Raw genomic sequence first — 264,653 nt, 5'->3', positions numbered from 1 at the left:
AACAGCTGGGCAACCTTCCTGTGGCTCCCTAGAGAGTTAAGTTACAAATCCTAGTGCTGAAAATACTCATTGCTTATATTCACACCCACCACCAGTGTCACTGAAAGACAAAATGTGACTGATCCACCTAAAATTAAGCGTTTGTATGGCAGTTAGAAAAGGCCTTGAGGCCAAAACGGAGGTGGTGCTGGGCATCAGCCCTGCCGGGCAGCTTTGCAGGTAACAGAAGGCAAACACTGTGGTGTTTTTGTGTAAAATAAAGCAGTGTTTTGGTCGGGGACAAGAAAAAATGAGCGCAGCCATCCCATGTCTTGTCTTTAGCCTATCGCACACAGGTGTGTGTAACTTATTTAGGATCTGGTGGTTTTGTGTGGGGTTTTTTTAAACCCTGAGGTTTTAAATGTTGTGGCAGGTTTGGACAGAGAAATTTTATTTCCGGGGGTCTGGACGCTGGAAAATAAAATAATAATGAGGTGAAGGTAGAGTTTTCCTCAGCTGCTGGGTAAGTCACTTTCAGAAACCCGGCTCTTGGGCGGCAAAAACCTTGCGAGCGGCTTCGGCGGCCGAGGCCGCTCGCTGAGGCGGAGTCGCGTAATGGCGGCCGCCGCGGCCGCCCCGCCCCTTTTACCTCACAGCGACGCGCCCGCCTCCGTTCCCCCCCCCCGCCCGCCGTTCCCTCCGCCTTCCTTACGGTGGCCGCGGGCTCGCCGGTGGCGGCCGGTTGTTGTCCCCGCTCGGTGGTCCGGCCGGGTCGGCTTAAAGCGGTGAGGTGAGAGGCCCAGCCGGGTTATCGTCTTCGTCGTTTTTGGCGATGTCCGAGGGTGAGCAGGCCCGGCGAGGCCCTAGCCCGCCTTTTCACCGACAAACCGGGAGCTGGGCCGGGCCCTGAGCCGCCCAGGGCAGCGGGGTAACCCCGCAGTAGGCGCTGAGGAGCCGGCGAGGCCCGGAGCTGCCCCGGCTGAGGATGGGGATCCTCTTCACCAGGATATGGAGGCTGTTCAACCATCAGGGTGAGGAGCAAGGCGGCGGGGGAGGCCCTGTGGCCGCGCAGGTGCCGGGCCGGGCCTGAGGGCGATCGCCGGCTGGGTGAGGGGACGGGTGCTCGCCGCTTGGGAAACTGCTTTTTGGGGGGAAGGCGGGAGGGCTCGGTACGGCCGGGTTGGGTAGGGAAGGGGTGCCAGCCCTTGTAAACCGCCATAGCTTTGGCCACCGGGGCTAAAGGGCGAGGTGGCGGCGCTCCCCTCAGCCCTGGCCGGAGGGGAGGGGGTTGGCCCGGGAGGACAATCTGCGGCCCGAAAAGTTGGGGGGTAACCTTTTCTTTTTTTTCTTTTTTTTTTTTTTTTGCCTCCCCTAAGTCACGGGGAAGCTCGTTTCCTGGAAGGTGGATGTTAAATTATTAACGGGTACCGAAAGAATACAGCAGTGTTGCGTGGTAGCGTGTAGTTTCATCTTGTTGTCTGCAGAGTAGGCTTTATGAACGGGTTTGAGCGATAAACCTCCCTGTCTGGCAAAATTGCTCATTTGTGTAGTAAATATTATTTGTAACGCCTGTCTCCTTACAGTAAGGTTTTAATCAGAGTTGTAACTTTAAGTATAAATCACATGCTGACGCTCTTACCCATGTTTATAAGGTCTTCTAAATTTGATTTTGAGTGAACTTCAGTATGCTTACACATGCACGTTGAATGTCCCAATGATATGCCCGTTAACACTTAGTGCAAATGCAACAAAATATTTTTGTCTTGTAGCATCCAGCCCCACTTCAGATCTTCTGTTCCAGCTGATTTCCTAACATCCACTATGCTGGCAACATCACACCAGAAACAAAAGTTCCTAGTTATGTGGGGTCAGGTAAGCAGATATTTTTACAATATTGTGCAGTTATGCAAAGTTATTAAAACTGGAATTTATATTTGATGGTATATAAGACAACTCTGCAAAACCACACAATATTGATAAAACCAAGAAAACCCCACTTACCTGACCCCTATCCCCTCCCTCTCTCCTCTGTGATAAATCAATGCAAGTGTACTTTGCTAACAGAAGGAATTGATCTCTGGTCGTCTGATGCTTGGGCAGATTTATAATGGCTTTTTGTTGCCCTTGTGGACCACTGGGGAGGGGGGGGACGGAAAGAAAGCCCCTTCTCACAAAGCTTTTACTTGCATGAATAGTCCCGTTGAAGCCAAGGTTATTTGTGCAAGTAAAAGTTGTGTAATATAGCTGGGAGCAGGCAGTGCTCGCTCGTCCTGGAAATCATAAATTTGAATGTGCTTGACAACACCAGCTGTAGAATTCAAATTCAATTTTGTGATGTATAGGAAAGAAGGTGCTAAATAGAAACAATAATTGATTCTGGCATTGAGCTCCAGAATGTGTTCGCGTATGTGTCAGAGCAGTTTTGTGTAATCCTCATTGGTTCATCTAAAACTAAATTGGGTGAATGCGTACTGTAAAATATTCGTAGGCAAATCTGTTCTCCAGGTTCCAAGCCTGCTGAAGAGAAAAGAGGACACTGAGGGAGACAGGTGGGTCACCCTGCTTACAGTGCAAGTTGCTGTGGTTTTTAACAATTCTTTGCAAAGAGATTAAGAAGTTGCAGGCCATAATAAAAGTATGGCCTTGGAAATGAACATTAAACATGCAAGCATGTGTTCTGGAGAGTTGCTGTAGTTGGGGGAGAATAGAGAGTACAGTCCGTTACAATCCACAAAAATTTGTAGAAGCTTGGGAAAGGATTCCAGCGTGAAATTGCTCTAGCAGTTTAGAGAAGGAAGAAATCCGCATGTAGTCTCTCAGAAATTGTTCCTGTAGATGTGCAGATGGGGAAAAATTGACAGTCACTTACCTGCTCAAAACAGTACATGGGTTTGTACACCTCCACAGACAAATGAACTTTTAGGTATGGTCCATGAAATGTGTCGCCTGAAGTTTGGCAGTGTTTGTTTAGGAAATTGGACTAAAATGCAACACTAATCTTGTTTCATAACACAGTTGTTATCGTGATAGCAAAGTTAGCTATGTGACTTACTAATGATATTTTTATTTCAGAGCACAAAGTAATCATTGTTGGCCTGGATAATGCAGGAAAAACCACCATTCTTTATCAATTGTAAGTATGAACTGCAGGTGATGTTTCATGTATTTCAAGGTGGGCATTGTATATATTACTCTGACTTGCTGTTGCTGCTTTCCCTGTTAGTTTTTACTTTGAGAGCATTACAGTGAAGATTACTGAACAGTATAGGTGTCAGTGGGTCAAAGTGTGTGTTTAGAATTTGGAAAGGTCTGTATTTTGTCTGGTATATGAATAACATTTTGTTCAGAGCTTTTGTTTATTGGATTACATTGCGATTACCACTTAATCACAACTGCCTTTGGTGTCACCATGTAGGCTGTTTGCCAACTCCATAAAATATGGTTCTGTTGAGGGTTGGCCACAGGACAATGCTGCTAAACCGATCCATGCCACAGTGTGTAAATAGTAAACAAATTCTTCTGTGAGTAGCAAAGCAGTGAAGCTTGACCTCTCCCTGCCAAGACTTGTGTCCTGTGTACCGAGATGTACTTTCATATCATTTGTGGTACAGGATGACGGAGGAAGGCTGAGCGCTGGCTGAACCCAGGACAGCATAGCTCTGCAGCTGGTGGCAGCCCATGCTGTCGTGCAGTTTTTGCCTTTAATAGTGGCATTGACTTTTGTTTGTCTTGCATTAACCTTGCTGCTGGTTTGCATGAAACTTGAATGAGCTTCATATCTCTGGTCCTCAGCTGCATTTTGATAAAAGGGTACAAATTTGCCCACAGACTCAGAAGTTTCTAGGTGGGACAGGCGACTCAAGGTCTGTTTCTAACAGAAACAGTTGTGTGATTTCTCATGTGAAGTAGTCTGGTACTAGGAAGTGTTCCTGAGTCAGTATGAGAAATAATTTCTGTTAAGTGATGTGGCCATACTGGTCCAATCCTACACTTAAAATATGCTTTCTTAAAACGTTTGGGTTTTGTTAAATTATGGTCTGCTTTTGCCTTTCTGAAACGTGAAACTCGTGCAGCATTTCCAGCCACTTATGCCCTAGCACACTCTGCAGAGAAAGTGAAAAGATGAAGGTGGTTGTCATTATTTAAATTGGGAGTGAGAGATTTTTAAAAAGCATAAATAGAATAAAGAATATTTTTTAAGACTAGTAACTGCTGCAGCTGAGGGCCGTCCTCAGTGCATTTTAATGCTGCATGTGTCTTTCCACTTCCTCCACAAATGTCTCATGATTCTTCTCATCTTCTTATTTCTGCAGTCTCAGTGTTTTCTTTTCTCTTTTGTACAGTGGATCTCTGTATGCCTCCTTTTCCTTTATACCCGTTTTAGCTCCACAGGACTTCCCCTTTTCTCTTCTTGTATTCCCCTTCCCCTGTTTGCCGCTTTGACAGACCTCTAAGCCCTGTACTCTGTTCCTCCTGCTTGACTCTTCCTTAAACCCTACCTCCATCTGTGCATATCCCATTTTTTCTCTTACCATTTCCTTGTGGCAGATGAGTGTCCTGAGCATGACTGAATATGTTTAACTCTTTTAATAAGAGATGGGCAGAGATAACTAGCAGGACAACTAGTGTTGGTTAGTGCACCAGCTGTTACTTTGATGTCGTGAAGGGTCACAGCAGACGTTGGAGTGGTGATTCTTCTAACAGATCACAGCAGCTCCATAGACACTTCATTTCTTCCCATTCTGGTATGCACATCTTCTCCCTTCCTCCCTGTCCTCAGGTAGCAGTAGGATTTTGTGATCAGGTGTCTAGAAATGCCATTAAGCTTCATGCTCACCTTGTTTCAGTGGGGAGGAGGGAAAAACCCACCTATCGTATCGCAAACTGCAAGATGCCAGCAGTTTGAATGCGAAAGGCTGCAGGTTCAGTCAAGGAAAGGGGATTCATGATATGTCTCTTCCAAGCATTAAAAGAACTCTGTTAAAACCAGTTTTTTTAAAAATGAAATTGGCCACAGGCATCTTCTTATATCATTGTTATCTTTAATCTGATTTTATGGTTCTTTCTTCTGATCCTTCTCTTTCCCTTATATAGTTGCCTTCAAATGTGTTTGGTGAAAAGGTTTCTTGTTATATGCTGCTAAGACACTGGGTTTCCTTTTCAGAGCACTGGACCATCCCTTTATCTCCTTGGTTTTCCATATCTTCTTCAAGAAATATTCTAGCACTGTTAAAAGTCTTAAATTTCTGTCACTGTTAACTGAAAGCTCTGCTAAAGGTTCAAGAAATGTTCACTTAACATGAGAAAATATATCATCAGAAGAAAAAATAATTAAGTTCTTTGAAAATGGTTGACATTTTCCTTGAAGCTACTTTTAATTTTTTTGCATATCCCAGACAGCAGAGTTTAAATAATTTGAACTTCAGGAGTATCCAGGGTACTTGTTTGGTTATCACTATCGATGTGCAAGTGGTGGTCTTAATGACAAAGTTGCACTCAGTATCTCTAAAACAAGAGATTTGAAATATTTAATGTCTGCATTTGTCTCCAAAAAGTAGTGTTATTGGACTGTGCTGAAAGGAGAAGAGGAGGAAGTTTGGCCGTAAAGCAACTGAATCGTGAAGAAAGTGGCTCTTAGTGGCCTATACTGGAAGGAGAGCGAGGTGTAATATGTTTGGTGGAGCTGGATGATGAGCTGTTTTTCTGCAACCTTGGAAATCTTGTGGCTTAACCACATTCTTGAAGCAAAACAACTGCTCTCTCCCATGCGTGCCAAAATCAGCCTGGAAAAAGGAAAGCTGACTGCTTAAAACAGCTTCTGAAGCAAATATTCTCTCAGCTTTATGATTTAATTATAATACAGTTTTGTTCATGAATGCTCTCTCAGCTCTATAATTCAATTATTACATAGTTCACTGAGTCCTTTTTTTAACACTATTTTAATTTATTTTTATTCGCCTTCCACTGTCAAACCTTGTCTCTATTTGCTGCATAAGGAGTGTTCACTATAATTGTCCCACTAAGCTTTCTACCTCGGAATAACCATCAACTTTAGTTTTGATAGAAGTAGGTCAATTTGAAGTCCTAAAACGCTCAATAATGCAGGTAACTTGCCAGTTTTTGCCATTTCTCACTGAGTTGCTCTCTTCCCCCTGCAGCTCCATGAATGAAGTGGTGCATACCTCACCCACCATAGGGAGTAACGTGGAAGAGATAGTGGTTAACAACACGCGCTTTCTGATGTGGGATATTGGAGGGCAGGAGTCTCTTCGTTCTTCGTGGAACACCTACTATACAAACACTGAGGTGAGAATGAACGCCTTGCTGGAAGACTTAGTGTGACCATTGCTGGTGAAGGGAGTGCAGCGTACCCGAGATCTGTACCGGACACCCTTCCAGAGGGCTGTGTTTGTGCTTTGAATGTAACCATAGCTACTTCAGGGTACTCCTGTTTTTATTTTTGAAGTCTCCTCCTTAGCAAGCTGTTATACTGCTCGCTTTTACTTTTCTTGTGTAAGATGCATAGTATGGAGTTGCAATTAAAAACAATTTGTAAGGATTCTGTGGCTGGGGATCTGTGGCCTTTAGGATGGGTACTCAGTTTGTCTCGGTATTGCAGATCCCCATGTTCACAGGTCCTCCCTTGTGGACCATGATGGTTCTATCTCTGTAGCAGGTACTCTAAAAACTGTCTAACCCCTCAGGAGTAAGACTGAAAGCCTAAAAGTTTTCCTTCAAGACTCTGGGAACTCTGTCTTGCAAGCTCCCGTGACCAATTTACTTAAGCACCCCCAAGAATTTTAAGAGCTCTTTAGCAATGAAGTTGCAACACATATATTGAACTTGATTAAAATAATGATTTAAATCAAGGTTTCCTATGCGTTACCAAATGCGGTTTTAAAAATAAGTTATTTTTTATAATAATTAACTTTGTTCTCCTGTGCTTCCCTATAAGATGCTATGATGTGTATCTGCATGTATGGTCTTGAACTATGAAGCTTGTGGGTTTTTTTTAAATCCCTTGCAAATATCTATTTGCATGTTAGTATTCAAAGTAGAGGGAGAAAGCTGATACCTTTTTAAGGCTGCAACAAATTGTTTGAGGGATCTGCGTGCTACCTCAGTTATGCTAAGCAAAGAACAAAAACAGATCCAGGATTATAGAGAAACGCTTGCTTTCAATATAAATTTTTCACTTGAAAATGGAAAATGGCAAGTCAAAATATGTGTCAGAGCTACCTTTGTATACAAGCCATGGCATAAGCTGTAAATTGTACCAGTGCTACGGGTAATCACGCTCTGGCTGGGAGAAGTGTGTCTGGAATAGGGTGGTATCTGATAATCCAGCTGACTGTCTAGATAATGTGATGGGAACAGTAATCAGTTCGGCTGACAAGTGTGTGGCCAGAAAGATAGAGTTTGTTCTCTGACTAACTTTTAACTTTTTAAAGTTTGTGATAGTTGTTGTGGACAGCACAGACAGAGAGAGAATTTCTGTGACTAAAGAAGAACTGTATAAAATGTTAGCACATGAGGTGAGTAGACCCTGTGTTTTCTTTGTTTTATTATTTATTGTGGGTAAGATCTGGATGATACATGTTAAGGGAAGCAGATTTGCAAGCTGTTTGTGAAAGTTCTCACTTATGCCTGCTAGCTGGAGGCAGACCAGAATGGAGAGAGGCCTCTCCAAGTGAAGCCCAAGGCAAACATTAACAGTCACATTCTCCCAGCTGTGGGTAGTACTGTATCAGAGCTGTCTTGTTCCTGCTAGAGGCTCTGTCTTTTGTGAAGCTCGCAATAAAGCTGTAAATTAATACCAGATTACTGAAGAGGACTTCCACAAAAATAGCTTTTCAACTTCTGAGTACTTCAGTGAAACAGAAGTCAGGACCTTTAAATGACTTTTGTGGTTTTTATACTTCAATCCATGTTAATAGCTGAATGAGATTATTTTAAAAAACATTGTTTCCTCCAACAACTTAATTACTATTTTTGATAGCTTCATGGTTGCTTGATGTTTTCTGTTTTCATAGTGAAACAGATACAGCCTTAATAATATGTCTTAGAGCAACCAGCTATAAAACTGAAGAAACGGACTGCATATAGCTATAGCAGCCGTCATTCTACGTGTACATGGAATTACAGAATGAGAGTATAATTCGCTAACTTGTAAAGACCCCCTTTAAAACTGAGCTCTGTGTCAGGTCTAAAACTGAGCTGTCTGGGTGTGATTCAGAAGTACTGTACTGCCGTGTAAGCCAAGGAGCACCTATTGCATAACCTGAATGTCCCAAAGACTTTAATCTAGCCACGCAGTGCAGCAGGACCAAAGCCCTGATTTTTACTAAAGATGTGTTTGTGTAAGGTTGGCTACTGCTGAGACTCGTAAGACAAGTTAAATGGAAACTGGATCAGTTTGTATGAGATGACACTGAGCTTCCAAATATAAGTGTCAGAATACAAAGATGTGCATAAAATGGATGGCATTGTATGCCAAAATACTATGCCTATATTTAAACTGTAGCCACTGTTTAGTAGATGACTGCAGGAAGGGCAAAGACTGCCTCTGTATTTCCTTTGAGTGACCATGGTAATCTGAAGCATTTGAGAAAAAACAAGTGCTTTGCCTAGTGTCTTGAATTTCTAATTTGCGGTATTTAAATGAAAATTATGTTTAATAAGATCTAATAAAGTAGGTCTGACTTTCTTGGTTTGGTGGAGTGTTAAATGTAGCATGGAGGGACTGTTGCCATTGGGCCTGCTGCTGTCAATTTCATAAATGTGCTCTTCAGTCTGTTGCAGTTGCTAAACAAAAGTGCATCTTCTGTTTTGTAATCTTTAAAGGAAGATGCAGAAGTTGTTAACAAACTGAATTTGAAATGAGGGAAGTCTGGAACTCCAAGCAGCATGAATGCCCTTGCTTCGTGTTGGGAGACTATTTCTGTGCTCCAAAAGCACCCATCTAACAGTAAAGATGCCCATTGTTTTACAACAGGATGTTTTCAGTATATTCTGCTAACTCTCCAGATGCTATGCTGTTTGAAGAGAACAACAATACATAAAAGCTGAAATGAAAGTCAGGTGTTTATTTAGAATAGGTTTTCCTTGCAGTCCTTGAAAATCTTCTATTTCTGCTAACCAATTCAATTGCATTTTTGTTAAGGCAAAAATGAGTTGCTCGGGTCAGTTCCAACTATTTTCTGGCCAGTAGGTCGTTTGGGAATTAATATTAGTGCTTGTAAAAATTAGCACGTCTGATAGGCATTTAGGTGAATGAGTTGTCTCGGCTTCCTGGGAAGACCTTTTTACTTGTGGAGGGACAGATTTTCAGTAATATGTGCCTGCACTAGTGTTATTCCAAGCAGTCTGAGATACAATAAGCTTGCCCCTAGAGTTGCTGTTCTCTAAATTGTTAGGACTGATATTTTAAATATTGCACAGGCCGTATAAAGAAGTCTATTGCAATCTGCTTTTTCACATAGATATCCATCCTTTGATTCTAAAGCGGTGTAAGTGATGATTTTCTACAAATTCTGTGTATCCTCTAAATAAAATATTGCTGCAGCTTGCTTTACACTGTCAGTGGCAGTCTGAATGCTTCTTAATCGGTAGGATTTCCCTCGCAGAGGGCTGCTGCGCAGCAGAGCGTGCTTCTGGCTCTGGTGAGCCACGCTGCCAGGCTGGGTGCCAGCATGCACGCTGCTGGAGCTTACTGCAGATAGGCTTGGCAAGGTTTTACCAGTGCTTAAAAAGTTCTGGTGGGGTAGCCCACTCTTGCCCCACCTAAGAACTGCTGCACAGTCTGCTAATTTGGGACTAAAATGAATCTTAACAGTGCGGTAATACATAAAAGTGTGGCGTGTGGATAAAAGCCAGGCTCAGGAGAATGCAGTGGTTGGTTTGGATACACAGGCAGGAATGACCTGCAAGGTCGGGGTTAAACGGGAGGCCTTGACTGTTCGAGGTGTGTGGTGTTACTGCAGCTGTGCACACAAGAGATACAGGGTGCCTCTGATCCTCACGGAGCACAACAAAATATTCTACCTGGTTTTACAGATCATCATAGGCAAAAATTGGACGTTTGGTCTGCTGGATCAAAGGATTTTCTGAAGTTACATGTCAGTCGGCCTGTAGTGTTTTTATAGTTTAGGTTTTTTTGCTAGGGCTTAAGGTTCTCTGCTTTGGTATCACTTCTTTTGCCTCTGAGGGCTGATTTATAATCATCTTTTTTCTTCTTTCTCCCTAGGACTTAAAAAAAGCAGGTTTGCTGATCTTTGCTAACAAGCAAGATGTTAAAGAGTGTATGACAGTAGCTGAAATATCACAGTTTCTGAAACTAACTTCAATTAAGGATCACCAGTGGCACATTCAGGCATGCTGTGCTCTAACTGGAGAGGGGTAAGAGTTATCCTTGTCTGTAGGAGGGGAATCTTGAATTATTTTGGTATTTTTATTGTGGCGTTTGGTTTTAACACACATTCCTCTCCTGTCAATAATAACCTTGCGCTTAAAGATCTTTGGGCTCAGAACATACCGATTTAGGATCAGTGTGATCTGAAAACCAACTTTCACATCAAATCCACAGTCTCACCTCATAGTGATAAAACTTAATACGATTTGGGCCTAATGAGGGCAGGGGTGAGAATAACGTAAAACCTGTTCTGGTTTATTAAGAGTAATCATAATTAGAGATAACTTCAGTATATGTCTTGAAGTGCTGGGATCTGAAGTCTCTCACCAGTAGCTTGCATAATAAGATCTAGGAAATACTGCACTCTGAGTGAATTGTTTCTGGAAACAATGCCTTCAGTCAGAATTACAGAGTTCTTGGGAAGAATTTAAATTGGTGCCATGGAATTTTCTTTGAAGTTATCCTGTGAAGTCCATGTATTCCTTAAATTATCTCTTTTGTTTACAGACTGTGCCAAGGACTCGAATGGATGATGTCAAGACTTAAAATCAGATGATTTTTAATGACCTCTTTGCACAGACATTGCTTAAAAAGATCTGTACCCAGGATTACCTTCACAGTGGCAGAATTAATGGGTTAGATGTATTTATACTGAACTTATTTCAACTTTATTTTCTACATAGATGCACACACACATATGTGTATATAAATTAAGACCGTTCAGCAAAAAGGAAGATGCAATTGATAGCTCCAGTTTGGTTTCCTTTTTGTTTTCCTCTGAGGATGTGTTTAAAAGCTGTGATCAACCTTCTTTTCAAGATACAGCCACTCAGAACAGTCCAATGTCGAGCATGGTGAAGATGAAGTGAGAGGAAGGAGCTTTTAATTTTGAGTTATATTATTCCATTGTAGTCTTCTCTAGTTGAAGATGTTGGCTTCATTATTCCAGTAAATTAGCAAGCAAATCAATGGCATAGATATCAACTTTCCAGTATTTTTAAGGTTACTGATGTTACAAATGCAAAAATATTTTCCTGTACGTGTACTGTACATATTTGTGTATATTTATACCTCAATTTTAGGTTGATTGCAATCTGTTCAGACCAGTGTGTAAAGCTGAATCAGTATGTTGACAGTAGTACTAATATTTGACATCGCCAATGTGTCGCAACTTCTTTTCCGTTGTTACCTGTATGGCTGTAACATCCATCAGACAGTTGGCTCACCACAACTTTATAAAGCAAACTCTCTCTTAAGACCATTGCTTGTTTTTCACATGATTTTTCAGTTAGGGAGGATGCCGTAATGGATTGGGGCCTATGGATTGAGCTTCAAATTACAGTGTCGGCAAACAGTAAAAATTTGCCAAAGAGTTTAAAATGAAACTGATTTTCTTTTTTTATTGTAGTCATCATTGGATTAGGTGATCCCAAAAAGTGCGTGTCGTGCTCTCCTATGGTACTGCTTTTCTTTTTTTGCAGTACTGTTCATTTATGATTCAAGTCTGGTAGAAGTACCTTTAGCTGTCATAAAGGGAAAAATGTCTTTTTTTTTTTCTTTTTTTTCCTTAACCAAAGAAGAGGCACAAAAGTATGTTTAAAAGTCCCACTGGAATCTTGCGAAACAAGTCATACTCTGTATTAAGTGTTTTTCAGAGGAAGGCACACTTCTCTAATAGCATAAAATGTATATATATCTATATGCAATGGATGGAACTGGGATGGGGAACAAAACAGATTACACTACTTGAAAAGCTGAAAGTGACCCCTTGATGATGTTCCCACAGAAGGTCCAGGGCAGTACTTCTTGAAAATATAACTCCCTTGCATGGTCCCCAGGTGAGTTATAAAGAAGTGTCAGAACACTATGTGATTATCTTTTCTTACTGTAGTACCTAATGGGATGGATGTCCCATACAGAAGTTGTTCAGAGTTACCATTTTAAAGGATACAGGCTTTTCAGTGGGATGACAGTTGGATGGTTTGAAATGTCATCAGTATTGTGAAAGTGTACGTAGCCTTAATCATAGGCTTTTATGCTGGAGATGTATGTTTGGGCAGTATAGCAAAATTAAATAAAGTTTTGTTTAAGATGTCCTTCCCTTTCTTAGCTCGTACATCTGGTAAGGATGGAAAAGACATTTTAAAGAAAAAGCTTAGTTTGAACTTTTTAAGGTGGTTATCTTTGGTTATGGGATAATCTAGTCAGAGCAGCTGCCTTCCCATTTACCTGCTTCACTGGGGATCATGCTGTGAATTTGGGGAAAAGAAGGGAGGCAATTACAAAAGTCTGTATTTAACAAAGGCAGGTAGAGAATTTAACTTTTTAATATATTTTTGGTATCTCTTTATGATGCTCACTGGCTAGGGAATCTGCTGTCTTTGTTAAACATTTTAATGTGTACATGCATATATTTATAGTGCATGCACATAGATATTGGTATTTAACTGGTGTATTGCAAAATGTATAAATGTTCAAAGAAGTAACGATTTAATGCAAAGACTCTCAGTTTATCTGATAGTATCTTCAAGAAACGAGCTCTGTTCACACTTGCATATGAAGTGGAATTGTACGTTTTCTAGTCTTAAAAAAGAAAAGCAGATTTGCTTATAAACTGAAGTGTTTGGTTTTTGAGTCTTATGTCTTCCCTTTCATCCCTTTAAAATATTTTGCTTTAGTATTGTTAAATACTGCGTATTTTTGCCTGAATCTGCACAGGTTGTATGTGTTGGGGTTTTGTTTGTTTTTAAGAAAATGAGTTGTTCCTGTTGATGAGAGAAAACTCATGGAGCGGTATTCTGGTATCCGCTTCTTGCTGAAATTTGCTGCTTACTGCCTCCCTTAAGTTTGTAGGACTTAGTACGTCCATATAATGAAAGTGCTGTGGTTTCTTCCAGGTACGGCTTCGGTTGCAACCAGACATCTTAGGTTTACACAGAAGTAAACTTAAGTTTACTCTTTTTCCCTCTCGGTATCATGGCCACTTCTAGTTTCTGTGGCCTCCAAGGTACTGCGTTGTTCACTTCATCTTTGTTTCACAAGTGGCAACAGACCCTAGTAGGGAGTTGGAAATAACTGTACATGTGAAGACTGGCTGTTAAAACAATGCCTTTTGTGCCCTAAAGGGTTTTTAATCCGAAAATTAAGTCGTCTGTGTGTTGGACGGTGAACAATCCAGCCTTAACCTACTACAAAAAAAGTGTGTGTCGTGTCACGTATGATGATGAGTTTTCTATCTATTTTGTGATACCATAGTATTTTAGAGGGTAGATATGCTCTTCAGTAGCTAGAATTCAGCGGTGGCCAATGCTTACTGACGCATCATGTGCCTGTTGCATTCTTGACTGGGGCTTAGAAATCAAAGGAAGACACCCCTTCGTTTTAAATGCTGGATTTGCAGTCTCTGTAAGGATTATGGATTTTGTCTATAATAGCTGGGCAACTCTGTCACCCTGTTGTAAACAGAGATGATGATTCCAGATTCTTACCTTGCATGGTTGGTGTGATCGTGCTTTTAAGTGCGGCAAAGCATAGCGAAAGCGGAATAGCGTTATCCGGATGTTGCAGTGGAAGCTTTTGTAGGAACTGTTGTCTGCCTGGAGGTTCTTTGTGAGAACAAGTGTGTTTACTCAGATACTAACAAGATGAACGTTAGAAGAATATACAAGTATATACCCTCATGGTAGTGTTGTGGCTGTGATGGTTCTTTCCTATACACCTTGCCGTTTGTGTTGAGTTAGAAATGTTTTTAAATTTAGTCGCCTAATAGAGCTGGAGAAGAGCAGACAAATTCTTCAACGCACAAACCCTTTTTGTATGTGCTTCTTGTTCACAGCTTTTTTTCTTTTCCCTGTAGGACAATTCACATTTTTCTCACAACTCTGTCCATAGAAAAGCAAGTTAACTTTGTATCAATGCTGCGTTCAACTTCACTGGGTTGTTGTTTGGAAGTGATTGTCTTAACATGAGTCATGACCTTTATTTGTATTACTGTTGTGTTTTCACGCCGTGTGTGTTGTGTTGCCTTGGCTTTCAGCTAAAGTTTAAGATTACTTTGCCTTTGTTCTTCATGAAATTCCTTCTTAGGATACTACACAGAAAAAGGGAGGGGTCTTTAAAAATGGTTATTTAAGTTTATGCTGCAGAATGCCATTTTACTAGCAAAAAAACTATAGCAGTAAGTCATATTTCAATAATCTAATGTTTGAAATGTTTCTTTTGGTTTAGCAGATAATAAACTTGGTAAATCATCTCTATAATATGCTGCCTTGGTGATCTGAAAATTATGCAGGTTTTTAATTGTGAGGAATGGTGGACTATAGAGCTTGGAAAATGTGAACAGGGACCTACCTAGCTTCATTTTTTCATTTTTTTTTATTATTTTTGTTTCCAGGGAGGCTTAATAGCTGTTTTCCTATGCATTATACAGTATGTTCCTAGGCGTAGGTGTGCATGTGTGAATGTTGAACATATCTGATGGGCACCTTCTACAGTCTATGCAGTTCAAGTGCCTAAAACTAAGTCAGTGATCATTTTTTTTCTTCCTATGCTACAATTTCCATTTTTTCTTAAAATAGATATATTTCTATAAAAGCATCTAAATGTGTGTAAATGAGTGTTTTTTCCCCTCCCTACACACCGGTTTTAATATGCTTTATGATAAATCTATTTGTTACAGTTCTTTCTGTCCTCTACATTCCAGGCACTTTTCCATTTAGCACACATCACATAGCTAGCTTGCTTTGTGAAAGGAAATACTAAATTTGTCCTTGTATCAGATTGGTTAGCTGGAATTCTTTTCAAGGAACGCTTTTTAAATAACTTAATCCAAGAATACTTGGCCTTGTAAGCATCCTCATGTGAGTAGTTCCTTCTTAATTGGCTAGTAAGACATTAACTTTGCGACTGTCAGGCCAATTATGTCTGAAAAATAGTTTTCAGCTAATTCAAATGAATGTAATGTGAAGCCTTTAGATGGTGCATCATTGAGCATTACAGGACAAGAATGATTTGATGTCACAAAGAATGGCACTAAGAAAGAAAAACGTCTTTGCATATAGTTGTGATATGTATTATAAATGCAAATGTGACTTGAATATAATTGTTGCAGTGACTGTATTAAATGTACAAAAATGAGAAATTATAAGTGGTTGCCACTAACTTTTTTACAGTGTGCTTTAGAATCATGAGCAGAAATTATATTCTTGCCTTACTAGGATTTTACTGGTTAATTTTTATATTGTACAGAAACTTTTTTTGAAAATGTTCTTCACATCAGATAGTAGTCTTTATTCATAACAGGATCATACTCGTGTACCACCCTTAGCCTTTTAAGCCAGATTTGTTGTGAGTAAGGACACAAGTTGCGTGGGTTTTTTTTTAAGCTTTTCCTATTTGTAAATTAGCTGATAGTGAATTAAGTTAGAAAATGCTGCTTTACCTAGAAGGCTATAAATCATTCTTTATAAATCATCAGCTCAGTGTTAATCTTGTCTAAATATTTCCTGCATCAAACACTGTGGAGGGTAGAAGAGGTGGCCGAGAAAAGACACATTCTCCTGCGGAGAGATTCAAAGATAAAAAAACCTACACCAAACCGAAACATAAAACCTCACGTTGGAAGGCCTGAGCACTTTTATGGCTGATAAATTGAATAATTGGTAGTATATGATAGAGGAATGGTAACCGATCCCGTTTAAACTCTGTCTCTGTTATGTTTTCATGAATGTTTTCAATGTGTCCTCAACTTTCTTACTACATTCTTTTCCAAACCCTTTAATCCTGTAGCCACAGTCCTGTACTCAGCCTGTACGTGCTGCTTGAGATCCAAGTCTGCCCTTCTGGCTCCACGGGAAGGGGGAGCAGCTGTCGGAGGGAACCGAGCTCTTTGTCCTTGGACTCTACCAAGTACTGTATTATAATACTAACCTCCAACACTAAACCTACAGTTCTTTGAGTATAAAGTAAACTTACCAGAGTAGTATACTAACGATACAGTTACATTCTAGTATAATCTGTCTGTTTTTTACAAATGCAAAGTAATATCCGTATGTATAGCCATTAATCATATGACCAGGGTCATACTTCTTTTGATCACTTGTATTTTGTACTTCTCTTTCTAAAAAGTTTGTTGTCTTTCTGAAAGAAATGCATAAAGTATGTGGCTAACACTGATACTGCAATAAAGTTTCATTCCAGAACATAAAAAATTATGGCTTCAGATTAATACCAAGACTTGGAAGGGCTGGCGTTTCCCAGCTTGAGAACTTCTGTGTCTGAAACTTATGCATGTTTATTAAAGTAATTTAGTAAATTTTTTTATAAAGCTATTTATTGTAATAAAGTTCAATTATGATTCTATTAAGTAACTTTTCCTGAAATTTTATCAGAACATTCCTTGAATGTTTCCACCTTACCTCTTTCTGTCTTTCCTGGCTTTTCAACTAAATGAAAATCAGATTTTAAAGGAACTCATTCAGTTCTTTTAATTCTTCTTGAAGAAGTGAAACAAACACAAACTTGGTCTAGAATTGTTGGGGGGAGGAGCTCTGTACAAGCATATATATACGCTTTTATAGAAAATGTCAGAATTGCTAATTCTTGAAAACCTACCAGTATTTATTATTTTAAGATGAAAGCCCCTGTCAAAATTTTACTGCTTGCGTTAAGCCTTTTGTGTGTGTGTGTGTCTTCTGGTGAAACTTTTCAAGCAAAGATATGATTTCTTACCTAGTACATGGGGTTGTCTAGGTGTTACTGGAGTGCAGTGTGCTGTTCTGCCAAACCTGTGATGACAGGGTTTGTATTGGGAGATTGTTTGGCATTTGGGACAAGTTTGGCAAGAAGTATTTGTTGGGTGGTTTCAGATAGAATGGAAACTAAAATTAATGGTGAAATGCTCTTTTCCTGTAGAAAATGCTGAATTCCAGTGGTGTACCACTCCAGCATATTCACACGTCGCGTGCTGGTATTTGCAGCCTTGTGAGTGGTGGGGGATTACAGGTAACTTCTTAGAAAGCAAAAGAGGTGAAACCAAAGCTGGGTTAAAAAATAACTTTATCATGTTGCTGGTCAGCTCTGCAACCCGAACAGTCCTGTTCTGTGTGTGTTAATTTTGGACTTTTTGCTTTATTTCTAACTGCACAATATTTGTATCAGTGTGGTAATCTTGTTGAATAGCTTTTCTATTAACTAACGCATAGGCAGATGATGTTGTTAAGTGAGTTTTGAGGAATAAGCAAGTGCATCAACCCCTCTATTACGATGGTGTAATAGATGGTGGAATGCTTTTCCATACTCTTTATGCTTCTGCCTCTGACTTTAGCTGTGTGTAGCTGAAGTCTTTTTCCTTTGTGACATACTTTCCCTGTCTGGGTGGGCTTTGTCTCCAGCTCCTCTGTGTCGCTGGCTGGTGTGTGCACATTGCACGCTGCCATGCTCTTCCTGCGTACATTTTTTGCCAGTGGGTAAAGGAACGGTGAGCTATCTTCAAAGCCGTGCCTGCTCTTGGGCTGCCTCCTGCTTGTTTCTTTTCCTCTTAACTCAGTTATTCCTTAACTTTGCTATGACTTTCCTGAAAACTCCTCTTGTTTTTCTTTTGAATCCAATTAAATATAAGGTGATTAAAAAAAAGAAGACACCATTATCACATATTTACTTTTGTCTGTTTTAGTACAGGGGTCCTCTGTTCATTCCTCGGGCCACGTGCCTGTGGCCTGCCTTGCATCCCCTTGGTGCTGTCTAATCTTAGACTATAGATCACCATGTTGGTCTATAAAAAAATACATACAAAATGAGTATTTCCAAAGGTTTTTATTCTGGTATGATAACATTAAATACCTTTATTCTCTTTAACTGCACACCAAAAAAATGTTTGCCGCTGCTGAACTCTGACTATTTTACTTCTGTATCCAAGAACTGAATATCTTGTGTAGAACAGGCCTGCTGAAATAAGCCTTGGCTTAGTCACTTACATCTGGTGTATGAAACTGTAAATAGGCTTTTTAACAGAAAATGCTGCTACTTTTTGGCTTTTTTTCTTGACTATATGAAAGTTAAAGACTGCTGTGTTCTCGTTAATTGTTTTTCTTTAAATTAAAATTACAGGTCATGTTACTACTCTTTTGTTGCACAGTCTACATTGATTTATTCTCTCTGAATACAGCTCTTTAATATGAGGTTGAATTAGATGCAAAGCTACAGAATGGTTAACATCTTCAGAGTTTACTTTTGTTATTAACTTTTTTGTTCTGTCTTGCTTTTTGCCCCTGATTGTTCTGAATTGGAAGGCTTCCCCCACCCAAATATGTATGTGTGTATATATATGTAGGCATATTATTGGGGTTATGCGAAGGGATGCAGATCATGGAACAGTAACCATGACAATTGTCTAATTTTTTTGTACGTAAATGAAGATTTAGTATAAATGCTGGTACTGTTGAAGACTTGCTTCTGAGGTCCTTGTACTGTTGAATCCTAACAGACACCCCGTTATTAGCTGTATGTATAGCTTTGAAACATGAATTAATGGATGCATATTAGAGCTGTGTAAACAACTAATAAACATAATTGTTTGTATTAAGTTGGCCAGATAACTTCTTCACTTTAGACTTACCATACCATTTTCAGAGTAAGCTTGACAACTTGTTTTTCAAGGTGATGATATATATTATAATAATTTTGAATTTGTTTAGCATAATACGTTTTGCCAGTGTAGCTGATCCTGTTTGCAGCAGTTCATAAGCATTGTTTTTTAAGCCCATGGGTAATGATGACATGGACGTGTGTCTGGTTTCATCCTGCTGCGATGGTGGTCGGTCAGCTGGGGGATGCTGGCCTCAGGAGTGTTAAGCTTGCATCACATGAGGTTGTGCTAGTCACAAAGTCTTCCCTTACTGTTGCAACACAGATTTGTGTTGTGGTTTTAGAAAATCCTCGGTTGTATACAGTGTCCTAAGCAACAAACAATGCAACTACTTTGTTGGTTGAGAAGTGTTTATTATTTTTTTTAAAGGCTTTAAATATATTTGACAAGATACTTGAGTACAGGTAGCCGTTGTTGGTAGCACATTCCTAGAAGCAGTGTGCTTGTATCAGTATGTGTCGAATCTCTTTTGCTCCAAGATGCCAAAGGTGCCGGCTGTACTATTTACACTGCAGTGAACAGGCTAGTTGGTAAATGAAGGAAAGTCTTGAATTTTACTTGATACACGAATCTTCATAAGAACTTCCAATACCTTCTTTTTCATCCAGACATTTGTAAAACATGTCTCAAGAAACAAAGTGAGGAGAATTATTAGTTTCTTAAGAATGCGTTAACATAATAAGGGAAAGCTGCTTTCCAAAGCATGTTTTTAAACTGTAAATTTTCTCTCTCCACAGAGTAGCTCTTGCATGTGTCTGCCAGGTGCATAAGAGAAATCAAAACTGCTGTGAGTTAATAAAGTAATAAATTGTCGCCGATCCTTGTGTCGTGCCTATACTTGTTCACGACTAGCACTGTGCAAGATGCCACGAAGGAGCCGGTAGCGCAGTTCCTCAGCCCATTGATCAGTCGTGGAGGGTCTTTCTGCTGCACTGGGTGAGGTTTCTCGTTGGTAACCGTTTGCCTGCTGTGTGGTGTGAGTTGATAAGACCACTAAGATCCACTTTTACAGGACCTCAGATATCCAACGTACCTTTCTCTGCCACACGGCTACACTCTACTGATCACATCTGGACCTCGGCATAAAATACGAACCTGTGCTTATTTATGCAAGAGACAAAGTGGTTAAAACAACTGGTTTTGCACAAAATGCATTAGCCGCTAGCTCTTAAGCTTTTCATCTGCTGTAGACAGAAACTCAGAAGTGCACAGTTTTTGAATAACTGATTTTGAAGTTACCCCTTTTGTATTCCTTTTTTTAATGTATGTAAGACATGGAGATAAAGCAACATTCAAATGGTATGATATGGGCATTTTTGATACAAGATCTGTTTGGTTTTTTTTCTGGTTCTGGCAGCAGCAACCCAAGTCCAGTTGCAGACAGCAAATCCCAATGTCGCTTGCCCTCTGGATGTCTTATATGAAGAACCCTTTAGCGATCTGTGCGCTGATAAACTGCTGCAGCCAAACCCTGTTTTTATCAGTGGTGGACTATTCCATAAAAGTAAACTCCTACAGAGAGGAACAAGCCTGTCTTCGCCATCCTGTGGACAAGAACGGCCTGAATCCAGGCAGAAGTTTTTCTACCGTGTGTTTAGACTATTAATTCTTACCTTTCCTGGTGCCTTTAAGGAGAATCCTGGCATAATGCAAAAAATGCGCCTATTTGGTAAGTTAGGTAGCTCTTAACTGGGATAAGGTGGGAAAATCCTATTCTTACACAGGATTTTTGCTGCCAGCCAGCAGCGACAGCTGCTATTTCATGCTGAGCCTAGCAAAGGAGTGAGAGGTCCAGGACAGAGGGTGGCTGGGGCAGGGAGAGGGGGAAGGCACTTGGAGGTTACCTGGGCTTCAGCTAAGTTGAGATTTAAAATTAAACCTTATTTCTGATTTTCCGAAAGCAAGAGGTCCCTCTGGATTTTGACCAATGGGTTTCTCCTCCCCTTTCCTCCTTGAAGCCCTTGGGGAGAGACAGCTCAGCTTTGCAGGCCCAGTAATGTTTTCAAAAGCTGTTTCTGCCTGGAAGTGTAATACAGAATATATGGTGTGGTACAGATTTATAGAGGCAGAATGAACAAAACTATTGTTTTTCTGTTTGTCAGCGGTGGGCACAGATTTACTGAGGGGACTATGGTTCCCTTCCCACATCGGCAGCAGATGGCAAGGCCTATATGTTCCCATTTGCATGGCACAGTTGGACCCATCTGCACCCCACAAACAAATGATAGCGTGACGAGCTGCTCCAGAAAGATTACAATTATGTTCAATTTTCTGCCAGCCAAACCTTGATCCAAAACCTGCATTATTACCTGTTTCTGAGCACAGAGAGCAGCTTGGGAGCCAGCATTCACATCCTGCCCAGCGCTCCTCTTTCAAAGCCGCTGCAAAGGATTTCTTGCTCTGGCTTCACCTTTGGGCTGCTTCCTTCCAGGGAGGCCAGATGGGGGCAGGATCCTCCCTTTTACCAGCAAATACTTCAAACTGAAAGCTTTTTTTTTAAAGGGAATTTTGCTATATCCAAGGTGATCACTTTAAGCCTGCACTGCCACCAAAAGAAATCCCCTTCCCCTCTCCCTCCCTTGCAGCACCATGAATGCTTGCGTGGGGCTTGGGGACCTATTTGTCTTAAAACTCCTTTTATTTGTAACCTTCTGAATAGTTTATAGCTAAATCAGTGCAGTTCAGACTGGTCAAACAGCTTTGTTTTTGGCACTGGCAAGGGGTAGAAATAGGTAGTGAGGAGCAGAAAGAGGGTAGGATGGAGATGGGACTGAAAAAGCTGGGAGCTGTTGGGAGGGTCAGTGTTTGTGGCACTAGTGGTGATTTAGCACCCAAGCCTCCTTTCATATACAGTATAATTTTGATTAATTTAGATGATGTCTATGCCTAGACCGTGGCTTGCTGCTAAACTGAGATACAGGCTGAGTGGCCCCACTCTGGTGTAGCATTGCACTCAGCATCTCGCTTTGGGCAAATGAGAAAAAACATCTGTGGATCTAGCAATGTGTTAGCCTAATGTTTTTGTGTTTAATCACAATTCAACAGTTGATAGCCCAGTTACAGTGATGAGACCAGCCAAGCTCTGAGACTGAGACCCTGCGTTGTTGGATGGAGAGAAAGCCTGTGGCCTTTTTTAAGGCAATGTTCTATTTGTTAGTCTACAACAGGTAATGTTAACAGCTGAAACCAGCAGTGGCAAACTGGGGACCTGGCAGAGGCTGTCATTGGTGTAAGGAGGTTTCTGGGTAAAGGGCACAGGCTGAAATCATTGGCATGATACAGATCATCATAGACTTCAACAGGACCAAGATCTGAATGCTCGCACTAATTCACCCACCAGTAGCGAGGAACCCAAAGCATGAAGCTGATCAGCATATTGGGAGGGGAAGGAAATCCTGTGTAAGTGTAAAATTTCAAAACCCTGTTTTTATTTAAAAAATCTGAGGTAGACTTACCTTTGCCCAGCAAAATACCTCCATCTGCCTCAGGTCTCTCTTTTTCAGGCTTCATAGGCATAAGAAACCATTAATGTCAATTTGGTAGAATTAAGGAAAAAGTCTTGGGACAAAACCTGTTGGTTTAGGTCAGGTTTGCAGTGACTAATTGGGGTCCAGGGGCGAGAGATGGAGAGAAGCTGTGGATATGGAGTAGCGTCACTCGTGGCTGCCGCTTGTCCCGCTGTGCGTGGAGCCGCATTGCAGTGGGGATTTGACCTGGAGAGTTGGGGAGCCACACTGCGTGCCCTGCCCGGGGGGGGACCCTATGGTGAGAGCGGACCCCGTCCCCAGCGCTGCCAGGGGGCTGTGCATGTTCCCGAGCTGCCAGGTCGTCACTCTGCATCCTTGTGTGCGAGCCTCTCTGAACAGATCCCCTCTTATGCAGAAGAGAATGGGGGGGAAAAAAATAGGACCATATTACAGGGGATGCGGTTTTGAGTCATGCCATCTGTGTGGGTAGGATGTGTCACATAAACTGCCTTATTTCCCAAACTGTGGCACGTATAAACTTACTTTCCTATGCACTTAACTGTTACTAAGCCTCGCCTGGGCAAATGCTGTTGGTTTCCTTAGTAACTGGGTCCTTCAGAGGGAAAAGCAAAAAGCGTCTGGGACGACAGCGGTGTTTTGAGAGTGGTACAACAAAGCGTGTTGTGTCCGGTCCCACCGTCAGTAAGTCCAGAGCAGCTGGTCTCCAAGGTGGAGGCTGGGTGATGCTGGGAGGAAAACTCACTCATGCCCAGCTTGGGATGGCTGTGCCTGTCTGTGTCCCTGGGAAAGCCCTGGTCCTGTGTTTTAGGCTGGAGATGGTGTTTAAGGAGGTGATGTAGCTGCAAGTGATGGACATCCGTGTCTTAAATGGTTGGATCAGTTCTCACTGCGCAAACACACACTCATAAAATGTCACTAAACTGTGATTTAGTTCTTGTGACCAACCCGGGGGCAAAGTCTGAGAATTGTCTTAAAAATGGAGATCCAAATACAGCGTTTTGACTGAATCCACCCTAAAAGCCTTGGTGTTTGATTCAGTATTTAAACCAAATCCCGACTTGTCCCAGAGCCCTCCCTGATCGCTTCCTGACAAACCACTCCCTGCACGGCGCACGGGGCTTCTCCCAGCAGCAGCCTGTGCGTCTCTGTGCCTCAGCACGTGCTCCTCGGCCCTGCCCTCGAGGGCCTCATCCTGTCCCGGCCCTGTGGATCAGGACTAGGTCTAATGTGGATTTAATGCGTTTTTTTAATGGTTGTGACCCTGTGTCATTAAGCATGAGGGTGGCCTTGAAGAGCAACAACCGGAAGCATCAATTATTAAACATGGGAAAATGCTAAAAATAATAGATGTTTTAATTTAACATTTGACATTTTTAGATCACCGATGGCTTCTGAAAGAGACCACCGCGGAGCCGCTTTTGCAAGCAGTGGGACAGAGGGGCTCAGCAGTCCTGCGGCGGCGAACAAAGAGGCTCCTGGCAGCTCCCTGCTGCATTCGTTCCCTCCATTGAGCGGTAGGTACGGACCACTTTCATGCTCACTGTGCGCCTGAATTTATTAACTTACATAACGAGGGAAGCGCTGCAGCAGTTCGGGAAAGGAGGTGACCGCTTCTCTTGAGCAAGTACTTGATTTGCTGTGCAATTTATTGCTCCCTGAGGGCATTCCAAAGGAATCAAACTCAATGCCAGTACCGGAGGGTTGTGCCTGGTACTGCAGCTCTTCCTGCTGCTGTGGGACAGCGGCACGGTTTTTCCTGCTTTTGAGCCTGAAAACTTGAAATTTCAGCTGCTCAGGCTGTGGCCCCTGCCCTCTGTCAGATGGAGGGAGGTGCAGATCTCTCACTATTGCTCACCCTGGGGCATTGCCCTGTGCCCCAGCCCAGCTCCGAGTCTGTTCCCATGGGCAGGACATCGCATTTGCCTCTGTTAAACGTGGTGAGGTTCTGGCCAGCCGTGGATTTGGGCTGTGTGGTGCTCAACTTCGCCTGCACCTAAAAGAAGAGTTGCTTTGAACCTCTGCCTGTAGTTTGGATTTGAGCCTGAGGTTTCACAGAAATAGAGTGTTTCTTTAACTGGAAGACTTTTACGACCATAAAGCCACTGCTACTGGTGTTCCCTTAGAAAATGATGCTTTTAGAGCCGCTGTCTTAAGGAAGCAGCTGTAGCAGTCGATATTTTTATCATCTGGAGTAAAGATTATAAAATGTACTGAATTTCAAATTTACTCAGCCTGATATTAAACAAAAGTAGTATTTTAGCCTTTTAGGTATTCATGTATAAAAACAGTTTATTCTGATTTTACATGAATGAAAGTTAAAGCACAATTAACTTCCCCAAACTCCATGGGCTTGCTCTTAAGTTCAGCTGCATTTTCAGCTTTTTATCTTTTTGTTAAGCATTTAGGGTGGAAATCCTGCTCATGCTGGAGTTTTTGTGACTGATGTTAAAAGCTCCTGGGTTTTGCTCTAGAGCTGGAGCCTAATGGATTTCAGCTGGCTCTGTATTACAAAAACGGAGTTACCCCTGTCTGGTCTCTCCTGTGCCAATCATGTTTTTGTTGACTATCATCTTTCCTCTAAGTCATCAGTTGAATGTACTGCTAAAAACTCTGTCACCTCTTAGCCCAAGTAAATGCTGACAATGTCACGGAGTAATTTAATGACCTGTTTCAAAGACCAGTAACCCCTTACTCAAGTTATTTTTTATATCTTAGGATGAGCTTTTATCAAAGACAGTCACACAGCAATTTCACGGGGACTTCGCTGGCCTCCTGCCATGCCTGTGATGTTTTCTCTGCGCCTGGCTGCTCCCGGATTGTGCCCCTGCCCTCAGTTATCACCCGGGAACCTCTTCTGTCTCGCTCAGCTCACTGCAGCATCCATCACCTGCATCACTTCAGCAGCCAGGTCTAGCACACCAACCCGCAGGCAGCTGCGCTGGCACGCGGTGGGGATGGGAGAATCGCCTTCGGCATCTGCAATAAGCAGCCCAGGAGAGAAACGCCTTAAATCATCGTCACCACCAAGGGGTAAAGATTATAGCGCTGAAGTAAGTTGCCAATGTGGGAGTTAGGCATTTGGGGCCCAGGTCTCTAACGATAAGTAGCTGCTTAATTCCAATGGATTTCACTGGCAATTAGATAAACACCTTTTAAAACTAGGGCTAATAACAGAGGCTTCCCTGGAAGATGTACATCACTGTTGACAGCCCGATGGAGATCCTGAAGGCACGTTGCTTGCCAAAGTCTGGCTTTAGTCTTGCTTTAGTCTCTTGTTTCTGCTTTTTTAAAAAAGTCTTTCTTTAGTAAATTTGAAATGGACATGTTTTCTGGTATTTTTAAACAGTGAAGGAGATAGGTTGTTTTGAAACTAGACTGTTGCTAGCTTGCAACAGTCAGTTTCACTGTAGGAAAGATTCCATTCAAACCTGAAAATGATGTACTTACTTTTCGGTGTCAAAGTAAAAAAAGTTCAACAAACTGAACAAACAAAAGTATTTGTTCCATGTTTGTTGCTCAGAAATCTGAGGATTAAAAACACTTCTGCAAGAGTGAGATTGCTTTTGAATCTTCACTGTACATTTCAGGAACATATTCTTGACAGTGTTTTTCCAACACTCTTCACCTGCTGTGTGCCGAATCCAGCCCAAGACTGGCTGCAAGCCTCAGGACAGGCAGGAGGGGACTGCAGAGCTGCCTGCGCCCCGCTGATTGAAGGGCAATTATTGTCCTGGCATCGTTTGATTTCCAGTGACTTGGTATTTAGGCTTTTATTCATGTCCTTTGCGATCTGATGAAAGAGGAGCATGCACCAGCTAAATCCAAGGGTGATGTACTGTAATGAAAGCATTTGAACTTGATGTAACCCCATGCCTGTGTTAGATCGTTATGCTTAATTTTCAGATTGTGAAGTGAATGACTGCAGGAAACCACCCCATCCTTCAATAATCCGAATGAGCACACGCTGAGAATGCGCTCAAGGATAGCAAGATCTGTCACAAGACGTTCCCAAACGCAAGCTAAGTTGTCTCCTTCCCTGAAAACCAGCGTGTCCCACGCAGCACTGATGCTGACGGGCCCTGCCCTGCGGCGACAAGCACATGTTTAGCATCTCGCCGCTGCTGGTTACAGGGCAGCAGCCCAGCAGCGGCGGGGACTGTTGACTTGCTGAAGTCCGCCGTGCTCAGGGCATCTTCGCCGCAGCTGTGTCTGTCCATCCACCGTCGTTATGTTGCTTTATAAAAAGACCCATGAAGTCACTGGTAGTTTAGCCTCCCATGGAATCATTTTCAAGGAAATGAGCTGAAAGTCTGCCAGACTCATTGAAATGAAAACTATTTAACGAATGAAGTTTTCTCCTCTCTTGCTCCCTTATTGTAGAGAAAAAACGCATCAAGAAGCCTGAGTCATTTTTGACAGATGAATGAGGCAACATGAAAAGATCCATACATGAGGTTAAGTAAGACCATACTCCACACGTGTGCCTGTGAGTGGGGAGGAACTGGGGGGCTCAGAGGCCAGCTACAGCCCTTTTGGCAAGGGGGTGAGTGACAGGACCATGGCTTACCTCAACATAACATGAGTTGTTGTTTTTTATCCTGATGGCATGATACTCAGTGCTGAAAATGCTGTGCAATGTAAGGGTGAAGAAAATAAATAATTTCCCAGGGGCTGAATTTCAGTTTTATAATTTGTACTTTCCTGGTTGTTTCTTTTTGTTCTATCCTTGGTGTGAGTTATTCAGGTAAGACCCCTATTTATGGCACTGAGGGAGCATCAATGGGAGGATTTCAGTTTGCAGAAGTTTGTTAGTTCATGAGCTCCTGCAAATTATACCACTGACACTGCTCTTAGGACACGTTGGCATAATGCCAAATGAGTTAGAGAATATTATTTGTGACGGTATCGTTCCTTATTGCAATTAAATGTCACTTTATTGACTTCAGTAATGAAGTTGTTATCTTATTGTCTAGTGCCGCTGCAGACCCAAGCAATAAGAGCAACAGCAGATTCTTTGTGGCTGGTTAGCACTGTTAATAATAGTCCACAGAGGAATTTCTCATGGTGGCTGTTGTGTTAATGACCTTTGTGTTGTGTTAATGACCTTTCACGGAGCATTCTGCCACTGGAACTTCTTCTGCAAAGTATTGCTGGCTGCAACTAGCGAGTAGTCTTAATATTTTATGGACTACTGCAGATTGTATTTCAGGATATGAGATACTATTTCAGCTATGTAAGTTAGGAATGCTAAGCATGTTGCAGTCTTTCCCCCTTGTTGTACAGTTGGAGGTGTTAGTAACTTTTCATATAAGTATGTTCCATTTAAAGGAGTAGAGTAAAAGAGAGAAATTCCAAAAAATGGTTCTTAGACATAGGTTACAGTTTGCTAAAGTCCGTACCATTGATATTTAGACATGTGCACTTTAGACCATTACTCAGCATCCTTCAGGTCAAGAAGACTACAGACACGTGAATTGTATATTGATGGAGACATTTAGTTATTATGGTATTCCTTGAGCATACTTGTTGAGCTTTGATCTAAATCTTGACCTTCTTTTGTAGCAGCTTTTGTGATCTTGCCCTTGGACGATTCTTTTAGAAGCTCATGTCTCTTCTGAATTGCATGCTTGCTTTTCCATGTACTGTGGGAACTAGTTTGCAACATAGGGGAGTCAGAGGGGTTCAGAGGGAGAGGGACCAAGTGGCAGTGCATGATGGCGTTTTATTAGAAGCTTTACAAATGAACCCTGCATGAATTTGAAAAACCCTTGGAATGGAGAGAGGCCATAAGGAAGACTGATAGTAGTGCTTTTCTTCTTTTTCCCAGTAAGGAAAAAATTAAAAGGACTGTTACCTCAATCACACCTTTCTATTCATAGTTTGTTCCCTTTTTGGAAGAAAGCACGTCCTTGGTGAAAAAAAGGTATTGGGGGCTAAGTATTAAATATTTGATTTATTCCTTCTGTTCTCACATGGGACATGAACATCTTTCAGTAATATCAGTGCAATTGTTGTTGAACTGAAAAAGGCAGTAGAGGTGATTTCGGAATTAAGGGACACATCATGGTTTTTGCAGAAGGCAAGGAGTGTGTTCAGCTCTGTCCCTTCATCCCAAGTGATTTATGACAGGGAATGCCTTTATGTTATAGCTGTGTTTATCTACCTATTTATCTGTTGCTGTTGGGGTGCTGTGGAAAGTTGGCAATGCTGTTCAAAGCCACATGAAACTTTCCTGCTGCCAAGCTTTGTGAGTACGAAGACTTAAGAAATGATCTGAACGTGGACTGGGACATAAGTGAACCTGGAATTGCTTATGATTTCTCAAGAAATAGTTTCAGCTTAGTTCCATAAGAGACCACAAAAATTGTGCATCTAAATTCACTGTAGGGCTCTGCTGCGTTCAGTGAGAAGCTGGGGGAAGAATACATGTATATTGAAACTAATAGATAGGTTTGAAAAGTCAAAAGGCAAAATTAAATTGGCGGGTTGTGAGGAAACTGGACCATGTTGTAACAGCCAGCAGCATTTTGACTTCTGAGGTGGGACAATTCTTGTGCGTGCACCTGAGGTGGACCACCAAGAAGAAATTATATTTCTTCCTTCAGCCTAAGTGCAACCATGACCCACCTGAGGGAGTGAAAGAAAAAAGGACCATCGATGCCATGAAGCAGTAGGCACCAAAAAGGTGCGATGTAGTGTAATCCTCATCCCACCATTTTCATACCAAGTGCTGGTGATGCACCTGCGTGACTCCAGACGATCTCTGCCCCTGCAGAGTAGACCTGTCTGCCACTGCACCGCTTCCCCTCTGCAACTGTTTACAGGGTGTCTGTGGCTCTAAATTACAGGTCACGCTGCTTATGACATCTGCAACTCTCACCATAGTTGCTGTAAGCTAATGAGTTGCAACAATGGTAATAATAATGAAGTTTGTCAAAAGATAAGAGATATATGTTATCTTTACTGCGTAGTAGTAAGGCAGAGGCTTGCCCAAAGGGACAAGTGTTGGAGACAGGATATAAGAACTGACATTCTGGCTGCTAGTCATGGCTTTTCACTAGCATTTACAGCTGATATTTGTACCTCTGTTCTAAAAATATAAAAGTTTATTTAGCTTATAAATAGAAGAACAAAAGATTTGAAAAGAACCTCCCCTTCCTTTCTTAGTTGATACTAACTTAAATTAATATTCTGAAGACTAGAAATTTTGAGTTACAGATGAAAGAGTTGGGTGCTGTATCTAAGCTTACCCCATAAGCTCTTGTTAGGAAATCTGATCAATACAATCAGAGCTGGTTTTGTGTTCTTGGAGAAATCTTCCTTTGGTGTATCTTCTTTCTGCTCAGTGCCTATGTGAAAAACCCTGTTGCTGTCTTGGGAACATTAGTAGGAGAGATAAATTAGGCTGATTGACATCATCTTGTTGATAAATGTTTTCTTTTAAGACTCTCAAAGGACATAAGTAAAGAACAGCAGAGGCTGTGACAGATGCTGTCATGTGAGGAGAACTACCCTTCATGCCAATGACCAGATTCAGTTGGGAGAAAAAAAAACAACAAAAAAACCCAACGCTGCTGACTGTTAACTACGTGTAAATATCTTGTGGCAATATACAGTACCTTTTACACTGTGATTTTTGGATTTTCAGTGTTTTAGTGGTTTGGGTTTTTTTTTAAATCTTATACTAATTTTTAAGTTTCTCCAACTCGTTGGAGAGTTAGGTTGAGGTGCATTTGTTCATCTGATTTCTCTTTGCTTCATGGTATCTCATCATGAAAAACATTAACAAGTATTTGGCATCTTGTTCATTTTCTTTTCAGTTTGGGTTTGTTTGGGTTTTTTTCCCTCCCCCTTTGAATCCTCTCTTGATTCAATATTTGAAATATCCCGGTTGGACACTAATAGAGGTGACCATGTGAGATTTGCAGGAATGGACAAAGAAAGCAAATATTCTGTGTGAGAATAGTAGTTGATATATGGTTTTGAGGAGATAGATATGCCTGCAGCAAGCAAACGACATGTCAGTGTACATGTGTTTCCCTGTGAGTTAATATTCTATCTGAAGAAGTATGGGGTAGTGGTTTTGAATGTTGCTTGAATGTGCATTACCTAGATGTAAGATGGAGAGGGAAGTGCAACACCTTGGTGGGTTTTTTCCTAATGCTGCTCTATTCTAAAAACTTCAGTCCTATATCCAAAGACCATCAAGCACTGGGTTAACATTTATTTGGATTTTATTTTGCAGCTTGGACCTGTCAGAAAAAAAGCAGTGATTGCAATCTCACTAAGAGGATAAGAGGGGATAGTAAACAGAAGCTTGTCGCATAGACAAATTTCCTAACCAAAAATTTGATCAGTGAAATGACAGTTCCTTCTCTGTCCAGAAACATCAGGAAATGTGAAATGAATTTGGTTTTCATACCAATATTACTTTCTTTCCTTCTCTTCCAGCAAAGTCTTTTTGACTCATAGCAGTATACTAAGCAGTTGGTTTACATACCATACAGCTACTAGCTTGTGCTGCTACTCACTGTATCAACCTGTCAGTATCAAAAAATAAACACGAAAACAAGACACTGTAGATGATTTACTCGTAGCATTTTGATTGCATTGCCTCTAAGTATATTATTTGTTATGATCTAATATTTTCTATTAATACTTTAAGAAAGAGGATAAGCAGCGCCAAACTAAAAAGTGAAGTTCATCTTGTTAGAACACGTATCCTTTCCTAAAAAAACCCTCATTTGTATGGTAGTTCAATTTAAAAAAAATAATGTTTGCAAATATTTGTTTCCGTTGGCTGGATAACCTAACAAGAATAAGAAAATTTATCTATCTGTGGTATAAAAAAAATGCACCTTATTACTTTTACCAATACGTAGGTATTGATTCTAGCATTTCTGATTCCAGAGAACAGGATCAAGGGAAGCTGCTTTTTTCAGTTTGTATTTTTTTTATATATTTCCAGTAAGTTAATTAGCTGTTAATGGACTAGGAAACCATTCATCATTAGATACTGACTTGCCTCCTGTGTTCAGGAATCATCACAAAACAGGGGGTCTATGACATTGTCATATTCAGGTTCTCAAATGCCTCAAAGCTTTGGGATATTGGGACACGGACACGGTGGTTCAGACTCGGCCGATCATGGCAGCTGTAGATGGTTTTATAGCCTGTGTGCAGTGACTCAGTGCTAATGGTTTACAGTCTTGGGGCTAGAGGTCTATCATGCACAGACTGAGTGTTATTCCACAGTGCTATGTAACTTGTCACTTTCAAGGATTATCCATAGTTTAAACAGTTAAATTCCCTGTCGGATGGAAGTTTTCATTCCTAAGCCAAGACACAATCACTGGCAACGTATGTGGTCCTACCCTGTTTTCATGCAGAAGAAAAAAGGCTGGCTTAATGTACTGCCAGCTGTCATATTGTGAAGGCAGGTCTCAGAGAAAGATACATACATATAGATATATAGATACAATTTTAAGGCAACCACTTGCATTTATCTAACCAAGCCCTTCTTCATGTTTTTCAGTGAAAAAAATTTCCCCACTTGCCATGTATTTCTATACGTCACACCAAAATTTGCCTACCCCCACTGCAGAGGTCCTGGGCAGCGGATCCTCGCAGTTAAACCATCCTGTAGGTAAGCTGTTCTGGCTGACTGCTGCTGTGGGTGCTAACTCGGCACCAGAGAAGGTACTTTTAGAACAACCTCTTACAGCCACCTCTGTCAACAACACACCAAAATCCTATTCACTTGGGAGGCTTTTTTAGATTTTGAACAGTCAGGCTTCCTCACAGTTTCATATGCTAATAAATCATCTTAGTAGTTTCAAAACGATTACAAGAGAGGGAGGTTTGCACATGTGTCTGCAGTATAGACTGCACCTGAATTTTTTAAAAGGAGAAACAGATTGTTGTTTCACATCCTCATCTGTCAATTTTCCACCTGCAGCTTATGAAGAGAAAGCTTTGCTGGACCATTTAAAATGCACAAGTTCAACTTGTGTAAGCTTTTATTTTCCTTGAAGTTCTTGTGATGTGACTTTTGCATACTTCTAAAATGATATGCCACTTTTACTGCATGATAATTAGTAGGGAAAAGTAAGGCAAATACTGAGAAATAAAGATGTTTAGTCCTAGGAGAGCCTGTCTTTTCCTTTGCTTGTATACTTAAAACCACGTCTTAGTTACTAGGCTGCATGACAGTTACAGAAATTGCAGAGATGTATGGCATGCATTCAAAGTGCAGATATTTCTTTGCTCAATCAATGCTATACTGCCAACTTAAGTGACATATAGATTCAGCACTGAGTTCCTGAAAATGCTTTCCTCAGATGCTTCTAACCCTGTAGCAAGTCAAATCCACTGAGATTCCCTATGTTGGGAGAATGCCTCCTCAGCTATTTCAGTCCTGGTATCGATGACTACCTTTGCACCTGACTTCATCAAGTCTACTTGAGATCTAGAAACCATGTAGAGTCAAGCCTGTACAGGGTCTTCATCTGGTAAGTGTTCTTTGGGGAAAAATACAAGATCATGGTCTACTACAATGTTCATGCAGGCCTGAGGGTCTTTAAATTGTGCTGGCACTGTCCTGATGTGATTACTGGAACTGTCCATAGGTTGTGGTTTATTCCCGACCTACTTAGAGGACTTTCTCCCACTTCTTAGGAAGGTACAATAAATACTGGATAACAGTAAGCCCTTGTAAGAACAGTATGGTGAGGGAAAACCCTTACCTAACTCCCTTTTTTCCACTCCCTTTTTCATTATTAGTGGAGTTGCTATGACTTGCTTTTTCTACACCTGTTTCCTCTATCATTTGGATCCCTGGAGTGCAAACACCAATATAGCTTGTGGACCTCCCGACAGAGGCTGGTAAGAGCTTATCTAACAAGAATTACTTTATTTTTAGGGCTCTGAAGTTTATGCTGTGCTCTTCAGTTAATGCTTTCCTCCCAGACTAAATGGCTTTCACATTTAAGTCTTCTTGATTGTTACAGCATTTTTCTGTCTTGCAGATTGTGTATCATAAGCAAGATACATTTCACATCTTATAATCTCCAGTGCATTTTTAGATTTTTGATGGAGACTGCACTCTAAAGGAAAATTTTGGACATGTGATTAGCTTAGGTCAGAGCCTTGTAAATGCTAAAGTACAAGATTTTATTTTTTTTTCCCAGCTTTCCTGTGCAAAATCTGGTAGACAGAAAGGAATGGCAGAAAAGAATGAATAAGTAAATAATGGTAGTTAAAAAATAGACACAACGACACAAATATGTATTAAAACATGTCCTTCTTCAATGATACAATGCTTGTTAAGTTTGGGTGGTCTACTGATTACCTCAGCATGTTAAATATAGTACCCGTGATGTCAGTAAGTTTATCCACACAAAGGGCAAGGCACAGAGAAGCCAGTGTAATCTCTGGCACAACAGATTTCCTGTGTAATTTTCAGTCAGGCAGAGGCAAGGATGGATAAAAGGTCTCTTGAGTCTTGAAGTCATCTTCTTCAAGAGGTAATTGCAGGCTTGCATTTCAATGATATGTACTGCCTGGGTTTCATGATGTGGGGTCTGGCCTTGGCTTATTAAAATTCTTCCAAAGTCTACCTTGGAATCTAGAGAGTGATGCAGTATAAAAGGAATACAAGGGAAAGAATGATCAAGATGATATAGAAATGTCACTAACTGGCAGGGTTAGTTGTAGAAAACTAGAATTTCTGCAACAGTTCTGTCTTTTGGGGGTGAGGGGGTTATGGTGTGGCTGCCCTGATCCTCTATATTGATCAGGCTCCAGGATTAGCTTACATGTTTTTCATAGGTGCAAGATTGCATCGCAAAACAAACTAAATGCAGTTCTAGAAAAAACCAGTGAGTTTTTGTATGTGAATACTGTGTGGGCTAGGAAAGTGAGTGTAAGTAGGCTGCTACTTCATAGTTCTTGTATTATATACCTTCTAAATAAATCTAGAGAAGGTCACATGTTTTTTCCTTCCTTTCTGCCTGCCCCGAGTAGGTTACTGTTTGATAAGTAGGACTGATTGAACTTAATATTTAAAAAAGTTAAGTACAGGAAAATATTTTCTGCTTTAAAATTTTGGGCCATTTAAATGCAAAACAACATCTTCCTCTACCTTTGTCACCTTGCACCATTCTGGCTTTTTAGTTCAAAACTGCGGAGTATATGCATATTTATGTACTGTGGATAAAACAGTCTGGTCTGGTGTGTTAACCTGTATCACAACTGCCAGGCTGTCATCTACAGCAGAATTTTCCTAATGCCTTGGAAACATTTGTTCCCCAGAAAATCAAGTTGGTGTTCATGGAATATTCCAGCAAACAGTGACTTGAAATCCAAGTCACAGACACAATTTTTCACAGGAAAGCAATTTAAAAAAATTTAAAGGAATATTAACCATTAGTATTCCATTTACTCATGCACGCTCTACTTCAGCATGCAATACTTGCTGATATTTCAATATGAATATGTATCATTGACATTTTAACAGTCCTGAGAAGTGAATGACATGAAGTGTAACAATGAGCACGGTAGTTTCTCTCCACAGTGAAGACTAATGTATAGACATCTGGGAAGACATGTGTGCATGTATTTAGGTATTGTATATAAATATACAAATAACAACTTATCTATATATAGGCAGGTGTGTAAAGATCCATTTATTGGTATGTGTTGTATGTAGATAAAAGCACTTAGCAAGCGAACTCTAAATTTTCACCAATAAAGCCCAATCGTGGACTCAAGTAGAAATCACAGAAAAAGTAGTGTTTGGGGTTTTTTTCAGTTCTACACAGAAACAAAGCTAGTAGTGATAGTTTTGTCAGAGTTGTTCCCTGAGATTTAGAGCTGAAGGAGCCAAAGCAGCAAATGTAAGAATTGAAAGATTTGCTGGCAGCTGTAGGTGACCTAAGAGCACTGTCCTCCCCTCTTCATGTTCTGCTGTCTGAACATAAATCTTATGTTCTGTCCAACTTTTCACTTCAGCAATAATACTTTTGGTTCTTATACCCCTTCTGTAATTTTGATGGGCTATTCCATGCTTCATTTCCAGCCCTGAACTGTCTGCTGCTAAAGGTCTGCCATGTTTCACAACAAAGCTGCATTTCAGTAGCAGAAAAAGTGGTACTTGCATCCTGCATGTAATTTTGGCCTTGCTTAGTGTCTTTCTAAATAAGATATATTGAACAGAACTGTAGAAGGATCTGAGGGTGATGAGTAATCTAGGAGTTGCGGAGTATATAACTAAGGAAGAGATTGTTTGCAGGAACTTGCAAGAGAACTGCACAGAAAATTGCATCCCATATGAAAATGCTTGCTAATTTTGTCAGAATAACCACCAGGACAGTGGAATACAAGCTTCTATTGATCTAGTAAACCCGATTTAAATTAGGTGATTGGAATGAGGCATAGTGTCGTGGTTTAACCCCAGCCAGCAACTAAGCACCACGCAGCTGCTCACTCACTCCCCCCCCATCCAGTGGGATGGGGGAGAAAATCAGGAAAAAGTAGTAAAACTTGTGGGTTGAGATAAGAACGGTTTAATAGAACAGAAAAGAAGAAACTAATAATGATAATGATAACACTAATAAAATGACAACAGTAGTAATAAAAGGATTGGAATGTACAAATGATGCGCAGGGCAATTGCTCACCACCCGCCGACTGACACCCCGCCAGTCCCCGAGCGGCGATTCCCTCCCCCACTTCCCAGTTCCTATACTAGATGGGACGTCCCATGGTATGGAATACACCGTTGGCCAGTTTGTGTCAGGTGCCCTGGTTGTGTCCTGTGCCAACTTCTTGTGCCCTGGCTGGGCATGAGAAGCTGAGAAATCCTTGACTTTAGTCTAAACACTACTGAGCAACAACTGAAAACATCAGTGTTATCAACATTCTTCTCATACTGAACTCAAAACATAGCACTGTACCAGCTACTAGGAAGACAGTTAACTCTATCCCAGCTGAAACCAGGACACATAGTAATATCCAATAGTGTAGCAGTGACGATGGGGGAATGCCATTTACAGGAAGAGCAGTGTGAAGTACAACTGTTAAGTCTGAAAAAGCGGCCAAGAACCCAGACTTGCTCAAAAGACCCAAGAAGGGGGATGGTGAGTCACCAGCCAGGGTGATGCTAATTTTGGCATCAACGGAGATTTGAGCTGGAAATGACAACAATGAATTACATGTTTAATAAAAAAAGTTGGTCCTTCACTACCTAAAGGTTTGTCATCATGTACATAGATGTCACATTATGCATCCAATCCACTGAAAAGTAGTACTTTGGAGAAAAATGCCTCTGAGTTGTTTCTGGAATGCACACACACAGGATCTGGATTGGAGAGCAGAAGGTTAAGCTGACATTGCTCTCATGAGACTCTATCAACATGCTATATTCATTTCTGGACATCTTCAAAAAATGTTAAGGAGCTGAAGGAATTTTAAAGAACAGAAATAAGATTTAAAGGGGAAGGATTGCCTAGTAAAGCAAAATGCTAAGTAATTGAAAGCATATAACTTGCCTAAAGGGGAAAGAGAAGGATCTACAGCTCTGTGCAGACTATAAAATACTTGGCAGTAGTGAATGAGATATGATATTTCATCTGGATATAAATATTAACTTCTAGAAAGAGTTAAGGAACAAGAAGATGTCTCTCAAGGGCTCCTGACAGTCATTTATTGAATTATGTGATATAGTATATGAAGAGAGATCATTGTTGGTATTGGCTTTTAAATGCATCTCCTTGAAGAACTAAAGTAATCCTATCATGTGAGTCAACTAGATGACCTAAGAGGTCAGTTCTGTTATCGTCACCATGATTCTGCTCCATACATTATACAATTATCATAGAATCATTTAGGTTGGAAAAGGCCTTCAAGATCATTGAGTCCAACCATCAACCATGCCCACTAAACCATGTCCTGAAGTACCCCATCTACTCGCTTTTTTAATATCTCCAGGGATGGTGACTCAACCACTTCCCTGGGCAGCCTACTCCAATGTCTGACAACCCTCTCGGTAAAGAAATTTTTCCTAATATCTAACCTAAATCTCCCTTGCCACAACTTAAGGACATATAAATTCTTGACCTTCCAAAGTACTTCACTCATTAGAATTGCTCCCCTGTTGCTTAATCTGTTTATCGTGTATTCTTAGTCTTCCTTCACTGGGCATATTGGCTGTTAATTGGGTTCCTTGCAAGTTTTTTCCTTGCAAGTAGTCAGTTTTCACATGTTCCTGGGTCCACATGTTCAGCTATGTAACATTTCATAAGAAGTGATAAAACCATTGACACGTGATTTGCATCAAGTTAAGCTGATAAAGCACCACTTCAGGTATACTTAAAGGATTAAATTAAAGACAGACTTATGCTAAAAATTTAGTTCGAAGTCCAGACTCCTCTCTCCTTTCTCTGAAGTTCAGAAATGCTTGAATTGGGATGGATTTAATTTGGGTACAATATAGGAATGAAATTGTCTCTGTCAATTCAAATTCATTATTATTATCAACTCTGAAAGAGGAAAATGTGCATGTGTTTTCCACTTGAGTGCTCCCTTGGATTTGCCTAGGAATCCATTTCAGCAGAGACCTGGTGTAGTTCAGTCAAGCTCTGGTGTGTTTTGGGTTTCCTCGGGAGCACAGAAGCGCCCAGCTCCCTTTTCCTTCACGTTGCTGAGAACAGGTGGCCTCCTCCGGGGTCACCAAGTATTTTTAGGGCTGAAACTCGAGCGCGTTGGAGCCAGATTGGCTGTGCTATCCACATGCGTAATTAGGAACCGAGGCACCAGGGTTGCTCTCGCCCAGTGCTGCTCAGGAGGGAAGAGTGGAGAGGCTTTGCTCCTAAGGATATTTACTGGATGTGGCTGGTAAGAACGTTTTAATCATGTTTGACAACTTTTCCTTAGAATAGGATCTTGAGCTGTTTCCTGATTCTGAAGTTTTTTGGGAGTAGTTGTCATTCTTTGCTCATGGAAGTCAGATTTTCTGCCTGGCTGACTAGTTGCAAACTGCAGTAAGTGGAAAGGAACTGTGTTTTGGTGTAACTGAAGGTTATAATGGTGATAGTTTGTGTAGATTGTATCCTTATACGCAATCCCTACTTCTTGGGTTTATTCATAAACTTTGGCCTACTTTTTCACACGACATGCTACTTACTAATTGAGTTATTCTTTCTTTCTTTATTTTAATAGTTAACATTCTGGTTTAACAAATTGATTTTGGGGGGGTAATTTTTCTTAACACATTGGAACTAAAAAGGGACAGTATTCTATGTTGCTATATTTAACCTGCATTACTAGACTTCACTTGCCTCAGAAGGAATTGCAGTTTAGCCAGCTAAACAAAACCACCCTGTCATTGGGTAGTATTAGCTTACACGGCAAATATCTTTGGACTCAGGAACAGCTGTTCCAAAGCCTCATCCCCTCCCAACATTAGAAACAGGGCTGTAGTCTCTGGTGGAAAATTGTAGCTTTGCCTCATAGCAAAATCATTGTGTTAATTAATTCTTTTAAAGGTTTTGACAGTAATCTGTACTTTGTAATTCAGCCAACTGTATGGATTTTCATATTTTCCAGGTCTGAAGAAATAGAGAGAAAAAAGCCACAAGTGCTAAAAAAAACCCCAAAACCCCCAAACCCAGAGCATCTATATAGGCTAATGCTGGGAAGACAGAAATTGCCTCATTAACCTAAGGTCACTTAAAAAAAAAATATTTACAATCTTTTTCTACATTATGCTTTTACTTATGAATGAATATAGTAGAATATACAGATAAAGCTCCCATTCAAACAGGAGCTTGAATAATATAATGGAATAGTACAGAATAGCCACAGAGAAAAGAAAATTGTTCAAATAATTTTGTTGTAATGAAAAAAAAATCAAAGCATACTTCAAGAAATCTCTTCCTCTGTTTTTTTTTTTTTTCTTTTTTTTTTTAATTTTCATTGAATTCCAGTATTGGTGTTAAAACTATTAGAACAAAGTATTTGTCCAAAACTGTAATTTATATCAGTATGTTTGAAACTTAATCCAATGCTTTCCCATAACAGTCAAAGTAATGCCAGATCCCAGCTTTAGTTCTTTCTGTTGTTCTTTCACTGATTAGCCTACAACATTGTAATAATCTTACTAATTACTAACCATGACCCTAGGTGCTTTATGAACTTGACTAGTAGCTTTTCACAGTACTTTCAGTATTGGGCTAATACTGTATATTCTCACTTTCATTTGCTGTGTGACCAGTGAGTGGGGAAGAGACAGAAGAATACCTTCAAAATGGAGGAAGAAGAATATGAGGAAGTAGTGGAGGTAAGAAGACAATCTGAGAGTAGAAATATTTGTTTCCTCCCTTGTGAATGAATATATTAATCACTTGAATGAGACATTGCTCATGAGCATTGATGGTTGCTTGCTGATTGCTCTCTGGAGATTAGGGTATGACTAGATATCTATTAAATGATTTGATCAGTAAACAACAACAACAACAACAAAGTTGCTCTCTGAAGCAAAGTCTCCCTGGTTCCTGTCATAGTTTCTCTGTTTAAATAAGGATTGTAACCATCCCACACCCGCATTGCAAGGTTTTGTGATGACTCTTCTGTGTAATTATAGATGCAGTGGGCCATCTCTTTTCCCTCCTGGCTTGCCCTCTGTCATTCAATCCATGCTAGAGAGGATGACTTTGGAAGCCTCTTCCTAGCCTCACCTCTGTGCCCACTGCAATGCAGAAATGCAGGAGCTTTTGGTACCACCAAGGTACCATTAACCAATTTAGCCTTAGAAGTTGCAGAGATGGAGGCAGATTTAAACCTGATGTACATGGAGTGGCATCAGGGATTAATTTGCCAATAAGTTATTTAAACTCAGTTATATGCCTAATTATTTAGTCTCAGCAATTTGATTAAAAGAATCCCCAGGAAATGGGGAACCTACAGCTTACTATTATAAGCGAGTGCCATTGGAATAATGACTGCTATTGAAAGAGTATACGAGGTTAACAACCAGTATGGTCTCACCTGTTGCATTATTACTATTCTGAAATTAAATTACGTGTAAGTGATTATAACAAATTGCTCAGTGTTTGAGGAAAAGAGGAAGACAGTACAAATGTAGACATCCCACAACTCATTATCTCCACACTATATTCAATGGACTGTTGATTTCAGGCAGTGTAACAGCATTGAGCCCTGACTGCTGACTTTACACATTTCAAATAGTGAATGAAGTCAAGTCAAATGGTTTGCCAGTTGAATTAGTTAAACATGTTTTGGAAAATAAGTGTTACCGTTCATAAAGTCCATTTTAAAGACATTGTACCACCTAGTTGCAAAGACACCAGTCGTTCATTAATTTTCCTATTACCATGTTACTTGTAATTGTCTTTATGCTTCCTGAGCATTATGTGCTCTCTGAAACAAAATGTATATTTATTTGCTGTCAATGTTTATTTGTTGCTGCTGGAATTATGGTGTGTTGGGCTTTTTGTCTACACAGGTCTGTTTCACTCTTTGTTTTTAATTTTCAACAACCGCCTTCCTGTAACCACATCCCTCGGAAAGACCGAGATGGTCCTGCTTTAGTAGCTTCCCTTGAGATATTCATAGTGAGAAGTTAAATAAAACAGGAACAATAGCATCTGGTACATTTCTAAGGCAGCTTAAGCCTTTCTAGAGTTTTCTTAACTAGAATTCCACTTCTGTATGAATCGCCTATTTTAGACCTGTAAGAGTTCTATCAGGAATTCATCCTCCGAAAGAGTAGAAAATTATTGCTGAATAATGAGTAGCTGAGAAAACTTTGAGGATTTTAAGATACAATTTTGTCTTTCTCTGGAGTTATTAGTCTGCACTGGACACTGTAGCCATTTGTGATGTGCAAAAACCCACAGTGAACAACGCAAACCTTTGCTGCCGAGTTACTCGAGGTTTTGTGAAGGTGGGTCAAACACGGTATAGAGCCAGTGAGCAGAAATTGCCTCAAAACAGCCCAATATGATGCAGCTTGAAAAGTATGGGCTAATTACGTGAACCTAACTTCAAGGAAGAAGGCTGCGAAAAGGGCTTAATTGTTAATGAGAATTTAATGAGACTCAAGGGGCTTTCTGTTCCCACCATTTTGGCGCATGACCTTGAGTAAATCGTTGCTGTGGAGATTTTCCAAAGATGAAACCCGCGTTTTTCATTTTCCCCTTTCTGGAAGTCAGTGGCAAATGAAGCACCTTTTGAGCAAGACAGGTGCCGTTTGCTACAGCGGATGGAGCAAGGTCTCTAACCGCCTTTTTCTTCATGAAGCAGCGAGGGGAGATGGAGGGCGAAGCCTCTGGGCGGTGAAGCCTGGGCCGCGAGCCGGCTCCCCTCAGCGCGGCCGCCATTTGCCGCGGGGCGGCGCGGCGCGGTGGCGGGCTGGCGGGACGGCGCCATCGTGCGGCCGCCATTTGCTGCGCCAAAGAGGCGGCCTCGGCAAGTGGCGAACAGGGCGGCGGTGGGCTCTGCGTGGGCGCAGAGGCTCTGGTCGGAGCCGAGCTTGACGCCTCCGGCTGCCGGCCGCTGTGGGGAAAGGCAAGCCGGCAGCGGGGGAAGCGAAGCCCACAAAGCACTGCAAACAGGGATGTAACCCTTGTCGCCCCTCCGGTGGGAGGTGCGTTCTGGTCAGGTCAGTTGCGCTCGCAGGTTGCTGAAGGAGAAGGTGAGCAGGCTTTGCGGTGTCACCGGTGAAGAAGACGTTGAGAGCACCTTCGTGAAAAGCAAGAGGCAGAGCTGCACATGGCAAGGAAGGAGGCCCTGGTTAAATGGGTGGTGGAGGGTGGCCGCCAGGATGGAGAAGGCGGGAAGCTCATGGTTTCCCGCAACAGGAGGAAGGTTCGTGCTCCACCTTTAGGTCTGCCACTTCAGAGTCGATGTGGTGCCTCGGGAACTTCTTTAGGCAGCTGGAAAAAGCCTTACGGGCACAGTCCTTGTGCTTATGGGTGGCTTTAACCATCCTGGTATCTGCTGGAAGGGCCTATGGCTGGGCACAAGCAACCTCGGAGATTTCTGGAAAGTACTGAAGATAAATGTCTTGGTGCAATTGATTGGTGAACTGACTTGGAGAGATGCTCTGCTGGACATGCTACTCACAAGCAAGAAAGAACTGGTGGAAGATGCAAAAGTCAAGGGCAAGCCATGGCTTCAGTGGTCATGAGACTGTGGAGTTGAAGATTCAGAGAGCAGTGAGCAAGATAAACAGAATTACAATCCCAGATTTCAGAAGAGCAGACTTGGGCCTGTTCGGGGACCTGCTTGGGAAGATCCCATGGGAAACAGCCTTGGAGGGCGAAGGGGCCCAGGGGAGCTGGGTGATCCTCAAGAACATTTTTCTCAGAGCACAAGAATGGTTCAGTCCAGTATGCAGAAGTCAAACACAGCAGAAGGCTGGTGTGGATGAACAGGGAGCTGTTGACCAAGCTCAAACACAAAAAAAGAAGTATACTGAAGGTGGAAGCAGGGGCAGGCAACTTGGGAGGAACATGAAGACATAAGACATTATAAACTCCATTTCTACATGCATGGGCAAAGTTCAGCTGGAGTTGAAGCCAGCAAGGGAAGTGAAGAACACTGAGACAGGTTTCTGCAGGTGCCATCAGCAGCAAAAGGAAAGCTAAGTGAGTGTGGGACCATACTTCAGCAGGCAGGGAAGCTTGTGACAAGGAACAGGCAAAATGCTGATGTACTTGAAGCCTTTTTTGCTTCAGGTTTGATAAGGCTTGTCCTATGGTCTTCCACATCTCTGAGCTTCCTAGAAGAGATGGGGGAGTGAAGTTGTACCCACAGCAGAGGAAGACAGAGTTAGGGATGTGACTTAACCCACTGGGATGTACATAGTTCTGTGGGACCAGAGGGGATGGATCCAGGGGTGCTGAGGGAACGGGCTGATGACATTGCAAGGCTGCTATCATCTTTGAAAGTTCATAGTGATGCAGGGATGTTCCTGACAACAGGAAAAAGACAAATGTCATACCCATCTTGAAGAAAGGCAAGAAAGAAGATGCAGGGAACTATAGGCTGGTCAACCTCACTTCAGTCCTTGGAAAGGCTATGGAGCAAACCCTTTTAGAAGCTATTTCTAAACACATGAAAGATGTAAAGGTTATGGGGAGCAGTGAACATTTATTTATCAAGGGCAAATCATGCCTGACCAAACTCATTGCTTTTTATAATGAGTTCACTGCTGCTATGGACAAGGGGAGACCAGTGAACGTTGCATATCTTGACTACTTTAGGAATACCTATGAAACAGTCCCCCATAGTCTTCTTATCACCAAATTTATGAGATGTGGGATGGATAAGTGGACAATGAAGTGGGTGGAAAATTGTCTGGACTGCAGAGCTCAGAATTGTGATCAGTAGTACAAAGTCTATCTGGCAGCCAGTAATTATTGGTGTCCTTTAAGGATCTGTAAGTAGGAACAACTTTGAGGGCCTATAAAGAGAAACCTACTACAGTCCTCTCAGCTTGTTACCAAACACTTGGAAAATCCTGGTTTTTTGAATGCTGATTCTTTCTTTTAGCGTGGTCATCATTGCCTTCCCTCTTGTGGGTAAAATTAGATAATGATCCTTCATTAATTACTTGGAAGGATGATTAATTGAGGAATGTATGGAGGAAATCCAATTGTTAAATGAACAGATGTTCAGAATTGCCAAGGATGCAAATGTGACTACATAGGTATCAATGAACTACAGGCCTATTTCTCCAGAAGTGTGTTTTTAAAACAGCTTAACAGAAGCTACAGTTTGCTATTCTGTATGATCTGGAGTAACAATGATTCTTTTTCTTTTCTTTTAATAGTACTACATTGAAGAGACAATTATTGAGGAGGGTGAACCACATGAGGTAAGGGTCCCTGTCGTGTTACATGTGGAGTATATATGCATCTAACTAATGCATAATGCTGAATTAGGAGCCTTTTGTATTCTGAGGTCTGTTTTCTCATATTAAACACACAAATATCAGTGAACAGTTGCTTCTTAATATTAATACTTGATTTCCTCTGCAAGACCCTGTTGTGGAATGTTCTAGAGGACTCCTAGCTTGTTCCGAGTATCCTATCTGCCACTCTTTGGTTTTCATTAGAAGGAGGTATGGATGTGCCCATCAGAAAAGGACTGTGCTAATTTTTGTCCTGCTATGTGTCTTGCTGATAGTCTTCCCTTTGATCCTGGTCAGCAGCTGTTTGCACAGGAGCTGACAAAATGAAGCAACAGGTTATGTTAATAACAAGAAACACAGGCAGGAAGATTACTTGGGTAACATAATGACAGAAATCAGATTATTAGTGCAAAAATCCAATTATTAGTGTTAAAAATGAGCAGAATTATCAAGGATGTGAATGTGACTAGATATGTACATATGAACGACAAGCATATATATGCATTAGTCTTAACCTTGTTATGAAGAGAAATATAAAAAGATTCTGCCTGAAACCAGTTTACATGTATCAGTTCTGTTCCCTTCACCTTGTGTAATTTCAGTAAATAGTGGTGGTTTGCAGGTTTTTTTCATGTCACTGGTAAATATTTGAGTCACCAAGGAGTTAGTAGCATAATTTGAAATTCTACTTATAATATAGATAGAACCCAACTGTCTGCTATGCTACCATGAAATATTTTTTACGGCATATGTTTATGTGGAAACAAAAGCTTAATGCTTCGCTTTGTGAGTGTGTTTCCTTTGAAACAAAGGGTCTGTTCCCAAAGTCTTCCTGTGTTTTTAATTTAATAAAATATGATTTGATTAACACTGTTGGAGCAAGTAATCTAGGACTACACTATTGAAGGAAACTGCCATCTTATGATTTTTAAGATTAATTCATCCACTGCATTCATCAGGTGTTCTAAAATCTGTAGCCAGACTGGATTGAAAGGGAGCAATAGCATGACTGATTATTTCTCTGTCTGATTTGCATCAGTTTTTGAAAACAGTATTGTGGAATGAAGAATTACATATGAGTACAAATGTCTTTGTAGCTAGTGTGATTAGACCTTTTCCCATCAGCTGTAAATACAATCTAATGCATTAGTGTCGTGTGGTCCTATGAGTTATCATATGAAAATGAAAGTTCCCCCCCCCGCAACCAAAATGCTGTATTTTCAGAATCAAGCCTCTCCTAAGTTTGAGAAATGTATTACAACTTTTTATAAAAGCATGTAGCTTGACTGTTTTCTTGTGAAGCTAACAGCAGGTAGTGCTGTTCACAGTGTTCACCTAGACAGGTTTCAAACTCTCCAGTGCTTTCAGTACCAAAACTTAGATTAACACTCGTATATTTGAAAAGAGTTGCAAGAGAGAAACTTGTGGCAGTGCTGAAGTAACTAATATCTCAGTGAAATGCAATTAATGTTCACATAGTAAACGTACCTTTTTTTTTTCATTATTTTTACATAATTTAAGTTTTGTATACTTCTCAATTTAATGTTTAATGCTTAATATATTTTCTGGTCAATCTAATGCTAATGCAAATAGCAATCTGAAATATGACCTTCATATATACTTTTTTTAAAGGCACTTTTTTTTTAAAGCTAGTTCATATGAAATAAATCTTCATACTTTCTTATTCAGGTGGTTTTGGAGCACATTTTAAAGTTGTAATAATTATTTTAAAATGTTCTTAAGTAGAATCTTAGTATTAAAATTATTGCTTACAGCGTGAATACATTGATAAACAAATACATAAAAAATTTAAATTAATTAAGGGGTTATTTCCAATGGATGCTTGTTTGATTGATTATACAAGTATCTCAGCTATGTCTCTGCCATGATTGCGATCTGGCTATGAGAAAATGTAGTTTAGTAGAAAAAGTGGATTCTAGATATTTGTTCAGTCAGCTGGTGGATCGTGTACTTACTAAAAGATCCCAAAGACTTGGTCTCATTTGTCTGCTGCGTCCATTCCTTTCCTTTTGCAAGAAGATAATCTTTTTGAATGACTATATGCACCTTTTTCTGCTTTCACGACTTTCAGTGATGTCAGTAGGAGTGCTGGCTGTGCAATGTATGTCTTCAACACAACTTCAGCACTGAGGACTTTTCTACACTTTGGTTTTAGTAGCCAGTGGTTCCACCTGAGAACTCCCCTGATGCCAGTGGAAGTTCTGCATATAGAACAGAGGCAACAGGAGCCCCACTCTTCCAGCTCCTCTGGAGAATAATTACATGAGTTTGATACAGAAATAAGCCAGTCAGTTAATTTATTGTGGGTTTTTTTTTAGGTTGGGTGATGTATAGTAGGCATACTGGGTAATTCCGGTAGGAAAAGTGTCACTGATTTTCTGTCTTGCAGGTGGTCCCTGGATAAGAACTGAGTATCTTTTTACTAGATAGGGGAGGTGAAAAATGCTTATCATAAAATGATGATTTATAGTTTAAGCAAATAATTATTTTTTTCTTTATTCCCAGGTGATCACTGAGGTCACGGAGACTGTTAGCACAGACTTCACAGGTCCTAAAACAATCACCTACACTGTTGAGCATGAAGAAACTGCTGTTGGTGATGCAGCACCTCCAGTCAGAAAGAAGAAAATACGGACAAAAGTGGACTCATCTAAGTTTTTGACACCTTATCTGCAACACAGTAATAAAATGAAGGACCTATTCAGTGAGGTAAATAGTCCCATGTCTTTTATTTCTTGAGGAACACCAACTTTACAAATACTTAATAGGTATTATTGCAAACCTTCATGCTACTGTTTTGTCTCCAGTACTTCATTTCAGGATGTGTATTAATGTTATTTTCCTGAAATAGGAAGTTTCCTTCTTTGAATTAGCTCCTCTCTCGCCCGTTTCCTGCTTGAGTGCATTAAGTAATTATTAGGCACAAAAAGTGGCTTGAGGCAGATGGCTGAAGATTATCAGAACTCCTGCATTATCTGACTTGGATATCTGAGTGAAGGAAGATAACAGGGACTAATGTCTATTGAATAGCAAACCTCAATATTTTTTATAATAGTGTATTTCTCTATCCCTCTATATAGATCTCCAAGAAAAATCCTTATGCACAGTATACAGGAACAAGCACCAACCTAGATTCCTGATACGGGATATCAGAGTCTGGTAGACCAATACCATGCGATGCTGTGAAAAGTGGAAAACTGCTCTGCACAGATGCAAATGGTGTCAGATCTGTTTTCCTAAATTTTGATGTATATTACCTACCAGCATTCACTGTTTAAGGGTTATGTGAGATCACAGGCCTAGAACTGCTACCCTCACCTACATATTTTCCTTATCTTTGATCAATGAAACGGTAACTGTAAATTTATCAATATCAAGCTCCTAAGGAGAACATAATCAATTAGAGGTGATCTAAACCAGGCTAAAGGTAGAAATGGATTTTTTCTGTTGTGTCAGATGGAAGAAAGTTAGTTGGTTAAAATAAGCATAACTCTGCAAATGTAATTGAGTAATGCTGGTTTGTATTACTGAATAATCTGCTCCAAATTCCTATGCTAACTAGATAAAAAAATCAATAATTGCTACATATATTTCTGCCAGAGCTTTAGGATATGTCTTAATTAAATTTGCCATTTTTTTCCTTCAGAACAAGTACAAAGAAAAATTTAGAAAAGAAAAAGGAAAGCCATATGCTTCCACGATTGATACCCCAGAAATTCGGAGAATCAAGAAAGTGCAAGACCAGCTCAGTGAGGTAGGTATCAATAAGAAAAAATATTTACTGAATGGTAAAGAAGAAAAATTGAGTCACGAGTTTAAACGTTAGATAGAAGTGATAATTTTTTCATGATATTGTGATAAGGCAATCTGAAAGTTTAGCAGAAACTTTATTAGATTACAAGATTGAGGAATACAGAATATATGACAACTGGAGTTCTGGGTTGTAGGTTGAAATTTAGGCCTTTTGGGAAGGGAGATGTGATGGTTCCTTTCTAGCTGCATGATTAGCCCTGGTTCGTTGTGCCTAAAGAGGCTTGAAAATTTCTGATCAGAAGTTACAGGCACGGGAGGTGATGGTGATGCCCATATCATTGAATTTGAAGATTTCACACTCTACGTCCTGCAGTCATCATGAATGATGTGCCTGATGAATTTTTGTTGAGGTTAAGTTGTACGCTGGGTAAATAACCCTAGAATTTTGTTTTTAAAATGTGTTTAAACATTTTTGTTTTCGTAAAGCAACTGAAAGTAAGTTTCCTAAAGAGATACTGGAAATATCATGCTTAGATTCTCCACATGTTGCAAAATGAACTTCTGCACATCTTGTTATTTACTATGGGATTTTTCAAGAGGTGTTGTCCCCTCTGTGTGAATCCCACTTTTAGTGATCTGCCTTTGAAAGCTAGCCCAAGTGCAATTGCCCCACTGATGCAGTGCCTTTAGTTCTGGAAGCTAGCTCATTCTCAGCTCTTCCTTTTAAGCAGCTGTAGTCTACCTTTCAACAATACACCTCACAGTTTGAGTAACTGAAATCCGCCTACAAAGGCCTTCTAATTCTTTGTACAGTGAATAGAGAGAGTTGAGTCCCTAGGAGTGGGAACCCCTAAAGAGGGTAGTCACCTAACCTAACCAGTGTTCAGAAGAGTGTGCGTTAAATTCTACTCTGCTCCTGACTTAGGATATATTGAGGAATGTGATGCAGCAATCCATGCGCTAATGCTGACTGAGCCCGCTGTCAAGCTGGGAGTGGTATAACCGCATTAGGATGATTTTGTGCCTAAGCTGCTGTTTTGCCATGATAATGTGGCTATGTTGGTTTTGGCACTACAGCTAGAGTTTACATGGCAATGAAACTGAGATATACTGAGTAGCGTAGGGATGTCTCTATCTCATTATACAGGGTGGAAGTACACTTAGAAAGAACTCTGTGATTACAGAGGGACACTAACTCTAACTTAGATTCACATCTCTTGAAACTGTCTCAAAGCTGTATTCTTTCTCAGTTAATTCACAAAATCTGTTTGTTTCCATGGTCTTAATTTCTAAGGAACAACTAGTCCTAAATGCTTTACTGAATTCAGGTTTTGGGTGTTTAAATTATTAAGTGTCAAAATTTCAATATTCTGCTTTTTAAAAAACCTGTCAGTTTTTGCTGTAAGAATAAATGCGTTTTGTTGTGCTTTGATCTAGGTTAAATACCGCATGGCTGGTGAAGCTGCTAGAACTATTTGCCACATTGATGAAAAGGCCAAGGATATAGAACATGCAAAGAAGGTGTCACAGCAAGTGAGCAAGGTGAGCGAGTTCTGACTTTCTGGAAGGGTTGTGAACGTTTGGGGATCATAAGGTTACTGATATGAATAAAGTTTTCGGCTCAGGGCACTAAAGCAATGTTTGGAAGAAAAGTTTAGAAGCACAGAGAGAGATAGCAGAGAAGTTGATAAGGCAAGTATAAATATATCTTAAATGTTTCTAGTTCATGTTTTCAAATGTCACTGGTTTGAGACTTTCACTTTGAAAAAAAATCTTTAGAGTAGGTAGTTTATTCACAAAAGTAAATATTTTTCTAATGACAGAGTAACCAATGTGCTGATCTTTCTTTCCAGGTATTATATAAACAGAACTGGGAGGAGAATAAAGACAAGTACCTGCTTCCCCCTGATGCTCCAGAGCTTGTGAATGCAATAAAAAACACAGCAATGTTCAGTAAGGTAAGAAAAAAAAAAAACCGCAGGTCTAGGCAGCTGAAGTGCAAGAAGGATTCCAAGTCAGAGTGATCAATTTGTCCTGAATATTCTGGCATTTTTCTGTTTTTTAGAAACTCTATACTGAAGACTGGGAAGGAGACAAAACATTATTCTATCCATACAATGACAGTCCAGAGCTCAGAAGGGTGGCACAGGCTCAAAAGTCTCTGAGTGATGTAAGTATGAAAGCCTGATTGACAGTTGGGTCACTGTTACAGTGTAACTCGGTAGACTTTGTGGTGGACTTTGACTAGCTATTAAAACTTCATAATGGAACAGAAAATAAAAATGTGTAGGTGTGCACTGATAGCTCTGATAGTAGTGCTATTTCAATAGAAAAATACATTATATTAGAGTATAAATTTGTTGGCGGCTTGATGCTGGATTATGAATGAATGAAATAGTTTATTAAAGATCTTCTGAGGTAATTGGTAAGAAGACCTCAAGTACCTCTCAAAATGTGTGGAGAAACTCTCAGCGTTGGCTGTAAGCCCAGTTCACTGTTGTGGGCCTACAAATCTGTCTTGGTAAAACAGTGATAAGAAAAGTCAGGAATTTGTGAGATTGTGTGATTTACTGATACTTAAATACATAGAACTCTTCAAACAAGCATTTCAGGTCTCAGGTAAAGATTTCAGTGAATTTTGCAGCTGTCTAGAAGTTCACTAGTCCATGTTTATCAGGAGTAACAGAGTATTATACTTGAAAACTTAGGGAACTGATTCTTTTTCACTGTCTCTTATCAAGAGACTTCTCAGTAGTCCTCCAGAATACATTGATTGAAAGAGTTTATGCTGCAGTAGCTGTGGACAGAACTACTTTTGTTAATGGTGGCGTTAGCAGGTTTAACAGTAAATGTTCTGATGCTTAAGTTGGTAGTTACTGTAAATATTTACTTGTTTCATATTTTCAGATTGTCTACAAAAAAGGGCATGATGAACGAAAATCTAAATATACCTCCCTGCCAGATCCACCTGATGTGGAACAAGCCAAGAAAGTGACAAGACAGCTGAGTGATGTGAGTAGAATGCAGTGCTTTACTTTTTGCAGAAACCTCACTTTTGGAGTTAGAGAGGCAAAAAGGTACCTAAGGAAAGGGAAAGCAAAAGAAAAGAACAGAGCTCATATGAAGACCCCTTTGCTTTTCATTGGTGGAAGTCAGTTCCTTTCTTACTCAAGTGTCTCAGAGAAAATCTGGCCCAGGCTCAGGCGAAATTTTATCCTTGTCAGTGAATTTCGTTTTCACAAAATATTTCTGCTTCTACCGTACAGGCATTACTTCCTATTCTCCCTTTTTTAGTCTTCTGCTTTACACTTTCTGTGTTTACACGAGAAAATAATAAGCAACATCCATTTTGCTGTTCTCTTAAATGTAAACAATGAGATGTAAATATATATCTGGTTTTGGAGTGAGTTACTTGCTTACAAGGAATAACCCCTTTTTGCTGAAAAGTTGCCTAGGTCAACTGTGCAGAATACATTCTAAATGTTCATTTCAGTGTCAAACCATTGTACACATACATATCCCAAGCATACTTAAGTTAATGGATACCAATCAGTGGAAACGTCTAGCAACTTAGATAACTGCTTCCTGATTTGCACACCGAATTAACAAGTAACATTCAGCATTAAATTCCGTAACTGTGTGGCATGATTAACAAAGACTCTGGCACGAGTCCTTGTCAATGAATTTTAGGTATACTTAGAATAAAACACATCTGAGGAATGCAGAAGGTGAAGTGAAATATACAGGAAGACCAACTTTTGCTGAAGAAACTGGAACTAAGTTGCATACTCTTATAAGACAGAAGTGGGATTTTAACTTAGTTCAGAATTTAGCTATTATGAAGAGAACATGCATGATTTTATTGCTGTATATTGAAAATTATCTGCTGTTTAAGATTAGAGAGTTATAGTATTCACTTACAGTTGCAAAACCACTAAGAAAATACTGTAGTGAACCCATTTGGAAGGTGAAAGAAGATGATATTTCATTTAGAGAAAATTTCTTTAATCTTATTCTTCCATAGCTTGGAAGCTAAATTGTCATCAGGAAAATTTTTAGACGTGTAAAAAGCAAGATCAGTATCATAATTCTTTAAAATGAATAAAATAGTAAGTTACATATGTATCTCCAAAACAATAAAATGTAGAATTTTTTTAAGGTTATTTTTGGCATATATGTTCTTTATCAATGTGGTAACAATTAAAAAGACGTTGGAGAAGTTGTATTTTTTGTGATAAGCAATGCAACTGTGGCTGAAAATGCATTTGGAACACTGAGACAAAACTCAGGAAGATGTTTTGCTATTAGACAGACAGAAACTGTTTAAACAGTTGATACTTGATTTCCACGTGCTTGAATATAGTCTAACAGAAATCACATATACCAGGCTATCCATATATTAAAAGGGTTTGCTTATAAGAAGTCTCAGCAGCAATAACAATAAATCCTGGCTTAACCAATGGGCAGTACTGTGTCCCAATACTGTGTGACAAATATATTTGTGACAGCAATATTATGTGAGAAAACAGAACTAAATGAATATGTTAGTGATGTCTTATAGAGAGATTTTCTTATTAATAAATCTCTTCTAGAAGAGATGACTTATTTCACCTGTTTATCCTTTTTTATGGTCAGGGAAGGTACTAAGAGAAATAACTGAATACTGAATTGGTTAGGCCAAATCATATTTAAGGCGTTTTAGACAATAACTGATAAAGTGGTTATAAGGCAGATGTGAAACGTGAAGCAACTTTAAAAAGACAACTTTTGAAAACAGATCTGTCAAGTGAAAATTGAGCTGTGTCTTGGGGATTAAATTTTATTTTTTTATTTTATTATAGATTATTTACCACAAGGACTATAAAGACAATATTAAAGGCAAGTGGAGTCAAACTCCATGCTATGATGTTGCAGTTGCGAAAATGAATGCAGAAAATTTAAGTATGGTAAGTGAATTCTTCAGAAAATCTTGAACAGCTTTATCTTCTGTTTATGTTAATATGGAGAATACTGATTGATTTTGCCCACTCTGTTTGTGGTATTTCTCTTTTCCTAAATAAGCTACCTCGTGGATGTCTCATTTATGATGTAGGTACATTTGATATGTTGTTATCTGTTTGTCTCTGTTCTTAACAGAGAAAATACCAGGAAGACTTTGAAAACATCAAAGACCAAATATACTTTATGCAGACTGAAACTCCAGAATATGAAGCTAATAAGCGACTTTCAGATAATGTCAGTAAGGTATGTTATACGTGCTCCCATTTGTTTAGTTTTTGTATAGTTCTAAAGTTAGGCCAGTTTGTGCTGAAACTGTTTTTTCCTGTGTCAAAAATATTTTCTTACACGCAAAAGATGTATTCTTGAGTGCTTCCCACTATGAAGCTTGTAACAACTCCTAACCATGCCTATGATCTTCCACAATAGTACCCATGAAGTACCATTTTCTTTCAGTGAAGTAGAATTTGCTTCATTGTTTGTTCTGATTATGTTATGTTACTGATTTTTAGTTGGAACAAATCAATACTGTTAATCACAACCAACTTAAGCTAGCTGAGTTTGGCTCAGTATTTTCATATTTACTTGTCTTTGCTCAGTGTATCTCAGTGACATTATGCTGGCTCATCTTTTGTTCAAAAAGCAGTATTTGTTTGGCTTCTGCATTTTCTGCAATAGTATATCCATCAGCAAAGACAATCTTATGTCATTAAATTGTATGAGTGTGACTATCCTGAGATGTCAACTGCTATTTGAAAAATTACAATATTTGGAGAGGGGCTGAGAGGTGGGGACATCTACTAAATAGCTCTCACTTCTCTTGTGACCCTGCCTCCCATCTCATCATTCATGTACTCCTGTGATCTGAGTGCTTTTCATGGTCCGTTGCCATCATGAATCATAAGTTAAAAAATGGGAAATTTTCCTGAAAAGTTCAAGATGATATAGGTTAGTGAGTGTTTGGGTTTTAATACTGATTTTTTAAAACCTCACCCTTTTTATTTTTATTTTTTTAAAGATAAAATACAGAGCAGACTATGAAAAGAACAAAGCTATTGCAGATTATAATGTGCTTCCTGCTACAGAGAACCCATTGCTGAGGCAATTAAAAGCTGCAGGAAATGTGCTGAGTGATGTAAGTATTATCAAAGTACAGCTGGATGATTTTCAGTCATGTACAATAAACGAAACTCATAATTTCTTCACAAGGCTTCTCCTTTGGATCTCTTAGTATTTTTAGTTGTATAGACTGGTACTTGTCATGAGATACCACCAACTAGAACAGTATAAATAAGGAGTCATTTCTCCACAGCAGAGTGTAACAATAGCTGTGGCACGTTATGAGGAAGCTAATTATTATATAGTTCATTTAGGTCCCTGAGGAAAATGGATCACAAGCTGACAGTTACAGTTCTTCCCTTACTGTTTTAAGGAACTTCAGCTGATGCTGATAATGATAGAATATGTGGTGCTTTTGCATATTCATATATATTGTGTTCTGGTTGCTCATTGTAATGGCTTTCTTGATTTCTCTCTTCTTGCTGTTTTCATCTGTGTGGAAAGAGAGTGCATATTTGTTCATGTCAGAAGTTAGTCGGACCTTTCTGTCTTCCCTTACAAACTTAACAGTCACTAAAAAAAGGTTTTTTTAAAAAATCATGGGGAAAAAAGGGTCATCTGTTTTTCAATTTTCTGGGAAAGCTTTTCTTTGTAATCATTTCACGGTTTTACTTGTAATTTTTAATGTGTTGTGAATGAGTTGCAGTGAAATCTACTGCATTATCTGGCATTTTCTTTTGCAGAAATTGTACAAAGAAGCCTATGAACAATCAAAAGGAACCAGCATGAATTACTGTGACACACCAAAGTTCCAGATTGATACTGTTTTGAAGAATTTTAGTGATGTATGTATTTGATTTATGTTGCGTTGTTCAGTACTGACACTCTTGATTACTTTTGTTTATCAACTTGTGATTATTTTTCCAGGTAAAATATAAAGATGCATATCAAAAGAATATTTTAGGACACTATTTGGGCAGCTTTGAGGACCCACATCATATACACTGCATGAAAGTTGAAGCTATGAAGAGTGATGTAAGTGTGGCAATCATTCTGTTTTCACCATCATACTTTCATTTCAGAGAAAGCTCAATTATGGTTTCTTACTGAATGTTGATTTTGTTCCTAGAAAAATTACAAAGCAGATTATGAGGAGGAAAAGACAAAATGCTACTTCCCTCAGACCATAACTCAAGAGTATGAAGCTATTAAGAAGTTAGACCAGTGTAAAGATGTAAGTACAGGAAAGTAGTGGTTATCAAGTGCCCAGCTACATGCAGAGAAGCTGCTTCTGAGGCATGTAGTAATTTACAGAGTGATTCCTGTTAACTTCAATGATTTTGAATTTGGCCTTATTAGCATATGTGACTTTTAAAAACCATATTCATCTGTATTTTAGAGCCTTTTGTGACATCTAGTGATCAAGACAGATATAGCACAATCTTGTTTTTAACAAGTAAAAACATAAAATTAGAGGAATAGTACCAAAATGAAGACTGATCCTCAAGCATTTACTTGCTTAAGCCAACATATTTTTGCATTAATACTTTAAAAGTACTTTAGTTACTTTATTAATACTAATTTTATTTAATTTACCAATACTTGGAAAATACTTTAAATATATATTTGTATATAATATACTAAAATATATATACTATAATGTGTATAACATATTATAATATATACTATACATTATAGTATTCCTATACCTATAAAATATTTTACATTAATAGTTTAAAAATACTTTAAAAAATTTATTTGCTCTCTGATTATGTTAAAAAGTAACATGAGAACCATTGTGCATGACAGTGCTTATCTGCATGCATGCCTTAACTGCTAACCATCCCAAGTAACGCTACATTGCTATGTCTTATAAAATAGTTTTGCTTATATGCATTTTCTTCAAATATATTTATTATCTTTCTTCAGCACACCTACAAAAAGCATCCTGATCAAACCAAATTTACTCAGGTGACTGACTCTCCAGTACAGAAGCAAGCACAGATCAATAGCAAACAGCTAAGTGATGTAAGTAAACCTAGAAAAACACGTTGCTACACTCTGACATTATGAATTTCTGCACTGTGGCCACCTTCATTTAATCATCCAGTTTTGAGAACTCCTGAAATGAATGTGTAGGTGAATGTGTGTGCATATACACACACAAAACCACAAAAGCGTTTGCCTGTATTCGCTGTTCTGTTGCAGTGGAAAATCACCTGGAAATCTTTTTTTTTTTTTTTTTTTTTCAGTTTTTCAATTGGCTGTTCATGTCAATTCTTAGTGTGTATGTTTGTAATTTTGTTTATATCCATCATTCTTAATGTATTCTTCACACCAGTTAAGTCAATGGGGTTTATACAATTCACTTGCCAAGGACTAGGATTTTATCTCTTTCTTTGTGAGTGAGGTAACATGAGATCTTTAAGTTCTGTCACTCAGCATTGGGCTGCTAAATTTCTTTCTTTATTTTTCTTTGCAGATAACGTATAAATCCAAAGGTCAAGAAATTATTCACAAGTATCACCTCCCTCCAGATGTGCCCCAGTTTATACAGGCTAAAGTTAATGCCTACAATATCAGTGATGTAAGTATCTTTTGAATCCAGAGCTCTTGATTCAACTTACAATATGAAGTTTCTGTTAGCTAGAAAGTGTTCATTCAAAATTCACCTTTTCTTCTAGAACTATTACAAAACGGGATTGGAAGAATTAAAATCAAGGGGATATGATCTAAAAAGTGATGCTATTCCTATCCGAGCTGCCAAGGCTGCTAGGCAGGCTGCCAGTGATGTAAGTACATCCTTCCTAAAGGAACTGTTTAATTCAAAAGAGCTTATATAAACAATGTTTGCAATTATGTTTACTAAGGATATCTGAAGGATAACTATTGCCTTATTTGAGCATGTTATTGGATGTATTTAACACAGTTATTTTTTTTGTTGGTGTTTCATTGCTTCACTAATGTATTTGTATAATTACCTTTAGAAAAGGCTGTTTCATTATGTAATTCTCTGTGAATAAATAGGCTATCTTGCACTCCAATATGATTAAGGAAAATCATGAGGAGTAGGTCAGTAATGACAGCTCCAGGAGCAGTCACAGACCCCTGAATTCTCTCTGTTCTTATTATATAGGCCTGACATGAATGAGATAAAAGACTCTAGGACATCCCTGGCTTTTGGGCAGATTCTTGGGGATGGCCTCGTGGAAGTCCCTTAGTATTTTAAGACTCCTTTCCCTCTTATTATCAGTACAAGTGAGATAATGCTACTTTGAAAGCTGACTCACTCTTTTGTGTAGCAGTGGATTGTGAAGAGATAAATGTCTGGTTTTACTAAGATGTATTGTCACTGACTTAAATGTGAGGAATACCGTTTGTAGAAAAAACAGCGTAGCTTTTACTTTTAATTTACTTATTGCTAAGTTACTACAGTTAAGATGATATTCTCCATGTTCTATTATATTTTAACAGGTTAACTATAAAAAAGCCTATGAACTTGGCAAGGGTAAACTTGTTGGCTTCAAAAGCCTCCAAGATGATCCCAAACTCGTTCATTATATGAAGGTAGCCAAGATGCAGTCTGAGCGAGAGTACAAGAAAGATTATGAGAAAACAAAAACTAAGTACAATATTCCACTGGATATGGTCAATGTTGTTGGTGCCAAGAAGGCTCAAGAGATTGCCAGCAATGCTAATTACAAGAACCCCCTACACCACTATACTTACTTACCAGATGCAATGAATGTGGAGCTGACCAAAAATATGATGGAGATTCAGAGTGATGTAAGTAAAACCTCATGTGAACAGAATTTTTTTGAGATGTCTCAAGCAAAAACTGTGAAGACTCAGGAGAGGTCCCTGAATTGTTTTTTCTAATTCCTAACCTTTAAAACATTGTTTTCACTCCTTTATTAGAATGCATACAAAGCAGATTATAATAGCTGGATGAAAGGTATTGGTTGGATTCCCATTGGCTCACTAGAAGTAGAAAATGCTAAAAAAGCTGGAGATGCCTTGAATGAAAAGAAATATCGCCAGCATCCAGACACCATTAAATTTACAAGTGTGGTTGACTCTCCAGTAATGGTCCAAGCCAAACAGAATTCAGTTCAACTCAATGATGTAAGTAGAGAAAGAAATGGGTGTTGTAGTAAAGTAGACATGTATCTACTGAAGAGTTTAAGCATTGTCTTTAAAATTTTTTAAAGTACTATTAGCCTAAAAGTGTTTCTCTGTGTTGTCATTGTTTTGTGCTCAGATTTTGCCTGGTATATGTCTGCAAATCTCTATGGAAATCATGTGGCTCTTTCAGTTCACATTGGCTGATTCTATCCATTTATATTTTAAGTATATTTGAAATGCATTTCATTTAAAAAATGTGAAATTTTCAAATTGTTTATTGATGTTTTACCACCTACAATAATGAATGAATTACAGAATGTTTGATGATTCACAGTATGTCAATCATTATAAACCAGCAAGCTGTTTTATGTTACACTCACCTACCATCCCTTATTATCCCACTCTTTCAGAAATGGGATTTTATGTCCCATTAAAGGGCTTAATTTTACTGAGTAAAGACTGCATAGAGCTTTTAGGGTCCATTCCTTCTATCAACAAGATCAACAATTCTGTATGAAAAGTGCAGACTCAATCTTTATGAGATAGGTGGCAATGTACATTTAATTGCAAAATCAAACATAAACCCATGGTTAATTTACAGTGAGCTGGGGCTAGCTATACAAGGAAAGAAGGATTTATTTCAGTATCATTTATTTTACAGAAACTATACAGATCTTCTGGAGAGGAAGTTAAACATAAATACACTCTTACCCCAGATGTCCCACAGTTTATCCAGGCTAGATACAATGCAGCTAATGTCAGTGATGTAAGTGACTTCTTTACAACATTTTTTACACAATGTTAATGAATTTTTAAGTAGTATGTTACAGATATGCTCTTATTGCAGATTTCTTTCCCTGATAGGCAGTTCTGTATAATCAACTTGTATCACTGTAATTTTTCATTCTTGGTGTCATTTGAATTTCCAACCAGATAGCATTTAATCATGTAATCATTTAATTAATATAATTAATAAATAAATCTGTTCTCAGAAATGAAGACTGATAGTTGTATATGATTCCCACTGCGTCTGCCTTTAAAGAGTTGCCTGGAGTAGCTTAGGAGTAGCTTTGACTTGCATATAGTTCACGCGATTACTAGGTTCTCCAGAATAATACAGATTTTCTTTTTTAGGCATATTATAAACAAGGCTACCATGATCTAATAGCTAAAGGGAACAATGTGTCACTCGATGCTATTCCAATTACTCGAGCCAAGGCTTCAAGAAACATTGCTAGTGATGTAAGTATCTGTTCCAGGTATAATTTTCTTAGGCATTTAGTAAAAAAATTGTCCATTGCAGGCCATATGGTAGACCTCCTACATTGCATAAGTCTCACTAGAGTCAGTATTATGCAAAAGAGATTCTCGGTCTTTCCCAAAGGCTTAGTTTGTGTAGAACTTATTTTATGCTCATCCTTGTTTGCTTTAGGTAGGCAAATGCTATTGCACTGTGTTTCTTAATCCACTTTTCACAGGAGAAATTAAATCAGTAGTTCTTCCAATCATTCTGTGACAAATTTCCAGAAAACACACTACATTAGCACCTATTTGCAGACCATGAGATAATATGTGCTAAGGGTACTTTTGGTTACACAGTGGAGTATGGCTTATGCATGAATCAGACAGCCTTATAGTGCAAATTGTATAAGGTGGGATATGTTCCAGTCATCTCATATAACTAGAGGAAGCTGTCCAGTCTTGTTCCATTTGTTTGCTATTGCTTTCAAATGACCGAAAAGGATTGTCTCAATTATTCTGATATTTTTCATACACCTTTCCACACAGGAATGCTTAGGAAACATTTTCCCTTCCTTAGAAGAAAAGCTAATGTTGATAAATCTTATTGTGGTGTGTGTAACCTGTTGTGTACAGGTTTAGATGGTGGAGCAAGAAAAGCTAATGTAGGGGCAGTCGCTGGGTGTACTCTCCCCTTTTAGGAGAGCTTATCTTTCTGAACTGCTTGCAGCTTCTTTTTCCAATGAAAGTCATGAGAGCATTTTTTTTTTCTTTCGTTTTGCATTAGTGTGAACACCAGTAGTCATGCCACAGTACTTTTGATCTTTTTCCTCTGTTTCTAGTATAAATATAAAGAAGCATATGAAAAGGCCAAGGGAAAACAGGTTGGTTTCAGAAGCCTGCAAGATGACCCTAAGCTTGTCCACTACATGAATGTAGCAAAGATTCAGTCTGAGCATGAATACAAGAAGGACTATGAGAAGACCAAGACTAACTATCATACACCTCCTGACATGTACAGTATCCAGGCTGCTAAACAGTCTCAGGATATAGCTTCTAATGCCCACTACAAAAATCTGATCCATCACTACACTTACCTGCCAGATGCCATGGACGTTGAGCTGGCAAAGAACATGATGCAAATTCAGAGTGATGTAAGTATTTTAATGATTGCAACTTCATGGATGTTTTCCTGCCCACTGTGAAAAAATAAGATATGAGTTTATATGCAATGAAAATTGCTATGACTGTATGGGAACGGTTTGTTTTTCTTATGTCTTGGGGAAGATCCTTAGAAGTTTTATCAGCTGGTGGTGGCATTTAAAAATACCAAATTCCAGGTGAGTTCTACTCAAGAGGATTTTGATGTTGGCGTATCAGTGGAGAGCAGACTTCTGGAATATTGAATTCAAATAAACTTCTTTTTCACATTTCCTCAGAAAACTTTATTTAGCAACTAACATAATTTTGTTTTATTCTTTAAGACTTCTTTTAAATTGTTTTGCTTTGTCTTCACATGAGATAGTTAATAATAGTCCAACTGTACTATCGTATCTATTTCAGATGAAGGAGTGGACAAAATGTAACTGTTGATATTATTAGAAATACCTTCTGGAGATCTTTAATATGGGAGATCCCTTCTAGGACCTTCTCTGTCCTTCTTGCAGATACAGAGTTTCAAATGGTTGTCTTGGCATACGTGGTTGCCCTCTGCACCTCCTGTATACTGTGGAATTTGACTCTGTATGGATCCCTAAGGAGGACCACTCATTTTAGAGTTCAAACATGGAAGGGTCTTAAAAAAGAGTGTCCACAATATCCTTGCATTCAGACTGTGCCTTGACCCTGTCTGAATGTTTATATGGGATAACCTTCTGCAAATTTTGTAGCCAGTATAAATTTTTCACTTGCAATCTGTGAATTCTGCATATTTTACTGTAGAAGGAACTATAGGAAGAAAACCAAAAATTGAGCCTCTGCTCTGTGGACCTTTGTGTAAGGCCAAGTCTCATAGATTCTGCTGAAACACAGAACAAATTAAACCATGTTAAATGGTCACCATATGGTAGCTTGGAAGTTATTAAGAGTTGAAGGTTGGTGAATTTTTTCACATGGGTAAAAGAAAAGGAAGGTTGATAAATACTGAAGGGATGTTACAGTTCATAAGAAATGAATCATGAATCAAAAATACAATAGCTCATTTTCTTCCTTATGAAATCACAGAGAAGCATAAGAAAATCTGTTGTTCCCTTCAAGAATTTATAAATTTTTCCTGCTAATGTAGAACACACTAGCTAGACTACATAATTATTGTTTCAAACAGAATTATTACAGTTCTGTGGGAAAAATATAAGTCCATGTTGTCTTTATCCCCTTCAGAATGCATACAAACAAGAGTATAACAGCTGGTTCAAGGGTATTGGATGGAGTCCTCTCGGTTCGCTGGATGTTGAAACAGCTAAAAAGGCTGGAGATGCATTAAATGAAAAGAAATATCGTCAGCACCCAGACACCATCAAATTTACAAGTGTACCAGATTCAATACCAATGGTTTTAGCTCAGCACAACACCAAGCAACTGAGTGATGTAAGAAATTTTTTATTATTAATGCAATATATTGATTTAAATTTTTTAGCATATTTATGATTTATATGTTAATGATATTCCATCTAAAATAACCCTTTATATTTTAAAAAACTGTAAAAATAGTAAAATTGCAATTTGTTAGTAAGAATTAAGCATTGTTGCTTTGTGTCTATTTGTTAACACCAATATTACCTACCTTGTACTTGTTAACAAGTATTTTTTTATTTTTTCTTACAGGTAACCTATAAGCAAGAGGGTGAAAAAATGAAACACAAATACACCCTGGATCCTGATGTTCCTCAGTTTATTCAAGCCAGGGTCAATGCCTTCAATCTGAGTGATGTGAGCATATAATCACTAGTTCGTTCAATAATATATTTATTTGCCATTTACTTAATAGAATGAGAAAACCAGCATGACTAATTATTCAGATTCCTATCGGTTTGGAGACTTATGTCATCTACTTTTATATAAAACACATTGCATAGGCAAGCAGTACAAGTTCTCTGTATATTTCTTCCTGCTGCTGGGTGTTGAAAGGAAATTAACTCATCCAGTGGAGACAGTGGCTTTTTCTGCCATTCAGCTACTAGTCTGCCTGTTTTCCATCACTTCTTGCATCTATCCAACACCATAAAGACCTCCACTGATAGTGGCAATTTTATTGCCTTTGTGATACGAAATTTTTTGGTGGCATTATCAGGCCTCCAGGAACTAGGTAAAAGCTGACATCTCCTTTAATAGCCTTGGAATACTATTAGTCTGTCCAGACACTAATTGGTAACAAAAAAGCAGCCAGACTGGTTCCTTCAGTCGCTTAGGACCACAAGGCCTGATTTTGAAGCTAACAGGAAAAAATTTCTGAAGGTTCAGTCAAATAAAAAATGAGTTTGCTTGAGCAAGGGGAAAAATGCCACTGATAGAGTTGTTCCACATAAAAATTGCAAAAAATGCTTATGGAGTTAATGATTTAGCTATCTGAGTTAAACTGGTTGTCTTGAAGGACTCTCTCTGTCTTTGTAGTAGAATTATTTATCATAATATAACTGTAGTTTATCTACAGGTTAACATTTTTCCCTGCAATTGCACAGCCTAAACTGCATATTTTTATTATTGTTATAGGAATCAAAATATTGGCTTAAGCAACTTTGTTAAAATTGCTACTTGTAACACTGCGAACTCATACCTTTTTTCCCTATAAGGCTAACTACAAAGCAGACTGGAAAAAAACCATTGCCAAAGGATATGATCTGAAACCAGATGCCATTCCTATTATTGCTGCTAAAGCTTCTCGAAATATTGCAAGTGATGTAAGTATAATTTACATAAAGTGGAATACATACCTCTATTGCGTTACAGCTTTCTGTAGCATATTATGCCATAGAACATACAGTATACACGTATAATGACATAGAGACACTTAACTCTGAGAACCGAAACTCTTATACTGTGAAATAACAGGTGAATTCAGATGTTTACGTGAACCTCTGAAAAAAACTGTTTCTTTGGAAATGCGTCATAATGTGTGTGAGTGCTAAGGAGCTGGGGCTGTTTGTTGTATGTGCTTCAAGTATTCACCAGCTCATTTGAAAGTTCCTTTGTTATAATTTACCTATGCTGTTTTCTTAATTGCTAGAGACCTGTACTTCTACTTGTCTAGCACTCACGAGCTGTACAGAAATGCGGCTGCTTTCAGGCAGCTATGTCAGCTGGCAACAGTAAAACGTGGTGTGCTGTTTGACACAAGCTATGAAAGGAGATTTGGAACACAGAAATAAATTCACTAACTTTAGCAAAAGGCTGCAAATGACTTCCATTCCCCGCTTAAACATGCCTCCCTCCAGTAGCTGAGTATTGGGGTATCTAATTGTTTGGTAGTCTTGGGCTTTTCAATAATATATTATTATGCTAGTCTTTTAATCAAAAGCTGAATATTTCTGGGAGTTAGAAGACTATGACAGTAAAATGTAATATGGTAGAGCCAATGGTGAGGGAGGGCATGTAACTGCATATCTAAGTTTAGATCTATACCAGGGGTCAAGACAAGCTTAGAAATCCAGAAATCCTCTTCTTTTTTTTTTTTTACCTAAATAATCCTGTCTGAAAAACAATTTATGAGTTTATAGAATGAACTACAGTTGTTAAAATATTGAGTTTCAAAGTATTAAAATTATCAAAAGTATGTTTTCTCTTTCCAAAGTGGGTAAGGCTTCCTTTTCCTTTGTCTCTAGTTCAAGTACAAGGAATCATATGAGAAAGAAAAAGGCAAACAGGTTGGATACCGTAGCCTGCAGGATGATCCTAAGCTTGTTCATTACATGAATGTGGCCAAAATACAATCAGATCGTGAGTACAAGAAGGATTACGAAGTAACCAAGACCAAATATCATATTCCTATGGATATGTTCAGTGTGATGGCTGCCAAGCAAGCCCAGGAAGCAGTTACAAACACTGGTTATAAACAGCCAATTCACAATTACACACTCTTGCCCGATGCTGTGAATCTGGAACTATCAAGGAATGTGATGCAGCTTCAGAGTGATGTATGTAATGATTCATCAGCTCATTTTTTTTCTTCTCTTAATGACTGTGTTACACTATTAACTTTTTAAGGTTAAAAAATTAACTATATTGGATTAACAATAGATTGAGATGTAAATGTCTGGTCTGGAACCCAGTGTTTTCCAGAGATTATCAGAATCATGTGTAGCAGAGAAATTCTAGGGAACTTACCTATCAAGCAAAAACTTTCTTTGTATCTCTACCTGTTCGGCTAATTCTCAGCAAATGAACATGTTTTTCTAATTCGTGTATTTTTGAATTTGTTGAATTTGTAATTTTGATGTGTTATTACTGTGATTGTTATTTGTATTGTCAGAGATCCTACGTTACGTGGAGTCTAAATTCTGACCATATTTTATTTAAGTTTACTGAAAATATACATTATGTATGTTTGTATTATATCTAGGGATTTGAGATTTATTTATTTTGCTCACTTTTCCTTCCTGCCTCTATCCTCCAACAGATGCATATGCCATACATGAGAAGGATTTGTAAAAAATCTTTGTAGTTTCCATTAAGTTTTGTGACTTGTTTCCATTTTTTTTCAATAGTGTAACTTTAGGGTCTGCTTTTTTATACAGAAAGCATTTAGTTTAATCTGCATTATTTAACAGTCCTCCGACAAATTTGAAATTCCCCAAAACATTAATAATCTGATTGAAACTGTTCTTCAGATTCTAAGCATTCCTTGGAGAGTATAATGTATGTGTTCCCATTGGCCAACAGATAAAGGATCTGATCTTTAGACACTGTTCTTTTCAAATACAGAAATTTTCATCTCAAGTTTTTTGCTTCCCCACTGTATTTTTACCCAGCTTTGCTGAGTTGGCCGAGCTTGCTTGGCTGTCTAACTCAGGATGTTTGCAAGGAGAGAAGCGTGATGCCTGAGGACAAAGAAATTTTGCCTTGTATACACTTGCTATGAAAGTATATGGTCTTTTTCTCAGACTCTGATATTCTCCCTGTTATTTCTAACACTGCAGTTCAGGAATAGATTTTATTTTTGCAGCATTTTGGTACCTTTATCTGTTCTAAAAGCCATGTTATAAAGTATGATTAAATAGGAATGGTGTCTATTCAAGATTGTGCAGATCCAGGCGATTAAGCAGAAGTTGTTGAAACAATTTCTCTGAATTAATTCTACTGTGAACCAAGTCTACTAGCAAACAAGTGTGTAATTTCAAAAAAATTATTATATTTTTGTCAGATTTTCATATTTACCACTCAAAATTTGTTCTAAGGTCTGTGCATTTGGTTTGTAGTGTGACTTGTACATATTGGTTTAGTAAAAAGAATTTCTTTATGCCTACCACATCAATAGTTGTTAATATTATGCTAAAAATTTGGAAAACAGTAGCAGTTATAATAGGATTGTCTAAATTGTCCTTCAAAAATGAATGACCATGAGAAGTTTTAAGGTCTTATCTGATTTTATGTATATAGACATTCTAATTTTCCTTGTCTCACTGTCTTTTTCCTTGTTTATTTTTTAAAAGAATGTGTACAAAGCAGATTTTAATAACTGGTTGAGAGGAGTTGGCTGGATACCAATTCAGTCACTGGATGTAGAAAAGGCCAAAAAAGCTACAGAGATCCTCAGTGAGAAGAAGTATCGTCAGCCCCCAGACAAGCTGAAGTACTCTATTACAATGGATGCAATGGAACAAGTGCTAGCTAAGCAAAATGCCAAGACCATGAATAAGGTGAGAAGTTGTTCAGATGATCATGACTGAGCCAGAGATTGGATCTTTGTCTTGCAAAACTGTGGGGCAGGTGCATTCCCACTGAAGTAATTAGAATTTCAAATGGGTGTAGTGGTTTTCTTTGTTAAGACTGGACACTAAGAGATGATGGAAGCCTCAGACTGTATTCATAACTAAGGGACTTTTCTTTTTATAAAGACTAAAGATTTCTCTTTCTTGTATGTGATTTGGTAACCTTTGCTCTTTTTCTGCAGAAAGTAGTATTCATAATCAGTGAGCTGAAAAAACCCTGAAATTGTCAGTTTTGTACAAGTTTCCCTGAAAAGTGGAGTTCTTTAAATTTGTCCCTAGTTATCTGGGACACCACTGATCCTTATTTGGCATGGAAAGGGGGGGTGTGGAAAAAAAATAAAATGCTTTGCATTAAGGCAGGGTTAGAATGCAGACATAAAACTTTCAGTTTCAATATTTATTAGTTATCAAAACATACTTTGCAAATTTCTCAAATAAAGTACTAAAGAAACAGGAGGAATATAATATTGCCACTCAGCAGTTATATTTCTGAAGGTTATTTGTAGTGCTTATGGAACTTTACTGTAAAATATTATTCATTGCAGATGAACAAAACAAAGGCAAGGTCTTATTTTATGAGTGCAATGCCTTTTCAATGCTGCATATTACTTTGTAATTGCAGAGGCTCTACACTGATAAGTGGAACAAAGAGAAGACCAGCATTCATGTTATGCCAGATACTCCAGAAATTCTGCAGTCTAGAGTGAACCAGGTCACAATGAGCAATGTGAGTTAGCATGCTTACAGTGGGCATTCAGTTCCGGCTGCATAGATTAAACATTGGTTTAAATTTTATGTCTTTGGAAAATATTTTAATTGAGATGTAGGGGTACTTCAGCAGTTCTGCCTTCATCATGGAGTACCTTTTCTCTTTTACATTTTAAATTAGAAACTTTACAAAGCTGCATGGGAGGAAGACAAGAAGAAAGGTTATGATATGCAGCCAGATGCTATTCCAATAAAAGCAGCCAAAGCCTCCAGAGACATTGCAAGTGATGTAAGTTTGATTGCATGATAGTACTCGGAGTAGCTGCAAAGACAGAACATTTTAAGTGCTCTGTTATGCGCAAAAGTGTTTTTTTAAGCATCCTGAGTTGTCTAGGTTTAAGTTATATGCTTGATGGGATAAACCTTTGCTGTACTTGCTCTCCAGTGGAGTTAAACTGAATTGTGCTTTTTTGCTCTTTGTTCAGCAAGCTGCTGAGCTTCATGTGCCTGTGTTCAGTGGGCTATTTTATAAGACTGTGAATGTTTAAATGACTAAACCTGGTATCTTGTGATGAAAAAGAACAAATGTTTTCAGAGATAAAATTGAGTTTAATAGTGCATTTTTTTGATTTAAGTTTTTGCTGTTCTCTCTCTTTCCTGCTGTCAGTATAAATACAAACTAGCCTACGAAAAAGAGAAAGGAAAGCATATTGGGTTCCGTAGCCTTGAAGACGACCCCAAGCTGGTGCACTTCATGCAGGTGGCTAAGATGCAGTCTGATCGTGAATACAAAAAAGATTATGAAAAGTCAAAGACTAATTTCCATACTCCAGTTGACATGGTCAGTGTTGTGGCAGCCAAGAAAGCACAGGAAGCAGCTACAAATGCAAACTACAAACACTTGATCCATACCTACAATGTTTTGCCTGATGCTATGAGTCTTGAATTAGCCAAAAACATGATGCAGATACAAAGTGATGTAAGTGAGAGATTCTTCAACCTTTGCATTGCGAATACAATGATGGTTAGTTTATGAGAGCATACTGTAAGATAAATGGTACTGTTAGTGAAATTAGTTCAGTTGTATACTGAAATGTAGTAAATTAAATGAGACCTTCAGCAATGATAGCCATTGTATTTTTCTAAGACTCTGAAATATTAAATTATGCCTGTTGCTAAAGAATTTGGGCTCAGAAACAAGTACTTTTATGTATAAAGTGAAATGGTTATTTACTGCTTACATTGTCCCGTCAGGCTTTTCAGGAGCAATAGCTGCGTGCAGGCCAAAACAGGAAAAGCTTGCCTTTTCATTAATAGTTTTATCTTGTACTTCCAAAAAGATACCTTTTCAGAAGAAGGGGAAACCAGCTAAGTAGCTATGGTATCAGATTTTCTGGGATGTTTAACCTCTAGAGAGGAGGGCCTTTTTTTCTCAGTATAGTATTTCAAGATAATCCCCTTCTTCAAGTGGGCCTTAGCATGTAATCTCATGTGAGCAATCTATATACATCGTAAGGAGGATCTGAACATTGTTTAAAAAGTGGAGTAATAAAATACGGACATCACTGTAACAAATGTGTTTCTAAATAAACCCTGAATGCATCTTGATACTGTTTGCTTCTTTGTAGAATAAGTGCATTTGAAATCTAATATTCGTTAAACACAGAAAGAAGTGTCATGATTTACAGACTTTTTCATGCATCTGATTATTTTCTTATCTTTCTGCCTCCAGAATCAATACAGAGCAGAATATGATGAAAGTATGAAGGGTGTTGGATGGATGCCACTGGGCTCCCTGGAAGCTGAGAAGAACAAAAAGGCGATGGAAATTGTTAGTGAAAAGAAGTATCGCCAGCATCCAGACAAGTTGAAGTATTCTGTTCCTATGGATTCCATGAATATGGTCTTAGCTTTAAATAATGCTAAAATAATGGATGAGGTAAGAAAGTGTTCATCAAAATTCATTTAAGCTTGCAGAAGTAGGAAACCAACTACACCTGATGTAATAGTCTATCTTATTGTATGCGTAGCTTTAGAAATCATCAATTTTGGCAGCTAATGAATATACTTGACTATCATTGTATTTCATCTTAATAGACCTTTGATATACCTGAAAGCAAAGCATAACACTAATATTTCTAAGCGATACATATAGTGACATACCTGGGGGTCACATTTTATTAATAAAGTTTACCCAAGATAAGTGATTATAGACTTCTAGTAGTTTGAATCTAGGGGCTAAAAATACTGGAGTGATCCCTTTCAGAAATAGGATTTAAACTTTTAAATGTAGAGTCTGTTTCATCTGATGCCTGTTATGTTAATATGAAATTGCTTTATAATATGAATGCTTTTATAATGAGATTTTTCTTCTGATTCTCCTGCTGAACTGATGTAATCTGCTGGTGTTCTTTGGAATAGTCTAGACTTCATGTGCATTGTAGTTACAGGGACCATCAGAATCTTATGTGCACTTTCCTTAGCTCTGTTTCCTCTTAAGAAAAGCTCTATTGCCTCTCTCAACTGATACTTATTTTCCAGGAGATAAACTAATAATCTTCTACTTCTATCAATTATTTTTTTTTGTATACTTTCTGGCTTGGCTTTTAGTTGTGGGTTAACTCTGGTAGGCAGCTAAGCACCACACTGCTACTCGCTCCCTTCCTCCCCTCCCCCACAGTGGGATGGGGGAAGAGGAAAGGCACAGTTAAAGCAAAAAAACCCTTGTGGGTCAACATAAAAAATGTTTAATAAGCAAAGGAGAAGTGGAAGAAGAGAGAAAGAAAACAAGTGATGCAAAAGCAATCACTTGCCACCTCCCACGGGCAGACTGATGCCCAGCCAGTTCTTGAGCAAAAGATGTCTAACCTCCCTATACCCCTTCCTCTCCCTTTTTATTTGCTGAGTGTGATGTTATATGGCATGGATTATCTCTTTGGTTAGTTGTGTTCATCTGCCTGATTATGTCCCCTCCCAACCTCTTGCGCATCCCCAAGTCTATTCACTGCGGGGACAGAGAGAAACAGAGAAGGCCTTGATACTGTGCAAACACTGTTCAGGAACAACTGAAACATTAGTATGTTATCAGCATTGTTTTAGTCACAAATCTCACACACAGCACTGTTCAGGCTGCTATGCAGAGGATTAACTCCATCCCAGCCAGACCCAGTATATTTTGAAACCTATTGTTTTCTGCGGTTCAATGTGCTTGAATACACTGCTGGGCAAGAGATGAGCAATAAAATACTCTAGCAAGATTGGTATTTCTTCCACTTTTATTTTGCCCTCACACAGCTAACTTCATACTAATTCACACTGCTTTTAGGTGCTAAAATAAAAAGACAAATGTTTCTACTCTGTTAGTAGTTGCATCATTGTAACGAAAGTTTATATTTCAAATAGGGAATATTCTTTTAAATTGTTTTATTTAATGTTTTGGTTATATTGACATCTCTTTGTTGTTTTTTTTTCCTTCCAGCACAAGTACAAACAAGCATGGGAAGAAGACAAAAAGAAAGTTCACATCACACCAGATATTCCACAGATTGCTTTAGCAAAAGCTAATGCCTTTAATTTAAGTGATGTGAGTACTGTTTGTAAGACTATGACGTTGCTCTTATTTTTTTTATTAGGAAGAAGTGAGATGACAGCATACACAGTCTCCCTAATTCTCATTTTGCTAACCTGTAGTAATTTCACAAAAAGCTATTTGTTTTCCTTTTTCCTCTTTCTTCACCAAAATTAAATACCAAAAGTTGCCAAGAAAAAGCCGTAATATTTATAGGCAGATTATGTTCATGTAGATCATTAAAATATAATAGTTACTAACAAAATAGTAGAGTTTGAGTACTATCCTTGTTTGTTACTGTATTTATTATTTTATTTCCCCATGTACAGTTTTGTACTGGATTCAAAATTCTTGCAGATTGAACCTGTTCTTTCAGTAACAGGTGATATTATAGACAGTTTTTCAGTAGCCAGTTGTTAAATCTGCATATGCTAAATAAACTATTGTTTGTAATTGTGCACATCTTTAATGTGCACAGAAATAGAAATATTTATCTCATTTTTTTAAAAGGCCGACATCCTTATAAATGTAACTTTTCACCAATACTTGTGCATGTGGGAAACAAATGCAATTTCTTGCTCTTTTGTTATGGGTTATTGTTGCTGATTATAGTGCAGTCCAGCTGCATTGAGGTATGAACACTAGGACTGGTGTTAATTTTGAAGCAATATTCATCTTTTTGTGTCCCTGAGTGCCTTAAACAACTGTTCAAGGAATGCTAAACATATGAGTAGTCTGTGTTTCAAGTTATCATGTGAAATTAATAGACTTTTGTTTAAGTGAGTGTGCTGTGTTTTGCTTTTTTAAAGGATGTTTCTCTTCTTTCTTTTCACAGAAAATGTACAGACTTTCATTTGAAGAATCTAGGAAGAAAGGGTATGATCTCAGAGCTGATGCTATCCCTATTAAAGCTGCCAAAGCTTCTAGGGATATTGCTAGTGATGTAAGTTTTTGAAAGAAAAGATGGTCTATTTCAGATATCGTAAAACATTCATTTCTTGACACAATTCAGTTTTATGTGCCAAATATATGAAGTCTCCTTATTTTCTTGCTTGTAAATAATTCTGACATATTTGTTAAATATTTTAATACATTTTCTAGGAGGGTTAAAGAACAATTGCTTTGTTAGAAAGGTAAGGAGATATATGAGGGACTGTTAGAAAAAAAAAAAGGCAGTTCGTTGCTCAGTGTGATGGGGCTTGGATACTTTATAAATGTATGTTGTGTATTTGTAGTTCAGACAGAATGTTCAGAGGTTATTCTTAGAAATATTTGAAAAGAACAGATACTTAAATTATTTTTACTGCTGTAGTACAATTATCTTTATTCCTTTGGTGAAAGTCCCATTAAATTTCTTTGTGCAGAGAATACAAGCTTCTGAAATCAGGACCATTCTGAAATCCTGTGTATCGGTGATGAGGGATTTGCTGTGGCAGGGGCAAATCCAGCCTAAGAAAGGGGTGAAGTTAGAGCCTGAGGACATGTTATTTAACCCACCATTTTTTTTTGACAACATAGGGGATGTTGCAGCCACTGCAAAGGCAATTTGCTCTGCCACTGCTCTAAGTTTGAGAGGAAGATATTTCCATTCTGAGTTCTCTTCAAGCAGTAAGCAGTGAAGTAAAAAGGAATTGATACTTGGTCTGTGTAGTTCATTGATTAGAGGTTGAGGAAGGGGTTAAGAATTTGAACCATTGGTTTTATTAAACAAAAAAAGTGCAAAAGATCTTGGGAAGTGTCTTGAATTTTCTAATTATTTGTGCAAGTGAACCTAATGGAAGTGATGATTAAGTGTTTGGGTTTATGGTTAAGTCTTTAGATAGGAACTCAAGTATTCTGCGTATGGTGCAGAGTACCACAAAAATAGTTACCCAAGGCAAATATTGGAAGCAGGATAGCAATAGTAACAGAGAACTGTGTGGGTTAATGTACCTTGGTTATAGTGTTTGTGATAACTCATTTTAGAGCTAATATGGGTATCTTTAAACTATAGTGTGAAAAGAATAAAAGGTGTGCTTTTTCCAAAGAACTGTCTTCAGCAAACGAGATCTTTTGTGTTCCTTTGCCTTTTGCTTTCTGTCAGTATGTTTCATATTTTCATTCTGTCATTTATAATGAGATTAGAGAGCAACTGAACGCCAGGTTACATTGAACCTTATGCAGGACCAGAATAAACTATTGTAAGGAAATTTCATTTATTAAGAAAGTATTTAAAATATACTGCTTTTAAAAGGGATGCTAGACATCTGTTTTGCTTTAGAGTGCACCCTGAGAGTAAGTGGAAAAACCCACCACCTCTATATGCTTTGTGATGTTTTCTTAACAATGTAAAAACCTTATTTTAATCTAAGTTTTGTGGGGTTTTTTCCTTACAATATAGATATTTCTTATTAAACAAATGAAGTAGAACTAAAGTCTTTGTTCTCTTTACAGTATAAATACAAATTAGGTTATGAACAAGACAAGGGAAAACTTGTAGGCTTCCGCAGCCTTCAGGATGACCCCAAACTTGTCCATTATATGCAAGTGGCTAAGATGCAGTCTGATCGTGAATACAAGAAGGCTTATGAGACGAGCAAGACACATTACCAAACGCCTTCTGACGCACTCAGCATCGTGGCAGCTAAGGAGGCACAAGATCGTGTAACCAATACTAACTACAAACGACTGATTCACCAATATATGCTTCTACCAGATGCGATGAGTTTAGAACTGTACAGAAACATGAATCAGATACAAAGTGATGTAAGTTTCTGTTTTCTTTGTGTCATTCACAGCTGTGACTTTTTTTTCCCTGTTTTTTTTCATTATGTCTGTGTTTTGGAAACAACAGAATTATTTTGTGTGAGCCATTTGTAAACTGTAAAATTTCCTGTTGTGTTCTGTTTGGCAGAATGAGTACAAGCAGGATTACAATGAGTGGTTCAAAGGTATTGGTTGGAGTCCTGCTGGTTCTCTGGATGTGGAGAAATCTAAGAAAGCCACAGAAATTGCAAGTGATCGGAAATATCGCCAGCATCCCAGCATGTTCCCCTTTACAAAAAAGAATGATGCCATGGACATGGTCCTTGCAAAGCAGAATGCAAATATAATGAACAAAGTGAGTATTTATGGGGAAAATTAGGCAGTCATTCACATATAATCCATTTCATTAAACAGTCTATAAGTCTCTGTCACCACCTTTATGTTGCAGTGTTTCCCTGGGAAAAACAAGTGTCACTTAATGTTTCATCTTTTTTCATTTTTTTTCTTAGTGAAACACTCAGTTACTGATAAATGGCATTGGTTAAATAGATCTTTTCTCATTTTTTTTCATTGCTACCTCTCCAACCTCTGTTCTTCTCATTCTTATATAGAAATTACTGGCCCTGACAATCTTGATAGTTGGACTTCATTAGAAGCAAGACTGGGTCCTAATTCAGCTGATTCTGGATTAGGTCATTACATAGTAAAATAAATCTAAGTCAGCACCTTCATCTTTTTACGCATCCATATCCAAAGGGTGCAAATGGAAAGGTGAAAACACCAAAAGAGCCATCCTTTGTCATTTATATTAACACATCTGATGTTACGTTTTTTTAATAGCATGCATATACTCAAGCTTGGGAGAAGGATAAAATTCAGGTTCATGTGATGCCAGATACACCAGATATTCTACAGGCAAAACAGAACAAGGCGAACTACAGTCAGGTAGAGTTTTTTGATACTTCCTATTACATTTTAAATTAATACCTACTTTCTTCAAATTGAAAGGTGCCTCCCATTTCAAAATAAGTAATGAATTTGTGTAAGTTAGCAGAAACAGAATGGGGGATTTAGAACAGAGGCTAGAATTTTTACATGAGTGATATTTTCAGAGTAGCAATAAGTGCCATCTTCAGGCTAGTGAAGTAACAGACTGAATTACCTTATAGTGTATGGAAAATATAAATCCTATTTTTGAAATCTGGATGTGCATAGTCCATACATACTCTATGCTTACCACAGAAATCAAACGTGTTAAAAATTCTTTACTATAAAATTAAAAGTTCATTGTGTATATTTTTAACTTAACATATGGGAAAAGAAATGCATGCAGTGATTCTAATTTTTCTGTCAGCTTTCAAATATGAGAAAGTGGCAATTGTGCCAGTGTAAAATATTGCTTTGAATGATTGCTCAGAGACAAATCTTTGACTTGCAGGTGCTGGTACATAAAATCAACTGTGCACAAACTGAATTGACTATTAAATGGCTACATTATTGCCTTATTAATTAATAAGTTTTATTAAGCCAATTGAAGAGTTTTCAGTTATCCCAGCTATCTGGGGAATTTGAAATATATATATGTTTCAAATCCCCAAGATATGATATAGTAGGAAGCTGCTGCAGTAACGAAAAACTATTTAGTCACTAGCCTAAGATCTGGAAGACCTGCGTTCCTTGCTTAACAGTTTCCCATTTCTCAGTTCCTGTTCTCGTAGCCCTTCTCTCGTAACTGAAGCCTGTGAGGTGACCAGAATTTGGTAATATGGAACATTAGCATATCTAAATAGAAGGTGCCTTACGTATTACTAAGACTTTTTAATTAATATTGTTTTCAATTTTAGAAACTATACAAGCTTGGCTGGCAGGAAATGATAAAGAAAGGCTATGACCTCACACCTGAAGCCATTTCAGTGAAAGCTGCCAAAGCTTCAAGGGACATTGCAAGTGATGTAAGCAACATTTCTAATTCAGTATGACATACACTTTATCAAGTTGCTATAACCTACAGAGTCGCACTAGATTGAGATACACCTCTCTGCTAAGGTGTGGCTTGGAGTAAAAAACGAAATTGCTGACAAAACTCTTTCCTGATCTGTTTTGTCAGTGAAGAAAACAATTTTAAAAGGGTTGCTCTGGCATCTTGACAATTCCAGAGATTGTAGTCCACCCATGAAGTGGCTAGTCATACAAATTTAGGAGTTGTCTGCTCTTCTGGATGTTGCATTTCAGAGCAGCAGCAAATTTGGTCCAATTAGCTGATCCCAGTGCCTATACTGAGAAATCCTATTTACAACTCTGAAATAGTGATGACACATGTATTGCTGTTATCATCACTTGGTATGAATACAACTCCTGCATTTATGGAAGAGATTTTATTAATCATTAGGAAATTACTCCAATGTTTAAGCATCAGCTTTTTTCCTTTCTGATTATTTTATTAATCAGAATATTTCAGTGTGTCAGCATTTAGTTCTGAACAGTATGACTACATGAATCAGATGGCACAGAAGACCATTCTTCTAGCCATGCACTCTTCCTCTCCAGGGACTCTGTTCATTCCCAGGGAGAGCATTCACTGACATCAAGTAATGCACATTAATTAAGGGGCTACTAAAACTTTACAGGACATGCCATAACAAGTTGCTCATTTCATTGGTAATGAGAAACATTGAACTGAGAGACTATATTGGTATTTGCTTATATATTTTACCATTGTCTGTTTCTTACTGTAATTTCAATAATGCAATCTTTATAATTTTAGTACAAGTACAAAGAAGGTTACCGCAAGCAGCAGGGACATCACATTGGATTCCGCAGCTTACAGGATGATCCCAAGATGTTGTGGTCTATGCAAGTAGCTAAGATGCAGAGTGAGAGAGAGTACAAGAAAGATTTTGAAAAGTGGAAGACAAAGTTTAATATGCCCGTGGATATGTTAGGCTTTCTTCTGGCTAAGAAATGTCAGGAATTGGTTAGTGATACAGACTACAAACATGTGCTGCACCGCTGGACTTGTCTGCCAGACCAGATTGATGTCACCCAGGCAAAGACAGTTTACGAACTACAGAGTGATGTAAGCTCCTTCTGGATTTAATTAGTTTTTTTTTTTGTAAGATATTTACTGCTTATTGAAAAGTATCTTTAATAACTCTCTTTTGATGCCAGTATAGATCAGATTGAAACTAAAATACCAGTTAGTCTTTTAATATGGTTTAATAAATGAACAGGGAAATAATATTTTATGGTTTTGATTTTTTTCCTTAACAGAATGTATATAAGTCAGATCTACAATGGCTCAGAGGGCTTGGATGGAGTCCTTTAGGATCTTTGGAATCTGAAAAGAACAAGAAAGCTTCTGAAATACTGAGTGAAAAGAAGTACCGGCAGCACCCAGATACTATTAAGTTCACAAGTATCCCAGATGCCATGGATATCACTTTAGCAAAATCTAATGCCAAAAATAGAAGTGATGTAAGTTGCCTCTAGAGACAGAACAAGTGATTCAATAAATGAATGCATTAGTATACATTTGTTAAAAAGATTTCTATATCAGAACACATGCTTAAAAATTTACAAATATCAGATGTTTACAATTAGCGCCTTACTGTTCAGTTGTAAATAACTGCTAGGACTTGTTCAGAAGATTAAGGTCTCTAGCACTGTATAACTTATTCAGTAATAACTGTAAATGAGATCCTTACTATATAGTATGTAAATGTATTGTCATAATGCTGTTTCCTTGACGTTTCGTAGATGTAAGAAGAAAAAGAGGTGGTATTTCAGCAAGAAGTCAATGTATTATTTGATTTTAATACCTTGTGTTGTTTACATTGCTCATGCTTACATAGTACATCTTTGCTTTGCTATTGTAGAGAAAAGCTAAACTGAATTTACTGCTATGCATGTAAGCCTTTTATCAGACAAGGTATTTTTATTTGTGTCTCTTTTCAGATACTGTATAGACAGGCTTGGGACAAGGACAAGACTCAGGTTCACATCATGCCTGATACTCCTGAAATTTTGCTGGCTAAATCAAACTTACTTAACACAAGTGATGTAAGTGTGTCTCCACAATGTTTCTTTTATGGAATTTGGAATTAATCCATTGTGCCTTTAGTTTAAAAAGTAGAGTAATTCTGCAGTTCTAACAGCTGTAAGCACACCTGTGATCTTTTCCTGTGAAAATTGTTATGCACTGTGAAGCCCAAGTGGAACTGCTAAAATACAATTTTATTTTAGGAATCGGAGTTGTGAGAATATAAAAAATACTAAGAAAATATTCAACACAAGTTAGCAGTTTTCTCTTTCATCCCTACTGATCATATTAACATTGTACATATGTGTTCACTACTTTTTAGTAAGCCTGTCATTATTGTTAAAATATCTGATTATATTGATTTGCCTCTTTAGAATTACTTAGGATTGTGTAATTTACATCAAATTCCTGGTAATAATGGAACAAATGTAGACTACATGCAAAGTTAAAGAAATGTTACCAGCTCTGTTGTAAGAACTCAAGAAGACAAGAATAATTGCAATTGAAATTGGGTGTAGAGAATAATGGGGTTTTATTATTCACCTCTGTAGAAGACTCTATGAATCATTCAGATTAATATGTTAAATAAAAGAAAATATTGATCTTGAACGAGTTAATCAGAAAACATACCGATAGTAATTTTTAAGTATTTTATATCATCAATAACAAAATACACATTATTAAGAGCAAGATATGGAATTTAATTTGATGAATGAAACTGTGTTTGGAATCTCATGCTTTATTTTCAATACTCAGGGGAGGAAAGTTGTAGTATTGACAAAATCTTTAGAGAGATTATTTGTGATTAAAAACTTTGAATCCTTCTCCAACAGAAACATTACAAGTTAGGATATGAAGAGCTGAAGAGGAAAGGCTATGATCTTCCTCCTGATGCTATACCGATCAAGTCAGCGAAGGCATCCAGAGACATAGCTAGTGAAGTAAGTCTTACAGAGTGAAAATAATACCGAGGCATAGAGCTGGTAGACAATTTGGATAAAGATAGTTTTTACATAAAAGGAGGAGAGGTCTAAAATTTTAACAGTCTTACATTGCTGCCCTCCCCAGAGGTTGCGTAATTCTTAATGATGTAAAGTTAATTAAATAACTGAAAACAATTTACAACAAGATAAGTATGTAATCAATTAATAGCTTCTGGACTTGCAATAAAAACATTAAAAATGTTGGAAAAATATGCAAAAAATTAAAGTATATTAGATGCGAAAATATTAACCACTATATTAAAAATAGAGAAATTTAAATTACAGTGTGAAAAGAGATGATAATTATTGTCTCTGCATTCAATTAGTACCAATACAAAACTGGGTACCGAAAGCAGCTTGGCCACCACATAGGAGCCCGTAACATAGAGGATGATCCGAAGATGATGTGGTCAATGCACGTAGCCAAGATCCAGAGTGACAGGGAGTACAAGAAAGCCTTTGAGAAGTCGAAGACACACTTCAGTACCCCAGTGGACATGCTGGGGATCGCGCTGGCCAAGAAATGTCAGGAGCTGGTCAGCGATATTGATTACAAGCATCTTCTGCATCGGTGGACCTGTCTGCCAGACCAGAACGATGTTGTACAAGCCAGGAAAGTGTACGACCTTCAGAGCGATGTAAGTTGTTCTTTACTAGCTGTGTGAAAAAGAGAAGTCTCTCCTGCGTTCTGTTCCTTTGTTGGAGAAGGTCCAGGTGGGGAGCATAAACGTAGGCTGATTCTGTGAGACTGAGACTGTGTGGTGCTGAGACTGCGTGGTGCTGTACTGTCTTGCTGAGAGTTGGTGTCATGAAGAGTCAGAGATGAAGTTTGTGTGGGGTCCTAGTTCATGGTCACAGAAGAGTCCTGTCTTGCCTTGAGCATTTTGCAGGTGGCTGGAGTTCTGTATGGCAGGGGAAGGGCAACGGAGTCAAATATTTTCTTCTGGAGGACTGAGGGTGGGCAAAGGCAAGCCAGGTGTGCAGTGGGAAATAGTATGAAGAGCGTTAGGTGATGAGGTATAAGGCTCCTCCTGTGCCACTGCCATCTGGAGCCTGCCAAGTGGGGCAGGTCTATCCTGGGGAGAGTAAGGAGATGTAGGGGGAAGGTTTGTGGATTGCTTGGCACCCGCTTGTGCTGCTGTAGGCACGAGGAGCCAGGTTGTGAGGAGCTGAGTTTAGTGGGAGTCCCTGTGGTGGTGGCTGGTGGGTTGATGCAGGGGAATGTGTTTTGGTAGGCAGAGCTTCCCTGGGTAGGAGGAGGGGTTGGATGGAGTGAGGAGGTTGCTGAGCTGCTTTGTGTCCTTGCCTGTCCTTCAGAATGTGTACAAGTCCGACCTTCTGTGGCTGAGGGGCATTGGCTGGTCCCCCAGTGGTTCGCTGGACGATGAGAAGAACAAGAGGGCGAGCCTCATCCTGAGTGACAAGAAGTATCGGCAACACCCGGACACCATCAAATTCACGAGCATTCCTGACTCAATGCCTATGGTTCTGGCAAAGCACAACTCTGAAATTATGAACCAAGTGAGATTTCCTTGTGTTTGCAACACGAAGGAAATGAGCGCCTTCCTTTCCCAGGACGTTGGGCGCTCTCCTTCCAGGGCCTGGGTTTTGCAAGGGGGTGTAATTGCATTCCCCTCTTGCATGAGGGATTTGTGTTCCTTGTTTTAGATGAATTTCTATTTTGTGTGGTTGGAGCAGTAATTGGTCGCAGCGCAGACAAGAAAAGGGTGGAGCGTTAGAAAGTTTTGGGAGAAGAAAAGGCATTCCTGAGTCCGTGCAAAGTAGAGGCCCCTTGCTTCAGTTCCTTGAGCTAGTTTGCTCTTTGGGTTTGTCGCCCTGTGCTTGCGTGATCTCATTGTGCGTTGTACTCGTTTTTTCAGCGTGCGTACACGTCAGCCTGGGAGAAAGATAAAACCAGCGTTCATATTATGCCGGATACACCTGGTATTTTGCTAGCCCAGCAGAACAAAGTGAACTTCAGTGAGGTAGGTGTTTGAGCTGGGGTTAGTTGTCCGTCCTGGACACTGCTGTGGCCCGAGAAGTAGCGTTGCTTGAGGGGAATGCTTGTTTTTCTTTCAGAAACTGTACAAGCTTGCGATGGAGGAGGAGAAGAAAAAGGGCTACGACATGCGAGCAGATGCCATTCCTATCAAGTCTGCTAAAGCTTCCAGAGACATTGCAAGTGATGTAAGTACACAGGAGCCCTTGGCAGCACGCCCTACCGGACAGTTTCCAGGTGCTTTCTTTCAGGGGAAGCCCAGGGTTTGCAACCTCAGCCGAATGGAGGCAACGCAGATCTTACCTGTCGTTACCATTCAGCTAGTCCGTAAATGTTTTGGTTTGGGGGGGTCTGCCTGTAGGTGTTCCTGCATGTTATGGGTGTGCAGCATTGCGAGGGTCTGCATAGATGGTGTGGAGAGAGTAACTATGGGAGCTGAGTGACGAACATAATCCAAAGCAGCGTCCCTCCTGGGCTTGTGGCAGCATCTCCTCGTGCAACGGAGTAGACTTCTGAGGTGGCGTGCTGCCCTCGGTTCTGCCAGTCTGCAGTCCCCTGGTTTTGCAGCTACACAGCTGAGCTGGACCTTAGGAAGGAAAACCCAAACCAAGTTTTTTGTTATGACCGGGGCATTAACCGTTTCTCTCTGGACTGGGGTCACTGCAGGCCCGTCATTACTGTGCCCCAGTGTATCTTTTCAAGGCTCAGCTCTGCAGGAGCTAAATTTACTCTCTCATATGAGGTTCTGTAGCTCAGGTTTGTTCCCTTACTGTAAGGAGATGTGTTCAATCTCTCCTCAGTCTTGCTTGACATTTCAGTGAGAGGAGGGGGAAAAAGAGTCGTGTTGCCCCTTGTCACTTCCCAAGCTTAGTGAATATAGGCCTGCAGCTGAGGACACACACTGGGCTGGGAGAAAAGAGTCCTGAGCACTGTGCAGGAGAGCCTGGTGCAGTGGAGAGTGTCATCTGCTGTGGGCTGTGTGGGTGAGTGCAGACAGGTCTGTGCAAGATGAGGCCCAGGTTGCCTGCTGGAGTAGTCCTGTGGTTTTCCCTGAGTTTTGCATCCCAGCTGCTGCTGAGCTGGCCTCTCTCAGTGGGTCTGCTTAGGTTGTGTGGAGACCCTGTCTGCTGGCATGCATTGCTCCTGGTACCTGAGCTCGCTTGGTTGGAGTTGCCGTCTGGGCCTCCATGTGCCTCCTGTGGCCTGGTGTAGATGCGGGGTAGGATGGAAGTGTAGGACACAGTGGGGATATGCTGCGCTTAGATGCCTCTCCACGTGGTGATCTTGCCAGGCTCCATTAGCAAAGCACTTGCTCACAGGCACTGCTACAGAATAGTTTCAGAAGGGAGGACAGCTGGCCTGAAACTTACTGAGCTTCTTTAACCCTGCAGTACAAGTATAAAGAAGGCTATCGCAAGCAGCTTGGTCACCATATCGGAGCCCGAAATATAGAGGATGATCCAAAGATGATGTGGTCAATGCACGTAGCCAAGATCCAGAGTGACAGGGAGTACAAGAAAGCCTTTGAGAAGTCGAAGACACACTTCAGTAGCCCAGTGGACATGCTGGGGATCGTGCTGGCCAAGAAATGTCAGGAGCTGGTCAGCGATATTGATTACAAGCATCTTCTGCATCGGTGGACCTGTCTGCCAGACCAGAACGATGTTGTACAAGCCAGGAAAGTGTACGACCTTCAGAGCGATGTAAGTTGTTCTTTACTAGCTGTGTGAAAAAGAGAAGTCTCTCCTGCGTTCTGTTCCTTTGTTGGAGAAGGTCCAGGTGGGGAGCATAAACGTAGGCTGATTCTGTGAGACTGAGACTATGTGGTGCTGAGACTGCGTGGTGCTGTACTATCTTGCTGAGAGTTGGTGTCATGAAGAGTCAGAGATGAAGTTTGTGTAGGGTCCTAGTTCATGGTCACAGAAGAGTCCTGTCTTGCCTTGAGCATTTTGCAGGTGGCTGGAGTTCTGTATGGCAGGGGAAGGGCAACGGAGTCAAATATTTTCTTCTGGAGGACTGAGGGTGGGCAAAAGCAAGCCAGGTGTGCAGTGGGAAATAGTATGAAGAGCGTTAGGTGATGAGGTATAAGGCTCCTCCTGTGCCACTGCCATCTGGAGCCTGCCAAGTGGGGCAGGTCTATCCTGGGGAGAGTAAGGAGATGTAGGGGGAAGGTTTGTGGATTGCTTGGCACCCGCTTGTGCTGCTGTAGGCACGAGGAGCCAGGTTGTGAGGAGCTGAGTTTAGTGGGAGTCCCTGTGGTGGTGGCTGGTGGGTTGATGCAGGGGAATGTGTTTTGGTAGGCAGAGCTTCCCTGGGTAGGAGGAGGGGTTGGATGGAGTGAGGAGGTTGCTGAGCTGCTTTGTGTCCTTGCCTGTCCTTCAGAATGTGTACAAGTCCGACCTTCTGTGGCTGAGGGGCATTGGCTGGTCCCCCAGTGGTTCGCTGGACGATGAGAAGAACAAGAGGGCGAGCCTCATCCTGAGTGACAAGAAGTATCGGCAACACCCGGACACCATCAAATTCACGAGCATTCCTGACTCGATGCCTATGGTTCTGGCAAAGCACAACTCTGAAATTATGAACCAAGTGAGATTTCCTTGTGTTTGCAACACGAAGGAAATGAGCGCCTTCCTTTCCCAGGACGTTGGGCGCTCTCCTTCCAGGGCCTGGGTTTTGCAAGGGGTGTAATTGCATTCCCCTCTTGCATGAGGGATTTGTGTTCCTTGTTTTAGATGAATTTCTATTTTGTGTGGTTGGAGCAGTAATTGGTCGCAGCGCAGACAAGAAAAGGGTGGAGCGTTAGAAAGTTTTGGGAGAAGAAAAGGCATTCCTGAGTCCGTGCAAAGTAGAGGCCCCTTGCTTCAGTTCCTTGAGCTAGTTTGCTCTTTGGGTTTGTCGCCCTGTGCTTGCGTGATCTCATTGTGCGTTGTACTCGTTTTTTCAGCGTGCGTACACGTCAGCCTGGGAGAAAGATAAAACCAGCGTTCATATTATGCCGGATACACCTGGTATTTTGCTAGCCCAGCAGAACAAAGTGAACTTCAGTGAGGTAGGTGTTTGAGCTGGGGTTAGTTGTCCGTCCTGGACACTGCTGTGGCCCGAGAAGCAGCGTTGCTTGAGGGGAATGCTTGTTTTTCTTTCAGAAACTGTACAAGCTTGCGATGGAGGAGGAGAAGAAAAAGGGCTACGACATGCGAGCAGATGCCATTCCTATCAAGTCTGCTAAAGCTTCCAGAGACATTGCAAGTGATGTAAGTACACAGGAGCCCTTGGCAGCACGCCCTACCGGACAGTTTCCAGGTGCTTTCTTTCAGGGGAAGCCCAGGGTTTGCAACCTCAGCCGAATGGAGGCAACGCAGATCTTTACCTGTCGTTACCATTCAGCTAGTCCGTAAATGTTTTGGTTTGGGGGGGTCTGCCTGTAGGTGTTCCTGCATGTTATGGGTGTGCAGCATTGCGAGGGTCTGCATAGATGGTGTGGAGAGAGTAACTATGGGAGCTGAGTGACGGACATAATCCAAAGCAGCGTCCCTCCTGGGCTTGTGGCAGCATCTCCTCGTGCAACGGAGTAGACTTTTGAGGTGGCGTGCTGCCCTCGGTTCTGCCAGTCTGCAGTCCCCTGGTTTTGCAGCTACACAGCTGAGCTGGACCTTAGGAAGGAAAACCCCAAACAGGTTTTGTGTAAAAATAAAGGCAGTATGAAAGTAAATAAGATTTTATTATTATTGGGCTTTAATATAATAATGTATTACATATATGTATTTAGTGTCTCTATATACAGTTCCAGGTCTGTCTCTATGTTCCTACGATTTTGATCTCCTGAATTCATTGGATAGGAGTTTATTTGGCTATCGTGCTTGAAGTTCACTAACTGATTCTTTTTGTAGAGGATGTTTATTGAACTTTGGACCTTTGTATAGCTGCTGTATTTTGGTGACTTTTTCTACACTCAGGTACTGAGTAGTAGTTCTTAATGTGTAGGCCAGGGAGTGTCTTCAACAAAGTGAAAGTCATATAATGCAGAGAATGTTATATGAATCCTTCTGTAGCTATATGCTGCAGTTCATCAGCTGAATATTTTCTTATTCTAATGTGTCTGTGGTTTCAGATGCTAAGTTGTCTGGAGGTTGTGCCTCAGGGGCTGCTACAGATGTAAAGAGAAATAAACTAAAACTCACTGAACATTTTTTTTGCCTATAGTACAAGTATAAAGAAGGCTATCGCAAGCAGCTTGGTCACCATATCGGAGCCCGAAATATAGAGGATGATCCGAAGATGATGTGGTCAATGCACGTAGCCAAGATCCAGAGTGACAGGGAGTACAAGAAAGCCTTTGAGAAGTCGAAGACACACTTCAGTAGCCCAGTGGACATGCTGGGGATCGTGCTGGCCAAGAAATGTCAGGAGCTGGTCAGCGATATTGATTACAAGCATCTTCTGCATCGGTGGACCTGTCTGCCAGACCAGAACGATGTTGTACAAGCCAGGAAAGTGTACGACCTTCAGAGCGATGTAAGTTGTTCTTTACTAGCTGTGTGAAAAAGAGAAGTCTCTCCTGCGTTCTGTTCCTTTGTTGGAGAAGGTCCAGGTGGGGAGCATAAACGTAGGCTGATTCTGTGAGACTGAGACTGTGTGGTGCTGAGACTGCGTGGTGCTGTACTGTCTTGCTGAGAGTTGGTGTCATGAAGAGTCAGAGATGAAGTTTGTGTGGGGTCCTAGTTCATGGTCACAGAAGAGTCCTGTCTTGCCTTGAGCATTTTGCAGGTGGCTGGAGTTCTGTATGGCAGGGGAAGGGCAACGGAGTCAAATATTTTCTTCTGGAGGACTGAGGGTGGGCAAAGGCAAGCCAGGTGTGCAGTGGGAAATAGTATGAAGAGCGTTAGGTGATGAGGTATAAGGCTCCTCCTGTGCCACTGCCATCTGGAGCCTGCCAAGTGGGGCAGGTCTATCCTGGGGAGAGTAAGGAGATGTAGGGGGAAGGTTTGTGGATTGCTTGGCACCCGCTTGTGCTGCTGTAGGCACGAGGAGCCAGGTTGTGAGGAGCTGAGTTTAGTGGGAGTCCCTGTGGTGGTGGCTGGTGGGTTGATGCAGGGGAATGTGTTTTGGTAGGCAGAGCTTCCCTGGGTAGGAGGAGGGGTTGGATGGAGTGAGGAGGTTGCTGAGCTGCTTTGTGTCCTTGCCTGTCCTTCAGAATGTGTACAAGTCCGACCTTCTGTGGCTGAGGGGCATTGGCTGGTCCCCCAGTGGTTCGCTGGACGATGAGAAGAACAAGAGGGCGAGCCTCATCCTGAGTGACAAGAAGTATCGGCAACACCCGGACACCATCAAATTCACGAGCATTCCTGACTCGATGCCTATGGTTCTGGCAAAGCACAACTCTGAAATTATGAACCAAGTGAGATTTCCTTGTGTTTGCAACACGAAGGAAATGAGCGCCTTCCTTTCCCAGGACGTTGGGCGCTCTCCTTCCAGGGCCTGGGTTTTGCAAGGGGGTGTAATTGCATTCCCCTCTTGCATGAGGGATTTGTGTTCCTTGTTTTAGATGAATTTCTATTTTGTGTGGTTGGAGCAGTAATTGGTCGCAGCGCAGACAAGAAAAGGGTGGAGCGTTAGAAAGTTTTGGGAGAAGAAAAGGCATTCCTGAGTCCGTGCAAAGTAGAGGCCCCTTGCTTCAGTTCCTTGAGCTAGTTTGCTCTTTGGGTTTGTCGCCCTGTGCTTGCGTGATCTCATTGTGCGTTGTACTCGTTTTTTCAGCGTGCGTACACGTCAGCCTGGGAGAAAGATAAAACCAGCGTTCATATTATGCCGGATACACCTGGTATTTTGCTAGCCCAGCAGAACAAAGTGAACTTCAGTGAGGTAGGTGTTTGAGCTGGGGTTAGTTGTCCGTCCTGGACACTGCTGTGGCCCGAGAAGTAGCGTTGCTTGAGGGGAATGCTTGTTTTTCTTTCAGAAACTGTACAAGCTTGCGATGGAGGAGGAGAAGAAAAAGGGCTACGACATGCGAGCAGATGCCATTCCTATCAAGTCTGCTAAAGCTTCCAGAGACATTGCAAGTGATGTAAGTACACAGGAGCCCTTGGCAGCACGCCCTACCGGACAGTTTCCAGGTGCTTTCTTTCAGGGGAAGCCCAGGGTTTGCAACCTCAGCCGAATGGAGGCAACGCAGATCTTACCTGTCGTTACCATTCAGCTAGTCCGTAAATGTTTTGGTTTGGGGGGGTCTGCCTGTAGGTGTTCCTGCATGTTATGGGTGTGCAGCATTGCGAGGGTCTGCATAGATGGTGTGGAGAGAGTAACTATGGGAGCTGAGTGACGGACATAATCCAAAGCAGCGTCCCTCCTGGGCTTGTGGCAGCATCTCCTCGTGCAACGGAGTAGACTTCTGAGGTGGCGTGCTGCCCTCGGTTCTGCCAGTCTGCAGTCCCCTGGTTTTGCAGCTACACAGCTGAGCTGGACCTTAGGAAGGAAAACCCAAACCAAGTTTTTTGTTATGACCGGGGCATTAACCGTTTCTCTCTGGACTGGGGTCACTGCAGGCCCGTCATTACTGTGCCCCAGTGTATCTTTTCAAGGCTCAGCTCTGCAGGAGCTAAATTTACTCTCTCATATGAGGTTCTGTAGCTCAGGTTTGTTCCCTTACTGTAAGGAGATGTGTTCAATCTCTCCTCAGTCTTGCTTGACATTTCAGTGAGAGGAGGGGGAAAAAGAGTCGTGTTGCCCCTTGTCACTTCCCAAGCTTAGTGAATATAGGCCTGCAGCTGAGGACACACACTGGGCTGGGAGAAAAGAGTCCTGAGCACTGTGCAGGAGAGCCTGGTGCAGTGGAGAGTGTCATCTGCTGTGGGCTGTGTGGGTGAGTGCAGACAGGTCTGTGCAAGATGAGGCCCAGGTTGCCTGCTGGAGTAGTCCTGTGGTTTTCCCTGAGTTTTGCATCCCAGCTGCTGCTGAGCTGGCCTCTCTCAGTGGGTCTGCTTAGGTTGTGTGGAGACCCTGTCTGCTGGCATGCATTGCTCCTGGTACCTGAGCTCGCTTGGTTGGAGTTGCCGTCTGGGCCTCCATGTGCCTCCTGTGGCCTGGTGTAGATGCGGGGTAGGATGGAAGTGTAGGACACAGTGGGGATATGCTGCGCTTAGATGCCTCTCCACGTGGTGATCTTGCCAGGCTCCATTAGCAAAGCACTTGCTCACAGGCACTGCTACAGAATAGTTTCAGAAGGGAGGACAGCTGGCCTGAAACTTACTGAGCTTCTTTAACCCTGCAGTACAAGTATAAAGAAGGCTATCGCAAGCAGCTTGGTCACCATATCGGAGCCCGAAATATAGAGGATGATCCAAAGATGATGTGGTCAATGCACGTAGCCAAGATCCAGAGTGACAGGGAGTACAAGAAAGCCTTTGAGAAGTCGAAGACACACTTCAGTAGCCCAGTGGACATGCTGGGGATCGTGCTGGCCAAGAAATGTCAGGAGCTGGTCAGCGATATTGATTACAAGCATCTTCTGCATCGGTGGACCTGTCTGCCAGACCAGAACGATGTTGTACAAGCCAGGAAAGTGTACGACCTTCAGAGCGATGTAAGTTGTTCTTTACTAGCTGTGTGAAAAAGAGAAGTCTCTCCTGCGTTCTGTTCCTTTGTTGGAGAAGGTCCAGGTGGGGAGCATAAACGTAGGCTGATTCTGTGAGACTGAGACTGTGTGGTGCTGAGACTGCGTGGTGCTGTACTGTCTTGCTGAGAGTTGGTGTCATGAAGAGTCAGAGATGAAGTTTGTGTGGGGTCCTAGTTCATGGTCACAGAAGAGTCCTGTCTTGCCTTGAGCATTTTGCAGGTGGCTGGAGTTCTGTATGGCAGGGGAAGGGCAACGGAGTCAAATATTTTCTTCTGGAGGACTGAGGGTGGGCAAAAGCAAGCCAGGTGTGCAGTGGGAAATAGTATGAAGAGCGTTAGGTGATGAGGTATAAGGCTCCTCCTGTGCCACTGCCATCTGGAGCCTGCCAAGTGGGGCAGGTCTTTCCTGGGGAGAGTAAGGAGATGTAGGGGGAAGGTTTGTGGATTGCTTGGCACCCACTTGTGCTGCTGTAGGCACGAGGAGCCAGGTTGTGAGGAGCTGAGTTTAGTGGGAGTCCCTGTGGTGGTGGCTGGTGGGTTGATGCAGGGGAATGTGTTTTGGTAGGCAGAGCTTCCCTGGGTAGGAGGAGGGGTTGGATGGAGTGAGGAGGTTGCTGAGCTGCTTTGTGTCCTTGCCTGTCCTTCAGAATGTGTACAAGTCCGACCTTCTGTGGCTGAGGGGCATTGGCTGGTCCCCCAGTGGTTCGCTGGACGATGAGAAGAACAAGAGGGCGAGCCTCATCCTGAGTGACAAGAAGTATCGGCAACACCCGGACACCATCAAATTCACGAGCATTCCTGACTCGATGCCTATGGTTCTGGCAAAGCACAACTCTGAAATTATGAACCAAGTGAGATTTCCTTGTGTTTGCAACACGAAGGAAATGAGCGCCTTCCTTTCCCAGGACGTTGGGCGCTCTCCTTCCAGGGCCTGGGTTTTGCAAGGGGTGTAATTGCATTCCCCTCTTGCATGAGGGATTTGTGTTCCTTGTTTTAGATGAATTTCTGTTTTGTGTGGTTGGAGCAGTAATTGGTCGCAGCGCAGACAAGAAAAGGGTGGAGCGTTAGAAAGTTTTGGGAGAAGAAAAGGCATTCCTGAGTCCGTGCAAAGTAGAGGCCCCTTGCTTCAGTTCCTTGAGCTAGTTTGCTCTTTGGGTTTGTCGCCCTGTGCTTGCGTGATCTCATTGTGCGTTGTACTCGTTTTTTCAGCGTGCGTACACGTCAGCCTGGGAGAAAGATAAAACCAGCGTTCACATTATGCCGGATACACCTGGTATTTTGCTAGCCCAGCAGAACAAAGTGAACTTCAGTGAGGTAGGTGTTTGAGCTGGGGTTAGTTGTCCGTCCTGGACACTGCTGTGGCCCGAGAAGTAGCGTTGCTTGAGGGGAATGCTTGTTTTTCTTTCAGAAACTGTACAAGCTTGCGATGGAGGAGGAGAAGAAAAAGGGCTACGACATGCGAGCAGATGCCATTCCTATCAAGTCTGCTAAAGCTTCCAGAGACATTGCAAGTGATGTAAGTACACAGGAGCCCTTGGCAGCACGCCCTACCGGACAGTTTCCAGGTGCTTTCTTTCAGGGGAAGCCCAGGGTTTGCAACCTCAGCCGAATGGAGGCAACGCAGATCTTACCTGTCGTTACCATTCAGCTAGTCCGTAAATGTTTTGGTTTGGGGGGGTCTGCCTGTAGGTGTTCCTGCATGTTATGGGTGTGCAGCATTGCGAGGGTCTGCATAGATGGTGTGGAGAGAGTAACTATGGGAGCTGAGTGACGGACATAATCCAAAGCAGCGTCCCTCCTGGGCTTGTGGCAGCATCTCCTCGTGCAACGGAGTAGACTTCTGAGGTGGCGTGCTGCCCTCGGTTCTGCCAGTCTGCAGTCCCCTGGTTTTGCAGCTACACAGCTGAGCTGGACCTTAGGAAGGAAAACCCCAAACAGGTTTTGTGTAAAAATAAAGGCAGTATGAAAGTAAATAAGATTTTATTATTATTGGGCTTTAATATAATAATGTATTACATATATGTATTTAGTGTCTCTATATACAGTTCCAGGTCTGTCTCTATGTTCCTACGATTTTGATCTCCTGAATTCATTGGATAGGAGTTTATTTGGCTATCGTGCTTGAAGTTCACTAACTGATTCTTTTTGTAGAGGATGTTTATTGAACTTTGGACCTTTGTATAGCTGCTGTATTTTGGTGACTTTTTCTACACTCAGGTACTGAGTAGTAGTTCTTAATGTGTAGGCCAGGGAGTGTCTTCAACAAAGTGAAAGTCACATAATGCAGAGAATGTTATATGAATCCTTCTGTAGCTATATGCTGCAGTTCATCAGCTGAATATTTTCTTATTCTAATGTGTCTGTGGTTTCAGATGCTAAGTTGTCTGGAGGTTGTGCCTCAGGGGCTGCTACAGATGTAAAGAGAACTAAACTAATACTCACTGAACATTTTTTTGCCTATAGTACAAGTATAAAGAAGGCTATCGCAAGCAGCTTGGTCACCATATCGGAGCCCGTAACATAGAGGATGATCCGAAGATGATGTGGTCAATGCACGTAGCCAAGATCCAGAGTGACAGGGAGTACAAGAAAGCCTTTGAGAAGACAAAGACACACTTCAGTAGCCCAGTGGACATGCTGGGGATCGTGCTGGCCAAGAAATGTCAGGAGCTGGTCAGTGATGTTGATTACCGCCACTATCTGCATCAGTGGACCTGTCTGCCAGACCAGAATGATGTTATCCATGCTAAGAAGGCGTATGATCTACAGAGTGATGTGAGTACTTTCTGAGAAGCGTTGAATTTCTAACATGTATGTAATTTCCTTGGAATATAAACTATAGAAGCTTCTTAGACTGTGTGTCTCATATAGTGTTTTTTCCCATTGTGTTTTTACGTATCCTAAGCAAGTTCATAAGATTTTTAGGAGTGAATGTATCTGTGTGTAAGGAAGGTTGAATATTATGAAGGTTGTTTATATACAGCTAATCAGTTAGCCTAACAGTAGAATTAGCTGCATATAATCCTTCATGATAGACAATCTTAATACTTTCATATTTAGAGTAACTGTGTATGAAGAGGAAATTGCCTAGTATGACTGGTTTTTTTTAGTTGCCTGGCTTTATTGGAGAGAATTCCTTTGTTCTGTCTTGGAGACAATGGTTTAAATTAAGACCTGCTATTCTTAATGGGTGATCATTTATTTGTTGTAAACAAATGTTTACTGACTTTCAGGATTTTGTTTTAATCCCATTACTCTTTGACCATTCCCCACCATGTTGTCAGGTGAATGATATCCCTTGAAGAGAGATACAGGGTTTCAGTCTGGGTTGCTAGAAGAGATTGTTTTGCAGATTGAACTACGAGGAAGGCAACTTACAGAAAGTAAACTTTCGTTGCATGGTAAATATGAAATGTTTAACTGGCAGTATTAATGAAAGAACTGTCTTTGTATTTTTTAATAGAACTGCTACAAGTCTGACCTTGAATGGTTGCGAGGCATTGGTTGGGTCCCACTTGGTTCCTTGGAGGTTGAAAAAGCCAAGAAGGCAGGGGAGATCCTGAGTGATAAAATATACCGTCAGCCTCCAGACACAATCAAGTTTACTAGCGTCACTGATTCTCTACAGATGGTTTTAGCCAAGCAGAATGCAGAGACGATGAATAAGGTGAGTATTGATTCGATTAGGTAACATGTCAGCAGTCTTGGCCTAAACCCTGGAGACAGGACTAGAAATAGACACGTGTGGTTGCTGTATGAGATTTCAGCACAGTGAGGCTTTAAGAGTGTAAGTTACATTCTTGGTAATCAACAGTAACTTATTTTCAGCAAGTGCTATTTTAATAGTATCTTCCAAGTTATTACCCAGTTAAATTGGAATTATCAATTGTGAAGCTTTCCACATACTCTACAGTGTGTCTACTAATGTGTTACTTAACTTTCATCTAATTTTTAATATAGCAATTTGTCTAATCTAATAATTTATCAAGTTTATCCAGTAATTAGTAATTAATAAATGACTTGTTTTAGGGCAGTCTTTGAAACATCTATATTTTAAAAAATTCAGCGTAGTACTTAAAATGTAAGAGTTTGATTATGTGGCCCTGATCTCAATCCTATTTATGTCAATAAAACCACTTCATCTTTCAAACACACCTTGGTTTTGGAGTTTAGATTTCTGTGTGTCTGATTAGCATTCTCTGCCTTTTTTCTAAACATTTTTTATTTAAACACAATTCTTTCTAGGTTACCAGTTCTTAATCTGAACATTAAGTATCTAGAGGAGTGAATATAAAATCTCATTGCTATATAAGGAATACGGATTTTAGACTTGGTGTACAGATCTGTAATTCTTCTTACATTTTAGGAGATCTCCAAGTAGTCCCTGGTTTTTTCCCCTCTTTAACATATGTTATTTCTTTTTCAGCGTTTATATACTGAGGCCTGGGATAAAGACAAGACTCAAATTCACATAATGCCTGACACACCTGAAATCACACTGGCAAAACAGAACATGCAAAACTACAGTGTGGTGAGTGTATTAGCTCTCCAAATGTAACTGGTCTGTTTCATGGCTGGATCATCAGTATTCTGATAAACCTTATATAGATGATACCGTCAGTTTAAGTAACCCCCAATATTCATTCTCAAAATTGTGACTTTAAAAACTTCATTTGCGTATTTGTACAGTAGTGCATACATACAACAGTAAATGCTATTCAGAATGAACTCCATGAGAAGTTGTGTGTCTCCAGTGAATTTTTGGGAGTCATTTCTGCCAATGTGCATACTATTGGGAAGGCAGGCAATTAATTCCAACATTGGAAGTACCAAAAAAAGGTAATTTCCAGCACAATTCTGAAGAGTAGTGATCCCAGTCCTCAATGTTAGTTTAGGCAGATAAATTGACATGAGTAAGAGGTGGCTTTAAAAAGTAGGTTTTACTCCACTTGTATAGAAGAATAGTTTATCTCCAAATTTGTAGTCAATGTTACGTTATTTAAATTATTGGAAGAAAAAAAATCGTTAGCTAATGTATTTAGCAAAGATCTTCCTTTGATACGAATTTCTATCGGCTCCTGATCTGGGGCATTGAGTTAAAGTTAAAGCTGGGTTAGAATAAAACTCAACACAATTTTTTAAATCTACTCTACTTAGAAGCTGTTTGTTTTGCATAGAATGTAATATATGGAGCTTACTTACATGAATCCCATTGTTAATTCTTCACCTAGAAACTCTACAAACAGGCCATGGAAGAAGCAAAAAAGAAAGGCTATGATTTGAGAAGTGATGCTATCCCCATTCAAGCTGCCAAAGCATCCAGGCAAATTGCCAGCGATGTAAGAAACTACTTTTTTTTTTTTTTTCTTTGTGTGGTGACATCTGATCTCTGCAACCTGAAAGTTATCAGCTGGATTCTGTAAAAGGCATTTCAATTAAACTGTTATTTGAAATAATAGATTTTTGGAAGCAAATTATTATATGTGTTTAAAGACTTAATTGTAAAAATTAAATGTTGAGAAGTTATAAGGACAATATAATGGTGTTATCATGTTAATTTTATAGCTCATAAAGCTGTATCTTTAATTAAATCTTAACAGTATGTATATTATTATATTTAATAAGGATTAAGTATATTTAATAAGAAGAGGATTATTTCTCACTAATACTAGTGAAGAGTGTTTTTTCAGAAGAACTTACTTTAAAATCTCTATTTAGGGTTCTAACTGAAATCTCAAATATTTAACATGAGAATCCATCTTATTTGCCCCAGAATTGCTTTCACAGTTTGGTTTTTTGACTGTAGGTTAAAGGGAAATTTTGAGAGTTTATTATTAGAAATATTTAATACAAGTACCTGATATTTAGAGGTAATATAGAAATATGATATCTTGATTTATATTTCAGTACAAATACAAAGAAGGCTATCGCAAGCAGCTTGGCCACCACATAGGGGCCCGTAACATAGAGGATGATCCAAAGATGATGTGGTCGATGCACGTAGCCAAGATCCAGAGTGACAGGGAGTATAAGAAAGCTTTTGAGAAGACAAAGACACACTTCAGTAGCCCAGTGGACATGCTGGGGATCGTGTTGGCCAAGAAATGTCAGGAGCTGGTCAGCGATGTTGATTACCGCCACTATCTGCATCAGTGGATCTGTCTGCCGGACCAGAATGATGTTATCCATGCTAAGAAAGCCTATGATCTACAGAGTGATGTAAGCTCTTTTAATTTAATTTTTGGTGAGGAATTTATTTGATATTTTACATAGGTGGACCAGGCCATAACATACCAATGCGGTAGAATTAAATTTGCAAGAGTTATTTTTAAGTTTCATGGCTAATTGAAACTCACGTGTCCAATAGGATAGGTTAACTAATTGATATTTAAATTAAATTCTGAAATTGCAGAATTTGGTCTATTTATCATTTGCCATTCTGTGAAACTTGGATAATATTTTCACTCTTAATGTAGATAAAATGCAGTTATTTTTTCTAAGATTTTCTCTAGGGCTTTGAATTTATTTGAATTAAAAGTTGAAAGTGAGGTTAACTAACTATGAAAAGATGCACTGTGTAAATTGCATTATTATTATTAGAGTAACTTGTGCATTTTTTTTGGTAATAGAACTGCTACAAGTCTGACCTTGAATGGTTGCGAGGCATTGGTTGGGTCCCACTTGGTTCCTTGGAGGTTGAAAAAGCCAAGAAGGCAGGGGAGATCCTGAGTGATAAAATATACCGTCAGCCTCCAGACACAATCAAGTTTACTAGCGTCACTGATTCTCTACAGATGGTTTTAGCCAAGCAGAATGCAGAGACGATGAATAAGGTGAGTATTGATTCGATTAGGTAACATGTCAGCAGTCTTGGCCTAAACCCTGGAGACAGGACTAGAAATAGAATGATCACAAGTAATGCTGAAGTTCAGAGGTGATGTATTTTCAAGTAGTGTGCTCTGTTTATTTCAATGAAAACTCTTAGGCCATGTAATGGAAGACTCAACTTTCTCATGATATTCTACATAGTACATTTTAATCTTTTCTTTGACATGTCTGTGCAGTTAGCACTAATAATTCTTTGGCTTATTCATTATTCTTAAGTAAAATGGCAGTTTTCTAAGTGTTGTTAAAATTCCTCAGATAAATTCTCTTTTCAATAATGATATCTCTACTTGATTAAATACATAACCCTTTATCCGTGCTATATTTCCTCTAATTTTACCTAGTATGCTCAATGTTTTACTTGATTAGTGAGATTTTGCCTTGTTTTGGAATGCAATATTAATCTCTTCCTGTGTTCTTTCTTAGCGTTTATACACTGAAGCATGGGATAAAGATAAGACCATGGTTCATGTCATGCCTGACACACCAGAAATCCTGCTAGCTAAACAAAACCAATTAAATTACAGCCAGGTGAGTAAAACTGAAGAGTTGAGAGAATTAAAAGATTTCTGACAAGTACAACTTTGTCATCTCTGACTTTTAATTAATATTATAATATTGTCAATTTCTTTAGTTCACAAATTGCTAGCTCCACTGCTGAAATCAGAGTTGTTCTTTCTCTAGAATTTACCTCCTAGGTATCTAATTGGGCTTTTAAAATATCTTATCTGCCATAAGCAGATAGCATATAGCAAGGTATGGAAATAAGTAGTTTAACTTTTAGAATATTCCTTTCTTTGCCTTCCCTAAGTGGTTTCCAGTTTCCAAGCATCTACGATACGAGATCTTTGAAATCTGCATTGTTTTATTTTCTAGAGAAGATAGAGCTGTGTTCAGATATTTGAGTTCTCTGAACATTAGCAATGTTGTTCAAGGGCCGCATTTGTTTTATTACACAGATGTGCTTAACTGAAGTGTAATTTTGTTTTTGAAACAAGAATGTTAATATTTTTCTCACAGAAAATGTACAAATTAGCTTTGGAGGAATCGAAGAAGAAGGGTCATGATTTGCGTTTTGATGCCATTCCTATTCAAGCTGCCAAAGCATCCAGAGAGATTGCCAGTGATGTAAGCAGGTTTTTTTATCATATCTGTATGGATTTGGTAATGGAAAAGAATCAGAATGTTTGTTCCATTGTTCATTAATGTAATACTTTATAGTTTATAGAATAGATAATACTGAAATCCAGTGATTCCACTGCATGCCTTTAGCGCATGGAAGGAATAGATAGCCAATATTTTTATGCATGAAGTATGTGTCACAGCAATAAATAAAGAAAATACTATTAGGATTATTTCTATGCCCCCTGTAATAGTTCCATTGATGTCCATGGATGTTCAAGCAGGATGATCAATGAGGCATATGATTCTATGCTGGAGTTAGTCAAATTAATTTCTGATTCAAAATAGGAAGTACTTTAAAATCTCTCCCCAAAATAGATTTATTAGTAAATCAATTCTAAAAGTTCTAAATTGTTGTCTTTTCCTGAGGAGAAAATAGCTCTGTTGAAGGGTGATGTTGAAATTCAAGATGTCTGAATACAAAAACAGGAAAAAAATATGCAATGACTATGACAGGTTTTGCTTCTGGGATGAGGAAGCATCACTAAGAGACAGAGGATAACAGATTTTTATGCTTCTTGTTTTTCTATCAAGACTGATATTTAAACTGTTAGTATTAAGACCAACTCAGACTATCTTCATCAAGGTGTTTTGTAATAAGCTTTTAAAATAAGTTAATATTTACATTTTCATGTTAATAGTAAAAAAATGTGGGATATCAAAATTGTTAGTAAGTGTGTGACATTAAATGTTTAGTTAATTCAAAGTGTGATATAGTTATATAAAAAATCAGAAAGAATGATATCTGGAATAAAAATCCTTTTTATGTGGAAATAAATAACAAAGGAGAAAGACCTAAAACACATTTCTCTCTAAACAAAAGACTAATGATTATGTTTAAACTGTATGAATTATTTATTAATTTATAAATATACCATGTGAATATGAATATACTTTATTTCAGTACAAATACAAAGAAGGCTATCGCAAGCAGCTTGGCCACCACATAGGGGCCCGTAACATAGAGGATGATCCAAAGATGATGTGGTCGATGCACGTAGCCAAGATCCAGAGTGACAGGGAGTATAAGAAAGCTTTTGAGAAGACAAAGACACACTTCAGTAGCCCAGTGGACATGCTGGGGATCGTGTTGGCCAAGAAATGTCAGGAGCTGGTCAGCGATGTTGATTACCGCCACTATCTGCATCAGTGGATCTGTCTGCCGGACCAGAATGATGTTATCCATGCTAAGAAAGCCTATGATCTACAGAGTGATGTGAGTAAATCATAAAATTTGTAATACATAATTAAATATACTGGGTCTTGTACAATATAATTTTTAAAAGATACATAGTTGCTTGCATCAGACATGTTGATAGAGGTGAAATAATTAATATTCTATCATCAAATTTATGCTTAATCATATATTCTCAGTCCTCAGCGTGAGGTGTAATTTGTGTGTACCTCTGGTATTTGTGGAGCTCTTCTGTAACTCTATTCTTTTTGTTATTTAATTATTATTTTAATAAATCTTCAAAAATAACAATTGTTTTCAAAATTATGTCCTGAAATATGTAAAATTGTTCATGTAGCCTAGGATGTGCTTATTTATAATTATTTTAATATTTGATCACACTTGCACATATATAATGAACTTTCAAATTTTTGCAGGCTGTTTACAAATCAGACCTGGAATGGCTAAGAGGTATTGGATGGGTTCCTATTGGTTCCATGGAAGTTGAGAAAGCCAAGAAAGCTGGAGAAATCCTGAGTGAAAGGAAGTATCGTCAACCAGCAGACCAAATTAAATTTACTAGTGTGCCAGATTCTTTGGCTATGGTCTTAGCCAAGCAAAATGCTGAGATAATGAACAAGGTAAGGTTTTGGGGTTTTGGGGGGTTTTTTTTTAGCAAAATCACTAGTATTACTAGCTAATAGAAATTGTTCATTATGTGAAAAATACAAAATACAAAGACTAAACACTGCCATTGTAGACTTAGAGAAAATAAATGTCCAAATTCAGCCTTTGCACAGGAAAACTCTTATCTCAGCGGTCTGTCTGAACTGAACGCTTAGTAAAAATATCTACAAAAAATTCACTTAAGTCACATATTTTTCAAGAGTAATACTAAAAATTTTGGTGTTCCTCCCATCTCAGCTGAAATCCTGTTTTAAAATGTTTGTTTGATATGGTTTTTCTGTTTTTTTTAATGCTACTTCACTATACAAAGCTCATCTTTGACAGAACAGGCTAAATTTTTTTGCAGTTCTTAGACAATACTGTGAAATCTGCAGAAATTATGTTCCAGCAAGGTGTTTGGGTATGTTCCGAGGTGGTGCTGCCATGACCATGCTATAAGATAGGACGTAGCAGAATACTGAGGCTTTTACAGCAGCTGCTATAATGATGTATTGTTGACTGAATGTCATACTGCATGATGAACAAGTTATGAGGAAATAGCTTATGTTCTCTGGAAGTGAAGCTTCTGAATTTATCTCAGACCTGGAGGGTGAAAGTCACAAAATACCTGCTCCTTCTCTTTAATAAGAAACATCAGTCAAACAACTCATACAGATAGAGCAGAATAATGGATGTAGTTTTCCTCCTACAGCAGTTTTCCGGAAATCCTAAATCAATGAATTGTTCTGCCAACTTAGCCTGAGAAAAAATGGGGAAGGACAAACCTTCTTTCTTGAGCTGTTCAGTGAGAAGCTTTGCTATGACAGGGTAGTCAAAGCTTGCTTGAACTACCCCTCACAGTTTGGAAAATACTTGCTTTGGACAAATGTATTAGTCTAGTTATATGTATCTTGTTCTGTTTTAAGATTACTTTTCTTGTATATTATGGATATATTTTTGATAACTATTGCTTTCAAATTTGCAGTCTTTCCATCATGACACACATAAAGAAACTTTTTAAAGGAATGTGTTTTCCTCTCTCTAGCGTTTATACACAGAAGCCTGGGATGCAGACAAAACTTCAATTCACGTCATGCCTGACACACCGGATATTTTGTTAGCGAAGGCCAATGCAGCTAACGTTAGCCACGTAAGAACATTTAAACATATACTGAAGTAATGGAAATTCAGAAATTAAGTAAGGATTTCTTTAAGCATAATGATCTTCTAAAATATGCATTCAAGAAAATTTTAAGAAAAAAATTATGAAATGTAGAAATTCTGTATTTCTGAATATTGAGAAGCCATTTTCTGTCTTCTTTTGTGTAGAAACTTTATATACAAGCCTGGGAAGAGGCCAAAAAGAAGGGTTATGATATGAGGGCTGATGCAATTCCAATCCGAAGTGCAAAGGCATCAAGAGATATTGCGAGTGACGTATGTTTTTCCTTTACGTTTATTTTCTATTAGCTTGAGAAACAAGATTGAAGTAATCAGCTATGTACAACTTAAAAAAAAAAAAGGTATATGAGATTAATCTTGAAAGCCTACTAACAGAGAATTCACTGCAGAAAGAAACTGGGCAACAGTTTCCAAATGGAATGTTGAATTATAAATCCTCACATAAAGCATATATTAGAAAATAATAAAGTACAATGAAAATAAGCAAAATCTGTGGATCAGGAGTTCATTAGACATTTCTAAACTCTAAATGAGTATATTTCATAACACAAAAAAAATATTTGTGATCAGAAGCAATATGAACTTATGGGAAATTCATCCCAGATTCGCTGTTTCATTTAATACATCTTTTTGCATTTCTAGTACAAGTACAAAGAAACGCACGAGAAGCAGAAAGGCCACTACATCGGGTGCCGAACTGCCCAGGAGGATCCCAAGCTGTCGTGGGCTGCGCGTGCCATGTTGCTGCAGAATGACCGACTTTACAGGAAGGCGTACCATGACTCAAAGGCCCAGATCCACATACCGGTCGACGCGATGTCAGTGCAGGCAGCCAAGGAGTGCCAGAATCTAGTCAGTGATGTTGACTACCGCCAGTACTTTCACCAGTGGACCTGTCTGCCTGACCAGAATGACGTGATCCACGCAAGGAAGGCCTATGACCTACAGAGTGATGTGAGTGCGAGTAACTGTGGAAAAGCTGTATGGCAGGTGTGTGAGGCTCTGTTTGCTAGTGACTGTGCAAATATCCTTTCAAATGGACGTTCACGGACCTGCAGTCAGTCCTGGTATGTTTGTTTTAATTCATCTGGATGACCCTTTCCAAATCAGTAGTGTTTTCTTCGGGGAGGCCAGAAATATTCCGGGCAGTTTGTAAGGAGGCCATGGTTTTTTGGTCCGCTGTAGAATGTTTGTTTGCAGACTGCTTGCAGATTATGCCACTGTTTTGTGTGCAGCGAGTATCTTTAGAAGTATCTTTGTTGCTGTGCAAATCAGGGGTTTAGCTGTGTGTGGGAAGGACCTGATGCGCCACAGTCTCATTTGACCGCTTGTTGTGTAACTGTACGAGAAGGAGCTTGGGGAAAGCCTTGTACAAAACCTCTCTTCACATAGGGTTGTCTCTGCAACGTCAATAACCCTTGGCTTTTTTGTAGAATGTGTACAAGTCAGACCTGGAATGGTTGCGAGGCATTGGCTGGTTGACAGAAGGTTCTGTGGACGTGGTCAAAGCAAAGAAAGCCCAGGAGCTCCTGAACGAGCGGTTGTACCGCACACGGCCGGAGGAGTTGAAATTCACTAGCATTACTGACTCGCCAGACGTTGTCCAGGCTAAGATCAATGCTTTGCAGATCAGTGACGTAAGCTTACCCTTCACTTACCTTTCATTTTATGGGGGCGTTTCTTTTGTTTTGCGGTGGACAGTAGAATTTCTACCATGGGAATGACTAATTGGAAAGTATTGCAAATCAGAATTACTAAAGAATTCCTGTTGGTGTTTTTTTCTCAGTGTTCAGACCATAGTGAAATGTCATTATGCTTCCTTTCTCCTTTAGCATCTGTATCGTGAAGCCTGGGATAGAGACAAGACGCAGATTTCCATACCTTCCGACACTCCTGTAATGCTGCAGTCCAAAGTCAATGCTCTCAACATCAGCAACGTAAGAGAATGAAATCATTAGGCATATGAAGCATTACTAAACTAAGAGTATGAGAATTGCTCTTCCAGAGTAGGCTTTAAGAAAGAGAGTTGGTATCAGAGAGTCTTGACTGCATGTAACAAGGGCGATTAATTTTCTTTGCAGAAACATTATCAGAAGGCCTGGGATGAGGCCAAGGCGAAAAGCTATGACTTAAGAGCTGATGCCATTCCCATCAAACATGCGAAGGCTTCCAGAGACATTGCTAGTGAGGTACAGTGTTCTCTTAATGTGGTTGCTGTGTCTGTCTTTTCCTGTGTCCAGCTCAGCAGATCTGAGTGAAGTTCAGTTCAAAGGGCTGACAGCTATAGGAAGCTGAAAGCCTTTTGTTCACAAGTTGCTTTCAGGTGAGCAATGTGTGGCTGGTTATGTTGTTTCTGTCTTTCTAGTACAAGTACAAAGAAACGCACGAGAAGCAGAAAGGCCACTACATCGGGTGCCGAACTGCCCAGGAGGATCCCAAGCTGTCGTGGGCTGCGCGTGCCATGTTGCTGCAGAATGACCGACTTTACAGGAAGGCGTACCATGACTCAAAGGCCCAGATCCACATACCGGTCGACGCGATGTCAGTGCAGGCAGCCAAGGAGTGCCAGAATCTAGTCAGTGATGTTGACTACCGCCAGTACTTTCACCAGTGGACCTGTCTGCCTGACCAGAATGACGTGATCCACGCAAGGAAGGCCTATGACCTACAGAGTGATGTGAGTGCGAGTAACTGTGGAAAAGCTGTATGGCAGGTGTGTGAGGCTCTGTTTGCTAGTGACTGTGCAAATATCCTTTCAAATGGACGTTCACGGACCTGCAGTCAGTCCTGGTATGTTTGTTTTAATTCATCTGGATGACCCTTTCCAAATCAGTAGTGTTTTCTTCGGGGAGGCCAGAAATATTCCGGGCAGTTTGTAAGGAGGCCATGGTTTTTTGGTCCGCTGTAGAATGTTTGTTTGCAGACTGCTTGCAGATTATGCCACTGTTTTGTGTGCAGCGAGTATCTTTAGAAGTATCTTTGTTGCTGTGCAAATCAGGGGTTTAGCTGTGTGTGGGAAGGACCTGATGCGCCACAGTCTCATTTGACCGCTTGTTGTGTAACTGTACGAGAAGGAGCTTGGGGAAAGCCTTGTACAAAACCTCTCTGCACATAGGGTTGTCTCTGCAACGTCAATAACCCTTGGCTTTTTTGTAGAATGTGTACAAGTCAGACCTGGAATGGTTGCGAGGCATTGGCTGGTTGACAGAAGGTTCTGTGGACGTGGTCAAAGCAAAGAAAGCCCAGGAGCTCCTGAACGAGCGGTTGTACCGCACACGGCCGGAGGAGTTGAAATTCACTAGCATTACTGACTCGCCAGACGTTGTCCAGGCTAAGATCAATGCTTTGCAGATCAGTGACGTAAGCTTACCCTTCACTTACCTTTCATTTTATGGGGGCGTTTCTTTTGTTTTGCGGTGGACAGTAGAATTTCTACCATGGGAATGACTAATTGGAAAGTATTGCAAATCAGAATTACTAAAGAATTCCTGTTGGTGTTTTTTTCTCAGTGTTCAGACCATAGTGAAATGTCATTATGCTTCCTTTCTCCTTTAGCATCTGTATCGTGAAGCCTGGGATAGAGACAAGACGCAGATTTCCATACCTTCCGACACTCCTGTAATGCTGCAGTCCAAAGTCAATGCTCTCAACATCAGCAACGTAAGAGAATGAAATCATTAGGCATATGAAGCATTACTAAACTAAGAGTATGAGAATTGCTCTTCCAGAGTAGGCTTTAAGAAAGAGAGTTGGTATCAGAGAGTCTTGACTGCATGTAACAAGGGCGATTAATTTTCTTTGCAGAAACATTATCAGAAGGCCTGGGATGAGGCCAAGGCGAAAAGCTATGACTTAAGAGCTGATGCCATTCCCATCAAACATGCGAAGGCTTCCAGAGACATTGCTAGTGAGGTACAGTGTTCTCTTAATGTGGTTGCTGTGTCTGTCTTTTCCTGTGTCCAGCTCAGCAGATCTGAGTGAAGTTCAGTTCAAAGGGCTGACAGCTATAGGAAGCTGAAAGCCTTTTGTTCACAAGTTGCTTTCAGGTGAGCAATGTGTGGCTGGTTATGTTGTTTCTGTCTTTCTAGTACAAGTACAAAGAAACGCACGAGAAGCAGAAAGGCCACTACATCGGGTGCCGAACTGCCCAGGAGGATCCCAAGCTGTCGTGGGCTGCGCGTGCCATGTTGCTGCAGAATGACCGACTTTACAGGAAGGCGTACCATGACTCAAAGGCCCAGATCCACATACCGGTCGACGCGATGTCAGTGCAGGCAGCCAAGGAGTGCCAGAATCTAGTCAGTGATGTTGACTACCGCCAGTACTTTCACCAGTGGACCTGTCTGCCTGACCAGAATGACGTGATCCACGCAAGGAAGGCCTATGACCTACAGAGTGATGTGAGTGCGAGTAACTGTGGAAAAGCTGTATGGCAGGTGTGTGAGGCTCTGTTTGCTAGTGACTGTGCAAATATCCTTTCAAATGGACGTTCACGGACCTGCAGTCAGTCCTGGTATGTTTATTTTAATTCATCTGGATGACCCTTTCCAAATCAGTAGTGTTTTCTTCAGGGAGGCCAGAAATATTCCGGGCAGTTTGTAAGGAGGCCATGGTTTTTTGGTCCGCTGTAGAATGTTTGTTTGCAGACTGCTTGCAGATTATGCCACTGTTTTGTGTGCAGCGAGTATCTTTAGAAGTATCTTTGTTGCTGTGCAAATCAGGGGTTTAGCTGTGTGTGGGAAGGACCTGATGCGCCACAGTCTCATTTGACCGCTTGTTGTGTAACTGTACGAGAAGGAGCTTGGGGAAAGCCTTGTACAAAACCTCTCTGCACATAGGGTTGTCTCTGCAACGTCAATAACCCTTGGCTTTTTTGTAGAATGTGTACAAGTCAGACCTGGAATGGTTGCGAGGCATTGGCTGGTTGACAGAAGGTTCTGTGGACGTGGTCAAAGCAAAGAAAGCCCAGGAGCTCCTGAACGAGCGGTTGTACCGCACACGGCCGGAGGAGTTGAAATTCACTAGCATTACTGACTCGCCAGACGTTGTCCAGGCTAAGATCAATGCTTTGCAGATCAGTGACGTAAGCTTACCCTTCACTTACCTTTCATTTTATGGGGGCGTTTCTTTTGTTTTGCGGTGGACAGTAGAATTTCTACCATGGGAATGACTAATTGGAAAGTATTGCAAATCAGAATTACTAAAGAATTCCTGTTGGTGTTTTTTTCTCAGTGTTCAGACCATAGTGAAATGTCATTATGCTTCCTTTCTCCTTTAGCATCTGTATCGTGAAGCCTGGGATAGAGACAAGACGCAGATTTCCATACCTTCCGACACTCCTGTAATGCTGCAGTCCAAAGTCAATGCTCTCAACATCAGCAACGTAAGAGAATGAAATCATTAGGCATATGAAGCATTACTAAACTAAGAGTATGAGAATTGCTCTTCCAGAGTAGGCTTTAAGAAAGAGAGTTGGTATCAGAGAGTCTTGACTGCATGTAACAAGGGCGATTAATTTTCTTTGCAGAAACATTATCAGAAGGCCTGGGATGAGGCCAAGGCGAAAAGCTATGACTTAAGAGCTGATGCCATTCCCATCAAACATGCGAAGGCTTCCAGAGACATTGCTAGTGAGGTACAGTGTTCTCTTAATGTGGTTGCTGTGTCTGTCTTTTCCTGTGTCCAGCTCAGCAGATCTGAGTGAAGTTCAGTTCAAAGGGCTGACAGCTATAGGAAGCTGAAAGCCTTTTGTTCACAAGTTGCTTTCAGGTGAGCAATGTGTGGCTGGTTATGTTGTTTCTGTCTTTCTAGTACAAGTACAAAGAAACGCACGAGAAGCAGAAAGGCCACTACATCGGGTGCCGAACTGCCCAGGAGGATCCCAAGCTGTCGTGGGCTGCGCGTGCCATGTTGCTGCAGAATGACCGACTTTACAGGAAGGCGTACCATGACTCAAAGGCCCAGATCCACATACCGGTTGACGCGATGTCAGTGCAGGCAGCCAAGGAGTGCCAGAATCTAGTCAGTGATGTTGACTACCGCCAGTACTTTCACCAGTGGACCTGTCTGCCTGACCAGAATGACGTGATCCACGCAAGGAAGGCCTACGACCTACAGAGTGATGTGCGTATTTTTAGAGATGTGGTCATAACTGCTGTTGCTATTTAATAGATTATAGCCTTATTTTGATGGTTTGATATTATGCAGTCACAAAGGATTTATCTTTAGACTGTTTTCTTCAGTTTTTCATGTTATTGCTATTATCTGCTCTTTTTCATCCCTTAAAAATCAGTGGTATTACCTCTAAATTTTATAAAATGGTATGTGCTGTGTTACATATGCTTTTGGGGTATTTTGATTTGGCGAGGGTGAAGATTTGTCTCTCTTGCTTTGATGGGACTTATGAAATAACATTTGTTTGCTACTTTGGAATCAGTTGGGTTTTGTTACTCCTGTTTAGTTGAGTCCACTTGGAAATTTATTTAATTGCAAGAAAACTGGGTAACATAGCAGGTAAGATGTTTTAGTGGCTGATTTCAAAGCAGGAGGAGTCAGTGCAGCTGCTTTCCTGACTTGGCTTTGCTGTTTATCAGTCAACATCAGTCAGTCTTCCTCTGTTTCATTTATGAGTTTTGGAGGTGAGATTTGTGTCCCTCGCTGAAGTATTTGCTCAATTAAAACTTGAATAATGTTGCCGGATTGCACTTATGGAATTATGCCAGTTAGCTCTAGTCCCCATTACCTTTGTAACTGGGGGTTTTTCCTCCTTTTTGTGAAATTTTCTGGTGGGCAGCTTGATGTTTTGTTTGGACTTGTAAATTGTTGAAGTGACTAGAGGGGACAGGAAGGCTCTTTTAAGATCTTAATACTCGTCATCATTGACGGCAATTCTGTTCAGTTGTTTCCTCTGTATTTTTCATTGTTTAAGAAATGAACTACTTAAAACCAGGTTCCCAGGTTGTATTTTACTTATTACAGTGAACATCTTTTGTATATAAATAGGATTAATGTATCTCTAGCTGATTTGACATTTTCTAAAACATACACTGCTTTGTATAATTCAAAATAATTAAGACAGTCATTTTGAACACAACGTTTTCCTTTTCTGACCATGTCTGATACAGGCTGTCTATAAGTCAGACCTAGAGTGGCTTCGTGGAATTGGCTGGTTGCCTAATGACTCTCCGGATGTTAAGAGAGTGAAGCATGCCCAGGATCTCCTGAGTGATAATGTGTATCGTACACGTATTGAAAGCCTGAAATACACTAGTGTTGTTGATTCTCCAGACGTTCTTCTAGCTAAAGTGAATGCCGAACAAGTCAGCATTGTACGTTACAATGTTCTTAAAGCTGTTTCAAGGCTACAAACAGTTAAAGAGAAATATCACTGCTAAAATATAAAATTGATCAGTGGTATTTTAAGTCAAGTTTAATGCTTGTCCAGAATTTTTTTTTTTTTGGGGGGGGGAGTTGTGTGATAATTCAGGAGATATTTATGGGATTTTATGTTACTGACAAGTGAAATTCCATAATGACAATATCATAAAATGAACTATTTTAACAGCCAAAATACAAAGAAGCCTGGGAAAAGGACAAGACTATGATCCATATTATGCCAGACACACCTGAAATCAACCTAGCCAAGACTAATGCTGTTAATTATAGCCAGGTATGCTTATCATTCTTATTTTCTACATTTTTATAAAATAATATGTGTATTCTGTGAATTTTACCGTTCTAAGATGTTACTTACAACATTGACGATTAAGTCACATGAATCTCATTGAAGTCTGTCCTCATACAGGGCTTGCAACATTCTCTTCTCTCTGCTGAGTATTCTTGAAGTATTCAGACATTTTAAAATAAATGCTTGTGTACAGCTGTTTAAAAATTATTAATATCATACACCATTGAGATAATATTTTGTTGAAATGGATGAGAACCCAAGGCATATAAATATTTACTGAACTTTTAAAAACACCCTTCTGTGCAGTATAGGTTACACAACTGGTTGCAGGTACTGTACATGTTTGAAAGGCAGTAAGATTTGCAGCTGTATTTATGGCTAGGAGCAGGAGTAATGCACAAAAGATTCTCACAAAATTTCAGCAAACAAATGGCAGTAAACTATGTGTTTCTTTAATGGCAAGTGCCAGAGTATTTAGCATATGTGTGACATTTTGCTGTCTTTTCAGAAACTGTATAAAGAAGCTTGGGATGAGTTGAAGACGAGTTGTGATTTGAGAGCAGATGCAATCCCAATCAAGGCAGCCAAAGCTTCTAGAGAAATTGCTAGTGATGTAAGTGCCAAAAGAGGCATCTAGCTCTTCCTATGCTTTAAGAGCTATTTCATGATAACTGTTAGTAATGGTGATGTTTGCTCTTTACACAGTATAAATACAAACTGGATCATGAGAAGCAGAAAGGACATTATGTTGGAGTTCCAAATGCAAAAGCAGATAAGAAAATGAAGTTTGCCCTCGGCATAGGCAAAGTTCAGAGTGAACTAGAATACAAGAAACACTTTGCCAAATGGAAGACACAGTGCCACCTACCAGTAGACATGCTATCTATCATAGCGGCTAAACATGGTCAGTCTTTGGTCAGTGATGTTGATTACCGTCATTACTTGCATCAGTGGCTCTGTCTTCCAGATCAGAATGATGTCATACAGGCTAGGAAAGCCTACGATCTTCAGAGTGATGTAAGTTAACATGAAAACTTAGTTTAACTTATTACTGTATTGTCTCTTCTTAGTTTGCTTCAGCTCTAAGTGGTAGGAATCTTCTGCTGAATTCAGTGAATTGGCTTTGCTGTTTATTAGGAATGCAAAGTATATGCCAGTGTTATACATTGCCAAGTTTGAACTGTGATAAATTCAGATATAGTGCTCATGTTGGAATTACTGCTCTCCTTTTAACCAGTGGAAGTGCCTTTATTTATCAGTCTTGCTGGATTGTACTGGGAACTGTAGCTAACAGCATGGACCCTATTTTGTTTTCCCAGGCTATTTACAAATCTGATTTAGAATGGTTACGGGGTATTGGATGGTTGCCAAATGATTCGGTTGGAATCAAACATGTCAAATATGCTGGAGATCTCTTGAATGAGGTAACAAAATGTTTTTCAAGACTAAAATTTTCTTAAGGGTAGTTGTAATTTAAAGTCTTTTTAATGGTTAAATACATTAATATTTTTTAAAAATAAAAAGTACAACTGGAGTACTTCCACAGCATTCATTGTGTATGGAGAGTTTTTCCTTCCATGTAAACTTTCTTGTCTTGTCTATGTATTCAGAATTGCTGTGTTAGCTGTAAAATACTCCATTATAATCTGACTGTTCATCTTTTCTCTTGTATAGAGAAAGTACCGTACAAAAGTCGAAACTCTTCCATTTACTCCAGTGGCGGACAGAGTTGATTATATCACAGCGAAGAATAGTGGTGAAATTCGTAGTGATGTAAGTTTGCTAGCATGTTTCTGGGCTGTTAATTTGATCTGTATCTTCACATGGTAGGATTTTATCTTTAAAAGGACATTTATTTTATCTTTTTAAAAAAATGCAAAAGAATTCTCAATCAGTCTCTGGGAATTCTGTGAACGTATGTCATAAACAGGACTTTATTAGCTCATCTCCATCACTTATGAGGGAAGAGGCTCCTTGAGCAGAATAACATCATGCCTAGACATGTGAAAAGCCAGTGCTAGTTCTGCAGCCAGCCCCTTCTTTCAGCCTTGGCCAATATCATTGGTGATCATTGACAACATGAACGTAAATAGCACTTGCACTTTGGCAACCATAATGTTTAATCCTTCTCACTTATGCCAATATGAGTTTACACTTTTTAGTTAACCACTGTGTAACAATAAACATGAGCAAAACTGGTGTGCTCTCAGCATGCCTTTCTTTTTATGTCTTTGAAGACTAGTCTGTGAGAAGCTGGTCTGTGAACAAGAAATTACATGACCCTGTCTCAGTTCATGAGTTTGTGTTTATTTTTGCTGCATGCTTCTGTTACACAACAGGCCAAGCTAAACACTCACATTAACTCAGACACTGCTAAAAGGTTGGCAATAACAATGATACAGTTGAATCGAATGGCATACTGCCATGCAACCACATACACACATTTGGGCATGTCCTGTGCTTGGGAACATGACTCAGTGTAGATTATCTGTGGTTGGGAGATGCTAGAATGCTGCATTCACAGAGAGATCATGCTTAGTAAAGAGATTTGCTTTTAAAAAGCTTAAAATCTATTGCCCTGGTTTGAACACTTCTTCCTTGGCTATTGGCTGTACATCCCTGTAGATCAAACAGCTAGCACACCTTTGACTTCTGAAGATTATCCTCTGTCCATCCAGCTGCCTTGGAACAAGTTTTCAAAATTTTCTCAGGGAAATGTTGTAATTTCTTGTCTTGTATAATTTCCTTTTTAAAAAAAATACTCATTCGGATGTATATTTAATGTATCATGTTTAATAGCCTTGCAAATTCAGGTGTTTTTACATTATTTCATGCATAAAATATGGGTCTTGGCATTACATTTTCCCAATTTCGTGATGGTGCTGCAAGGCAGTCATTTCTTTCTCTGTTCTAGATTAAATATCACAAGGCATGGAATGAGGTCAAGTCAAATTATACTCTAACAGATACACCACAGCTAGATATGGCCCGAGAGGCAGCCAGAATTCTAAATCAGGTATGTGATCTCTCCTTGACAGTTTATACTCCCATTAATAACTCTTTCAAGCAATTTAGAAAACTTGCCTTATTAACATCCTACAGGAAAGATTTAAAATACTTACACTTTAATATAGGTTACATATTTACGGTAATAATTATCATTATAGTAGTGTTGAATTCCTCCTCACTTTTATTTTCCACAGAATTTATACAAGGAGAGTTGGGAGAAAGAAAAAGCCACTGGTTACCTCTTACCTCCTGACACTGTGCAGATCTGTCATGCCAAACACTCAAATGATGTCCAAAGCGAGGTAATAATTTTTCTCATTAGGAAAGCAAGTGCTTGGAAACCTGGAAATGTTAAAGGCTTTGCGAATTCAACAATAGACACAGAAAGCTTTCCATTAGGGGTAACATCCAGTAGACTTTTCATGATCCATGAAGTCCACTGTCCTCCAAACAATTCAGCCATCTTTGTTATGGGTTTTACAGATATCAGCGCTGAAAGGTTAGATTCTCCTTTCCACCTTTGCTTTCTTCAGAAACAGTCCTTTCAAAATCAACTAAGGTGGACTTCCATATTTTATAAATGTTAAGTAATTGAAGTGATATTATGATTATAATATATAACTCTGATTTCACCTTTTGGCATATTATGGAGGCTTCCTCCTTGAAAAACTGTAAGATAGTATGCACATTACATTTTAAACTTTTCCATAATGGATGTTAAAATTATTACATTACTCAGTTTGAATATACATTTTATCAAAACAGTGTGATATAAATAACTGAAATAAGCATTCACTCTTCAGACAGTCTCAAATAATTTGTTACAAAAATTTATTACAAAACTGAGGCTAAATCCACTTATTAGCAAACATTTTCTAACAAGGCGTTCCTCTTATGCTGAAAATACTGTTCACTGAAAAATGGTAGTATATTTGTCTAGAAAATCATATATTTTGAAGTGGAAGGACTATACAAAGTAACATTACTGTTTGTGTCATATTTTTATTTGGTCATGTACTGAAAACCTAAGACTGCAGTTGACCACTCCCTTTCTCATCAATTATTTGTGTTGACGAAACCATAGCTGTTCACGGGTTAAAAACAGAGCAGGTACAATCAGTGTTGATTTTATATGTATTTCTCCCCTCTTCCATCAGCTTAAATACAAAGCTGAGTACGTCAAACAAAGAGGTCACTATGTTGGAGTTCCCAGTATGAGAGATGATCCAAAACTGGTATGGTTTGAGCATGCAGGCGAGATCCAGAATGACAGGTTGTACAAATCAGACTATCACAAAACAAAGTCCAGAGTTCACATCCCTCCGGATATGGTGTCAGTTGTAGCAGCAAAGGAATGTCAGACCTTGGTCAGTGATATTGACTACCGCCAATACCTGCGTGAATGGACATGCCATCCTGACCAGAATGACTGTATTCAGGCAAGGAAGGCCTATGATCTGCAAAGTGATGTAAGTGATATTACATACCTACTATATAATTTCCACTTGGTTTGGTCTAATTATATCGTCCATATTATGTAAGACTGAAAAAAAATCATCCTAAATTAAATAATTTATTTCCTTTTTTATTATGTTTAATGATTTAGAATATTTATAAATCTGATTTGGAATGGCTTCGTGGCTGTGGTTGGATTCCTCTGGATTCAGTGGAACATAAGAAAGTTAAGAATGCACAAGAACTCATAAATAAGGTAAGAGAAAATATTTTAGCCGTTATGTGATTAGCTGTTCTTTCTCATGCACAGTGTTTAAGACAATATTTCATCTCTTTGCAGAGAGCATATACAAAAGAAGCCCTTGACAATTTTTCCAATTATACCAGTGTGGTTGACACTCCCGACATTGTTTTGGCAAAGATTAACTCTGTCAATCAGAGTGATGTATGTACTTTTTTAAAAATAGAAACTGTTATATTACTAGAATTAGTAGATTACTTAATTGCTTTTGCTAAACTATACTGTGTTTAGCCTTATGTACGTGTGTGTGTGCATATGCATGCTTCATTAATAATAGACTTTTACTCAAGTGAATAAGTTTAGTAAGAAGTAATATAAATGAACAACACAATATTGCTATCCAAAATAATTTTGTATTTTTCTGTAGAAGAATGTACCATGTCCCTTATTTAGAGTTTACATAGATTTTGATTGTATTAGTTTAAAATTGAGTCCTGTTCTCTGGAGTAGCGGTTAGTTGTATAATGCTAGTGGAGTTCCTGCTGTTGCTACTAACATGTATTTGCTGATCGGTATGTTTAATTTCACTAGAATACTGTGTGGATTTTGTGGTGTGACATACTGATGACATTTGCCTGTGTGTAATAGTGGTTGTGACATACTACACAACATTGCTGAAGATATGATAACATAACAGAAAATTAATGTCTACTTCTAATAGATGGACTAGCTGGGATAATTTATTTCTCCTGTGGAATTAACATTGTGTTTGTTTTCTTTTGTAGTTAAAATACAAGGAAACATTTAACCTTGAAAAAGGCCAGTATATTGGGTCTGATGATACTCCTGCGCTGAACCATGCCAAAGATATGTCCTTACTATACAGTGATGTAAGATTCATTAGATATCTAAGCTTTAATTTGTTTGTTTTGAAAGCAACAGAATGTGGAGTGGACTTACGAAAACTGTTCTGTTTCTGTCATTAGTCTGCTGGGTGGCACTGGGAAAGTTATTTAATCTCTTTTTTCTTCAGTTTTTCCCTGTTTGGATCATTGGGATAAGGATAATTTCTTTCCTTATTGAACTGATCTTGAAGCACTGCTGTGTGGTGTTTGGAATTAGTATTAGCAGTATCAGTAGTAGTAAGTTTGTGTGACAAAACCAATTTATAATTCCATCCAATAATATCTTCCTACACTACTGATAAAATTGACATTTATTTTTTATGAGAGGAAAATTTTAGACGATTTATGTTAAGCAGTTATTTTTGAGTAGTCTCACTAATTTTAATGAGAAATCTCTTTTTTTTGAAAATGTAAGTGGCTACTCATTCATACTACTAGGTGCTTCATAATTTAGTCTGAAGGTAAATATGATGCATTAGAAAAGTGCCACTGACACAGTAAATGCTCTTATAATAAACAATAGTATTACTTGAAGATTTTTTCAGAGTTTTGAACATGTGTTTATAAAATTATTAATGTCATTTCTGTACCGCACTTTTAAACAAGAGTTCATATCTACATTTTGGATATTTTACTCTTCCGGATGAGAAACGTTGAATTCTGAATATAGTAAAGAAAGCAGAGATCAGCTCAAATTTGTGCTCGGGTACCTTCCTGAATTGGAACACTTACTTTGTTTGCCTTACAATGAATAAGTGTTCAAAATGAGTATTCTTCATTTGCTCTATTGGGACAATTCATGGAATAAGGAACTGCGCTATAGAAGTAGTCATATTCCATGTGCATATAAATGGTAGAGTTGGGTTTCTTGGAAAGTATGATGGATTTTTTTATCAAAAGCTGTATGTGTTTTGTTTGTCTAGAAACTCTATAAAAAAGCTTGGGAAATCAGCAAGCCCATTGGATATACTTTGGATGAGAAATATATTCCAGTTGTTGGAGCGAAGCATGCAAACTACATAAATAGTGAGGTTAGTATGAGTTTTCCATTCTTTCTCTTTTTTTTTCCTATGTGTTGTTAGAATGAACTTTAAAATTTCCACATTAATATTTTGCAGCTTAAATATAAGGAAATATATGAGAAGCTGAAAGGCCATTACCTGGCTGGGAAGGAGATTGGTGATTTCCCTAGTGTCATTCATTCCCTAGCATTCCAGAAAATGAGGAGCGCGGTAAGGAGAGGATTAGTCTTGCTGTAGTATCTTCCATTTTCTTTATTTTAGTATGACATATTTAAACATAAATAATGCAACGCTTAATAACATCAGTAGAAGTGTTTTCAGTGTTTGTTTCCTGAACTGTTATTTTCTACATGGGTTGAATAATTGAACTTGAAATGATGTAGGAGATTAAGAAGGGATTTGTTTAGCTATTACACATATTAGAATAGGGGAAAAAAACTTTCTTCTATTTCAGTTTAAGAATCTGAGCAGTAAGAAGTACTGCATGTAAAAAAACCAAAGTGTTACTATTGAAGTAGGAATTTAAGAACTGGAAAAATAAATGCACATTTGGTATTTTGTTATTATCACCACTGCACATAAAGCATGTCATGCAGGGCATAAAGTTAGTATAATCCCAAATATTCTATCTTCATTCAGACAGGGAGTTTTAACTAGGTTAAAAACATGTTTGTAGAATGTGACTTTTTTTGTCTTCAAGTCTTGTTAATTAGCTCACCAGCTGTTAAATCTGCAAGAAGGTCATTCAGAATAAGTCATGATTAATATCGAAGTTAAGATTTCATCCTACTGAATCCCATGGGAGTTTAGCTACTAAGTCCAGAAAGCATGTCTCAGATTATGCTATAACCTGTAGCCTAGTATAGTCAAAATTATGTGGAAAAACACTTCTCTCTTCTCACCTTTCCCCCAATATTTCCTTTTTAGTTGGCATACAGAAAGAATTATGAAGACACCAAAGCAAATGTCCATATTCCAAGTGACATGATGAATCATGTGCTAGCTAAGAAGTGCCAGTATATCCTCAGCGATCTTGAATACCGAACTTACTTCCATCAGTGGAGTTGTTCACCTGAAGAAAATGATGTTGTTCAAGCCAGAAAAGCCCAGGAAATTTTGAGTGATGTATGCAATTCATTTATTTGTTTTCATTTTTAGTAGCCTTTCATGTCATCTTTTCCAAGGTATTTAAATATAAAATACTTTCAGATATCCTTCATAGTATTTAAATATGAAATTAATAACCATGGTCTTAGATTACTTAGTAGCATAGTACCAAAAATTACATTTTTACAGTTTTCTTTGGGACATTTTAATGGTCTGGGTGTTTAGTATTCATTTGTAAATTGGAAAAATTTTAAGTTAACATTTATGAAACCTTCCCAAAGGTCACTGCTATCAACACTTAATCTCTTCTTGACTGGATGAGACTGTATAGAAAGCTTACCATCTGGCACATGCAGGGAAGAGATGTGGGTGTACCATGGTACAGTCAGAATGTCGCTGCACTGCAGTGATCCTTATGTATTGTAATTGGGAATGTTGTAATGTGCACAGGGGCCAGGACAGCATCCACAATCCTCCTGGATCCAGTGGGTCTGGAGAAGACTCATCTTCATTCATTCGGGGTTGAGTGAATGGCACACTGAACTACGACACTTTTTCATACTACATAGTCAACAGTATCTCAGCTTGGGCCAACCAACCTTCCTAATAAAATCTGATGATGGTGTGTTAATTGCCTGGCCTATTACTGTGCTGTATCATTTGGTTTAGTTTCCCTTGCCAATCCTGTGGGTAAAAATCATTGAGTCAAACTGTGAGATGGGCTAGTCTTCTCTGTGCTCACATTTAAGCTTCCAAATAGATTGGAATTACTGACTGAGCCTGGTTCAGATTCAGTGGTAGCCTCCTGCATTGAGTTTGCACAAGTGGAAGATGCTGAATATAGAGAAGAAACAAACACTACTGTCTTCAAGCAGAAGGCAAATTTCTTTCTAACTAGTCTGTTTTCTTCCATATAGGTAGTGTATAAAGATGACTTAAATTGGCTGAAGGGACTTGGATGTTACGTCTGGGATACTCCACAAATCCTGCATGCTAAAAAATCCTATGACCTCCAGAGCCAAGTAAGTGTGGTTTCCTCAAATAAGTAAATATTTATAAGATTTCATTCTTCCATTTATGATTCACTGGGACTGACACCTGTCCTAGTCCAGAGCAGAATTAAGTAATTCCTATTACATCAGAAATATTTTGTTTAAATCATTGTAATGTGCTCTTTCAGTTTCATCTGTAGAGATATGATCACTTTTGTTATTGAAGGAGCAGAAAACTTAGGAGAATGGAAGGACAGCAAGGTTGTGTTTTTTTAACAGTGAGAACATAACACTTTGTTCTTCTGTATGCCACCCTGTGCACAACATACTTCAGTGAGTCGTTAATGTTGGGAAAATAGTGTCTCTTGCCTTGCTAATTGTACTCTTAGCCTACTAGATGCTGTAGAGTGATGTGCAATTTTCATTATTCCTTAGTTCATACTGGCTATATATTAAGTATTTTCTATGGCCTGTCACTTTTAAAGTAGGTCTTAACTACACCTTAATCCTGGGCTTCAGTTGTTCAGAATTGATTTTAAAGGAAGCTGGCAGGGAATTTCTGGTCATTTTCAGCATTAATATTTGTTTTGTTTTGTTTTGTTTCCTTAGATAAAATATACAGCAGCAGGAAAAGAGAATTTGCAGAACTTTGGTGTTGTTACTGACACACCTCTCTATGTGACTGCAGTGCAGAGTGGTGTAAATGCTAGTGATGTGAGTCTCCCCACTTTTTCTACTCAGGCCTTTCCCCATGCTCCTTCTGAGAATTGAAACAAGTTAACTAAATCTGTCTTTCATATTACAGGTGAAATACAAGCAAGATTATCACAAAACAAAGGACAAGTATACAACTGTGACTGAAACAGTGGATTCTGAAAGAGTTCAAAATTTGAAACATCTCTTTAGCAATGTAAGTGTTTCTACACATTTTTTTCTCTTAAGGTGCTACTGTGTAGGATATTTGTTATATTTTGTTTGTTCACTCTGTTTGAAGATAAATGTTCAAACATGGATCTTATCAAAGCTAGTGATAGTCCTCTGCATTGCTTGAGTATGGGGAAGATGCTGTATTTCAGGCAGAGGGCATATTTTCTTACTGTAGTTCCAGTCTTGTCAAAATACATGCATTAATAAATGGATTCCCTGAAGAAAATTGCAGCTGAACAAAATTAAGACCTTGTATGAGAATGGGCATGAATAGTTAGCATTTTTATCACCCTTTATGTGCACTGACAAGATTAAGCTAGTGTACAGCCTTTTGATATTAAGTAATAGTTATGGCATGTAAATAAAAACAGAAGGGCTTTTCCTTTCTATTGGTCATTGGTTATTACCCAGGAGAAGAATTTTTCCGCTCACAGAGACTTTCTGTTTTCCCCATAGAATCTCTACAAGAAAGCTTGGGAAAAAGTGAAAGCTACTGGCTATATAATGCCCTCTGATGCTGTATCCCTAGCTCGTGCAAAAGAACTGAAGCATAATGCTAGTATTGTAAGTGTATAAAATATTTTCTTTTTTTTAATGAGATCATCAATTCTAGCAATGAAATGTTTAATGCCTTGTATATCCTATAGATATAAAAAATGTTTTTTTTAAATTATCTTCTATTTTTAATTTAGATATAATATGTATCTTTAGATCATCAGCTTTCTGTGATAATCATTTGGATAACAGTCCCTTGCTGCTTCTTTTCATGGAAAAAAATATCACATTTTATAGTAATAGAAACTGTTTCTTGAAAACGTCTGGTTAGGTGGGTTTTTTTTAGTCTAAATTGCATAAGCATGCAGGTCAGAAAAACACCAAATGTCTTTAAATGATGCTTTACCAGGTATAGAAGAACATAATCTTATTTTTACTGAACTGAGGCTTATGAGAGGTCACTCTCTTCATGGCTACCTTTAAATGAAAGAGCTGGAAAAATAATTAAATAGCTTATTCTACTTCTATTTATTTTTAAAGTCTTCTAGTCAACTTGTTATTTTTACAACATGATAGTTATGATGTGCTTTTTTTGCCATTTAAAATAAATAGTATACCAAGATCCTGCTTTAAAGGCTTTCTCTGCTTGTTGGACTTAGTTAAATATTTGGCTTACTGTTGAACTTTGTTCCAAAAAATACAGTTGATTCATGGAGTCAGTTATTTGCTGCCTTTCTTTGCATCTGCTTAGGTAAAATACCGAGAAGAATATGACAAGTTTAAAGCACTGTACACACTACCCAGAGGTGTTGAGGATGATCCCAATACAGCAAGGTGCCTTAGAGTTGGAAAACTTAATATTGATGTAAGTGTTGTTTACTGGTGTGTGTTTTCCTGATAAAACCATACTTATCTCAGAAGAGGCTACTCAAAGGATCCACGTGCCTTCATTCAGATAGCACATTTCCACAGCATTTGGCAGTGTTCAGTATTGCTAAATTCTATAATATACCTACAAATGTCTTTTCAAGCCTGTGACTAAACTGTTAAATTGCCTGCATGGCTAAACTTTTAGTGTAGTATGTTTATGTATAAAACGGAGCACTACATAGTCTACCTCCTTTTAACAGGTGAATACAGTGAAAACTTGACAAATCACATTTTAGCACCACTGTTAAGGTTCTGCAAATTATTTTTAGAGCAGGCAAGATGTAAATTTTAGTCATAGGCAAAGTAATTGCTCTCCCACTAACATTGCATGAAAATATCAATAATTTTGCTTCAAATTTATCAGTAGTTAATGCTTTAGACTATTTGTCAGCATTGTTAATGTACTGCTTTAACTCTGCAGCGTCTGTACAAGGAAGTCTATGAAAAGAATAAAGCCAAAATTCACATTATTCCCGACATGGTGGACATAATTTCTGCTAAGGATGCACAGAAAAAAGTCAGTGAAATTGATTATCGCACCCATCTCCATGAATGGATCTGTCTTCCAGATCTTCAAATCAATGCCCATGTTCGAAAAGTAACTGATCAACTCAGTGATGTAAGTTCACAAATCATGTGTTTGTGGCTCACTTTTAAAAAAGATTCTTGCATTTATGCTCTGTTAGAGGAAATGATTTAGCAAAAACTTAGTTGGAGCACACTGAAGTCGCCACTAGAATCCGTTGTATTATGCACTGCTAAATAGCATCTGTATCATGTTTTTGTAACACTTGACAATAAGTGCATAGTTGAGATATGACTTAGTATGCATAATTTCAGTGTTATCAGGGTAGGCATTGGGTCATGACGTTACAGTTCTACCAGTTCAGCCATCCCTGTCTGTAAATTGTCCTTTATTAGTTGGTTGCATAAGATGTGGAAACTTTGGAAGTTTGAGAAAATCCTGGTGGTGCAAAGCTTCTATGCACTTGGCTTGCATAGGTCAGTCCAGGAGTAGGCCAGCAATCTATCAGTAAATCATTGCCCAGTAGAATATGCAAGTAGTTTTTTGAAAATCGTTGTGTTTTCTTAATTTATTGGCCAAACTGAAACAATGAAGAAAAATTATTTAAATTCCCAAAGGAATTGTTTTGATATTCTCAAGCCAAAAAAAAGTCGAAATACTGGAAACTTTACTTGCCATCATTTGACAGTTGTGTTTCACACTGATATAGCAATAAGGGATAGGTCCTAGTGGAAGTCTTACAGATTGTTTCTTTGCTCTGATACCTTAGGTGTTATACAAGGATGATCTTAACTGGCTGAAAGGCATTGGCTGCTTTGTTTGGGACACTCCTGAAATTCTCCATGCCAAACATGCCTATGATCTTCGCAGTGATGTGAGTGGATACACTGGTTTTGCTTCTTAGATTTTTTTTCACTCCACTGTATGAAAAGGATGGAGTAGTTTTCTTCTACTCCAGATATAATCTGGAAAATGTTACGTATCCTTCTCTACTGAAGTATTCATTAAAGAACCATATATGGTTATTTAAACTTTGCTGCTCTAGAAGTAGATATTGTCAGGTTACATCCCATTCAGAAAAGTATTAAGCATATGTTTAAATACTTGTCTTCTCAGAAAAGCACTTAAAACAGTAATTCTTCATTCAGAAGCCCTGAAGTAAAGCAGAAATGGTGCAGAATTAATATTTTTAAAAAGTATTTTGATGTTGATTTTATGATTTCTTAAGATTTTATGACACACCCTTAGTTTGGGATTAAGCCATTAAAATAGGAGAATAATCATTCTGGGTTTTGAGAATATATGTCCCTTCCTAAATTCTGTATTAGAAGTGTGTTGGGTATTTATCATATGGTACATATGCCTATTCTGTGAATGAGTATTGACATTTCCTGATGTTCCTTGATAAAATTATCAGCTGTTCTTATCTGGTGAGGTGCCATGTTCATTTATTCAGCCATAGTTTCAATACACTTTCTGTTTAAATGCTGGTTCACTAGTAGAATAGGTCAGTAATAAAATAAATAGTAAATATAATAAATTCAATTAACAATGACTAGCCTTACTAGTTAGAGCTCTTGAATTTCTGTCTGCAGATTAAGTACAAATCTAAGGCAGAAAAAATGAAAAGTGACTACACTGTGGTCATGGATACTCCTGTCTATGTCCAGAATGTCCTCAGTGGCTTGAATTTAAGTGAAGTAAGTATCTGTATCACCTTTCACCCCCAATATTGCATATGCCATTACCTCACAAGTTCTATAAATATGACTTTTAATATTTTTTAATAATTTTATTTTAATAATTTAATCATTGCTGATTATCTACAACTGATTGCCTATGCCCTTATAAAGATATGAGAACACAGTCACTCAAATCATTAGTTGCCTGAATCCAAAAGACTTCCATTCAGTTTTTTAGGACAAAATCCTGTATGTATGAAAACAATACATACTGTGAGAGAACATCACAATTATGATTCTCCTCTAATTACTTTTTCTTTTTCTCAGGCTGTCTATCGTGGTGAATATATGCACAATGTTAAAGGCAAAATGATTCCTACTGATAAAACAGTAGATTTGGAGCGGGCATATCATGCGAACAAAATCCAGAGTGAAGTAAGTATAAAACTTTTGGGCCCACAGATTTTCAGATATTCAAAAAGCAAGTTCTTTAAAAGTTAATGTCTGTCTGTAGCTTTTCAGATAAAGAAGCTAGACTTCATTGCTCTAAAATGAAAGTGGGAAAATGTCTTCATTTAAACTACAAGTATGCATTATAATGCAGACATGGGGGAAATCTTTTGCCAACTGTGATTAAGAGATTTCCTTTGCAGCTAATGAATACTCTCAAATATTACACACAGTTGTCACAAACTCTCTCTTTCTCTCTTCTCTTGCAGAATTTGTATCGCTGGGCTGGTGTGAATGCTCTACCTACCGGATACACCCTTCCCACAGACACTCCCAGCTTTCAGCATGCTAAACAAGTCCAATACATTGGCAGTGATGTAAGTAACATACTAAGTCCTTCTACAACATGAATTGCAAGGGAATATTTGATGCCCATCCTGTATGAGATATAACTGTTTGAGACAGTTATTTCTCAGATACAAAATTGCTTGTCAGAGAGCAACAAGAGTGGGGTAGTTCCATGTGGATGCCTGAGCCAGGAACTGAGGTGACCGTGACATAGGCAGTGAGCTGCTCATCCACAGTGAAGTCCCACTGTACCTGAATGGAGTGGGCAGAACAGGGTGCTGATAACAGGTTGCATCAACAGTCCCAGACAAGGTGAGGAACCAGGCCCAAGGTCCATCCAGGGGGATCCAGTCAGGAGCTGCAGGAAACAGAGCAGAGATGAGAGACAAGCTACCTACAACATAGGTGCAAGGTAAATCCAGGAGACAGGGCTAGAGACAAGTTACCAATAACACAGGACCAATGTCCATCCAGAAAATGAGGATATAGACAGGGCTGAAGACAGGTGTGCATATGTCATGGTTTAACCCCAGACAGCAACTAAGGACCATGCAGCCGCTCACTCACTTCCCCCCACCCCGTGCGATGGGGAGAGAATCGGAAGGAAAAAGGTAAAACTCATGAGTTGAGATAAAGACAGTTTAATAGAACAGAAAGGAAGAAACTAATAATGATAATAATAACAATAATAAAATGACAATAATAATAAAAGGATTGGAATACACAAAACAAATGATGCACAATGCAATTGCTTACTGCTCGCGACTGATACCGAATTAGTTCCAAAGCAGCAATCCCCCCAGGCTGACTCCCCCCAGTTTATCTACTGGGCATGATGTCACATGGTATGCAGTATCCCTTTGGCCAGTCTGGGTCAGCTGTCCTGGCTGTGTCCCCTCCCAACTTCTTGTGCCCTTCCAGCCTTATTGCTGGCTGGGCATGAGAAGCTGAAAAGTCCTTAGCATAAACGCTGCTCAGCAGCAACTAAAAACATCAGTGCGTTATCAACATTCTTTTCATACTGAATCCAAAACATAGAACTGTGCCAGCTATGAGGAAGAAAATTAACTCTATCCCAGCCAAAACCAGGACAGCTTACAACATAGCTCAGGCAAGGCCTGACATCCCAGATGTGGCTAGTCAGGACAATTAAATCTTATTAGTGCACTCAAGCCCCAACATTGGTAATGTGTGTCTTAACAGAATTTAAATGTTACCAAAGCCAATAATTATCTGAAGCAATTACTATCAAAATATAAATTTCCTCAGGCAGATGCAAATATTTTATCAGATGCAAGAGAAATTTAAAACGTTATTAATCTTGGGCCACATAACAGTAAAAATAATGATGATGTGATGTATAGTGTATTTAACTCTGATATAGCTAAATCTCATGTGTTTACCTCTAAAAAAATCTTGCTCTTTATACTGCATAAATTACTGTCAGAACTGCAGTGTAAGTAGAATCACAATCAAATTTAGTTTCTCTATGTTTTTATTCCTTTTTCCACTTTATAGCTGAAATATAAAGAAGCCTATGAACACATGAAAGCTAAAGGATATACTCTGGGACCTAAAGATGTTGGTTTTGAAAATGTGAAGAAAGTGAATCAAGTCATTAATGAGGTACAGTAAATATATGTATTTGCTTTCAGTTGTATTTGTCGTGCCCAAAATGTGAATAATGAGAGTACATTGACTGGGAATGTTGTAGGGTCCCTGTTCTTTGAGGCTTTTAGGAGCAGTTTAGAAGAATATCCATCAGGAATGGTAGGGGATCATTGACCCAGGCTTGGAGTTGGGCTGTTTGGCTCTTTAAAGTTCTTGATAATTCTAACTTTCTGTAATCCTGTAAAACTGTTACCATAATATAAAATAAGCTTAACTTTATTAACTGATCTGCTACTTGATTAAAGTTGCATAGAAATTATTGTATCTGTATGACATTGGGTCTCGATAGTCTTAGGTTTTATATATATGTACTCAGTTCTTTGGTCATTGGCTTTAATAGAACAAAAATTAAACATACATATTTACATGTCTGTAGGATTAGTGTCTCACATTCTCCATGCATTAGAGATGCTGCTATCAAAAACAGTTGTGGAAAATCTTTGCCTGGTTAGAAAATAGTATGTTTGCTCCATTTTCTCTGGTGGTTAGGTAACACCTAGCAAAAAAACCTGCCCTGAAAAGAGAAGTACTTACACTCTGCCAATCTGCTTGCTATTTTAAGTTTTTAACATGTAGAATGTTGTCTCCTTTGATACAGAGGTTGTATCGGGCAACATACCACAAGTACAAGGACAAGATTCATACCACTCCGGACACACCAGAAATCCGTCAAGTCAGAGCAACACAGGAAGCTGTCAGTGATGTATGTGTCTTTCTAACATAAAAAAAAAACAGAAAAGATTTAGAATATTCAGCATGACCAACATGTGAAATGCTATTTTTCTCTTTGTCTTTCAGCTGATCTACAAGTCAGATTTCTTTAGGATGCAGGGACACTTGATTTCATTGCCATACACTCCTCAGGTGTTGCACTGCCGCTATGTTGGGGACATCACAAGTGACGTAAGCAACTTCTGTTGAGACACCGGGTATTTGAATACAACAGGTCTAATACTTTTATACCGAAAGTGGAATTTGGCTTCTATCATTTACATTCTATTCTGTAATAGAGAAATGCTTTGTAACTGTTTAGGGACTGATTAATGAAATTATCCCAAAAGTTAACTTTCGATTTTTCTTTTTCGAATTGCCTGATAGAATAAATACAAGGAGGATCTGAAGTGGTTGAAGGGCTTGGGTTGCTTTCTGTATGATACTCCTGATATGGTCCGTGCTCGTCATCTGCGTAAGCTCTGGGTAAGGTTTTTCTTCTGAGAACCGTGCATAACAACGATTGATTTATTTACATGCATGCTACGTACTTCCAGGAAGTTAAGTACATGAAAATGAGTAAAGACTTATGACAGAATTTCTTGCCATGCAGATAGGTAGTTGTTTCAAAGTGCTGATAGGTTACACTGTAGAATTTTCTTTACTACCAAGAATAATAACAGCTTCCTAAGTGATACTGCTTTTCTCTTTCAGTCTAATTATATATACACGGATACTGCAAAGAAGATGTGGGCTAAATACAATGTGGTATTGGATACTCCTGGATACAGAGCAGTTCAGGAACTAAAAACCCATTTGAGTGAAGTAAGTTCTATATTATTTTTGCACATCTTTGTTAGCTATAATTAAGCTCAGACCCTCTCACTGTTTTTTCTGAAATATGCAAGATGCTATAATTGCAAAGCTGTGGTTGTTTGGCTGCTAAATGAACATATGTAACAGAAGAAATAATTCACAGACCTGTCTTTTTCCAGCTGGTTTACAGAGCTGCAGGCAAGGAGCTGAAGACAAAATACACTTCCATCCTTGATACACCTGACTTCTTAAGAGCCAAGCAAGGACAAAAAATACAAAGCCAGGTGAAAAATTTGACTGATTTAAAAAACCCCAACTATCAGGGGATCCCTCTTAATATACCCTTAAAGTACAGCAAAATCCTTCCAGACCATTTCAAACCAATGTAGAATTCCTGCAGAGGATGTTTAAAGTTACTATTCCTCATTTTTAAGTGGCCATGAATTTTCATATTGACCATGTCTGTCTAATGGACATGTTTGGTTTTGTCCATCTGAAACAGTACAGTTTCTGGTACAGTTCTGTTCCAATTATCTGAAACTCTGACTTCATCAGAGGAATAAATATTTTTATTCATCTGCCTTTATTCATCAGCATTTCTTTATTGATACAGTAGTTCATTATCTGAGTTACTAGCTACAAATTTTGTGGTATTTTTAAATTTGCAGAACAAAATGAAGATACTCACCAGAGAAAAACAGACCTTATGGATGCTTTTGTCTAAAGCTAGGTCTGGGTGTAGGGCAGAGAGGTCATTAATGTCACATTAATTTGACTTCTTGGCTTGTAAGCATGTTACTGGCAGTTACAGAATATCAAGAGTATGAACTGAGATAGTAAGGAAGAGGAAAGGGCACATTATTTTTTCCTGGGGTAAATCTTGTGGTTATCTATACATTGTGAATTTACAGTCATTTTTCAGAGAGATAAAGTAAAACTTACTTGAAATGTATATTTTTTTATTCTTTTCTTTTTGCTGCAGTACTTGTACGTGGAACTTGCCACAAAAGAGAGACCTCATCATCATGCTGGTGGTCAGACTCCAGCCTTTACCCATGCTAGGCACGTAAAGGACATGGTCAGTGAGGTAAGATATTTGGGGTTTTTTGTTTGGTACCACTATTCTGAACTGTTTAGAAGTTTTATTTCTAATTTCAGTGATAGTTTCAAGGCTCAGATCTGTTTACCCTTCATTTACTTTTCTGTCTCTTATGCTTAAGTTCCATATTTCTTTTATAAGTTGTGGTAAAAGAGTACACTTTTTTAATATGTTTTAGTATTTTATAAGATACCTGTTTCTAAGTGCTTGTTTGCAGAATCTGAGGTACACTGGCTGCAAGGCCAGGAAGACCTAGAAAGAGCTGAACAGCTGAGCTTGTTTCCCAAAGTTTTGACAGAAGTGCTTTGCAAGAATGACTTTATGCAGTCAGTGTAGCACCCCTAGGTGTTAATATAATCCCAGATTAGCAAATGCTTCTAAGACTAAAGATATAACTTTTCCCTTTTGCTGTCTCTCTTAGAAAAAGTATAAAACCCAGTATGAGAAGATGAAGGACAAATACACGCCTGTGCCGGACACACCAATCTTGATCAGAGCCAAGAGAGCATACCTGAATGCCAGTGATGTATGTAGTCCATGGACACTTTCAGTGCTGCTTCTTTTGGTTTCTTTATGAAAAGAACAGAAAAAGGGTTGATGGAGAACAAGCATGCAAAGCATAGAATATCTCAGTGTGGGTCATACACGAGGTCACCCCATTTGCAAGTACATTTCCATTTGATATTTACAGAGATTAAGTTTTTACTTGATGTCACTTTAATGCTTTTTTAAAATTTATTATAATTAATTTTCCATTACACTGAAGTGTGGTCTTACAACAAAGAAAAATAGATTTAAAGTAATTTGCTTACACATGAAATCTCCAAATAGTGCAGACTGGAGTGAAATGATTGATGCTGGAGCCAGGATAGAATATGTTTTATCAGATATTTTCATATCAGTTTTGTGTTACAGTAAACTTGCATGTCACTGAGAATGTGCTCATTTTTTAATTTAGAAGTAGATTAGATAGAAAAATTTTATGAGCTGCTGCACATAAGGTTATTAAGGTGAAATTGATTTTTCCTTCAAGCATGGAGTAGTGATTTGTGATTTAAGGCAATGGTTAAGAGTACTCTACGCATTTGTGAGATCTTTGCTATACATTTTAGATTGCACGTTGTATCCTGAAAGGTTATGTGCTGGGCTGGTGTTTTGTTCTACTGATTAGTCTTACTGCTCTCTTAAGTATGATTTTTAAGTACTGCAAAGAAGCATCCCAGTTCTCTTGCACATCTGAATTTCTCTTCAGAGGAAGTCTTTCTCCTAAGACTGGAATGATCTTCCTGCTTTCTTCTAGATCAGGATGTAGAAGAAGGGATAAGTAGGGTTTTTTATGCTAAAAGTGGCACTTTTGCTGTTCTAGAGTAGTCCTGTGATACGTGGATGTTTTTTCCTCAGTATTCAGTCTGAAAGTGAACTGGATGCAATGTTGGTTTAGAGGTACCAACTCCTTTTCTCTCTAATTTTCACCATAAGTCTCAGTCAAATTGCAATTGATTGTAAGCAATTGCAGCATCTCAGGGTTTACGTTAGGATGTTAGACAGCAACATATCCCTGGATGTCAATCCTAAGAGGTAGGAAATTTAACTAAAACAACTCCTGACAGATAAATATGATATATTCTTTTATATGTTATTTTTCTTACCAGTTGCGCTACAAAGAAACCTTTGAGAATGCTAAGGGCAAATACCACACAGTGAAAGATGCTTTGGATATTGTCTACCATCGAAAGGTCACCGATGATATTAGCAGTGTATGTATATGACATTTTCATTCCTAATTAGTGTTTGTCATTTAATAACCTAGAATATGCCACTTATGCTATTGCTCTATTTAAGTGTATCAAATAATTAGAAAAATATGATCAGCACTATTAATATTAACTTCTTTCCTTCTCTGGAAGATTATACACTTGATTGCCTTTGGTGTTACAAAAGTAAATCTCATTTCCACTGTTATAGTTCTGATTTTTCAGAAAAAGGAATGTCTTGAAACTGTATGGTTTGGAGTGTTCTGTTCTCAGATTGTTTTACTTCATTCTTCAATTTTCTGTGTAGGTGAAATATAAGGAAAATTATATGAGCCAGTTAGGAATCTGGAGATCAATCCCAGACCGTCCAGAGCATTTCCATCATCGCGCAGTCACGGATGCTATTAGTGATGTGAGTTCAAATAGTTTCTGGATGCGAGAGGCTGAAAGTTATAAGTAGGTTTCCAAATTGAGAACCAAGTCTTATTTTATGAGAAAGGGAAGGTAGCTGAAATTTTTAAAGTGATTTGCACTTTCACCTGGCAGATCTGTGAAATGACAGAGCAAATCAGATGGCTAAAATTACAGCCCTTCTCCTTTTGAAATTAACAGAACAGTCTTAATTAATTTCAGTTGCATTTGCTTAGATTTGTTTGTTAACCCTATAACAACCCTTCATTGTACATATCTGTATGTATACAATAACCCCTTAATTGTACAAGAATAAATTTTTTTTTTAATTCACACAGGAACTCCAATAGCTAATGATAGATTAGGTATGTGAATAATCTTAGTCCATCGGAAAAGTATGAGTTACTCTAACTTATTTTATAATGGAATAATAATGGATGTAGCTCTGTTCGCTACACCTTGTGTTGAGGTGCCATTTCAGCATTGATTGGCTACCACTTGGTGTCACTTAGAACTGAATCCTTTTACTTCTTTTCTGAAGGTTAAATACAAGGAAGACTTATCATGGCTCAGAGGCATTGGCTGTTATGCATGGGATACTCCAAGTTTTGCTCTGGCAGGAAAGAATAAGGTGCTCTACAGTGGGGTAAGTAAAACAGTCTGAATTGGTGCTAAAGGTTTTATTGACATTTGCTTATATTGCAAATAAATTTTTCCCAGGAGAATCCAGTTCTAACCTAGACATTGATATGAATAACTCATGGTAAAACTTAATATATAGCTTCTAAAATTTCAGTTCTTATTGTAAAAGAAAACAGAGGCAAAATGATCTTTTACTTATCCCCTCTGTTCCTTGCAAAGCTATCAGCTCCATAGTAATTTTTCTAGTTATTCTAAGTCTAGCTTTAAAATTATGAAGATTTGAAATTTCCATTGCTTTCTTGATGTGCTAGTTCCATCCTGCATACTACATTTACAACTACTTTTTGTTTGTAGGTATGTTAAATGCACATATGCAATAATTCTACCATGGTTTTGGTGCAGATTGTTTCTAAAATCATGCTTTCATTGCCCTACCCATCTTTGGAATAACATTGGAATGCTTTTTTTCTGTTTTTTTCTTTTTCTCCAGTGTAAGTACAAGGAGATATTTGAGAAGACTAAGTCTCAGTTTCAGTATGTAGCTGACTCTCCAATTAACAAGCATTTTAAACATGCAACTCAGTTGATGGATGGGGTAAGTGATTTTTGTAGAGTCTTGTACTGAAGTAGTAAGTGTGTGTATGTTAATACCCAGTTGAAGGTTCATCTTCCTTATGAAATTGTAAATAAATCAAAATATATTCAGGCTTAAAGATGTCTTAAGGTCAGACTAAAATCGTGGAAGACAAGGTTGTTCTTATTGCTTCTCTGAGTATTAGGACAGGGCAGGTTTACAGTACCTAAAAAGTAAAATCCTGACCCCTGTTCTATTACTTTGTCATTGCAAAGAAACCTGTCCTTTGCTGACTGGTAAATACATGCTAACTTAAACAGTGCTATTTACTTAGTAACACTGATTGTTGATTGTCCTGTGAAAACAGTGTAGAGAGAATCACAACTGCATTCCTGAAACATTGAAAAAAAAACTTCATCAGTGTCAGGAAGTTCGTATTACGTTCGAAGTTACCATAGCTCTGTTTCATTTCAGATATTTTGCCTTGAATACTCCCACTCTACTACTTAGTTTTTCTTACTTTTCTCCTGTAGTGCTAAAGAAACAATAAACACAACATAGTAGCAAAGGGGGTTAATGAATGCCCCTGGATCTAAGAGTAAAATCACCAGTGGAGTTTCTAGGAGTAGTGCTGTACACCCACAGGACAAAGCCCATTGAAAAGCACTGTGTTCTAGGTGAATTCTCATCAGCTTAGAGTTGGCATACCACACTGGCCTCTGATGCTTTTTATGAAAGCAGAGTATATTTAGACTCTCAGATCTTGGTGTTTTGTTCTTTTTCACCAGACATTGTTACATTTACTGAGAGGTAAAGAACGTATTACAGTATTACCTGTTCTAGGTTAGAAAAACTGTTTCACAACAGATTCCATACCAGTACCATTGCTGTCATTTCACACGCAATTTGATAAGCAGTGAACCAGAATTTGTTAAGGAAGGTTGTTAGTATTCATTCGTCTTATTGTTTGGTAGAGCAAGTAAGGAAAAATTTAATGGGAGAAACATGAATCAGTAAAATTTTAGCAATGGGGGCTCCATACATGGAAATGAACTTGCCTAAATGTCTTCTGTTATGTAAATGAAGTTTTTTGTGATGAGGCATTATAGTTTTTGCTTACAAAATGTCTGATGATAGTATAACATTGTATTTTACACTTGAATCTCATTCTGTTCTCTTTGTACTCAAATCAAGAAACTAGTTCCATAGAGAGTTGCTTCTGCAGTTACTTTTCATGACGAAAGTAAGTCATAAAATGTCTTATTGAAGAGTGGCAGGGATAGAATATAGGCATCCTTAGGGATATAGGGATAGATTAGGCATTCCAGTGGAAATTTAGAAATGCATGTATTATTTGGAAATGTTTTCTTTCTATGTGTTTTTTTTTTTTAAAATATATTTTTCTCTTTTGGATATGTTCTTCAATCCCAGCCTTTAAGTAGGCCATATAAAGAGGTTTCAGTGGTTAGAGCTATGATCTCTTTGTGTCTTCACTCTTTTTTTATTTGTTACACTGTATTATGCTATTCTGAGCAGAAATTATATAAAGCTGCCTATGAGAAGCTCAAAGATAGGTACAGCGTTATTGTGGATGATCCTAGGAACCTCCTGGCCAAGTGGGGGACTACACTGAGCAGTCAGGTACTGTAGGAGCACTAGCTGGTGCTGCCAGAAAGTGCCTGGTCACTCACAGCTACTCCGTCTGTGTGAAACGTCTATAGCTAGCAGTATCACAGGTTTCACCTGTGATGTTGTGATGTTCTAGATCAGTTGATCAGACAGTCTTTGTTTTGCCACCCAAAAAGAATTATTACTTTTTGAGTGAGCTAATCTCTACTGTATGTACTTTCATATACTGTGCATCAATTGACATCAGAAATCTAATGCCTCTTGAACTCATTGGAGAGGTTTTAAAAAATGCATGTTGTATCATCCATTTATTTTTTCTTATCTCTCTTTTAGTGACCTTTACAGACATTATCTTCTTATTCATTACCCAAGCAACAGTGTGACATATTTGGCTTTTGAGTATCCTCACCTTAATCTATAATTTAGTCTTATGTCCCCAAAACTATTTTCACAATTTCATTTATGGGATAGAAAGCAAATCTTTTAATATATATTCTTGACATTCTTAATTATATAGATGTAAGTTGTATGCACATCCGAGTGAATACATACAGTACCTTGCCTAAATCTCTCCACTCTCAAAGTGTCTGGGATCTAGAGCTACGTTGTTGTTTATGGTGTTCACAAGTCTCTTTTGTGCTTCGTTGCCATTTGCATGAACAGAAAAAATATAAATCCTTTGCCAAGATGCTCCTGCAACATGGATGTAATGAAATTCTGAGGCCAGATATGCTGACAGCACTCTACAACACATACTTATGGAGCCAGGTAATATGAAGAACTGCTGCTGTAGGAGACATTATATATACAAATTAGCTGCTTGGACTTCTAATATTTAATGCTTGGGAGTTCTCTAAATTTCTACCGACATCAGACTCCAGAGTTTTTTCAATGTGCTTAATGCTGGCTATGACAAAGTATTTTTTAAAACAGAATATCTGAAACAACATTTACTGTAACTTGGACTTCACTGAGCTCAGGCTGATCTTGCCTTCATTTTCTCTTTTCATTATAAATAACTGTGTTATATACTTCTATATTAAATTTCACATACTCACATACATACCGTATATATAAGATATTGTGTGTTAGCTGTTCCTGATATTTACCTAACCAAATTCTCATTCTGCCACCATTTCTTGACTGACCACCTTTCATAATGCAAGTCTGTTAATTCAGTATGAACATGAAGAAGTAATTTGGCAAGTAGATTACAACATTTATCTACCACTCTGCCTGAGAATGGTGTCAGATTGTGCCTAGATACAGAACAGAGTCATGTCTCACTTCTAAGTGCTCTTAGAAATGGTCTAGGCACACAGGTCCATAGTAAATCATGTTTTCATCAATTTCCTTCTCTACATACTGCTTTTAAGCAAGGCTAGCAAAGCAGTCCTCATGCAGTCACATAATACAGTTTATTAAAAAAAACCCAAACCTCTCTCCTTTTGCCTGTTCTAGTAAGAATCAGAAGGTAGAAAGTGAGTATGATTCATCTATTTATTCATACAGAACAAAGAGCCTAACACATTTATATTTCTGATGATGTAAAAGAAAGCCTGTAGTGACTCTGATATATTGTGAAGAATTAATTTTCCATATTCTGCCTTCTTTAATCTGGATTCCAGCATATATATTTTGGCTGTACCAGTTGGATGAAAATGTGGCTTATTAAATAACTGATACATATTTATTTCTGCTCTGAAATCACAGCTGCTAGCAGTAACCTTTTCAATGGTAAAAATTATTCCTGACTGGACCAGGTGAAACTGGCATATAACATTTAAATTATAAACTGGAAATGCAGCAGTAGAAAATAATTACATGAGAGGGAGAGGGGTGTTCTTCTTTGTTATTATTAGCACAGTTAATAAAATTCTTCACTAATAAGGTACTGAAGTTCTTTACTAGACATTTTTGTTCAATGTATCTGTGGATTTATATTATGTCATTAAAAAATCCTTGCAGGTAAGTGTGAGTATGTTTGAAGAAAAAAAAAAAAATAGCACTCTGCCTGACCTGCATGTTCATCTGAGTCGACTTCTTGTTATGATTTGTTGTTTGTAGATGATTTTTTGTATTTGTCTGTTGTAGTCCTGTTTCAAAGGCATGGATTTATTTTCTGATGCAAGATAGAGCATGAAAGTTCTTTTTTAAAAATATGTTCTAATCTCTTCCACCTGCCCTCAGGCTGTCTACAATGATTTATCATTCTCAGTGTACAGTCTCTTCTCACTGAATTCTGTGAAAGCAGGTTTAGAGTCCTGAGCAGGGCAAGATGATCTTTAAAAAAGAAATTATCAAAACACAAATTCTGCTATCAAAGCCTTTAAAATAGCCTGGCATTATGATATATTCAGTGGAAGTTCTTATATTCTACTGTGTAAGATGTTTTACATTTCTCTTCATTTGATGAATATTTAAAAATTATATTGTCCAGTTATGAATTTTAAAAGTCACTGATCTGCCGAGATTGCTTTTTTAGCTCAATCTTGGAGATTGAGGATAGAAGTGAAGCTTTTACACTCAGTGAAATAAATGTAAAATTAATCACACAGATAGGCAGCCTCCTAGCCCTCCAAGGGGCTTGCAAAGTTTAGCTGATTGTGCATATTCAGCTTTCATTGGCTATGGTGGAAGGATTTTGCAATATTATGTGTGACTATAAACATATTTCCTGGAGGTGTTTTGTCTTGGTTTGTATGGCTAACATAAAATCTTTCCCAATCACCAGGTTGAATACAAAAAGGACTATGAAAAGAAGAAGGACAAGTATACTATGGTTGTGGATACTCCAGAACACTTAAGGACTACAAAAGTCAACAAACAGATTAGTGATGTAAGTGTGGTTAGTCCCTTTCAAGCATACCTCCTTCTCTGAATTCTGACCTTTGAAGTATGATAATGAAGAATATGGCATTTTCAGTAGTCCATTATACAATGTTTCTCATCTTGATTTTTTCCACTGGACACCAATAGTGTCAAGAAATAATATAATCTATAATTTTTATCTTCAGATTATTTACAAGTTGGAATATAACAGAGAGAAGCCTAAAGGCTATACTACAATCCATGATACACCTATGTTATTGCATGTGCGCAAGGTCAAGGACAGAATAAGTGATGTAAGTAAATTATCCTTGTATGTGGTATCAACAAAGACACAGAAGTAAGTCTTTGCTTTGATATGCAATACTTTTAACTCATATGTAACACTGTCATTAAAAAATAGCTTCTTGTTAGAGTGTATTGGTTTTGTTTGCATATAAAACTCCATATGTACTTAATGCTTTTTCAAAAAACACAGTAGAGTATGAAAGTATGCAGGAAGTTTTTTTTTGTGTAATGTTCTTTTGTAGCTCTTGGAACATTTTTGCTGGGGTAGAGCAGCCCTCACTGGTAATAAAAGCCATGAGCTGGAACTGGTATCTAATTAAAGCATGGATTTGAGGAGTTTGTTTCTGGGTTTTCTTCCTCTGTTGGCTAGTGGCTTTTGTGGAGCCTTGAATAAGATACTTAATACATTACTGTGTTTCATTTCTTCTATGGATATTGTAAATATGTAAAGTAAATATTCTGATCTAAAACAATTACGTGTTTTAATTATGGGGCAATGGAATGCTAAAAAGAAGAGAGAGAAAGGAAGATGATGCAGATAGAGTTATATTGTAGGATTTGGGAGTCCTCATCATAATTCCTCCTCTTACTCTAGGCTTTCTCTCTGACTTTTGTATTGTTCCTTAGATATCCATAAATAAAATGATACTAGCACTTCTGTAATTCAACCTAGTACTGTGAGAATAAGTAGCGTCAAAGTAATTCAGATACTACATGAATTATCTATATAATGAGTAAATCTAGAAGGAAAAAATAACCGTATTATCCAGATACTAACATGGATCATTAAGAGACAAAGGTATTCAAGTGATCTGTGAATTGAAGTACATTTTGTTGTTTCCAAACTGAGTGCTGAATTTCAGATTCTATAAAGGAATTTTCAGAAAGCATTGAATGTGCCTATCGTAAGACAAGAGTCTTTAAAGCATTGCTATTAGTTACAAAAAACTAGAAACAGGAAGAATTACTGTTCATGTGTAGATTTTGTTAAATCTTAGTCTCTGCTTCATGGTGAGTTTTACCTGCTACATTTTCTATTTAAAAAGAACTGCTTTTGAAGAGAACCTTTCTTTCAGGCAGATAGTTGATACCAAGATGTATTGATATAATTTTTTCTATTAAGATTTTATCTTGACAGGAGAAATTTTTAATATCATATTTTTCATGTTTTGATGCTTTTCTTGTCAACAATGATATTGCCTTTGTAAACATTGTTTATGTTTGTCTTTCTTTAGCTGAAATACAAAGAAGTGTATGAGAGGAATAAATCTCACTGCAATGTCATAGCAGATTCAGTTCATATTAAGACTCCAAGGCATGCTTACAAGCTAAACAGCAATGTGAGTTCAGTTTTATTAATACTTTAATTTTATTATGGATAGTGTTTGGGACTGGCAGTGTGTCGTGGTTTAACCCCAGGCAGCAACTAAGCACCAGGCAGCCACTCACTCGCTTCCCCCTCACCCCGTGCGATGGGGAGAAAATTGGAAGGAAAAAGGTAAAACTTATGGGTTGAGATAAAGACAGTTTAATTGAACAGAAAGGAATAAACTAATAATGATAATTATAACAATAATAAAATGACAATAATAATAAAAGGATTGGAATACGCAAAACAAGTGATGCATAATGCAATTGTTCACCACTTGCTGACCGATGCCAAGTTAGTTCCCAAGCAGCGATCCCCCCAGTTTATATACTGGGCATGACGTCACATGGTATGCAATATTCCTTTGGCCAATCTGGGTCAGCTGCCCTGGCTGTGTCCCCTCCCAAGTTCTTGTGCCCTTCCAGCCTTCTTGCTGGCGGGGCATGAGAAGCTGAAAAATCCTTGACTTAGCATGAACACTGCTCAGCAAAACTGAAAACATCAGTGCGTTATCAACGTTCTTCTCATACTGAATCCAAAACATAGAACTGTGCCAGCTACGAGGAAGAAAATTAACTCTATCCCAGCCAAACCCAGGACACAGTGGAAACCACGAGCCATTACTTTAAGTTCCATTGACGTTTTTTGAGCTTGGACATTGCTTCTAATTCTTACTCTACTTGAATAAAATATATTTTAATTTATTTCATATTAAAGTGCTTACTCTTGCAAGTTGTCCTTGAGGTCACTTGAGGTCCTTGTATGTCACACATCTACTGTTCTTCTCGTCCCCCTCTGTTTTCCTGACAGAGATGTAACTGCCCCAGAAATTTTCTGTGATGATGTTCTTGTAGACAAAGTGAGCACTTCATGGGAAGCTCTACTCTGTTTTCTATTATTGATGGCCCAACATGCACTTAAATAGGCAAGGAACTGAAAGCAGTCCACTTCTTCAAAGTCATGACATCTTTTCAGTCATTCATATTCCTTTCTCCACCTAACAGTGGAAAAGCTAGAGTAAATGGACTCCCACTGGATTGTACATGATTCAGAGGAAAGCCCTGGTCTGATGTAGATGCACTTTCTTATCTCTTCTCTCTTTATCTGGTACAGCCCAAAAGAGAATTTGCATCTGTATGTCATGTGTAAAGCACACAACTTCCAATTAACTTCTTTTTTTCTTGTTGTTTCACTGTAAACAGCTGGATTATAAGAAGAAATATGAAGCAGCTAAGGCTCATTGGCACTGGATTGCTGATAGGCCTGATTTTGTTCAAGCAGCCAAGTCATCTCTGCAACAGAGTGATGTAAGAGAATCAGAACAAACTGAATACTCCCCTTCCCCACATCTCTCATGTTCAGAATTTGGAAAAAAAAAAAAAAAGTAGAAGATTTGAGACTCTTATCTTTTAGTTTTTTCTTCCTGCAGTATGAATATAAACTGGACCGGGAATTCCTAAAGGGATGCAAACTCTCCGTCACAGATGATAAAAACACAGTATTGGCCTTAAACAATGCCATCCTGGCAAGTGATGTAAGTACTTGGACACTCACTTTTTTTTGTTCTGCTAGAACTTTACTTACTACATAAACGACTTTATTGGAAATATGATTGGATTAATAATGAAGCTTTGAAAAGTTATTCTCAGTCTCACTTCACTATTTGGTTTGACTTGTTTATTTCATTAACAAATTGGCAAAATCTGAATAAATTTGGTCTTGTAAATGTCAGTGGCCCAGTTCATGGATTAAATAAATATTCAAAGTTAACATTGCCTGAACACCCTAGACGTTTGGTATATCTCTGTGTTCCTGTTATTGAAATGAAAATATTATCTGGAGAAAACAACAAAAAAAGCTGCAGGTATAACTTGTGCGTAACACAAAGTATCTTTAATAATTACTAACAATATATTAATATTCAGTATGTTAATAAAATTCCAAGTGAGAGCTATAGGATTATATAGACTGGAGTGAATTTATCTTGGAAAACATCAAAATATGGGATTTTCTGCAAACTTTTGCACTAACAAACAGGCACAACTATAGTAATTTCTTTTTAAATAGCCACAAGACAAGATACACATTGCTTAAAATGGTACCTTTTCTGACTGCTAGATAAAATACAAAGAGAAGCACAACAAAGCTCGGGGAACGTACCTTGTTGTTCCAGATACACCTCAGATCCTCCTCGCTAAGAACGTCAGCTCTCTTGTATCCGAGGTAAAGTATCTCCGATACTCTTGTATCGGAGAGTTCTTTGTTCATTTTAAGTACATCCTTTTAATATGGGGTGTGTGTGTGTGTGTGTTGCATTGCTGTTTGTTTACCTATTTTTATTCTGTGCTTTCAGAACAAATACAAAGAACAGAGCAAGAAGCAGCTTCCACATGGATCTTATACAACACTGCCAGAGACACGAGACACTGTTCATGTGAAAGAGGTGACCAAGAATGTCAGCGACGTAAGTAACTAGTGTGATAACAATTTATGATGCGATTGTTACCTGCTGCCTATAATTGATTAGACTGTTGCATGGTTTTGTACACATGCAGCACATTTAGAGTTTTATCATAAAATGCCCAAGGAGTCGGAAAGATTAATTCCTACCAGAATGAGACTTTAACAAAGAGCTAAGCACATTTAATTGGGAATCTGTTGAAATAGTCTGGAGAAAAATGACAGGCTGGAGTGCTAATGGGTGGCCTTAATTCAGATTTTGTTTTTCATAGAACACAGTTTAAACAGAAATCATTATCTCCAAATAGCAAGCTTTTGTAATCTGAAGTGCAAATTATGACAAACAAGCTGGGGACCATACGTTTTGAGACTGAGGAGACGGTGTTTTATTTGTCTTAACAGTTTCAGTGAGCTTATTTCCAACTTTCAGTAGCATTTACCTCCATGTGAAATTAAAAAATCACACATGGCCCTTTTTTCTCTTAACAGACAAACTACAAAGAGAAGTTTGTGAAGGACAAAGGGAAGTCTAATTATTCTGTCATGCTGGAGCCTCCCGAAGTGAAACATGCCATGGAAGTTGCTAAAAAACAGAGCACAGTAAGTTTGTCTTGTCTTTTCATGAATTAAGTAGCTTGTGTAAGTAAATTTGATCAAAGACAGCTGGCAAAAACAAAAGTTCACATACTTCTGGATTTCCTCCCAGCCTCCATGTTCAGGTGTAATTCTGAAAGATAAAGTTGCAAATATTTACAAATGCAAAATTGCACTGAAATAAAGGATTTCTTTGAAAATCATATTTCTACTTAATCACATGGTAGGATTTAAAGTAATCTAGTGCAAATTGCATGTAATTCTTTCATTCCTTCAAATACGGACAGAATTGCATATGCTTATTTCTTCCTTTGTAAGCAACTTGCAAAAACACATTCCCAAATCTATTTCTTGTGAAATTATTTAACAGCACCCCCCAAAAAAAGGACTTTACCAGCAACATTGTTGTGTCCTTATTAGCTATATTCCTCAAGAACAAATCTCAGTAATTTTCTTTCCTCTGTTTCTCATCATGGATTAGATTGAATACAAGAAAGATGCCAAGTCCAAGCTCCACTACACACCTATAGCAGATCGACCAGATATTAAGAAAGCAACTCAGGCTGCCAAGTTAATTAGCAATGTAAGTGATTTTTAAGTCTTCTGTATAATTCTTTAGCAGTAGTTTTACTATTAAAAACAGTGTCAGTAAAATAATTAAGAGGGAATGTCATCACTACTCAACTAGACTTTTTTTTTTTCTTTTATTAGATTGAATATAAAAAGCGTGGAGAAGCTGGCATTGGCGTAACCATGCTGGGACGTCCAGATATTGAACTGGCAAAGGAGGTGTCCAAGCTAACTAGCCAGGTAATAATAAAAAGTTGTTGAAATGCTGAAGCAGTGAGAGAAATGAGATATGATATTAACTTATAGAGCAATACTAATATTATAACTGAAATTATTTCTAGATTAGAGGATAAGGGAATATTTTAAAGGAAATGTCTTAAAGTAAAAATTAAATCCTGATGCAAGGTTCTTCATTGAATAAACTTTTCTACTTACTTACTAAATGTCGGTAATGGAGGTACAGAATCTCCTTAAAATGATGCCATGACAAGATCTTTTAAATACTAAGGCTGAAGCGTCAGTCGTGTTCTCTTTTTTAAGCTTTTCTGGGTGTTGACTTTAAAAGAGGCAGCCTTTTACCTAACTCTTATTATCCACCCTTTATGAGATGGACATTGTTTCTTTCAGCCACTTTCTTTGTATTTTGTGCCTTTAAAAGAATCTTCTGGTTTGAAGTTAACATGTTATATTAATAGAAGCTCGCTTACTTTTATACAATGGTCATGTTCTCTGATCAGTCTGAAGCACATGCTTGCTATATTCTGTGACAATTTTTTCTGCCAGGACCTCAGTTCAACTCGGTTCTTTCTCACCGCTTCATGCTTTAAACCTGCAATTGTTTGCATTTCTGATCTTGCTTTCTTGCTACGCATTATAGGCAGAATACCTCAAACGACATATGCGAGGGCATGGAGCTGCATCTTATGATACCCCATGGATGAGAACCTTTAAGAAAGCTAATATGCTAAGTAGTCATGTAAGATAATTTTAAATGACACATCTGGGAATGCCATTTTTATGCATCTGTCTCTTGCTTGCATATTATCTTACAATTCCAAGTTGTTGAAGGGTTTATGATGCACCAGTTGCACTGGATCTTTTTGTTCCAAAGGCGTTGAATGTAGCAGAACTTGTGAGACTGCTTAGCTGGAGGTGACTTTCTTTTTTTTGCTCTGGAAAGATAGTGCATGGGAATTCTGTGGGTTGGGAATTTGTCCATTTCAGAAACACTACATGAAGCTTGAATGTTATTATGCCCTTCATAATGTTTCTGGAACTTCCAGTGTTTTTAATGGAAGTTTCTCATGCACTCATGCAATGTGAAAACTCACCTTTTTCACCCCAACCCCCTAAAACCAGACATATAAGCTTGAGCTGGTTTTCCTGAAACTCTGCAAAACATGGAAATACGTGTGTATGACAAACCCAAACAATGGTGCTGGTAATTTTCAGTGAACAGTCATACCATATGCATAACATTCACATTTTAACTATTCAAACTTCAGACTTCTCTTTAAACTTCATTTAAACTATTCTGTTTATATTGTGCTGGAATGGCATAATGGAAGCATAGCCTAGGACTGAATCAGTCCCAGAGCCTCTGAGAATCGTACCCCATAGTGATTTGAGACCACATAGTTTCTTATATTTCTTGCCATCTCAAAAACCTTTGGAAGATCAAAAAATGATGGCAGCATAGCAGTTTTGAAGTGGAAGCAGACAGATCTGTGCCATTTCAGTTTTACACATGTATTTCCAAACAAAAAAAAGGGGGCATTATGGTTTTTCCATGTCTAGCCATGACTGTTGCACGTAACTGTCGCATGTTTGAATGTCAGTCACTGTGTTTGTCAGGAAAACCAGGAATCTTTTCAGTAGAACCAAGGATTCTTAAACTGAACAATTTGAACTACAAGAAAAAGAAGAAATTACTCTTATTCCCATTAAGTGATAATGAGATCTTCCTTCTCCGTGCTTTTGCTCCAATGCTAGCCAGTTCTCCTCTTAGTCTTAGAAACATGCTTTGATGAGATTATTTTAGTTCTGAGAGAAAATTAACTATTGTAGAGGCAATAAGGGAGCAAAGAATAATTGGCATATTCTTTAACTTTTTTTTCTCTTAGGCATTTCTTCTCATAAACTTCTCTTTTATAAAGCATTATGTCCAGTTTGTTCATCTAATTGCCTTTTTTTAGTTGGATTTCATCTGCCTGTCTGACATGCTTGCTTTTAATTCTGCATAGATCTTCGAGCAACATTTCTTCTGGGCTTAAAATAGTGAACTCTTTGGCGTGATGGTCTGATCTTGATCATATTTTGTATAGCTTGCAAAACGTAACAGATTCTAGTATACTTCTGCTTGTTGTTTTTTTGTGTGCAGAGTCAGATCCAATACTGATGGCTTTATGTCAAAAATGTTAATATTCTTTGTTTTCTTAGAGCAGCTATATAACTTGTGGATTTGCCTGTTCCACTGCGTGTTTTATCTGAATGTTGGCATATTTTGCAAAGCAAAAGAGCAATGGTGGTGTCTAGCATGAACCACATGGTGCTGTATGGACGAGAATATGACAATGAATTCAAAGTGTAAAATGTGATTGTGGAATGTGATTTAATTCTGCATTCAATTATTTGTCTCTTTTTACTAATATAAAATTTTCTGTTTACATTTCTGTAATTGTCATTAAAAAACCTCTAGCATGAGTCAGCTGTTCCTCAACTTAGTTATCAGTTCTTCAGTATTTCATTTCTTTCATTTCAATTTTCACATAAATATTGTCTGGGAGATCAGGGTTTTTTCTGAGGAACCATTAATCCTTTTTCCTCATCAGCCACAGTCCTATATTTTTGGCATGCTTTTTATAAGTATTATCTTGGTCCTGAATGAGATCAAATTCTTTCAGAAAGACTGATGGCGGTTGTTCAGTTCTTGTTCTTTAGACCAGGGATGCAGGTTGCTAGCTTGCTTAGTATAAAATATCTCCAAGGAAATGTGGATTGGTAAGCAGAAAGACATGTTGCCTTACTTGTTCCCAGACCAGGCAGAATACTACTATGGGGAAGACATGACAAATCCTCAGATTTTTTCTACTGACGTTTACTCTAATGGTGATGAGCATACATACTAACTATGGGACCAACTTAGATAAGCCAGAATTTAGTCTTTGATACTTTGAGTTTTTCTTGCATTCTGCAGTGACTTCTGAAACAATTTTACGCATCTCTGATAGCAAAAAAAGTAATAAAGCCAAAACATTCCTAATGGAACTGTCCCTTTTTGTAGGTTTACAAGAAATAGTGAGGAATTAGCCTTTAGCTGCACCTGCAGCAGCGGGATGGGACAAGTCATGATGGATGAAGGACTTGCCCTTACTTAAGTCATTAGCAAAACTCTCATTCCTATCAACAGTTCTGTGACTCCAGCCTGGGTCTGCTGGATTATTATGGTTTACATCGCTATGGCTTACCTTGCTGATGCTAATGTGGTTTGGAAGTGTTACTAAGCCTCTTGCATAATCTCATTCCTAGTAATTAATTGTATGACTATTCTGTTTGTAAGCATTAGCATCCTTCTTCATCTGTGATTTATATAGAACACAGTATGTGTATAACAGTATTTGATATATTGCCACCTTCAGTGCTCGTATGTCTTCAGGTAGTTTTTAAAGCTCATAGTTCTCCAAGAAGTACGTAAAAAGTTCTTTTAAATACTCTTTATACCTGTGTTGGTTTTTGTCTCTGTGAAATAGGGTATCTTTTATATATGCACAGTTCCCATCAAGTGAAAAATTCTTAATCTCCGAGGGTCAGAATTTAGCTGTATTTTGTCAACACAATTGTCGTGACTATGTCTGTTATTTTTACAATGAGGAGATGGAACCTGTGCACTGAATGAGAAATTGCAAGTGGTATTTTGTATGTAGCTTTTCTTTCCATGTGAGCTCGTCTTTAAAATAGCCTTTATTCCAGTGGATGCCTTCAAGTTACTATGGTTTTGTTCTGCTTACCATCAGCGTTGAAGTAGGGTCTCTTTGCCTTCTGCAGCCAAACAAGTGAGTACTCAAGAATAGTTGTAATACCTGGTTGTTTTTTAATTTAGGTGAAATACAAGGAGAATTTTTCCAAAGAGATGGGTAAAAAGCCAAAGTATGATTTGAAGGAGGCTAAAATCTACAAGACCATGAAAGACGCTCACAACATGGCTAGTGAGGTATGTTTACTTAGCTTTTCCCTTAGGGAAATTAAAAGTTTCAAATTTCTTTAACAAAGACCTCATTTATGTTATTAATACATTCAACATCACAGGTTTTATTAGCAGTCTCCTTTTCTGATGTTGTTTGTCCTTTCTTACGTGCAGGTGAAATACAAGGCAGATTTAAAGAAACTTCATAAGCCTGTCACAGACATGTCTGAATCGCTCATCATGAACCATGTCCTGAGTACAAGCCAGCTTGCCAGTGCTGTAAGCTCATTAACTAATCCCAGATCCATTTGATTTTTCCATTACTATTGATTCCATTCTGAATTGATGTCTGCTAACTATTTCTGTAACAATTACTCCCTCTGTTATTGTTCATCGGACATCACCTGGTAGTGATCTCTTCCTCTACTTTCTAATGATTATTTCCTAGTTAACTAGCAACTTCGCCACATTTGCCCTCTGGGAAGTGAAATCTTTATTAGCTGTAGAACTGCTAATATTTTTAAATCCTCTAATAATTTTTAGTGGATTGATTCTTTATTACATTTTAACTGATTGCATTACACTAACAAATACCATTTTCTTCTTTTTTTACTTTTTTCTTTTCTGCTTACTATATTTAAAGTTTTTATTTTTGTCTGGTTTTTTCATTTCATGTTTATGTTTAACATCCCCCTGTTCTAGATGTACAGAAGTATGGCTAACAAAATACTTAATAATTTTACTGAGAAAAGACAAAAAGCATTATTGCCTGGTACAGCCTTTTGATGTATCCACTGTGCTTTCTTTTTTCTTCTTCTTTTTTTAATCCTGGTTTTGAAAAAATCTTTGTTGCAATCAAAATGGTCAAAAAAGTTAACTGTTCACCCAATCTTTAGAATTGATATCTGATACTGGGAGTTAAACTTCTTGGTTTTGTTCTGCTTTTTGTATTTCTAATTTCTCTTTGATGTTCCATTGAAGTGTTGCTTTGATTGGACCTAAGAAGTAAATTTGCTGAGGGATTTTTTTTTATTGAGATGATTTTTGACACCTTCCCTTCAGTACCAGTACAAGAAGCAATATGAGAAGAGTAAGGGTCACTACCATGTGGTGCCAGATAATCTTGAACAGGTTCATCTAAGGGAGGCATCAGAACTACAGAGCCACGTAAGTTGGTCATGTGTTTCTCATTAACCCCACTCATGGAGTACCAGTCTCCATCACTGAAGCCATCCTAGCAAATTCTGAGAATGTAACAATCTCTGTCCCTATCTGCTTTATAAACACTGCACACCTGAGTAAACAAGTCAATGAGAAATCTTTGCAAGTTCAGAACACATGTAAAATATCTGTATGATTTCTTCATCCTAGAGTAGATCTCAAAAGTTACTTCTGTCTGTTGTATACGGATCTTTTTACAAAGTGTAATGCATTTATCAGGGTGATTTCATCTATAGAAAAAAGGACCTGGTAATCACAGAAACTGGAAATTGAAGGAAGTAGGGCTGTTGGTGACAGTGTATTTTCAACTGCTTTATCCATTCTAGCCTCAAGGTCTCCTACAAAGGAGAGCTCTGCCATTCTTTTTCTGCGTCCAAAATTGCTTTAACCAGAACAATACCTACTGCTGCTATTGTCTGATGTTTTTTCTCTCTGGAATACAGCAAATGGTGAATCATTCCAGAGAAATTCACACTCTGATTTGGTCTATAATCCTCTATATTCCAGGTTCTATTCCAGGTATATACTGACTGTAAAGCAAGAGAGAAATTACTGCTAGAACACAAAGAGCCATAGTTATTGTTCTGCAGCATGGCACAGAAGAGCAAAAAGGTTACATAGCAAAGGGCTATAAGAGAAAGGCTGTTAGTCAGTTTGTAGTTAAAGTCACTACTTGTTGCTCCGGTTTGAGATCAGGATCTGTCTCAGCCAAAGACATAGCTTTACCTCATGCAGCAGTCTGAAAATTGATGCCCTAAAAGCTGGATACTGTAACTCGAAGCAAGAATATCTTCCTCCTTGTGGACATTTTACTTCCTGGACACTCATGTACAGAATTAGTTAGTAAGTTGCTAAACTGCATCTTTTCAAGCCCTGCCTCTAACACTCCAGGAAGCCATTAACATGTAACTCGCTGAACTCAGCCAGGGTCATGAGCAGTCTGAGTGCCTTTAACTTTGATTTTTACAGCTACCTGTCTTCCTTCTTGTGATCAGTAATTTCTTGAAATCTGAGCTGACACTCTGGAACAGGAAATAAATCGGTAGAATTTTAGGCCACACACATTTTTGCTGCAAGCTTGATCTTTGATTTTACATTTTATGGTCAATAATAGGGATTTCAGGAAGGTAAACAGTATTAGACATTTATTTTTTAGCACAGATCTGTTGACCAAAGTAGGCACATGCTAGTAGATGAATTGGTTCTTTGATTATTTGGGAGGGTAACTTTTATTCTTCTCTTCTCAGGTGAAATACAGAGAGAAGTATGAGAAGGAAAAAGGAAAACCTATGTTGGACTTTGAAACTCCAACATACCTTACTGCAAAGGAATCTCAGCTCATGCAGAGTGAGGTACAGTTAAAATCAATACTGATAGACTAAAAAACTTTAACATATATTTTTTACAGTTAAACTTTAGCAGTGATTTAGACAGGCGATTATACTTGCATCTTGTGCATCCTGATCAACTGAAAAATTATAGCTATCTCACGTTTCTTTATATTGATTATGAAATACTACATTTAAAATTCATGAAGCTTTCCCGTGTCACAATGAAGTTTCTCATCTGTAATTTTTCATCAAGAAGCTATCAGTAAATGAAGCTTAAAGCAAGTCTTCGAGTCTTTAGAAGAAATGTAATATGAAATGCATTTCACTTAAACTTTTGCAACATAAGTATAGTATGTGTGTCGGTTATCATAATCCACAGAAAGTACCTTGGTTATTCTTTTCACTCAGAACTTTATTTTTGAGAAACCCATTTATTTCCTATTCGTCTCTACTGTCATAGTGTTCTTCACTGACCTGTCATTCTATTTCCTCAAGCAGTTCTTTTCTGTTTGTTTGAAGTATAATCTTGTCCTGTCACAGATGAAGGCTTATACATGCTGAAAAACAGTTGTATAAGGCCATTAGTCATTATGTTTGAGTCATTCCATTGAATGGTTCCTCTGCATATGCAAATAAGTAGAAAAAATTAAAAAAGAAGGCAGGGTCAGTTCATATTTCCATTGAAAGTAATGAGCTGTTTCATGGGTTTTAGTAGAAACAGGATTTATTGCTTTAGGTGCCCACAGCATTGACTGTAGCAGATTGTCATTGTGACTTTAATACCAAACCACTGCTCCATCCTCCCAGTATTTTTTCACGTAATTAAAAATAATGTAATAAATATTTGCTATTTTGCTTTTTTTCTTCTTATTCTCATTAGAAAGAATATAAGAAGGACTTTGAGGAGTCCATTAAGGGGAGAAACCTTACTGGCTTGGAGGTTACACCATCCTTATTACATGTCAAATATGCAACCAAAATAGCAAGCGAGGTAGCAGTTATTCTGTGCTTATTTCCTGTGTCAAGTTAAATAATTCCACTAAGTATTCTCAGCAGCATGTCTTCTTCACCACTTTCTTTTTCCTAACCATTCACATTAAGCATGTTTACATATATCTTGTGTTGTGATCTAATTTGTCATGGACATTAACTTCATTGTTTGTTAATTGTATGCATATTTACTGTGTCCCTTTCTGACAATCATCAGCCTAACTGTTCCGTAATGGGGTCTATATGTGGGTGCCTTTGTGATTTATCTGGAACAATAATTACTATACTCTGTTCTGTTGCAGTAGTTCTTGTATAACCCTATACAATATTCTTTTTTGTTTTAAAAAATTCTTTTTTCTTTTGGAGCTTTTGGATATTTTTATTTTTTTTTCCTTTTAAAGTTTTGCCACAAAGTTGCAGAAATGGAGAACTCTCTTTAGTCTGGCTTTGCAGTTTTCATTTTCTTTCTTCTGTAGAAAGAGTACAGGAAGGATCTGGAGGAAGGTGTCAAAGGTAAAGGACTAACAGCTTTAGAGGAAACTCCAGACATGTTAAGAGCGAAGAATGCAACTCAAATCCTGAACGAGGTATGTCAAAAGCTATTGGGGAAAATACCTGAATGGATGTAACAGCCTCCAACTGATAAACACTTATGGCTGTATAACACTAGTATGAACTTTGTTATTCCCTAGAAACTCTTGAATGGAGAGAAAAAAAAGAATGTGTGTGGGTGACTGAGGTTAAAACTGGGAGCCTGAACTTTTAAGTGAGCTCTTTTCTGGCTTTGCAGTAACTGTCAGGAATGTAGGTGGGAAACAGGTGCTGTGATCAATAGTCAGATCAGTCAAGGGATAGACTAAAGCAGCATCGTGATGCAGCAAGGCTAAATGTAGGAACCAGAGGTGTCAGTTTGGTAAACTAGGCATCTTAGGTCTGGAGCAGTTACCAAGGATTAGGAATTAGTGGAATTAGGGATTAGTGGAAGATCTTTTTTGGGAAGAGTGGCTGCTGCAGCACTGAGTTTTTAGGGATGGTGTTCATTCCAAAGGCCCCAAAACATCACAGACAATCCTGACACCTTGCATTTTTTTTGGACACACTCAGTGTGAAGCATCTGTGACCACTCTTCACTACCACATGCATTTCATACACTGCTCTCCCTCTGTTGCTTCTCTTCTGTATAAGTTACTGTTTTGCACTGATCACCTAAAGGAAATTACACTTTGAGATTACTGGTGTGAGAAGGAAGAGTGACCTTAATACAGCTGGCCTGCAGTGTGCTCCATTTACTGCTGGAGTAGGGCTATTTGTTCTCAAGATTTAAGTCATAAAGTACACACTCTAATGACATAATTTGTGTGTTTAATTTTGAGTTTATATTAGTAGTATTCCTATTTTGTGGGGTGGTCATGAAACTATCTGAAGTTGCTAAAGGTGTTGCATTCACATTGACAAGGTATCTATTTGCTGTCTTCATCTGCAGAAAGAGTACAAAAAAGCCTTGGAATTAGAAATCAGAGGAAAAGGTCTGACAGAACTGGCTTTGGAGACACCAGATTTTGTGAGAGCAAAGAATGCCACTGACATTGCCAGCCAGGTCTGTGTGAATATCTTGTATATCACAGCTGATGTCATCTTTAAAAGAAAATTTATTAACAGTTTTTTCTGATTAAACCAAATGAAAATTGTTGTCAAGATTTGATTAAGGTACCTAAATGTGAGCCTTCTCCCAACAGATCAAATATAAACAATTGGCAGAAATGGAGAAAGCCAACTACACCAGTGTTGTCGATACTCCAGAGATTATTCATGCCCAGCAGGTCAAGAACCTTTCGAGCCAGGTATTTTGAGTGAAGCAATTTAATCATTGTTCTTGTGGGAACCTCAAGTGGATACTCATTTGGAGCACCTAAATAACTGCCTGTCACAACATTCAGGAGATGATAACAGAAAAAACAAATTTTTCTAGAGTGATGTGGCATCTCTTACTCTGAAATCCCATTTCAATATTGAAATTAATTTATTTTAATACTGTATAAAATGAAACAATAATTTCTATTGCTTTTGCAATACCAAAGCTAATTTTGTTCTAAGTAAATTAATTAGCTTAATTTTGCTACTCCTTAATAACCTAATGTTTAAAGTAAATCTTACACAGAGGCATAATCTGAATTTATAACAGACACAGAAGTACTCACATTTCCATAAAGATGGGCATTATGCAACAATCATTAATGCCAGATTGTTTTACTACTGCTTTGGTATTAATGGAATATATTTTGTATTTTCTATCAGAAAAGGTATAAGGAAGATGCAGAAAGGAGTATGCCATACTATGTGCCTGTAGCAGACACACCAGAAATGCAGAGAGTCCGTGAGAATCAAAAGAACTTTAGCACAGTACGTATATAAATAATAAACACTGTTACTGTCAAATAATAAAAAAACCTTCAGCTTTTTTTCATTTAATACAGTCCTGATATCACAGTCTAGTCCCAGCTAGGCTGCCTTTATATTCTCAGGGATCTTCAGTTAGAGGGTCCACTATGTATGCAGCAGCCCACTTATGCATTACACTGGGAACCACCAAAATGGTTGTGTAATTTCCTTGAAAAAAACTTTCTGCTGCAGTGTTTTGACAATTCCTTTGCAAGTAATAGAGAATTATACTTACAGAAGTTGTCTGTTGTTGTCAGTCGGACTACCTGCAAGACTGTATGGTCCGTAACAGAACTCCACAATCTGACTTGATATCTTTAACTTTCATTGTTGAGACTTAATTGTTTTAGATACAGTCTGGCACCTTTCAAGATTTTTTCAGTGAATTTAGTTAAGGATCTCCTATTGCTAATTTAAATGAGAGTATTTGTAAGTGTGGTGCATCTTTATATCACTAATGGTGGTGTTAAAATTACCTCCTTATAAGGTGTACTTGAAAATACTTTTTTTCCTCATCTTCAAAGAAAACTATGAGTAAAGTTTTGTGGCATTGAGTTAATATTTGGCATTTTACTTTAATTTTTTCAACAGCTTCAGTATCAGTGGGACCTACAGAACAGTAAAGGAAAAGTTACAGTTGTACAAGACACACCAGAAATGCTGCGTGTGAAAGAAAACCAGAAGAATTTCAGCTCGGTATAGTTATTTTCTGTTTTCAGTACTCATTCCAAAAAATACAGTTTAATGTGTTTAATAAAATAACAATTTTTGTCTCTTACCTTACAGGTACTTATGTTCTTGATCTGCTTAAATGTGTATAAGAACTTTTTCAAACAAAACTAATTTTATTCTAAGTGGATTTAGCTCGTTTTTGCTACCCCTTTTAATCTACTGGGGTTTTTTTGTGGAGTGCCCTGATTGTACTCTTTCATATATACATAGCTGTGATATAGTTAAACAACCAATCTTGTACTTAAATTGGATTACTAGTATCCACCTTTCTTTTGTCCTGTTACTATGTCAAGTAGTGTATTCTTGTTGTGTTGCAATTGTCATCTTTCAGTGAAAAGTCAACTGTCTGCCTGATTTGTTTCACACTTCGTGTGTTACCATGAAGTGCATAAAGTCTGCTGTATCATTTTGCCACTAGCACCATTAGCGTAGTAAGTAACTACGCTAAGTGGAGGACATTTGTGTAAAACATAATAAAACAAATTAGAACAAAAGGAACAAATTAGAAAAAATACTAGTCTTCAATCCTAAAATTAGGCTACAAATGTTTTGATACTCTACTTAAAATGCATTACTACAAATATAAATGATTAGCCCCTTTTATTGCACAAATGGCACTCACGTAGTAGTACAGACTTCAAATAGGCAATAAGGCTGTGACTGGAGATGATCCTCTGAGTTGGCTTTCAGCCTCTGCTGTTGTGTACAAATCACTGTCATGAGCCTGTATTCACTCTTCAGAAGAAATAATGTTGTTTTGTGTGCTTAACCTTATTGTCTTCATTCTAAATATTAAGATTTTATATAAAGAAGATATTGGAACTGGAACTACTATTGAAAAGACACCAGAGATGCAGAGAGTTAAACAAACCCAGGATGCAATCAGCTCGGTACAAAAGAATTGATTTTTTTAATACCCTACCAATGCTAATTAAACTTGAAATAAATCCCCCCTTCCCCCCCCCCCCCCCCCTCCCCCCCTTCTTATTTCTTTAAGTGTTGCTAACAGTGGTTTGGCAATAATCCATCCAGCTTAAGGGTTACTCTCTAGAAGTTTTTGCCTATTCTTGTTACTTAAACAGTAATGTTTCTAATTATTAACACTCAATTTGTTACTTACAATCCATTTCTAAAATATTAAAGCTCTTGCCATCATTTTAATCTCATCACAAATTTATTTAGCACAGATTGAAAGACTCATTTAGGTTGGAAGGGACCTCTTGAGATCATCTACTCCAACGCTGTTGCTCAAGCAGAATCAGCTAGAGCAGGTTGGCTAGGACCATATCCATTCGAGTTTTTAATATCTCGAAGGATGAAGACACCACAACCTCTCTGGGCAATCTGCTCCAGTGTCTGACCACCACTGCAGTAAAAAAGTGTTTTCCTGTCTTCAGATTGAATTTTCTGGTTTTTAATTTGTGGCCATTACTTCTTGTCCTGTCACTGAGCTCTGCTGAGAAAAGTAGCTCCTTCTTCATTCCTTCTCACTGGGTATTTATACATATTGATAAGTTCCCCCCGCGCCTACTTTCCTCAAGGCTGAAGAGTCCCATCTCTCTAAACTGCTTCTCATGTCAAAGATGCTGCTGTTTCTTGCTCATCTTTGTGGCCCTACACTGGGCTTGCTCCAGTAAGTACGTATCTTTCTTGTACTGGTGAGCCCAGAACTGGACACAGAACTCCAGATGTGGCCTCACTATTGCTCAGTAGAGGGGAAGGATCACCTCCCTTGGCCTGCTGGCAGTGCCCTTCTTAATGCAGCCAAGGATGCCATGAGGGTGCATTGCTGGCTCATGGTCAGCTTGTTGTCCACCAGGTCACCAAGGTCCTCTGCAGTTGGTGCCCGGCATGAACCTCAGCCTGGGGTTATTACTCCCCAGCTGCAGGACTTTGCATTTCCCACTGTTGAACTTCATGAGATACCTTTCAGCCCATTTCTCCAGCCTGTTGAAGTCCCTCTGGGTGGCAGGACAACCAGCCAATCCTCCCAGTTTTGTGTCATCTGCAAACTTGCTGAGGGTGCACTCTGTCCCAGCATCCAGGTCCCCAAGGAGGATGTTAAACAGTATTGGCCCCAGTATTGACCCCTGGGGTACACGGCCGGCCCCTGTGCCACCGATTGAAATGCCCTGGGTGTCTGTGAGGATGCCAGAGCAAAGCCGTACTAAAGTATGTCTCGTAAAACTTTTATATAAAAAATTGTAACACACTAAAATTGGAATAATTGTATGTATTATTTTCTTTTGGAATTTGTAATTTTTTTCATGCTTTTTTTGAATGCTGACATCATTTTAGTATAAAAGTTACTAACACTTCAGCCATTTGTTTTATGCATAGTATATTAAATATGTTCTTGTAAAATGCTTTTTTTTTCTTGTTACGCTAAAGTAGAAATGCAAATAGGACTGTAATTGTTAAAATTTTGTAGGATGACTCACACCTTTGTTGAATATCATAGATTTTTACAAATCCAAAATTATTCTTTCATTGGTAGAAAGACCAAATGGTATCAAGTTCAAAGGTATTTAACCCTTGAAATGGTTCAGTTGTTACAAATCAGGGGGTTTGTTCTTGCTGAAATTAATCTCCTGGGAGAAGTTAGATACCCAAACTTTAAGCTTCAGCTGAAAAATTCTGGCTCAAACAAGACTCTGCTTTTTTTATCCTAAGCCAAGTTACTGTTAAAGTGCTTTGTAGAAGTGTGGCAGAGTTATCTAGTAGATGAATTTAATAGGAAGTTCCTTGATTGTTTCCTTCTATCGGAATACACTTAATACCTGAAATTTGAATGAGTTTGTAAAGTGTAAAGGACTTACATTTCTTTATTCATGTAACTTGTCACACATACATGTGTCAGCTGTGCTTTAATGTAAATCCTTTTACTTTTTTTCTAATGTCTGTGCCTTTGTAGATTAAGTACAAGGAGAGTATTGGAAAAGGAACTCCAATTCCTGATCTTCCAGAAGTGAAGCGTGTCAAGGAGACCCAGAAGCACATCAGTTCGGTAATGGCCAATACTTTGTATTTACCTGTATACTCATGCAGAGCTCAAGCTCCGACATTTGGTAGTGTTTGTGGGTATTTTTGTTGAAAAGAGAAAAGATCTCTTAAATCCTTATATTCAGCAGCAGGAAGTTTAAATATCTGAATTTTGCAGTAATCATTACAATCAGCCACATCCCTGTATTACCTCTGTGACCCTTTCTAAACACAGAACTAGAAACCAAAAATACCTGGATGATGCCTTACAATTAGTCTGAAAAAAATGGATCAGCTAGATAGAACTTTGTGGAAAAAAATAATTGGAGCCTTTTTTGTAGTCACAAAACCAGGTACTGGGCTCTTCCTATGTCTAGCTAAGCGTAGGTTTTAATAACAACAAGCTCTCCTGATTTTGAGCCACTGCTGCTTTACTTTAATCTCTGCATACAGAATTGAGGCAGGATGTGGTCTTGTGATTATTGATACCTCAGATGTTTGCTATACAATGCTGAGGAGCAGTGACACCCACATAATGAGTATCTTAGAATTTTCTATCCTGATTTTAGAAGTACTGTTTCCCTTTCGAGCTGTTTATGATACTAGTCTGTTTTACAGCTCACTTTTGCACAATTGAGTTGTTTCTTTCCAAATTATTTTTTTCTTTTTTTCTAACCTTTTACATAATTTGTTTTCTCTTGCTGTGATTGCTTTATTTTGGAGATTTTTTCATTGTTTCAATGACATGAAGCAGTGAATTTTTTTATTTTTTTTTTTGTTAGCTTGGTTTGTTTCAAGTATTTTACTAGTAGCAAAAAGAACCATGAATGCATTTGTAATGTATTTCTGCACGGTTAGGTCTTAAACCAACCCAGGCATCTCCTATGCAACTCCTTTCATGAAAAATGCATATTTTTTTTTTAGATCAAACTATTACAGGTTAAGTTAAACCTAATAATATGAGAGCTAAAACTCAATTGTTTTTCTTACTAGAGACCTAAACCAAAGTAAAATAGTGGTGTTCCAAACAAATAGTCACAGAGATCAAAATGAAATAGAGCCCACAGCTAAGTATTTCTGTATTAAACATGTCTATAAAAGGTTCAGCTGTTTCTTAACACCATAACAAAAAAAAAAACAAAACCAAACCAAAAAAACCCCCAGAAATGTTGACTGCCTGAAAAGTTGACTGCCTAATGTGTTTCCTAAAGTAAGATGAAAACCAAAACATACCTACCTTTCATGCCAGGTCAGCAGAATATTTAAACTTGTGTCCTACTATAATGAAGTATTCCATTGACTTCGGTGTGTTCAAGCACCTCAACGTAGACATTATAAGTACTTTGCTGAGCTGGTGACTGTACTTTTAAAGACGCACACTGAGTAAAATAAACTGTGCACATATTTATATATAATCCCAGATTATATTTACTTATAAACCAGGTAAATTATCTATCCAAATGTTCTGTAGTTGTTGTGGAAGGAATATGATCTTCTCACCTTGCTGGGTGCTTGTGTTCTGCAGGTATTGTACAAAGAGGACCTAGGGACAGGTATCCCAACACCTGTCACTCCAGAAATAGAGAGAGTCAAACGCAATCAAGAACACATTAGCTCGGTATTTAAAAAAATAAATATAAAAATTATAACAACTCATTTTTGCATAACATCCTAACATATAATCTCTTTTTCTTCAGTGGTTTAGAATGTCACCCTGCTCCTGTCTTTTCCCTGGCAGTATTTTTAACTCATTTATATTTCACCTCTTGGTGCTTTAACTTTTTTTGGTGATTTACAACTTTACATGCATTTCTTTTAAGAACCAAAACTAGAAGTAAACTGTGAAATTAACATGGTGTTCCTCTCCATGTTTGTTTTATCTTAACGCTTTATCTTCTAGTATCTGTAGTCATATATTTACAAAATAATCAACCATCAGCCTCTTCCTTAATATTTGCCTCTAGAACAAGTGTGAAATTAATTCTGTGTTGAGTGGTTTTTTTTGAGTGGTTGCCTGTGTTGAGTGGTTTTTTTTGTGGAAACTTTCTTGTACCTCACAGGTGTTATACAAAGAGGGCTTAGGGACTGGCATCCCAACACCGGTTACTCCAGAGATGGAGAGAGTGAAACGTAATCAAGAGAACATTAGCTCGGTATTGCTAAATAAAACAAAACCTACCATTTCAAATGCAAATCAAATCCCTTTAACTTCTCCACACTAAATTTTTCTTTCAATTCTTTGTTGAACTTTGAACAACCCTTTCTTAATCAAATCACTAAAACCCTGTCAGTATCTTTATATTTTAATTTTTCACTCAATGTAATGTAAGTGTCATGAAATTGTTCCAGCTGTGAGATTTTAACCTCACTCACTTAAAGTAGTTAAGCAGTACCTTATTTTTCTTCCCAATGAAATAGTAGTAGTCTGAGTGATGTCACCCTCCTCCTCAATAACCAAGTCAATCCTCACAGTCTTCAGACTCACCACACTGGTTGCACTGCAAATGAAAAATGAACTCTTAACAATTCCTGAAGCAAAGCAATCTAATGCAACTAGCGTGTACTGTCTCTTTTCCTGTTTTTGCTGTGTTGGGTGCTTTCTTATATTCTACAGGTCTTTGTAAGAAAACCTGGGTGGTATCCCCATATCACTGCAATATGAAAAAGTAATGAAAATTGCATATATAAGGAAAAAATTACTGTAGTAATGAATTTCTATCCAGATTGTTTCTACTCCTAACATGTTCCAGTCAAATGACCATTATGTCATAATTTTGTTCTATATTTCTGTTTTAATTAGAGCAGCTAACAACCAATTTTAACTCACTCTGACCCAATTCAGACATGACAGATATAAAATTCAGTCCTGACTTGAGATTAATAGGACAGTTCAGAGAAGCCACTGTTGTTAAACATTTTGCTACATTTAATTGTCTCTGAGGTAATGTCATTTATGCTGGTGACCCTGTTTAGAAATCTCGGAGGCAAAGCTGCTCATGCAAGATATTTTGTTTCAGTAAGGAAACTCCTTTGCAAAAGAGTTTTCAGGTAGCTTGGCTCAAGCTATGCTTTGCACAGAACACTCCTGCAGTTCTTGCTGGCATTATCTGTGTGCACCCAGGTGGGATGACAACAAACCTCAGAGTAATACTAGTGGATTACTTTGACTTTTTTTTTGCTAGCCTTTCAACAAGGCTGACAAAACTCTATTTTTCATACTTTGAAGTTTTGCTATATTAAATTACTTGTCTTCTCTCTCTCTCCTCCCTGTCCTCTTTCCTTTTTTTTCTTTTTTTTCCTTTTTTTTTTTTTTTTTTTAAATACTTCCCTGTTGCCACACAGGTGTTGTACAAAGAGGGGCTGGGGATTGGAACCCCAGTACCTGTAACTCCTGAGATGGAGAGGGTCAAACGCAATCAAGAAAACTTTAGCTCGGTATTTTTTTGTCATTTAAGAAAAAAGTTCCCTATAACTACATAACACCTGTAAATTTTCTACTCTCTCTAATTAACTTATAAACATAGAAACAGCCCCTTTCTGCTATTAAATTTTATAGTCATTGTTATTTATATTTTATGTACTTATTTTTAATAGACTTTTTAAATAATCATAATACTTGATGCTTCATGTCCTTTAATTTTTAAAGCGTTTTTTGTGAAACTTAAGGTATTTTGCATTTTTAAAAAACACTGGCTTTTTTTGTTTGCATAATTCCATTCCTCTAACGCCTTATCATTCTGTTGAAGCATATCTAAGAATTAGGATGCAGTTATTTCTAGCTGTCAGATGTCCTTTGAATTTATCACAATTGTTAACTGTTTTCTATTTCCTAATTTTTCCTGCATTCAAGTATATTTAGTGGGCACAAAAATTATACGTGTTACCTCCACCAAATGCAGTATTTTTTGTTTGTTCTTAACTTTTTTTAAACTCCCATGTTACCATATAGGTGTTATACAAAGAGGATCTGGGGACAGGAACCCCAACACCTGTCACTCCTGAGATTGAAAGAGTCAAACGCAATCAAGAAAACTTTAGCTTGGTATTTTTCTTAATTTGAAAAGCAGCAATTTCCCTTTTAACCTATTTTAAAATAATTTTAACACCCCCAAAAATACTCTTCTATTTCCCTGTAATCAGTTTACACACAGAAGAATATCCCGTTCCCCATGTTTTGACATTTTTCCTCCTTAATTGTTACTTACTTAGTTTTGATTAGATCATCTTACTAATGATAACTTTTAGATGCCGTGTTTCCATCTTTCTTTTGACTCTGAACATATTTTTTTTGTCTTTAATTCCTGCTTTTCCTTTTGTTAATCACTTCAATCCTTGGTTGTTGGTTTTTTCTCCTGGTTTTACCACATATAAAAACTAAACTATTTATTGCCTGATACGAATCTGTGGAAAAGATCTCAGTATAACAGTGCTGTGATACGTGCCAGTGTAACCTGCAGTGAAGTTTATGGAATGCGTAAATGAAACAGAATTGTTGCAAGCTAGATTCTTTGATGATGAACTGTGGGCAGTAAGTAGTGTTTCACTCGGGGGAATGGATGACCCTTCATTGAGGGGTGTGTATACAGAAAAACGTTTAGGAAGGCACATTAGGACCTGGTCCTCTAAGGACTCAAGTACAGTCAGGAAAAATTGACCTCACTGTTGGTGAAAAGACAATAATATACTTCATTATAATTGATATAAGACTTTAATCTTCTAAATACTCGCCAGTTTTAAATGCCCACCTTGAGAAGCTCTTAAGCAAGTCGGGAAGGTATTCTAGCAGTCTGGTAGAAGTCATACCAGTGTATTAGTGTTTAACTCTATCATCAGAGTTTTAAATTAGTTTTTTTTATTTTTATGGATTTTTTTTAGTCCCTATGTTTATTCAGGGCATCTCAGAAAAACATCTTTCATGTTCTGCGTGTTCTCTCAGCAAGCTGCGTGTTATTGTTGTTTGCTTGTTCTTTTTTCTTTTTTTAATATAGCCATGTTACCCCACAGGTGTTGTACAAAGAGGATCTGGGGACAGGAACCCCAACACCTGTCACTCCTGAGATTGAAAGAGTTAAACGCAATCAAGAAAACTTTAGCTCGGTATTTTTTAATTTGAAAAGCAGAAAATTACCTTTTAATCTATTTTTAAAAACTTTTAACAACAACAACAAAAAAAATCTTGCTCCCTTGTAATCAACTTACACAAAAAATAATATCCTGGTCCCTTTGAGATTTTTTTTCTTCTTTCTAATTGTTACTTACATCATTCTTGTTGCTCTTTTTTATTACATCATCTTAATAACTTTTAGTTCCACCTTTCTTTTGAGTTTGATTATCTTCCCCCCCCCCCCCCCCCCCCTTAAACAACCTGTTTTCCTTTTCTTAGTCACAACAATCCTTAGTTTTGTTTTGTGGGGTGGGGTTTTTTTCCTGATTTTACTTACTTTATAAACAAGAACTAAACTATTCAGCACGTGATACAAATCTGTGAAAATGTCCTCAGTATAACAGTGCTCTAATACATGCTAGTGTAACCTGCTGTGATGTTTATGGAATGGGTAAATGAAAGAGTTGATTTCTGTGTTCCTTTAGTGTTGTATTTGATACTTTCTGCCTTTAGGAAGTCTTTAATGGTCTATTGTTGCACAGACAGTTTGTCTATATAGCTCCTGAGAAGGAAATAGGGAAGGTATTCTAGCTTTCTGCCAAAAGGCATTGCAGAGTATTAGCATTTAGCTGTATAGTTTTGAGGTGCATTTTAATTTTTCTCTTTTATTCCAAGCTTTGGCTCAGAGCAACCTTGGAAAACATTCAGTCTGTTTTCTCAGCAAGCTGTGTGGGTTACTGTTGTTTGCTTCTTCCTTTTTACTTTTTTTAATATAGCCATGTTACCCTACAGGTGTTGTACAAAGAGGATCTGGGGACAGGAACCCCAATACCTGTCACTCCTGAGGTTGAGAGAGTCAAACGCAATCAAGAACACATTAGCTCGGTATTTTGTGGAGGAAAAGAAGTATTCCCTTTAACTCCACTTAAACAGACCTTTTTAACCTATATTAAAATTGGACAATTCCACTCCTTACGTCCATGTTAATCAACTTACAAAACCATCCTTTCTTCTTCACTGCGTTATATTTTCCAATATTACTGACCTAACACTTCTTCGTATATGTAATTATTTACATGATCCTAAATATTTTTAACCATTTTGCTCCCTGTTCCAACTTCCTTTTTCTTTTATATGTGGGGTTTTTTTTTAAAAAAAAATCCTGTCTGTTTCCTGTTTTAATGCTCTTATCATAGAAGAGGGAGGGTCTGACTTTCTAGCACGCTTCAGTGATAGTCTAAAAGCTCTCCACCATGAAAATATATTTGACCTAAGAGGCTTCTGTGTTGGATTTGTCACACCTGCTAAGATAAAACCATAGACCTCTTTGCCTTCAGACCCTGACGGGTGCGATCCAGTCTTCGTTGCTTCCAGGAGTAGCTTTTAGGGTACATTAGAGCAGGCTGAGCTCCAGCAGACTCAAATATTTGACTTCATGTTGGATGTAATTATTATTGAGTTGTGATTATGTTTTTGGATGCTTCTTGTTACTACACAGGTGTTGTACAAAGAAAGCGTGGGGACTGGAACCCCCACCCCTATCACTCCAGAGATGGAGAGGGTCAAACGCAATCAAGAAATCTGTAGCTCGGTACTTTGCTAAGAAAAAAAGTTCCCTTTAATGCTATTTAAAAGAACATTTTAACAGTGTTAATAATGGATGTTGTAACACTTGTTCCAAAATAATGCCAACCCTGATTCTAAAGCAGCTTACAGAAGTGATTACTTCTTACTCATGTCTTACTGTGGTTTACAGCAGTGACTTTAACTTCTTGCAGTTTTTACTGTTTTTTAAGAGTGATTTTAATGCCCTATTCTAATCATAAAAACATTTAACAAACCCATTTTTTCTGCAATGCTGATGTTCTTTTTTTTAAGAAAAAAGATGATAATTTACAAATTCATAACATCCTCAGCCCCTCAATATAGTTATTTTTGTGGTTTCATTTATGTAGTACTTACACTATTTGTTATGAGTGATCCTGTAGCTAAAAAGCCAGTATGTCAACCCTACTTCTCTAGTAAAATATTGCTAAGTACCTTCTTTAAAAATATAAATATCTAGGCCCTGAGAAAATAAATACAAGAAAACAATGGCTTAGGCTTTAAGTTTGTTTATGGCTAGCTTTTTATTTATTGTTGCTTTCTTTGGCTCCTTTCTTATGTCTCATAGGTGTTGTATAAAGAAAACATAGGGAAAGCAACCCCAACACCTGTCACTCCTGAGATGGAGAGAGTCAAACGCAATCAAGAAATCATTAGCTCGGTATTTTTAACAGGAAACCAGTTCCTAAAGATCTGAATGAAGTGTTTAACATAACTGTAGCGGTTTAGTAATCTGTGCTTTCTAACTTCATAAAATGAATCTGCCATATAGCATAAACTGCCTACCTTCTGTGCTTACAAACAAATCGTAGATCTTCTATTTAACACTGTATGAACCTGCTAGAACTAGGTTTGATCTATTTTAGATGGATATTGTTTCTCTGCAACTTTTTTTAACCCTTTCTTACTACAAGTGTGCTTTCATGCAGAGTTGATTCCATACAGGGACTATTTCTGCATCCTTGTCGAGTAATGGCAAAGCTCCCATTGCTTCTTTTGGGAACAGCATTGTGCCCCAAATCTAACCCTTTCTAAGTGTAATGATTCAAAAGCTATATTTTGTGTTGGTTTGGGGTTGGGTTTTGTTTCTTTTTGTTGGTGGTGCCTTTTTAATGATGTTTGGATACTCCCTTGTATCCTGTAGGTTTTGTACAAAGAAAATGTGGGGAAAGTGACCCCAACACCAATCACTCCAGAGATGGAGAGAGTCAAACGCAATCAAGAAATCATTAGCTCGGTACCTTAAAATAGATATATTTCTTTTTTCCTTTTCGCTTATATCTTAATAAAGTAACATTCTAACTACGTACTGAAAGTTGATTTTAATATAAAAAATAGGTATGTTTCTGCAAATTAATCCTCTTCTAAAATAAAATTACTTTAGTGTTAGCAGTCTGATCCAGAAATGTAGGCCTTTTCTACAACTCAGTTTGTGTACCTGTGGGCTCTATCCAGACAATATTAAGAGCTTAGCATCCTTTGGTGGAGATACTCAGGTGTGTCTCTCTATGCTTAGTGTTTAAGCTTTCATTGGCTTTTCAGGGATATTTGGCTTTAGCAAAAACCAAACAAGAAACCCAACCACCCCACCCCGAACAATCCCCCCCCCCGTCTGACCTGTATTGCTGTGACAGGCGACTTAGGATGCTTTAAACAGAGTAACACAGAAGGAAGGACTGTTCCTGTTCTGGGTGGTATATCAGCGATAGCTTTTAGGTGGCCTGATGGACTGGGGAGATGTGTACGTGTAATGCTGTGGTGATACCAGACACCCGTCCTCAACACCCTTCTTTATTTGGCTGCCTAATGTCAGTGTGGCAACAGAACTCCCTCCTCCCTCCCCAAAAGGTCACAAATTGCTTCAAATACAGATAAAACAGCAGATACCATTTCTTAAATAGTTTTCTAGGGCCATGGGCAGCTTGCCCCAGCCTATGGAGCCATCATCATAGTTGTAGCTGGATAGAGCCCTTCTTTGTTAACCAGAAAAATAACAAGCTTTTCTTCTACAGTTTATTTTTCTTACCCTTCCTTACAGCACTAGATGTTTGGCTTTTGTGCAGTGCTGCATATAATAATCAGTTGTGACTTTTTTTTGAAATTTGATAACAAAGTAATGATTTGTGTTCAAAGCTGTTTGATTTTGGGGTGTTTTAAGATACCGGATACATCTTCTGTATCCCACAGGTGTTGTACAAAGAAAACTTGGGGCGAGCAACCCCCACACCTATCACTCCAGAGATGGAGAGAGTCAAACGCAATCAAGAACATATTAGCTCGGTATTGTCTGGAAGAAGTAAAGGGGATGATAGAGCACTTTTTTTTTTTTTTTAAATAACTTGAGTCTGCTTGGTTTTATTTAACCCTCTAATTTTTTTTTCCCCTCAAACTTAGAAAGTCATCTCAAACTTACAGTACTTAAAAGATTTTTTTTTTTGTCAATTAACTTTTTAATACTATTTTTCCTCTGACCTTTTTTTTTCTTTCATAATGGATGGTGTTTACTCTAAACCCCATAACATTACAGTTTTGAATTCATACATTTGTGACTCTGAGTTACTTTGTGATCTGTAGGTTATATACAAAGAAGGCTTAGGGAAGGCAACGCCTACACCGGTCACTCCAGAGATGGAGAGAGTCAAACGCAATCAAGAACACATTAGCTCGGTATTGTCTGGAAGAAGTAAAGGGGATGATAGACCGGTTGTTTTTTTTAATAACTTGAGTCTGCTTGGTTTTATTTAACCCTCTAATTTTTTTCGCCTCAAACTTAGAAAGTCATCTTGAACTTATAGTACTTAAAAGATTATTTTTTTTTTGTCAATTAACTTTTTAATACTATTTTTCCTCTGACCTTTTTTTTTCTTTCATAATGGATGGTGTTTACTCTAAACCCCATAACATTACAGTTTTGAATTCATACATTTGTGACTGAGTTACTTTGTGATCTGTAGGTTATATACAAAGAAGGCTTAGGGAAGGCAACGCCTACACCGGTCACTCCAGAGATGGAGAGAGTCAAACGCAATCAAGAGCACATTAGCTCGGTACTGAAAGATGACAGACAACCACCTTATATTAAAAATAACCATTCTGAACAAAAACTCCACTTCTAATTTAACCATATTTTTCTCAGTTTTCCTTATTTTTGCCTATTTTTCAGTTTGATTTTTACCTTTTGCTCTAGCAAATAACTTCTTAGATGCTTTATTTCCCAAGATCTTTTCTACCCCTGCAGTGATGAGTATGCTTAAAAATAACACCATTTACAGAACGAGCTGTTAATTATTCCAGTCTGACTTGTGGACACCTTTTTGTACACTGTAGGTTTTGTACAAGGAACATATGGCAAAAGGAACTCCAACACCGATGACTCCAGAGATGGAGAGAGCTAAACGCAATCAAGAAAACATCAGCTCGGTATGTTCTATTCAGCCAATAAATGAAAATATATTAAAAAGTAACATTTCAATCCCTGAAATCCTTACTCAAATTAACAGTGCAGGTGTTAACATAACTACCTAGCTAGCTAGTTTGGAAGTATGAAGTAACCATACTAAAATAACATCCTTTAATAACTTACTTTTTACTTTCTGTTGCGATTATTTCTTTCTGTGTGATTAAGTGCTTTAGTTTGGGTTGTGGTTTTTTTTAAATACCAGTTGAATTTCAAGTAACATTTGTTGCATTCACGTCTCATGCCAATATCTTCTGTTTTTACTGGTCTTATACTGTATGACAGACAAAATTATCATTCTTCAGCAACAGTATATTTTGTTAGATTTCTGACATTCTATATAAAAATATGATAAACCTGGAAATAGCCTTCTTTAGGCCCTTCTTTGCTAACCTGTTACTCCAGAGGTAAATCCTGACATACCCCATCTTGTAAATACTCTACGAATCTGTGATCGGTTATGTATATAAATAGTTTGGGTTGGAAGGAACCTTTAAAGGTCATCTAGTCCAACCTCCCATGGGCAGGGACATCTTCAACTAGATCAAGTAGCTCAGAGCCCTGTCCAACCTGACTTTGAATGTTGAACAGTCTCTGCAAATGTTTACAGAAGCATGATGCAACTGTTATCACTCAAAAACAAAACTACAAGCCCAGCAAAAATTGTAGTATTTCAATGATAAATACAGGTCTAATTATGTTGTCTGTTTCACATGGATAACTTCACTAAAGTCAGTGAGGTGCATGTCAAATATATGAAAATAGTACCTAGAACATTATTACTGCATTACCTCTACCTGTAGGTAGGTTAAAAAAGGTAAGCATCTTTTAGTTAATAAAAGGAATGTTTGGGATGAAGTCCAGAGCTGTCCATGTCTCATAATTATGAAAAAGAATTTGCTTTGCATTCTAATGTTATTCACTACCACAGCTCCTGCTGCCTTTTTTTTTTTTTTTTTTTTCCTTCTTTGCCAGGCTGCTTCACTACAGCTCATTCCTCATGATGCAGAAGTAGTTTTGTGCCCTGTGCTCACTTCCTTTCTCTCATCTGGCAGGTTCTTTATTCAGATAGTTTCCGAAAACAAGTACAAGGCAAAGCTGCGTATGTGTTGGATACACCTGAAATGCGGCGTGTACGAGAGACCCAGAAACATATCTCTACAGTAAGAGCATTTATAGATATATTATTAAATTGGCAAGTGATTTAAATAAAAAATAACCTTGTTCCTGAGACAATTTGGGGTTGGCAGCTCAAGGACAATGTATATATACTAAGTTTGGTTACCCTAATTCTTAAATACTGAAGGCAAGAGTGACTGCAGGAAAGGCATGTTTGGGATTAGGCTCTCTCATTGTTCCTTGGATTGGAGAAAGTAAAAGTTCAGAACAGCAGTGCACCTCTCTACCAGAAACTCACCCGAGGTAAGCAGGAATAAAAATTATTCATCAAAGCTACAGAGAACAGACATTTCATTTTAAATTGCAGGTGAAATACCATGAAGATTTTGAGAAAAGCAAAGGTAGTTTCACACCTGTAGTTACTGACCCCATTACAGAACGTGTGAAAAAGAACACGCAGGACTTCAGTGACATTAGCTATAGGGGCATTCAAAGGCGAGTAGTAGAAATGGAGCGAAAGCGCGTGGACCAGGATCAAGAGAATCTCACAGGTAAGCAGAACCTAGGTTTTATAATCACCCAAGTACTACTTTTATACAAAACACAAGCTGACCTTGCTGAGTTGTTTTATTTAAGCTCAGCCATATCAATTCAAATTTGTTATAACTTAGAGATGATGTTTTTATCAAAGTCTGTTTTGAAAATATTCTCTTATAGCAGCTGTAAATCACCTGTGGTCTGCCTGTCCCATTCTGCCCAACTTTATAATCTAACCCTAGACTTACATTTCTTTCTTACATTTTTAACTTCTCCATGCATAGTGGAGAAATATTTTGGTTTACCTGACGTAGATTAAATAAATAAAAAAAAAAAGCCTAATCTGTGCTATAGATTTGAGAAACACAGATTTATGAAATAATGCTTTCCCTTTTCTGATATACTTTTACTCTGATTCAGGACAGACATGTGCTGCTCAAGCTCTCTAAAAAGCTGCTTGAGCTACAGCTTCTCCTCAGAAAATGCTATTTCTCTTACAGGTCTTCGTGTGTGGCGCACTAATCCTGGGTCAGTCTTTGACTACGACCCAGCAGAAGACAATATTCAGTCCAGAAGCTTACATATGATCTCTGGTTTGTTCCATAGGCTGTACTGTTTGTGCAAAATAGGTTTTATACTTGTGCACGCGCAATCATTAAAACTGGTAGCTTGGGGATACTAACACACAGCGCTCTACCTATGCAAGAACGCAAGTGCAGACTTACATGCGGACTTCACACCTTGTTAAATGGAGCTGAGATTTCAACAGTTACAGTTCTTGTAAGAATTAATGGTAACTAGAGGAGAAGTTGTCTATAGCTCTTCTTCAGCAGCATATATAAATGTAGCTAGATGTTTAATACATCTATTTCTCAAAAAAATACGTTGTGAATTCACTATAAAGTGATCTAATTCAGGCATGAAGAGCGTTGTTTATATGATCCAAAGATAGCATGATCCAGTTGCTTACTTGTAACATGTGCTTCCTTTCTATAAATAACTAAAAATATTGCTTCTCAGTTACTTTTTTTTTTTAAACTCCTTTCCTGCTAATTGTTTGAGATGTATCCTGAATGAAACTTTTGAAAGTAGCTAGCACTAAAAGGGAAGAAGGTTGGAAAAAGAAAAAAAAAACCACTGAATATTAAAGGTAACAGGGACATAGTAACTGTGCCTTTTTGAGTAGAACTTCAAATATTTTTTAAAAGCACTGGCAAATACCATTGAGTAACCATAAAAATGGACTGTGATTAATTCACTTTTTGCCATAAACTGTAAAACACAGTAAGCAATTCTGCTTAGCATGCATGGGACTTGGTTGGTTTTCTACTCACTACAACCACTTCTATGGGTATGGTAATAAGGGTAGAGTGCTTTGGTTATTTTTACAGAATATGTATGCACACACGCACACATATATGTGTGTATGTGTGTGTACACACGTGTATTTTTATGTGTGTTTCTCTGTACAAAACAAAGCCATGAATCGGTTCCCACTGCCTTCTCCTTGCAGTCCAAGCCCAGCGCCGCAGCCGGGAGCACTCCCGCTCTGCCAGTGCCTTGAGCCTGAGTGGTGGCGATGAAAAATCTGAACCCTCAGACGGCGCCGATCAACATTTGTCCTACTACAGCAACGGGGGCTTCTTTGCCACGACTACAACAGGTACGAGGAGAACAAACATGCCATTTATTCACGTATATGAGGGCAAATGGTTCCAGGCCATCAGGCAAGGCAGTTCTACAATAAACAACACACACTGTATTTTCCTTTTGTAGCAGGCTACAAACATGCTAAAACCGTAGAGTTACCACAGCAACGGTCCTCATCAGTTGCCACCCAGCAAACAACAGTATCATCGGTTCCTTCTCACCCCTCTACTGCTGGTGTAAGTAGCATTGATTGGTTATATTGACACACAATCCCACGCTTGCGGCAGGAGTTAAATCTGAGTACCTACCAACGGTGCACAGCCCTGGAGGTCTCCAGTAGCTGGTGGTGCATGCTCCATCATGCAGATGATGTTAATCCAGGACTGAGAACCCACTGGGCTGAAGCTTGGTACAAAACCAGGTGAAGGAGTAACGGATTCACTGAAGTAGGATAGACCCTCACCTGTTCTTGAAAACTTTACATTAACACTTCCTCCTACTCCTGAGATTGAGTCTTAGAGCAGATATATGACAATGGATATAGCATCACCTCCCCACCAGGTCTGCTGGGAGGCAACACCTTAAAGTTATGGCTGGAACCACCTGGAGCCGATATTGCTCAAATACACTCTGAAAACATTTTGTTCAGCTTCAGTGTCACTAAAACACACAGGCTCTAACCTAAGGTACTGTGGTACTCTAGGTAACTAAGGTACTTAGTTATTGAGAAGGAACATTTTGTGATCTGAAACAAGATTGAAAAACCAGCCAGGCACAGCCATCAGTCATACTTTCAGCATACTGAAATGAGTCAAAACCTAACTTGCCCTTAGCCTGCTCTTAGATTTTGATTCTTGCCAACAGCTAGGGCTGTCAGTGCTGACAGCAGGGGTATATAAATGCGTGTCTCATTTTTTGCACCCCCCCCCCTTTCTTAAAACCAACAGAAGACCTACCGGGCCATGTATGACTATATGGCAGCTGATGCTGATGAGGTTTCCTTCAAAGATGGTGACACAATTGTAAACGTACAAGCAATTGATGAAGGCTGGATGTATGGGACTGTCCAGAGAACCGGCAAGACGGGCATGCTGCCAGCCAACTACGTAGAAGCTGTCTAAACCAAAGCACGTCTTTCCATAAAGTGTTATCTGCATGGCACAGACATGCCGGCACTTCTTAAAATGTAAGCCTTAGAAAAGGGTTTGTAACACTTTTTCCAAAGTGCCTTACTGTCTTCCATGTTGATAGTGCCTTATGCACCATGATGTGGGAAAAAAAAAAAAACCAAACCAGGAAAAAACAAGGTAACTGCAGAGCAAAACAGTCTTGAAACATCCTTGAAAAATGTTTTTGAGAATTACCTGTAAACACACTACTAGGCATTGCTCATGAAAACTGTATTTCTTCCAGTGTCAAAACCTCCCCCCCAAAACTTTAAACATTGCCTGGACTTTCAAACATTTCAACATCACATACCATCACAATTTTTAGCTATGCTACAACTGCAATCCAGTTCAGCATCTCTGAAATTGTCATCTATACATGTACTTAAGACTATGACTCCCAAGTATTACTTTATTCATTCTCCCATAAAGAGAGTATTTTTATGGTCTATTCTAAACTGTTTGAATGTATTCACTACTTTTCCATATAAGCAACATTTAAGCTTAGTATCTCAAATCAATGTCTAGCCACCGGGGGTTAACAAACCAACCAACCCAAAACCAAAAGCCTCTCCTTCTGCTTGCTGAGCTGTTATGCATGTGTTTTCCATGCAACTGTTCTGGGGTCAAAAGCTGTTATTACTTGTAAATTAGTGACTAAATAAAGCTAATGTTTCTGCAGTATGTTTGATGTATTCACTCATGCTGAAGAGCAGGAATCAATCTCACAACAAACTGGCTTTGTTCAGAAAACTGTATTGAGAAAGGGAAAGAACCCAGAAGGTGATGGGGGATGCAACAGCCACAACAGAAGTCAAACTTGGAGGGGCTGTGAAGAACTGGACAAACTGTGTCATACCTGAACAGCGGTTACCTGCCTCATCTGCTGAAGCATCTGGTACCAGCCAGTCTCCACGATCAGAAGTAGTAAGAAATCACTGTCCAAGATGATAGACTAAAGGTTAAGAACAAGTTAACAGTAGAGTTGCAACATTGACTCTGAGAACCTTTGTTCACGGGGAATCACAGCACATCATTGCGTACACCACCAGCTTGAAAGGAAACCATCCTTCCTCAAAGCGGGATTCAGAATTGCCATCACTGAAGGGCATTAGTTAAAAGACATTAGCACCCTTTTGAGATGCATTAGGAACATCCTTATCTGTACAGGTCACTGGATACAAAACAAACCTAAAGAGGCAGATTTGGAATCAAAATAACATTTTCAAGAAAACCAGAAAACCTACAGCCAACTCTTCACTGGCACTGTTCACATTATAGCTCCAAGACACCTCTTTGTCCTGTTCATTTGCTTCATGAGATGCAGGAACAGGGCAAAGAGTATCTAGAGTCCTGCTGACAAGATACTACCATGTCCTTGAGGACCTGCTCCTACCTTAAGGCAGCAGCAATGACTGTCCAAGGTGCCTTCTAACCTCATGAATCCAAAGCAATGCTGAGGGAAGGCTAAGCAGATCCGAAGGGGAAAAACAACTCAACCCAAAACCACAACACTAACAAGTTTGGGAACTGTTTGCTGTTTTATTTGCCCATGTTTTAAGTTCTAAAACCACCTGCAGCAACTCCTTTCAATAAATGTCCATTTTGATAGCTACAGTACAATATATACAGATCAGATTTCCAGAGTAAAACCCAAGAACTCTCTCTGAAGGTCTCTGAGAAGCAGCAGTGCATTCCATGCAATTAAAACTCAAGATCATAAATTACTAACCAACATTTGCCATGATAAGTCTGTACATAATATACAATGAGCTCTTATCAAATCCATTCATTTCCCCAAGGAAAAAGTCTTCTCCACAGAAGGAGAACTACTGCAAGCAAAGAACATGGGAAAAAGCCTGAGAAGTTTTGCAAAGTCTTTTACCTGTAAGGGTACGTTTCATTATCAGCTTCTTGGTGCGATTCTTACAAAAATACATGCAAAAATAGATGTCATCCAGTTGTTAAATACCAGGTTCCTGGACTGTTGCTGCCATAAGGAAGTAAGCACAGCTTATCTCAATATAAAATGGTGCTGAAAATAGAGCCACTGCCTGTCAGAGTTTCAGCAACTTAAAAGGAAACAAACAGGCAGCAGATGAGCAGAGCTGCGAGATCTATCTCTTACCAAATAGTAAGAGTTTGCAGCAGTAAGAACACTTCAGATTTGAAAAAATAATTTAAGTACTCTGTTGGTTTGGTTTCACAGTCTTTGCTATTGCACAACTTCATCAAGTTTTCTTTCAGGTGGTGAAAGAAATATGCATAGCAATCCAATACAAATACCTCTAATAGGGAATAAACAATCCCTCTAATAGGGAATAAACAATCCCACAAATTAGAACAACACTGACAAAAAAACCCGGAGAGAAAAAAAAAACCCACAATACCTTTTGCTCATATAGGTGTTAAAAAAAAAATCTTCTATAGTACAAGATGCACACTTTAAGGAATAATTCACCAGCAAGAAAAGCAGGTTTTTGGGAAAATTTTTGTAACAAAATCCTCCTTACTTAGAAACGATAAACAACTTAATCGGAACTTTCATGGGGTGGGGATTTCCAGCGGGACTGCAGGTTCTTCATGATACAGTTTGTCATGCCAACCAGTTTTTCTTGCATCTCAAAAAGTTGGCTCCCTGAATAGCTGTGGAGATCTTCGGAGGTCAGCTGAGCAGCAAGTGCATCAATCTGGCTCAGAAGATCTGCTGTGGGCTGGTCATTTGTATTCACAACAATGGGTTCAATCAAATCTGAAAAGGAAGGAAAGTAGGGCAGTGCAGTCTGTGCGTTTGGATTTAAATCTAAGCAGAGTTATGCTGCAGCAGAATGGTACAGCTTTTGTACAAAATAACATATTCAAGCAGTCTACAAAGTATTTCTTCCACATAGTATGAGAGCTTCTGACAAAGGCAGCCCTCAGCACTCCATGCTACCCTTCTTTATGGTGACTTTCATTATATTTGATCACAATTCTACAATAAAACTAAGGACAGAAATGAAAGTATTTGATCCCATTCAGATACTGCCAGTGTTCTTCAAGACATGTTATCCCAAAGTCCAACTTTTAAACTGGACAGCTGAGGAGAAGTTACTCCTGAGTTTTTTGTTCTCCAGTTAACCAAATGCTTCAAGTATCTTGTAGGAAGAACAAATATGGATTCCTCTGTCTGAGCTATCAGGCCAAACTCCCCAAATGCCCAGGAGAACTCAAATAAAAATCTAGGCACCCAAATCCAAAATGGGTATCCAGGGAATCACCCCCCTCCTGTCCCACCCCTCTCCGGATGAGGCACCACCTAACTATCTCCGCTTCATCTTGCTTGTTTCTGAGTGCCCAGAACCACAGCAGTTACTACAGTATTAAGCAGCTCAGGCGACATACCCCGTTGAGATTCAGAAAATTAAGTACCAAAAGCCCTGCCTAACTTGTTCTTCACATACTTACGCAAGCCTGTTTAGGGAAAAGCAGCCTCTTTACCTCAGAATATGTAAGACGTTTTAAAAAGCCATTGCTACGGGGCTTCATGAAGTGGCTAACTCCAACACCCATCTAATGTGCTAATATTGGCTATTAACACACTCTTTCTCAGAACCTCCCCCCCCCCCCCCCCCCCCAAAAAAAAAGATCAAGCATTCCCATTAGGAGAAAACGAAAGCAGCCAAACAGCAGAATCATCCAGATCACAAGCAAAAAGCAGGCAATAGGTACCTGTTGCAAGTTTTTCTTCATCTACAGGAAGAGATTTATCCTCTACATTATTTACAGGCTTTTCTGCATCTTCAAGCACTGCTATTTCCTCAAAACCTCGAGATTTTACCTGCAGATTTTTTAGGAGAGAACAAGAGATGCATTTTCAGAGAGTGGGGTGGAGGGGTAGATTACATGGTGGGACATGTTTTAACCTTGTAATAAATCGATCATTATTCCCATTAATAATATTGTAACCAAGTCATCTGTACCTTGAATTCCCATGTTACTTTGATTTCTAACAGGGGGAAACATTATTCCTCATGATGGATGTTAGCACTTCAGTAGGCTAAGACTGGCTTTTTGGGTACTAAAATTAAGCTTTACCTGTTGCTCATGATATCCTTTAAGAACTTTTCTAACATTGGAAACTTTTGGGGAGCGGATGGGAAGAGTTTTGATTTCTGATGCTGTCAGGATACTCAGATCACCCACTGTCTTAATGTTCTTTGCTCGAATGAGCTGCCCCAAGCCTCTGGCGCTGCAGCAGGGGAGAAAGAAAAATAGTTTATTGTGCTAGAATTCATGTCCTTTCTGCCCAGCACAGTGGACCAGAAAGAAATCTTACATGAATGCTGATTCACATACACATAAGTGAAAGAAAAAACAAAATGCAAATGACATTCTATCTGCAGAAGCACACCTTTTTGCAGTTTATCCATCAGGGAATGGCATTCTAAAGCCCTCCCGTAAGTAATATGAGCAGAAGGAAAAGGAGCTGAGTAGACTAGAAAAGACGTCTCTAAGTCATCACATGTTGCATTAGAAAATTTGGTTTTGTAGGTTCAGTAAGAATTCAGTTTCTAGTAAAACGTCGTCTTCAAAAGCAACAATCCACTTACCATATGTTTGATGTAATCTGAGGTAAAATTACATCAACCGGTGCTTTGCACCCAACTAAGGCAGGATACATGCATTCTGTAGGGCAAGGCAGCGATTCCTTAGCCATTTCCGTGATCTCGAATAATACAGAAAAATTGTTAAATTAACTATCACACAACTGAATACAGGAAAAAATAGAAGAGATACATGAACCAAAGCACTTCTTACTAAGCACTTCTTTGAGCTCTTAAATTTAGGGTTACGAGATCCTGGGGACAGAAATCCTTTGGTTGGAGTGGTAATATGCTGGATAGAAAAAGAGGAAAAAATATCTCTCAGGATCGTAGGAATTCAGTTAATCATAAGATACCTAGATCTCAGAGCGCATTTGTCTTCAGAGAGTAGCAGAATGAGTCAGGCTAAACCTAAACCAGTTACAATTATTTCGTACACTTACTGATTCCCTGCTCTTACAATTGTTTGTCTATGAACATACACTAAAAGCAATGTTACCTATGAGAAATGAGAAACGCGAGTACTTATGACACACAGAACGTACATAACAGAATTTACCTTAGCCTGAATACTAGACAAAATTTTGAGATTTCGGGACGATGGTGAAGACGAATGGGATCTAATGACAGGACTTCTCCTATCTATGTCATCTGCCAGTCCTTCTTGATAAATTGGATTCGCAAAAGAGACTCGACGAATCTGTTTTTAGAGAGAAGTAGTTTTTATAGTGTGAACTGAAACCACCACACTCTGTGGTAAGTCTGAAGAGACAAAATAACTCAGTTTGAAATGAAGTCATTAAAGTTCTTGAATGACACAGATCACGTTTCACCCAAGGACAGAAACCATGGCTTCCCTGTTGCCAAAGGAAACGTTAAATGCGTTTTGTAAAAAGCTGTTCAGAATCCAGCACTAAGACCCTGGCCATGTACACAGTGCTTCTGCAGTAACATCTGCTGCACTGCAACCCAGGCAGCAGATTAGACTTTGGCGGACCGTTTTGAAAATAAAACTCCCCACCCCAAGCCCCAGTAATGCAAGCCTGTCAGTGCTTGTACATTCCAAAAAGAAATCTGTAAGTCTTCAGCATAAGATCATTTACAATGAAAAATACAGGCAATAACTCAATGTATTTGGAACGCATTACACTACAGACACTGTTGCATATCCCAGTTATGAACTGAATGAATTGCGACATATCACATAATTAATCACATCACAATACCTTATTAGCGGGCGACAGGGAATCATCATCTTGATTTCTTTTTATGCCTCTCTTTAAAATACTAGTGGATGGAGAAGCTGAAGGAGACCACATGCAGCGTGCCTGCATACCATTAGGGCTTTCATTAACTAACACTAAAGAATCATCATCATCATCTGGCTTTTGAGGTGAATCCACACTGTTATTTGTTACTGCATCTTCTTTGTCTAAGGCCACATTTTCAGCCACTGTAATTTCAGTTTCCACTAATTCCTCCATCTCTTTATCTTGAATAATGCCAGTTTCTCCTACAGCGTTCTCAGCTGCTTCTTTATGATCCTGATTGCCTTCTAGCTCATTCATCTGTTTTTCCTCAGGTTTGCTAACAACCAGTGCCTTGGGTGTCTCCTCCAGCTGTCCTTTCTGACTTATTTCTTCCTTTTCTGTAGCTGCTGGTTCTTCCCTTTGACTCCCTGCAGCCAGACAGCTGTCACCAGGCTCATCTGAAACACAGGCAGACTGACACTGTTCAGGTCGGTCACTCTGATCAGCAGGTTCTTTAATGTCCACTCTGGACTCAGTAACTTCACCTGCTTTACACTCTGGATTCTCTAGATCCTCCACCAGTACACCACTATTTCCTTGCAGGTCATCTTCAGATGTTCTCCCTCTTTCCAAGTTAAATGCACTGGGTTCCTTAGGAGGATGCAAAGGAGTGCTCATTGCACAAGGTGCCATGGACAAACTCTCGTCAAAATTTGAATTACCAGACATCTCTGATGTATTTACAGAGATTTGAACTGGGGTGGTTTGGGGCTCATTCAATTTAAGAGTGGTCTCATTTTTTGAATCAGTGATTGACATTACTTGCCGCTTTGACTTTTTACAACAACGACAGCTCCTTAGTCTTTTCAGCCTTTTGCTTCTTTTGTGCTGACACTCGGGTATTTGCGAAGAGGAAAGATCACCACCTGAAGCATTTGCTCCCGGTACAAATTCAGGCAAAACAGCTGAACAACAGTCTTCTGTGTTTGTTTGCTTATTTTCCTCTGCTGCTTTCAAATCTTGGTCAGATACACATGGATTGGTGAATAATTCTATTGACGTATCGCTCTTGTTTTGTTCCACATTTGCATCCAGTGCATCAGGTGAACTCTTTGAGCTGGCAGATTCCACAGCTTTGCTAGCACCTGTAGGAATTACTTGGTTTTCCAGGTCAGACGGTTCAGATGTCAATGCAGCATCTGCGCTGGCTTCATGGCTCAGTTCACCTTGATTTGTTTCCAACAGATTCTTAGTTTCATTTCCTTGGGAAGACACCTCATGGATATGGCTTCCTGGCTGTCCATCTTTCAGTTTACCTTCAAGAGAATCACTTTTATTTTTCACTTTGGCAGATCTTTTCTTCCTTGTGCTTTCTTCCTTGGTCTCAGAGCCATCAGCCTCTGAATTTTCTATGCTGGAGAGCAATCCTTGTGAAGCTCTTCTTGTGTGGTATCGTGGGCATTTAATCGTCTTCTGACCTACTGTACTGGAGCTACAGTCTTGACCTTCCATGTTAGTCTTTGAGCTATCTTCTGACCTCAGAGCACTTCTGTTCACTTCTTCATCAAGGCCCCCTGAAGCAGGAGACTCCTTTGAGCTTGAGTCCTCTGCAGCAGTTCTCTCGGGTAGATTGCTTTCTTTTTTATTTGTATTTTCTGCAGTTTTCCCAGAAGCTGCTTTCTGCGTTTGGGATACATCATCTTTAGCCTGTGGCACCTTCTTTTGCCCAGATTTTTCATCATCTTTACGTCTGTCTCTCTTTTGGTGGCCATCTTCCCTATCCTGACTACCTGCTGTATTTTCCAGGCTTTCCGACCGTCGTCTTGAAGAACGTCTGAGTATTTTCTGATTAGGAGACACATGTGGAATCTGACTCTCATCACCTGTTACCTGGTCAGATGACACGGTTGTCTCTGGGGGCGTATTTTCTTTAGAATCTGTATCTAATGCCTGGACCCTTTCCATTTCTATTATTGTATCTTCAGCTTTTTTAATTTCTAAATCTGCAGAATGGAGAGCTTGGGACTGTGCAAGGAGAACAAACTCTGTGTCTTCCACTGAAGCAGACAGTTCAGGACTATTTTCCATACTGCTGGAAGCAAAAGACTCTCGTGCGCTTTTCTCTTGTTCTGACCTAATGAGCAACTTGGACTGCTTATATCCTTGGTGCTCCATTTTACTCTGCCTGCGAGTTAGCCTTCGTATTGCAGTAAATATTTGTTCAGACTCAGATTTTGAAGGCTTTTTGTCGTCTTCTCCAGATTTTTCTGGTTTAGCACTAGTCTTGCATACATTTGTATTTTTCTGTTTACCTGCCACGGAAGCACTTCCGGACATCTCTGATAAACTGTTTAATGCTGAAAGGCTAAAGGGTCTGTTCTCTGAACTACCAAATTTCTCCAAAGTAATAAAAGACTGCCGTCGGCTTGCAGGCTGTGGTGTTCCAGAAATTACGTCACTTGAAGTTGAACTGTTGCTGACATTTGAAGTGTTTTTGTTCCCTCCTAAGGGCTCCTTTGAAGCTGTTTCCACTGTATTTTTTTCTAATCCCTCTCTGACTGACGGCTCCTCCAGAATCATTTCAGCTCTATCCCTTCTTGACTCTCCCTCATTGTTTAAAGTTGAGCTCTCCTCTATGTGAGGAAGACATGACACTTCTTCACAGGCAGCATTCTGAAGAGGATTTTCTGATCTGCAGTCGTCTGAGATTTCATCCAATTTGTTGGTGCATCCTTGACTCTCTGCATTTTCTTCCTGTCCCAAAAATATGAACAGCAAAGTATTGTAGTTTTGCTATGAATATGGTATTAAAAAAACCAGCTCTGCTGGAATAGAAAACAACATATCCACAAGGTTTTTCAAACCACCCTTCCTTCAAGTTATTTTATTAACTATCCTATGGTAGTTATAAAAGACAAAGATTTTTATTTTTTTTTTAAAGCCCTTTAATTTCAAACCACAGAGAACTGCAAAAACATTTTATTTAAGTTTCGCCAGAGATACTAACAAACCTACTCCTATAAGTTTTTATGAAAGATCTGCTGTATTTTACCTACCGTCTGTTTGGCACTACAGTTAATCAAGCTAGCTGTTTAACCAACTCCTCTCCAAAGGGGAACAGATCTATGCCGAGGATTTACAACTTTTTTTTTTCCTTCCAAAATCTATTATTTAATCCACCTCAAGCCCTTACAGCTTCATCCAAAAGCAGTTCAGAATGTGGAAACACAGCTAAGCTGTTTAAATCATGGTCCACTAGAGTAATATAATACAGAAATCAACTTTTAAGACTTTTAAAAGTGAAAATAGTTCCAGAAAATCATGATGCATACCAAATGCATCTGCTAGGGAAAAAGAGTGTTATGGAAGAGAAGTCAACAGTGTTACAATTGCTAACATGAAGCTAGGCAATTAAACAATTCTTAAAACAACAGCACCACAGCAAGTCACAGTAAGCCTGTGCTACAGCTTTTGGGTATTTTTACCCCAATAAAATAGTCAGCGGTAGCACATACACACGACAGGTCCGTAAGTCCCTATAATACCTGTAGCTGGCTAACAAAACTTAAATACATCCACACTAAAACTGATTATATAAATCCTCCCATTTTGAAATTAAGTCAAAATGCTTCATGATTGGCCCTTTCTAGTGTAAATTACATAAAGCAGAACACAGCACAAAGAACACTGCAACGGTATTGGATTCAAATCTGGCAATGAGAATGAAATACAAACCACAAACGCTATCGGCGTATTCTGTAGTCATGGAGCCTGCGTCAGTATTATTCAGATGTGGAAAAAATAAGAGGAAGCCCAAGAAAACAAAGATATTCTTAAGAGTCTTACAGGTTAATCAACAGAGAGAAAGGGAATTAGTCCTGTGAGCCAATACACCTGGGGGTACATTTTTATGCTTGAAGAGTTTCCAAATCAGTCTTAAAACCATATCATAGCCAGTAATCTAAGAGTTTTGCCATTAATTACCAGAGCTACTAACAGGAAGAAAACATCACTGGTATGGTTATACTTCTGATATTGTCATTACCATTAGACAATGAGAAATTACCTGAGGCTTGGTTTTAGTATCTTCTTTTGCATTTTCTATTAAAGATGATTTTTCCCTAAAATAGAAGTTACTTAAATTAGAAGTGTTGCAGAAAAGGAGGACACCTTTGATGTATATACGGGCCACCTTTACTTACAAAGGATCTTCCTGGCTTTGAGTATACTGAGAAAATAAGGTAGTGTCTTGTGAGGTGTCCAAATTGTTGTACATAGCAGGAATATCAACTCTGAAACAAAACCAGAAATGGTAAGTCAGACCCTTTTTTTTTAGAAAAATAAAAGGATGGGGTAGTGCAATGCATTCATCACAGGACAGCATATACTGTTATGACACGGACTGAACTTCCAAACCCTCAAGAATACTCGAACTGCAACACGCATCCACTTGGGGACTGCTGCACAAAAAGCAGGGCAGCGTATATGGCCTATCAGGAGAGTGTGTGACCATACGCTCCACTCCCTGTTCTGGGCAGAAAAGACACAAAATTGCAACTGGCTGCTACAACCTCAGACTCCAGTTGGCACAGCAAACTGCAAAGGGGATGCAGATCATGATTTATCTCCTATTTCAAGACCACTATTTTCAGTTGCATTAAATCTTTTTTTATTTCAAACATGCTTTTGGGGGGAAAAAAGCTGTGATTGCGATCCCACCCTGCAAAGAATTCATCACCACATGCGAGCTCCTGTCAAGTGCCATTGTACACAAATTCAGCACTATGTTTTTGCTGTCTGAGTACAGAAAATACTCTAGTATTATTTTCTCACATTGAAGAGGATAATTCTAAAGATTCCCTTGCAATTAAGATGAGTCTTGGCAATACCCTAATTTCTGATATGCTACTGACATAAGACTTCTCTTCAAATTTAGAAGTCTTTCCTTCAGGTCAGGTAAAAAACCCCTTTCATGTCAATGATTGAAGGAAAATAACATCTTCCATTTCACATTGCAAGTGAGAGTCATGAAGTAAAAATGTAAACTCCAAATTACCAAACTCCAAACAGATAACAGAGTATATTTAATCAAAATAGGAAATGCAGATCAGAGAATAATTTGGTTGCTTTAAACAGTAAAGCAAGGAACTTTGTTAGCTTTAAACCTTGTAAGTTGTATGGAAGAGTAAGACTTGATTAGCTCCAGTAGTCTCAAGATACAAGAACTGAAGTTACGTCAATTTGACATAACTTCGATGTAACGACATTTCACATTAAGTTTAAAACAGAGTAAGTTACAGACCTCTTTGACCTAAGCACTTCTTTTTGATGTTCTGTCAATATTCTTGCTTTTGTTTCTGGAGGAATAAACACGAAATCAACAGATTTCTCCTCTTCCAGAAGTACCTCATTTCTAGTCTTTGAAGATGAAAATTCTAGTTTCAACTACAGAAAGAACACAAAAACCCCCACCTGGATTAGAAAACAAATAGAGGAATTGAAAATGTTTTCATAGTTTTCAGGTACAGCCATCCTAAATGAAACAGTTCTCAAATAACTGCAGTTCTTTCAGGATATTAATTGGCACAAGTCCCTCACAGTAGGTGCCGATTTTCTTCGAGTGATTTTTTTTCCCCCAACACTACCACCTAGGAAAGAGTCTGCAACCCCTCCTCCGTGCCCTGAAGTGAGCTTCTGCACTTCCTTCGGTGTCCTGAAGTTCAAAAGCTGTAACAGGTGAAAGTGCCTCAAAACTCATGAGGGGTTACCATTTACTGCCGTTTACTAAATCAGCGATTCCTTAATACAACACCCTTCTCTCCCTAGTGCAAGTGACAGACTGGAGCAGGCAGCACAGGTCTCCCAAAACCAAGATCCACCTCAACACCTGAATCTGTCCCAACCTGCAACCAGACTGAGGTGTGCATTTTGTACCTGATTGCCACTCCTCCCATCCATAAGCAGACCTCCATGATCCCTCCTTAAAACTCAGCCACCTGTAAACTTAGCAGGGAAATTTAACAGGAAAATTTAATTAAAGTGTGTTATACAGCCTAAGTTTGAAAGAAAAACACTTCAGCATCACAACATTTTATTAATTTTTATCAAGAACTTGCAGCCTGTACCAGACATTCTGCTGCAAAATATTAACGGATTTGATTCCATCACACCTATCTGGAAACACCTTACCTTTGCAGGTGTTACTTGCACCTTACTGGATTGGTCTTTTACTTCATTTTTTAGTTCACTCGTCTGTACCAATATAGAGTCTCGTTTCTGACCCAACTTTACTTCCATTCCACTTATCTTTGCATCCAGCTGCGAATTTTCCATCTATGCAAATAAAAATACACTGAATGCATTGTATGAAGAAACTCCAAGCTCACAAACCCATCCTGAGATGTATTAATTTCTACAACTAAACTGTCCCACACTCCCATTTTCCTCTAAATTATGTAGAGGACAACTTAAAAAATTAATTATTTCAAACAAACTGATAGAACCCCAAATTTAAAATGCATAAACTGTTAAGAACCAGCTCAGTCTTTTGACAGTGCTTAGCCAGCATAGTTTATCATTCTAAACACAAAGCAAGTGCAGGCTAATCACAGTAGAAATCAAAACTGACCTTGCTGCTACCTTCTGAACAGTTCCCATGAAGTTACACAGAATGAAGCACCCACCGGGATCAACAAAATACCCACCACATCAGAGAAGGGGCCGCTGCAGTCTTCAGCTACCTCGATGCTTTCAAAACCAGGCAGCAAGAGTGGAATTTTCTTTTTGGCTTGGCTTAACACAGATCTGCTCAACAAAAAAGATTTTTAAACTTACGGCAGGGGGCAGGAAGGCACACAAGACCAACAGATATTCCGGCTTGCATAAAAAGCAGAATATAAATGGTAACCAGAACAATACCAATTCATCTGTACTTAACCCAAGATCTCTTCCTTCCAAAAAAAAAAAAAAAAAGTATCTTACTTTAACTCTTCAGGATATGTTAGTGATGTAGTCTTAGCAAATGTTGTATTCCAGAAGTGGGCACACTGGTTGCGGATTTGTTTGCTCTTATGCTGAAACATTACACAGAGCAACAGGGAAAGCTGCTCTAGCAGTTCACTATTGTAAGAGCCAGTGCAGTGAGACTGCAAACACAGGATAATTTCGGCCAGTAGTTTTTCAAGCTGAGGGAGAGAAGAAACTAAGTTTTTTTATTTAATTCAAATATTGCACATATTCACTATTTAAAAGCTTAAAACATTATTCAAAACATTATTATCCCATAGAATAGTATGGCCTGAATAAACAAGTTTAAACACCACACCACATGAAAAGTCTAATACCTAAGCTTAATGGTCCTCCCCTCAGCTACCTTTTTAGTAAAAAAATAAGTTTAAACATTAAATGTCTACCTTCATTACATTTTTCAATTTTTTTTTTTTTTTTTTTTTTTTAGAATACAGGTTGAATTGCAAAACTAGTGTCACACATTTTCCCAAACCCAAGCTATTTATCTAGCAAATTTACCTTGTTGTTAAGATTACTGTATACTTTAGGTACATCAGCAAGCCTGCCAAAACAAACAAAAAAGTTATATTTTGCCATCTCATTTATCCCAAGCATAAGAACTAAACACATAATGCACTCAAGCACTGCACACTAGTTTTAGTATACAACTTGATGAATTAATGTTGTGAAACTAGCCTCCCACTGGGCAATTAAAAAATTTCCTGACGTAAATAGTTTCAAGTAAGCCTATCCTTTATCCCCCACTGATACTTATATGCTAACTTTTAAGAGAAACTAATGGAAAGATGGGTAGTAATTAGTACAAACTTAAAGTTTTCTTATGAAGTAACTTCTAACTGCCTTATGTTACTCTTAACCCTCTCCCCAAACAGATTTCCCAGGCCCCATAAATATCTGCATTAAAAAGCTGAAGTAGCACCTAAATTCAGTAATTTCATGTAAATAAATCCCTAGGTACACCACCCTGAAAAATGTGAGAAAACTACATTTAGTAATCCATTTTACAAGCCTGTGACCTCCAACCTGAAGAGGTTCCGGAACTTCTATTTGTTTGCACATGCCTTCCTTCAAAAACATATATCCAACACTCACTTCTGCCTTTTAATGAATAATTCTAAGACAACGCTCAAAGGCAGATAAGATGGGAGATGGAGAGAGGTGGTGTTCAGCTCAACCTTACACAAGAACAAGCAGCCTCTTGCCTCCAAGACAGGGACTCCTGGTGAATTTTAGGTTAGTGGTAGCAGTCCTGCTTCAAGTTTCAAGCTGACTGGCAGCATCCTATACCTGTCCTGTCCTCCCAAAACACTCAAAGCTGTACTCCATTTCTTTTCCTTATCCTGAGCAAAGTGTACATCTCTTGCATCATCAGCAAATCAGAGACAAGCCTCTGCCAGCCCCCTCCCACCAAGTCCCTAATAATTCCATTATGTCCTGGGAAGAGAAGCCTACAACAATTAAAAAAGCAAAGGCATATGAAAAAAAGAAAAAAGCGCATAGCAACAAGCAAGTATTTCTCAGTACTTCCCTCTGCTTAAAAACCTACAGGATTTTAGTGCACATCAACTAATTACAACTTCTCTATTTCGTACAAAACATTAGGCAGTTCCTGCCCACTAGAAAACAAATTATGGTAATAACTACCTTCACCACAGTGAAAATAAACAGCACGTGGAAACCAAACACTTCAGTCTTACAGAAATGACAACACATTCACTCTAGAGACACGACAATTTTAAATGCCAAGCTTTCAGAAGTCCTGTAGGTCTCCTTTCACGTACAACTAGGTAGGTTTGGGTTTATTTCCACAGAAAAGCACTACAATGCAGACTGCTACTCGCACGTGCGTGTTTTTGCATCCCACTGAAAGCGACAGGCGGGCAGGGCTGCGCCGTGGGCTCTAGGGTGACACACGTGCCGGTCAGGCTGTTCCTGGCAGCCGCCTCCGCTCAGGTACACCACACGCTCGGTCCCAGCGCCTGTGTTGTGCAGCAGTTGTAGAAAACAGCAAGTTCTCAGCCACTACCGTAGAGACCCATCCTTTCTGCACTGTTTGGGCGCGCTACAAAAATAGCACCTACTAGCTGGGCTGAATAAAGTAAAATACACAGTGTTCTCAAAGGCGAGACTTGGCAGGAGCTGAAAATTCTTGGCATATTAGTGCCAAAGCTCTGAAAAACCCTGAGCTATATTCAAATACACTGCTTGCTACAGACCATGCAAAATTTCACCAATGTGCAGCAATACAATGAATCCAGTTTTCCAACCACTCTTAAAATACTCACTTTGTTTTTTCATAAAACACTGCCAGGGGTTTTGAAAAAATTGCAAACATAGTCCCAATCACTGAAGGCAATGAAACGTGGCTGATGATGTTGTGAAGAACAGCAATAATTGAAGGACCGACAGAGACCAATGTTTCAGAACAGGTTTCTTTGGAACTGAGCACATGGAAAGAGTTTAGTAACATCACCAGCAGTTTAAATAGAGAGGCAAGCTTTCCAAGGGGTTCCTTCTTCTTCTTAGACCAATCTGTAGGTGTCTGTGGAGCTAACATAAAAAAAAAATTAAATTTTTTTCTTGTCTAACCAACATGCATTACAACAAAACACATCTGAACTTTTTTGTATACAAGAGAAACAGAACTTTAATTCCCAAACTGCATCTACATACAATTAGTTTAAAACCAGACCTAATAGAAGACATAAATTTTTTAATATATAATTTTATCATACCACTACAGATATGACTCCTATTCCTCTTATTTATATTTATGGTTGGTAAGACAAATGACTATGCTTTTAAGTATCTTTAATGCCTGCTTGCAAAGAGACAGCAACCACTCTTACACATGCTTGCTGATATGCATGAATTCTAGAACAGGCGAGGAGGAGGGAAGGAAGTATCAAGTTTAATTTGTTTGTTTGTAAGTGAAGTCTCCATCATGGTTTTCCTCATCAACTTTTCTAACTAAAGCTTTTCATTCTTTCAGCAGTCCAACACAATGTCTTACTACTTTAACAAATTCATATGGGGCAGAGAAATTATAATCACTTCAAGTTTTATATTGAATGAGGCTATTTTTTAAATTATTTCTTCAACTTCAGTAGTAGGAAACAAAACAAAGAACATTTTTACATACAATGACCTTTTGTCTTCTGTTAAACCTATTCTTGACTGTTTTACACAAAGCAGCTTCAGGAGCAGTAGCCTTGCAAATGTTAAGAGTTTGTCATCATTTTAGGCAGGTATTATATAATTAGGCTATGGATTATGACCAAGCATTACTGCTTCAGATTATGTTTGAACAAAGCAAAAGCAGCAGATTTCACATGCAAAAATGAAATCATAGCCAACATATCAAATACAACTTCAGAAACCAGCAGTGTTTTACAGTGAAATAAAATGAAAAATAAAGTGGCCTCAACGTTTACATCAGTTTCAGATGCATTTTGCCAGGCTATACAGTAACTACTGAACTGCTCAACAAATAGAAGAGATGTGATACTCAAATATGCACACTAGATATTTTTAGGGTATTTTTTTTTTAATGATTTTTTTTTTTTGGACAATCCCTTCAGTGCTTAGATAGTATGTGTAGCATATACAGACCATTGATATCCTACAATCATCACTTCTGCATCTACAACAACTCTAATTTTCAACCAACCCTGGGAGAAAGACACAGAAAACCCCAATATTGAAGTATTGTCTTACATCTATTTTTTGGCTGATATTTAGTACCATATGGTGCAAAGTTGATGCAGTCAACCATAACTGACATAATATGGGTGAGACCATCCATCATTGATAACATCTGAAGAGGAAACAGAAGTCATGAGCAAAGCCCAAAAGAGCAACAGTGACAAAAAAAAAGTGTTGGCCATTCAGGACAGCAATGCAAACAGCTTTTACATTTAAAAGTAGATCAAATTTGCCTGCATTATCAGCTAAGACTCTGGTAAGATTACATTTTAACACACACACACACACACAAAGATTTACAAAAGCTGAAGATTGAGTCTTCCCATTCTATGCAAATAAGACATAAACATATATACCATCTAAAGAAGCAAAACAGTAATAGGCAGCTGTAAGAAGGTGTTAGCTTTAGGAAGATGCATCAAAGTATTAAGGTTCAAGGTACTAGCCATCTAGCAAAACACGTCACCAAACGTCAGTGTGTGCTTAAGCTCACAAAGCCTGACTTTCAGAAAAGCCACTGTAGGCATAACAATAAGGCTGTCATTAACATTCGGGAAGCATGATTGATTTCTAGTACATATAAAAAGATGGGTCAAGGTGGTTGGGGGTTTTTTCCCTCCAATCCATCACAAATTCTTCTAAATAAAACAAAATTTGCTTTTAAAAGGAACATTGATATTGTGGGCCAAAACCAGTTTAGTTTCAATCTAACTTACATACCAAAACTCTAAATTGTTTAAGTTTGGTTAATAATTGCTTGCTTGCTTAATAATTGCTTGCTTAAGAATTACTAATTTTTGAAAATTGAAGTTAATCATCAGGATACAGCAGCATCCAAAGTAGTTCTAATGATGAAATCCTCCAAATTCCCTATTTTCAAATTCCATTTTTCTTTCTTGTCTGTTTCTTGTTTGTTACTTTCATGGTATTTTTTCAAAAGACAGTCAACTTTGAAGCATGAATGATTTTATGTTCCAAAGCTAATGTTCCCTGACATCTACAGACACTCTATCTCCCTATGTGATATGGGCTTGCAAACATGCAAGACAGATAATAGAAAGGCTTCCTCTTATAAAAGAGAAAGCTTTTGAAAAGCTTTACAGGTAAAGTCTTTAAATTTTAGTGTACAAGGTTGACGGTACCAGGAATATAGCAAGTTATGCCCTCTGAAAGCTACAGTGCTGCCCTACCATCCTTCCTGGTAGGGAAAAAACGCCTGTTTTTGTGGTATTTGTGAATTCAACCTGAACTTGCTTCATATACACACACACATTTCAACCTGACAAATCATATTTACCGTGATGATGACATTCACTAAACCATTATTACTTAGAAGAAAAATCCGAAGACTGCTTAACTGCTATTTTAATATTTAAGCTTGATAATTATTTCTACTCTCCTCTTTCAATCGATTTCTAGATCAACTCCAACTTCCGTTAGTAAAAAGAATTTTGTTACAGCTTTATCTAAGTCTCACCCAAAACATTTTAAGTTACATAAAGTACTACATCAGAGTTTACAATAGGTTCTTATATTTAATTTAAAATATATCTGCTAAAAGTATTTATATAGTTCAGTATCACTGGTTTATACTCACTACTGGAGTTTCACCTTCTAGCCCAGATATTATTTTGGCACAAAGTTCTTCACAGCATAGGTTTTCTTCTGCTGTTGCAACTAAAGCAGCACAGCGAGCAAATGCTCTATACAGGTCCGACCAAGTGCGCAACAAGGATTTCATAGTTGGCTTTAACAACAGAAAGAAAAAGTTTATAAATATCAACATCTGTGCATAGAGATAAAAACTTGCTTTAAGTTTTCTTCTTCTGTCAAAACCTATGTAACTCAAGAAATCCAACCCTGGAGCAGTGGTCCAATGTATATATGTATTGGGAACAACCTCTACTCTGAAATTATCAGATAGTACTTCACATTTTTTATAAAACCCGTATTGTGTCTAAGCAACATTATGCATTCACCATTACCTGTGGAAATTCCTGAAAGGGGAAGATATGCAATACGGGTAGCAACAATGCACTATAAACAGCACTGAAGTTGTGTTCCAGTGCATCACCCTGATTTACTTCATTAGTCTGCAATGAGAAAACAATCTTTGATTAACAAAGCTGCAAAATCTAGATGACAAATAAGGCTGTTGTAAATACATTTACTTTATACATAAGATCTGTGCAAGGTAAATTGCCAGTGGCATTTTGAAATTAGCTATTCTCGGTTCCTTCAAGAGTTGAAGCTGATCCCACTATCCCACTATTTAAAGAGATAAAAAGCACTGTTTCTAAATTCCAAAATAACTTAATTCCAAGAATAAAACCAATCAGTTAGAAAACGCCTTACATATTTTTTACTTCTTTCAGTTGCAATAAGCGATGACAGCAACCTACTTAAAGCACCTAAAACTTTCTTCATAAATTCTAAGATTTTTAGGTCTAATGACTACATGAGGATCAGTTCAACCACCCCTACATTACAGTCTATATATTTCACGTTAAGTAATCTGCAGAACCTGTTGAATATTACAGTTTATATGCCTTTCATTAGGGCTTCCAACCAAAAAGTCTGACTTTAGTAAGAGCCACTGTTGTAATTACATCCTAAACATCACAACTCTGTATTTACTATATTTTCACATAAAGCAAAGAAGCCTCAGCATTTAAAAGTTAACAGGTCCTGGAGGGCAGGTTTCCATCCTTTGTAGCAGCACGACTATGCTGCTTGCGTGAAGTGAAGGCTTGAAGCACATCTATGAACTTGTTTATAACCTTAAAAAAAGAGAGGAACATTCCCAACACTATATTGGACACTGCACCTAAGAGTGATCACTCTTATTGACTGGAATCACTTTAAACCACACTCTGGATCACTACTCCACTACTGCCCTTCATCCCACCTCACTGCAAACATTCATACTCCAGTTAGGGGCTTTTTAAAAAACATGCTGCACACATTCCAGTTTCACAAATACTACCAGGGCTTATTTCATTTTACTGACACTTCAAGACATGCAATTCCTAAAAATACAAGAAATACCAGCACAAAGTTTTCCTGCGATTTTTTTTTTTTTTTTTGGGGGGGGGGGGGGGGGGGGGATGATGATGGGGGGGGATGGGGGGCAAGGCCAGGGAGATGGGGAAGAGAACAAAAAGCCACTATACCCGATTAATCCATTCGGTTAGTGGATTAACAACAATACTCCACATTCTCCAAAGATGCTCTTTATTTTCCACTTGCTTTGCACTCTGATTAATAATGCAGATCACAGATTCACTGAAAGCCAGTGGAGATGTAGGCCCAGACAAAACATAACCCACAAGCGTTTCCAGAATTACAAAGAATCTAGGGAAGAAAGTTAAGTAGGTAAGATACTTTTTTCAGCTGAAGTTAGGAAAAACTTCTGTGAAGTCTTCTATGGGAAGGTTGTTATAAACAAACACCACCACATACCTCTCATCTGTTACACAGCATTCCAAGAGGTTATTATGGAAAGGCAGCTGAATTAAGAACAGAGCTGGTGTTCCCTTGTAAGAGAAATTCAAGAGGTCAAAACAACATATACATTGATCAAATGAAATGGTTGCCTCATGTGATCTATATCCTACATTTAACTCCAAGAACTCTGCAATTATTAAAAGTTGTCAAAAATTGTCAATTCTAACACTTCAAAATAAAAGTGAGAGGGAAAGCTGGAAACCTAAGCTTCTGCTAGATCACGGTGCTTCAGCAGAATAACAATTATACTATAGTTGAAGCAAAACATTTTTCTGTTTAAAAGGTTGCAAGTTTTATAGTACTTAGTCACCACTGCCTTGAAATGATGTGCAACACAGCAAGGTAGGTGTACATAACAAAATCAATGCATATTATGATACCTGGAACAAGATGGAGCAACCAAAGGCGATTTGCTTATTTCCAGGTTTCAGTACGACATCTTTTGGACAACCTCTATTAAAATCTATCACAAGTGTTTCAGGTTTTGCTAATGTTCAAGTGTTTAACAAAGTGCATTGAATACCTGCCAATTAAAACTTCAATCACCCTAATAAAGTTCTGACTCTTGTACCTAAGTCAGAAAAAGCCTCCAAATGTAAATAAAACACTTGGGGGTGGGGGGGGGGAATGGGGGGGAAGCTGGTAGGAATTTTGAGAGTTGAGCTCTTAAGCCAGTTCTGGTACACAAAGTTTTATACTGCTCACTTGACTTGAAGCATTCCCTTACTCTTGTTACACTTAGGTCATCCTTCACAGATGCTTGTGTCTGTTTTTAAAAGCTTCCAAATGAATTCCATGCATTCCTTGGCTAACAAGGTAAAGGTTTTTTTAGACTAAAAAGCTCTATCTCCACTGCTGCAAAATAAACAAGCTGCCTTCTATCTACTGGTGGATGTAGAAGAGCTAATCATCATCCAATTTTAAAAGTCTCTAAACCTTTTGAACTTTTAATAAATCTAACTGGTAACATGCTCCTGCTCAGTCTGCTCCACTCCAAACCAAAAACAAACACACACACAAAAAAACCCCAAACCACCAAAAAAGGTGTCTCATTTCAGCCTTTTCTCACAGGTTATTTTTTGTGGTTATTTTCCAGACTGCTATCATCTGTTTCTCCCTTCCAGTGCAGTACACAGAACACAGTACAGCACTCCAGTCAGGGCTTATTAGGAGCACAGCAGAACAGTAGTTCTCACTACTAACAAATATCACTGCTTTTTCTGCCCTAGACTACAGCCAGTAAGTTCAGGCTTTAGTTCTCTGAACTTTTTCTGAAATAATGCTGTCTAGCATGACATTCTCTGCTTTGCTCCTATGCATTTAATTTTTCCTGATGAGTAACACTTTCCACCTTTAAGTACTTCACTCTATCGACTTCAGAACAGTTCTGCAAAACATCAGTTTTCAGTAAATTAGTTACTACACAGTTTGACTATGCAGTCTCCTTGCAAAGTATCTACAACCTGTATTTTGAATCATGACCTCAACATGAGAAATCCTCTTTCATGATTACAGTACTTTCAGCGTACCCCTTTTTAGTGATAGACAGTTAAATTACTCATCAGAAGTGGCTGGAAACCAAGTCTGCATTCTGCAACATGAAATAATACAATTTCCTGTATCTTGCGACTTACAAAGCTTGGCACGTTTGTGCAGATACCTTTCAGCATGAAGACAAAGTCTGGAATGAAGTCAGACTTACATTTAAAAGGTCCATATCAGCAACCTGATAAGCTGGCGATCCCAATATTTTTGGAGGCAATTCCTTAACAGTAATATCAATGAGGGACTAAGTAGAAGAAAAGAAGAAAAGGTATGTAAATATTTTTTTTCCCCAAGGGCTAGAATATTTTAAGTCACACCACAAATAAAAGCAAAATTGTAACAATTGCTTCCCTTTAGTAAAATGACAAAAAATCCATCATGGAAGTAACTGTCCTTTGAAGCAGAAGGTTAGGGTAGGGGAACCATGCACCCAATTCTGTGAACATTGCTGATAAACATGAAAAATACCTTTAAAGAAAGAAACCCTTAAGCAACACTATGCCATCTGATGAGAACTGCATAACTTACAGCTTACACCAGGAAGTTGTCTCTCTTAAAGAGACCATTCTGTTAAGTTAGATGCAAAAGGCTGCTACTAATCCAAATCTAGACCATCAAAAAGAAATAAGATTTAAAAACCAGACAACCCACCCAACTTACCAGTATTTTCTGCACAGGAAGACAATTTGATCTAACAGTGTTTTTTAAGGCCTGTAGTAACATAGTAAGTACTTCTGACCCTTGCTTTTCTTTCTTATTTCCTAGAATAAAGCATATTTACAGTTAGAGCAGAACAAAGTAATGGTCACTCCAACTATCATTTAGAAGTTTATATTCAAGTACTGTAATGTACTGCAAGATCAAAAAAATTCTGTGTATATTTATAAACCCACACCAAATACTCAATAGATTCAGATACCAAGTCTCTGCTCTGAAGAACAGCGTAACTGAAACTTCAACATTTAAATAAAAAAACCCCTAAGTTTTATTAGTAAAGTGGAAACACCTTCGTATCATTAACAACCTTAACTTTGACACACTAAAATAACAGTTGTGAAATTTTCCATTCATCCAAGCAATGCAATTCATTTCTCTTAACTTTTCAGTTAGATCTTTCAGTATAAGAAATTATTATTAAGAATAGTCTGGACTTTCAAAGCCTTTACAGAGTAATGAACACTTTTTTAAAGCAGGAAACAACTTTCTTCCATACATCAGTAAAGACACTATACTTTACTATGAACTAAAATTTAATTAAAGAAAAAAAAAAAGGTAGCTATAGTCACATTAACAAAGACTTTACACTAATTTGAGTAACACAGTGCATGTCTCAATTTCTCAATACCAAAGACTTGGGGTGGGGTTACTTTTTTTGGAAATGGTAAGATTTCTTCAGCAAGAACTGCAGTTAAAGTACTTTAATGTCTTTCTTACCACTACATGTGGTACACGTGCAGCCATACGCTACTGTGCTTTCCCTAATAAGGCTTACTGGATCAGATCAGTATGATTTTGTATTTGTCACAAAGACGCAGGCATCATGAAAAATATCAGTTATTGCTTCAAAAAGAACTACTGATGATGCCTAAAACCAAGCTTTACCAGCAATGAAGCAAATACTACTTAAGGTCTAGTCTTAAAAAAACCTCTAACTGGTCAGCAATGACAAATTAAAAAAAATAAAAATAATACACTTTTTACCTGATTCAATAGCTGTTTTTACATATCCATTTATGTCCTTCCATATAACATTCAGCATACAATCTACAAAATAGCACAATATTTTTATTCAGTTTGTAATAAAAATATTAAACAAAATTGCAGTTAAAATACAAACTGTGTTAAACAGACTTTGACGTAAGACAAAACTGACTAAGCTTTCAAACCAAGTCAGACCAGTTCTATTTAATGTAACACTGGACTATTACAGAAAGTGGTTATTTCTTCTTACACTTCCCTCACCCACTTAGTTTTCCAGAAAAGAAGTAAAATTTCGCCACTAAATTCTTACCAGGAATTTCTTTTCCAATTGCAATAAAGCCATCCTGAACTGCGTTTATAAGCGTACTGGCATGCTTACAAAAAAAAGAAGGGCTACTGATCAGTGGGTACTGGAGAGGCTCTAGGAGAACAAAAAAACATTTTCTGTAAATCTGTTATTTTGCAGTCTACCAGTAAGATAAGGCTTAAAAATAATCAAGTACCTATGTGTATGTACACAATTTAATATAAAAACAACTTCTAATATTAATGATGTCAACTAACAGTTTTAAATGTTTAAAGCGTTTCATTCTAGTAGACATCTTTAAATCCAACAAAATTTGCAATTTTAGATTATATGAAAGTACTTAAAAAAAAATATAACTCATATACCTAAACTAAGTACAAGTTTGTTTTGCTTAGCAAACTCTAAAACTTCTGATCCCATCAAGAAGTGAAGCAGCATTTCAATTCCCAAAAGCTGAATGGAAGGAATCATCACCACTCCTGCTGTACTAGAATTCAAGTTGAGCCTTGGTGTGACTGGACTTGCAAATGGGTAAGGACCTAAGTGAGAGGAGAAAAATTACATTGCCTCACGTCACCTGCAATCAAGTGAAAGGAAAGATCCAATAGACCAAAATCCCAAAGCTAACAGGAAAAGAACAAATCACAGAACAGAGTTGGCTAAAAGGGGCCGCTAGTAGTCAGCCAGATACCATGCATGCATTCCTATTCAGTAGGGTTTAACATCACAGTCATAACCATGTATTTTGAAAGTATATTTTATACTTTCCAAATACTGCAAACCCTCAGACACCAAACTTTATTTTGACAACAAAAATGCTATAGAAATGAAAATGGCATATATACATAGCACATTGTTCATGAAAACATGAAAAAATATGTTTAAAACCAAAGCTCCCTTACAAAACAGGACACAATTCAGAACATTTGTCCTGGTTTTGGCTGGGAGAGTTAGTTTTCTTCCTAGTAGCTGGTATGGTGCTGTGTTTCAGATTCAGTAGGAGAAGAATATTGGTAACACACTGATGTTTTGAGTTGCTGCTGAGCAGTGTTTATGCTAAGTCAAGGACTTTTCAGCTTCTGATGCCCAGCCAGCAAGAAGAATGGAGGGGCACAAGAAGCTGGGAGGGGACACAGCCAGGGCAGCTGACCCAGACCGCCCAAAGGGATATTGCATACCATGGGACGTTATGCCCAGTATATAAACTGGGGGGAGCTGGCCTGGGAGGATCACTGGTCAGGAACTAACTTGGCATTGGTCAGCAAGCGGTGAGCAACTGCATTGTGCATTGCTTGTTTTGTATATTCTTATTCTATTATTATTACCATTATAATTATTTTCTTCCTTTTCTGTCCTCTCTCAACCCACAAGTTTTTTGTTTTTTGGGTTTTTTTTCCTTTTTTTCCCTGATTGTCTCCCCCATCCTGCTACGGGGGGGGGGGGCGGTAAGGGACTGAGCAAGCGGCTGCGTGGTGTTTAGTTGCTGGCTGGGGTTAAACCACAACAACATTAAAACTGGTCCTCAACACAATTTGATTAGTGCAATTTTGTAAATTTGAAATACTGACTACAACAGCCTAATTTTATCCAATGTAAATGAAAGCCAGAGAGGGACTTTTTACAAGGGCACATAGTGAGAGGACAAGGGGTAATGGCTTTGAACTGAAAGAGGGTAGATATAGATTGGGTGTAACAAATTGTTGACTGTGACGGTGGTGAGGCACTGGAACAGGTTGCCCAGAGAGGTTGTGGATGCCCCATCCCTGGCAGTGTTCGAGGTCAGGCTGGATGAGGCTTTGAGCAACCTGGTTTAGCGGAAGGTGTCCCTGCCCATGGCAGGAACTAGATCTTTGAAGGTCCCTTCCAACCCAAACCATCCTAGGATTCCATGAATCCAAATCACTACCTCTGAGCTCTCCAATGAACATGCAGAAAAATTACTGGTTTTAATAATAATATATTGCAAATGAAAAAGCATGAACATGTTAAATAGATTACTTTCTGTATCTAGAATATAGTTGGAAACAGGCTAGTGGTTTAATACCTGATTTCTGTGCAGGGGATGCCGAGGCTAAACTTTGGTTGGCTGGTACACGTAAGGGAGTTCCTTGAAATGCAGCAGAAGAATCTGGACTTAAAGTACTTTGGATTAATGGTACACAAACCTGCAAAGATAACAAATCTCAGTGAAAATAGGCATGACACATACAAGCCATAAGCCACAAAGAACCATGTTTCAAATATCACATAGACTGTACTGTTGTTCACAGCATCAGTGTTTCAGAGTTTCCAGGTACTTATAACAATATTTTTAGGATGCTGTATAAAACATGCATATACTCGGCTAGGTTAAACAACAATTTATGTTAGAATGATCCAACTATACTGTATCTAAAAAGGTAATTTTTTTCTTTACTCCCACCCTGAAGTTTAATTTAATGAAATTCAGAAACCTAATACAAATATTACATTCACTCCTCTTATAATGTGAGTAGTAACAAAACACCTCTATCATTTTTCCTCTCTATGCATCTTTCTAAATATTTTGCGATCTTTTCAGTATGTTTTCCTATGGCAGACTTTCCAAAGCATACACTTTCACAGCGAAAGGACAAAGCAGTCCTTACATAAAGTGCTTACGTTTACTATTGCTGTGCACTCGCTGGAGATCTTCACCAAGATGCTCACATGACATGAAGATAATGTTCCAAATCTTTTGGAACTTTAAAAAGATGGGACATATAGTCCCAAGCACTCCTGCTATATAGAACACATGCACAGCACACATCGTATTTGGTTCCTTAAGACAGTCTTATTTTAATAATAAACTAGAGAAGGACAAAGCACGTACAGAATTAGTTATGGTAACAAAGAGGGGACTTAACTTCACACACTCAACACAGGCTAAGTGATTATGCTATGACTATTTTCAGTTCCGTTACCTGTTCAAAGTTTGCAGGCAGCTGAGGTCCCAGCCTCATGAGTAAATACCACCAGACCTCCAGTTTTGTCAGCGCCAAAGCCTCTGTTCTCACATGGATCGAGCTCAGTGGCTGCATTAGCAATTTCAGCCTTTTAGCACTGCACAATATATCTTGAAGACCAAAAAAGCATATTTTTAAGCAACACAATTAAATAATTGAATCGCAGAACAACAAAAAAGGAACATTTTTAAACTATTGTGTTTTTTCCTAATATATTTTACCTTAAAATTCAATTAATGACAATTTGAAAAACTAAAATACATAGTAAATGCACCAAACTTTCAGACTATTTTACTGCTTTATTGTCTAGAGCAACCCTGGAAATAGCAAGTATTTCTTTCCAATATCAAGACCGAAATGAAATCTACTGAATATCAGCATAAACAGAAGGAAATTCACTCTTGCTTGCTATGTATGTTAAGAGACTCCTATCTGCCACAGTAGAAGAAAAACCAAAGACTTAACACACATGTGCATTACCCCTGGATGAGAATGAATGTTCTGAAATACAGCATGCTGAGGCTGCAAATGATCATTTACCACTGAAGCAGAACTAGCATAGCATGTCTGGGCAGAAGTTTGCTCAAGCCTATGCAAGTGTTCAAAGAAGAGAAAAACTTTTAGCCAGCCCAGCAGCATCAGAACCTGTCCACCTGCAATTCATAAGAAACTGCTGACAGAGACTGCTTTTGCAGCGTGCAATCCTTACTAGCCATACTGGAACACACACAATGAAGGCCAATCGTGCCATGGATTTTTTATCTTCCAAAAGAATCAAATTCTTTGTTAGTAATTTACGGGAAACAATGATCAGAACAAATGACCAGATAGGAAACAAATTAAAATGCCAATTTAAGTTAAATTCAGCTAAACTAAGAAATGTCCACATTTAGCTTTCTGTTCAGGACACAGAGTAAGGAGAAGCACAATCAAGGTAAAAAATAAAGTGTCTTTTGACACAGGCTAGACTTAAAAGGCTTGTTCTGGTCTCACTTATACCTTTAAAGCAACTTTTTTTAACACCTCTAGAATCCTGAAGCATTGCTCTTCCCCAATTAATCCACACAGTCCAAAATAAGATCTACAGAATGTTTTATTCTCTATTTCATTGCTGTTTGGATCAATTAAAGCATTACAGAACAAAGGTTTGTTAATTTTATTCTATTTATTTCTCCTAGCAGAAAAGATAGAACTACTGATCAAACTGTCACTTTTCCTTAAAACAAACAAACAAAACAACTTGAATTTTACTTATGTATATACCACTATGTATATATATACGTCACTACATATACACCACAGATATACTATGTGTATATCCAGTGGTATGTACCATAGTATTAACCACCATTAGACAGAATATTCTCTTCCAGTTATGTAAAGTGACAGTAGTCAAAACAATTCAGGTTAACTTTTTTTTAATCTACCTGGATTTAGAGCAAAATTATCTATTAGACTCTTCCATGCAATGAAGGCTATTTTCTTTACCACTGGTGAGCCACTACGAAATCCAAGTTCCTCCAGCTGCAGCAATGAGTTGATAAAACTGCCACTACGATGCAGAGTCTGAAGATAAAGAAGTTCAGAATAAAGATATTTATGTTGTCAAAAACTTCTTCAAGACTCATGACTGTAAAACTTTGTGCTTTTCTGCTTACCTTTCCAAGTAATTTGACAAACAGCGGCCATAATTTTAACACATAAGTCTCATTTTTTGTAGAAAACAGTTTCTGAAGTTCTGAAATTATTTTCTGCAGACAGAAAGAAACATAATTTCTACAAGAAATATATTCAAAGTATTCTAAAAACTACATATTCAAACCAATGTCTGGAGAAACAACCAACCTGGAACTATGCTCTTTCTAGATCAGAAGGATTTCATGCTGTATCACATAGCATTTGCTGATACATCAGTCGAACACTGCTAACATAATTGAAACCAACCATAAACTTAACTATTCTGATACGCACAACCAAAAAAAATTCTCAAGTCAAAACACGCTGTAACCCTAAAAACCACCTTGTTTGTTTGTTTTTTTTTTGTTAATGTACTTAACTTCAGCAGTGAATAAGGCAAAATAGATAAGCCTACAGTTCTGGAAGTGAAGGGGAACATGAAAAGCTTCATCAAAAAGACCAAGGGAGCTGCTGCTGAATAGGGTGGGGGATCTTTTAAGGGACATGGAAAATGCTGAAGTACTCAATGCCTTTCTTGCCTCCATCTTTACCCTCAGGCCTCCAACATCCCTCTCCCATTACCTTTGCTGCTGGGCACACAGGTACTACCCATGGTAGAGAAGAACCGAGTTGGGGACTACTTAAGTGAACTTGACATACACAAATCCATCAAACTCTACAAGGTATATCCAAAGGTGTTGAAGGAAAAAGCCTATGACTCAACAAGGCCACACTATTATTTCTGGAGAGGTCGCTGCAACCAGTAGAGATCCCCAATGATGGGGCAGGGCAAGACAAATGTTATGCCACCTTCCAAAAAAAAAAAACAAACCAAAAAAACCCACAAACCAAAAAAATACCCCCCCCCCCCCCCCCCCCCCCAAAACAAACCACAAAAGAGATGATCCAAGGAATTACAAGCTAGCCAGTCTCACTCCTGTGCCTCGAAAAATTATGGAGCAAATTCCTGCAGAAGCCATTTCTAGGCACACGGAAGAACAAGAAGGTCCTTACAAACAGCCAGCATAGTTTTACTGTGGGCAAAACCTAATTTTTCCAATCTGACTGACTTCTATGAGGAAATGCCTGGCTTTGCAGATGCAGGGAGTGTAGCAGATGTTCTCCACTCCAACTTTAACAAGGCTTTTGACACAGCCTCCTCTAGCGTCCTTGTAGCCCAACTGGGGAGATACAGACTAGTTAGATTACACGGTGTGCGGCTGGACTGTTAGGCTCAAAGGTTGGTGGTGAGCAGTTCAGAGCCCAGGTTAAGTGTGCAATTCACAAAGGGTGAACAAGGGCTGATACGATTTAACACAATCAATGGCGGGGGAGAAGCATCAGTAGATATGCTGGAGGACAGGGGTACCATTCACAAGGATCTTTACAAGCTTGAAAAATGGACTGACAGAAACCTCACAGAATTCAAAGGCAAAGTCCTACACCTGGGATAGATGAACTCTGTGTACTGGTACCTACTAAGGACTCACAGGCTATGTAACACCTCTGCAGAAAAAGAAGTGGGGGACAAAAATGTAAACGTTAAGTCAGGAATGTACTTCTGCATACTGGACTGCACTAGCAAAAACACAAGAAACAAGACCAGAGAACTGACCCCTCTACTTCGTACTCATCAAATCATCTCTGGAACACTATACCAAACTGTGGGCACCAAAGTACCAGAGCTACTGGCAAACTGGAGTGAATTCAGCACAGGGTCACCACTAAGATGGTTATGGGACAGAGTTCATGACAGAAGAGCCAGACTTGTTTAGCTTGGGGTGGGATGGAATATAATTGTAGTCTTCTACTACGTATAGCTTGATTATAAGGAAGCAGCCAGATGCTTCTGAGAATTACTGAAAGAAAGGAGTGGAGGCAACAGACACAAGTTTCAACAAGGCGAAATCTACTTTTTACCACGAGGGTGGTTCAGCACTGGAACAAACTGCCCAGACAGGCTGTAGAATTTCCATCCTTTACCATATTCGGACCTCAACTGGGCAAGGCTCTGAGCAATCTGGCCTCAACTTTGAAGCTAGGCCTGTTCTGAGTAGGAAGCTAAGCTAGATGATGTGAGTTACTGCCACAGCAAGTTCTGCTGATTGTAGTTCAGTAAGCAAATTCTCTTTAAGAGAAAATAAAAGTTTAATGATATCTGTGAGTTAATGCTATCAAGACAGGTGCTTGAAGGTCACTTAAAGGCAAATTATTTTCCTGATCAATGATTCTTGTCAGAAATGTAATTGTTTTGTTTGTTTTGGTTTTTTACGGTGGTCCTATATTTACACTGCTGTTATATTAATTTCTGTCAAAACTGCTGTCATCAAGAACTTCGTGTCAACACACAGTAGCTTTTTCCTGCACCACCTAGACTATAAAATTAAAAGACCGCCAACCAACCAACAACCCCGATTAAGATTCCTGCCATCTCTAGAAAAAAGGCACAGCGTTTCCACTTACTGTGGTCATTAGGTGCTCAGTGACAGCCGCTACCTCCTGCTGTTTCTGGAGCAGCAGCGGCATGCCCATCTCCAGGGCAGTGGCACCTCGTAACTGCACCTTATGAGCTGAATGGACGACCAGAGGAATGATCAGTTTTGCCCACCTCACAGCCTCTTCTCCCATCTGGGCTGGAGCTTGCTCCATTAAGCTAGATCCAAAAAACAAATATAGCTATTACAAATCTCCAACGGATGTACTGCTCAACACTCAAAAATAATCTTAGTATCTTCAATGAATGCTCTAATTCAACATGTGATTTACAGGAAACCATTCTAAACAATTTCTTTTTTTTTTTTAATTTTTCTAAACAATTGTATTTTGACAGTTCACTTAAAACTGCAATGGTGAAGTGTTACTTCCGATAAACCTCTACAAAAGCAGAGCAGATTGACATTTACAGTTGTCCTTTCTATTCTATCACAACTTTTTGATCGAAAGTGCTGAATTGAGAGCCTGAAGGAAACACACCATACTTCCTTATCAGTGTCCGAGTACAAAGTTTGCATATTAACCACCCCTTGTGTGTTCTCAGCAGTCCAGACCAGCTCCAGCAGGCCACATGTGCTGAAAGCAATGTATGCCTGTTTTGAAAAAGAACCCAAACCCTGAAGCAGCACAGGTTTGCACAGACTCAATGTACATTAGCCTGGTCAAGTCTTCTTATCTTATCCCTCTATTGCTGAGCTGTTAAGAGCACAGTATGATAAGCAATTCCATATGCTTACAACCATTCCAAATAGAAGCCAATGAGACTTTCGGAAGTGGGAATACCCAGCATACATTCAAACTGGCCTGTAAGAACCAGCTTGTCTCTCCAAGTCACAGAATTTTGCTAGTGTCCTCTTTGCCACGGGTATGTCAAATCCCCATCACTACAGCTTAAAAAAAGGGTTTGCTGTACTAAGGAAAACTGCTGCGTTTCAAATATTTTATGAAAGCCAGAGGACAAGCACTGCTTAAGAGAACGGTTTTCCATTACATTTGTCAGCAGCCTGACTTCTGCACAAAAGCATTGTCTTACCACTACTGTCAATCAGCCTGAGACCCAGTATCTGTTTAAAGATTATTTGCAGGTACAATTCTTGCTCTTAAGGAGAACTACGTTCTTTTTTTAATAAACATATATAGAATTATTTTTTATGTTTATATACACACATATAAAATAACTAAAAGAAACAATTTAATAAAATGCTCAATTTTCCAGGAACAACTGTCTACTGAATCTCATATTTGCAAAAGAAGAATTAGTGTACAATTAGCCAAAGGCAAGAAGTTGCTAAATACTAACTAAATGATAATATCCGACTTCTCTGCTACAGAAAATGGGTGTACTAGAATAGAGATAAAATAAGCAGATAATTACTGCTTTAACTATTTCACTTTAAAATGGATTTGCAGTTCAAACCAGATGCAAGAAGTATAGAGAATACTTAAATAATAGTAAAGATATAAGCTCAACATATTTACTAATAAAGAAATTAAATTAATACTAGGTAAAGATAAAATTTGACTATTCTAGCACTGCTGGCCAAAACAACACATTCTTGGTATTGGTCCTAAAAAGTCACCTTTTGAATTAAACAGTACCCTCAGCAGTGTCATGAGAAACATTGCAGTAAAATTTGTTGTAAAGCAGCACAGAGACATTTTTTAATAAAACCCCATATAACAGCTGAGAATTTCTCAATCAGTTATGTTCTGAAAATGAAAGCTAGGGCATAAGAAGGACTTGTGAAGGCACACGAGACTTTGGAAATAATTCCTAATAAGCCATTAAAAATGAAAGCAATGAAAGTTTATATGAATATTGACTACTTTCTGTGTCAGAATCAATTGCTGGATTATCATGAAAGGAGTATTTTTGAAGTGAACCGGTTCAGGAGAACCACTGGCAAAGAGACAGAAACAGAGATAGTAGCTCACGCAATTTCACTCCGTTCTACTCACCATGATACAAAACACTGTGGGAAGACAGCCTTGAACATATTGAACAACTCAAAGAGCATTCAAAAAAAACTTTCTTTAGAATACTTAGTGCCACTAAGAATTTGTTTCAATAGTTTCCCCCCAAAACTAAGCATCTATTTTAACAATTCAATATTGCAATGCACGTACCGTATAATAACATTTAGTGCTTCATATTCAACCACCATAGACTGTACATCTCCTTTAGTAAGTATCGTTTCCAGGGCAGAAATAATATTGGACACCTGAGGATATTAGATAACATTAGAGTGAGCACCTAAATACAAATATTTCCCCATGAGAAGCTGGAATGATGAAGTTTTGTTTCCCAGGACTGTGCCCTGTGTTTGGATTACGCTTGGTCTAGTTTTAAGGTTAGAGTTTGTCACAAAACAGAGTGGTTTGGACTGCTTAAAGAAACACTCCAACCAAACTGAAATATTCACAACATTTATCCCCCATGCCGCTTCACTGGTGTCTAACAGAATTGCTCACATTGCAGCTTCTTCCTCGAGAATCAATAATTTGTTGGCTTTTTTCCATCTGTAGCTGCCCTCACAATTTTTCCAAGAATTGGAAAACAACCTTCAGATTCAAAAGCTACTGAGAGGAGAGTGACCAAGAGATTGCACAAGCCTCATCTCCTAGGAAATCAGACCACACACAAAAAAAAAAGTGAAGAAACTTACCTCTTTTTTAACAATTTCAGAAGGAAACGCCTGCTTAGAGATCACCCACAGTGCCCGAGTGCGAGTGTTTTTGTCTGAAGTTTTTACAGCAACACTGTTCACCATTGAAAGCAAGTTGTGTATTTCAGTTGCTGAAAGCAGAAGGCACAGCACTCAAATTCTGTTCATGCAATTCCAATCAGCTTCTTCCCAAGTTTCGGGTCATTTTGCTCAGTTAACATTACTAAAGATCCATTCAACTACAAGTCCCAATGGACATGATTTAAACATTATTTTTTGGCAATTTTTGGAAATTTCTCTCAAAATAAACTAGCAAAAAACCTCGACATATATTAATATACAGATACTGTTTACATCGTACATCTATATTACCTCTAAAAGAAACCACAAACTCATAGAACTAGAAGACTATTTTACCTAAAACCACTAAAGATTAAATATTGAATTATTCAAAACTTCTTGAATTTCAAGTGAATTTAGCAGCACTCTGCCTGGTCAATTTCGCTGCTATACTGACCTGCATAAATTCATTTTAGAGCCTACAAGAGGCTCTATTATTAAAGAGGGCAGTAGAACTGTAACTGAGGTAACAGCAAGCTTATTACACAAAAAAATAGGGGTAACACAGGACTTAAACACAACCAGGAAGATAGATGGAGAAATCATGTATTCCTTTAAAATTCCAAACTAATGAAGCCTGATTCCTTGCAAATCTGGGCTTTGTGGGTAAATGATCTGACTATTAGAGAAACATGCACTCACAGTCCTTTCCTCAATCAAAAGCACATACGGTTTTTGTCCTTTCTTCCTAACTCTCCACTGTTTTCAGGACTTAATTATTTCTGAAACCCGACATTCTCTAACAAAATTGACTGTAATTTATCAACTGGTTAAAAAGTTATGGGGGAAAGGAAGGGGCCCACATAGACATTATTACGGATGCCTCATTCTCTAGGAAATCTGACTAAATTCTGCAGTAGGAAAGCAGGACACACTGAAAAATTGAGTAAAAGAACTGAAAGATGCAATTTCAATAAACAGAATGGCAGAGTTGCATGAAAAAGTGCTCTCTACACATCCTCCCTTATGATTTTGTTCTGTCTTTCCTGAGGTCAAGTTTCTCTCTAATAAAGGTCATTCCAGAACACTTGTCCAAGAGTCTTTAACATTCCTCCTCAGAAGAAGAAAGAATAATTGACAGCAAGCCATTTGTTATTACGATCTGAAGAGTCACTATAGACTCCTGCACCATCAAGGCACCATGCGAGAGCCAAATCACGATATATTTCTTTGTGTGCCTGCGAAAGAAAACCTTAGCCTAACCACCTTCCACCACCGCACAACATGTCCATCTGACACACACACAGCTGACACTCAGCAGCTTCTAATCACGTTACTGCAACTGGATGTGCCTGACCCCTGGAATGTGGAACAGGTACCTCCCGAGGACCAGTCACCTTGGACGTTAGCTCTCCCGTATTAACAAAACCCAGTGTTTTTACCTGACGCATAGCCTCAAGTTCTCAGCAGCAAAACCTTTCATTAAAGGGATTCCTAGCAATGTAGGCCATAAGATTTTGCATTACTTTAAATTAGTTTAAGTTGATATATTTACCAGCAAAATATTTGGGGTTGGACTAATGACCTTTTGCACTGGTTTTGGCTGGGATACAGTTAATTTTCTTCATAGTAGCTAGTATGGGGCTATGTTTTGGATTTGTGCTGAAAACAGTGTTGATAATGCAGAGATGTTTTCGTTACTGCTGAGCAGTGCTTACACAGAGCCAAGGGCTATTCTGCTTCTCACCCCACCCCAGCAGCGAGGAGGCTGGGGGGACACAAGGAGTTGGAGGGGACACCGCTGGGACAGCTGCCGCCAACAGACCCAAGGTATATTCCAGACCATATAACATCATGCTCAGCCCATAAAGCTGGGGGAAGGAGGAGGAACGGTGGGACGTTGGGAGTGATGGCATTTGTCTTCCCAAGCCACCATTAGGCATGATGCAGTCCTGCTTTCCTGGAGACGGCTGAACACCTGCCTGCCGATGGGAAGTGGGGAATTAATTCCTTGTTTTGCTTTGCTTGTGTGTGAAGCTTTTGCTTTCCCTATTAAACTGTCTTTATCTTAGCCCACAAGTTTTCTCACTTTTACCCTTCTGATTCTCTCCCCATCCCACTGCGGGGGTGAGCGAGCAGCTGTGTGGGACTGAGTTACCAGTGGGGTTAAACCACGACAGCTTTAAAGGTCCTTTCCAACCCAAACCATCCCATGATTTAGTGTAACAACTGGAACTCACCAGGTAAAGGCTGCAAAACACTACAATGCATACCCAAATTCTACAAACAGAAAACCCCTGTTCATTCTTTTTCCACTTGGACATATTTTTTTTTATTACTAACTCCACAAAACTAATTACAGTACCTAACTGCTACCACAGCATTTAATGAAACTAGAAGTTAGTAAAACAGTATTAGCATAACAGCATGAAAAAAAATTTACAGTTCTTTTGTCCAAGATGTAATTAGTGAACTGATCACACTGCTCATACTAGAGACAAAACCACTGCACCACTTGGGAACTGTAAACTTTGTCAAAATTAAAGTATATGGTAATGAAGACATAAAGAACGAACTCCGAGATATAGATATATATAGACACACAGACACACACACTACCAGCATCCACACTGAAGTTTTTTTGCTTACCGGGTAATTCAGATGTATTATTTGAATTGAAAACGCAGAATCCTAACGCCTGTAATGCTGCATTACTTAGCTCTGTATTTTGACTAGAAATGTGTGCCTGAAAAAAAGCAATACACAAAGTCTCAGTTTACAGAAGTAGCTGTGAAGTATTGTCTCAATACCAACATTTCCGATCAATGAAAAGACAGCTGTCAAAAGCAAACACTTGATGAAAAATGCACCATTATAGGATACTCTTCCTGATTACATACACTCCAAATCAATAAAACCATTTGAGGTTCTGAAGACATTTTTGTTCTCTGTAATTTAGACATCCTTACTGAAGTAAGTTCTAAACATCCAAAGTTCTACTTCTTCACTTGTTATGTACTACTACCTGACTCTCCAATTGTTTTTAAACATCTAAAACAGTAGGGAAAAAAAGATGGCCAAGAAGAGTCTTCACATTAATCTTTAAAAAAATTTTGACATTTACCACATATTCCACATCCCCAAAGTGCATCTAAAGGCAGACAGAACACAGTATCCTTTCTGGCTGGAAGATTAGGTTTGACTCCATCACACTACTGAACATATCCAAGACCCTGTGTTTTATTTTTTCTGTAGTAACTTCTTATAACATGGAAGATATATTTTGCCAACAACCCCTTACTGCTATGTCATTAGCTTGAATTCTTATTAAATGAAGTCAAATTCGAGTCTTACAACGGCCAGTGACCTTGACCATCTAAATGTATCTTTGTTCACTGGAGCGTAGAAAACCGAATGGAAAAAGACATACCTTAAACACTTTACAAAGTTGAGGAAAGTGTCTTCTGACATCTGCAATGAATTGTTTGCTTTCCTCACCAGTCAAGCGACTTCAAGGAGCAGAAGGGAACACAAGTAATATTCACAGGTTAAACGTGTTATAACTGACATAACTTTAAATTTTTAATACACAATTCATTACCTAGTATAGAACTGTTTCTTTCCTTAGAAAGCTAAAACACGACACTGAAGAAAATAAAGAGCAAAAATGCCACTCACCACATAGTTAGCCTGACATATCAGTAAAGTACTGTGTTATAAAGCACACATGTCCTAGTATATTAGAAAAAGTGAAGTGAGTAATGACCCATTTTGTGCTTATGGAACATAAAAGAAAACATTAAGGGCTTTTATTTTTTGTTAACTGTGATAAAAACATTAAAAGTTAATATGCAAACTTTAAATGACTGCTGAAAATTAGATAAACTTTCCACAAAAATATATGAGCTTAAAAAGCACATTCCTCAAAAGCAGTTCTAGAATGCAGGCTGCCCCAAAATTCTGGTTTAACAACTAAGAGCGATGACTTTGCACATATCTGAAGAACACCCATACAGAAGAGCTGTACTTGTCCTATAAAATGTTAACAATCAGTCTGACATAGCAAAACCCAACCATATTAAGCACCATTATCCAGAAGGCAACCTGAGAAATCTATTGCCGCTTCATACTATCTTTAAGCTAGCACTTCTTTTTTGTCAGTTATTACTAGAAACCTTACAGTGAGATCAGTATTGCTGACATCTAAGCAGTTACAGCTTTAAAAGTTACTACAGAACTCAAAGACAGGAACTCAAGGGAGATACTGATAGAAAGAGATGCTGCCTTTGCACATGCTAACAAATTCTAAAGAGCCAGGTAAAAGCAGATCCTCATGGTTAAGAAGTACCTTCCAGAAAGAAACACAATTAAGAGAAGACACGATCATTCCCAAACGCGAAAAACCCAGCCTTTCCAATCACAAAGCTGAAATGCCAAGTCTTTCTCCAGCCAGGAAAAAAAAAAAAAGTTACTATTTCCCAACATTCCTTCACCCATCTCCGCAGTTTCCCCAGGAAATGCACAAGGAGAGGCTCTGGGATGAGCAGGCACCAAAAAGACGCCCCCCCCCCGCCCCCCAGGCCCGCACGTTTCCCGCGATCTCCAGCCAGCGACCACGCAACCCCACACCCTGCAGCCCTCCCCCATTTCAGGCCGGGCAGAAGCTTCCCTCCCCGCTCCGCCGCGGCTGCCCGGGGGCTAACTCTCCCCCGACCCGGGCACACGCCGGGCCGCCCCCCCCCCGGCTCCGCTCCGGCGAGGAGCCACACCGCCTCAGGGCGGCCGCCGTCCCCTCAGGCAAGCGCGGGCCTCCCCGCTCCCCTCAGGCTGCCCCCCGCGACCGTGAGGAGGCGGCCGTGAGGAGGCGGCCGCGGCCCGCACTCACTTGACGATAGTGAGGTGCGCGTCGGTGAGGTCCCCCGGCGGGGCGGCTGGGTCTTCCAAGGTCTCCAGCAGGGGCTGAAGGCTGGAGCAGGCGGCGGGAGCGCTCATGGTGCGGCGGGGGCGGCAGCCCGGTGCCCCCAGCCCCGAGGCCAGCCGCCGTACGCCCCTCACCGTCTAACCGGGCTAAGATGGCGGCGCGCGGGACTGGCGGCGCGCGGGCCCGGGCTCGGGCCGGACCAACCAATGGGAGCGCGGAGAGGCGGGGCCGGCGGCCGAGCCCGGGGGATATCGAACGGCATCACGCGCCTTCCCCGCGCGCGAGGCGGAGCGCAGAGCGATGGATGACTTCCCGCGCCTTTCGGGCACCGCCCCGCCCCTGCCCACGGCGGGCACCGCCCCTCGCCGCCGATTGGTGGAGGGGGGGGGGGGGGAGCGAGGGGCTGTCGCTCACCTCAGGCGGTGGGGCTGCGAGTTCGGTTCTCCCCTCAGCCCCTTCGAGCCACAAATCATTTATTTGTGACTGGAAAACAATCTCTAGACCTCCCACAGCTGCTCAGCGGCTACAGTTGATCCCCAGCTTCGCAGAAACCTGCCTGCGTAAACCCGACATTCCTTAAGACCTGAATACGTGGGTCGGTGCTGTGAGACGTGTAGCCCCGCAGCCGTTCCCAGTCGGGTTTTTTATGACGGCCATTTAACGAGGGGACCCCGAGTAGACGCGGGGTTTCCAAATGGCGGAGAAAAGCGAGTGCAACAGAAAGCGACCCAGCGTCTTTGCGCCCTGCCGCAGCTGCGGCACCAAGCGCTGCCCGACCTCCATCACTGCCGTCGTCTTCTCTGGGTGGGAGATGATAGAGCTTCGCTGCGCACGATATATCCCACCTCGTGGTAAAGTCACTGAGGGGACGAGTGACGGATGTGCAGGTGGCATCGGGGCATCGGCGGGTGTAATACAGAACAGCGGCAGCAAGTCTGAAGTGCGGAGAAACCCTGTTTCTCAGGGACAGAGATAGGCCTGAGCAGTAACGTTAATGGCTGAGACTTTCTTTCTTTCTTAGTCACCCGCAGGGCTTCATAGCGGCGTTGGGGATGCTGAGAAGGAGCGCCTGCTCGGGAAAGAAACTCTTTCCCAAACAGCGTCACCCCTCTGGCTCCATAGGGGTTTCCAGACAGGCAGGTAGCTCCTGTACACCCCTTGGTTCTGATCCATATCGGTTCAAGAATTGTTGCTTCTCAATTAAAGAAACACCACCACCACCCCCCCCCATAAAACCAACAAAAAGCCACCCTAGGTCATAAACAAAATGTTTAACAGCTCTCTCCAGGCGTTTTCCTTATTAACAAACACTTTTGCTGATCTTGGAGAACTGGAATGACATTTTGTACCAGGAGGATGTGAACGGGTTTACTCAGTCCACCAGGTGGCAGGATTAAAAAGCACCAGTAAATTATTAAATATAATGACACGAACTTTGTTTCCCAGAGCCCACAGGAAGCATGAATAGTGTTGGAAATGACAGGGAGAGAAGCTGCAGTGCTAGCCGCAACATTGTTCTCCAGTACAGCCGGGAAGCAGGATTGTATTCCTAGTGAAACTGCAATAAGAAAAGCTCAAAGATGAAACAGATTTAAAGAACCAAGGATTAGAATAAATAAAGGAAAGATGGGTCTGATTAGCTTAAGATCCTGCCCCTCTTGTGCAAGACTTTCTGAGGAATCCACAATGCTCGAAACAAAAAAAGTAATTCACAGGAAGATTCTGAGTGGGCATTGGATTTCAGCAGATCTGGGGTCAAGAAAATATGCAGAGCGAAAGAAGCTCTTAAAACTTATTTACTGCTTTAAATTAAGAAAAAATGTTTCAAAGTCTGAAAAGTTCTCAAGAAATAAAAATAATTCATTGGAAACACAAGATGATTAAAACAGAGGTAGCTTTAATGCTGCTTCAGACTGAGGAATTTAAACAGAAGTTAAAAACACGGAGAATGATTTATGTTCATCAATTCAAAATAGTACAGTCTTCTTAAAACCCGTGTAAACAACATACAGCATCTCGACAGTATCTTCTGAACAGATTTGCTGGTACTCAGTTAGCAATTTCTTTTGATGCTTCATCTAACCAGTTCTATTATCATTACCAAGTCTTTAATTTGATTCTTTACTAAGTGAAATCAGAGAAGTGAAAGGACTTGAACATCTCTTCTCTGGATGAGGAAACCCTGACAAAATTGGGTTTTCTACTGGGAGTTTCTACTTCATCTCACAACGAAATTATGACAATGATGTAATTGATTCTGTGCTGTTCATGCTGCTTCCCAATCTTCTGGCTTCAGAGAATTACATAGGTGGTCACTAGGCCATCCACAAGATGAATTTATGCATCTAAAAAATGAGCTTATTCTAAAGGCCTTTTGAGTTCAGGGAAATGAGTTAATTAAAAAAATAACAATGTGTGGAGAACATGAAGAAACAAAGCAACAATCTAAAAAATAAATATGTGGAAATCAAAGAAAATAAGGAGAGAACAGCATATTAAATTTAAAAATAATTGAAATGGTCACACAAAAAGTTTGTTCAAATGGTGCAAGAAATGAGGAGAAGGAGCAGTCTATATAGAAAAATAATTTTAAAATCTCTGTTAACAATGAATTCTTCAGATTTTTACAGTACTTGTAATCTAAAAATAGTCTTCTATTATTCATGTAAGTATATTTTATAAGTTATTTCCTAGTATACTTTATTAACAAAATGTATATAAAGGCAGAAAACAAAAAGTCAGAAAGATATGAAGAAAATGTCTTATCTGAAGAAACAGATATCTGAATTGGGTTCTAAAACATGTTTCTTAATGAGTGTATCTCATTACTCTGCTCACATAATACCAAATTTTCCGGATAAGAAGTTTGTTTTTCCTTGGGATGTTGTATTCTTTCCATCACTTGATTTTGAAGGTGTGTCCATAGTAGTATATCTAATTTGAAAACCACCAGCAGTCACTGAGGCATCTGTCAAAAACTTCAAGGTCATAACATTGCCTGGGACAAGAAAAATAAAAATAAAGGTTACATTTTCGGGTGGCATAAAAATGGGATATTTCAGAGTTATTTTTAAAGTGCTCTTTCTTGCTTGCTTCTGTGATCTTTAGAGCAATCCAGCTGGTCTGTCTACTTCCAAGCTGTGGCCTGGGATGATTATAGTTCCATTAGCCCCATGGAAAAAAACAGGCAGATTTTAATCAGGTATTTTTTTTTTGTTTGCAGAGCCCAGAGGTTGATAAAGTTTTGGTGTACCCAGTGCTTCCTGCAAATCATTTCCTGTTCTTTAAAGTGCTGCTCTGCTTCACTCTACCTGTGAAATGTCACGCTTCATGTGTGAGACACATCTGGCGTAGAGCCTCATGGATCTCCAGGTGACACAGGGGTGAGGTGGCTACATCGCTCTCCCGTGGGGGTCATCTGCTCACCTCCACCAGGCCTGTGTAAACTGGGAGGTCAGGGATGGAACAATTCAACTATTCTGTTCTCTTTCTGCTGGTTACAGCTGTGGGATGGAGTGTGGTAACGTGAGCTCCTGCACAGACTGTCCATAGACTATCCCAGGGAACATGGCTACTTCCTTGCACAGGTAGCCCGTGTGACAGCTGTGCTACAGCGACTTCGCAACACTTGAGCAAAGAGAGGTGAAAGTGGCTTTGATTTACATGTAATCAGACCTTGACCTGCTGTTTAAACACACACACAGTAATGTCTATAACCAGCTTCGGAAGTGTTCTTGCAATCCTTGCTCTGGGAAAAACTGGTGCATGAAGGTTGTGTGCATACAGATCTGCTGTATAAAGCCGTCTGTGTGAAAATCCCGTAAAGTGCGTAGGTGTACTACCTCTGTAAGGCCAGCGGGATGCACCCTGGTTATCTACTAACAAGACTTTTTTTCTTTTACATTTATTTAGAAGCAATAGCATTGATGAAAGAGCATGCTGGCAGTTTGGAATAGCAGTTTATGACATGCTGGCAATGAAGATGAGGTTGTGTCTTTGGACATCTTTACCATATATTATTAAAAAGTAGGGACAAAAGGTGATTTTGGCTGATTTTTTTTACCATAAAGAGTACAAATGTATTACCTGTGCTAATGATATCATCTGGCAACTCATCTCCACAAAACCTGGAAAAAAATATAAATGGTCATGACTAAAGGACACAGCAAATATGCCATACCCCGCTATATGGGGACCTACACTGCATGGTGGCTCTCAGGCTGTACTCGCCTTTGGAGCTGTGGCTCATGGGGCTATATTGGTTCTAGGTATTCAGTGTATGTAATTCTCCGCTATATCTTAAAGCATTTCCTAAATGATTTTTGTCATTATCTCATAGTAAGGTTTAGGGGAGGGAAAAAATGCATTTTTCAATATATGCAGGAAGTAAATGATGCAAAACAAGACAAAGAGCAATTTAACAAGGTGTTAAGGAAAAGAACAATGGCCCAAGGCTAAGAAAGGAAGAACACTGTGAAGAGAAACATGTAAAATCATCTGTAAAGCCAGAACAAATGGACTATATCCTTGCTTTGCTACAGATGATTTGTAGAGAGCATGTGAAAAGTGGCAGAAATTGGGAAGTGTTTTGTATCACTTTTTCTGGTTCATTTTTTGTTCTGGAAAATTGATGTACTTCATACTAAAATATGACTGCTAAAGGACAAGCAAAAATATGACAACGAAGAAAAGGAAGAGAGAATTAGGCAAAGAGGGAAATGATAGTAAGAGAGATGATATATAACACTTGTTCTGTTCTGAAATTGTTAGAAAATATTTTACTTCTGTAGCGAATAGTAACTTAATTAAATACATTTTTGCTAACAGTTTAACACCCCACCTCCCTCCTTTCAATTAAAGCAATATGCAAATGCAAAATACTGTTTGAGATTGCTAGGAGTTCTTCATGTAAAATAATAGAGAATTAGGATAAGCAGCTAACCAAAAAGTCTTGCAGCTTTCTTTCATGTAATTCAACAAAGCAGAAAAGGGCAAAGTAATTCTCTGAAACTCTTCACAGGCCTGTGTTAATGACAGTAAAGTAAATTGCCAGGAAAGATAAATTGGGTACTAACTACTGCTACAAGTATTATGAGCATATCAGAGGAGCTAATTGGATAAGGTAATACAGTCTTCTTCTGAAGCAATGTTCTGGGGAAAAAATTAAATCATTTGATTATTTGCATATTAAAGCTGGAATTGCTTTACCTGCCCACAAAGCCATTGATATCATCATAGCTATCATAGATTTCCAAGAAATCAGCCATACAAGCAGTGTCATCTTCAACATCAAACTCTAGAAACTGTAGATGAATAAGTTGTCCATACTTTACTCTAATATGCCAGTAGCAAATTTGGTCATTTTCATACTCATTTGGATAGCCTGGTGACTTAAAAACATGTTTTGAATCTGTGAAGACTCCACCACATTCTTTTCCTAAGAGAAAAATAAAAACATCAGAGTTTAAGTATTCATTCTGAATATGGCTATGGTTCAAATCTTTGTGCACTTTGACCCAGCAGATCCATAGAAAAGCACAAAGGAACACCCAGCATGATAGCACCTTTCATACATTTAAGCACTCAGCATTCACAAGAAATGTCAGTGATTCCTAGCTTTTGGGAGCAGATAATTTGGAAACAAGAGGCATGATCCAAACCTCACTGAATTCAGAGGAAAATCTTTCATTGACTTCCGTGGACTTTGGGCCACAGCTAAGTGTGTTATATAAAAGGCATTTGGGGTTTCTGGCTGTGCCAAACTGTAAGCTTTACAAGTGTACTTGCAAGTCACCCTGGCATTCAGATTCATCCTTTCTTCTTCAGAAACCTCTTGAAAGTGTGCCTTTACAAGAAAACTTATAAAGGCTAGTGATCATGTATATTGCATTGTACTCCTGTTATTGCCGCAGCTCTTCACTCCCTTTGGAATGTCTCCTTTGGGATGAAAGACATTCATTCCCATTTGATTCAATGGACGTTTGAACTTTACCAGATCCCTGACAGTGGGACCAACCAATCTGGGTACCTCACACTGCCTGACTTTAGGATTCGTCATAGTTCCCCAAATTCAGACCCGGGGGAGATGGAGGTACTTTCTAAGGGTGATTCAAGGCATGTGAGTTAGGGGACTTAAGCTGGACAGTGTGATTAACCCTCTTAGTCTGTACATTGTCCAGAAGTCCCGTGCTTTTCAGCTCCAGATCACTGCTAGGTTGGATGTACACTTCAAACTTGCGAACAGTTCCACAAGTTCCTCTTGACACCTTTAGCATCCTAGAGAAGAGCATGGGCTCAGTTGAATCAGAAATTTGTCTTTGTTCCCCTAGTCTACTTGTCTTCGACCTGCAAACAGACAACCCTGCCAGGCTTTGTAGCAGACTGTCCATCAAGCGTCAATACATATCCCTTTAATGGGAGAGACTCAAGCCATCTGCTGAGTGTTGGCAGTTCTGATTTCCTTTTGCCCTCTAACCAAACAAAGCATTTGGAAAGTAACTACCTTTCAGCCCAGAGGAGAAGGCTGACAAAGGAGAAAGTCGGGCTGACAGTTTACATGAAGTAATAATGAATGCAGTAGTCTCTCTTGCAGTTTTCTTTGTATGCTGAACATCTGTGAATGTCCCCCACCCCACAGAGCTATTTGATTAACAACTGCCCAGCTAACATAAACAAGCTGAAGCCCTGTGAGCACAAACAAAATGTGCACAGCTGTACAGACGTCACAGACAACTCCAACTTTTGGCTCTGCCAGGCAGGGTAGTACACTTGGAGTAGTAGGAAAGCTGAGCAGTGCACAAATTTAAGCTTTGCTTTTCTTGTTGGTCCTACTTCTTCTGTCTTCCCTGCTATATGAAGTGATACCAAGCTAAACTGAAACAGTGGCCGTGACAATATTTTAGTCATCTGCAGTGTATTGAATGGAGGGGAACAGAGAGATGTCCCGTATCTGGTTAAGTCTTGCCAGTCATGTTCAAACTGTGTCTCCTGATCTGCTTTGGAGATCCACTTTCCTCCATCTAGTTAACACATGCGTGCATGCATACACACACACAAGGCACTGCTGGGAGCTGGATCTGTCAGGTGTTTCAGTCCCAGACATGGCATGCATTTTCAAAAGTTGTTCTATCTCAGGCATGAGAAAGAAGGAATAAGGGTTAACACTAAATTTAGCCTGTTTACAGGCAAAATGTCTGGAAAATGGTTCCCATGTTAAACACCTCAGATTAGTTATTTAAATGAAATTGTAGGCTAAATGTAACCTCTTATACAAAACAAGACATTCACACATCACGTTGGAAATATTACTTACCTTTTTACTCAACAACAGCATACCATTACATTTTTAGTTTCTGAAAGGACTTTGCTTAGGCCCTATTATATACGGTACAATGCATTGCAGAGACACAGAGCTCTGAGCAAGCCAGATCAGCTATAGGTAACAGCAGAGGGGGCTTAGTGCAATGCTCCAAATAAATGTGTATCTATACATCCCCCTTTTCAGACAGCACATTTATGGTATTGAAGCTAACTCATTCAGAGCCGGGGTGCCTTTGTGCAGCCAGATAGTATGGCGTGTAGTCATAACCTTAGACCCGAAGAGCAATGGGCTTTTTTTTAAACACACCGTTAGGGTTGTAGCAGTAGGCATCCCATCTCTCGCTTCTGTTGAGGCGAATCCCATAATCAACAATACCAGTTTTTCCAAAACCACAGTTGGCTCCAGCTTTTACTATGGGATAACCAACTCTGCCCTTTGCCATCCAGCCAGCAGCACATACATGGAAACCTGCAACAGGGAGAAAATGAGACATAGATGTTATAAATCAATTCTAGGCAAGAAACTCAGCTTTTTATTCAAGTAAGTAAACCCTTACTCAAGCTGATCAATGACTTGGATGTAATTGGCCTAATAGAAATTGAACTCCAGGAAAGAACAGTACTTTGAGAGGATAATTTTAAACACAGAATATAAAATTGCATTGTGTTCTCCACAATATGATTATTGGTTCTTCATTTGGAAACAAAAATCAAATGCAGATGGACTATATAGTTTCCTGGTAGTGAGTTTTAAGTGCTGTACCAGCATTTGTAACCAAATTACACATTGGATGAGTTATATAAGCGTGTTCTTTGTTTCCCTTTTGAAGTCATACAAATTTACTCAATCAAATCTCAGGAGTTTGCAGCATTAAGTTCTGAGAGTGAATAATATACTACATACAGAAGACAGCTAAGAAAATGAAGTATTTACTTAAAATACTTCCAATTTAAATTTAAATACCTGGAATGCCTCAAGTATTTCTTGCTAAACTAAAAGATCCTGCTAATGCATTTTGTGGCTGAGAACTTAAAAACAATAGCCAAAGAATGCAATGTTATTCACTGTCTGGTAGAGACCAATTCAGTGTTTTCACGGAGACGAACTGGAACATATTTGTGGCGTCCTAGGACTATGAGCTACTCAGAAGAGACAAAAGTACCCTTTTTACATGTGCGCTGGTGCCGAGAGCCAGCTTCTGACTCAACGGCGTAGCCTGCAAATTTCTAGAGTGGAGGATATTTTCCATTGTTTTCCTAATGTTCTGAATGAATTGATCATTTCTTATTAGGAATCAAATAAAAATACAGTAAAGCCCCGCACTTTGCAGTCCACCCACTCTCTCTCGGAGCAAATATGGCTGGAATAAACATTATGAAAACGTCTTGACTGATGATATGAAAAATAGCAATGCACATTTAGTGTGGAAGCTCCCTGAAGATAAACACCTTCATCTGCAACCCCCAGCAGCAGCCAGGTGCTGTAGCTGGGGAGGTACCGTTGCTTCCCAGCTCAGCCAGACGGGTCTCCGCTGGCTGTTGCTGGTTCCAGGACTGTGCTGCACCCAGAGCTCAGGGGGATGCGTAGCACTGTGTGCAGATGTTATCCCTGACAGCTCTGTAGGTAGCGCAGTCATGCTCTGTTACTGAGGGGGGAAATTGCATGCAACCTGGGCAAAAATCCAGGGAGTTTACAAGTCCCTCAGTCCCAGAGTTTGTAACATTCATGAAAAATACAAGACTGGCAACATTATGAATGAGCAATGTGAAAAGCGAACAGCCATGATTTTTTTCAAACCTATTTTTCTTGCCGCCTCCAGCTGCTGATAGGTAGCTAGATGTCCTCCCTCGTATTCACAGACTGCTTTTGCTTCTGCATAGGTGAGCTGGTACTTCCCAGAGCGTGACTCCCTGTGATACACTCCAGCTGCTCGTTCTGTGGGACCAAAGCAATAAATGATTTCGCTATTGTATCTCGGCTGGCCCACCTTCCAGTGTGCTCTCACTGCCTCCAGCAGTTTCCCCAAGACCTGCACTTCAGGCTGCTGTCCAGGTGAGAAGAGAAACAACATGTTCAGCTAGTAGCTGTGCCACTTGGAAAATGTCAGGAAAATATGTCCCTCCCAACCCAAAAGCATATTTTTTTCAACCCAAAGGTATGTTTTTGTTTGGGAGAAGTCTTGAAAAACAGAGCTAGTCAGAGCTTGGTGAGTTTTGAAAAACAGAAAATCAACAAACGCAGGGAAGGACTCCCCAAGGACTACTCAGAAGGCAGTAGTTATGGGAACAACTGGCTGGTGTCAGCATCACTAGTTCCGTGTATCCTGTCTGACTCCAGGGAAGCTCCTTCTGGATTGCTATCACAGCATACGTTTGGATGTAACTTTAAGTGCCTTTGTAAGATGAATCAGAGCTTTGTTTTGAATCTCCAGAGAAGTTAAATCAGAGCTACTTGGATAGAGGAGAGGCAGAAATTAAAGGGAATAAAAATGTGAAATAAAAATATCTGAGCTTGTGTCACAAAGGGCAGGACCAGAACAATTGCTGGCAGACATTTTTGCTGCACAGAAAATGAATACACTTTCTTCATTATTTTTTTCTTTGCTGTTGCGAGTACAGTATAAATCAGCTTTCCAGGGAAACCTAGAAACTGTCAGTACTACTACAAGTTTTATAATCTTATCATGTTGCACTTGTCTGATGCCATATGTATGGAAATCTGTCTCAGAACCAATCTGCATATCTAATCTGAATGGCGTTTTTGTTTAGATCTTTCTTATATTTAGTATAATCTGAGAGAAATGGCTGTCTGTAGCTATCACTAGTCAACATGACTGAAAAAAGATGCAAAACAGACAGAATTTTTTACAGTAGTTATTTGTACCATGGGAAGAAAAAGAATGTCTTTTTTTAGGGACACACTTAGAGTCAGTAGTTTTGGCTAGATTAGGGTATTTTTTAAAAAAACATGGTCACCACTGAATTGTGGTTAGCAATGGTGAGATCCCTTATTAGATACAGAATGACGTTTGCCAATGTAGTTTTTGGGCCCACAGTCACTGGCCTTGTGCCCAGTGAAGTAAATTATATTGCTGATTATAGTCTCAGAAGACTGAGAGCCGCTTTCTGTAACATTGCTGGGAATGTCACTGGCTTGAGCATGGGATAACGTACATTCTATGGAAAAATCTTTCTGAAGAAGCCAGTTCCATTGCAAAGAAGTGTCACAACTAACAACTGTGGAATAATGGTATGTTATATTTTTTAAAAAATCTGTTTTTATTAAAAAAATTATTCATAGAAAGTATTATTTTTCATTCACTCAACAGTTTATCATGTCTAACCTGATAAATCCACTAACTGCTTCTTTACAGTATGACTGTATTGGAGAAGATCTGAGTACTACAGAAAATAGCACACCTTTTAGCCTCACTGTACACTCAGGGGACAACCTGGAACTGACATTATTGATCACTGCAGCTCACAGGGAAGTAAATTGGAAGGTGAATTGAAAAACACAGACTGTAGTCCTTGGGATTAGCTGAGCTGTCCCACCTACACCAAGTCAAAGAGTAAGGGGCAGCTGAATCCCATGGTTTGTCACCTCCGCAAAGGTGACCAGTCACAGCCAAAGCAAGAGCAGTCTTAAAGCTTATTGTCAATGAAGTTTGCTGATAAAAGCTCCCATCGCTCTGGCAGCCACCTTTGCAAAACCCACCCTGTTCCTTCCCTGGAACTACTGCTGGATGTACCACCAGGCGTTCAGGGGGAATCGCCACTGTTTGGACTCATCACTCTTGGAGCTAACAGTAAAAACTTATCATTTTTAGTTCTCCTGACTTTTTCACCTGGCAATATTGTTTTCAAATCTTATCCCTCAAAAGGTATCTATTCCCACTTATTGATGCTGAAATGTCACTATGGACAGGTGTCAAGTTTGTCAGAACATTGCTGGAAAGATCCGCTCTTCGCAATTTCTGCAAGGGCTGCTCCACCAATGGCAGCACCACTGAGTCTTCCTGGAAGGTGTTGGTGGATGGTGTTACCCTGCTGAGAGCAATCACCAATCTGTATCTCTGTTACTCCTTTGTAACATGACAAAAGTAGCTTTTGGAAAGATAGACCACACACAGGTACTCCACCAAGCTTTGACATTTGATGCTGGCTTGGTGTGTCACAGTTCAATGATACAGTATTCCCTAACAGTATATCCTAATTAACTTATCAGATCTTTCACTGGCATTTTTTTCCCTTCCTTCTTAATTACATTAAGGCCTATGCAGAAAGATACACCGCATCAGCGAAACCGGACCTAGGTCAAAGCATTGTACTCATTAACTATTAATAAACTTTTACATATTTATGTATCTGTATATGTATATACATATAGACACATATTCACAGTCATACATGAACACACGCACACACAGACAAATTACCATTAGTCTTTATAGAAGCAATATCATGGCTGTGTAGGTAAATGTGCATGTAATATTGTTTTCACTGGCAAGCACAAGTGCACGCCTAGCACTGTAAATGCACACCGTTCATATACCATGGGGCCCACACTACAGAGTACAACCTGTTCCAGCCTCAGCTGGGCATCTTCTCTGACAGGGAATTCTGCTTGAAAGCTGCTCTTCTTATCTGACCTGCCTGAAATCTCCTCTTCCCGGACAACAGTGAGAACTTTCAACAATGTTCTTTCTCTCTTCGCCTGAAAACCTGCATATTGGGACTGTTCTCTTGGGGATTTCTCCACCTACTTTTCTTCTTTGGCTCTTACTCAAAAGCCATGGGTTACATGCCTGACAGGACATGTTTCTTCCAACTCACATTTCTTAAAATCTCTCCTTGAACTCCAGAGACAGCAGGATCCTGCAAGGACAGCGACCCTCTACTCACCCACAGCAGCAGGAGATGGTAAAATGTAGCCAATCTTTTCCGCACAAACACAACAAGCATGAAATTTGGCCTAATAAAGTACCCTCAATATGCATGACACCAATACTAAATGCTAAATAAAAAGAAATATCTAACTTTTAAGCAGAGCATGGCCACGTAGAGTTACTAGCACAGGCCTCTGCTAACATGCACGGTCATACTCAGAGTACTCCACCAAACGGGGTAGGTATGGCCCCTAAACCACACTGACATACAGTGTGTGAACAGGGATGAAATTCTGAACACAGAGTGCAGCAGCTGTCCTGGGAAACCTACTTCTTGGCACTAAGAACTGGCACTCAAATAAGCGTATGAGCGTATTTGGGCAAGACTGATCCAATCCTCTCATCAGTTTACAATAAACCTTTGGTTATAATCTGCTTGTGTCAAAAATGAGCAACAATAAAATGCCATTCACAGAAGAAAGGTATTAAAAGGAAGACGATACAGTCAGCTGCAGCAGAACTGCATGCTTACTGAGAAAACAGAAGATGTTTTTTAACAAGAAAAAGGGTAAAAGACGAGCATTTCTAGACTCCCAGTAATTCAAGATTTTATATTTGTGCTAATGATTTGCTGAGGAAGAAAGGTGAAATGGAAACCCCTTCATTTTCAATTTGGTCTTTATAGTGCTTTACCAGAAGAAGGGGAGGTAAGCAAAGCTTAGATGTCACTACACATTCCTAGATTTTATTCAAGGGAAGGGGTCTTGCTTTAATGCTTGTGCATAGTGAGTATGAGGTTGGGGTTACTTGTTTTACTGTTAAAGTTACATTTATTTTTTTTTTTAATACAAAGATGCATAAGTTGGATGGCTGTGAATTTGCCAATTTTTCTTAATTTCTATATAATGTCACTGAATTCCATGGGTAATTCAATTAACTGCATTTTGAGGGTTTTTTCAATAATTTTACTGGTGTAGTTACACTACATGGTGCGTTTCTAAAGAAGCTTCAACAGAGTCCTGGAGATAAGAAAGTAGAGTGGGTTATTTCGAAGTTGCGCACTGTGCTTCCAGATTTTGCATGCGTTTGTTTATTTAGCGCAAGTCATCAATTTTTACCCCATGGTTTATTTTTTTTACTCTCATGATAAATGCTAAAGGTGTAGCAAAACATAATTTTATTATGCATTCCAGTTAACACTGTTTCCTCATTTTGAAGAACTAGAAAATTTTTTCTTCAAATTGACTTCAATTCATAAAAGTGCTTAAATGATCACCGTAATCACAAATTCACATTTATGTTGTAGAAGCCCCTAAAGGCTACATCCAGGGTGGCTGGTTGCAACACTCATGTGGATATGCCAATATTTGCAAATGGAACACCCAGGACCCATTCTTTAATGTGTCCGTGAGTGCAAGTGGCATGGTGTGGTGTGTGCCTGAGCTCTCTTCCCCATCACCAGGGTGGTCTCATCCAGGGATAGCCCATGGCCCGGCTCTCCCTGGCCCAGCACTGGAGTGCTCTTTAGAAGACCACTGGCTGGCTGAGAGCACAACTGTGCCAGGGAACGTGAGAATGGTTAAACCACAGACAGGAGCTGTGCACGGCCATGTGCTGTTCACTTGTTCAGGGACAGCCTGAACAGGCTACAGATAAGCAAGGGCCCTGACGCAGCAAGCCCCTTTGCTCATTGCCCTGACCACATCTCTTCTCTACAAGAATACCCATCACAGCCTGTATCAAATTCAGCGTCTCTGCCCCTACTATCAGGGCTTAACATAGCCTCAGTCCTACTTATCTTCTGTGTCTCCTTACAGTTATTCCAGTCAAGAATACAAGTTTTGCTTGTTTCTCACACAGACCTCTTCTCTGTCATCCTTTCTCTGAATACCAGCCACTTGAGGTGGTGCATGAAGCTGCCAAGCTGTCCTGCCGTGGAGCTCTCTCCCACCTGAGCACCTTCAGCAACTATGCGACACAGCAGGCGTGTTCCAAGTTTAGAAGGAACGAGAAGTCATTAAAAATGTGCAGTCAAATGGAAAACAATATAGATCACTTCCCCTTCTCATTTACGTTCCTGTTAGTCTACATGGTGCTCTGAGAAGGGAGTGGAGTGACGTGGTTGCTGCACCAGCTAATAGAGTGTGGCCCCAATCCCTCATGAAACATCTGAGCACAACAGAAACGTGTACCGGCTACAGGAATTCCTTAATATCCCTAAAGAAATACACAACATTCTAGAGAGGATAAAGGAGTTTGTAAATATTTGTTTATAAAATGGACCACTCGGTGCATGTTTTTGTTTCGGCACCCTTTTTCTGACTATATCCTGAATATGTTTTTCTGTTATATTGGATAATTATAAAGATGTCTTAAAGAACTCTAAGAGCTCTTTAAACCCTCTTGAGGTATAAGAAACTATTCCCACAGCATTTTCTACAGCCCTTTTGAAATCTTCTCTCTACTGTTTAATGATGTGAACAAACCAATGGCCAAAACATATACATTTCTGTACCTTCCTAGAAACCTATGAAATATTACCGCTATTATTTCCAGATCATTTAGTTTCATGTGTAGGACCCCAGGCATTTGAAGTATGTTCATGCAGAAAGTAATTCATTCTTTTGGCAAATGTTTCTTTTCATACTCGTTTTCCTTCATTAGAAGCAACCGTTATTTAATGCTGTTTTCACTTTACCTCGTGCTGTAGGAAAATACATTCAGATGAAATATTCTATAACTACTTTTTCCTGCACTTCAGAGAAATAGTAAAAGTAGTAAGCTCATAAGGACAAAACTTACAGTCACTACTCAGATAAAATGATCACCAATTCAATGCAGGATTTTGCTAATATTAAAGCATGGCTCACTTTTGTATTGCTAGGTGCTCATTTTTATACTGTTAGACAAACACAGTGACTTTTGCAGCAAAACATTGTTGATTAAATTATTTCTTACCTAACCAAATAGAGTTATGCAGCACTCCGTCCTTGAATCCCCATGCTTGAGCCTTGTCCCACAGCAGGGCAGAAAAGAAAATTAGTGCAATCATCTCTTCCGAACTATTAGGCTGTAAATATTCCCTGTTAAAACACTCAGGGTAACCTCTGCTAGCAGCTGGCTAGATCCTATTGGAACATCTGGTAGCCAGATCTTAAATAGTGCTTTCAGCTGTGAGGTCAGCAAGCCTGCTCCAATTGTGCTTGCTGCAGTACTATTACACAATTAAATGTGATGTCTGCAGTCGTCCATGTGACTCACTTTTGGCTCTCTTGATTCCCAGCATGTCCAAGAAACCATTCTATCCCTCACTACTGCAGCACACATGAACACTTTTCAAGCCAAAGTCTGTTCATTCTTCAGCACTCACTGTCTTCAAATTCCATAAACCAATAAAACTAATAACCAGTTTAACTGCTTATGGTGTTTCTAGTCACACCATTTACAGGACTGAAGAGAATCACACACACTACCTCTCATTCTCATTTAAAAATTCTGTTCTTTTGTATATAATTTGAATTTAATTTCACAGTGACCTAATGAATGAAAAAAACTGTAAGGAGAATATTTTACATTGGCTATTTGAATTCAGTTTCCCTCCATGGAATCAGTAATTGCAAGTCAAACTCCCAGATCAGCATAAAACTGCAAGTGTCAAAAACAGATGCTCTTTGTTCTGCAAGTGGGAAATAAAGCTAAAATCTTCTCCTCCAACCCACAGTTTAAAATCTGATTCATAGCATGACAGCTGTCTGCTTGTCTTCCCTTCCGGCTGAAAGTGAATGCTGCAGCTGCTCCTTGTGAATGACTGGGAGAGTAGAAAGGGGGAAAGATGAGAGTATGGAAAATAGTCTGGTGCTCCGCACTCCTGAGCAGCCATTGGAAGAGTCTGCTCTCCAGTTCTGATAACACTTGTAACTTCTGAGTCAGAAGCTGTAGAAAAAGATGTGCTCATGGCCATGAACACAACCAAAATAAATGAAAAGGAAAGGGCGGAGGACTCTGTGCCTACTCAAAAATATTTGACATAGATGACTGTTATACCAATGAGGAAGATATTCTTCATCACTCCAGTCTTAACATAAAGTGGTGAGTGCCTAGCTACATTGTATACAGACACACACACCTATTCCTCCCACCTACAACTTGGGCAGATGATGAAGGGGAGAACTGTGGGGAAATGAGTTGAGAGAGAGCCTTTCCCCTGCATCAGAGTAGCAAGGCACCTTCCACCAAAATCCCAATGTCTTGACCTGTCACTGCAGCACTCACTGATGAGACCAAACCTGTTCTTCCAATAAAGTTCACCTATGTGTAACAATCCCGTTGTGCGCACCCACGCCTTACCCATTCAAGTTTGAACCTTCAGTGTGCAGCAGTAGGTGTACAACGTATATATGTCTTCTCGCTCCCAACAAAGCTCACAGGTATTCTGATGTCAAGGTCTGGCACTGGGACTTTCCACTCAGGTATCTGAGAAAGCTGATGGCAGCCTGCTGGCTCCTTCCGACCAGCCTGGGACATTCAGGGCATTGTGGCTTCTTGTCCTCTTTCCTGCCCTGCTAGTGAGCTGCTACAGAGTGGAATGCTGGGACCAGGGATATTGCCTGCCAGTTTGTTCACCAGTCTCCACCACACTGATCATCCCACCACACTGCTTGTCCCACCACACTTTACAGCTCCTATGTCAGCAAAACAAGAAAGCACTCCAGAGACTTATAGAATCATAGAATTGTTTAGATTGGAAAAGACCTTTAAGATCATCGAGTCCAACCATCAACCATGCCCACTAAACCATGTTCTGAAGCGCCTTGTCTACGTGCTTTTTGAACATCTTCAGGGATAGGGACACCACCAGTTCCCTGGGCAGCCTGTTCCAATGCCTGACAACCCTTTCAGTAAAGAAATTTTTCCTAATATTCAATCTAAACCTCCCCTGGCGCAACTTGAGGCCATTTCCTCGCGTCCTATCACTAGTTACTTGATAAAAGAGATCAGTACCCACCTCACTACACCCTCCTTTCAGGTAGTTGTAGGGAGTGATCAGGTCTCTCCTCAGCCTCCTTTTCTCCAGACTAAACACCCCCAGTACCCTCAGCTGCTCCTCATAAGACTTGTGCTCCAGGTCTTGTCTTATTGCATAGAGGTTGGAGCCCTACTCTTTCTTCTCTCTAGATTTGAGGATTGGTGCTTTCTTTGTACTTGTCTTCTACTTTAATGCCCAATAGATAAGAGTCCAAGCTTTTTGAATGAGACCTAATTCAACATTATTCTGTGAAAGCATATTGGTAGAAGTCTGTTGCTTTCTAAACATCAATATCCAAGACATGCATCTGAGGTTACCTGGGATGAGTTGGGAAGACAGCAGTATAAACTTTTGGGGGCGTGGTGGTGAATGGAGGAGACAGTGCTGAGTGCATTGCTCTGGAGCATTCATTTCTCATTAGCTGAAGAAGATTGGCACTTAGCCTTTGCTGGTTTGGAGTTGTGACATATTCCTGGTATCTTCTGGGAACCTAGAAACAAGAGACATGAGGGAAGACAAATTACTGATTCAGATTAAAAGAATCCTCTTGGACGCGAAGATTTCTCTTTCTGGAAGAAGTACGATATGGATGTCTTTCTCTGCACAGGACACCTTTTCGTCTGCCATTCCATGCAAAACCCTCTGGATCACATTGCAATGTGAGTTGATAGCTTAATGATCTTATATCAGAGCCAGATGTCCACAATACAGGGAACTACTCTGTTCTGTGCTAAGCGGGTGCCAATCCCACAAGATCACAAAAATGTGTTAACAGTGACTAACACACAAAAGCAAGGAGTGCATACCAACTTGGAGATGATTTGTAATAGACTACCATACTGAAATTCTTGAGACACTTATGCAATAATGAATAATTTTTTTATTTTATTTTTTTTTACTGAAGTTAACTGTTAATGGTGAAATTTCTCAGGTAGAAAAAGCAACTTGATAAATAAAGGACATAAAGTAGCAAACAATTCTAATAATGACAGTATCTGACAGCATCTGACAGCATCTCTTGATTTATAGAAGGTCTAATGTTTGAATGAATATATACCTCCCTGGACGAACAAGGCTATCTGTTAATAAGTCCAAAGAAATACAATGGCTTATGAATCATAGAATCACAGAATAACTGAGGCTGTAAGGAATCATGAGACATCATCCAGTCTTGAAGCAAGGATTCAGATTCTATTATAATATCCTCCAAATAATCCCTCAAATGAATAAACTTCATCTTTGTTTGACAGTAACAAAAGCTCTACACAGTTCAGTACATGTTTTATAGTGATGAGTAATTGGGTATGGTGAATATCTTGATACTTGAGGAAACAACTTAATATTTGCTATTGTGATGGATTAACATTCGACATATGCTCCAGACTGAGTCTAGGCATAAGTCTGTGCAACTTGCAGTGTCAATAAAGTAACACATTCAGTCCTATACATCTGCCTCCCAAGTGAGCTGGAAAGGAAAGTTTTCATCTGCAAATCCTAGCAGAACCTCTCATCAACAAGAAGATATTCCACAGCTGTACGTGGGCACTTGGAGACGTTCATCTGACAGTATTTTCTTAAGGTTTCTTCCAAGTTTTCCACATTTAAATATATCCCAGACAAATATTATATACACTCTGTGTGTGTGTGTGTTCCTTAACTCCTTCCACACATACATATGCTAAGAAATACTGTTTGAAATTTATTCTGTGGTTTTGACTAGCATTTGAAGTGAACACCTAACTTGGTAGTTCTCAAACTGTGATCTGAGGCCCACAGTGATACAAGACTAATTGCAATGACGGAAAGAAAAAACAATCCAGTAGCTTAATGGATGAACCACTGAGGATGAAGGAATTTAAAAAAAATAACAGTAGTGTATGTGGGTCATGAATCTCTTTTGCATTAATTTAAATATTAAGCACCTAAACTTTTCAATTTTCTTCTATTTATAAATGAATGAAAAGGGTGCAAATATTTATAGCTTTTGAGTTCTAAGATTCATATATTACTATTGGTGATATAGAATATATGACAATTATATTGTTTATAGCTTTGAGAATGATACCAAGAAAGATGTATTTAAATGGAAAGGTATACAGTGAAAGGCCTTTCATTGGGAGTTTTTTTGCAAGAAACTAATCTCATTCAGAAAAAACTACTTGGTGGAAAGTGTATGACAAAGGAGTGCAGGGAAAGAGATAGTGAAACAATTAAAGCTAAGTTTTTCTTATGAGAAAAAACCTAAAATATCTGATGTGAAAGGGGGGAATATGACTACACTGACTGAATTTACATTGTGGGAAACCTGAGAATGGAAAAAGAGCTATTTAACCTAAAGAAAGGAAAAAGTTAGCCCAACAACAATATCATCCCATCCCTTCCCATATAAATTTAGGTTGCAAAGTAGAAGACAATTTCAAACCATAAGTCCAGAGAAGTTTTAGAACAGCCAAACAAACAGAACACCTAACTTATTTTGAGATGACATTTGAGGAGGAGCTTGGACTTGATGTTCTTTGAGAGAAGGCCACTTCCAGTTCTATCTTATTTTTATCTCATTTTAAACAAATTTTATCTTACTTTAAACTTCTTCTTTTTTTTTTTTTTTTCCCCTGAACTGAGCTGTCAATGTACAAGTTGAAGGATTGTCCCACATGTCAGGACCTCCTTGGAGACCTTAAGAACTATCAGATCCCAAGCATATGCCACATGGCAGAAATAATTACACCGGAATTATTCTTGGCAGATACTTGTGTAGCCTATTCTTACGAACCTGCAGTGGTGGCAATTCTACAGCCTCCTGGTGCTTAAATCTTCCTAACATTTTAAACACCTTCCTTAACCAAAACCTCTTGTATTAACTAAAATCTTCCCTGCTGCAACTTCAGCCCATTTCTTCTTTTTGCTTCAGAAGACAGGAGTAACAGATTCTTTGCTGCCTCTTTGTAGCAGGAAGGTTACAACTGTTACTGTATCTTGCTTCAGGTCTCTCCTTAAAAATAAACAGGCTGTTCTTTTCATCTTTCCTGTAGGTCATGTTTCCTCGACTCTTGATCATCCTTGTTCCTCTTCCCTGTACTCTTTCCAGGTGGCCTGCATCTTTCTTGAAGTGTCATGCCAAAACTAAACATAGTTCTCCAACAAAAGGCTCTGGAGTGTCAGATAGCGCAGAATTGAGTCATATATTTTCCAGATGACATTTCAGTTTATACAAAATCCTAGTTTGGCATTTACTGTTAGTAAGATTTCCTTTTAAAATAACAAGTCAGGTTTTTAAAATACCTATTCCATTTAAAATGCCTTTGACAAGATGCTTTAAGTATGAAATGCATCCAAAATGAAAGAAACCAACCAGATTTGGTAGGCCTACCTGAATATATTAAATTGCTTTTCAAATCTCTCTTTTCTTGTAAGCTTTCTGTTTCAGTGAAACCTGAAAAGTGTTACAGAAACGGTGTGTTGTGGAAAAGAGTTTATGAAACTCTTACATTTATGTTCTGGACTAGTGAGAAACTCACTTCCCAATGAATTTACAAAATAGGTTTTCTAAATTGCCACACATTTGTTGTATTTAAAGGAAAGATGGAAGGCATTTCTAATCAAATTTCCTAACTTTTTCTGTCCCCCATATGCTTCAGATGATGCAATTTTAGAAGAATTTTATAACGTGAGAACTTATTTGGCCAATGATTTTACTATTTATTATCACAGTGTTAAGTTAATCTTTCAGAGAGTATTTTGTCCTACAACTAAATATTTTAAAACTTACTCTCCTTTGTCTTACAGTCTAATTCTCATTGCAATCGATGCCCATTTTTATCAGTAACATCAATGAGATAAGAATTAACCATTCCGTATAGCGGTGCTTTAGTTAAAAATAAGCAAACAAAAAACTTCATGTGAAAGTAGAACAAACCAAAAATATTTGGGATTATTAAAAGCAGATGTTAGGAGAGTATAATGGATTCACTTATAAAAAATCTGAACATTTGCCAAGTTAAAATATTTGTCAGTTGAAGTCCTATAGTGACAGTAATTCTAAATAAAATAGTTGAACCTGTCAAAATTAAAAATATATACGGATATAAAATTTACAAGTGTCTCATGGATGTTCTTCTATGTTTACATTTTAAAAATACATAAATATATAAAAAAAATCACAAAATGTTGTAAACACAGTTTTTAGAATATGATACTGAAGAATGGGTAATATGGTAGGGGGATGCCAAGACAAACAGGCTCCAAGGACTGCCAAGAAACTCCTAAAAGAAAAAATAACTTGCAACTCCAGCCATTGCAAAGCAAACTGCAACAATTTTGGGGGTGTATGCGAAAATATTAATATTCGATTGCAAAATGAATGTATGCAAATGTCAGCTGTACAGAATTTAGTCCCTTAGGAGCATAGGTAGGACACTTGAGTCTTGTTCACTGAATACTAGATATCAAACTGCCAATGTAGTAAAAGATATGACCCAGGTCTTGTTCTTCCAGGGTTCTTAGAAGAATGTTTTTCTCCTGCTCTTGGATACAAGGAATATTTAGTTTACTAGCCGAAGTGGAGCAGCTTTAAAGGGAAACACTAAGACAAAGTTGTCCTAAAATACCTATGGACTGCTGACTGGCACATGCCTGCTGTGGCTAAGCAATGTAGGTTCAAATATCCTCAATGTTTTGGAAGCTGCTCTCCAGCAGTGCCATTACAGAAAAGTTTTCCTTTCTGCCGAGAAGCTGAACTTGCTTCAGTGCTCAGAGGAAGATCCCAGAGAGGGTTCATGGTACAAATCACAGGTACAGACAGAGACCTGTTCCTCCACGTTCCTGCAGCTGGTAATGCTGAAGCCACATCTGACCTCAAAGACAAACAGTTTGGTTCTCAGAAGAAAACCTACCTACCAAAATGCTGTTTTAGCCAATCAACTAAACATTTATGCTATGCCAAGCGCCAGGATGTGTTCAGACATTAAGAAGATTTTAAGGATACATACACGCCTGTAATATGCACATAAAATACCTAATAATGAGAGGTTTAAAAGATTATGTGCTTCTTTTTAGTAAACATGTCCATAAAAATATTAGTGTCAGGCAAACTTATATGAAACACCTAGTATTACATTACAATACTTTTAAAAAACATTGTATATTAACTATTTTTACATTGGTGAAAGCAAGATTAGAATCAAATCACCGGTGACCATTCAACCACATGGAGACAATTTTTGCAAGAGAGACTTTGTTTTCAAGCAGTTTGGGGAAATAAACATTCCTGTAAGCTTATATGCTTTAAATAAATGGGTAATTCTAAGAAAACCTCCCATGTATGAAATAGTAGAAATAATTATTTCTGCCTGCAAAGGACAGTTAATAAGCTGCAGTGAGTAATTACTTCTGCAGAAAGGAAACAATATTTTTCCTCTCTGATGGTTTATTTATCTATACTAATTATGTGACTAAACAATTTTCTGGCACTGTAAGAATGATCCCTATCCTGGCAAAAGTTAAAATACACCAAGTGGACAGAATGAACTAATAACTAAATTAAAGAGCACAGCAAAAAATCACATTACTTGCTTTACATTTTCAGTAAATATTGCATAAGTTGTTGCAAAATTGACAGAGTATTGTCTACAAAGTAAACACCTTTACTATTTTAATTATTTTTTCTTTATAATTAAAGTAACTAAGCATTCATAAAGGGTTGTTTTAATCACTTATTTTTATGATTTCATTGGCATACAACGTAGCACAGGTATTCACACAATATACCTCTAAGCATCTAATTTAAGTGTGTGAATTAAGAGCCTTTCCATCAAGTGAGCCTCCAATGGGCATTCAGAGCATATATATGCTGAATATCTGACCACTGTTTTTCACCTGTTTTACTTTAGAACCCATTCATTTGTCCATCTCTTAACATCTTAGATTTTTAGAATTATTTTCATACCCGAAGATGTACCTAGGCAGGTATTGAATTTTCAGAAGCAAAATACTGCCATGAGTTTGTGCACAAATACTTGTGAAAATCTTGCCAGGTAATACTAATACATAAATACTTTGGAAAAATTGTCTTTATAGAGGTCATCAAAACGTCTCCTGCTCTGTTCTTAATATATCGTTTCTGATTGATATTCCTGGTAGATAGATTAAAAAAGGAATTTATTAGACCCAGGGTGGAACTGAAGTGGATAGCCCAGCTTTGCATCATTCCTCCCTAAACTCAGCACTTCGGAAACCTGGAGGCCACTGAACTTGTCATGCGTTTTATCCAGTGCCTGCAGAAATACAGCTATGTAAAACACATAAAGAGTCTGGGGCAGGTCCTAGAATCCAGGGCAAAGGGAAAATCCCTAAATCAGTAGGGGGTCCCTGTTCAGGCTCACTCTTCCACTATCTCCTTCAGACTTCTTGAGTCTAAAGCCGCCTTGCTGCCCTGCAGCATTACCGCACCACTAGTGATTCATTTTACAAAAACCAGGCTAAGATCTGCTTTCCTCTTCAGAAACACACGCACCCGTGCCCACTCTGTGGCAAGCTGTCCACCCACATTGTGAATCTCAAGTGGACAGCCATTTCTTACCCTTTCTCTTGATTTCTCCCTCTATTACTTTTCATTTGCTTTATTATTCTCTCACTCATTTTGTGTGGTATGTCAGACGTTGTAGCTGAATACAGGGATCTTCCACAGGGATGTCCTTTGGTAAACCAAATGTTAGCTTACCATTCTAGACGCTGGTATGGTAGTGGCAGATTCTGTCCTTGGTCTTACAGTCGCCTTGCTAGCTGAAGGGCAATACCTCCAGTCCCATAAAAGCTAACCATACACATTAATCTGCTTTGCAGTATTATGCTAAATTCCTTTCTGAAACCCAAATAGATGAATATGGTGATAACATACTCAGTGGATTAGTCTCAGCAGTCATTGCTTAAGATGTCCCTTTATGTCTGCAACACTCATTTCCTACCCCACTGCACATTCATTTTCTCTCCTCCCTCCTGCTGTCTGCTTCAGCTCCTGAGGAAATCAATTTTCCTAATGCCATGGTGACTCAGTATTTTACCAGCTTTTTGGGGGGTTTATCTTATTTCGTTTAGTATGATGTATTAGATCTCTGTCACCCATTTTCTAACCATCTGAGAAGAGTGAGGCTACAGATTTGCTTATACGTGTGGGCATAATTCACATCCTGTGAGCTCAAGAGAAACAAGCTGGTGTCTCTGATCATTGCGTTATGCATGCAATACCATGATTACAGCATTCAGTGTGGTGTTAACTAATATTCTTGGCATTGTGTCATAATCCTGGAAATGCCCAGTTGCACAAGTTGGCTGGAAATGGTTTTATAATGGCATGGATTATTCCTACTACTTCTGAAATGAAGCGAAGCAATCTGTTTCAGGAGAGATTAATTCAGTTGTACAAATACGTCTATGAACTATAGTTCTTTTAAACCAACATCATATACAATGTGTCAAAAATGGATAAAAATAAGCCAGCTAATTGCTCTTAAACATTCTTAGTCATTCTGAGCCTTCAGCAGCATTATAGCTGCTGCTGTGTTTCTCTGTTACTTACAATATAATTGATTGATATTAATTTGATATCTATCTTGCTAAGAAAGAACCAACAGTAAATATTACTAAATACCACTCCAGGCACTGCAGAAAAAAAAATCAAAATGGGAATATAAATAGAATATTAGAATTTCTTGCCACTAGAAGATGGAAAGGTAAAAAGGGAATTCTTGCAGATCTAAGAACAAGTAAGTCAGAAAGATTTTTTTTCTCAGTGTAAGGAGTCTTTAAACAGTACTACAGAAAGTGCCTTATTGGCAAATGAATTTCTGTACTTAAAGATGAGTAATTGTATACATGAGTATACAATTTTAGAAAAACCTTGCACTATCACAAACACAGTGTAGCTGATTCAAGTGACAAAACTGTGATCTGCGCTTGGGCCAAAAGCAAGATGAATCTTCAGTCTATTATTCAGTACCTTTAAGTATACAAATTCAGCCTGCAAAAAAATATAAATCAAAGGCTGTCCTTGATAGCATTGCCACAATAGATTATCCTAATGAAAATTAGCCTAACTTTTGGTTACTTCTTTGTCACTTAAGCTTTCCTCATTTTTTTCATATATGTGTTTCCATATAGGTGGAATATGTGTGGGTTTTGATACTTAGTTCTTTGCAGAACAGCTCTAGGTATCTTACAGGAATCCCAGGCCAACTTTAGCATAGTGTTTTAAAAGCTATCAAGCTGGCAATGTAAGCAGAAGGACTGCTGGCTGTCATTCTAGAAACTGTATACTCTGTCCTCTCTGAATATTAACAGCTCCATCAAATAAAAAAATAAATATCCCAAATTTAGAGCACTGTAATGAAGATGTAGAGCTGAATGAAGCATCTTTCCCCCAGAGCTAGGATGATACAAATCTTACCGAAACTTTACTGCATGTTGAATATCCTATGCTTTGATACAAGACCGTTATTGCCTGCATGCTCATACTGAAAAAGGTAACTACTGAGAAACGTTTGTGGGGAGAACCAAGTAAAGAAATAAAACCCATTAATTTTCTATTTCCTGGCCAAACACAAAGAAGAAAAGACAGAAAGGAAAACAGTTGTCTGTTATTTCAAAATAGAGAGTGACATTTTAGTGAAACAGACTGATTTTGGGTCAAGTTTTTTATTTTGTTTTATTTAAAGTACTTAATTTTCATTTCAAGTTTAAAAAAAATTAATTGTTAAATATGGCTCTTTTCCAAAATGTCTGAAATGAAAAATAAATGGTTTCATTTCGGAAGAGTTGAAACAAATATTTGAGCTTCTTCAATATATTTTTTTCTTGCCACAACTGTTTTTTACCCGAATTTATTAACAGTTTTCTCCTCCCTAAAAGTGTTAGTCAGTTTTCTGTGGTGAAATAATAAAAATACAAATTCATTCACTGTATTCTAAGGCTGCCTTCAGCTGTGATTAACTTCACACTAGACATTTTTAATGTGGATTTGACATGTAACTGTGATGACTTGTCAGATCTAAAACAGAGTATCAGAGAATATGAGCCACTTATTTAAGAGCTGGACACAGCAAAATATCTTCAGCCAGAATCAGTGGCATAAAAACCCAGTGTTTAAAAAAAAATCCTGCAAAAAATAAAGAGAGCTCTTAAGAGTTAGTAACACTTCATTTGGAAATGAGCTCGGCTAACAGCTGTTGTGTCTTTATCTTCAAAACATTGCTTTATGTGCATGAGCACGGGAATAAATTGAAATACAAGTTCATCCAAAACAATTAAAACCTGGTCTATTTGGAAAAAAAGGGAAAGGGAAAGGGAAAGGGAAAGCAAAAAGGAAAGAAAAAGAGAAAGGGAAAGTGAAAAGGAAAGAAAAAGGGAAAGGGAAAGGGAAAGGGAAAGGGAAAGAAAAAGGGAAAGGGAAAGGGAAAGAAAAAGGGAAAGGGAAAGGGAAAGGGAAAGGGAAAGGGAAAGGGAAAGAAAAAGGGAAAGGAAAAGGGAAAGAAAAAGGGAAAGAAAAAGGGAAAGAAAAAGGGAAAGAGAAAGGGAAAGAGAAAGGGAAAGGGAAAGGGAAAGAAAAAGGGAAAGGGAAAGGGAAAGAAAAAGGGAAAGAAAGAGAAAGAAAAAAGAAAAAGAAAAAGGGAAAGAAAAAGAAAAAGAAAAAGGGAAAGAAAAAGAGAAAGAAAAAGGAAAAGGAAAAGACAACCCATGAATTCTTATATATATATACCCTGGAGGGCCTGTCTGTGGAGATATCTCTGTGGAGAAGAAAGTGTGATTTCCACAGAAGAATAAGAGACAGCCATTAGTCAATCCTTGGCTTCACATTGGGCCTTTCAATAAAAAAAGGGTAAAAGAAAATGAAGTACACGCAAATATCTGCAGGCATTCTATTCAGCATTCTGCAACTTGGGCTCTGCCAAAAGACTTAAGGATGGAGGCAGAAGTTGGAAAAAGAAGCTGCATTCTCTAAAAATGCGAGCTTTTCATTCTTACTTACTTAACAATTTTCCCAGTGAGGTTAGGTTTGTTAAGGCTTACAGAAGATAAGACTTGGAATATCAGTATATGATTTATTAAATCCTAGGGTTTATCTGAACTGGGGATTGAGATGCACTGACCAAAACAGTGTTGTTAATAAACTAAACCTAATACATTCAATTCTCATTAACAGTTTTTCAGGCAAAGTGACCTTCTTTCACCATTTAGAGTTCTGAGTTTTTCCAGTAATATGTCAAGGCCAAAGCTATATAATACTGGGATTACTTTACTGCACAGAGATATCCTCTACATAACCAATTCTCATGTTTTAACTCACATGTATTTACTTTTAAATTTATCTCAGCTGTACCATGGCTTCCTGTTTAAGACAGGACCTTAAGTGTTTCTTTCATGAAGCATGGTATGTATTAAATAATTTTGGGAAATTAAGAGAAGGGGGAAACCTCACAATCTCTTTCAAAAAGCATTTCCAGAGACTAAGGCACTTACTTAAACATTCCCCAAAAGATTATCTTGATAAAGTATTCATTCAGAAATCCTGCTGACTACAAGAAACAGAAAAGATCTTTTTCTTCTTGGCAAGAAACAGAAAAGATCTTTTTTTCTTATGGACAATTTCAGAATCTGTCATTCAAGCCAGAGACAGACCAAAGAAACATTTTGCCCTCTGTTACAGTCCATGCTATGGCCAGTGGTTAGCCTGGGACACACCTCGGATTTTCAGAGGCAACATTTTTTATTCCTAAGAAATTTAAACAATCAATTTCTATTCATTCTTCAAATGAAATAAAAGAACAGACTAATACTATTGACAGGCATATCTCCTCTACCCTCTCTCCTACTCTCCCTTCCCTCTCATTTACGTCTTCTCTGTGTAAAATGGCCCGCATGCTAGAATTTATTCTGCCCATATAAACCAATAATCCTCACTGAAACACTGACAATGTTATTTGAAAGAAGTATTTCATTAACATGCAGTGATTTATAGCCAAAGAACTGGAATGTGATTCAAGCATAACAACACACATCTTAGATGATTTCTTTTTCATTGTTTGCTTTCTAGCGGTTGTGCTGGGACTATTTACTAAACCACTGCATTGCCTCATACTACCGTGTTCTGGGACACACATCTTAGGGAAGCTGAAACATTCCCAAGTCTTGCTGGACGCATTTCAGAATCCTTCCAGATTGGTATAAAGTATTTATTTCATAATTCTGCTTGTGTTGGAACTGGACTTGTACATTTATGAGAGGCAGATATTTGACATCTAAAGGTGCTGGATGTTCATTGTCATGTATATTTTTCTCTCTTGCCTTGCTAGAAAAAAGGACCCAAAAAAGGACTATGTTTTGTCATGCCTAAAATGTAGGCCCCTTGAAACAAAATCTGGAACCTCCTCTATGGCACTGAGGCACCCTATACCACATCAGACAATGAGGCTGTATTTTGATGAGTGCTTTAAGCCATGATACGCTGCCAGCACCACTGAAATAAATTGTTATTCACTCCTGCTGAGCTTACTGACCCTGCTGCATGCCACCCCCTCCTGGGATGGCACACTGTTTTTTGACCACAGCATGAACTGAAATGAGCCAGCTAAGAGCAACTTTGTTCAGGGTTAGTTTTTAAGCTGGTCCATTTCCCAGTCTAGATTGCCACATGGCTGCATGAACGCTCAGGATATGGGAGAAATAGGGGAATGAAGGGTAGATAGGACAGCTTCTTTAGAGACACCACCTTCCGTGTGTTCTTGGTGTCCCTTTGACATCAGGGTTTGATGAACTACAGACTTTAGTATCTCAGCGGTGGGATCCATGGTGATTTTCAATGCTGCTTAGAAGTCTGTGCACTGCGTAAGATATCACCTACGGTTACTAAGAATACAATAAATGTAAGATCCAGATCTGCCCCTCTCCAGGGCCTGGCACTGCACCAAGGATAGAAAGAAGAAATTCTGTTTTCCTGGGGTTTATAGGTTTTTTTTTCCCAGTAACTGAGTAGGGATCACTAAGGGTGGGAGGTGGTACAGCAATCATCATTCCCTTTAGGCAGGCTAGCCGCTGGACAAAGTGCAAAGGATTGGGACACCTGGGTTCACTGAAGAGAGGTCAAACCTGTTTCTCCCAGTTGCTGGAACAGTGCTTTGACCACATGATACTGGTTGCTCTGGGACATGGGGTCCCTGTTCTCTCTCTCAGAATGTGTGAAAACTTATCAAAGAACACAGGAGAAAAAGCATTGATAAACAGGAATCATGATTGTACCCTGCTTATTAAGGAATGTATTTGTGTGATAAAGTGTGGACAGAATACATAAGCAGGTCCTTAAAGAAGAACCTGAAATTTTATTTCTTTTTCCAGGCTCTAATAATCTACAAAAGCATGCACCATTTTCCAGACTCTGCAAATCTTGAAGACAAGCAGGGAAGGCATCACTAGCCTCTGTTGGCCAGGTTTTGAAAGAAAGCACAAAATAAACTGGACAGCCGTGGAACATGATTCTGTTGGAGTATGAAAGTACCATACGTGACAGCAGAACACCTCAGTGGTTGAATGTGGCTTGTAAGCATTATCAAGCTAAAGCACTCAGAATTGCCATCATTAAGGTGCTACGAGACCTGTCTGGAGAACAAGGCTCCTTTGCAGCTGGGGTACCTCAAGGATCAGATGGACACTGAGCAAGGTTTTCATTAAGACAGTTATGATCTAAGCACCTAAATTCCATTTACTTCCTTCTTTGGATCTGTTCTAACTTTAAAAGACCCCAAATACTCTCCCCCTGAAGGTAATGCCATGAGATTCTTAACAGTTACTGTCCAGAAGCTGAGGTATGGTCAAGTTGTTTTGGTACCAATAAAAGGTAAGCTTATGGCTGTAAACCTTCTTCCAGATTAATCAGAGTATTTCCTGCTGTAGATGAGTCCTAATCCTACACTGCCAGAAGGGTCATGGTTTTCTTTTGAAGTTTCCAGTTCAGATTTCTAGGCTCATCAAGAGTTTTTCAGACTCCTGAAGAACAAGTTTGGTATCAACGCAGACTGCTCAGAGAAATCCTGAAAGTTTTAAAGCTTCTTGTACTCTATGCTATATTTTACTCCTTGATTTTCCCCTTTAGCTAGACTCTTCAGAGTTATGAAATCAATGCTTTTCCCTTCTCACTGATTCATATGTGGTTAACACTATAAATTCACAACACATAGAAATCAATTAACATATCAACTCCAAGTCAACTCCATTTCAGTTAAGGAACTTGGCACAGTTCAGTATCTCCAATAAATTTCCTTCACCAAACAAACACAAACACACTGTTCAGTTCAAATCCCAAAGCAGGCCATGTAAACAGATTGGCGTTGCTGCATTCCCTGGAGTTTGGAGAAATAAGGCTCCTTCAGATCAGCAGTGACTTCCCAACATGACCACGGTTACTGGACAACAGCCTGCCACTCTGACATTTAATTCTGAAATCTGATGTACTTAGGTCATAACATAATCACCTCCTCCTCCCTGGCTACTCCAGCTAAACCTCTCCCTTTTACTCATCTCATTAGTAACCAAGTTTGTGTTTATAAAGCAATAGTAAACACAGTTATCCATTGTCAAGGCATAAAATAATAATAAAAAATCTTGAATATAGGGTCATAGTTTCATCCACTTATCTTAAAAACCAGATAAGGACATTTGAAATTGCCATAATAATTACCCCATGGGTAAAACTCCCACTGAATTTAGTGGCACAAGGTGATTGCTATCCAAACAGGGTGCAATCCAAGATCCCCTTTGTATAGCCAATGAAAGCAAAAGTTCTGAAAACCTTGATGTGGCTGCTCTTGCGCAGGCCTCATCAACCGTGCACGCAGAGCCCAACCAATTTCACTGCAATGCTTCGCTGCTATACAGCTCCTCCTGCTTTTCTCTGAAAGTAGAAATCCACATCTGCTAAGTGACAAAGTCAGCTTCTACTTGTTCCCCAACTATTTGGCATATTTTGATTTTTTGAGGATTAATTTCTTTAACAGTCAGCGCTGATGGACTGCTAATCATACAAAATACTCTGGCCAATGAGTACAAGTCTGTCTGCAGTTTTGAGGGCAACATTTAAAAGATTAGTCAGCTTAGTTTTAAAGGAAACCTGAAAGAAATACTCTTTATTTTTTTTCTCGCTCTAGGACATAGGCATTGCCCAAATTTTGTTCATGAGTGCAATGCATCTATTATAATTATCTAAATAGATAGTAAGTCTTGAATTCAATCAGCTGCATCCCACTGCTCAGGTACAATCTTGGATGCATTGTGTGCTCCTGAATCCAAGAGCTACTAGTGAAAGATTCATGTGGTACTTTCCTTTCACCCACTCATGCTGAAGTACACACACTTTGTACCTGCCACCTGACAGCTCCCATGAAGAGAAGTCCAGTCTGTCCTAGCAACATAATCTGCACGACAAAGTGAGTCATAGCAGCTCTCTGAGGATCAATAAGAGACTCTTTCCCTTGGTTACCTACATGAAGAAGGATCATTCAGTAACCAAAGCCTTTTACTCTCCCCTTCAATGAAGAGTCAGTGCTTTCTCTTCTTCAAACCTATCATCACGGAAATCAAAGCGGTTTTTTTTTCCCCGAAGCAGCTCTTCCCTGAAATCTCTTCATAAAATGAGTGCCCACTGGCTAACACAGCAAATGTTTGCAACCATATGTCACTTCACATCAGTCCACATTTCGTGACTTCTCTAAGCTGACTCATATGCATGCTAAAGCTCTCCTCCCCTTCTTTCCATATGCTGGCACTAGCTGTTGTAGTCAGATCTGGGAACTGATCTGGCCAAAAATGGGGCTTTTTTGGGGGGGAAGGATAGGAGGTAGTTGTCAGATCAGTGCTCCAATCCAACTCACCAAACACATGCTATGGCCAGCCAAAGGACTTGAAAAAACCTGAGAGCCCTTAAACACTTAGCGCAGAATGAAGTTGGCATTGCCTATAGACTGCCTATCAATGACCTTGTTGCCCAATTCTGGGCATGTCTACCATGGATCATTTTTATGAATCTATATACGGAAAGGTTTATAAATCAACCACATATCTCTTGGAAGGAGGATGAAGCCCCCTCCTTGATGAGAGATGGCTGCCACCCCCAGCCCTAGGGCCCTGCCTCATCCCCCTGACCCAAGATGGTGGGCTCCCTTCGAGATGGCGGGCTGCTGCCGTTTCCAGGGAAAGGGCGGCGTGGTCACCGCCTGCCACTCCGTTTTCCAGGGTTCTCCCAGAAATTATTTTTTTTGAATGCAGCATCTCCATCAGCAAAGGGTCTTTCTGTCACCGAATGTTTTAAGCCTATCGCCACAGCCTGTCCTACTCCTTATAATGCGACACACAAGTCCCAGAGAATGTGGTTTTAAACAGGCAAACAAACGATAAATAAAGCAAATTCACCAGGATTAGCTTGAGGACGCCAAGCCTTGGTCACTTTACTTCACAGAAAGATCCAGAGGCCAAACCAGTCAAGCTTTCAGTCACGTTAAGAGCCGGCTGAAAAAGAGCAGAAACGGAAGGGAGGTGATGGCCGACTCCAAGCCTTCGTGCCCTCCCTGAAGGCGCAGCCTTTCGTCACCCACCCTCTCCCTACCCTTCCCCGGGATTTTCCCCTTTTTTCGGCAGGACGCTACAATGCGGACGCTGCCCACGGGCTATTTACCAGCGATGCCTCAGGGCTCCGCAGCCGAAATCCACACCCCCCCCCCCCCCCCCCCGCGCCGTTTAGCTTGAGGGACGGTGGGACGCCCAACCCTCACGCCCCTCCGGGGGGGTGGATGGGGTAGAGGGCAAGGGCGGGAGACCGCCTTGCCGCCGAGGGAGGCGGCCCGGCCGGGCTTCCCACCGCTGAGGAGGCGGCGGAGGACGCTGCCGTCTCCCTCCAACGTGATTTCGAGGAAAAGGAGCGGCGGCCTCCGCGGGGACCGGGGCTCCCCCCCACCCCCCAAAGTGTGACAGGATGGTGGGCGGGGGGAGGAAAGGAGACCGGCGGACCCGCCAGCTCCTCCTCCGTCCTGCGGGAAAGCGAAACCGAAAGCCGGCGGCCCCGGTCGCGGCGGGGAGGTGATTTCGGAGGGGTCGTGGGGAACCCGGCTGCCTCCGCAGGGACCCGCGGCTTCTGTAAGTTGTGTGAGCCCCGGCTTGCGTCCTCAGGCCGGGGAGACCGCTTCGTCTCCCGCCCCGGTGCCCGCCGGTGCTCGCCCTCGCCGGGCAGCGAGCCTCGGGCTCTTGGTGTCGATCGGCTTCGGGGGAGGGGGTGGCCGGAGGGGGTGGCTGGGACGCGGTCTCTGGTCTCAGCCCCAGAGGTTGGGCTGCTAGAGCTTCGAGCGTGGGGGCCAGCCGCCTTGTCGGTCCCCCGGACCATGAGGGAAAGCATGGCGGAGCGGACGAGGCTGGCCTGGTAGCCGCCGGCTGGGCCATCCTGTGGAGAAACCAAGGGCAGATGTTTTATCGGTTACGGTACTTTCGCTTTTCTAAATCAAGAATCGGTACGTAAGTCAGTAAATTTTGGTTACTGAACGCAAATCAGAAGGGGATTCCCGGATCGTTAACCGAAGACGGCCTCCATTTCAAGCCTCGTTCTTCAGTGCGACTGGTGTCGGGTAAAAACCAAGCTCAGGATTTCCAGGTGAGAGCGTCGGAAACGTCCAGCCGGGTCAGGATGCCGGGCTGCCCGCTGCTCAGGTCTTGACAGTTGGTAGACGACACTGCTTAGACAGTGTCTAACCCGTGGTGCGAAGCCCTTGCGCTGCCCCGGCATCCACAGGTTGGATTTGCTTGGAAATCTGTGCGCCTTAGCGTCTCTTTCTGGATCAGCGGCCCAGGACCTTATCTAAATTCCTTGTTATCTGCCTCCACAAAACGTTGCGGCAACAGATTCCAGATTTTACATTGTCTGTTGTGTGAAGGAAATGTTTTCATTTGTGTTAAGCAGGATTAAGAGTTATCTCTCTGAAGCACAGAACATACAGGATGTTAAGCATGTGTAACATTACAAAAGTAGTGTAAAGGTAAGTACGTAAGTTTCAGGACAAAAAAATTAAGTTGTGCTATACAGAATTCCTCACATATGTCTCTGGCTTTTATGCTTAGTAAGGAAGGAGGCTTCAGATATCCAATATATATCACTTTTGCCTGTAAAATGATAGAACATTTACATTTAAAAATTCTTTTAGCTCAACACGGCTTCTGGTATTCCTTTCTGGTATTCTGTTCTGCTGCAAAAAAAAGCCAATACACACAATGTTGTAATTTTTTTTCCTTTTCCCTCAGGTTTCAATGGATTTTACAAGTCCCCCGCTATCTTTACAAGATAATGGTTTTGTGAGTATTTCCTCATGTGCTGCCTGGAAAAAAAATATCTGTATTTGACAACAGTATTCCTGAATGAAGGTTTCTGGTAGGACTGCTAGGACAGTGCTTCTGAAACTTCTTGTCTCATCTTCTTCCATCCTTTAATACCTTGGACATTCCTCATTCCCGCCTCCTGTTGCCATAGGGAGAGTCCCATTCCAAAGTGTCTGCATTAAAGATTCCGTTAGAATTTTCCTGCCCTACCTCGCTTACTCAGCTGTCTCTGTGGAGGTTTCTTAGGGGAATTTCCTTTTTCCTGGTGCCTCCCTTGATTCAGTTCCTGCAGTGCGGCAAGTAGTTTGGATGGGGCTTTCCCTGGGATTTCTTGTGTTTTCCTTGTTATTTTTTTCCTTCTTTCAGGTTGAAAACTATTGTCTTAGACCATTTCTCAGTAAAAAAAGAGGCAACCTTTCTTATCAGCTTCCAGCTGTGGCAGGTGCATCCTTCTACTTTCCTGCACTCAATCCCTTGAGCGAAGGATTTTTTTTTCTGGTTTTAAGTTATATGCAGATGGGGATTTCCCTGTTGCTTAATAGGCATTTGAAACTGGACAAAATAGTGGAAAAAATTATTTTATATTTTATTGTTTTTAGGAAATACCCAGCATTACCAAGAGAATTGACAAGATTATCTAATTTAGATCTTTTCCATGCCTAAGTTTTATGGTTCACATTCAAGTTTTATGTAATCTTAAGTAAAAGGGAGGGATTGCTTCAACAGGTCTCTTTGGATTTTTTTTTTTTTTTCTTTTCTGCAGAATATTGCAGCCATAGAAACAAAACAGAACAGAGAAGATTGTCTGTCTTCTTGGGCTTTATCCAGTTGTAGTTTTCCCATGCTTGTGAACTTCTGCCCTGAAGTACTTAAATTCTGAAATGCTTCTTTTATCACCTTCCTCCTGCTTGTTGTTACCTTTTATTGTCCAATCTCCCTGAGCTTTGAAGCATCGGGTCTTGAAATTTTTTCCTCATTAGGCCTGTATATTCTCTTAGAGGAACTGCTGAGAAAGCATACAGATAAACACTTGTGGGTTTGAGGGGCTTAGATCCCTATGGAAGAATATAGAGACAGCTTGCTTTTATTATTTATCAGAATACTAGCCTGTGAATATTTTCAGTTGGATAGTTAGCAAATAATGATTACTGACCAGGATCCATTTTCTTAGATTTTTGTCCTGTCCAGCCATTGAAATAGTTCAATGATTTGGCCTAAGTGTCTGAATGCATTTTTTAAAAATTATGTGGTATATGCTATTCTCTGGCATGCAGATAGGAAGGTTTAATTATGATATATAATTGGTCCCTCAAAATGTTTGACTCACCACATGTCTGACCTGTGTAACTGGAGAAAAACAGCAAATGGGCACACAGGCAAAATACATTGGACTTTCATTAACAGACATACATTGAAAACTACCATGGCAAAACACTTCATCTGGCTGCAGAGGGTTTATTTTTTTTACTTTGAAGATTCATTTGAATTGTTTGAAGTGTCTCAGTTATTGCCTAGTGGAGGGGAAAACCTGTGTGTGCCTTTTCTTTTCTCTCCAGAGTATGGCAACCCCTGACACTTCTGGCACATCAAAAGATGAGATGGAAAGACTTGAGGGAGAACTGAAGAAATGGAAGGCAAGTTCTACAAAGCACATAGAATCTTGGAAATTAGCTGAAGATACTTGGAAGACCTTTAGTCCAGCCTTCTAAAACCAAATCAACCTTCCCTCAATTGTAGCATGTTTGTCTAACTTGTCCTCTAATCTTCAGTGGTACATGCTTGTGTTGATCTCAGTGGTAACTACACTTGTAAGTCTAAGAAAAATATTTAGCCAAAGTGTTAAAAATAAATAAAGGTCTTACTTAAGGTTTTGTTTGTTCCCGTGAAAGAAAAAAATTTAAAAGTCTTTTTCTTTTTACTATCCAGGAAAGAGTTGAAAAAGCTGAAGAAACAAAAGCTGACCTTTTTCTCTGTAAATTAAGTGCTGATGAAGAGTGTGTTAAAGCAGAGGAGGAGCTGATAAAGCTAAAGGACTTTCAAGAGAAAGAGCATAAGAACATAATTATGTCTAGGGACACCCATGAGGTATGGAGAAGGCTTACTCATAACTGTTAGTATTTGGGGAGTTGTGAAGGAGGTGTTGATTAGAAAAAATAAGAGTAATATTTCCTTTTCAGTTTGAATGGCTTTACTGGTTTGCAGACTGTATGACTAGAATGTTCTACACGTAGTTTTCCAGGGGCAGATTAAGAATCAGTGCAATAAAATAAGTCTTACAGCAATGTTGGAAGAGTGAAGGTAAAACTAAGACCTGTTTTATATAGAAGATGAAGGCTGACAAAACCAGTCTTCCTCTTCCAAGATTCACCAGTAACAGACGGGTTTCAGTTTTGCGTGATGCAGATAAAATTGAATGGATTGATTCTACTGCTTTGTCAACTCCCAGCCCGTCTTAGAAGATGTTACAGCACCCAAGGGGTTAGCATTTCTTAAGTGACAATGAGCTGGGCAAGAGACAGAACCTGTTTGAAGAGGCCTCCTCTCTCTAGAACTAGTTGGTCCTAGAACTAATTGGTTCATTACCTCAATATGCCATGTGTAGTCATTGGTACGGTAATAGGATAAGTTTCCATAAGCTGTCAAGGAGGTGGTTTCAGTGAAGTTTGGTTTGGCCTGTAAATCACTGATGACAGTTTATGGCTTCAATATTACAAGCTATTAAAATATAATTAATAGGTTAAGTACATTCAGGTTGGCACGAGATTTTCCGAAAGTTGGTTTTGGTTCTCCAGTCATAAGTGTTTGGCTTTTATACCCAGAAGAGGTCATTATCATCATCTTGCTTTTGTTTGACATTATCTTAAGCTGATGGGAACTGGTCTAAATGTCTCAAGTTGTTAATGACTTTAAAGGAGCCATCTTCTAATTGTGGATGGCTGGAGCTGACTACATCTGCTGTGTTTCCTTCTCATTCTGTTGTGTACCCTGTCCAGGAAGTACTGGATTTAGTTACATGGGCTTTATGCCCATTTAGGATTCATTGGTGTGGAGGAAGCATGTAGCAAGTAGGAGGTAGAAGAGGTGTTCCCTCTTCCGTGCTAAAGTATAAAGAGGGAAGAGAGCAGTTTGTTAGAAACTGCCCTTACCTGGTAAACTTTTCAGAAAAGGGAATAACAGTTACTAAGATCACACATGGTATAAAAAAATAAAATGTTTATGTGTTGACATAGGCTCTGACCTTGCATGTATAAGGAACTGACATAACTATGGAAAGTGCTGTGCAATTTATGGTACACTTGGTGCTTGGAAACACTAACGCCTCTCTTCAAAAACCCTCTTACTGTAATTTACTTTGACTGAAACTGTTCCTCAGTGAGTGAATTTACCTTGCAGATAGTTAAAGCTATGCAAAAAATGCATTGTGCACGGCTGTCGTGTAGAATAATTAAAAATTGAAACAGTTTCTGATGTCTGCAGATTTTGCTGAAATACATTTGTGTCTTCTATGTGTTTAATTTTGCATGTAATACTTTTTGGGCTGTAGAGAGAACTCCATGGACTAATTGAAGAAAACGCTGAGCTGAAGAGAGAGATTGAAAAGCTCAAAGAAGACCTTGCAAAATGTAGTTCAGGGCTTTCACGGCACGGTCAGGTAAAGTTTTAAATATATTGCAATTTGTCTTTTGGAAGAGCACACTTTTATTTTGCCAGTTCTAGGCCATTGGGCCCAGTTGTTCAGCATTTGAACCTCTACTCATTTCAATATAAAATACAGCATGAAGTTTTATTTTCTTATTTTACCTGGCAAGATAATGTGTTTATACAGAGCTTGAAATTCTATGCAAGTGTTACCTTGTTGAATGATAACAATGTTACAATACTAGCTTTAGCTTTCTAAATTACATTTCTCATTTTAGGAGATGTCAGTTAAGTCCAGCCTCCTAAATTTCCTATGCAGTCATTGGACAGGGCAAGACTCCTCTAGAAGGAGATTCAGTATGAACAGGGGGCTACACCCAGTGTCTGAATTATCTTTAGGAAGAGTCTGTCTCTTTCCATTGCAGCAGAGGAAAGAAAGGAGGCTCACAGATAAGATGCTGGTTTTGAAGATAGGTGGCAGGAATGCTTTAATTACTCTGGTTATTTTATCTTGACACAAACAGTATTTTTCTTCTACAGAGGGTTTTATTTTGAAATAGTTACGTAAAGGGGAAAAAAGAGTTATGTGAAACTCCCTCAAGTCTATCAGAGCAGCCTTTCCCAACCAACATTTTCATGAACAGTTTTAATCTATCCTAGTTATAAAATACGTCGATATTCTTACCTATTTTACTAAGATGGCAACAAACAAGGCTGTTCATTAGTAGACTTCCCATTGCTGTAGAGCAGTGATGCAATTAGGCAAGAATAAATGGCAACACAAGTGACTCCGATACTTGCATTTTGCAAATTTGAGACACCAAAAGTATTCTACTTCTGCAGGTGGGAATCCCTGTGGACTTCAATTTAATTTTTACTGTGTACAGTCAAGTTTAAGTTCAAAGTTAATCAAAGGGGAAAAAAAACCCACCCCACCTTATTGACAAAAATCCCAGGAATAGACAAGTACAACTAGTCAGTTTAGTAAGAAGCGTTCTACCTGTTCAACGAGCCATGACTTCAATCTGACTATTAAACTTAAAAAGACCAAAATACAGGTAGCACTTCAAGGAAAGACTACCATTCATTTTTCTGTTCTGCAATAAATCACAGAAATGATTTTTTTTCCTATCTTGATTCTAAAATATTAGATTAAAAAAAATGTAGCAGAAATGAAAATGAAGTTCAGTCACATGGAAGAAATGAAGAATGACTATGCAGATATGAATACTCACTGTGTTTTTGGTGTAACTACAAAACTCCCATTCAGACTGAATCAAAATCAGGCACTGCTTACTTTTGAAGACGAAGAAGGTATGACACATATTTTATGTATAAAATTAATGTCTCTGTTGTATTTCATTGCCAAAGGAAAAAGATGTACATAAACATGTTGGAAAAAAAAAATCAACAACAGCCAAAGAAAGAATATACAGAGAACCTTTCACTATTATGATACCAATCAGTAGGAAAAAAATTCTTGCAAGAGCTCTGCATGTTTTTGTTGGATTACCAGATTTCTGCTCCCAGCTAATACAAACAATGCTTGGTGTTTGAAATTGGGAATATGTTTCTACCTCACAGAGTATTGTCAAGAATGAGTCAAAATGTTTTGACAGCAGAATTTGGTTATTTTCTTTACTCTGGCCAGTACCTTATTCTGACAGCAGTTATGTTGGTTAAGTGTACACATCAGATGATGGGTAGATCTGGGACGACAGAGGGATGGTGCAGTCTGTAACTTGCCTGCTTTCCACTGAGATGCTTGCTGTTGGGACAGCCTGGTGCCTGCCTTCAAGGAGCCTGCAGGCAGTCTGGCTGGGCCTGCTTGCTGGGTGGCTCAGTTATGCAAGTATATTCCAGATACAAAACTAGTGTCTGATTCATTTCTTTCAGCTAAAATCTAACATTGCTAATAGGCATTCTCCGCACCTGGTAGCGATATGTGGTTTTCATCCAAGGATATTTTCTGTACTGCTCTAGAGATAGTATGATATTTTACCTGTTGCCTATAACCACTGAGACTTTATGGAAGTAGACATGCCTGAAGTCAGGGGTAGTGGGATCTGGTTGCCTAACTGTTATTTGTTTCTTCTTTATTGATTCAAAAGGAGATTTTGCTTAAGTGAGTGGGGAATAGTTTTGGTTTTATAATGATTAAATGAGGCTTTTCATGTCTGAAAACTTGTGATTTCCCTTAGTTGCCCAGAGACTGGTAAAAATGGGTAAGCATGCTGTGAACCTGGACAGCAAAATAGCAGATGTGAGAGTGAAGCCTTTTGCACTTGAAATGGGAGTCAAGTTTGAGGTAATCAACTGTGATATGAAACTGTAAAGATACGAACTTGCAGTACTTAAAAAGCTTTAAGTTCAGTTTTTTGGGTGTTTTTAGTTACAAAGTTCACAAAGAATTAATTTTTTTAGCTTCATGTTACTATTTCTGGAAAGAAGATCAATGTTTCAGAAGTACCTGAGCTATCCATTCCTGAAGACTGGATGAGAGACAAATTAGAGCTGAATTTCTACAAATCTGAAGAGGGAGGAGGAGAAGTAGAAAATGTGAACTATGACAAGCAGTCTAGAACAGCTGTTATTACATTCCTCAGACCTGGAGGTATAGTATGTAATACTTTGTTAGGTAGATGTACAGGCCGTATTGTCCATTCTGTGTTACATTCCATTCCATATTACATTCTGTGTTTACTTAACCACTGAATGTAGCAAATTCTTCCCACAGAGAGTTAAGTAGATCAGGAAAAGATGTGGGTTCACCCACACATCTGTAAATAAAGCAGTATTTCATCATATTCCTTTTTGATCAAACATGACCTGATATGCAGTTTGCGAGCTTTCTTTCTTTCTTAACTTTGTCAAACCCCTATTTTTTTCTTTGCATTGCTGGACACATATTGCAAAAAGAAAATTAGGAAAATGTGTTTGATTTAAGCTCTTGTTTCATGACAATGAAGTTAGACAGGCATTCAGATTGCCCAACTGTATGAAATTTGATGAAGATCAGTGGAGCCACATCCATTTAGAGCAGCTGCTTTAGATTTATTTCAGAAGCTTTTGTGGGTATTTAAGGATTTTGCTTTTTTTGGAAATGCCAAATAAACTTTCTGCAAAATGCATATGAAGAATCTACAAGTGTGCTATCATATATTAGTTTCCAAATCCATATAAGAAAAATTAGTCTGTTCTTTGATATGCTTACAAAATGCATTTTAGATTATATTCCTCTTACTCCTCTTTTTCTCATTCTCCATTACAGCAGCTAATGGCTTGGCGAGATGTACTAAATATCCTTTCTTTGTAAACGGAAGGTGCTATAGGCTTTCTGTTTCCCCAAACACCGACGTACACTTGGAAAAGTTTCAGGTAAAAGAATCTAGTCCAGGCTAACCGCTAAATAGAACAGATATGTGGGAAATATGAGAGACGGGCAGAATTTTCAGTTCTGAGGACTGCAGAAGCTTTTGTGTCATGCACTTTGTGGAACTTAATAGCAAGTGTGAGTCTGCAATATGGTGCTCTGCTTATAATCTTAGGTTTTGCAGTGTGAAAGCTATAATTTATTTTAAAAGAGTGTGCATGTCTTTCCTTGATCAAATTATATCATTACTTAACATAATGTCTGTGCTAGACAGGAGGCAAATACTGAATTGTCTGTGAAGTGAAGTAGGTTAATAGTAAACACAACAACGTTTTTCCAAGTCACAAAGCACTGTCATATTCATCCCTAATGAGAGGCCGTGTTGATAGTCTCAGCAGAGACCCTTGTTGTTCTATGAAACATTTGCTCATTCATTTTTTTTTTTTCATTCATTCATTCAACCCAAATAATGACTTCTTTTCCGGTAACACTAGTCTGCTTGCTCATCATATTCTCACTGAAATTGTCTTCTACTTTGTATGAATAGATTGTAATCAAGTCAGTATTGTGTATATAATCAGGCCTTTATAATTAAAGCATTGACTGGAGTGTGTGCATTTATGAGATACAACAGCATTCTTTGCAGGTGTGTATTATGTATTGGCATGGATTTTTATGGAGTGATGCTGTCTAGAGTCATCAACGATCCCCAAATCCAGTGTGTGGGACACACCAGTTCAGGAGGCTAGGTGCATTGCCTATTGAACTCTGTAGTGTATGACAGAGTTCTGAACTCCTGCTATTTTCAGTGACAGAAATATGCCACACTGTCCAAAGTCTTAAAATGTAATCAAAGATCCTAGCCATATCTGATCAAGGATATGTTTATTTCTAGTATCTGTGAGTTCCTTTAGATGTACGTGCAACAGCTGATGTGTAATAGGAGTTTGTTTTTCTTTCCTCAATAGCTCTATTGTGGGATTTCTAAGAAGACCATTCTGTTGAAAAGAATTGAAGAGATGGAAGATGACGAGGAAAGTGTACAGGACATGATTGAAATTCATTTTCAAAAGCCTAGTAATAGTGGTGGGGAAATAGAGAAAATCAAATATGTATCAAAAGAAGTAACGTGGGTTTGGTTTGAGGAGGATACTTAGAATGCCATATAGGAAACTGTAGATTGAACTCATGAAGTTCTGAGGTTTTGCTTCATGAGAGGCGTAGGAAGTTACGGAGACATTGTGCTTTAATGTTCTGAAATTACACTTGAAAAAGAGGAACTACCTGTCGTTCTGATTTGTGTAATGACACAGACTTTGGATGGAAATTCAGTAAAACTCACTGCTTGGCGTTCCAGAGGTTCCTAATTAAAGTCATAGAAAAAGTCTTTACCAGCACTTGAAACTTAATCTAAGATGGCTTTCTGCAAATTTGCAGATTCTGTATCTTGCAAATCTTAGATAGGTCACATACTCCAAAGTGGGATAAATCTGTTCCTTCTTACATTTTGGTGACAAAAGCCATATGTAATCTCAATCAAAAGCATCTTCACGGACCTGTGTTTTTTAAAGTGCCACAGCTTCAGAAGGTAGCTCGGACAGAACTCCAGTCCTGCTGAGACTGCTGTGTGCCACCGTAACTCAAATACCTGAAAAGAGTTATGCTGTAATTTCATAATATCCGCATTATCAAATTCTTCATAAAATTAAAATATAAAAAGGGAGAGTGCAAAACCACCACAGATGTACTCAGGAAATAGTGCCTATAAGGCAGTTCTTATAAAGAAATGACATAGCAGTAATGCTGCTTTTAGCTGTAGCAATGCTCTTACTTCTCTTAGGATCTGATGCAAATTCTGCTGAGCTTCCACTAAGTTAATAGCCTGGTTTTTTTTTGTTTTGATACTTGTTTCTACAGTTACCCTTTTTCCTCATTTTTGTTCATGGTTTTGCTTATTTTGAAATATTACAGTTAAGAATTGAGATGATTCTGTATCTAAAACAGATTGCTTTCTAAGAATGCTGGGGAGACAGTCCGATGGTGGGCGCTGTGTCTGAGGTATCTGTGTTGGTGCAGGTGACTGGCCCGGCTGCTGGCTCTGGGAGGGTCTGTAGAGAGGGGTCAGCTGGAAAAAGGCATACAGGCTTTATGGCAACTTAATTTTTCAGCATGTAAAATCACCCTTTTGTTTCCAGTTCATCCTTCCAGTTCTCATTCTAAAAGACCTTTGAAATAAAATGGAGATTCCAAGGAGGAATGTTTTTTCTTTTCTGCTGTGGTCCTTTTTAGTTGCTGCCCTTGGGGGCTGAAACGGTTTGGCAACAATAATCTTAACTTCAAAGTAGCGTGGGTCTAACATTGAAAATAACTTATTTTCATAGTATTTGACATCTTGGTATGCAGGAAGAGCACTACAAATATACCTCAGGTATTATTATTCAAAAGAAACTGTTAGTAGGCAATAGATACGGTTACATATCGGAAACTGAAAGGGTACTAGCCCTACAGTTGATTTTGAATTTACTGTTGGGAGAGATACATGTGACTGTAGCACCTCTTGCTGTTTAGTGCATGCAAAGGCATGGATTGATTACCTGACAATTATGAAATTAAACAAAAAACCAGTAGTAGTACCGGAGTATTTATGGAGATTGCCTACTTCTGCATGTAGCAGTCTTAAAATGTTGATATGCTCAGATGTTTTAAAAAAGCAAGGGGGGGAAAACCTGATGAAGGTAAAAAATGTCATGAATTTTAATCATACCTCACCGATAAATGTTGAGAAGTAAAGCCTTAAGAAAGAAAAGGTTTAAAATTCTCATAATGTATCACAGTGTGTGGGAGTAGTGAGAAGCTACAGTTTTTAAGTATATAAAATCAAGGTGAGATTTGAAGCAACCTTTTAAGACAGTATTTGTGAATGTCTCGGTGTCCTCTCTGAAGAATTGATTGTAACATTTAAAGCCATAGCGGTGCCGCATGAAGGCCGGACAACAGTTTTAAAGATGAAAATCAATAATGCATAATTCAGGTGATGTTCCTATGAATGGCAATGCCCTTCCCCCCCCCCCCCCCCCCCCCCACCTTCTGGGGTGAAGTTACCTTTGACTGGCAGCTTGGAGAACAGCTGTGACTTTTTTTTTATGCCCGGACTACAAACAAATACTTCACATTTTCATCGCTGCAGCTTCCACCGTGAGCCAAACCTCGAGTCTCACCTCCTCCAGCCAGCCCTGGCCTGGGGACGGGACGGCTACAGCTGCCGGTGCCCGGGGAGACGCCGAAGGGGCACCGGGAGGCGGTGGGCTACCCAGGGTACGTTGCCTTTGCCGGGCCGGGGAGGGTTCCTGGCACGAAACGTGAGTGAAAATCGGGGGTAATGCTTCTTCCAACACCTTCCCCGAGGCGTGGGGGCGGCGCGGCGGAGCAGGAGGAGGTGCCCCGTCCCGTGTCCCCTCCCGCCGCGGGGCTCCGAGAACGCGGGACCCGCCGTTTCTCTTTCGGTTTCACCGCCGGGCCGGGGCAGGACGAGCCCGCCCGCTCCCCGGGACGCCGGCGAAAGCCATGGCAAGTGCCTGAGGCCGGGGCGGGGAGGGGCGGGGGGGGGCGAGCAGGGCCGTGAGGGGAGGATCGCCCACCCGCCGTCCACAGGGGAAGGGCCGGTTCCCGGCCGGAGGTTCCGGGCAATGGCGGATGCGCTGCCGTGAGGCCGGGGCAGAGCCCGGGCCTTCCCGCCGGCCGGTTCCCGCCGCCGGAGCTCCCTCACAGGGGAAGCGACCCGGGCCTGCGGGTTGGTCCCGTCAGGCGGGGCGGGAAGAGGGGCCTTCTCCTCGTTAGAAACGGCGGAGAGTTAAAAGTAACGGCGAGGGGAGCAAAGGCAGCGAATCGTGGCCGCCTCTCCCTCGGTGCCTGAGCTGAAGAAAGAAATAAATACCGGGCGCTCGGACAGCAGCGCTCTGCCGCAGCCTGCTGTCCTGGCCCTCCAGTCAGTTAGTGGTAGCAACAGGTCTGATTTTCCCCCTTCGGTAGTGATAACGTTTGTGTTTTTTAATAACACTGAGAACCAGCGGGGTCTACGGGTAATTCTTCAAATCCGACCTCTCACCAGCGTCGACCCGCGTAGCAGATTGGCCAAAAAACAGCAAAACGCGCGGCCTGGCCTTCGGCGGCTCCGCGTTATCTGCCTGGCAGCGGCCACCGAACGCCGGCTTGTCTTACAAGTGATTCAGCTCAAACTGAACTGTACGTTCATGGTTGTTTTTTTTTTTTTCTAACCCCAATAGCAGGCATGGGTGTTGTTCCAAAATACCAGCTGGCAAGGTGCGAGATGCTGTCTGGCAGCTGAGCGCTCCCGCTCGTGCACGGGCCGCATCGGCTGTGTGAAGCGTGAGAAAATCCTGCATAAAGCTCCGTCAATCTCGGAAGCACCCTGTTTATATTCTCTTCGTGTTGTCTCATTAGTGCAGAAACTTCCTTTCACACGAACATTACCACCAAAATAATTGCCTAATATAATTAAAGCTCCTGGCTCTTTAAATTTGATGGGTGATAAAAAAAGGCCTTACGTCTTCGTGAATTAAAAGCTTGCATGGTTGCACAGTCTCATTTAATCTGTCTCCTCACTCCCTTCAGAAACACTGCGGTGGTGGTCCACAAGGCTTTCGATGCACGTCAACGAAGCATTCGCTCCCGGCGGCACATTCTGCAGGCTTTGTAACTGCTGTGCTGGCCCTAATGTTTTATGCAGCCCAGATCCAGAAGAAACTTTCTAAGGGAAGCCTAAAGAATTTAGATGGAGTGACTGACCTCGAGTACAGTCGCTCTGAAGTTATTGACAGTTCGTTCCCATGAATGCTGCCACGCAGACATACTAAATTATTTTCTTTCTTCCAAAAAGTCAATGAGCTGTTACAAAATTTACTCGGTGTTCCACCGTTTACAGTAATTTTGCCATGATATTCCCAATGAAATATTACTGTTTATGTCCGTGTAGTAAGAATGGAAAGAAAATACGCTTTTCTTAACAAGACATGAATGCAAATCCTATTTAGGATGGATTTCATGTTTGCTGCATTGGGAGGTTTGGCTCTGATGAAAATCATGTGTGTACTTAGTTGTTTTACGCACTGCAAGTCTCAGATGGCTGGGATTATGTTCTTCCAATTTAACAAGGTTATCCATTTAATAAGTGGAGAGAGATGAGTCAGAGCACAACCCTAGATCTCAGCTCTCACGAATTTGACAAGTAAGGACAGTCTGAATCTGACCCTTCCACTCTGAAAAGACAATCCTTACTGAACAGTACGTGCAATTTTTCATTCTCCTCAAATTTTGAATATTAGAATCGGAGGAAACAACCTGATCAGTGTGACACTGGACCTGTCATTTGAGTAACTGTTAAGTTTACTTACAATTTTTACCACTTTAAGGAAAGAAAATATTGAGAGGGTGTAAATTACACTTAAGAGTCAGGCCATTTTTTACTGCAGTAATGTAAAGGTGCCTGAGGGAGTCTGGCATTCACCGAAATCTGATTTCAGCAGTCTTCTTAATTACCTACTAAACACACATGTTGTCTGTGCAAAAGAAAGGGGAGTCATTTCAGCAGTCAGGGTGAATCTGGGTAACCTCTACGGGAGGTCATCGGTACTCCTCCTTGCATTTACAAGTGTGCCATGTCTCTGTGCGCAGGCAACAGCACAAGCTGCTAAATCAGCAAGGACAGTTGTCATCACTGGTGTTCCAGATGGCCTTCTGCACAATGATGTCATGACTGACATACTGATGATTCATTTCCAAATGTCGAAGAACAACGGTGGAGATGTGGAAGAAGTAATGTATCCAACAAGGAGAAAAGGCGTTGCATATGTAACTTTTGAAGATCAGGAAGGTATTTAGATTAATGTACTATAGTAAATACAGCCATCCCCCAAAGAATTAGCCCTAGAATGTTAACCCTAAACCAAATTATTTTGAATTGTTTACTGGTACTAGGATTTTATAGAACTGGGAGACTTAACACCTCCCTTTTAGTCAGTCAAAGTTTTAGGATTCTATTTCTGTTCATTGAAGTCGTGACTCTGAACGTGCTTCATGCAAAGCGTTTTGTTATGTTTGTTTTTAGGAATAAATTTATACTATGCATAACAGGTATGATTTTTGTAGTCAGGCTTTTCAGAATAAATCTCTGCCAGTTAGTGTTCTAAGAAGACAGGCTTCTGTCTCTCTGAACAATTTCAACTAATACATAAAATATTATGCAAGAATATTGAATCACTCGTGTGTATGTATGGAAAATTGTGAGGGAAAGCATCAAGAAAAATGCACCCGTGAAGTGTTCTGCCATCAGACTGGCAATGACGCGTTATCTTACTGCGCAACAAGTGAATCTGGCTTTCTCTTTAGTTGTAGAGAGTGTTCTAAAGAAGGATGAACATCGACTAGAAGACAAGAGGCTGTCCAGATACTATCCGCTGAAAGTAACCCGTTACTGTGAAAATGTAAGCTCATTCATAATTTATCTAGTTGTACTTCCATTACTATGTTAACCATTACTTAACTTTTCTAATTCAAAATTCTAGGTCTTCAGCTCTGTCACATCTGTCCTCGATATGTCTATTTTCAAAGATCAGTTTGTTTTAGAAGATCTGATACAAGAAATTAAAAAGAAGAGCACAGCTTTAAGCTTTGGTCCTTTGCAGTCCAATGGGCATATTTCTGTTCAAGGGTCATTTCCAGCAATCAAATTGCTAAGAGACTTTCTCTTACTAAAAGCAAAATCCCTTTCAGAGAAGGACAAAAGAGGAGAAAGCAAGTCCCATCAGAGACCAAGGAGGAAGCTACAGCAACAGAGACTTACCACAGAGACAAGTAATTTTGTTGATGGTGGAGATAGGGAAAAACAAGTGGTTGTTCTCGACACAGATATATATCACTACATGAAGTACTTTTTTTCCAGGACATTCCTAGTAAATGACAATGTTGTAATTTCTGACGTCACTGATGGTGATATAACTACAGTATACATTAAGAATATTGGAAATAGGTCTGATGCTGGACAGGTATTAAAAGTCAAAGAGAAAATTGAAAATCAGTCTATAAAACTCCATAACACTTTACGTAAAGAAAGGATCTACTTTCAGGAGCGCACCAGAGGTGAGAAGCAGAGATATAAATGGGCATGTGAAAATCTAAAACCCCATTACCCTCATGTTTTGATTATTCCTTATGATACTCACATTGATGTTGTAGGAAATCCTGCTGAAATTTTTGAATTTACAAAGAAAGTGAGGAATAAGATTCAGAGCCTGTTTCAAACAAGGTAAAAAGTTAGTGTTCTTGTTGTTTACACATTGTTCTTCTCCAGCACCAGACTGTACTGGTGCAACCTGCGCACCTCTATGTCACTGCAGATCTGTCACTGCATCTCATCTCTTGTGAGCTTAGAGTCTGAAGAAATTAGGCCTCTCCTGTCCAGATACAGCCATTTTTTTCCTTTTGTTAGCTGCATTTTGGGCACATGTACACTCAATTCTGTCTTGCTGTCAGGGAACATGTGATGAGAAAGAAGAATTTTTTAGAGAGTTCTCATTAGCATAAGAAGTCAGACTGACAAAGCTGGGTGAGTCAACCTGATATGAAATACTGCGTTGAATTAATGTTTCTTTGTGCAAGATGACCACTGGAAACAGGAATGGTGGCCTTTTTCTGTTGCCTTTATCTGCAGAAGGAAGTTCTTGTCATTGAGGTGCATGAAGAAGATAGAGCTTTGACACTTGAACGGATGGGATGCTTATTAAATTTACAGGCTTGCCATGTCCTGAGAAGGACCTTGAAGGATGGCATTGGAAGTTCTTGACAGTAGAAAATAAGTGAGTTTGTTTTCATGGGAGCAATAACGTGGGGTTTTTTCCCAGCTGTAATGGCATCTGCAGCATCCCTTGACAGCATGTTACTTAGACATGAAAATGTATCCAAAGTTTTGATGTGAAAATCTTGGGGCATTTAGACTTTTGAATCAGATTCTGTTTTGAAAATCCATTTCAAATGCCTATCCTAATTTAGGCTTTTTATAAAACCAATTTAGAAAACAACTTTTATTTTGTGATATCAGTGTGTTTGAAATACTTTGTCAAAACATACAGAGCACCATCTCTTTTGCCTTACGTGCAGGAAAAGTTTTAAGTTTTTATGCCATTAAAGAAATTAGTTCTACAAAATACTGTGTCCGTGTTCTTTTAACCAACCCCCAGACTTTTGATTGGAAGCCTAAACCTAAAGCCCAAGAAATGCTTTAGGCATTTTCTTGTCATGACTGATTATCCGTTGCAATTATGCCCACAAAAGAGAAAGTTGTTAAACTAGTGCCAGTGCTATGTATTAAAACATACTGTCAAAGTGGAAAGGTGATGAGCTTAAGTACTTTGCTGAATTGGAAGGAGGGGAGTAGTATTTAAAGGCTTAATCTCTTCCAAGTTCCCCTGTACCCAGTAGGGTTCACCAAGGGGGTTGGGGATGGGTCTGAAGGCGGACAACTGGAGTCAGGCCCTGGAAGAGCCCCTCCGCTGCTCCCCGTGGAGTGCAGACAGCTCTCCAGCGCCCGGCTGTTTTGGGTACTCCCCATGGAGCTTAAGCAAAGATGGGAAGTTTTTCAACCTTGTAAAAGAGAAAATCCTCTATGAAGGATAATCCTTTAATGAAATTAGTGCTCTCTTCTAGTGTCCTGATTGGTCTTCCCTTCTCTTTTCTGAAGAGCCTCATTTTTTTCTGATTCATAGCATTAGTATTTCCTATTCACTTCAATAAATGTTTAGGGCTAGACTGGTAAACTGGTGGCACTGCTGTTAGTTTGAATCCTGACTGGTTACTACTGGCTGAGCGTCGCTTTTTGAGTCAAGCTTGACAACAGAATGGTTTGCAGCGCTGGCACAGGGGTCATTCAGGTCTCGCTGCCTGGCAAGCAAGACGGTTTTTACTGAACGATTTTCAGTCAAGAACTTAAAAGTCTTGAAAACATCACAGTTGAATAAAATTCTATTGTTGAATCCTGGTTCAGTTCTAACAGCTCCTCTTCTGATTCACTCACCGAACTCCCCTTTGCCACCACGTCCTTGGCAGTGCTCGGCTGCGAGTGCTGGGGCCGTTTCTCCCCCGCCAGCCAGCATTGTCTCATTGTTTCCCGGAGCTCTCCCATCTGCTGTCTCTGGTCTCATACCGAGGATGTCATTTCTTGAGACAAAAAGAGCTTTGCCTTGGTTGTTTTGTTTGTGGAGTGCCTAGCGAATAGGGATCTGGGTCTGGGGTGGATTAGTAAATAGTAGCTATTGTGATGCTCCAGGCTTTCCAGGGCTAATTTTCATGTTGGATTTGCAGTGGCATTGGCCAGAAACACCCCACCTTTGTCACCTTTGATGGGTCCTTGTAGCTGTGCAAGGGCAGGGCAGCGCAGGGTCTTTACTAGTGATAGTAGAGAGGCTGTGGCACGTATGGCCTCTGACTGAGCTACTCTAAGATGTAACCCCACAGAGGAACCTGCTTTCTGTAGCAGGAAAAAAAGCTGTGATTCACCAGAGTAGACAAGTGTTTGCTGTAAAATATAAACAGCATTTCAGGAGAATAACATCATAAGTGAAACACGTATTTGTTCCTTCCTTCGCGATGCGGATGCCATGGAAAACAATAGATGTTTAGCAAAAAAAGAAAGTCCAATTTTGTCATTACCATGAATACTTAAACAAATACAACAAAACAAATCAATATTAGGTGTGGTAAGAGACTTGCCAGCTCCTGTTCTCACAGTTATTTTTATGGCAAGCAAAGCACTGCTCTATCTATTGAACTCCCCTTGACAAAGGCATTTTGTATTTGTGTATATTGGAAGATATCTGGGAAACCATATCAGATGTTATTCCTAGATCTAAACCATCGCTGCTGACTCAGTATTCTCAGCATCAGGTTTGCACTTTTAATTTGAAAAGATAATTTGCTCGTGGGACCTCAACAAAATATTTGTCCTTATTGCTATGCCGATGCTTGCTGCCCTACACCAGAAGGGAATACATAACAGTTCACATTGTAAAAATACAAAGCCTAATTTTCACTTAAGGCACAACTCCTACTGACAAAGCCTAAAAAATAAAAAACAGGTCACAAACAGCAGCAGAATCTGAGCCCAGTTCCTGGCAGCACCCTACTACAGTTAGTGGGGTAAACACCATTTTCTGTTGCCTGAAATCCTGAGGATTCGAGAGATAATTTGACATCCCTTAGCAGGAAAATATTATACAATTTGGAGGCAAAAGCAATCTCCTTATTGACCAGAGGGGATGGGGGAGGTGGACAGAGGAAGAATGATTTACTGGAGTCCTTTCGCCATCGCTGGCACAAAGCGCTGCTCTAGCGTGGTAAAGGGAGGACAAAGCCTCCTTTACTCCCCATTGTACCTGTGCCTCTAATTATGCAATGTAAAAGATGTATTCAATTCCGATGGGAAGGAGGTTCTTCCATTAGGAGAAAAGCCCTTCCTGCAAATTTAATTGTTGTCATCAAAACTGCCTCTGCCTCCTTTGAGTTGCATTGAAACTTTCTCTGTGCATTTTTTAAAAAAGCACATACTACAAAAGACCTGTCACGTCTCCTAAAAGATTGCAATGCCAGAGTGACATTTTCTTAAGGAAGAATTACTTGCTACTTTTGGAGCTACGTATCTTACTTAAAGAATGAGTTATTTGCTAGTAACGCTATTTACTTTTCCTACCATTTTTTTTTTTTTTTTTTGAGACAACTTTGAGGCTTACATCTTCATCTGGCCACACTGGAGACTTGGAAGAATAAAATCCAGATGAAAACAGACAATAGTCATCAGCCGAGGGTGAGCTCAGGGTGGTCGGTGAGTCAGTACCTGCAGCCCACTGGGGTCGGATGGGGACGTACTCCCACCAGGAGAAAGGAGATTAATTCAGCAGTCTGTGTATCCGGAGGAGCTGAGGCTCTCGCTTGGCTCCAGTTCGGCTCTCGAGAGGCTCCCATAAACACACACACGTTCCTGTTTTGTTGCACATCTTGTGCAAGAGAACAGCAGCTGTAGAGCAGGGCCAAGCGAATGCTGGGGAAATTCCTTCTCCATTGCACAACATTTCAGCGGTGACTTCTTCCCTTGCACTTAGTGTGGCTGGTGGGTGTTTACAGGATGCGTGGCTTCTATCCAATTTAATTCAAAATAACTCATTTCTTGTCCTTGGGGCTTCTACCCTTCAATCTGCTGCTGTTACTAATGAAATGATCTTTTTCGTCCCTCTCTTTTAAACTAAGAGCAGTGAAATCACGTGTAGATACTTTACCATTTTCACCTACCATTAGAAGATGGGAATCTTCCCTGATTTCTGCAGCAGGCTGCCTGAAGATAAACAGACAACTTGGCTAAGAGAAATAAAAAATTAATGATTAATTTTAATTATGATTTTAAAAAACAAAACAAAACAGAAAAACTGAGTCAAAACTGCAAAAATTCAGAATTGACAGAGCCTGGTCTGGTTGTACTTACTTTTTCCTTGGCTATAGATAGTTGCAGAACATCTGCTGGAAAACAAGTCCCTTTTTCCGCTTCACCTAACACAGCTTTCCTTTGTCTCCTGACACCCATTAATGACCTTTAAAGAAATCTCCTAAAAGTAACTCAGTTAAAAAGAAATACTACCTCTAATGGCAGTGCCCACTGCTGCTGGAGCATTGCATTAAAGCCATTTTTCAGGTGGATTTTCCCACTCGTTACTGCGACCACCTTTGTAATAGGAACAGTATGGATCAGGACCTGCTACACAGAGTACTTTACTAGAAAAAACAGCTGTATCAAATACTGGAAAAATGAAGTTCTATTAACTTTGTACAGGTGAAATCCTTTCATACTCCTTAAATTCCTGACGCTGCGGAGGAGGAAACACATTGCATGCTGAGAGCGGTACGTACAGATGGCAGTGCTGTCGCTTGGACCGGATTGTGCAGAAGAAAGGTGGATTTTCTCCAAGGTAGAAGCCATGGCTGACAGTCACAACTCATCCCCGATCAAGCTATAAGCAGCAGGCTGCAGGTAGCGCGTATGGACCCGCACACCTTATTCCCTAGCTGTGCTCCAGGAACAGCTTGGTATTTCCTGGCAAGCTCAAGGGTACCAGAATACAGAGATGGTCCATGGGTCAGGTCTGGACTAACAGCTACTGATGTGATCAGCTTCTTGGGCTGGACACGAGGAGATGAGCAGGGACCATCCCCCCCAGCGGGTTCCACCAGCCAGACTTTGTCCCATCCGACTTCTCCTGCCATAAACACGGGGAGCACAAGAGGGAGCCAGATGCTTTGGAGCTGAAATCCCAAAGTCTCTGCTGGGGTCCGGCCTGGGTGCAGCTGGAGGAAGGAGATGCCAGAAGCAGGTCCTGCTCTGTCCCTTAGCTGGTGGAAGCGGAGCTGCAGATGTTGGGAGTAGTCCCGTCCAGTCTTTCATCGCTCACAAGGTGCTCTTACATCAACTTCATTCAAGGTTGTATAAAAAGGGTTAAGGATATCGAGCACTTACTGATTTCACACTGAAGTTACGAATGGCTGAGATGACCAGAAGCCTGAGCACTGCTGTAGTTAATCTCTTCTTAAAAATAATTCTTTCCGCCCACAGAGCCCTGAATCAGGCAAGCACAACGTGGCACCGTGCAGGGCAGATCACTCAGGTGCACATGAGCTGTGGGGATGACCACCCCGTTACCACCACGCTGAGACTGCGCTTGGATCCCAGCTTACCTGCACTGCTCTCGGGCTCCTGGTCTCCTCCAGATCCCACCAAGTACAAGGGCATTGGAGCCACCGCTGCACTGAGGAATTTAACCCTTCCTGCAAATAGGAATAACCCATCTCATCTCCTCTTGGCGTGGCTGGGACTGAAGTCAGTGGGCAGTGCTGGTATACAACCATGGGTTTGATTTTCGATTGGCACCCTTAAAAAAAAATTAAAACTCTTCACTTCCATTTTGACATGGATTCTGACATTTTTTTCCTAGTATTATAATAAAAGCAACGTCTCTCCTTGGTGTTGCAAATAGACGTGCTCTGCCTGGCCTGCACACAGAGACTTACTTTGCAGAAACTCGCCATTTTTACCATTGTCTGGGTGCTTCTGTTTATTAGCAGATAGCTCTTGTGCAGATATAGCCAGTTCTTAACAACTGGAAAGTTTAATGCACATAGTGAACACCACAGCGCGCTTTTTCCCCCTCTAAGTTATATGAACACTTCCCCCATGAGTTAAGGGATTTGGCATTTCTCTCAGGCATACTTTACATTTTCCAAACTTTCTGAATAACACATTGAGAGACTTAAGCATCTGCACTGCCAAACCAAATGAGAGAAGAAACGATTTTGCAGGCTCATTAATGCCTAGCACTGACAGGCCTGGAGGGGCTGTGATTTTATTTACATAGGGTAGAGACAGGCCTTTAGGGAAGTTTGGTGTTATTTACATAGAGAAGACATGTTCCTTCAGGGGTGGGGCCTCATTTAGATGCAAAAGGGACAGGATCTGGGGGCACAGCCCTACATAGATACGATTTTACCTGTGCTTCCAAAACCACACTTAAAATCACAGTCATAAGTGCTGTTCTTAGTAGCAGCTGGAGTATTTTTCCCACACGTGGAGCTGTTAGCCGATGTAGCTGAACTCTATCTCACTGCTAGCAACCGAGAGCAAACAAGGGTGAATTAGCTACAGAGGAAAGAAACAAAGAACTTGAAGATGGAAAGATTAAGAAAATCCACAACATAACAGTATTTATAACAACTACAGTTGTCAACCTTCCCCCAAACTTCTCCTGAAGTCAAAACCAAAATAACTGTATTTATCTAGTTATTGGCTCAATGCTTTTTGCAGAGCTGTCCCCCCCCCCCCCCATCACTGCTCCCCAAGGTACCTAACCAACACGCTCTGAGGTTGCCCGGCCACATCGCAGCCTGCCCACGCCACCCGCCTCCTCTCCATCCCTCTCCACAACCGATGAAGTCTGGTCTTCACCACCCCAGAGTCATCCTCCCAGCCTCCCCCAGAGCTGATGATTAATTGAAGCCAGCTGCTTGGCTCCCGCGCCTTCTTCCCACACCACTTTGCATTCCTGTTAAAGCACACCCACCGCCCCGGAGCTGCGCTTGGCTTTCTTGAGCGCGCAGCAGTGATGCTGCAGAAAGGAGGCCAAATTTCACACCACCCCTTCTCTTTGCGGGCTGGGGTTGTTTGGGTACCAGACGTTCACAGCGGTGAACTCGGTGCTCAAGGTCATCAGCCTCAGAGCTGCGGAAGGTATATGAAATCTTGCTGATTTGGGGCCTGTGTTACATTTCTAGCTTTTTGTGTTATGCTCTCAGTTTTTTAATGTGGGTAACCTTGAAGAGCCTCCAGACTTGCAGTACTGCCATAGGAGTCGCATATTGAATACCTAATCAAATAAGAGATCCTCAAGAATGATATTTATCTTACCAGAACTTGCCCAGTAGTAAGTCAGTTGCCTGAACTAACTCTATAGTTGTTGGGGATAGCCAGCATCCTCTGAAGGAACATTTACCCCACTTTGGGACAGGTGATATGCAGTGCTCTGTACAGACAGCATCCACAGCCCTCCTTACTGTACAGGGTGCCTAGATGAACAGCGTAGAGGACAAATTTTAGACAGTTCTGGATTCTTGTTGTTTATTTTTAGGTAAGTCTTTTGCCTCTACTTACCTGCCTGCTTTGTTGTCCCGTTGGGAACGCAGAGGAAGGCACCGAAGGGCTGGCGGTCCCTCTCCTGCAAGAGCCCTTGCTTGCGACATGCACCCAGTGTCAGTGTGTAAAACTGTCCTTGTGTCTCCAGTTTCCATACAGTGTGTTTGCTGGGATCGTGGACTGGTTAACATGTGTTCTTCCTTAGCATTCTTCCAAGTGTCCCAGTGCTTGGAGATAAAGCAAAACCGTCTAGCAGATCTCTTTCACCTCTTGGAGAAATATCCCAGATATACAACTGGAGGTGAGGCACGATTTAGTTTCCTGAGCGTTTCAGGTGCCTGGAGCTTCCACTTGCCCTGGTATCCGATATGGACCTTCCCAATCAGGTGTTTGCGCTCCTGCCCTGTTTTGCTCAGGGAGGACTACTGCGTGCTGAGAGTACCACCAAGCTAAAGTGTTAAAAATGAGCATGCCAGAGGCCTTGCAGGCGAGATGCAGCTGGTTTGCTCGGCACCTCAGCCTGAGCCCATCAACTCCTGAGTTCTTATCTTCATGTCAACTGACATTTATGCTGCTTCTGTATCAGCCGGTCCCAAGGCGCATCCATCACGACGCCCAGGCTTTGCGCAAACACAAACAGAAGTAAATAAATACCTGGGTCACAGCACTAAAGAGTTAAGAAAACTCTGTATTCTTCCCCAGGGGAGAGCCTATTGCAACTTGTAAACACTTGCTGTGTATTTCCAGGTGGTAATTAAAACAGCTTCCCCCCCACCAAGTCAGTATTACATCAAGAGGCTGACAATTTCCTGGAGAAAACAGCTGTGTTTCCACTAATGAGCCTCAAGATCAGCAAAATGCCGTGCCTGCACACAGTTGTAGCTGCAGCTCTGGCATGTGAGACCCAAAGACCCTTTGATAATTCTTACAGGTATTTCTTAGAGGTGTTTGTTTCTCCTTCTGTTATTATGCCAACTTGCAAAAGTCTGCTCATCATGCTGTGAGGTTTTTCCTTTTAAATATTTACTGTGGGCTGTTGCTAATTCAACCAGGTAATGGTGACATGTGGTATGGGCTCTGTCAGGAGAGGGCAAATTGGGGCAAATTAACCAAAGCAGGGAAGGGAAAAATGCAGGGCAGTGTTTCTGAGTTTCCAGAAGAAACATGTTTTTATATCAAGCAGTTCCATTTTTTCAAGGGATGGATTAATTTTTGCAGGTCTGGAGCAGGCATGGGAGTTTGAGAAATGGTTTCATTCCCTTCACGTGCCGTATTCACATTTTTACAAACCACTTTGCAAATAACTGGCATTCTTTAGTAGTGAAGCTGGGCAAAATAAAGCAGAATTGTCAAATATTGCTGCTAAGTGGCCTTTGCAGATTCCTCGCAACTGTACAAGGCTGGCAACAGCTAAAAGCGAACAGGTAAAATTGTGATGTTCATTCATCTTAATGGTTGCATCGGTGGGTAGATATTAGTAGTCCTGCTATTGGGCTATGTAAACCTGGTTTCACGTCCGTATGTAACGTTGCTAATGGCCATTTGACGAATTGTGCTCTGCACTGAATTTATACTTGAATTTATGCTGTCGTATGAATAGGCAATAAATATAGGCATGGCTGGAGCATGGTAACAGCAGCGGATTAGGAGCAATGTGTCCTAATCAGGATGCGTGGGTTTCGGTGGCCACCCAGGGCTGTATCAAACATGGGGAAAACTGGTAGATGGTTGTGAAAAAGGTCTCCCCGTCTCATGGGCCAGCAGCTTGCTGATGGCTTGGTCCGCTGCAGGCTGTGCGATGACGGGGTGCGTCTCCCAGGAGGGGGCAGATCACCAGGGGTGCAGCCGGCTTCCCGAAAGCGAGGTGGTCTTCTGTGAATCCTCAGGGCTCGATCATGATCTGGCAAGCAGGAAGACTCTCATTTTTTCATTTTTCTCTGATGTGGATTGACTTGGCGCCTCTGCCAGTACCTCCCTCGTTCCGCCTGGGAAACTTCTCTCAAAATCGTCGTCGTCACCTCTGTTTCTTGGTCCGTTTCTCAGCAGTTTCCCACCGCTCTGCTTTCCCGCTGCCTTCACGGCTCAAGCAAATCTGCTGCCTAGGGGAGGTTCGGGAGAGGCTGAGTTTTGCTGTCCTGCGTGTCCCAGGCTGGGTGGAGAAATGACCCCAGACTGCCTGTTCGTGGTAGATCCGCAAAGGCAGATGCACCCAGCGATGGCAATTTTTACGTTCACTACTCTTCATACGGGCCGCACTCATAAGGCACCCACTGAGGATGTGCTCCATACTGGTACCAGTTCACCGCTGCTCAGGAAACCAGCTGTACGTGTTCCATATATTAATATATTTCCATAGACTACCAAAGGGAGGACTCTCTTCTTCTGGACAAGGTTCAACCGCAGCCGAATAGATCAGTCCCACTTTTGGCCCCTTTGGGAAAGCGTGGCAGTGAACGCCTGCGCTCGTTGTGTTAAAAATGAGTATTTGCACTATCTAGACAGAAGCCTTCAATCTCCAGGGCCATCAGTCTGTACCCCTGACAAAGACTGAATGAAAGGCAAAACATAATTACTTACATATTACTCCATCTGACATCTTAAATATTAAGACATCTATCTAGTCTAAAATCATTCATATAAATGTGTTTGTGGCACCTTAGGCTTAGGAAATTTTGAGCAGATGAAACGATAACGTTCTTCGGTTCGTTTGGGCTCCTGGTATAATATGATTTGGTTTTCCTCAGGTGCAAGGGGCTCGCTACAGCTTCATGCTGTGAAGTTTTGGTTCCACCTGCCATGAACTTTATACTATTTCTGTTTGCC

The 264,653-nt window shown here is 39.2% G+C and overlaps 6 protein-coding genes and 1 long non-coding RNA gene across 23 annotated transcripts; 5 read left to right on the top strand and 2 right to left on the bottom strand.

Moving 5' to 3' along the window:
- Positions 1-680: 680 nt before the first annotated feature.
- ARL5A (ADP ribosylation factor like GTPase 5A) lies at positions 681-18,511 on the top strand. The gene is given in 8 exon segments (XM_049799036.1): positions 681-1,010; positions 1,749-1,797; positions 1,800-1,851; positions 3,052-3,112; positions 6,138-6,285; positions 7,431-7,514; positions 10,226-10,377; positions 10,898-18,511. Coding segments are annotated over 8 exon segments (618 nt in total). The 5' UTR covers positions 681-987; the 3' UTR covers positions 10,947-18,511.
- A 3,960-nt stretch (positions 18,512-22,471) lies between these two features.
- On the top strand, positions 22,472-27,443 carry LOC126038017 (uncharacterized). Its single transcript, XR_007505860.1, has 3 exons — positions 22,472-24,036; positions 25,238-25,572; positions 26,426-27,443. It is a non-coding gene; the product is annotated as an uncharacterized LOC126038017 (long non-coding RNA).
- A 10,885-nt stretch (positions 27,444-38,328) lies between these two features.
- Positions 38,329-167,258, top strand: NEB (nebulin). The gene is made up of 155 exons (XM_049816933.1): positions 38,329-38,415; positions 39,127-39,244; positions 39,794-39,859; positions 44,378-44,422; positions 46,985-47,188; positions 48,126-48,233; positions 49,670-49,774; positions 50,086-50,190; positions 50,298-50,402; positions 51,140-51,244; positions 53,074-53,178; positions 53,369-53,476; positions 54,249-54,365; positions 55,033-55,134; positions 55,217-55,324; positions 55,419-55,523; positions 56,219-56,317; positions 56,772-56,876; positions 56,974-57,081; positions 57,764-58,075; positions 58,208-58,414; positions 59,076-59,180; positions 59,549-59,656; positions 60,496-60,807; positions 62,033-62,239; positions 62,477-62,581; positions 63,442-63,549; positions 64,471-64,782; positions 66,298-66,504; positions 67,199-67,303; positions 67,466-67,573; positions 67,952-68,263; positions 69,017-69,223; positions 70,763-70,867; positions 71,688-71,795; positions 73,286-73,597; positions 73,746-73,952; positions 74,438-74,542; positions 75,442-75,549; positions 76,362-76,673; positions 76,868-77,071; positions 77,552-77,656; positions 78,470-78,577; positions 78,946-79,257; positions 79,937-80,140; positions 80,500-80,604; positions 80,699-80,806; positions 82,010-82,321; positions 83,001-83,204; positions 83,563-83,667; positions 83,762-83,869; positions 84,819-85,130; positions 85,810-86,013; positions 86,373-86,477; positions 86,572-86,679; positions 87,883-88,194; positions 88,874-89,077; positions 89,436-89,540; positions 89,635-89,742; positions 90,690-91,001; positions 91,690-91,893; positions 92,653-92,757; positions 93,458-93,565; positions 94,134-94,445; positions 94,856-95,059; positions 95,538-95,642; positions 96,132-96,239; positions 97,198-97,509; positions 97,905-98,108; positions 99,179-99,283; positions 99,463-99,570; positions 99,958-100,269; positions 100,749-100,952; positions 101,148-101,252; positions 101,397-101,504; positions 101,681-101,992; positions 102,472-102,675; positions 102,871-102,975; positions 103,120-103,227; positions 103,404-103,715; positions 106,440-106,643; positions 106,880-106,984; positions 107,511-107,615; positions 107,708-108,019; positions 108,322-108,426; positions 108,677-108,775; positions 109,917-110,018; positions 110,206-110,313; positions 111,169-111,480; positions 111,618-111,722; positions 111,807-111,911; positions 112,493-112,597; positions 113,536-113,643; positions 113,731-113,844; positions 114,562-114,759; positions 115,659-115,763; positions 116,343-116,447; positions 116,539-116,643; positions 117,117-117,224; positions 117,907-118,020; positions 118,507-118,704; positions 119,381-119,485; positions 120,207-120,311; positions 120,621-120,728; positions 121,013-121,120; positions 122,610-122,717; positions 123,361-123,465; positions 123,561-123,665; positions 123,861-123,959; positions 124,188-124,298; positions 124,469-124,573; positions 125,272-125,376; positions 125,810-125,914; positions 127,041-127,145; positions 127,450-127,554; positions 128,095-128,199; positions 128,686-128,790; positions 131,062-131,166; positions 133,133-133,237; positions 133,416-133,523; positions 134,751-134,855; positions 136,087-136,191; positions 136,314-136,418; positions 137,003-137,107; positions 137,238-137,348; positions 137,834-137,944; positions 138,420-138,521; positions 138,650-138,748; positions 139,386-139,484; positions 142,608-142,718; positions 142,866-142,970; positions 143,754-143,858; positions 145,160-145,264; positions 146,124-146,234; positions 146,710-146,820; positions 147,717-147,830; positions 147,970-148,074; positions 148,529-148,633; positions 149,264-149,368; positions 150,202-150,294; positions 152,319-152,411; positions 153,912-154,004; positions 158,283-158,375; positions 158,989-159,081; positions 159,664-159,756; positions 160,240-160,332; positions 161,283-161,375; positions 161,670-161,762; positions 162,423-162,515; positions 163,608-163,715; positions 164,039-164,222; positions 164,709-164,801; positions 165,722-165,871; positions 165,985-166,094; positions 166,806-167,258. Exons 3-155 carry the CDS (start codon positions 39,827-39,829, stop codon positions 166,977-166,979), a joined length of 21,726 nt encoding a protein of 7,241 aa, XP_049672890.1. The 5' UTR covers positions 38,329-38,415; positions 39,127-39,244; positions 39,794-39,826; the 3' UTR covers positions 166,980-167,258.
- A 552-nt stretch (positions 167,259-167,810) lies between these two features.
- On the bottom strand, positions 167,811-205,625 carry RIF1 (replication timing regulatory factor 1). Of its 5 annotated transcripts, none has more exons than XM_049816443.1 (35): positions 205,420-205,625; positions 203,965-204,043; positions 203,184-203,280; positions 200,475-200,605; positions 199,936-200,030; positions 197,779-197,968; positions 195,297-195,389; positions 195,066-195,204; positions 193,597-193,748; positions 192,699-192,819; positions 191,020-191,193; positions 190,658-190,768; positions 190,348-190,410; positions 189,307-189,407; positions 188,804-188,890; positions 187,057-187,130; positions 186,768-186,948; positions 185,580-185,687; positions 185,192-185,341; positions 183,607-183,706; positions 182,175-182,439; positions 180,388-180,430; positions 179,842-180,044; positions 179,565-179,664; positions 179,050-179,193; positions 178,163-178,305; positions 177,063-177,152; positions 176,927-176,981; positions 172,837-175,614; positions 172,170-172,310; positions 171,825-171,902; positions 171,617-171,732; positions 171,102-171,255; positions 170,736-170,844; positions 167,811-169,776 (listed from the first exon to the last, which is right to left on the bottom strand). In XM_049816443.1, exons 1-35 carry the CDS (start codon positions 205,524-205,526, stop codon positions 169,556-169,558), a joined length of 6,993 nt encoding a protein of 2,330 aa, XP_049672400.1. In that variant the 5' UTR covers positions 205,527-205,625; the 3' UTR covers positions 167,811-169,555. The 5 variants fall into 5 exon arrangements, with proteins under 5 accessions (XP_049672400.1, XP_049672493.1, XP_049672582.1 ...); XM_049816536.1 differs by having other exon boundaries at positions 179,050-179,178; XM_049816625.1 differs by lacking the exon at positions 171,825-171,902.
- A 1,706-nt stretch (positions 205,626-207,331) lies between these two features.
- Positions 207,332-238,507, bottom strand: TNFAIP6 (TNF alpha induced protein 6). Of its 2 annotated transcripts, XM_049792858.1 has the most exons (8): positions 238,400-238,507; positions 238,138-238,233; positions 223,008-223,180; positions 214,574-214,711; positions 213,083-213,244; positions 210,664-210,892; positions 209,542-209,582; positions 207,332-208,453 (listed from the first exon to the last, which is right to left on the bottom strand). In XM_049792858.1, exons 3-8 carry the CDS (start codon positions 223,099-223,101, stop codon positions 208,290-208,292), a joined length of 828 nt encoding a protein of 275 aa, XP_049648815.1. In that variant the 5' UTR covers positions 223,102-223,180; positions 238,138-238,233; positions 238,400-238,507; the 3' UTR covers positions 207,332-208,289. The 2 variants fall into 2 exon arrangements, with proteins under 2 accessions (XP_049648815.1, XP_049648724.1); XM_049792767.1 differs by lacking the exons at positions 223,008-223,180; positions 238,138-238,233; positions 238,400-238,507 and adding an exon at positions 220,623-220,797.
- Positions 238,508-238,675: 168 nt separating this feature from the next.
- NMI (N-myc and STAT interactor) lies at positions 238,676-249,353 on the top strand. Of its 6 annotated transcripts, XM_049792515.1 has the most exons (11): positions 238,676-238,857; positions 239,672-239,747; positions 240,010-240,060; positions 241,641-241,718; positions 242,011-242,169; positions 243,629-243,736; positions 244,875-245,037; positions 245,925-246,031; positions 246,148-246,337; positions 246,995-247,101; positions 248,065-249,353. In XM_049792515.1, exons 3-11 carry the CDS (start codon positions 240,016-240,018, stop codon positions 248,251-248,253), a joined length of 1,146 nt encoding a protein of 381 aa, XP_049648472.1. In that variant the 5' UTR covers positions 238,676-238,857; positions 239,672-239,747; positions 240,010-240,015; the 3' UTR covers positions 248,254-249,353. The 6 variants fall into 6 exon arrangements, with proteins under 6 accessions (XP_049648472.1, XP_049648375.1, XP_049648289.1 ...); XM_049792418.1 differs by lacking the exon at positions 239,672-239,747; XM_049792332.1 differs by having other exon boundaries at positions 238,676-239,747.
- Positions 249,354-249,455: 102 nt separating this feature from the next.
- On the top strand, positions 249,456-259,893 carry RBM43 (RNA binding motif protein 43). Of its 7 annotated transcripts, none has more exons than XR_007504617.1 (8): positions 249,456-250,127; positions 250,284-250,411; positions 252,788-252,986; positions 253,502-253,596; positions 253,678-254,251; positions 254,348-254,417; positions 257,876-257,966; positions 258,984-259,893. XR_007504617.1 is itself a non-coding variant. In XM_049791996.1 (6 exons), the coding sequence occupies exons 1-6, from the start codon at positions 250,115-250,117 to the stop codon at positions 258,985-258,987; spliced, it is 1,179 nt and encodes a 392-aa protein (XP_049647953.1). In that variant the 5' UTR covers positions 249,456-250,114; the 3' UTR covers positions 258,988-259,002. The 7 variants fall into 7 exon arrangements, 3 of the variants coding, with proteins under 3 accessions (XP_049647953.1, XP_049648080.1, XP_049648164.1); XR_007504605.1 differs by having other exon boundaries at positions 253,678-254,417; positions 258,984-259,602; positions 259,761-259,890; XR_007504588.1 differs by having other exon boundaries at positions 253,678-254,417; positions 258,984-259,628; positions 259,761-259,890.
- The last annotated feature ends 4,760 nt before the right edge of the window (positions 259,894-264,653 follow it).

This window comes from Accipiter gentilis, chromosome 1 (genome assembly GCF_929443795.1).
Source record: "Accipiter gentilis chromosome 1, bAccGen1.1, whole genome shotgun sequence".
Lineage (NCBI taxonomy): Eukaryota > Metazoa > Chordata > Aves > Accipitriformes > Accipitridae > Astur > Astur gentilis.
The sequence above is the reverse complement of the archived record's forward strand: the minus strand, read 5'-3'. Positions and strand labels throughout refer to the sequence as shown.

What these genes read in the sequence shown, in the direction of transcription:
- RIF1 (XM_049816443.1), bottom strand. Translation starts at nt 205,526, where the DNA reads ATGAGCGCTCCCGCCGCCTGCTCCAGCCTTCAGCCCCTGCTGGAGACC. An exon ending in CCTTTCAGGAATTTCCACAG is followed by an intron (nt 185,342 to 185,579) that starts GTAATGGTGAAT and finishes CTGTTGTTAAAG; the next exon opens with CCAACTATGAAATCCTTGTT. An exon ending in AGAGCTCAAAGAAGTGCTTA is followed by an intron (nt 171,733 to 171,824) that starts GTAAGAAGTGCT and finishes GTATTATTCGAG; the next exon opens with ATCACGGAAATGGCTAAGGA.
- NEB (XM_049816933.1), top strand. Translation starts at nt 39,827, where the DNA reads ATGGAGGAAGAAGAATATGAGGAAGTAGTGGAG. An exon ending in TGATGGAGATTCAGAGTGAT is followed by an intron (nt 58,076 to 58,207) that starts GTAAGTAAAACC and finishes CTCCTTTATTAG; the next exon opens with AATGCATACAAAGCAGATTA. An exon ending in CACAGGAAGCTGTCAGTGAT is followed by an intron (nt 123,466 to 123,560) that starts GTATGTGTCTTT and finishes TTTGTCTTTCAG; the next exon opens with CTGATCTACAAGTCAGATTT.
- TNFAIP6 (XM_049792858.1), bottom strand. Translation starts at nt 223,101, where the DNA reads ATGAATGCTCCAGAGCAATGCACTCAGCACTGTCTCCTCCATTCACCA. An exon ending in CTACTGCTACAACCCTAACG is followed by an intron (nt 210,893 to 213,082) that starts GTGTGTTTAAAA and finishes TTTTTCTCTTAG; the next exon opens with GAAAAGAATGTGGTGGAGTC. An exon ending in ATCAATGGCTTTGTGGGCAG is followed by an intron (nt 209,583 to 210,663) that starts GTAAAGCAATTC and finishes ATTTTTTTCCAG; the next exon opens with GTTTTGTGGAGATGAGTTGC.
- RBM43 (XM_049791996.1), top strand. An exon ending in GAGGCGGTGGGCTACCCAGG is followed by an intron (nt 250,412 to 252,787) that starts GTACGTTGCCTT and finishes CTCTGTGCGCAG; the next exon opens with GCAACAGCACAAGCTGCTAA. An exon ending in TAACCCGTTACTGTGAAAAT is followed by an intron (nt 253,597 to 253,677) that starts GTAAGCTCATTC and finishes TCAAAATTCTAG; the next exon opens with GTCTTCAGCTCTGTCACATC.
- NMI (XM_049792418.1), top strand. Translation starts at nt 240,016, where the DNA reads ATGGATTTTACAAGTCCCCCGCTATCTTTACAAGATAATGGTTTT. An exon ending in CTTTACAAGATAATGGTTTT is followed by an intron (nt 240,061 to 241,640) that starts GTGAGTATTTCC and finishes TTTTCTCTCCAG; the next exon opens with AGTATGGCAACCCCTGACAC. An exon ending in GGCTTTCACGGCACGGTCAG is followed by an intron (nt 243,737 to 244,874) that starts GTAAAGTTTTAA and finishes CTAAAATATTAG; the next exon opens with ATTAAAAAAAATGTAGCAGA.